Source organism: Vidua chalybeata, chromosome 2 (genome assembly GCF_026979565.1).
Source record: "Vidua chalybeata isolate OUT-0048 chromosome 2, bVidCha1 merged haplotype, whole genome shotgun sequence".
NCBI classification, from domain to species: Eukaryota; Metazoa; Chordata; class Aves; order Passeriformes; family Viduidae; genus Vidua; species Vidua chalybeata.
The window spans coordinates 75,541,970-75,745,352 of record NC_071531.1 but is presented as its reverse complement, the minus strand read 5'-3'; the positions used below and the strand labels follow the sequence as shown (position 1 = coordinate 75,745,352).

General features: G+C 43.0%; 9 protein-coding genes and 2 long non-coding RNA genes across 17 annotated transcripts; 6 read left to right on the top strand and 5 right to left on the bottom strand.

Annotated features, from left to right (window-relative positions):
• Nucleotides 1-1,190: 1,190 nt before the first annotated feature.
• On the top strand, nt 1,191-2,336 carry LOC128784000 (thyroid hormone-inducible hepatic protein-like). Its single transcript, XM_053935215.1, has 2 exons — nt 1,191-1,676; nt 1,946-2,336. Exon 1 carries the CDS (start codon nt 1,257-1,259, stop codon nt 1,656-1,658), a length of 402 nt encoding a protein of 133 aa, XP_053791190.1. The 5' UTR covers nt 1,191-1,256; the 3' UTR covers nt 1,659-1,676; nt 1,946-2,336.
• A 9,149-nt stretch (nt 2,337-11,485) lies between these two features.
• LOC128784061 (thyroid hormone-inducible hepatic protein-like) lies at nt 11,486-12,635 on the bottom strand. The gene is made up of 2 exons (XM_053935321.1): nt 12,146-12,635; nt 11,486-11,876 (listed from the first exon to the last, which is right to left on the bottom strand). Exon 1 carries the CDS (start codon nt 12,563-12,565, stop codon nt 12,164-12,166), a length of 402 nt encoding a protein of 133 aa, XP_053791296.1. The 5' UTR covers nt 12,566-12,635; the 3' UTR covers nt 11,486-11,876; nt 12,146-12,163.
• Nucleotides 12,636-17,166: 4,531 nt separating this feature from the next.
• LOC128784067 (thyroid hormone-inducible hepatic protein-like) lies at nt 17,167-18,310 on the top strand. The gene is made up of 2 exons (XM_053935334.1): nt 17,167-17,650; nt 17,920-18,310. Exon 1 carries the CDS (start codon nt 17,231-17,233, stop codon nt 17,630-17,632), a length of 402 nt encoding a protein of 133 aa, XP_053791309.1. The 5' UTR covers nt 17,167-17,230; the 3' UTR covers nt 17,633-17,650; nt 17,920-18,310.
• Nucleotides 18,311-28,543: 10,233 nt separating this feature from the next.
• KCTD14 (potassium channel tetramerization domain containing 14) lies at nt 28,544-33,235 on the top strand. 2 transcript variants are annotated; one of them, XM_053935232.1, is made up of 2 exons: nt 28,544-28,753; nt 31,483-33,235. In XM_053935232.1, the coding sequence occupies exons 1-2, from the start codon at nt 28,694-28,696 to the stop codon at nt 32,152-32,154; spliced, it is 732 nt and encodes a 243-aa protein (XP_053791207.1). In that variant the 5' UTR covers nt 28,544-28,693; the 3' UTR covers nt 32,155-33,235. The 2 variants fall into 2 exon arrangements, with proteins under 2 accessions (XP_053791207.1, XP_053791206.1); XM_053935231.1 differs by having other exon boundaries at nt 28,544-28,762.
• LOC128784015 (uncharacterized) lies at nt 29,848-31,631 on the bottom strand. Its single transcript, XR_008429332.1, has 3 exons — nt 31,542-31,631; nt 30,468-30,585; nt 29,848-30,181 (listed from the first exon to the last, which is right to left on the bottom strand). It is a non-coding gene; the product is annotated as an uncharacterized LOC128784015 (long non-coding RNA).
• A 1,569-nt stretch (nt 33,236-34,804) lies between the features above and the next one.
• Nucleotides 34,805-68,212, top strand: INTS4 (integrator complex subunit 4). Its single transcript, XM_053935280.1, has 23 exons — nt 34,805-35,131; nt 35,936-36,130; nt 38,000-38,117; nt 39,344-39,450; nt 39,656-39,841; nt 41,106-41,156; nt 41,777-41,865; nt 42,121-42,241; nt 42,759-42,830; nt 43,856-44,030; nt 46,107-46,312; nt 48,565-48,707; nt 49,653-49,768; nt 51,622-51,755; nt 52,543-52,700; nt 55,995-56,088; nt 58,385-58,465; nt 60,053-60,183; nt 61,082-61,141; nt 62,815-62,974; nt 63,289-63,432; nt 64,174-64,294; nt 66,598-68,212. Exons 1-23 carry the CDS (start codon nt 34,940-34,942, stop codon nt 66,789-66,791), a joined length of 3,048 nt encoding a protein of 1,015 aa, XP_053791255.1. The 5' UTR covers nt 34,805-34,939; the 3' UTR covers nt 66,792-68,212.
• A 5,513-nt stretch (nt 68,213-73,725) lies between these two features.
• AAMDC (adipogenesis associated Mth938 domain containing) lies at nt 73,726-82,454 on the bottom strand. 6 transcript variants are annotated; one of them, XM_053935285.1, is made up of 5 exons: nt 82,256-82,328; nt 82,010-82,133; nt 78,766-78,916; nt 74,888-74,983; nt 73,726-74,084 (listed from the first exon to the last, which is right to left on the bottom strand). In XM_053935285.1, exons 3-5 carry the CDS (start codon nt 78,895-78,897, stop codon nt 73,944-73,946), a joined length of 369 nt encoding a protein of 122 aa, XP_053791260.1. In that variant the 5' UTR covers nt 78,898-78,916; nt 82,010-82,133; nt 82,256-82,328; the 3' UTR covers nt 73,726-73,943. The 6 variants fall into 6 exon arrangements, with proteins under 6 accessions (XP_053791260.1, XP_053791261.1, XP_053791259.1 ...); XM_053935283.1 differs by adding an exon at nt 81,784-81,967 and having other exon boundaries at nt 73,957-74,077; nt 82,063-82,349; XM_053935286.1 differs by lacking the exons at nt 82,010-82,133; nt 82,256-82,328 and adding an exon at nt 82,369-82,454.
• A 185-nt stretch (nt 82,455-82,639) lies between these two features.
• Nucleotides 82,640-144,018, top strand: RSF1 (remodeling and spacing factor 1). The gene is made up of 16 exons (XM_053935279.1): nt 82,640-82,929; nt 108,983-109,074; nt 113,451-113,543; nt 114,177-114,382; nt 116,328-116,485; nt 120,214-121,943; nt 124,379-124,576; nt 125,736-125,840; nt 127,168-127,247; nt 131,148-131,202; nt 132,485-132,591; nt 135,555-135,622; nt 136,723-136,930; nt 138,622-138,845; nt 140,805-140,996; nt 142,729-144,018. The coding sequence occupies exons 1-16, from the start codon at nt 82,728-82,730 to the stop codon at nt 143,298-143,300; spliced, it is 4,290 nt and encodes a 1,429-aa protein (XP_053791254.1). The 5' UTR covers nt 82,640-82,727; the 3' UTR covers nt 143,301-144,018.
• A 9,125-nt stretch (nt 144,019-153,143) lies between these two features.
• Nucleotides 153,144-153,883, bottom strand: LOC128783588 (uncharacterized). Its single transcript, XR_008429212.1, has 2 exons — nt 153,803-153,883; nt 153,144-153,386 (listed from the first exon to the last, which is right to left on the bottom strand). It is a non-coding gene; the product is annotated as an uncharacterized LOC128783588 (long non-coding RNA).
• A 61-nt stretch (nt 153,884-153,944) lies between these two features.
• On the top strand, nt 153,945-166,471 carry CLNS1A (chloride nucleotide-sensitive channel 1A). The gene is made up of 7 exons (XM_053934452.1): nt 153,945-154,124; nt 156,751-156,887; nt 159,125-159,229; nt 159,975-160,085; nt 160,518-160,691; nt 163,061-163,145; nt 165,669-166,471. The coding sequence occupies exons 1-6, from the start codon at nt 153,976-153,978 to the stop codon at nt 163,126-163,128; spliced, it is 744 nt and encodes a 247-aa protein (XP_053790427.1). The 5' UTR covers nt 153,945-153,975; the 3' UTR covers nt 163,129-163,145; nt 165,669-166,471.
• Nucleotides 166,472-168,661: 2,190 nt separating this feature from the next.
• Nucleotides 168,662-181,045, bottom strand: AQP11 (aquaporin 11). The gene is made up of 4 exons (XM_053934451.1): nt 180,693-181,045; nt 179,947-180,591; nt 175,730-175,846; nt 168,662-170,041 (listed from the first exon to the last, which is right to left on the bottom strand). The coding sequence occupies exons 2-4, from the start codon at nt 180,539-180,541 to the stop codon at nt 169,989-169,991; spliced, it is 765 nt and encodes a 254-aa protein (XP_053790426.1). The 5' UTR covers nt 180,542-180,591; nt 180,693-181,045; the 3' UTR covers nt 168,662-169,988.
• Between the last annotated feature and the right edge of the window lie 22,338 nt (nt 181,046-203,383).

Genomic DNA, 203,383 nt, shown 5'->3' with positions numbered 1-203,383 from the left:
ATGCTCACTATGAGCAGCAGTGGAAGCAGTGAGGGGAGCAGGAGGGCAAAGCATCCCCTGTGTCCCTCTGTCCCCAGAGCCCTGAGATGTGCCTGCACCTGCAGGAAGCTCTGCAGGTGCCTTGATGTGGCCAAGCCTCTGTCTGGCACCTGCACGGGGCCAGCAGCACCCACACTCCTTGGTGCAGCAATGGGACCATGGCAGGACACAAAGAGAGGCCAGGACACAGGGAAAGGAAGAAGACGGGTGCCAAGGGGAGGTGGGGAAAGAAGGGGGAAAGGGTGCGTGGCAGAGCGGGCACCTGGCTGGGACACAGGGGGACAGAGGAGAGCTGCCAGCACCAAGGCTTGCAAAAGGAACCCGCTATCCCACAGCCTTTCCCCAAGTAGAACCCCTTTCCCTGATTGCCACCCGCCACAGGGACATGCAGGGTCAGGCAATGCTGGCTGCTGCCCTGGCTGTGGCTTTTGCTCTCCCAGAATTGCAACCGTGGCAGGGTACCCATGTCCATAATCCCCTGGGGGCAGCAATGGCCCTGTGCTGCTGCCACAGGAGTTACACATCCTGGAGTCAGGTCCCTGTCCCTGTCCACATCCCTGCTGAGCTCAGGGGGAGGCTGGGGACATTGGATGTTTCTGGGCACCCAAATCTCTGGACAGCGGCAGGCTCCATTGTCCCCAGACCCCCATTGGGACAATGTTCCAGTGAATTTCCAGTGTGTTCCAGATTCCCCTACGGGTGCTCAAGGGGTTGCTCAATGTCCCTGGCGTGTTGACGTCCTGAGCGCATGGCAGCCGGAATGAGGGGAGGTGACGGTTCCCTGCCGCCTTCCCAAACTGGGGGGCAGCAGCTGGACCCACACCCAGAGGGCCCCAGAACTGAACCTGTTGGGGGATTGAGATAATACAGGACAGGGTGGGAGAGGCCCTGGGCACCTCTCCTCTTTGCTACCCCTGCACCCAGTTCCTGGCATGGGGAGGCAGCAGGACCCCCGGCCAGCTCGGGTGAAGGCCACGGGGAGGCTGGGCCAGGAAAGATTGCACAGAGCCAGGGACACTGCATGGCCCAGCCCCGGCTGGGCTGGAGCCAAGCCCCACCCCAAGGTCATCCAGCCGAACCGGGGCTGGCACGGGAGGAGAGCAGGGGAGGGACGTGCGTGCCCCAGCACTGCATAAAAAGCCCCCGCAGGGACTGGGAGCAGGTGACACTGTCAGAAGAGCCCAGAGCAGCACTGCCAGAGCAGTAGGAGAAGGGCCATGGAGCAGTACTTCTCAGCCACGCAGAAGATGGAGCAGGAGGTGATGTTCCCCAGCCTGCTCCGAGGGGTCTTCCCGCAGCAGGAGGGGGCAGCCCCAGCTGCAGAGAGCCGCACGGACCTCTACGAGCGCTACCAGCTCCTCAAGGCCATCAAGCCCATGGTGGAGAAAGGCCTGGCCTCTGTCAGTGACCAGAGCCCGACCGGTGCCGACACCGACGTGGACACATCCGCGGACAGCAACGAGGCCGAGGATGCCCAGCTCGAGGAGCGCCTGTCCCACCACCTGAATGGCCTGCAGCAGGTCCTCACCCACCTCACCAGGGACACCAACGCCCTGACCCGGAGGTACAGCCAGATCCTGGAGCAGATCAGCCCCAGCGAGGGGCAGCCCAGCTGGTGACCCTGTCCTGGCCACCAGGTAAGAGCTGGGGACATGCAGAGTCCAGGGGCAGCAAGACAATGGGTGGCCTCCCTGCTGAGAGAGGGACCCAACAGTGCAGGGCTGGGGACCTGAGGGAAGGGCCTTGAAATAGGGACTGTCCCCTCAGCTGGGGCTGGATATCCCTCTCCATGCTGGAGGAGGGAACCCATCCCATTGCCCTGTGCAGAGACTGCAGGGCTTCAGGGTTGATGGTGCGTGTGTCCCCCTGGCATGACCCTTGGAGTTAAGGATTGCTGCTGTTGCAGGACAGGCGCTGGTGGCAGGAAGCACAAGAGGTCCCCGTCGCTGACCACTGCAAGCTCTTCCCAGTCACGCTGGCATTCCCCACTCCGTGGCAGCTGATGGGAACTCCCGGCCCTGGCACCGACACCGGAGATGGTTGTGACCACGGCAGAACCAGATGGTGCCTTATCCTCATAGGAAGAAGCATCTGGCTGTGCTGGGAAGGCTATTGGAAGAGCTGCAGGCTCAAAGCCTCCTCTTTATTCTCAAAGAGTGGCACGAATTTGGGAGTGTTATGATGTGGGCCCGACCTCCAACAGTCCCTTGAGATTGCCAAGCCCTTTTCCAGCTGGTACCTGCACTCCAAGGGCATTTCCCTCTGTTTCTGTTAATAAAAGAATCCCTGGGAAGCCAGTGTTGTCAGTGTGCTGCTTTCACTCATGGAGGGCCCCAGGGAGGGGCAGGGGGACACTGGCTATGCGGGGTGGGATCTTTCCAGGGCAATGCTGGGGAATGTGAAAGGGACAAAGAATGCCAAAGCCACGGGATTGTTTGGGTTGGAAGGGATCTTCAGAGACCACCTAGTGCAATGCCCTGCTGTGTGCTGGGCCATCTTGCACTAGACCAGGTGGTCCAGGACTGTGGCCAACCTCAGGGCCTGTGCAAACTCACTGGGCAACCTGTTCCTTTGTGTCCCCAGCCTCAGGCTGAAATGTTTCTTCCTTTTGTTGACAATAGCCCCACAGAAGCTGATGCCTGTTTTCTGTGCACAAAATGTGTGGGTCTGCCCAACACTCGACCCAGTCATGCAAGAGTGCGGGGCAGCAGAGCTGTAGGTCTCAGTGCCTCTGGAGAGTAGCTCCTTCTAGACCCCAGCTCTATGTCTCTCCCATCCTGTCCTGTGTTTTCTCAGTCCCCCAACACGTTCAGTTCCGGGGTCCTCTGGTTGTTGGTCCAGCTCCTGCCCTCCGGTTTGGGAAGGCTGCAGGGGACTGTCACCTCCCCTCATTCCTGCTGCTATGTGCTCAGGATGTGAATACTCCAGCAGTGTGGGAATCCTTAAAATCAGAAGGTTTTGGACAGGTTCCAAATGGTCGGCCTCAGAGACAGCAGGACTTTGTTTAGAGCTAAGCAGTACATGTATGACAAATACAAGATTTGTCAGCAGAAAAATTACACAAGAATTAGAAAGTATGGACAAATAGAACAATTTGTCCAACAGTTTTGTCACTGTATTAGTGCATAGCTAGAATAAATCCCTAAGTTGTAGAAAAGTATATCTAGCGATATATTAGGAAGTTCTAAGCTTAACAATGAAGCTCTCTGCATTGTATCACTATGCCTTTGCTTTGTGTGATTGGTCATAAAATGTTTAAAGTATATTGTAACATTAAGTTCTTTGTCTGCTGCCGGGGATGTGAGCTGCTGGCATCTTCCCATTGTCATAACCATGTAATGAGACTGCTGCAAGAAAATAAACATCTTGAGACGCATTCCTCAGCAGTCCCAACCCTTTTGTGATTTGCACATAGTTGCCCGGTGGGTGATACAGGGACATTGAGCATCTCCTTTGGCACACATACAGAAATCTGGAACACACTGGAAATGTACAGGAATGTCGTCCCACTGGGTGTCTGGGGACGATGGAGCCTGCCAATGTCCAGAGATTTGGGTGCCCAGAAACATCCAACCTCCCCCTGAGCTCAGCAGGGATGTGGACAGCGACAGGGACCTGACTCCAGGATGTGTAACTCCTGTGGCAGCAGCACAGGGCCATTGCTGCCCCCAGGGGATTATGGACATGGGTACCCTGCCACGGTTGCAATTCTGGGAGAGCAAAAGCCACAGCCAGGGCAGCAGCCAGCATTGCCTGTCCCTGCATGTCCCTGTGGCGGGTGGCAATCAGGGAAAGGGGTTCTACTTGGGGAAAGGCTGTGGGGTAACTGGTTCCTTTTGCAAGCCTTGGTGCTGGCAGCTCTCCCTCTGTCCCCCTGTGTCCCAGCCAGGTGCCCGCGCCGCCACGCACCCTTTCCCCACCTGCCGTCGGCACCCGTCTTGTTCCTTTCCCTGTGTCCTGGCCTCTCTTTGTGTCCTGCCATGGTCCCATTGCTGCACCAAGGAGTGTGGGTGCTGCTAGCCCCGTGCAGGTGCCAGACAGAGGCTTGGCCACATCAAGGCACCTGCAGAGCTTCCTGCAGGTGCAGGCACATCTCAGGGCTCTGGGGACAGAGGGACACAGGGGATGCTTTGCCTTCCTGCTCTCCTCACTGCTTCCACTGCTGCTCATAGTGAGCATGGCAGAATGTTTGGGGGTGACAGGGGCTCAGCAGACTCCAATTGCACCCCTGCTCCCCGTGCTTGGGACATGAATAATTGTCAAAGACACTTTGGGGTTTTGGGGACGCCATTAGGGAGAAGAGGAGCAGTGGGTTCAGGTCTGAGAGGGAGAGGGCAGGTGGCAGAAGGGGCACCTGGCTGGGCTATGAGGGGACAGCGGGAGACCTGCCAACCCTGAGGGTTGCAAAAGGGAGGAAGGGCCCTGTGGCCTTTCCCAAAATAGAACCAATTCCTCCAATTGCCACATACTGCAAGATAAGAAGGGACAGCAGTCCTGGCCATTGACCCGCCATGGCCTCAGCTCTGGGATGGGGGTGATGGGTGTGCAGGTGGCACCATCTGTGCTCCACTGTGGGCAATGAAAGTTCAGTCCCGTGGATGCAGTTCCCCTTGTGGAATTTGTTCCCATCTCTGTCCCTGTCGCATGTCCTCATGACCCGTGCAGGATTCCATGCGGCAGAGCACTCGCAGTGAGATGTTCCACACGGGTGTCTGCTGCCGAGTTCAGGCTGGCAGTCATGGGCAGAGCCTGCTGAATGTCCCTGGAGTACTCACATCCTGAGCACATGGCGGCGAGGAGTGGGGGAGGTGATATCCCCAGCAGCCCAGCTGCCTGCAGCCTGGCCACACCAGGAAGCAGGAGGTGGTCCCACTCCCACAGAACCCCAAAACTGAACACGTTCTGGTGTTGAAATAGCATAAGAAAGGATAGGAGAGAACCTGGGCACCTCTCCTCATTGTCACACCTGGCTCCTGGCCCCGACTCCCTGATGCCTTCTTCTGACCTGGCTTCACCCCCACTCCATTGCTGGTCAATGGCCAGCTGTCCCTTCTTGTTGCATGTCCTTTCTTACTGCATCCCGGGTTTGGGTTCAGATAAGGGTTTCTGATCTGTGTTAGCTAGCTGAGTTCTGTGTACCCCCGTGCACCCCCCCTGTGTTTCCCCCCCTGCGGTGGTCAGCTCCGAGTCTCTTACCATTGGAGCTCATTCTGCCAGTCCTGTAACCATTCCCCGTCCACTCCTGAGAATTCTGTTGGTCACCCTGTTCCTGTGACCCCATTCGCCCCGGAGCCCCGGGTCCGCCCCTGCCATGTTCCCGTTGGTCGCCGTGGTCCATGTCACCGCCACGGCACCTGTCCCCATTGGGCAGAAGGACTCCTGCCCTCCCTGTCCTGCCCCCTATATCATCCCACGCCTCCCGGATCTCATGGCCATTTTCCCCCATGCGGGCGCTGGGAGCGCGCGTTGCAGTTTCTCCGCTGCAGCTCACCCCGACCATTAAAGCCTTTCAGCCTCCCTCGTGGGTGAATTGGACATTCCTTCGCCTCTTTACCAATATCCCTCGCGCGTGGCGGTCAAAAGCGTGGCCAGCCCACCTCCCCGGAGCGCGCAGTGCCTGGGAAGAAGCAGCAAACTCCGTCTCCGGAGGGAAGCAGTGCTGCTCCAGGTGCCCGAGCTGCCCGGAGCCGGGAGAAACATCGCAGAGCCGTAAGCGACGCCCAACAATGGGGCCACGGCCAGTGCAGAGCCGCAGCGCAGGCAGAGAATCGCCACAAAGCACCTGGCAGTCATGTGACGTGCCGCTGCCGCCGGCACGGGGCCGCGCAGCTGAGCCGAGCGAGCCGCAGTCGGCGCCAGAACTGTGCTTCATGCCAGACTGAAAATAGGAGCAGAGCCTCCCCAAATTAAGTCAGTGAACTCTCCACCACCCACAGGGAAGCACACGATGCTTTCCCTGCGAGGGAGGGGAAGTGAAACTTTTCACGGTCACTGAGAGCCAAAGAAGAGAAACTTCCCAGGTCAGAGGACCCTGGTGGCAACTTTTATTTGCGAAGATTTCGGTTTGGTGAGTATTTAGCGGCGGGGGGGTACCCGGCTAATACTCCCCTTCACGTGGGTGGGCTTTGACCGCGTTTCTGAGGGTACGGAACGCGCAGCGCAAGTGTTGGCCGCCGGGGTCTCTCGCATTTTTTGGGTTTTTTTTGCTTTTTCTGCACCAGGGATGAGATGGTGTGGGTAGAAGTAGCATGGGGACCATGCTAACTATCCAACAGAAGGAATTTTATTCCCTAGTTAAGGATATCCTATCGGTGAAGGGCCCCCTCCCCAAAAGTTTGGTTAAAAAGTTTGTCTGATGGCTGTGCTTTTCCTTCCAACGCGTAACCGCAGAGGATACTCACAAAAAGGAGTTCTGGGAGCGGGTGGAGGCAAAATTGGCAGAGGGGATTGAACACAGGGATCGCTCCGTTAAAGGTTGCTTTACCGCCCTCCATTTGCTAATATCGGAGATTGTAAAAGCAGAATCTGCGCGGGAAGCGAGCTGGGAAGGAAGAGAGACATCAGGCAAAACTGTTGCTCCTCCTGAACCCGTTTTCCCACCTTCTCCTCCTACCCCTTCTTCCCCTAACCCGGGTGGGCTGATGGGAGTACTCCGCCGCTCTAAGGCGCAGGGCACCTCCACAATCGTGGACCGTGATCCTGGCTTCCCACAGCCCCCCCGGCACCCCCGCCTTAGTGAAATTAGCTACTTCGCTGAGGAACCGATCCCAAACCCTTTTTCCAATCCCTTTTTCCCAGTTGGGAATCCCAGTTCTGGCACTACCCTGCGCAGTTCTGTTTCTTTGAATCCTTTCCTTTGTTCCCCTGAGGAGGCCGCAGCCACGTGGTCGGGGTCTTTGTCTTCCCAAGATGGAGAACGGCCACGTGGAGGGGCTTCTTCTGCCCACAACCCCTTCCTCTCCTTTGTTCCCGGTGTCCCCGCCTTTGACCCAACCCCCTCCTGCCTCCCTGTGGGTGTGGGTGCCGCCCCCTCGGGAGATCAGGTTACTCCCCCACCCATTGTTCCCCCTCGTGTGGGCGTTCCCTCCAGTCCTTTACATGTTCTCCCAGTTGCATCATCGACCCCGCCCTCTTGGGGGAGAGCCCTGCTGTCTCTGCCTGGCTGCCTCTGGGAGGGGGCAGCCCCCGTCCTGTTCTCCGCACCCTGTCCTCATCTTCCCATGAGTCCCGGAGGTCCTGGGTGGGGGGCAGGAAGAGGAGGGGCGGGGGGACGGGAACCCCTACCTCCAAGTTCCCATGGTTCCCGGAGACCCGGGAGGGAGGGGAGAGGAGGGAGGGGGGAGCAAGAGCAGGTTTCTGAGCATTTTGCAGAGTCCACGGATCCGGTCAAGGGGACAGCTGAGAGTCATGTAGAGGGATCAGAGGTCCAGGACAAGTTTGTCCCAGAAACAACATCCATGAACGCTGAAACACAGCTCGAGATCCCTGAAAAGCCCAGAAGCCACGTGGGTGCCTTGGCTGCTGTGCCTCCAAAGAACGTTGTTCCGAGGCAGTCTGCATTGAAACACCAATGCTTCCACTGTGATTGGAAGGGACATTTTGTAATCCAATGTCCATTTTTGGGGAGGGCACCCCCAGGGACAGTGGGAGGGGGGAGGGGGGAGGGAGACCCCACTTTCCCAAAAAACTGAAAAAAGAACGCGAATCTGCCTCACATGAAGATAAAAATAAGGCAGGCCACAGCACCTCAAGGGGAGCTGTGATTTATCAAGTAGTGCAGGTGATGAGTCGCAACATCAGAGTGCCTGTGGGTGCAGCAGATGACCCCACCAATCAGGGGGGTGGCATCGAACCACAGGCGCTTCAAAGAGAAAAGATCCTACATCTCCTTAAAAAATGTTTTTCCCCAAAGCCACAGAAAAACCCTTCCAGCTACCCCAGTCCGTTTGTGTCCCCAGTCCACTTGTTTGTAATAAAGTTGTCCCAGTTCCCCTATCCCCAACCACCCAGGGAAAAACCAGCCCCAGCATCGTCGCAGCAGGCCCTCTCCATCTGCAAAGGGCAGCCGCTGCAGCAGCAAAACACCAGGAGCAGAAGCTGAGCGTAGCAGCGACCAGACAAGCAGCAAAGAAGATCAAACAGCTGTTCTTCTATTTTTGTATTTTGAAAAACAGGGAGATGTTGCATCCCAGGTATGGGTTCAGATAAGGGATTCTGATCTGTGTTAGCTAGCTGAGTTCTGTGTACCCCCATGCACCCCCCGTGTTTCCCCCTCCGCCCCCGCAGTGGTTGTCTCCGAGTCTCTTACCATTGGAGCTCACTCTGCCAGTCCTGTAACCACTCCCCTGTCCACTCCTGAGAATTCCGTGTCGGTCAACCTATTCCCACGACCCCGTTCGCCCCGGAGCCCCGGGTCCGCCGCTGCCCAGTTCGCGTTGGTCACCGTGGTTCACGTCACCGCCACGGCGCCTGTCCCCATCGGGCAGAAGGACTCCTGCCCTCCCTGTCCTGCCCCCTATATCATCCCATGCCTCCCGGATCTCGTGGCCATTTTCCCCCACGCGGGCGCTGGGAGCGCGCGTCGCCATTTCTCTGCCACTGTTCATCACGGCCATTAAAGCCTTTCAGCCTCCCTCGTGGGTGAATTAGACATTCCTTCGCCTCTTTACCAATATCCCTCACGCGTGGCGGTCAAAAGCGTGGCCAGCCCACCTCCCCAGAGCGCGCAGTGCCTGGGAAGAAGCGGCAAACTCCATCTCCGGAGGGAAGCAGTGCTGCTCCAGGCGCCGGAGCTGCCCGGAGCCGGGAGAAACATCGCAGAGCCGCACCTTCTTATCTTGCAGTATGTGGCAATTGGAGGAATTGGTTCTATTTTGGGAAAGGCCATGTGGTCCTTCCTCCATTTTGCAACCCTCAGTGTGGGCAGGTCTCCCGCTGTCCCCTCATAGCCCAGCCAGGTGCCCATTCTGCCACCTGCCCTTTCCCTCTCAGACCTGAACCCATTGCTCCTCTTCTCCCTTTCTGGGTGCTCCTGGCATTCCAGAATGCCCAGTGCTGCACAGAGCTTTGCACACAATGGCAGTCTCATGCCCTCAAGACTTCTGGGCCACCACGGAGCTTCCTGAAGATTCAGAGACATCATAGTGTGTGGTGGTGCGTGGCTACGCAAAAGGAGCAAACAAGTTTGTGATTCGGAAGTTGGAGTTTTTGTTTTGTAAATCTGAAGTTGGAGTTTCACTTCTGTATTTTTTCGTGTATTTACCCTTCCCCCTGAAGCTATTCCCATTGGATTTCACCTGTGATGTATTTAGACTGGACTCTGTTTCTATTGGATTTACCTTATCTCTTATATTCCCTATAAAACCCAACCCCCTCCCACCGTCACTTGTTCCTGCGGTGTTCGAGAAACACAACCTACTTCGGACGACACACAAGTGTCCAATCTCTTGAGTCTCTTTAGCTCGGTCTTAGTCGCGCTGGCAAAACCATTCTGTCCCTATCGGAGCAACGAACAACAAGGTGGTTGTTGCTCACACACACGGCCGCTCCCGGAAGCCGCGGGTCGGTGCCTGGGAAACAGAAGCCGTGTGGAAACAGGAACCAAAAAGAAGCAACAATAGTGTTCCCCAGGGTGGCCTCAGGGTGGGACGCATCTGCCCCGGGGCTGGAGCTTCACTGTGGATATCATGATTTGAGCCCCACTGGCAACTCAGCCCCACTCAGCAGCTCTGTCACTCCCCCCAGGTGGGCTGGAGGAGAGACTTGGGGAGGGAAAAAGAGAGAAAACTTGTGGCTAGAAATGAAGACCGCTCCATATGAAAAGGAAAAGCTGCACAAAACCCCAAAGCAAACAAAGGAATTCATTCACCCCTTCCCATTGGCACTCAGGAGTTCAGTCACCTGCAGGAGAGCAGGGCTCCATTGCGTGTCATGGTGACCTGGCAGGACAACTGCTGTCACTCTGGCCGTGCCACTCTTCCTTCTCCTTCCAGCTGCATCTGCTGAGCGTGGTGCCACACTCCCATCCCTTGGTGCCATATAGGGAAAAGCGAGGAGGATGTGCCAGGGATGATACAGAGACCCTTGGGGACACTTGTGGTGGCATGATGTGCACTCGGAGCTGAAGCTCGGGCTGGGGCTGGACCCCCAAGAGGGCCACAGGTCTGTGACCAACCTCAGGGCCTGTGCAAACTCACTGGGCAACCTGTTCCTTTGTGTCCCCAGCCCCAGGCTGAAATGTTTCTCCCTTTTGTAGACAGCAACACCACAAAAGCTGATGCCTGATTTCTGGGCACAAAAAAGGGTGAATCTGCCCAACACTCGGCCCAGTCATGCAAGAGTGCGGGGCAGCAGAGCTGCACCCCTCAGCACCTCTAGGCAGCACCCTTCCTCAAGAGCCCAGCTCCATGTGCAGACATCCAAGCTTTGGGACACACTGGAGATTCCCCTCACCTCTCTTCTGATCAGGCCATTTCTCTCAGCTGCTGAGACCCCTCTGGCTTTGGCTTGTCCTGCCCCAGCATGCGCAGCAGGGACAGGGTCTCCAGCCAGCTGTGGTCGTGTGAACGGCTGAGAGGACTGGGAGCTCTGGAGGGGGCAGCTGAGGGCAGACCCAGAAGTGCCCTCTGTGAAAGGGTCCTGGCCAGGTTCTAGGGAGGACAAGGACAGTTCTGAGGGGTGTGGGGCAACCAGAGTCATGGGAGATGTGTCAGCAGGAGGTACAGGGGAAGACATGGGCTGATTTGGAGATACATGAGGTGATATTTCCCTCCTCCTGAGCTATGGCCTGCTTTGGGCTTCCCAGGACGATGGTGGGTCATGGACAGCTTGCCTGAACACCAGCTCTGTGGCCACAGAGATCCAAGGAGCTCCCTGCACCAGCACACAGAAATCCTGGTTTTCTAGGAAAGCTGCTGCCAATCAGCAAGTTGATGACAATCTCCAGTACATCCCAAAGCTGAGAATTCTGGACATGGAGCTGGGGTCTTGAGGGAGGCTACTCCCCACAGGTGCTGAGATGTACAGTTCTGCTGCCTCTCACTCTCACATGACTGAGTCATGACTGACTTGGGCATATTCACCCTTTTTTGTGCACAGCAATCAGGCATCAGTTTTTGTGGGGCTGCTGTCAACAAAAGGAAGAAACATTTCAGCCTGAGGCTGGGGACACAAAGGAACAGGTTGCCCAGTGAGTTTGCACAGGCCCTGAGGTTGGCCACAGTCCTGGACCACCTGGTCTAGTGCAAGATGGCCCAGCACACAGCAGGGCATTGCACTAGGTGGTCTCTGAAGATCCCTTCCAACCCAAACAATCCCGTGGCTTTGGCATTCTTTGTCCCTTTCACATTCCCCAGCATTGCCCTGGAAAGATCCCACCCCGCATAGCCAGTGTCCCCCTGCCCCTCCCTGGGGCCCTCCATGAGTGAAAGCAGCACACTGACAACACTGGCTTCCCAGGGATTCTTTTATTAACAGAAACAGAGGGAAATGCCCTTGGAGTGCAGGTACCAGCTGGAAAAGGGCTTGGCAATCTCAAGGGACTGTTGGAGGTCGGGCCCACATCATAACACTCCCAAATTCGTGCCACTCTTTGAGAATAAAGAGGAGGCTTTGAGCCTGCAGCTCTTCCAATAGCCTTCCCAGCACAGCCAGATGCTTCTTCCTATGAGGATAAGGCACCATCTGGTTCTGCCGTGGTCACAACCATCTCCGGTGTCGGTGCCAGGGCCGGGAGATCCCATCAGCTGCCACGGAGTGGGGAATGCCAGCGTGACTGGGAAGAGCTTGCAGTGGTCAGCGACGGGGACCTCTTGTGCTTCCTGCCACCAGCGCCTGTCCTGCAACAGCAGCAATCCTTAACTCCAAGGGTCATGCCAGGGGGACACACGCACCATCAACCCTGAAGCCCTGCAGTCTCTGCACAGGGCAATGGGATGGGTTCCCTCCTCCAGCATGGAGAGGGATATCCAGCCCCAGCTGAGGGGACAGTCCCTATTTCAAGGCCCTTCCCTCAGGTCCCCAGCCCTGCACTGTTGGGTCCCTCTCTCAGCAGGGAGGCCACCCATTGTCTTGCTGCCCCTGGACTCTGCATGTCCCCAGCTCTTACCTGGTGGCCAGGACAGGGTCACCAGCTGGGCTGCCCCTCGCTGGGGCTGATCTGCTCCAGGATCTGGCTGTACCTCCGGGTCAGGGCGTTGGTGTCCCTGGTGAGGTGGGTGAGGACCTGCTGCAGGCCATTCAGGTGGTGGGACAGGCGCTCCTCGAGCTGGGCATCCTCGGCCTCGTTGCTGTCCGCGGATGTGTCCACGTCGGTGTCGGCACCGGTCGGGCTCTGGTCACTGACAGAGGCCAGGCCTTTCTCCACCATGGGCTTGATGGCCTTGAGGAGCTGGTAGCGCTCGTAGAGGTCCGTGCGGCTCTCTGCAGCTGGGGCTGCCCCCTCCTGCTGCGGGAAGACCCCTCGGAGCAGGCTGGGGAACATCACCTCCTGCTCCATCTTCTGCGTGGCTGAGAAGTACTGCTCCATGGCCCTTCTCCTACTGCTCTGGCAGTGCTGCTCTGGGCTCTTCTGACAGTGTCACCTGCTCCCAGTCCCTGCGGGGGCTTTTTATGCAGTGCTGGGGCACGCACGTCCCTCCCCTGCTGTCCTCCCGTGCCAGCCCCGGTTGGGCTGGATGACCTTGGGGTGGGGCTTGGCTCCAGCCCAGCCGGGGCTGGGCCATGCAGTGTCCCTGGCTCTGTGCAATCTTTCCTGGCCCAGCCTCCCCGTGGCCTTCACCCGAGCTGGCCGGGGGTCCTGCTGCCTCCCCATGCCAGGAACTGGGTGCGGGGGTAGCAAAGAGGAGAGGTGCCCAGGGCCTCTCCCACCCTGTCCTGTATTATCTCAATCCCCCAACAGGTTCAGTTCCGGGGCCCTCTGGGTGTGGGTCCAGCTGCTGCCCCCCAGTTTGGGAAGGCGGCAGGGAACCGTCACCTCCCCTCATTCCGGCTGCCATGCGCTCAGGACGTCAACACGCCAGGGACATTGAGCAACCCCTTGAGCACCCGTAGGGGAATCTGGAACACACTGGAAATTCACTGGAACATTGTCCCAGCGGGGGTCTGGGGACAATGGAGCCTGCCGCTGTTCGGAGATTTGGGTGCCCAGAAACATCCAATGTCCCCAGCCTCCCCCTGAGCTCAGCAGGGATGTGGACAGGGACAGGGACCTGACTCCAGGATGTTTAACTCCTGTGGCAGCAGCACAGGGCCATTGCTGCCCCCAGGGGATTATGGACATGGGTACCCTGCCACGGTTGCAATTCTGGGAGAGCAAAAGCCACAGCCAGGGCAGCAGCCAGCATTGCCTGACCCTGCATGTCCCTGTGGCGGGTGGCAATCAGGGAAAGGGGTTCTACTTGGGGAAAGGCTGTGGGGTAACTGGTTCCTTTTGCAAGCCTTGGTGCTGGCAGCTCTCTTCTGTCCCCCTGTGTCCCAGCCAGGTGCCCGCTCTGCCACGCACCCTTTCCCCCTTCTTTCCCCACCTCCCCTTGGCACCCGTCTTCTTCCTTTCCCTGTGTCCTGGCCTCTCTTTGTGTCCTGCCATGGTCCCATTGCTGCACCAAGGAGTGTGGGTGCTGCTAGCCCCGTGCAGGTGCCAGACAGAGGCTTGGCCACATCAAGGCACCTGCAGAGCTTCCTGCAGGTGCAGGCACATCTCAGGGCTCTGGGGACAGAGGGACACAGGGGATGCTTTGCCCTCCTGCTCCCCTCACTGCTTCCACTGCTGCTCATAGTGAGCATGGCAGAATGTTTGGGGGTGACAGGGCCTCAGCAGACTTCGATGGCTCCCCAGCTCTGCATCCTTGGGACTCGAATATTTCCCAGATACACTCTGGGCCTTTTGAAAACCCCAAAATTGCAACCCCACATCTCCCACATCCTGCTGGAGACACTGAAGTGAGCTGGGGATTACACTGCCAGCAGGGATGGCAGGAGCAGGAGGACAAGGACTGCTCCCTGAGCACAGCACTGCCACCACGGCGGTGCAGCATAGATGGGTCTGGGCTGAGCTGAACTGGGGCACCCAGCCCTGGTTTAGGGTCCTGGGGAGGCTGCTCAGGACCACCAGGTTTCCCAGGAGCCGCACTGATATCCTTAAGTTTCTGGTGCCCCCGACCGCCAGATTGGGGCAAGCTTAGCCCTGACCTGTGGCCCTCCTGGGGGGTCCAGCCCCAGCCCCAGCTTCAGCTCTGAGTGCAGATCGTGCCACCACAAATGTCCCCAAGGGTCTCTGTATCATCCTGGGCACATCCTCCTCTCTTATCCCTCAGTGGCACCAAGGGATGGGAGTGTGGCACGTGCTCAGCATATGGAGCTGGGAGGAGAAGGAAGAGTGGCACGGCCAGAGTGACAGCAGTTGTCCTGCCAGGTCACCATGACATGCAATGGAGCCCTGCTCTCCTGCAGGTGACTGAACTCCTGAGTGCCAATGGGAAGGGGTGAATGAATTCCTTTGTTTGCTTTGGGGTTTTGTGCAGCTTTTCCTTTTCATATGGAGCGGTCTTCATTTCTTCCCACTAGTTTTCTCTCTTTTACCCTCCCCAATTCTCTTCCCCCACCCAGCTGGGGGGAGTGACAGAGCAGCTGAGTGGGGCTGAGTTGCCAGCGGGGCTCAAATCATGATATCCACAATGAAGCTCCAGACCCAGGATAGATGTTTCCTACTCTGAGGCCACCCTGAGGGACACTATGATCTCCCTGAACCTTCGGGAAGCTCCGTGGTGGCCCAGAAGTTCCGCGGGCATGGGGCTGCCATTGTGTGCAAAGCTCTGTGCAGCACTGGGCATTCTGGAATGCCAGGAGCACCCAGAAAGGGAGAAGAGGAGCAGTGGGTTCAGGTCTGAGGGGGAGAGGGCAGGTGGCAGAATGGGCACCTGGCTGGGCTATGAGGGGACAGCGGGAGACCTGCCCACACTGAGGGTTGCAAAATGGAGGAAGGACCACATGGCCTTTCCCAAAATAGAACCAATTCCTCCAATTGCCACATACTGCAAGATAAGAAGGGACAGCAGTCCTGGCCATTGACCAGCCGTGGCAGGCGGTCGATGTCGTGGGACCCCCAAGCCAGGTCAGGTGAAAGCCTCAGGGAGTTGGGGCCAGGAGCCAGGGGTGACAATGAGGAGACATGCCCAGGTGCTTTCCTGTCCTTTCCTATGCTATCTCAATGCCACAATATGTTCAGTTTTGGGGTTCTGTGGGAGTGGGTCCACCTCCTGCTCCCTGGTGTGGCCAGGCTGCAGGCAGCTGGGCTGCTGGGGATATCACCTCCCCTACTCCTCGCCGCCATGTGCTCAGGATGTGAGCACTCCAGGGACATTCAGCAGGCTCTGCCCATGACTGCCAGCCTGAACTCGGCAGCAGACACCCGTGTGGAACATCTCACTGCGAGTGCTCTGCCGCATGGAATCCTGCATGGGTCATGAGGACATGCGACAGGGACAGAGATGGGAACAAATTCCACAAGGGGAACTGCATCCACGGGACTGAACTTTCATTGCCCACAGTGGAGCACAGATGGTGCCACCTGCACACCCATCACCCCCATCCCAGAGCTGAGGCCATGGCGGGTCAATGGCCAGGACTGCTGTCCCTTCTTATCTTGCAGTATGTGGCAATTGGAGGAATTGGGACTATTTTAGGAAAGGCCACGGGGTCCTTCCTCCCTTTTGCAACCCTCAGTGTGGGCAGGTCTCCCGCTGTCCCCTCATAGCCCAGCCAGGTGCCCCTTCTGCAACCTGCCCTCTCCCCCTCAGACCTGAACCCACTGTTCTTCTACTCCTTAATGGGGTCATCAAATCCAGAGAGGGTTTTTGGCAAGTATGCATGTCCCTAGCATGGGGAGCTGGGGTGCAACTGGAGTCTGCTGAGCCCCTGTCACCCCCAAACATTCTGCCATGCTCACTATGAGCCGCAGTGGAAGCAGTGAGGGGAGCAGGAAGGCAAAGCATCCCCTGTGTCCCTCTGTCCCCAGAGCCCTGAGATGTGCCTGCACCTGCAGGAAGCTCTGCAGGTGCCTTGATGTGGCCAAGCCTCTGTCTGGCACCTGCACGGGGCTAGCAGCACCCACACTCCTTGGTGCAGCAATGGGACCATGGCAGGACACAAAGAGAGGCCAGGACACAGGGAAAGGAAGAAGACGGGTGCCAAGGGGAGGTGGGGAAAGAAGGGGGAAAGGGTGCGTGGCAGAGCGGGCACCTGGCTGGGACACAGGGGGACAGAAGAGAGCTGCCAGCACCAAGGCTTGCAAAAGGAACCAGTTACCCCACAGCCTTTCCCCAAGTAGAACCCCTTTCCCTGATTGCCACCCGCCACAGGGACATGCAGGGTCAGGCAATGCTGGCTGCTGCCCTGGCTGTGGCTTTTGCTCTCCCAGAATTGCAACCGTGGCAGGGTACCCATGTCCATAATCCCCTGGGGGCAGCAATGGCCCTGTGCTGCTGCCACAGGAGTTAAACATCCTGGAGTCAGGTCCCTGTCCCTGTCCACATCCCTGCTGAGCTCAGGGGGAGGCTGGGGACATTGGATGTTTCTGGGCACCCAAATCTCCGAACAGCGGCAGGCTCCATTGTCCCCAGACCCCCGCTGGGACAATGTTCCAGTGAATTTCCAGTGTGTTCCAGATTCCCCTACGGGTGCTCAAGGGGTTGCTCAATGTCCCTGGCGTGTTGACGTCCTGAGCGCATGGCAGCCGGAATGAGGGGAGGTGACGGTTCCCTGCCGCCTTCCCAAACTGGGGGGCAGCAGCTGGACCCACACCCAGAGGGCCCCGGAACTGAACCTGTTGGGGGATTGAGATAATACAGGACAGGGTGGGAGAGGCCCTGGGCACCTCTCCTCTTTGCTACCCCCGCACCCAGTTCCTGGCATGGGGAGGCAGCAGGACCCCCGGCCAGCTCGGGTGAAGGCCACGGGGAGGCTGGGCCAGGAAAGATTGCACAGAGCCAGGGACACTGCATGGCCCAGCCCCGGCTGGGCTGGAGCCAAGCCCCACCCCAAGGTCATCCAGCCCAACCGGGGCTGGCACGGGAGGACAGCAGGGGAGGGACGTGCGTGCCCCAGCACTGCATAAAAAGCCCCCGCAGGGACTGGGAGCAGGTGACACTGTCAGAAGAGCCCAGAGCAGCACTGCCAGAGCAGTAGGAGAAGGGCCATGGAGCAGTACTTCTCAGCCACGCAGAAGATGGAGCAGGAGGTGATGTTCCCCAGCCTGCTCCGAGGGGTCTTCCCGCAGCAGGAGGGGGCAGCCCCAGCTGCAGAGAGCCGCACGGACCTCTACGAGCGCTACCAGCTCCTCAAGGCCATCAAGCCCATGGTGGAGAAAGGCCTGGCCTCTGTCAGTGACCAGAGCCCGACCGGTGCCGACACCGACGTGGACACATCCGCGGACAGCAACGAGGCCGAGGATGCCCAGCTCGAGGAGCGCCTGTCCCACCACCTGAATGGCCTGCAGCAGGTCCTCACCCACCTCACCAGGGACACCAACGCCCTGACCCGGAGGTACAGCCAGATCCTGGAGCAGATCAGCCCCAGCGAGGGGCAGCCCAGCTGGTGACCCTGTCCTGGCCACCAGGTAAGAGCTGGGGACATGCAGAGTCCAGGGGCAGCAAGACAATGGGTGGCCTCCCTGCTGAGAGAGGGACCCAACAGTGCAGGGCTGGGGACCTGAGGGAAGGGCCTTGAAATAGGGACTGTCCCCTCCGCTGGGGCTGGGTATCCCTCTCCATGCTGGAGGAGGGAACCCATCCCATTGCCCTGTGCAGAGACTGCAGGGCTTCAGGGTTGATGGTGCGTGTGTCCCCCTGGCATGACCCTTGGAGTTAAGGATTGCTGCTGTTGCAGGACAGGCGCTGGTGGCAGGAAGCGCAAGACGTCCCCGTCGCTGACCACTGCAAGCTCTTCCCAGTCACGCTGGCATTCCCCACTCCGTGGCAGCTGATGGGAACTCCCGGCCCTGGCACCGACACCAGAGATGGTTGTGACCACGGCAGAACCAGATGGTGCCTTATCCTCATAGGAAGAAGCATCTGGCTGTGCTGGGAAGGCTATTGGAAGAGCTGCAGGCTCAAAGCCTCCTCTTTATTCTCAAAGAGTGGCACGAATTTGGGAGTGTTATGATGTGGGCCCGACCTCCAACAGTCCCTTGAGATTGCCAAGCCCTTTTCCAGCTGGTACCTGCACTCCAAGGGCATTTCCCTCTGTTTCTGTTAATAAAAGAATCCCTGGGAAGCCAGTGTTGTCAGTGTGCTGCTTTCACTCATGGAGGGCCCCAGGGAGGGGCAGGGGGACACTGGCTATGCGGGGTGGGATCTTTCCAGGGCAATGCTGGGGAATGTGAAAGGGACAAAGAATGCCAAAGCCACGGGATTGTTTGGGTTGGAAGGGATCTTCAGAGACCACCTAGTGCAATGCCCTGCTGTGTGCTGGGCCATCTTGCACTAGACCAGGTGGTCCAGGACTGTGGCCAACCTCAGGGCCTGTGCAAACTCACTGGGCAACCTGTTCCTTTGTGTCCCCAGCCTCAGGCTGAAATACTTCTTCCTTTTGTTGACAATAGCCCCACAGAAGCTGATGCCTGATTGCTGTGCACAAAAAAGGGTGAATATGCCCAACACTCGGCCCAGTCATGCAGAAGTGAGGGACAGCAGAGCTGTAGGTCTAAGCTCCTCTGGAGAGTAGCCTCCCTGAAGACCCCAGCTCCATGTCCAGACATCCCCCAGCTTTGGGACACATTAGGGGCTCTGGAGGGGGCAGCTGAGGGCAGATCCAGAAGTGCCCTCTGGGAAAGGGTCCTGGCCAGGTTCTAGGGAGGACAAGGACAGTTCTGAGGGGTTTGGGGCAACCAGAGTCATGGGAGATGTGTCAGCAGGAGGCACATGGGCTCATTTGTAGATACATGAGGTGACATTTCCCCCCTCCTGAGCTATGGCCTGAGGTGGGCTCCCCAGACAGATGGTGAGTTGCCCAGGTTGCCTAACAGGTTGTCCAACATTTTGTCCCAACACCAGATCTGTGGCCACAGAGACCCAAGGTGCTCACTGCACCAGCACTATGAAGTCCTGGTTTTGTAGGAAAGCAACTGCCAATCAGCAAGTTCCCCAAATGAGGGCAAACACAAGTCCCTCCAGCCGGAGTCAGGATTTCAGAGCTGATCTGCTCTCCCTGTCTCTCCCCATCCTGGGCAAAGTTGCAGCCTTGTCTTATCCAGAGGAAATGGAGCATGCGGGCCATACTCGGAGAGACCTGGGCCATCCCCATTGCAATGGCACCTCTGGCTGGGGCATGATGGAGCTCTTCCTTTGGAGCTCTTCAGTCTCCATGCTGATTGCAGAGGCAGGTGTTAAACCATAAGGAATGGATGGAGACTGTTTCCTGGTGAGGAGAGGACCGTGGACGGGGATGATGTCCCTCTGGTGCTCTATCTGGCTCTTGCTCAAGGGTGGGATCTGTGTCCCCTGGAGAACATGGCTGGCTGTGCTGGTTTAGGCTGGGGTAGTGATGATTTTCTTCACCGTGGATGGTATGGCGTTGTGTGTTGGACTTTGCTGAACCTATGGTTGATAACACAGAGATTATTTGTTTGTGCTGAGCTGGTCTTGCATACACCCAAGGTCTTTGCTGCTTTCTGTACTGCCATGATTGTGAGGGTTCATGAGAACTTGGGAGGAATCACTGGTGGGATAGTTAATTCTAACTGACCCAAGAGATATTCGAGACCATATGACATCATGCTCAGTATATACTGGAGTGATGGCCTTTGTCTTCCCAGGCCAGCATTACCTGTGATGGGCCCTGCAGTCCTGCTGAACACCCACCTGCCCATGGGAAGCGGTGAATGAATTCCTTGCTTTGCTCTGTTTGCATGCATGGCTTTTGCTTTCCCTATTACATTGGTTCTGTTTCAGCCCACGTCTTTTCTCGTTCTTGCCCTTGATTCTCTCTCTGATCCTGCTGGTGGGGCACTGAGTGAGTGGCTGTGTGGGCCTTGGTGGCTGGCTGGGGTTGAACCCCGCTGGTGTCATAGGAAGGGACACCTGCAGTCACCTGCAGCGATGGCTTTGGGCTTGGGCAGCACTCAGGTGCTGGAGAGGCTCGTGGTGCCCCAGGGAAGTGTCACAGCAGGACATGGGGTGAAGCATTGACCACGGCTGTAGAACACGACCAGTGGGAGACAAAGGATGTCCCCAAAGGCCTGTGACCTGGAGCAGCTGGAAGGGCTTGCTGACGTGTTGTGGGCCGCTTTCATTCCCCCAGGACCCGTGGGTCTGTCTCTGAGAGCCGCTGTCCCTCCAGCTGGCTCTGAGCCCGGTGTGTCACAGGAACCTTCTGCCTGCTCTGATTGCAGGGATTGCATCAGGCTGCCCCAGGGATGCACCATGGCCTGACGGGACCCTGCTGCTGGCCACTGCTGCTGGCCACAGCTGGTAAGAGGTTTCTGCACTGGTCCCAGTGGAATGTTGGCAGACAGGGCAGATCAGGCATCTCTGGCGTGGCAGGGGGTGTTGGCTCTGTGCTGCCCTGGACAGGCTCCCAGGGCACCCACACTGTTGCTGGCCAGCACGGGCAAAGATCTTCTTCTTCCAGATTGTTCAAGAAAATCAGAGTGGCAGTGCTTCTTTTAAATCTGTTTAGGGACATCATATCCATGAGAGAGCAGTGACCTGGCACAGGGCTCAGTGTGAGGAAGACAAGAGATAAAGCTCAGTTTTGACCCAAAATATTGAGTGAGTAAGAAACCACAAATTCCCCTCTCTAACCAGTTTCAGACATCCTAATCACACATGCTGCCCAGCCCCAATAATGGGGGGCTGGCAGTTCCCCTCCCTTCCCCCAGGGCAGGTTCCTTGCCTGTACACCCTTGCCTTTCAATTTTTGGGGTGCTCTGGCCTTATCTGTACCCCTGGCTGCTGCCTACCATTTTCCTGGGCAGATGCTGGGGGAAAGCACCCCACAAATTCACACCCGCTCACCCTGGTCTGGCTCTGTGGTCTGGCAATTTGGCTGTGAGCCAGCAAGGTGCGCTCAGGGCAAAGGCAGTGGAGGGAAGGCATCTTTCCTGTCTGCTCAGCCCTGATGAGGCCTCACCTGGAGTGCTGTGTCCAGTTCTGGTCTTTCTGGTACAAGAGAGATAAGGACATACTAGAGAGAGTCCAGTAAAGGGTCATAAAGCTGATAGGAGAGAAGGAGTATCTTCCATATGAGGAAAGGCTGAGAGAGTCTGGTGTCCAGATTTGGAAAAAGAAGGCTGAGAAAGTTCTGATCAGTGTTTGTAAGGATGTGATGGAGGTCAAGAGGTCACTCCAGACTCTTCCTACTGGTGTTCAGTGACAGGACAGGAAAAGATTAACAGGCACAAATTGAAACACAAAATAAATCCCATCTAAACATAAGAAAACCTTAATTTTTTTTTCTAAAACTGAAGGTGCTCAAACACTGTCACAAGCTACCGAGAAAGGGGGTGAAATCTTCATTCTCAGAGTTATCCAATATCCATGGTCCCATTGTTGACCTTGCTTGAGCAGTTGTTGAAGCAGATTGTCTCCAGATGTGTCTTCCAGCCTCTCCAGCACTGACTCTGTCCCTGCCTCGTGCCCCCTTTGCTGTCAGCCCAGGAGCTGGCTGCAGGCTGCTCACAGCACCTGACCAGAAGATGCTCTGCCACGCCTGGGTGGAGGTTGGAATACTCCAAAACAGGGCTGCTTTGGGCTGGCTCCCACAGTCTCTGACTCCTGTCATTGCCCCTCCAAGGACCCTCCTTCAGACTTGGAACTTTTCATGTTTCTCCCCAGGCTGACAACTTCTGAATTTTAAAAGTACCTTTTCTAACTCTCTAGTCACTTTTAAATCCTGCTGCTGGTCACATTACTCCTTTAATAAGCAGTTTGGAACAAGCACCTTCAGACAAGTAGCACCTGTTCATTATCACCTTCTTTTAGCAGCGTTGCTCTCTAGGCCACCTGCCATAGTTGGGCTGGGTGAGACCCCCAGACCAGCACAGAAGAAAGTGAGTTTTCAGGCAAAGCACATGAGAAATTCACCTTCTCTGGATAAATCTATCACTTGTTCTCCTTCTCCACTCCTCAAAACTGCCCAGATCAAGGCAGCTTTCCCATGGTGCTGCCTGCAACCTGCCTGCCCTGGGAAAAGGGGCTGGACTTACCATCCTGGGCCTCCAGTAAGGACTGTGGTGACAGGGCAGGATTGGAAAGTTCCTGACAGACCCCAGACACCTCCTCACCACCACACTCAGAGCACAGGGATGCAGTGGGACCCCCAGCCAGCTCGGGTGAAGGCCACGGGGAGGCTCAGAAGAGATTGCACAGAGCCAGGGACATGGTGTAGCTCAGACCTATCTGGGCTGGAGCCAAGCCCCACCCCAAGGCCATCCTGCCGAACCGGGGCTGGCACGGGAGGACAGCAGGGGAGGGACGTGCCCCAGCATAAAAAGCCCCAGGCATAAAAAGCCCCCGCAGGGACTGGGAGCAGGTGACACTGTCAGAAGAGCCCAGAGCAGCACTGCCAGAGCAGTAGGAGAAGGGCCATGGAGCAGTACTTCTCAGCCACGCAGAAGATGGAGCAGGAGGTGATGTTCCCCAGCCTGCTCCGAGGGGTCTTCCCGCAGCAGGAGGGGGCAGCCCCGGCTGCAGAGAGCCACACGGACCTCTACGAGCGCTACCAGCTCCTCAAGGCCATCAAGCCCATGGTGGAGAAAGGCCTGGCCTCTGTCGGTGACCAGAGCCCAACTGGTGCGGACACCGACACAGACGCAGCCTTAGATGAGGGTGCAGACAGCAATCTGGAAGAGCGCCTGTCCCATCATGTCAATGGCTTGCAGCAAGTTCTGACAGACCTCACCAAAAACACCAAAGCCCTGACCCGGAGGTACAGCCAGATCCTGGAGCAGATCAACCTTAGTGAAGATCAGTCCAGCTCTTGAGCCTGCACTTCCCGTCTCTGAGGTAAGAGCTTGGGGACACACAGTGCCAAGGAAGAGCTGGCTGAGGGGTAACATACTTTGTCCTCATGTCCCATCAGCTGTGTGGTGTTATAATGTTTGCATCACACCCCCAAATCCCAGGAGTTCTGAGTCTGCACTTCATTGCTCAACAGAAACATCCTCCTGGATGTGTCTTTCTCAATTGCCATTGATGCAAGTTGTGTCAGCGAACAAAGGCAACTCTGTGAGCTCCACGTCCCCAAAACTCCCCAGTCTGCAGCACAGACAATGTCTTTCTGCTGCTGACACAAATGATCCCAGGAACAAAAGGGATGGGTGGTTGAAATACCATGACTGGACTCCAGGAGCTGCCAGACACTGGTGCTCCAGTTATTTCTCTTTTTTCTCTGATAGAAAATGCAACAGTCATTTTTAGGGAGAAGTTTCGCACTTTCAGGTTTCCAAATATGTAACTTTGGCACACCACCTGCAAACAGCTCAGACACTTCAGTCTTGCCCTAGCCTGAGAAGCAAACCCATTCTCCATACTGGGGGGACTTTCATCCCTGAGGCCCCCTGGGGAGACATCCCCATGATCCATCAGAAATGGGGCTCATGGCCAAGGTCACTGTAGTGAAATGGAGAGCATAGAAAAATGATAGCAACAACAGAGCACATTAACAGGGCTTTACCCTTATTTAGGAAGACATCCAGACAGGAATGAGGACATCCTGACCATGTGTGTTATTCCCACAGGGTCTGTTCTCCAAGCCCAGTGGCACTTCTTCTCCTGCGTCAAGTCCCACTGAGGAGCGTCCTTTGTGAGCAGCACAGAGCTTGGCTGTCTGCCTGCTGGGTGCTGCCTGTACCATCTGACTTCTCCCGTGGCCGATCCTGCCGGCAAGCTTCCTGCTGTGTTTCACTCCTGTCCTAGGGGGATTTCTGCAGGGCAGAAATGAAAGGTTTGTGTAGTTGCTTTGAGGAAAGCATCTGTAACTTTGAAGTGATGCTGTTTTCTGTGTGTGCCTAAACCCCTCCAAACTGTTTTCTTTGGAAATGTAAATAAAATGTAACGCCTTGTGCAGATGTGTCCTGTGTTTCCTACAAGCTGTCACTCCTGTCGAACTAGCGTCCCCCAGGACATGAGGGTGAAGGACCTTGGCCACAAAGTCCAGGCTTCAGTGCAGGGAAATGAGCTGGGTTTCTTTGGCAGGGCTTTGAGATGAATGTTCCCCCAGCTCTCTGTCTCTCCCATCTTGAAAAACCTTGGTGTAATCCTGCCATCATTCTGTGCTTGGTTCTGGATCCCAACCTTCTCCCCAGCATCCTCCCTTCCTTCCCACAACATCTCCTTCTCTCCTGGATTCCCAGCACCGTGTCCTCTCCTGTTGGAGCAACCTGTTGGAATCCTCACAAGCCCCAGCAAAACAGATGAGGCAGTTCTGCTCCTCCTTGCTTGGCCATGAGACACTCCAGAGCTGAAGACAGAGGAGGAGGTGGGGATGCTCAGCTGGAGTAGGAAGGCAGGACCTTGCTCACCTCTGATCCCTGTGAACTGTGGGGAAACCAGGGCCAAAGCCCTCACTGGGTGGGTGGACAGGAGCTGTAAGCTCTTCACAGGCAGGTTGGAGCCTTCAGCACAGGTTGGGTCCCACCTCCAAGTGACTCATTCCCTCCCAGATACACCACCCTTGGGAAGTCCTACTGAGCTGGGCACTAGAGGAAAGCATCCCCTTGCCCGTTCAGGACATTTTTAAAAAACTTCAGCTGTTGAAATAGTTCTCCTTTGGCTGAACAAACACTGGTTCTCCATCAACTTTCCACTTTAGATTACAAAACTGGAGATCTCTGAGCATCCGTGGTGAGAGGAGGACTGCCACCATGCCCTGTGCTGCAGGCTCTGGTTGTTCGTGTTGCTACAAGTGCTCTCTGAATCTCCTGTATCACAAAAGCGAGATAACATTCTTCAGGCTGAAATCAGAGACTCATCAGCTCCAAAAGCCTCCATCTAAAATGAACAGATGTTCTGCAGATGGTATGCCTGTTTCCTCCACTCACCTCCAGGCAACTCCATGCCCTGCTCATATATTCATGTTGACCCCATTAGCAGGGTCCTGATTGCTCGGCAGCAATTGAAGATCCACAGCACTGTAAAAGGAAGACAAGAGCAGGACCTTCCTGCCTTGCTTTTATTTTAGTGAAACTCTAATTGCACAGAAAATAAAAGAGAAAATTTGTTGTGCTGTTTAGCAGTGGAATGTACTGTGGCAGTTCAGATCTCAGATACAAGCCTTCAACCACGCATCCTGAGAAGGTGGGTGGAGCTGATAAATGGCTGGAAGGCACCAGTTAGGAATGCTGACAGTGTTTGCACAGCACATGGTGTTTGATTTAGGAGTGGTTCTTGAATGCTGAGTCTCCTAAACAGAGGCTGACAATTGAATATATTAAAGAAATAAATACTTTATAAATACTTTTATGGATAGTACTATTTTCCAAACTGAGGTGCAGTCACAGAATCACAGAGTGGTTTAGGTTGGAAAGGACCTTAAAGATCTCCCAGTTCCAAACTCCCCTGCCATGGGCAGGGATGTAATCTACTAGACCAGTTTCATCAAGGCCCCATCCAACCTAACCTTGAACACTTCCAGGGGTGGGGCAGCCATAACTTCTCTGGGCAACCTGTGCCAGTGCCTCATCAGTCTCTGAGTAAATGTATGTATCAGCACAGAGATATTCCAGCTCATGTTATATAAATATTTATACAATTTTTAAAAAGCACATATTTATTCCCCACAAAGTCACTGTCAAGTTATTCTTCTTTGGTATAACCAAATTTCTAAGCACTAATATGATTATTCTTATGATTCATATTGTGGTTGTTCATCCAAGGTACAGGCTAATTCTTTCATGAAAAAACAGGGAAAGGATGGTCCCTGCCTGAAAGAGCTTACAGGCTAGGAAATATCCCTTTTACATCAAATAAAAACTATGGGCAGAGGAACCAGACCAGTATATTCATCACTCTGAAGGACCAGCCGTGGTTGGTGTAGCAGTAGAAGAGAGTTGTGAGCTGGCAACTATTCTTTTTGCTAAAATGGTAAGGATTTCTGTTGTGGAATCGAATGCCATTAGCCACCCTTGATTCTGATTTGGGGAAATCTCTCAGATGAACAAGGTAAACTCATCTACTGCCTTTCACCCTGCCCGAGTGAAAAGCTTGGGTGAGCAGACAGGTGATGGTCCACCCGTCTTTCCAGCTCTGCAGCTGCAGAAGGAAAGGTTACCACCTCCAGCATTGAAGACATGGTGGATGTGAAGTCTGTCAGCTATATCCAGGATATTATCTGAAACATCTACATAAGCCAGGCCAAAGAATGGGATTTGCAACCCTTAGAGGTCCAGGACACACAGATCTTCCAGGTCTCCCTGTATTCCAGTAAGCATTAATCTTTTAAGATTTATTACAAGTCACAAAACCTGGGGTCCCAAGCAGACCTCACTGGTGCATCCAGCACTACCAGTTCTGCTGGTCTGGTAAAGGGGAAATTCAAGCATTTCTATTCAAAGCAGCAGAGATAACTCAGACAGAGGTTATCATTGAGGATCTCTGAGGATGCTTAAGAGAACCAAAAGCAAAATGTAAGATGGGTTTAATGATAGGTTTACCCAAATGCTCAAAGCTTTCAAGAGGCTGGGCCCAGCTTTGAGGGAGCCTTTCACGAGGACAGGCTTCAAGGGAAGTGAATCAATCTAAATTCTAACTGTTTTTCCCTCTGTGCCTCAAGCTCCTGCTCAGATCAATGCTGTCTTCAGAGAGGATACAGATCCAGCAAAACCGCTGGGGTATTCCGAAGCAACAAAGCTAGTGTCTATGAGCACAATGCAGAATTTGTGCAAATTATTTCCTTATATACCATGCTGTCAATTTTCATAATTAGCATCTCCCCCAGGAAATTTTTTAGGAAGCACTGTATTTGTCTGAGCTTTTTCTTTTGGTTGCTGGCAAAGGGAAGCATCTTGAAACAAAAGAGAGTAAGGCAAGGTTGGTAGAGGGGATAACACCCTTTATTAGACAAACAGAAACTGGAAAAAAAATGGAAAAAAAAAAAACAAGCAAGATGAAGCAGAATCTGACAGACATGGGAATGCCTCATGTGCCCTAAAACATGGATAGTTTTATCCATCTGTATCAGATGACCTAATAAAAGATATTGTCTCTCATAACAAACATTAAGTTACATCTCTGGACAATCATGCCCATGGCAATTTTGCCACCATAATGAAACAAAGACACAGAAGTGATGAGTGACCCGAAGACAAATTTGGAAGCAACAGTGCACTTAAAACCACCTAGAATGAAATAAAGGAGACCCTGCAGGGCTGTGGTCTGGTTCTGGAGAGGTTATTTAGGCTAGCTCTGATGTAATACTCTGTGTTTAATAAATTAACACAGACAGAGAATCATCATAAAATCACAGAATGGTTTGGATTGGGAAGAAACCTCAAAGATTATCTAGTTGCAACCCCCCCCTCCCCCCACCATGAGTAGGGACACCTTCCACTAGAACAGGTTGCTCAAAGCCCCATTTAACCAGGCCTTGAACTTTTCCAGGAATGGGACATCCACAGCTTTCTCAACCTGTGCCAGTGTCTCATCACTCTCACAGTAAAGGATGTCTTCCTTATATCTAATCTAAATCTCTCCTCTTTTATCTTCAAGCTGTTCCCCCTTGTCCTGTCACAATGTGCTCAGGCAAAAATTCACTCTCTTTTTTTTATAAGCCCCCCCTTTAAGTACTTTCAAGTTCACCTTCACTACATCCTTGTGAGTGTTTTGATTTTGTGATAGTCTTACAACCACTAAATCTGTGGTGCTGTCCACATTCTATATTTGGTGGATACAGGATATTAGAAAACAATGTCATGAAAAGATAATAATCAAATATTTATGGTCAGTTGAAGAGTTCTCAATCTCTGCTCAAGCAGAGATTCAGGTTTGGTTTTATTTACATTGCACAAATTACTCAGTGGCCAGGGATTGTATGGGTGAGGAAGAAAATGCCACCACCTTGGACAGATTGTAGACACCCTGTAGATCTGTCATCAGTGTGAGTGAAAAATGGGATCAGTGAAATTGTTTGGGATAAACTGTGCTATAAAGCAGCAGTGGAGGCATGGAGGCATTTTTGGCATGGAGGCCAAAAAGCTGTGAAAATGTTTACTGGTTTTGATACAACTAGTTGTCAAGGCAGAGGTAGACACACAGGCACACCTCATGGGGCTCATTGGAGGAACCCTGGGCCTCCCTTGGAAGGGATTATTCAGCCCTTAGTCACCACTCAAATAGCAGCACGCGAGGTGTGCTGGCAGCCAGCCCGAGTCCACCCTGCACCTTGCTGGTTGCCAGAAAACTAATGAGCAAGAGCAAATACTTCCGCTTTCAGGCTGTCCCCTCCCCTCTCCCTACACTTGCAGCTAGAACCAGGACTCTGCCTGGGACAAACTGGAACCTCCGTGGCAGCAGCTGGCTGGGAGCAGGGGAAAGGTGACCCAACAAAGAAAGACTAAGAGAAAGAGGGTTGGAGCACAGCTGGGAGCCATCCGGCGTGTGGGGTAGGACACCAGCACTGAGCAGCAGGTTTTCCCAAACAGCTGAGTCCTCAGCTCCTGAGGAAGATGAGTATTTCATCAGAGCACAAGCCCCTTGGGAAGCAGGTCACCGGCAGCCTGCATATGGTGAGTAAGGTATGTCCTCAAGGGCACAATTTCCTCATGCAGGATCGAAGCACCCCTACATGTAGCCCTAATGGGCTACATTTGAGTGGGTGTTTTTCTGCCATATGCTAATCTGAAGACACCAGGCCTTGCCAAATATATCCCTAAGAAGAAGATTCTAGTTAAAAACTAGACTGACTCTGGCCTGTTTGCACCTGTTGTGTTACAGGAGGGCCAGGTCTCTCACAGGCATGCAAGATCTGACAACAGCAAATAACCAGAGTGGTTCTTCTCCTTTGGCAAGAAATGGAATTAAATTAATATGAACTTTAATTGGTCAATTCCCTAAATAAAAGCCTGTTGTAGGTTTTGGGGTTTTGAACAAGTCTTATGAGTCTCTAATGATGCAAAACTGCCCTGTGTTGTTGACATGCAGGATAATCAGGTGGGAGCAGTAGTTTTTCTACCTATAAGGAAAATTAATGGCAGTCTCAGACAAGCAGCATGTTACTAGGCAGAAATCAGTGATGAGATTATTTTTTTTACTCTCCTCTGCCCTCAGTCTATTGCTAACCAGTTTGTCTTCTTGGCTAAAAATGAACAATCTCTTCTCCAGACCTCTCTGTATTAAGAAAACCCACTTGCACAGCATCCTATGTTGCACTTTTCAGATGTAAGTTGCAAAATGCTTCCCCATGGAAGTAACTGTTTTACAGATCAGTAAACTGGGACACAAATAGATAGAATTACTTTCCTGACTGTCACCTTGCTGACTAATTACAGAACTGGGAATCAGCTGCTGCCAGTACTTCCAGTCTGCTGGGAACCACTTTGATGCCAGGCTAAAACCATTAATCAAGATGCAAGAACATGAAGTTAGTTGGGCTACTGGATTAAGGAATAACATGGTATTCATTGTATTAGTGACAAACAGCATGAAACATCTGACCTGCCATCTGAAAAAGAAGCAAAGGCTCAAAAGCCTGAGACTCTCCTGTCAAATGGTCCCTGGTGGGGAGTGCTGTTGGTAGCTCTTGGACTAACAGCAAATCTGTTTGGACTAACAGCAAATCTCTTAGGGAGAGACTTGACACAGAAGAGAGACTTGACACAGAAACAGCTTTGGGCTGTATTTCAGTAGGTGGAAATCACAAGATAGTCTCAGACAGAATAGTGCTTGTCATCTTGACCCAAGCGTAAATGATTGCTCTTGAGTTGAAAATACCCACACTAGTGCAAAGCAGTATTCCAGCGGGGTCTTTGGCCTGAATCTCGTGTTGCTTCCCTGGCTTGCTTAGGGTGTGAGCAAGTTTCTGCTAAATCTGATTGTTTGCTCCTGTTTAAAGGGAAGGTCTCCCATTGCACCAGGCTGTCTGTTCCTAGTCCCATCCTTTTGTCAGCTCTGTGCTTGTTAAATCCTCTGTCAGCCAATCCAGCCAATCCAGCTCACTAAAATGAAAGAGAAGCAGAGTTGGCATGAGGTGAGCAAGAGAGCACATAGATAGGTACAAGAACAGGACAGGGAGAGGGCACAGGAGCCCTCCCTTCTCTTGGGGTGTGCTGTGAGATCAACTCGCGTCATCCCATGGGTCTGTACCCATGTGATCCAGCTAAGCACTTAAGTACACACTTCACTTGAGGCATGTGACCAGCAGCACTGAGGCAGCTCTTTTTGTGATCAGATCCAAGAAAATGCAGGTGAGCTCCTGGAAAATAGGATTGTTTATTGACTCACGCCTTCCCAATGGCAGGTGTGGCCCTGGCTTGGCTTGTGACTTGCATTACAGTACTGCTGGCAGGAGGAAAGGAACTGTCTTCTTTCTTTCATCCCTTTTCTTTTCATCTGCTGAGTACTACATAAAATGAACAAGTGCAAAGGGAAGCTAGTAAAATTTTTCAGAACTGAACATACAGGAAGGCCAATTTAAAAAGTCCAACTTTCCAGGTATTCAGGCCTCCTTCAATTCACACAATGGTGTTAATACAGAGGGTTAAAAAATGCAAACAAAACCACAATCTTTACATGTTTTCCCTCTTAAGTCCATGTCAGTTGCATGAAATATTTCCTTTACTTCCTAACTAAAGCTATCATACTTTTTTAGGTGCTTTGCTAAACAGCTTCTGTCCTTCACCTCCGACATTATGGATTTTTGTGTTTTCCTTCAGTGTGTGCAGCTGAACTCCCAGATGAGTGGAAGCCAATTCCACCTATTTATAAAGTTTAAAGAGCTTTAGTTTCTCCTTTGAAGAGGAACGAACATTTCAGATGATAAAAATGAAATGGCACAGCTTTGGGCTTTATCTTTGTCCCTCTGCACAAGGGGTGGGTGAGCGTTCAAGTACTGCTCTTGCTGTAGGTGGCCTACAGGGACAATGCTTGTAAGTGACTTAGAAGATCAGTGTTGGATCCTGTAGTCACTCCCAGATTTCCTAGGCAGGGTACTTCTTTTCCATCTTTCCCACCAGGAAAATGACACTTTCCTACATCCCAAAGATGAGGTGAAGACTTAGCCATTTAGAAATGTCCAAGTCTCTGCTGCTCTGGTTGCGAGAGTTGTATTAGCATTCTGCATCTGCTTTTTGCAATAAATCAGGTGGAGGTTCCCATCTGATACCCACAAAATGGGAGCTCATACTGCTCTTCACTCATTCTATCCTCCAACCACAGTCATCTGTCTTTTCCTTGACACTTCCATGTTGATAACATCAGACTGATAATGCACATGGCTTTTTGTCACTTTTTTCTTCAGTTGTCACCAATTGTGGAGTTAAATGTTGGCGGGGAGATGTACACGACAACACTGAGCACCTTGAAGAAACACCCTGGCTCCAAGCTGGCAGAGATGTTCACTGGCCAGCCCAAACTCAGGACTGACTCTGAAGGGAGGTTCTTCATCGACAGGCCAGGCACCTACTTCAAATACATCTTGGAGTACCTGCGCAGTAACCAAGTGCCCACCCAGTGCATCCAGGACGTCTACAAGGAGGCGTTGTTCTATGACATAGAACCTTTGATCAAGCAGCTTGAGGACTCCCCACAGATCTTTGGGGAGCTCGTGGCGAGGAGGCAGTTTCTGGCTCGTGTGCCCAACTACAGTGAGAACATCGAGCTGATGATCCGCATCGCGAGGGCGGAAGCGGTTGCATCCCGACAGTCCAGCGTTATTGTATGCGTGGTCAGAACCGAGGAGGACGCAGCCAGGTGTCAAGATGCCTTGAACAGTTTGGACATGGATAAAAAATCCGTGGTGAAGTTTGGCCCCTGGAAGGCTGTGCCAAGTATTTCTGATCTGCTGGACTGCATTCAAATGGATGTTGAAGCCAAAGGGTATAAAATATCCTTTCAGCCCCATGTTGCTGAAAAAGGTTTTCGTTTCAAATCTCATGACTTCTTCTACAAGTTCCTGTTCACCTGGTGGTAGCAAAGTGCCACCATTGATAGGGAACATTAGAAAGCAATCACTGGAACAAATTAACCTGGACTGTGGAGACTAAACCACGAGCTACCAGAGGGACAGGAAGAAACGCACAGGCCAATGAAAGGATCTCCTTTGGCTGTTTGCCATATCAAAGAGCACTTAAGAGCCACTTTACTTGGGCTTTAGGGGATAATTTTTTAGAGGATTTAAAAGGCTCCAGAAAAAGGACAAATTTTACTCTTCAGTGTTGGTTACTATTCATTCAGTTCAAAGTGATGGATCTGTGAATTAAGCCAACCTCACTCAGCCTAAGGGAAATGAATAATCCCAAATATGTCTCATGGACATGTAGAGTTGTTCTCTCAGTGCAAATGGGAACAGGACATATATGTGGAAATCCTGACTGAAACAGTGATATTACCACATACTTGAATTAAATTTGGTTTCTAAATGGGAAGGCAAAAGCTATTCTTCTCCCTCCTTTCTACACTAGAATCTGGGTTAAAAGGAAGGATTCAGTGTCCTATGATTGCTTCTTATTCCTCCAGCAGGCAGCCTACTCTCTACTCAATGTATTTATTACCATTATTTATTATTTGTTCTGAAGGAAAGACAGAGAACCTCAGCTATGGTCCAGGATCAACAAAAGGCAAAAACATTACTGATGTGAGGAGTTTATAATCTAAGGACACACACTCCTCTTTCAGACCACACAATCTTAATCTCTTTCTTATGACATTATTATTATTATTATTATTATTATTATTATTATTATTATGCTATTTCTAACTACATAAGCTCCTGGAAGAATTGGGAAAACCTGCCATGATTTGGTGGGAAGTAAGTGGTACTGAAGCAACAGCCTGCAAATTCGCTTTTACAGAACACAAGTTGCCTTCTACAATGTGTTTTTAAAAATCTTAGAATTTGAAAGTTTATTTTTGTACTGGAGATGGCTTGGGTTTAATCACTCTGAGAATCATAATGGCTGATTTGATAAGGATCACATTTCCTTTACTTCTTGGAAGATGGATTTCTTCCAGTCAAGGACAATAACCACAGAATCATAGAATGGTCCCTGGGATTTCAAAGAAATAAATTTTAAAATTTTTTGAATGAGGCAGAAGTGCTTTATTTATTGGCATTTTCCCTTCAAAATTCCCCGAATTCTAAAGACCTAAAGTTTTGTCCTTAGGGAACAGATTTGAACCATTCCTAATTAATCTGTGTTTCAGACGTGCTTATCCTAGCATGGACCTCCCCCCAGTGACAGCCATGAGTCACTCCAGCGACTGTGGGGCAGTTCTGCTGTAGGTGTGAAGGGACTCTGAATTCTCTCACATTCATAGCCTTGGTAAGAATGGATGCAGTCAGTGTCTGAGAGGACAAAATGTTTAGGAAATAGGCTCTTTTGATCATAACCAAGTGGTTGGTGGTGCTCAGCCTGGAAGAAGAGAGATTGAGGAGGCCTCCCAGCAGACAAACGGCTGTTTTAAAGAGATCTCTTACACTTTGTACATACTAAGGGTGAGGAAACTGGCTTAAGTCACAACAAAAGAGATGAAAATTAGATATTAGGAGAAAAAAAAATCTCAGTATAGAATAGTTAAAGCCTCACACCAACCGACCTCCTAAGTCCATAGGACTGCTGCCATGAGAAACTTGAATTGGTACACACTCAAATCCTGCGTTCAGTTTGGGGTCCCTCACTCCAAGAAGGACATTGAGGCCCTGCAGTGTCCTGGAGAAGGGCAATGGAGCCGGGGAAGGGTCTGGAGCACAAGTCTGGTGAGGAGCAGCTGAGGGAGCTGGGGGCGCTCAGCCTGGAGAAAAGGATGCTCAGGGAGGGACCTTCTCACTCCTACAACTGCCTGAAAGGAGGAAGCAGCCAGGTGAGGGACAGGACAAAAGAAATGACCTCAAGTTGTGCCAGGAAAATAATCAGGAAAAATGTATTCATTAAAGGTTGGTCAGACATTGGAACAGACTGCCCAAGAAATTGGCCGAGTCACCATCCCTGAAAGTGCTCAAAAAATGTGTGGATGTGGCACTTGGGGACAGAAATTAGTGGTGGGCTTGGCAGTGCTGGGTTAATGGTTGAACTCGATGATCATATAATTTTTTTCTGACTTTAGTGATTCTACAATTCTGATGGAAATAAATTTCCTATTTGTTTTTAATTAATTGTTTTAATTAATCATAATCAGTATATTATTTATTAGCATTGCCTTAGTCTTAAGTCACTTTTAGCCAGCACGTAGGTAAGTTTCTTTACACAAACTGCTATTGTTAGAGTTTGATTGGGAAAATCATTGAAACTTTAAGTTTTGCTAAACTAGCCCTGATATGCTTTGATGAACAAAACCTGCGAGAGAGATGTATTTCTGAAAGTGGACACAAAAATGCAGAATTTATAGACTACAAGGGTATTTTGCAGAAACCAGAAGATAACAAGAGAGTAACAAAGACTATTCAGTATGTGCTGCAAAACTCCCTACCCGGGAAAAAGATAACAAAAAGACTGAGAGATGGGGACTGATTAACGTGAGAAGCAAGAATAAATAACCAATAGAGGACAGAATACTAATTAATGAAGAGAATTATATAATAGAACTGACGAACGGTCATTTCTTCGTTTGCTAAAAAAGCACAACTAGGTGGGAAAGTCGGCTTAAAATCGAATACTAGTGAAACCCGGGCGTACTTTGTGGGGAAACCGCGGGGCAGACGGCCTGGGGCGGGGTGGGCGGGTGGCTCTGGCTGCGGGGCGGGCCGAGCCGCGGCCGCCATGTTGGGCCCGCGTCCCCATGGCAACGGGAGGCCGCCGGACCATCGAGTGCGGCCTCCGGGCGGAAAGAGAGGCCGCGCCTCGGGCCCCTCCCCGCGGCAGCTCTATGGCTCCTCTTCCGGGTTGCGCGGCAGCGTCATGGCGGCGCACCTGAAGAAGCGGGTGTATGAGGAGTTCACCAAGGTGGTCCAGGTAACACGTCCCCCCTGGGCCAGGATGGACGGCTCCGAGCTCTGCCTGGCGGCGAGAGGTGCCGGCGGGTGAAGCGGAGCTGTGGGGAAACCCGCCAGCCCAGCCCTGCGCCGAGCCTGGGAGCGCCGCCCGCTCGCCGGGCGACGGGGCTGGGGCGGCCCTTAATGGGTTGGAGAGGAGCGGGACGGGTCGGCCCCGAATTTAAGAAGGCTGGAGCTGCCGGAGGAGAGAGGTCTGAGGGAAGATGTTCCCCTCAGGGTGAAGAGGGAGAGAGGTTGTGGAGTCTCACTGGAAATACTCGAGAACAGTCCGGACGCAGTCCTGTGCAGTGTGCTCTGAGATGACCCTGCTTGAGAAGGAGGTTGGATGAGATGACCCACTGTGGTCCCTTCCAACCAGACTCGTTATGTTGATTCTTTGACCTGAGCAGAGCCGCGACTGCTGCAGGGAAGAGAAAGCATCCCCCAGGCCGCGACTGGGGAAGGAATTACAGCGAGTTTCTGGGCTGCTTCAGGCCGGTGGGAGTGGGAGAAGTTTGCCCTGGATTAGATGTTTGGTGTTGGAAGCAGCAGAATTTGACCCAGCCTAGGGTGGGGAGAGGCCGAGTTTCGCGGGGACTGGGACTACGTGGGCAGGACAGTAACAGCCACGGCGGCATGAGGATGTGTTTCTTCCTCAGATGGATGAAGGAGGGGCTAGTGACTGCCGTGGGACATGGGAGCTTCCTTAGGCCTCCCCATGTTCAGTCTGGGAAGGAGGGGTCTGGATACACTGTGTTTCTGAGCCGTGTCCCTCTGCCCACAGCAGCAGCATGAGGACCTGTCCACTAAGAAGCTGCGGCTGACCAAGCCCAGCAAGTCGGCAGCGCTCCACGTGGACCTGTGCAAAGCCACCTCGCCTGCAGATGCCTTGCAGTACCTGCTCCAGTTTGCCAGGAAGCCCGTGGAAGTGGAGAGCGTGGAAGGAGTTGTCAGGATCTTGCTGGAGCATTATTACAAGGTGGTGAAGCTGGGAGTCAAACATGCTTACTCCTTCTGCTCCTGTTTGCTTGGTGTGGGACATTGAACAGGGGCTCACAGGCTCCTGTGTTGCTGACTCAGTTGCCAACAGCCTGGGCTGAGAGTGAGCAGCTGTAGCCCTTGACCCAAGTGATTTCTGATTGTGTTACTTGATCCTTGTGCTGATGGTTTCAGCAGCCTGTGGCAAGTTATCCCTGCACATGGCCTGTGTGGTAGTTAACTTGGCAAGGGACAAAAGCCATGTCAAGTTTTTCAGGGAGCCCAGCTGTCTAGAGCTGTTTCAGCTTTATCCAACACTTTCCTGACTGATGTGTCCTTACCTTGTTCTTAATTTTCTCTAGCAGTGGAGAAACCTTTTCGTTATTGCTTATGTAGTAAAAAAGAAGCACTTTTAAAATCACTGAATCATGGAATGGTTTGGGTTGGAAGTGACATTAAAGATCATCCACTTCTGACCCCTCTGCTAGGGCAGGGACACCTTCTGTTAGACCAGGTTGCCCAAAGTTCCATCCAGCCTGGCCTTGAGCACTTCCAGGCATGAGGCAGCTTCCCTGGGCAGCCTTCTCTGGGCCAGTACCTCACCGCCCTCTCAGTGAGGAATTTCTTCCTAATATCAAAATCTATGGAGAAAACTGTCCAAACTTCTCCAATTAGCAAGCAGTGGAACAAGGAAATGGCCTCAGGCTGCTCCAAGGAGGTTTAGATGGGACATTTGCAAAACTTTCCACACTGAAAAGATTATCAAGCACTGGAACAGGCTGCCCAGGGCAGTGGTTGAGTCACCATCCCTAAAGGTACTTCAAAGATGTGTAGATGTGGCACTTGGGGACACAGTTTAGTGGTAGACTTGTTGGTGCTGGGTTAAGGGTTGGACTTGATGATCTTAGAGATGTTTTCCAACATAAATGATTCTCTGATTCTATGAAATAGAGTTCCTGGTCAAATAACAGATTATTTGTACTTGAAGTTTTTTTTGTAGCTTGTATTAGAAGAGACACTCAGGAACCTGCAGACAAGATCACACTGGCAAGTGCACAGCCTGTTACAGAATCCAGCTTTTAAAAATACTGCTTTCAAAACTACCATAGCTGACATTATTTTACTTACAGACAAAATTTTCAAAAGAACTTGTTTCTTAGTACTCCATAACACTTACACTTTCCCTGATCATCCAGAAACCTGACCCTGAAAGCTGTAACTGCAGTGATGATTTATTTGTTTGGAGTGTCATTGTTTTGTTTAAGATGGTCCTGTAGCCTCGTGCTCCTTCATCCCTATATATTTTGGTAGGGCAGTCCCCATACAGTCCTGATGACAGCATCCATTGTTCAAATACATAGCTTCAATCCTAAAATAAAAAACACATCTCAGTTCAGTTGAGAAAGGGACTGCTACCTTGGGTGTCACATTTGTCACTTGGAGGCTGTGTGTGGCACTGAAGTCTCTCTTAAACACTTGACAGATAGAACAGTTGTAACTGTAAAATTTCTTGTCGTAAGATGGGATATTTGTTACTGTAATTTTTCTGGAACTCTGAATGTTGCACAAATGCTTGGTAAGATCCATGTATGGCATCCAGATGACTTTTTACCTTTCTACTTTGCATTGGATATCCTTGGCAATCCAATGAAAGAGGGAGTGCATGAGTCTCTAGAAGCCTCAAAATAAATCTCTAAAATGCATGAACTTTAGAAATTATTTTTAAAGGAATATTAATTGATGAGGGTTACTTATGTAATTATCACCTCTGACAGCATTTGCTGTTTCTTAAATGAGTAGATTTATGTTTTCTTTTTTTTCTTTAGCCTTGCTGTATTGGGGTTTTTTTTTGGATGTTGTTTCCTTCCAGGAGAATGATGCCTCTGTAAGACTGAAGATTGCATCCTTGCTGGGGTTGTTGTCAAAGACTGCAGGATTTTCCCCAGACTGCATTATGGATGATGCCATTAACACCCTTCAGAATGAGAGTAAGTCTCACTTTTGATGTGGTGCTTGAGGTCAAGGTGGAATCATGCTGTCAAAGCATTTGGGACAGTGGCAAGGCCTCACATCTCAGATGTATGATTGGGAATTGCTGCTTAGAGTATTTATTTTCTGGTTTTGGGAATGATGACAGATAACACCACCACATTCTGAGGAGGAGAAGAATGTTCCCCTGACCCTGCTCTATATCTTTGTTCTAAAGGAGTGCAAAATTTGCTTTTGCATCTCCATCTGAGAGCTGTTACTTCTGAGGTTTTCTGTTCTACAGGACAGTTTTGCTTAAAATGGAAATGTGTTTGAAGAGGAGTTTTTTTTTATATCATGCTATGCGGGGATTGCTGGACTCCAGGACGGTTTGGGTGGGTGGTAACGAAGGATCTCTGAGGCCCGGTCTTTAGAGCATAGGGTTTATTGTAAAGGATGAAGGGCCTTGCTTAGAGTTGCCAGCCGCAACTCGTGGCAGGCCCAGGGAGAGCGGGGGGAGAGAGAGATGGTGCCAGGTGGGTGTCCCAGCAGGAAGATCCAAGAGAGAGAGCGTCCGGTCCCTCGGCCACACCTTATCAGGGGGCTTCAAGGTGGGCTGGGACAGGACTTGGGCCAATGGGGTTACAGACATCGGATACTTCAGGGGAGGGTTACAGGTGAGGGATGAACCATACATTGGGGGGTGAGACAGGACATTCCATTTGACCTTAGGATCTATCAGAAAGGGGGGATTGCATTATTGTTTTCGGGATGCTCAGTAATGAAGGTTTGGTATTTCAAACCTTGTTTTCATCTCGATATCTGTATTCTCTGATTCTTTTGCCAGGCCCTCATATTTATAGGGCCTTGCTATTTCATCTTCCCCAACAATGCTAGAGGCCAGCTCATCAAGCTGTATCAACAGGAATGTAGCCAGCAGGTCTAGGGATGGTATTATACCCTTTTACTCAGCACTGGTTAGGCCACATCTGGAATACCTCATCCAGTTTTGGGTTCCGCAGTGCCAGATTAGTGCTGGGAAGGTTGGGTGAGTTCAGCAGTACCACTGAGGTGGTAGAGGACTGGAGTATGTGATGTACAAGGCATAGCTGAGGGAGCTGGGCTAGTTCAGGCCCTGAAAGGAGAATGTTTCAGGGTGGCCTTCCAATGTGGATCAGTCTCTGATCCTGTAGCTGGTAAGAGTTCAGCAAAGTAGTGCATAGCATTTCACTCTTCTGTTTTGCAGAGTCTCACCAAGTCCTTGCTCAGCTGCTGGACACCCTGTTAGTGATTGGCACAAAACTCCCAGAGAATCCATCTGTCAGGATGAGGCTGGTGGAGGTAGCCTGCAAGGTAAGGAAGCCTCCCTGGACCAGGAAACTTTTGTCACTGCCACAAGAAAAAAACAAAGGTAGCCAGTATTAAAATGATTTTAATTTTTCTCAACAAACTGTTACAATACTAACATTAATAACTGCTAGGAAACATAGCACGATGTTTCAAAGGACTGAAAGAACCATAAGAATCCAGTTACATCTGCTCATCTCTTGTTCCACAGCATCTGACAGATTCTTCTCATGGTGTAAGGAATAAGTGTCTGCAGCTAATTGGCTGTCTTGGCCCAGTGGAAAAAGGTGTTGCAAAAGAGGCTGAAAGCCAGGCAGCCAAAGATGTCCAGAAGATAATAGGAGATCATTTTAATGATCAGGACCCTCGAGTTAGGACTGCAGCTATAAAAGCCATGGTAAGTGTAGCTGGTACCGTGGAAGAAATGGTTTGGGGTTGTATCAGGAAGCTGAGAGAGGGCTGCAAACTAATCCACAGAGGTTTGGTTTAGAGATTATTTTAATTAAATTCGTAAAAGCCTTTTCAGTGTATCAAAACAACCTGAAAAAATAAGATAGGTCTTGAAATCTTCGAGTGGCCTGAGATCTGAAAGGGCATTTGAGTGGTTCATAACTTCTGTTTCAGCTATAGCTGAAGCAGCTTTTCAACTTGTTCATTCTTTTGGGTGTGTGTAGGCTCTTTCTTTTAGTGACAAATTTATTTCTTGATTTAGTATTGGTTACCAGAACTGCAGTAAACTACTAGTGCTCCAAAATGCAGTAGGTATCTGCTTATGATAGGAAACCTGTGTGATAAGTCCAGAAAGAAGTTTGTTTTAAAGCAAACATGTAGCCTCATGATTACATTCATTAGCATTCTCTAACTGTTCATGAGATACTATATATATATATATATATATATATATATATAACTGTTCATGAGTACTATATACTGGGTTTTTTTGTGTGGGGACCCTTCAGAAGCTTTTAGCTTTGCAGAAATGCAAGCATAGACCATGCATTTCAAAATACTGCTTAATGTGAGTTGCCTGTAAGTGTATGGGATACAGAAGTTTCTCTATTACCCTGAAAGTTTATTATATAATGTTCCGTGTAATGTGATGGCCAACAAGGATCTTTGAATTAATGTTACTAAGCTCCAGAGAAGGAAGGAAGATGCGTTTGAGGAGATCCGATTGCACTTGAATCTCTCTGAAATCTCCCTCTCCTGGACGTGTCATCCTTCTAAAAAGAAACAATGTAGGACACTTTGCTGTCCCTGTGGTTCAGTAACAGAAAGATTGCCCATGAGTTTTCATGCCATGTAAATGCTACTTTTGGATCCATGTTTCAGGAGTGGTAGTAAAGTAATTAATTATCTGTTCTAATTGTGGTTGAATATGGCTAACACTAAAAAACTATTTGAAGGTTGGGACAATGAACAGGCAGTGTATTTGTATAAATTGTTTTTCCCTAATTTAAGTATGAATGACTATGAAGCAAAAAAATTATACTGAAGTCAAGAGTATTATTTAAAATACTTACAGTCAAGGTAATGCAGTATTTTAATTATGGCAGCAATCAAGAAATGCAAGCAGAAAATGAAACAGTGGTGTCCCAGGTTAAGGTGTCCCTTAAACCTGTACTTACACTTTCTTGCATTGTTTTTTTTTTTCCCTGTAGCTACAGCTTCATGAAAGAGGATTAAAGTTACAGCAAGCTATTTATACTCAGGTAAAATGTTATATTTGTTTTGTACTTGTTTGCACATCTTTCTCTTTGAGTTCTCTGGCTGTTTGTTTTGTGAGGAGGAGGGCACTGAGCAGAGGAGGAGTATTTTACACTTAGGTTGCACATATTCCTTGTTGTATGACAGTGGAAATAAAAGGTTATTTTGCATCCATTGTGCTTGAATGCACTAAAGCATATGCTTTGTTGTATATTGTTTGTTGGGAAGGTGATCCTGGAAAGGGCAAGGCATGATGAAGTCATTCCTATCATCTGGCAGTCATAGTCTGGAAGTCTTAAACCTTTGTTTATTGGAGAGTATCCATAAAGCTTGTATCGTCAGTAAAGCTGTGCATCTGCTGCCTGTATCAAGTCAATTCTATTGCAGACTCACATTTCATCCTTCTTGCATAGTACAGGCAATTCTGGAGTTTAAAACATGTGCCTGATTGACTTGATTAGATCTAGTCTGCCTGATCAAACGTGGAAATACTAGGAAGTAGCAGGGAAGACTGGGTTCATTTTGATTTTTAATCTGTCCTGTCTTGTGGTAAGGATGCTACTGACATTGTGGGAAATGAGTGACAGCTCAGATGGAGATGTTTCAGGTATAAATATTCTTTCAGGCCTGCAAGCTGTTGGCAGATGATTATGAACAAGTGCGCAGTGCTGCAGTTCAGCTGATTTGGGTCCTCAGTCAGCTTTACCCTGAAAGGTATGTCCTGTGTGCACTGTCCTCAAAGTACTGGCCGAGTAATCATCCTAATCCTGAGAGTTTCGTGCTAGTAGGTCTGAGGAGGAGCTGTTAGGAAACTGATGTGTACAAATGGCTGCCTGATGAGAATGCACTGATGCAGTGAAGTTTTGGTTCCTGTTATTTGTTGAACATTCATAGGAAATCAGCATGATTGTTTCTTATTGATGCCATCCAATATGGAATACAATCAACAAACTGATTTCTCTATGTCAGCATTGTCCCGATTCCTTCTTCTAATGAAGAAATTCGCTTGGTTGATGATGCCTTTGGAAAAATTTGCCATATGGTTAGTGATGGTTCCTGGGTTGTAAGAGTACAAGCTGCAAAGTTATTGGTAAGTTGCGTTCTTTTCTTCTCTGGCAGAGAATAGTTTCTCTTAAGTTACTTGACTTTTCATATATATTTGAGGGAAAAAAAAAAGAATGGGAGGATGTTTAAAACCATATAGGTAAATTTCTCCCAAAATTCTGAGGTGAAGTAAATGAGGAAGGTTGAGGAAACCCAACAGTTTTTCAGCTCAACTGTACAGTGACTCTTCCCTTGAGAGTAGATGTTTGAACATTAAAGAAAAAAACAAATTCTTGCCATAATTTCCTGACCCTACTTCTTACCACAGGACACATGAACCAACTGAACTCAAGAAAAGCCACATTAACTTCAGTGGGAAAATAAGATGTTCTGATTATTAAGTTCACTTTTTTAGACTCTAATGTACAATACTGTCAGGCATTGAATAAAGCTGTTCGAATGAGTGGGTAAGATTGGATGCCAGATTGGGATAAGTCAGGAAGTTATATGGTGCAGTTCAGAATAATCCTGTTTCGTCCTTTTGATATGATTTTTTTCTTTAGGGTTCTATGCAACAAGTTAGTTCCCATTTCTTGGAGCAGACCCTTGACAAGAAGCTCATGTCAGATCTGAGGGTATGTAAGTGTTTAGGTTTGATTTCCTGTGTATAGGTGCTAAAATCACACAAGAGGTATGTTAATATTGAGTGTGCTTGTCCACCTTGTCCTTGCCTGAGGGTTGCTGAGAGTTAATTGATGATGACAGGTTTTGTTTTAGATTAAAGTCAATGAAGCAAATGCTAATTTTAGATTTCATTAACCAAGCATTTAGATTTCATTAAGAAACAGCTCTAGGCTATTCAAGTTTTGCAACAACTGAGAGGTAAACGTTTGTGTTGTTCTCATAGTTTTTGGCTAAAAGCTTTACTTATAGTGTATGGAAAGATAGCATCCTAGTTTTAGGAGCAAGCTCTTGGAAACATCCTGCAACATCTGATCAAAAACCATCAACATTTCAAGAAACATGAGTAGCTAAAAGTCTACTCAGCCCTGTGAGCAAAAGTTTTCAGTAACATTCCTTCCTTAAGTAACATGCTCAAGGTTGTGTTAATTTTTTTCTGTCTACAAAAGAATGATGAAGAGCTGCTGGTTTTTGTGTGCTGCTTAGTAAAGGCTGTTAAAGAAAGTGCTGCACAGCTTTATTTAGAGCATGTGGGAAGAGGAGGCAGACTAGCAAGCACAGTGAATGAATATCTCATTTTACACATTGCTGTACTCTGGATAGTACTGGTAGCATTAAAGTATTTAATTGCAGTTTAACAAGTTGAACTGCAAAGTGGTAGCATTTTTGCAGATCACTTATTGGCTTCTTAATTAGATGGGTCTTTGTTCTGACCCAGTTTGGCTGTTTTTACAATGGATGTCTAAGAATATGTTAATTAAAATGTATTTGTTATTATCCTTTCCCTGCATCAGAACTACAAAGAGCTACTGGCAGTTAAAAATAGCCATAGAAGAGTAGGTAGTTTTCTTTTCTCAGCACTTGCCTGTGTGTCAATGCCTAAGCCTCCAGCTATGTCTATTTTCAGATCTAGTTTAATATTTTGTTCAATCATCTTTTGAAGTTTACATGGTTGTAACTGAAATACTTGTTTGGACAGAGGAAGCGCACTGCACATGAACGAGCCAAAGAGCTCTACAGCTCTGGGGAGTTTTCAAGTGGCAGAAAGTGGGGAGATGATGCTCCCAAAGAGGAAATTGATACTGGTGCTGTGAACTTGATTGAATCAGGAGCTTGTGGGGCCTTTGTTCATGGCCTGGAAGATGAGATGTATGGTAAGTGTTAACTGGCCACGGAATAGCTAAAGGGAGGAGATGTGTGTTGGCTGATGAGCATCATTGTGATCTCTGATATGGCAGTTGTTTCAAAGGTACTGTAGTGTTACACAGAATTTTGGATAGAAGTGTTCCATTGGGTAGCAAAAGCAAATAGCTTTGTATAAATGGTAAAGTTTTAGTAATATATATGGTAATAAGTGGCTTGCTTCTGGTCTGCAGAAACCCACTGGGATTATTTTTTGTTGTTGTTGACTTGAATTTAACAGCTGCATGTGGACATAAGTTGGCAGAGTTAGTTACTGCTGTTTGAAATTGGTGTTTTGTCAGCAGGAAGGAAATTCATAGAATCATTTGGGTTGGAAGCTACCTCTAAGACCATCAATTCCAAATGTTAACCCAACACTACTGAGTCCACTACTAAACCATGTCCCTAAGTGCCACATCCAGATGATTTCTGAACGCTTCCAAGGATGGCAATTCTTCCACTTCCCTGTGTAGTCTGTTCCAATGATTTACAACCTAATGTTTTCCATCTAAGCCTCTCCTGGTACAGTGTGAGGATGGTATTTGCATAAACCATGAAAATTCAAAACTCTGAATGTTTTTTTTGATTTTGCCTTTAATGTTACTGGAGGAATGAGGTTAAGTTAAAACATACGAAACCACCATAACAAAAATATTGTTGTAGATGGTGTGTAAAAGTGGGTTTATCTCTCCATGAGTCCTGCAAATAAATGCATGTTTTCCCAGTAGCTAAACTCTCCCTGAAGCTTGAAAGTGCACCTTTTTATCCTAACAGTAAAAAATGTTTCACTGGTTCAGCCCCTTGGCCTGAAGAAATACATTCTCCAGTTTCTTGTTCCACAGTCTTGTGTCAGTATGACGCTGTCAAGGAATGTGGATAAAATGAACAAATGTGAAATGTACACAGATCTCTCTCTCCACTGCAGCATTTTTATCCAGCTTCTGCTGAGCTCTCCCTGACTAGTAATGCTGCTTCATGTCTTGAATTCCATGTTGTAACTTAAATCTGAATTAGCGTGTCAGCTTATGAGAGCAGTATCGGCAAAATGTTTCTCTTCTCTTAATACCTGGGTCTTAATGACCATGGAGACTCAGAGCTGTGACAAAAGCATCATTACTGAGCAAGCAGGGATCTTACTGTCTGTGCATTTTTGTACTTGATTAGAATCCTGAGGAGTCAGATCTGTTATTTAAGAACAGTAGGCCTAAAAGCTCCACACCAGTTCAAGTAAATGTTTTCAAGATGAGCTAATTTGAGTGAAAACTAAAAGTATGTTTAAAACAACAATGTTTGCAAGACATCAGATTAATTACCATTTTTCTGTTCATAGCACATAAATGTTAGGGAAGCTAATGAGGATGATTATAGGAAAGAGAATCTCATCTCTGCCTAACCTTGTCATATTTGGGTATTCTTCAAATTCCTGCAATGTTTTACAGCATAAGTACATTCAGGATGCTTTCTGATGCTTTTTTTACTTTAATTCAAGTAATTTTAATATTAGGTGGTACCTTTTCCTTTGTTTTGAGGAATCTGAAGTCAGAAAGCAGAAGACTTTCATTTCAACTGCCAAAATGTTGATTCTCTGGGGCTTCTCAGCAATTAATAAAGTGCTGCATAGCAAGTTAAAAATGCAGTGAAAGCTCCAAGCAATTAAAATGTCAGGTAGAAAAAAACAACCACAGTTTAATTAACTAAATTAGTTTGCTTAAGATACCAGTGTTAATGCTATGCTTGCAAAACACACTATAAAATATGCAGTATTTATTGATGGATTGGAGACCTGTTCTTCACCTGTAGGTCCCTTTTGCAGATGCTTATGGCAGCAGCAGGGGCTGTATCAGAAGTGAGACTTGATTTGAAGATTTGCCTGTGAGGAGGTCTCCAGCAGGTCCCTGCTTAGGCTCTGTGCCCTCAGTGTTTCTTTAGCATCTCCTGTCCTTAGCCCAGCCCTTGAAGAGTACAAGACCTGACTGTTGGGTGAATGTCCTTTTAAACCAGACAGTTTTAATTAATTTACAGTAAATCCCCTGCTCCTCTTTTAACAGAGGTTCGAATCGCTGCAGTTGAAGCCCTGTGTATGTTGGCTCAGTCCTCACCTTCTTTTGCGGAGAAATGCCTGGATTTTTTGGTTGACATGTTTAATGATGAAATTGAGGAGGTCAGATTGCAGTCAATACACACAATGAGAAAAATTTCCAACAACATCACGCTGCGGGAAGACCAGCTGGATACTGTGTTAGCTGTCTTGGAGGTAAGAAATTCTTGAGGAGGGCAAGAATTGCTTTTCTGCTTGCTTTGGGATGTTTAATTATGTACTGCTAATCAGTCCCATCCTCTGAGAGCAAACCCACCCTTTTTTGGGGTTTTTTGACTCTTTGAACTCTGCCAAAGGTTCCTAAAATCTGGTAGCTTGTAAGTACTGGGACAGGAGAATACTTCTGAAATAGACAAATTTTAGATAAAAACTCTTCCTTTGATCACTGTGCTGTTGCCTCCATGTCTTCTTTCACTTCTCTCCATTTTCCTTCTGTCTTGTGTTGGGGTCCAGCACTCCATGCACTTCATGCTGCATGCAGCTTCATTTTCTTTCTGCTTCTTTGACTCAGCTACTTTGGCCACATCTTTGCTCACCAAGCAGAGCTGGCCATGGACCTGAGATCTTTTTTCTGTTGTGGATGTTTGTCAGTGTGCTCTGCCGTATAATTTTGAGTTTTCCCAACCAGCATCCTCCCAGTTGGTGTTCAGCCAGGATTCAGGGAATAGCATGAGTCAGCTGCTCTTCCTGGTTGATGAGGTTGATCCAGGAAGAGATTCTGGCTGTATGAATGGTTCTGTGTCAAACTGTCCTCTCAGACCTGATTTATTTGCGGAGCTATAGCCCTTGAGGCTTTTTTAAAATCTACTTCTTGTAGTAGGCAAGTTCTTGCTTCTTTTGGGAAGTGCCTTGGGAGGTGCTGCAAATCCACGGTTTCAGTCTCTTCGCCTCTTGTTTCCTTGACCCAGGGCAGCAATTGCTACTTTCAGTTGTGCCTCAGGAAGTAGCAAGCTAATTAAACCTATTTTATCAATCTGTAACAAATGCTGTGGAATATGATCTGATTTTGCAAATACACAATGAACTTTAGGTGCCTCACATTTTTGCCATTATTTACATTTCTTTAAGCTGAGGACCTGTGCATTGAGGTATGAAAATGTCCTGGTTAGGCTGGGCTCTTCTGTGCTGACTTACCATGTATGATAAATCAATTATCATCAGGCATTGGGATAGCTTAAGTGTAGAATTATTAACATTTTAATGGTTTTATCTGATTCTGAAAGATGCTTGGTGCTTTTCTGTGAAATCCACCTTCCAGTTCAAAAATAAAGGATGTGGAAAATACCATTTACCTTGGTGCCTAAATTGGTTCCAGCAGCGTAAATATGGAACATCAGGGTGTTGAGAGTAACTTCTGCTTTCACTTTATCAGAATAATTGTACCAGGTACGCCTTGCTTTTCTGACCAGATTTTGGAATTTGCTTTCCCTGTTGTCCTTTATCTCAGTTTCTATTGAGTTGTGCTCATCTCTGTCCTTTCGTGGTCTTCTGCCTTGCTTGTCTCTGTACCACATTTCTGGTGGGTTTTATTAGTGGTCTGGAGTATTTTATGTCCATGGTCATTCCAGTCCTTAGAGTTCCAGTCTTCTCTGTGGTCATAGTCTGTCTTTGACCAACAAGAGCCATTTGTTGATCATTCAAGTGTGTTGGCTGTCATTTAAGAGCCTTCACAAGAGGATTACTTTTTCTTCTTTTGTGTAAGACAGTGATGAATGAGCTGTTGATACTTAGCAAATTATAATTTAGAAAAGGTAAAATCCACCATTGAAAAGCGTCCCCTTCTTGTAGCCTATCAAATTTTCACGATGTGTCCAGCAGCGCCAGGCAAATGCTGATAGCAAGGAACATGGTGATACATGGATATGGAATGTCAAGGTGGTTTTTGGCAGAAGGAATGTTATTAATTCAGCTGAGTATTCTAGTCTGTCCAGCCATTGACATGTCCTCAGTGCTTCCTCAGACCCTCTGGAGGCTGGTGACTGGGCTGAAAGCCTGTGGAATTGAGCTCCCTGGGTTGAAAATGATAAAAGGCTGCTGTGAAAATGCTAAAACAATCTTTGGTGATTGTTTTACTGAGTTGCCCAACACCTTCCTTTTCTCCTACTGCAAAAATACAACATCACCCAAACCAAGTAATGATTTTTGCTCTGCTTGAGCGGGTCAGCAGTGAAGCAGTTCCCATTCATTCCAGTAAAGGAAGCACATAGGAGAATGAGACCAGGAGTCTCTGTAGCACTTGCCTGATTTGTCATTTCTTCTGTGCTTAGCTCTGGTGACTAGAAACAGTCACTGCTGTTCACAAACCTCTTTTATTAACTCAGCCAAGGAACAGAGACTGCCGCCTTTAAAGTAAATGTGTGTGCAGGCATGTTTCACTCAGCAGTGTCTGCGTTGGGTTTTGATTTTAGGATTCTTCAAGGGACATTCGGGAAGCACTTCATGAACTGTTGTGTTGCACCAATGTTTCAACTAAAGAAGGCATCCATCTTGCACTGGTGGAGCTGCTGAAAAACCTGACCAAGTATCCCACAGACAGAGAATCCATATGGAAGTGAGTGTGTTCAGTGTCCTTGTGTGTCTACTTACTTTCCTCTTTTTAGTAAGTGAGGTGCTAGGAAGTACTGAGCTTGCTAAGGAGGTAATCGGTATTGCAGGTGTACAATCCTGTTACTCTGTAAATATGTACTTATTCATGACTGGTGTGGAAACTGTATTGTTCTTGTTTGTCAATACTTGCACTGGGAATCCAGATCTGATGACCACTCCTGGAAATGTCTGCCTATTCCAGGCACTCAATGCATTCACAGGAAAGATGAATTCCATTTGAAACATCATCTCTTCTATGCAAGTGTTTTTGCTTACTTGACATTGTGTTAAATAGTAATATTTACCAGCAGTTGACTGCATCAGTAGTGATAAGTGGGTTGGCCATGTGGCATTGTGCTGTCAGAGGAATTTTTCTGTCTAAGTAAAAAGAAGGAACTTTTGTGTCAGATTTTTTTGGTTGTTTAATGGAAGCAATAAAGGGAATGGTGCTCCACACACATGGTTTGAGACGGAATTCTTAGATATATTACTGGAAACACTTACGTTAGCCTGCTTTGACTTCCAGTATACTTTTACATTGTTTTTGGAGGCTGAGGGTTTTGAGGTTTTACCTCCTATCTTCCTTATTTCTGAAGAAAAAAAAATGCACTCATTCACTAGTCTTTAGTATAAAAGCTTCCTGGATTGTATTAACTCCAAGTGTTAACTATTTTGTGGGCACTTTAAATAAAAAAAACGAAATTATTACTGCTTGTCCTTCCAATTTTCTCAGATCCTATAAAATATTAATGCAAATGGTCAATTGCAAAAAAACAGTGAGCTTGGACAGCAGGATTTTCTTGCTGACTGTCTAAAAGTGTTGCTGCAATATAAAGTAGTAATGCTTTAGAATGTTGTATTTTGAAAAGTGCCTGTTTACTAACATATATTTCAATCTGTGTATTTCCAGATGCTTGAAGTTCCTGGGAAGCAGGCATCCCACTTTGGTGCTTCCATTAGTCCCAGAGCTGCTGAGCACACATCCATTCTTTGACACTCCAGAACCAGACATGGATGACCCAGCCTGTATCTTTATTCATGAAGCCAGTTGATAATTTTGACTGCAGTAGATTTTATTCATGATTTCCTGACACTCACATTTCTTCAACCATTTCTCACTGTAGCAGACAAACAATCCTGTGCCTGTTTCTGAATCCCTTTGCACTTAGTTTGTTACTCAGCAAGTAATGGAAAAACTGTTAGCTGGAACCATCTTCATAAATATCAGTGGACTATAATTGGTCTTCTTCTTGTGCTGTGATGAATAATCAAGCAATTTGTCAAGGCTTTGCATATGAGCCCTTTTGTCTCAAAACATTTGTCTAGTTTGCATTAATTTTGAAGATGCTTTAGCTTTTAAATAAGAAGACTGTTTTTTCATATCTGTTTTCTTTTTAGGTAAAACTTTTGCTATGCTCATTGGTGTGCAGTTTATAAAACAGCACCATCTCTAAGTACAGCAGTGCCTGAATCCCCATAATGCTTTGAATTTTTCATCTTTCTGAAATAATTCAATATCAGAAATTCTTCTATTATTGTTAGCTCTTCCAGTGCTTTAGAATACAAATGATTATTGATACACCATTCTCCTCAACAACAGGAGATGTCTGGAAATGCATTTTTTCCATTGTTATTCCCCTTGCTTCCCTTCTGTGTGATGGCAGAACATAATGTTATTTCTGATGCTTGCTGAGACACATTGGACTGGAACCTTCCTCTAGAAGCTGTTCCTTATTTTTCTCACCAGTCACAGGCCGTCGACCAGAAATTCTATACAGATTAAATTAATGCCTTGTGAGAATTGAAACAGGCTAGAATCAGGTGGAGAGAAATGAATCTGTAATTACTTGGTTTAGTAATAATTTGAGTAAAGTTGTCCTGTGAATTGAGAATTAAAAGAACTTAAAGAATTAAAGAATTGCAGGGGGAACAATGCTGTTATTTAACTCAGTTCACCTTCCTGCCAGGAACCAGAGAATATTATGTTAGAGAATGTTTTGGAGGTAACTTGCCACCAAATTTTACAGAGGCATATTATGTGAAGATAGGCCTGTGAGCCAGAAGCTGGGGTAAACCTGAATAGCATATTTCCAGTGTAAACTGGTATTTAAAAATATGGTTTTGTTTGCTTCAAAGCACTTAGGAAATTTGAATCAGAGCTTATGCTTGGGATCAGCCCTGTTGCAGGTGTCAGCCTTTGGGCTAACTTCAAAAGCCTTTGGCTGCTCTTTATTTCTGCAGGTCTCAGACTGTAAAAATGTGTTTTCTGTTTCAGAACTATCTTTCCATGTTTGATTCTTTGGGTTGCTTAAAGTCTGTGCAGAGTGATGTTTTTCAGGACATCTTAGGTAATGCAGCAATTTTCAAAGACTTGGCAGTAAATGTATAATTTTGGATGCTGTTAGGGCACCAAAAAACTTGAGCAACCTGGTCTAGTGGGCAGTGAACCTACCCATGGCAGGGTGGGGTTGGAACTAGTGGTCTTTAAGGTCCCTTCCAACCAAACCACTCTCTGATTCTGTGGTGCAAACTGGTGAGCACAGTAAGCTGTGAGGAAGAGTGAAACTCCACCTAATGCACACATTCTGTATTTGGCATCCCTGGCTTCTTTCCGTTGTGTTGCCTCTGAGCCATCCCATGTTGGCAGTAGCATCTTTTTTCCAGTATGGCTCACCCTGTAATGTTTGCACTTTGTACTTGGTTTTCATCTGCTCAGACAGCCGTTTCTTTGGGTTTGGCTCGGTATTTTCCAACTATAGAGAACTTCCTAGACAAATCCTAGCCAAAGAAAGGGTTGTTGATAACTTGTTTCAACTTCTCATCCCCAAGGAACTCTTCTTTCTGTTTGTCATTTTTCTTTAACAATCCATTTGCAATAGACATTGCTGTTCTGGTTCTGATTTTTAATGCTGCTAAAAGTTGCCCAACAATGCCTGCCCTGTTCTCTGACCATACATTCAGACATTATGCGTATCTTCGGGACAGTCTCTCTCACCTGGTCCCTCCATTAAGAGTAAGTATAACTGCTTTGGTTTGGACTTGGACACCTGTTAGAAATGTGGCCAGTCTCTTCCATGTCTGTCTGTGTGTAACACTTAGATTATGAAAGGCTTTTCTCCTGTGCACCATGGGAATTAATATTGAAATGTGCATAAAGGCAGGAGAGTCAAATGTTAAATTACTACAGTATGGAATTTATAATATTTTGGGGAGAATAGTAACATCATTGCTCTCAAGTGAGAATACCACATGGTTTGCTGCTTAGGTAAGAATACTGGGAGGGCAGTATTCCTGGGAGTTTTCTATAGCTTCTGACTGTATGTGTGGGGAAAGGCCTTTATAGATCTTCCAACATTTCACTTGTGTCCTACCTGAGCAGTTTATTCATGGGTGAAATGTGTTCCATTCTGCTTTGCAACATGCTTTTCCTGTGTGGAAGTATAGGTAGGATTGAAGTTGGCTGTAAGTCTTATCACAGCTCATAAAACGAGTGGTGATTTTTGTGGTCTCGGACTTCCCTTGGCTTCACAGTGTCAAATGTAAGATGAGGAAGATGTTTCCCTCAAAGGGATGTTGAAGTTTAACTTGAGGATCTCTAGTGCAAGTCGATTGTAAAGTGGGGAGGATTGACTAACAAAGATGCAGATTTTAAAGTCTTGGTATAAATTTTGTATTTGAGAAATGAATTGGAGCTCTTATTGAATTGTAAAATAGATGTCAGCATTTTGCAGTGCTGTTCCTTGTGTTAGACTTGTTCTCTCTCTTTTTTTTTTTTTGTGTGTGTGTTCCTTCTCACTTAGTTGCCGGGTAGAAAGCTGGTGTCCTCTGCTGTCTCTCCCAGTATTACGCCACATGAAGATCCTTCCCAGCAGTTCCTGCATCAGAGCCTGGAGAGGGTTTATAGCTTTCAGCACCTTGACCCACGGGGCATACAGGAGCTGCTGGAATTTACCATCCGGTAAGGCCTCAAGCTGCCCTGTTTATGGAAAGATGTGTTAGGGTGCTCAATTACTCTAATGCAGGTGTTTTGCTTCTGAATGTGAGTGTTGTAATCTTCTGTCCAGTGTTTAACTTGAGCCTTCCTTTAGAGACTGTTGTGATAAAAGAGTGTTTGTGACCTGTTTTCAAATAAAATGGATGGTCTCAGGTCTGGCACAGCCCCCCAGAATAACCAGTGTGCATTTTGGGCGGGGGGCATCTTTTCAGCACATGGTAAGAGTTAGGTAAGGGTGTTCTTTTTGGACTGTTCACTCATGCTAAAATACACTCACAGTTTTTGTGGTTTATGGGTGACAGCCTTGTGTCTCATTCTCAGTTTTGTGTCCTTGTAATTTTGATCATATTATTTGTAATGTACTTGCAACAAGATCTTCTTGTTTTGTTTTGGATTTTTGGTTTTTTTTTTGGGAGGGGGGGAAGGTATTGTCCCCTTTGCTCTTGCATTTTCTGGGTCCTATGACCTTTCATTCAAAAGGAAAGGACCTGCTTCTGGTGTTTTAGGTTCTCATTGCCAGTCCCACTTACAAAGGACTTGGGCATTCCTCATCAGTTTTCAAATCAGAGAGCTTTTCCAGGAATAGAAAACATTCTTGCATGCTGCTGTCTGCTGCTGTATAGATAAGGGTGTGTGGTGTTGCTTCTCAGTGTGGGTTTTATGCTGCCTCTTCCATTTCATCTCTAGACTGATTTACACAAACAAAACACTTGAGAAAGATCCTTTCAATATGATTCCTCTGCTTGGAAAGAGCAAAAGAGCCTTATTTTAAGAGTTAGGAAAACAATCCAAAATGCTTTGTTTGGAATATGGAATTTTAAAAAAGCTTAATTATTTTTATTCCTTCAAAATAGCTGCCTTCTGTTGTGTGTATGTTGCTGTGAATCACTGTCACACCCATCTGCAGCAGAGAGTAAACAGTGTGCTCCTCACTGAAAACCCAGCTGTGGGAACTGTGAGGTTTATCCTCAGCTGTTTTGCAGCTGCTGTGTGCCAGCCTAAAATACAGTCTCAAAGCATTTAATGCACTAAACACTTGAAACAGGTAATCTCTAGGCCAAGCATCCAGAACCTCTCAGGCATGAGGGTCTGGGAAGCTTCCAGGCCATGACTGTTTTCAGTTTTTGAGTTGATGGAAGTTACTGGCTTGGCTTTTTTCCTGATGGGATTGCCCTCCCCAGAAATCATACTAAACTAACTGCTCTTTTCTATCCTTAAGATAAAGGGAGGATTTGGACAAAGCCAAAAAAAGTGTTAAAAGGTTATTTTGCAGAGGGCAAGATATCCCTGCACGAGCAATTTGGTTGCTGAGAGCAGAAGGATAGAAGCAGCTCACAGCAGTGGATGGAATATAACTCTCTCCTCCTTTATCATTGTCATCCACAGAAATAACAGACCTTGTGGAGTTTGTGTCTTCTTGGGACTCAGAGTTTTGGCTGCAGAGCCTAGGGGGGGTGTATCAGTCTGCAGTGTGGTTAGAAATGTAAGACAGGCTGTTTAGCAAATATGTCTGTGGTTTAGTTTCTCCATCTATTCAAGAATAATTTTCTTTTTCTTACAGGGATGTTGAAATCTGTTTAAGATTTGTAAGGAAATAGAATTAATGGAATTTGGAACCGTGTAAGACTGGGAAATTGAATATCTGCATAGTTGTTAGCTGAGAGATGGCATCCTGTTCCCCATTACTGTGTTTTGATGGATTGTGACATGGGAATTAAGCACCCAGGAGCCTCCTCTTCACTCTGCTCTCTGGAAAGAGATGAAATGGAATCTCTGTGTAAGGTTGAGGCTGGCTCAGCTGTTGGTGCACTGCTGTTGAAGGAAAGCACAACCCCTCACTATAAGAGACATTGAGGGGCTGAAGCGTGTCCAGGGAAGGGCAGTGGAGCTGGGAAGGGCTGGAGCACAGGTCTAGTGAGGAGCAGTTGAGGGAGCTGGGGGAGCTTATCCTGGAGAAAAGGAGGCTCAGGGGGACCTTAACACTCTCTACAACTGCCTGAAAGGAGGCTGTAGCCAGGTGGGGAGTGGTCTTTTCTGAATAACAAGAGGATAGGTGGAAGCAGCCTCAAGTTGTACCAGGGGAGGTTTAGATTGGATTGTAGAAAAATGTCTTCATGGAAAGAGCTGTCAAGCACTGTAAGGGCTGCCCAAGGCAGTGGTGTATTCACCATTCCAGGAGGGATTTGAAAGACATGTAGATGTGGTACTTGTGGTGGGCTTGGCAGTGCTAGCTTAATGGTGGGACTGGATGATCTTAAAGGTCTTTTCCAACATAAATGATTCTATGATTCTCTGCTTAGGAAAGATTTTCTTTGCATATTATACAGATAACCTCATGGATTTTTGTTAATGTCTCAGGGCTCAGCAAGTCTCTGGTTTGGCAGAGCCAAAGATTCAGAATTGCATCCTAAATGCAAAGATAAATCTAAAATAAACAAAAGAAAAAGATCAGCTGACAAATAAAATTAATAAATTCAGTAGGAAATGTGGAAGTAAAGTGATAATTTTAATAGACTTTGGATCAAAGCAAAGTGTAGAGAAGAAAAGACACATGTTGAAACCACATCATCCAACCTATTTTCAGTTCTGTAAGAAAAATGAATTTTGTTTTTTTAATGCACACTTTAAGAAAACTTGGCTAGCAGTAGAGAACTAAAGCCTTTTGGGTTCCATTAACTGACAATTTTTTTTCTATCATATGTAAATCATACAGCTGCTTATATTGCTGTATGATTTACAAGAAATACCAGGCAACACACACCATCTAGCTGGGCAAATATCAGTACATCAGATTCTAGCTTGGCTTAAAAGGGCAGCTCTGTTTCAGATACAGTTGGTTGCATGAGCCTAACACAGTCCCAGCAACCTTTCTTAGCCAACATGAATAGTTTGATTTCCCAGCAGTGTAACAAAAATGGGTCGTTAGCTGCTGTAGAAGGCTGGAGTGTTTCAAGTTAAATCTGGACTTGCCACTCTGTGTGGTTCCCATGGGGCTGCAGAGTGATGTGGGTTGACAGACTTAATGCTTGCACTGCTGTGCTGGTGTCAGCTTCCCAGAAGAAGGGACATGCTGAGTCCCAAGATGCAAACTGGTTTGTAGTGTGTGTTTTGCTGCTGTTTCTGGTGCTTGCTCTAATAAAAGCAGGCAGCAGGAATAGCTGGCTTTATTGTCACTGCCTTCTGAATGTGTTTGGATTAAACTGTTCTCTGTCTCAACATTATTTTCTCTTTTCTTTTTTTTTTTTTCACATGCTTCAGTGATCTTCAGAGGCTTGGAGAGCTGCAGTCAGAACTAGCAGGGATGGCAGATTTCACTGCAACTTACCTTCAATGTCAGCTGCTCCTCATCAAGGTTTGACTTCATCTGGGTTTTTTTGAGCTGTTCTTCAAAAATGCCCCCAGTCCATCACAGTGGCATTCTTTCATGTTTTGATGTTCATACTGGAAAGTGATGTGTGATGAAAGAGCAGGTTCTGTGGCCTTCTGATAAGCCTGCTTCCATCCTATGGCAAATAATTTATGCAGTAATTTTGCCAATGCAGACCTCTGCTGCTGTACCTAGGGCTTATGTTGGTTCACGGGCATTTTGTCAATGCAGAGTTTATTATCTGAAAGAAATCACACTGAGGGCAACTGTGTTAGGAGAGTAACTTTTCCCTGCTGGTGGCTACTGGAATGTTCTTTGTTAGACTGGTGCTATTTTTATAGACGGTGATTTGCAGAGATAGGTTTATTGGCACCAGTGCCAGAGGAGTTTTTAAGACTTGATATCAGTCATGCTTTCTTTTATAGTGCTGGAATGATCTATCTATTTAGTATTAGCAGGTCAAATGGCTACTTAGACACCATTGCAGCAGCCCTTTGCAAAAGTCCCTTTTCAAAGTCAGCTTCTTGCTGTAAACAAGAACTAATTTTTTACTTCATAGGAAATCTTGAGTTGGAAGGGAACTCTCTAGTTCCAACATCTCTGCTGGGGTCAGGAATTCCACTGGATCAGATTGCTCAGGGTTGTAAGCTGTCAGTAGTATTTAAGTTTGTCTCTTGGCATTCTTTGGTGTTTGAGCGTAACTTACACACATATAAAGCAAGCAGCAAACAGGTTTCCAGAAGGGACTCAATGAAAGCTTTGTTATGTAAAACCAAGGACAGATTTCAGTTGCTTTGCTAATGCATAGTTGCCAGTTGGCATATCTCATGGCAGGCCTCAAATCCTTGGAATATTATTTATCACCCAAAGGTATTTCAGATGAGCAGTGGTACAGTTCAGTACAATCCAGCTAAATCCAAAGTGAAATATGCTGTGCAGGCAGAGGACTAGCTTTTGGAGATAGCTTTGTTACCCTTCTCCAGGGTTTGACTGGAATGAACCAGATGGTTTTTGCGTCTGGCAGAGGTGTGCTCTGTTTGGAAGAAGGGTAAAAGCTGAATCAGCCATTTTTGGCTTGAGCTGTAGAACAGTTGATAGATCAGTGATGCAGAGAAGTCACTAATATGGATGGAATGAAAAGTAACTGGTAATATCAGGAATCACAGAATATCTTGGCTTGGAAGGGGTTTTGAGAATCATCTAATTCCAGGAATCATCTAATACAGGCAGGGACATCCTCCACTCATACAATACAATTAGAAATTCTGAGAACCTGAATGTGCATGTAGCCCTTTTCAGTAGATTTCTTTCCAGTTGCTTCTTTTCCCAATAGGAAAAAAGCTGCTGGGGGAAAAAAAAAATTCATTTCCCAGCCTCTCAAGGCTCAAAGGTTCCATACCTTTAAAAGGCTCTACATACCCTGTGATTTTAGGGGTAGTTAACTGGGACTCATGTGCCGGCCTTGGGTGAAGGATATAGTCTGTATGTTCTTGAGCTTTGGCTACAGCCAGCCTTGTACGTAGCTGTGTCTAAGGACAGGCAACTTCAAAAAGGAGGCAGTGATATTAATTATCAGTCAAGCTTTCTACATTTTTTTTAAACATAAAGGAAAAAGCAAATAGTGTGGTGGGCAGTTGGGGTTTTTTTTGGTTTTTTGTTGTTTTTTTGTTTGTTTGTTTTTGTTTGGGTTTTGTGGTTGGTTTTATTTTTGAGGTTTTTGTGGGGTTTTGGTTTGGTTTTTTCCTTTTTTTTTGTTGTTTTGTTTTTGTTTTTGTTTTTGTTTTTGTTTGTTTTTGGTTTTTTTGGGTTTTTTTTGTTTTGTTGTTTTTGTTTTTAATACCAATATCAGCAGCTGAATTAGACACAATATTTGTAGTAACTCCAGGATTTTGGTGGAATGGAGGAAAGTTCAGAAATGTGACTGTGGAAGTAAGTGTGTTTCTGGGGACAGTTGTTTTTATTCCCACTTTTTGCCTTCTCTCTGAGATTACCCTGATTTTGGTCTCAGGGGGTTGATAACAAGTGAGCTCTTGCTTTTCGTTATGAAGTACAAGGAATTTGGCTTAACAAGTCTCTCATTCACAGCTTTGTTAGTACTATTCTCAACTTCCTTTATATTTTCTAGTTGTATAGGTATTTCTGTTTCTTTATAGAACAATGTATATTTTGGACGCCTTGGTTCCCTGTGTTGTATTTAAAAGCTTTGGCATGCTTTTTCAACCAACTGTTTAGACTGAATTGGATATTTACCATCATTTCATGTTTTTTTTTTTTCTTGTAGGCCTTGCAGGAGAAGTTGTGGAATGTGGCAGCTCCCCTGTACCTAAAACAGAATGCATTGGCATCTACTGCAGCAAAACAGGTGAGATGGAAGCAGCTGAGCCTGCACAGAGGCCAGTCCTTGGGTAGGAGTCTTTTGTTGGCCATGGAACAATTAAACACTTCTGACCTTCCACTGCTGTAGTCTGTCCAAGTAAATCTCAGTCCTCCAAACTGGGGTCATTTCTCTTCTCTTCAGAAGATGAGTGGTGAGGGAGGGAAGTTCATGAATGCTGTAGAAGGGCAAATATCACATTCATCTTCCAGAACAGTAAGAAAGAAGATCCAGAAAACTATGGGCTGCTTGTCCTTGCCTCTTTCCTTGGGAAGGTTATGCACCAAATACTTATAAAAGCTGTTCCTAAACAAGATTAACAAAGCTACTTGGAACAGCCAGAATGCTTTCTCAAGAACAAATTATGGCTGACTACCACCACAGCTGTCTATGGTGAGGGAACTGGAGCTGGAAGGCAAGGCTGCTGGTCTGGACAGACTGGAGAACTGGGATGACAGGAACCTCATCATGTTCAGTACATTGAATATGAGGCACTGCAGGAGGCCAACTGCAACTGGGATCACTTGGTTAGGGAAATGATCCAGCTGTGGGGAGAGGCCATCTAGAGGGCTGTGTCATGTGTGGGCCTCCCCAGTAGAAGGAAAAGGCTGATAAACTGGGGCAAATTCAGCAGAGGGTCAGGGCTCCCAGCACATTACCTGCAAGGAAAGGCTGAGGGAGCTGGAATGGTCCAGCCTGGAAAGAGCAGGCCTCAGGATGGATTTACTTCTGTCTAGCACTGTCATTACAGGATATAAATGAGACAGAGCCAGACTACTCTGGACAGGAGGCAGTTGGCAAATGATGAAAAATTTTGATCAGCTATAAAGGGAAAATTTCCTGTAAGGATGGTTAAGTATTGTTGCCCAGAGAGGTGGGGGGAATCTCTGTCGTTGGAAGTATTTGCAATTTGATGTGGCCCTGAATTACTGGATCTAATGAGACCTGCTCTGGGCAGGGAACCAGGCTAGATGAACTCTGCAGGTCCCATCCAATCTGAGTTATTCTGATTCTGTGATGTATAAATGATCAGGTCCTGGAAAAACTGAAGCTGAGCCCTAAGAAAAGGTAAAGAAGCAAGCAAGGTATTCAATAGTCTGGTAACAAATCTAGGTTAAAAGCAATTTCATGGTTCTGTTGGGAAACTGCTGATATTTTGAGTCTTCAGATAATTAAGATGTAATAGACCGGTACTGCTGTGCATGAAAGCCTTCTCTGCTGTTGATGAGTAGAAACAAAAGCCATCCAGCTTTTGAAATCTTCTCTGATTGAAATGTTTGTCTTGGGTGCTCTCTTGAGTAGCGTGTGAACCTCCTGGAAAGTGTTTTCTATTGTGATGGTGGATGTAGGTCACTTGCTGTCAACGCAAGGTAAGGGACTATTCCCTGTTAAATAACTTGAAAGTTCTTTGGCATCTGCACAGTCATACTGAACTCAACTGTATTAATTTGAGCACACCCTCTTGCTTCATGTGCTCCTCGGCATGAGATAAAAATACCAGAATCTGCTGATCATGGTTGTACCAGGGCTTAACAGTCTGATGGTTATTTTGTCCCTGTGGTGTCTGTCTCGCAGATCTTGGAAGAAACTTACAAAATGGAGTTCATGTACAGCGGAGTGGAAAGTAGACAAGTGGTCATTATTCACCACATGAGACTGCAAGCAAAGGCCTTGCAGCTGATAGTGACTGCCCGCACCACCAGAGGGTAAGGATGACCTGACCTAAGGATCTTCTTAGGGTTAGCTCTAAGATTACTGTCCTTAAGCTTTGTTTCAAAAATCAGCAAGGATAAATTAGACACATAACAGGGTAGCGTGCCAATAACCATTTGCTAGAGTGATTCAGAACGAAAAACCTTCTATTGCCTTTGATTCAGCTGTATAGGGACACAATCCTGAATTAGATGACAAAACTATTGGGAAGATGGATTTTGTGGGCTGAGTTCTCTCCTTTATGAACATATAAATAGGTTAAAAACATTGCAGAGTTGATATTTGGGACCTGTTTAAATGAGAAAAATTCATATATCAAAAGAATGTACCAAACATGTTTGCTTCATTAAGTATTCATAGCTGAATTTTTAGCATCAGGGAAGTATTGTCCTCCTGACTGATCTGCAACTGCTGTGTGTGACTCAGAAACTGCTCCTGTGCAGGCTTAGGTACATGAGAGGTTCTGAGTGCTTTGTTTTGGCTGCTGAAGTTAAAGAAGTGACACATGGTTCTAGAATGAGAACTCCAGCTGGTGGAATTAGAACAAATTAGTTACTGTCCTAGTTTACTTCTGTTTCAGGTTTGTTGCCATCAATTTACTGTGTTACTGTGGAGGTTTATAATATATTTGCCTTTTAACCTCTTATTTTATGGGTGGAAAATTAGTATTTTCTAACAGTAGCTTTGGGAACTTAATTAGTACCTTATGCAGATGGGGTTTTTATGTAAGAGGGGGAGATAGATAAATTAGGAATATTTTTTTGGTTCAAAAACTAAAATCTTCCCATTTTTAAGAGGTTTAGTGGGATTCCAAACCATCTAAATGTGTATAGCCATAGAGCCATTTTTCTTTCTTTAAAAGTAAACCAAGGAATATTATTTTCATTACAGAGTGGAACCTCTTTTTGGGATGTGTGAAAAATTCCTCCAAGAAGTGGATTCCTTTCAGAGGTGACAAACTCTATTGCTTCTTCACTTTATATTAGAAAGTCCCACCACCATTGTCATCAGGGGATGTTCACTTTGTTTTTCATCTCTTCACATCTCACTTCCCTGCTGTCCTACATTGGGAACTGTCATGTGATAATAATAAAGCAAGAAGAACCTTTGTAGTTAAAGTCCTTAACATCAGGATATTATGCTGGTACTTCAGAAACATGTGTTCTGAATTAATTTTTTATAGAATAGCTGACTTTTTTCTTGTATTTATAAGGATTTATCTACTCTGAGTAGATGCTGTTTTGATAAATACTTTTTTTTTTTTTTTTTTTTTTTTTTTTTTTTTTTTTTTTTTTTTTGTTATTTTGTCTCCTGGAGTTCTGAGAGTGTTTTGACATTTCAAAGCTTAATAAAAAAGCTTTTACCCTTGATGTACTCAACATGTAGCAGTAAGTCAGACAAGAATTCTGCAGTATCTTTCCTGGCCCTGTCTACTGCTTTTGCCACCTCTTAGTAGTCACCTTTACTTCCAGGGAGAATAGATGTATAAGTGTCAATTTGATAATAGGATTGATTCTAGTGAAAGATGTCCCTGCCTGTGGCAAGGGCGTGGAACCAGGTAATCTTTGAGGTCCCTTCCAAACAATTCTATGGTTTTGATTCTGTGAAATAGTGATGAATTCTGCTGATCCTGAGACTCAGTGCAAGGAAAAATACACACAAAATGAAGAGTTCAATCCTCCAGCTCCAGCTGGGCATTAGGGTAGGACAGATTTGGTCCTGTTTTCTTATCAGTTAACCAGCCACAACTTCCAAGCTTATAATAAATGTGAATTTAGGCAGAACTAGAAATAAAATTCTGCTAAGCCAACTAAAGATACTTGTATATCTGGACTAGCTATACAATTCCCTGCTGAGTCATAAAATCATAGAATCACAGAATCATAGAATGGTTTAGGTTGGAAGGGACCTTAAAGACCATCTGTTCCAACTGCCCTGCCATGGGCAGAGAAACCTTCCACTAGACCAGAACTCCATCCAGCCTGGCCTTAAACACTTCAGGGACGGGGCTTCCACAGCTTCTCTGGGCAACCTGTGCCAGTGCCTCACCGCCCTCACAGTGAAGAATCTCCTTCTAAAATCAAATATAAATATTTCCTCTTGTAGTTTAAAACAATTCTCATTTGTCCTGTCATGATTTGCCTGTGTAAAGTCTTCTTTATAAGCCCCCTCTACGTACTGAAAATTTGCAGTGAGTTCTCCCTGGAGCCTTCCCTTCTCCAGGCTAAACACTCCCAACTCTCTCAGCCTGTCTTCCTAACAGTGGTGCTCCAGCCCTCTGAGCATCTTCATGGCCTCCTCTGTTCTTCTTACACTGTGAACTCCAGAACTGGGCACAGTATTCCAGGTGGGATCTCATGAGGGCAAGAAGAGGGGAAGAATCCCCTCCTTTGACCTGCTGCCCACACCACATAGCCCTTGATAGTGTCAGTTTGAGCACAAGGCACAGTCCCAACACAAGTAGCCAAAGTCATCTCTTATGGATGAGACACATCAGAAGAGGAAGGCAGGTATCTAATTCTGTCATTATAACTAAATATAAGGATTAAGTAGCTTGACTAAAAATAACAGTACTGTGGGAAAAGTTGAAAAAATATTTGATTTTTAATCTATTCTTGACACAGATGTTTCATCTCAGAGCTCCCACATATGCAAGGCAGTTTTGTAGATAAATTGCTGGACTTAATGCCCAGACTTGTGACGTCCAAGCCTTCAGAAGTGGTCAAGATTCTTCAGACAACGTTGCGGCAAAGTACCTTCCTCCACCTTCCTCTTCCAGAGCAGGTTGGTTTAACAGAAAATTAAAAAGCAATATCCTTGTGGACTGTCTTGGCATCTGACTGCTTTCTAATATACCATGAAGCTTTTAGAATTCAGGGTCTTGTCAGACACAACTCTTACTTCTTTCTTGTTTGTCTTCTTATCTAGCATCCTCCGGACTACTGTTAAAAACATTAAAACTTAGTAATTCCTGGCAATATAAAAGAAAAAAAAAAGTTTATGCAGGTCTCTGTTAAGAACAGTAGTAGCTATGATTTTTTTTTTCTTTCCTCTTTCCCCCACCTTCTGATTTTTGCCAATCACTTTGCCCCTAACAGCTCCATAGAGCCACTGCAAATATCATTGAGCCTACTGGTGAATCTGATAATCCCCTGAGATTTACATCAGGATTGGTTGTGGCTCTGGATGTTGATGCAACTCTGGAACACGTGCAGGATCCCCAAGGAGCTGTTAAAGTTCAGGTAAGAAGTCATTTGACATAAATGCAAACAAGATTATGTCTTGGGGTGAGTTTCTTTAAGGATGTCAATACTTTTAGATTGCAAATAATGATACCCTTTATTAGTAACAATGCTGGATTTCTGTGTTTTGACCAGTCATTCAGAAACTGGTTTGTCTGTAATGTGCTGAGAGTTGACTTGGGTGCAGTTCTGAGAGTTTGCTTTGAGCACTTGGATGTCATTCTGTGCTTCCATGTGTACTGTGCATGTTATGGACATGAACACCAATAAATGCTGGTGAGCTTCCAGCTGGTCTAGTAGGAGGAGAAGAAGCAAAAGAAGTTGTTCTGAGTGGCACAAAAATATGCAGGCTCTTGGCTCTCTGGATTTCCACGTCTTCTTCCTGCTGCTGAATCACTAGTTTTTGATGCAGATGAGGAGGTAGGAGTGGCATAATCCAAGTAAAATATGCAGCATCACTGCTTAACAAAGAAACAAAAACCTCAGTTACAATGCAGAGGAAGAAGCTGATGTCATTATGGCCTTTTTTCCACCTGTGCTGTGGGTTTGAACAGCAGCATGTGGCTGTTATATCCAGGGCAGCTGAATTCCTGGCTCCAAGCTAAAGCCCACTTGTCTTGCCTTCCTAACTCAGACAGTAAACTGCCAAGTAATGCACTGTTCCACTCTGCAGATCCCCTGTGCAGTTGTCATTCCTTTGTTGTTTTTTTTTTCCTTTTCCTTTTTCTTGTTCCCCTCCAGGTGTTGTATCCAGATGGACAAGCACAGCTAATCCATCCTAAACCAGCTGACTTCCGAAATCCTGGCCCTGGGAGGCACAGGCTGATAACTCAGGTTTACCTCTCTCACACAGCCTGGACAGGTAATGCTAATGATGCAAGTTAACATGGCTGTGTGGCTGCACTTCCATTAGACACAAGTTACATACCCACAGTCTGGGGGGCTCTGAGCATCCTGGACTCTGCAGCTGTGGTTGGTGCTGCCCTTGGTGTCGATCAGGCCTTTGAGCAGTTACAGCAGTTACTCCCTACAGCAGTTACAGCTCCCAGGCACTGCTGCTCTGTAAGGAAATAGTGGGGCTGCTGTTTTGGGAGAGCCCTGGGAGCCTTCACATGAGAGCTGTGTTCAAGGTGAGGTCACCCACTCATGTGCAGAGCAAAGGAGCCAGGTCTGCATCCTCAGGTAAAGGCAAGGGATCATGGTAAACTGACTCCTTGTAAGTTATTGGTTTGGGTCTCACAGGTATCTGAGCATGGCAGGGAACAGTACAGCAGTAGAATTTCATTGCTGATTCAACTTTCACCCTTTTAATGCCCTAAAAACCCCACCTTTAGTTATGATGATGTTATGACTCCAGCAGTAGTCTTCAGTCTCAGCTGCTGTTCACACTTCCCTATGGAAGCACTTCAGTAATTGGCTTGTGGACTTCAAACAACAAAAGCAAAATGTATTTCATTCACAGCTCCCTTTGTCCTGTTTTCTTTTAATCTCTTCACCTTTATTCAAATGTGGGGGTTTCCTCTGAGAGGTTTTTTTTCTGTGCAATTTTTCATTGGATTTGTTGATCTTTTTTTTTTAACCAACAGAATGTTGTTTATTGCATGTTCCTTTACATACCCTTTTTTTTAATATAGTACCCCCATGGTGTACTCACTCATCCTGCTGTCTTAGTTTTGTTTTGGAGAAGAAAACATGGTACTGTTTCTAGGACTGGAAGTATCTGGGTTTAAGGGTTGATCCTATTACTTCACCAGAGGGAGATGAAGTCCTTATTTCTACTTCTGCAGTGTTCACTGGAAGGACATTTTAAGCATGGCCCTGAGGGATTCTGTTCTGGTGTCTCCTCTAGGCATTATTTTAATCATTAATTTTGATATTGGCACTTAGGCATATAAAACAGGGGGAAGACACTGAGCTGGGAGGGGCTCAGGAAACAGGGTCAGAATTGCCTTGAAATTCAAGACAATAAAACTCGTTAAAGGCCGGTTGAAAGAGTGTGCTTAGGAAGGAGAATGCCCAAGTGCAAAGCACTGATTAACTGCCAGGTGCAGAGCAGAAGTGAAAGAAGTGACTGCAGGCTGTAAATAAGAGTTGGTGGAGTGACAAAAAGGTGAGCTCAGGGAGGTGTTGGCTGAAGGTAGAGTACCTGTGCAAAAGAGTTATTTCTTGTGTTCTGTCTGGCGCTGATGATGTCTCAGCTGGAGACCCTTGCATTTCTAGATGTGGAATCTTTAAATCCTGTGGGTTTCAGCAGGTTTCATTTAGGTTTCATTAATGTGGTCCTGTTATGTGTTATCCCTGGTATACAGTTAAGTCCTGCAGACCACCTGGTGCTCACTCCCCAGTGGGACAGGTAGAGGATCAGAAAGGCAATGTGAGAAAACTCATGGGTATTACACTGTGCAGCAATAGCTACAACATCCCTGTGTTATTGACACTATTTTGGTCAAAAATCCCAAACAAGGCATCATGCAAGCTACTATGAAGGAAAATTAATTTTATCCCAGCCCAAACCAGTACTGTCCATAAAGAAAACCTAAACAAATCTGGTTTTCAGTCTAGAAAGGAGAATTTTGTTGTGTATGTAGGTCCAGCAGTAAGTCCAGGGTAATACTGTGTATACTGAAATCCCTGTTATGACCACTGTGAGAAGAGTAAATTGAAATTATCCTATGGACAGTATTAGGAACCTTGCTCTGCCCAGCTGCATAGTTGGTGAAAGAGAGGAAGAGGCTGTCTGGCATGTGAAAGCTTCCAACAAAAGAGAATCTTCAAGTAATCTCCTGTGCCACAAGTATTGCCAGATGTCATCTGGACAGATCCTGACATAACTACAGTGAGCAGGGCCTGCTAGTTCTGTGGGGGTTTTAATGATTGTTATTCTTTCATTGCAGTAACTTTCCAACAGTTATTTTTGAAAGTTGCAAGTTAGTGGTAAGATTTAAGTGATGACAAAGAGAGGGGGATAAACCTAGAACAGTCCTTAGTTCTGCTGTGCTGAATGTAATGCCAAAAGCTTGTTTTCAGACCCTAAGACTGGATTCTGGTCAGTCCAAAACAGCTCCGTACATACTCACCATACATGAAATTAAAATTCATTTGATGTTGATTGTTCACTGTACAATGACAATCATGTTTGGATTGTTCTAATTTTTTTCTCTGCAGAGCCATGTCAGATTGAAGTGCGTTTGCTGCTGGCTTACAACTCCAACAGAAGCAAAGCATCTACCAGAATTCCTAAATCTACCTGGAGTGAGAGCTTGGAGGCTCTCCCACCCTCTGAAAATGGCATAGAGGGGACCATCCCCTTCAGCAAACCTGTCAAGGTGTATATAATGCCCAAACCTGCCAGGCGGTGAAGGCTGGCGCTGAAAAAATCTATTTATGGGGTTTGTTGTGTCCAAGATGCTGTGTCCAAGACAGCAAACCAAGCCAAAACAGCCTTTGCATGCATAAAGGGAGTCAAAATAAAGCTGCTGAAGAACAGTTGGTCTCTTAAGCAGCAGGCAAATACAGGAGTTGCTCAGCTAGTTAGGAGTGGTTTCAAGAAAATGCAGGTTTTTCTATATTGACTCAACAGAAACAGAACAGTTCTCAATCAGCATTCCAGCAGTAATTTCACTGGGCTATACCTTCAGTTTTTACCTATAAAAAAATATTTCTCCAAGACCTCTAGGTTTCCTGTTATGTATTTACTATGTAAATGCTTGGGCACATAATTCAATGCTATTTTTACAGTACTCTGAAGTGAAGCTGAGGAATTCAGCATTTTGTGTGGGATTGTTGGTTTGTTTCTGGGGTTTTCTGGATTTGGTTGTTTTGGTTTTGATGTTTTGGATTTTTTTTTTTTTTTAATGTCTAAATTTGTGCACTGGTACCTAATTTCTTAACAGAAAAAAATAATATTCTAAAAAGTACTGTTGTTCTTGTGTGGGAACAGCACGTAGGAAGAAAATTGCCAATTCCTGTTCTACATCCTCTACAGCTGTACTGAAGCTGGTCCAGCTCTGGGGAGGGCACAGGTTGTTCATGGTGCAGAGGCAGGAGGAACCTCTTTGTGCAGGTGGCAGAACTTCAGTCAGCAGGACGTGGAGTTTAACTGAACTACAGCAACAAAGTAGTTTATCTCCTGTTGCACCTTTGTACAGCTTGAGGAGCAATGTAAGTACCAGTTGGAAAAGTCCTAATCACAACCCACTAAGTTTTACAGGATCTGTTTCTGTGTGATGATCCTAGCCTGATCCAGTCTTAATGGGATGTGAAAATTATGATTTTCAATTCAGCAGCACTTTTGGCAATCAATGTCTTCCTTTCCATTTGAAGTAGCCAAACACCCTCTGTTCAGCAGCAGTTGGGCAGCTTGTCAGTGTTTCCCTCTGGAAGTGAGCTGGGAGTGCAGAGAGACAAGAATTTACTTAAAACATGATCCATCTGGCATTCCTGTCAGGAAGTGTGTCTGTGCATTGCTTCTGTGTGCCAGGCTTAGTGGACTGAGAAACCTCCTATGATTTGTAGCAATCCTTTGGTAGGATTTTTTAGGAGGACCTAATGTGTGAAACATTCTAGTGCATCAGCCAAATGTTGCCTGTGTTCATAAATCAGTTGCGGGTTTTTTCTTTTAAAAAAGAGGTGTATTTTTAGCAAGTAAACAAAACAGTGAAGAAATACTTTGCAGTTGTATTTAGTGTAAATAACCCCTTATATGCTTTCCTACAATAAAATTGCAAACCTCATGCTATTGTTTCTTTTTTTATAATAAAAGTGAACATGGATGCCTGCATGGTCCTTGGCTAATAAGATCACTGCATGTTCTTTGTGATTTAAGTTTTTTAGCACTGGTGAGTTGTAGCCCAAAGGCTCATAACCATAAAACTTTGCTGCTGCTTGAATCCTTGAATTAAATTTACTTTCTTAGTGCTTCTGCTCTTACAAACTGTTCTTTGGTGTTTCACCTTTAGGGCATTGCTTTGAAAATTGCCTGCCCATCTGACAGCTGAGTTGTTATTGTCTGAATTGTCTTTGGCATCCTCAGTTCAGTTCCCAGCAGACAGGGTTGATGTATCTCTCATTAGAAGGCTGTATCTGGGCAGATATTTGACAAGCTGAGTGAGCTCATTACAGACTTTTTCCTTTTTCTTCCCCTCATTTTTGCACTTCACCAGTATTTTGTGCAGTTTGTCATCTCAGTAGTGTTTCTAATTTATATGGTGTCCATAGGCTCCAGACCACAATGGATGCCGTGGTAGGCACAGCAGATACTTTAAATATCAAAATTTTGGCATCTTTCTCTCTTTTGCTAAGTACTGGATCAAATTTCTACTATGTTGTTCCCCTCATGCTGTCCTTGACCCCCTTCCATATAACATACCAGGCTAAGAGTGAGTGCCTTCTGTATTGCTGCTGAGAATCAGATACTGCAGGGCTGTGGAAAAGTTCTTCCATCTGCAATTTCAAGATGCCTAAAACAAGCTGAAAATGTAAGCCTGCTATGAACATTTCCAATCTGCTAATGAGAGCATTCTACAGTTGAGTTGGCTTCTCTTCTGTAGATTTTTCTCTGATTCCTGGTTTGGATCATGGAAGAAATCACAGCTTTCCTCCTTCAGTTTCACCTATGTAAGCAGATGACTAATTCATCATCCAATATAAACCTTCCCTCTTTCAGGTTAAAGCCTTCCCACCTTGTCCTATCACTTCATGCCCTTTTCAAAAGTCTCCCTCCAGCTCTCTTGTAGCCTCTTCAGGTACTGGAAGGAGCTCTCAGGTTTCCCCAGAGCTGTCTCTTCTCCAGGTTGAACAACCCCAACTCTCTCAGTCTCTTTCCACAGCAGAGGTGCTCCAGCCCTTTCAGCATTTTCATGTTCTCCTCTGGACTTACTCCACATGTTGACATCCTTATGTTGGGGGCCGCAGAGCTGGATGCAGCACTGCAGGTGGGGTCTCACCAGGGTGGAGCAGAGGGGGAGAATCCCCTCCCTTGGCCTGCTGCCCACGTGCAGCCCAGAAAGGCAGATGAGTCCTTTGAGCTGCCAGGGCATGTTGTTGAATCATGTTGAGCTGCTCACCCACTAACAGCCCCAAGGTGGTGTCCCTCAGAGCTGCTCTCAATCCATTCTCCACCCAGCCTGTATATGTGTGTCCATTTCACACCATGGTCCAACATATGGGGAACTGGAAAAGAAATTTGTATAAAAAGTGAGGGTTGTTATAATTGTTGAAATCCAGATGTTGACTTTTTGTTCCCATTCCCAGGTTTGAGACATTAAAGTGTTTCTGCTCTCAAAAAAACCTGAGTTCATGCTCTTTGTGTTGTCTGAGAGGCATTCATGCCATTCAGCTGTTGTCCTTTAATTCTGGATAATTGTTGGGCTTCTGCACTGCAATAGCCTATAAGATGATTGATCTCTGAAAAGAAAAACAAAGGGCTCTAGTCACGCGCAAAGATAATTTGCATCTTTCATCTCTGTTGAAGGGGGAACAGAGGACTTCAGATGACAGTCACCAAAGCATGAAGAGTTTCTGTTCTCTCAGATGCTTCCAAGTGTAGGAACAGTGTGCCAGTACAGCTGCAGCCACAGGGAGATTGAGCAATCTACAAAGGAATGACAAACAATTTGCTAAGAACCAACAATGTTCAAACATCCCTCACCTCTGCATTGTACCTGCGAGTTAGACAGAAGCAAGAGGGAAAAGAACCTGGCAGAGCAAGGAAAATGTTGACCTCACGTGAAAGAGGGGTAGCTTAGTGGTTTGAAAATGTGTTGTCCTATTTACCATTAACTTTCTGGATTTCATTTAAATACGGCATCTGTGTATGTGGGAAACCCAGCTTTGAATGCTTTCAGTGGGAAATTCATATCCAGATTGCTGAAGTCCAGTGAAATTCATTACGCAAATGTGGAAGTAAATAATTCAATTACTGAGTCGAGAGCTTATAAAACAATGCATAAGTGATAGTGAGCAAAGTTGAAGCTTATGAGGCATTAACTCAGACCTGGTGTAGCTTTCACCTATCTTATTAAAAAGGACAAAAAAAATTAAATAGGCAGGGACACTCCCTACAAAAAGTACAAAGCAAGTTCCTGGGAAGATGAATTAACAGGGTATGTATTTAAATCAGACTGCATGACATCACTGAATCATTTAGGTTGGAAAAAGCCTCTAAGACCATGGAGTCCAACCATAAACCCAGCACTACCACACCCACACTAAGCCATGGCCCCAGGTGCCACATCCACATGCCTTTTGAACACTGCCAGGGATGATGACTCCACCACTTCCCTGGGTAGCCTGTTCCAAAGGTTGGCAACACTTTTGGGAAAGAGATTTTTTCCTAACACCCAATTTAAACCTCCTCTGGTGCAACTTAAGGACGTTTCTTCTTGTCCTGTTACTTGTTACTGACATCCCACTGGCAACAATCTCCTTTCAGGCAGTTGCAGAGAGTGATAAGGTCCCTCCCTGAGCCTCCTTTTCTCCAGGCTGAACACTCCCAGCTCCCTCAGGCTGCTCCTCATCAGACTTGCGTCTCTGCCATGCTGTACTGGTCATCATCTTGGGTTCAAGCTCACAGAGATAGATTTCCTCTGGAATCCTGCCTTGCTTGTCTAAGTTATAGTCACTTTTTAAATCTTATTTCACTGGCATCTTCCATTTTATTCTTAGTAACAGGCACTGGGAATGCAGAAAAGGCTGTCTTTTTACTTTACAGTTTGCTAATGCAGTATCAGTAGACTTCAAAATATAAAGTTTTAAGGCTTGTGGATGCCAGGCTTTGCACAAATACTACCCAATGTCCCTTAAAAATGCTGGTCGTGTTGCATTTGGTGTCTGTGAGCCTTTTATGGCCTGTTTCTCTGGGCTGCCAGCTCACACATGCTGCTTCACAAAGATAAAGGCTGGGGACTGACCCACTCGGCGGCAGAGCAGCTGGGGTGGAATCTTCCTGGCTCCCAGCCCAGCCACAGCTCGGCTTCAATTTCAGCGTCAGGGTGGGAGTTCACTGCCTACTGGGAGATCGTTTTCCTGGTGGGAGGCAGAGCAGTGGTGTATGTGAGAAATCCTGCCCTATAAAAGTGCATTCCCATGATTTGGGCTATGAGCCCATAATTTTAATAAATTATTTATGGCTCTAGCTGAAAGCAGCAATTTAACAAAGATACCAGTTTGAGCTCTGCTGGAATTTTTTGATGAATCAATCCCAGCTGCTTCCACCATCTAGCAAAGCAATTTCAGGCACCAAGAAGGAAATTGGGCTTTCAGTGACTGGAGCAGCCCAAGTGGAACAGATGCTATTGCGGGAACTGACAGTGCTGACTCAGGAAGCTGTGATGAGAGCAGCAAGAGAAGACATGGATGGAAGAACTTGCAGCAGATAAACTCCTTGTTGACACCAAAATTTTGTAGTGGTGGTGGTGAAACTTCACAGTTTACCTTTAAAAAAAAATAAATCCATTTATTTGCACACTGCAGCTCCCTATTTTGGAAGTGGAATCTTCTGCATCCTACCAGTTGCCAAATGAAGGGAAGAATTAAGAGGCTGCAGCACAAAGCTGGGTAGGGTACAGCTCAGTCACCTGGCAATGCAAAACAGGCTCTGCTCCCCGCATGCCCTTTGGGAGGACAGATCGTGTGGCAGCAGCAGTGTGAGGAGCCCACAGTATTTGTCTCAAATACAGGACCTGAGCTAGGCAGCTTTGATGAATGTGGCATCACCATTAATGTGCCAGATTAACATGAAAATATGTTGCAAAAAAAAAAGTAAAAAACAGACCTGGAGGAGAAAGATAAGGTGTTTGCTCAGCTTCTCCTAACGTGTAATGCACGTGGTTCCATTTTTTTAAGTACTGCAGTGTCCTCTCAGCCAAAGCATTACAAAGCCTTTTCCCATTTGAGGCTGCCTGAAGGCCCAGAAGCTCATAAAATAACACAAATACATGACCACGATCAAGAGAGTCAAACCACCTTCACTATCAGATAACATTTAGGGCAAAAAGTCTCCACACTCTGTAGGCTGGTAGGAACTCCTGCTGGCATTCCCTTGGGGGTGACCACAGTATTCTGGGTCACTAGTTCACCTTCTCCTTCACACCAGACAAGTTGTGCAGAAAAATGTCACAGCAGCTACAATGAGCATTATACCAGCTGCTGTGTCAGACAACACAGATGCAGCTGGAAAGGCAGTTCCTGCTGGGTTATGTAAGATTTTGCCTTAAATGTAGCTACACTAACAGAAAACATTGCTGTCATTAGGAGACTTCAAGACAAAACTTTCAAGTACTCACTTTCCCTTTGCTTTTACATCACTTTGTATTTTATCAGATAAAAGATTTAAAATTATTCCTAGAGCAAATAGCAGAAAAAGAACATAGTATTTTGTGCATCTTGGGAAAGTTATTGTGCTCTCCCATCAATCTAAGCCTCTCTACTACTGCTTGGATAGCTCCAAGTGCCTCAGGGCTTTTACAGCTTCATCTTGGTATTTTCATTAATACACACAGAATTAATATGCACAGAACAAAAAATGGTGGGCCTGGTAGGAAAAAAATCTACAGTAGGTAACTTGTAACTGGCAATATTCATAAAAGCCCACCAAGAACAGCAACCAAGAGAACTGTTTAAATCTTTAGTGTAATAATGTTTGTTGGCATAACATTTAAATCATCAGATAATGATGACCAGTAACAAGTCTCACATGCATCCCCAGCTTGCCAGCAGTGCCTTGCTAGCAGCAATTCAGACTGATTTCCTAAAGATCAATGTTTTATGCTGCAAACTCTAGTTTTGTAACACACCTTTCTGATCATTTTAAGCGTGTAGGGACTTCTGAATAGATATGTATTAGACAACTCAATCCTCACAACTGAAAATTAATAAGAAAATTCTTTAAGGCCCAGGTTTTATGCTTATACATTTTTGCCCTTTTTCAGGCTCAATGAAAAATTTAAAAGTGCTCTATTATGTTCATAAATTGGCAAATACCCTGACTGAGGTCACCTGCAGGAGGTAAAGTTGTACGATCTGGGTTTGCTTTTTAATTTATTTTATTTTTAACTTATTTATCCAGTGGTGGTAAAGTGCTTCTTTACTACCACTTCATATGTGCCATTTGATTGTGCTCATTAGCTATTTTATGGCTGCGTTCCAGTAGCCAGTAATGCAATTTGGGCCACTAATGTAATAAAAGTATTCAAAACATAATTTCCTAATTTAGTCAACAGGTGAAAAGTTAAGTAACAAGACTATGGATGGCCTTCAGAGGAAAATTAGGTCAATCTCAACAATACATGGAAATGATTCTGTAATTAAACGATTTAATTACATTAACAGCCCCACCTTTTGTGAACCCTCCACTTGTTTAAATCCTGAACTAATAAACTGTCTTTGCATTTTAGATTGTGAGTGCACAAATGCCTTGGCACGTAAGTTCACACTCCGCTGAGTGCAATTTGATTCAGCAGAGGTGTGTCCGTGATTTGGCTGCGGGCCGGGAAGGCGGAGTGAGCTGTGCTTCAGCAGGTGGAATGGAAGACCCCGCCCACTTTGACACCCTGAGCAGCCAGGGCATTGTACTCCGCCACAGCCTTCTCCGTTTGCAGCACCAGCACGTCAATCCCGTTCTTCTTCAGATAGTCCACAGTGGATGCTGGAACCTCGAAAGAGAAAAGGAAATCACAGACTCAAGAATCAGATTCTTTTCCCCTTAAACTGTAAGACTTGTAGAAAACCAGACACTGATGCCATTTGTTAAACGTGACTTAAGTAACTGCCAGTAGCCAAAATGACAATGCTCAGATAGTTCTAAGATTGATTTAATTTTTTTTCTCTTCAATAAAGCTTCTTTTATACACACACCTCCCCTATCTCCTTAGCACACTTTAAAATGTAGTCCTCTCTTATATATATAATAAGATATATATATAAAATAAATAAGATATATATATATATATATAAAATAAATAGAATTGGAACTAAAGGAATTTAATCTAAAGAAGGTGTTATTCATCCCAACAAAAAGGAAAAGACTTGCTTCTCACCAGGTAAAGCCCAGCACTTCTGGTCTGAGCTTTCTGTAGCTAGTTTATCTGCTGAAATAACACCCTGGCAACAATTGTGTCAAGAATACCTAATTACCAAAGTATTTTCAGCAGGCTAAAGAGCCAGTTATAACCTATTGCAAGAGGAGGGGACTAATGACATTCTGAAGAATTCTTGTTTCATTTGCTCCTGTAGCAGAACATAAACCTGTTTACTGCTTGACATGGACACTAATACAGAGGAGTTCAAATGATGTTTCTTTCAGGACCTGAGGGACCCCTGACAGGAGCTCATTCACACTGATCCTCAATTTTTTCCCTCTCAGTGAAGCATCATCGATTTAATTTTTTTCCTCCTAATCAGAGGGAGAAGGAAAACAAACACTTCTCTTTATGCGTGTCACAGAACAAAAACCTACCTGCAAAGCCTCGCTCATGCCACGACCAATCACCACAGTTTTAACACCCTTCTTGACGACTTCTTCAAGGTCAGCTGGCTGCACTCCTGGAGAATGCTAAGTGTCAGGGAAGGAAAATAATAGTCTGTGTATTGACAGCATCAGCCAGGAAAGCTGTGTCTGTGTGTCCTCAACACAGAGCAGCAGGGTAAATTAGCAGGACTAGAATGTAACACAACCCTCTTCTGTACATACATACAGTAGATAACATTAGAAACTGAAAAAGGTATTTAATATGCAAATGAAGGATGATAATTAACTGATTGATGGCAAGATTATACTTCCTTATTAAACAGCCAAAACCAAAAAGAGGCATTACAAATTTCTAAAACATTTATGACTAACTTCTGGCATTTTATAAATATTAACAGCATGAAATCAATAAATTGCAACAATACTGCTGTTTGATTTGAATATAACAAAATCGACTTGAAAGAAAGATGGTTGCAAGCCAAAGTTTACTCACTTTAAATACAAAGAACTCCTCAGATAATTAAAATTATTAAATAATTTTCTTGTTTACTTTGCAAATCTCACCAAAGAGGACCAAAATTTATTGGGTAGCTTAATTTCAGTCAACAGCTTGGATTTCTGCACTATTCTTTATTTTGAGAAAAGAATATTTGAATTGAAATGCCTCAGAGAAAGAAGGAACTTACACAGCACATTAACAGATGTTTTAAAAAGTACACCCACTTACTGCTATTATGCTTTAAACATATAAATGCATAAACACACCTATAATGTTAATATAAAACAGTATTATGTTACCCTAATTCTCCTCCTGGATTCAGTTTCCATGTATCTCCATGTGGTCAAGAGTAAGATACTGGACATCTTGTGGCTATAATTTGGTCCCTCTTTGGTGTGTATTTTTATTTTTAAAACATAAATATTATTTGTCCCCCCTCCCCCCCTTTTTTTTTTTTAAGTAGAATTCTGAAGTTCTGAAGTTTCCAAGAGGTCTGAGTTTCTCACTTGAAGTAGATAATGCCATGGGGGACTCATGGAGAATGGAGCAAGTAAGACTTTCCAAGCTGAAATAAACACATGAATTCCTAAAGCTGCAGGTGAAAAAAGCCTTCCATGGTAGAGTGCCACTTCCAATGAGTGAATTACACTTATTCCACAAGAAAGTCTTTAGGATGGCTGATGTCTGAAATTTCAGTAACAGAGATGATTCACCTTTATGGTTCTCCAAGTTCACAGAATCATAGAACACCTCAAGTTGGAAGGGACCTATGAGAATCATTCACAGGACTATCTTAAGATAAACCACAATTTAAGATTATCATCCAGATGCTTCTGGAACTCTGACAAGCTTGCTCTGTGACCACTTCCCTGGAGAGCCTGTTCCAGAGCCTGAGCACCCTCTGGGTGGAAAGCCTTTTGCTAGCACCCCATCTGAATGTTCCCTTGCAGCTTGACTGCATTTCCATGGGTCCTACTGCTGGTCACCGGAGAGATCAGCATCTTCCCTGCACTGCCCCGCTTCTGGAAAGTGCAGACTGTGATGAGGTCACCCCTCAGCCTCGTCTTTTCCAAGATGAACAGCCAAATCACCTCAGCTGCTCCTCATAAGCCTTGCCCTCAAGGTCTTTCAGCATCTGCATCACCCTCCTTGGAACACAGTCTAACAGTCTGATGTCCTCCTTATGTTGAGGTCCCCAAAACTGCACACACAGCTTGAAGTGGGGCTGCTCCAGTGCAGAGCAGAGTGGGACAAGCACCTCCCTCGGCTGCGCTGTGCCTGACACACTCCAGGACATGTCTGGCCCTTTGGGCTGTCAAGACCAAAGGCTGTGTTCCCCTTAGTCCATTGACATTCCATATCCACACCTGGAATGCAGAACTCACTTGAATAGGCAGAGCTTTCTCAGACCTAATGACTCTAAGTACTTGTTTATGACAGAATAGGCAATGCTTTTCCTTTGGGTTTTTTTTAAGTAGACTCAGAACTTAGACAAGAAGAATTGGTATGTTTTACTGCAATTACAATAATTAGAATTCTGGGGAAGGTTTGCTGTCACGTGAGAAGCACTCCTGGGGCATTAAAGCCATGGAACAAAATGATTTTCTTTGGTTACACAGGACACTTTGATGCTAATTAAGAAACTAGTGTTACTAAAGGAAACATGTAACATGATGAAATAACTGTATCTTTGTTGATTTGACAGCAGATTTTCTTGCCTGTACTGTTCTCCTGCCTTATTTCAGAAATACCTACGTCTTTTCTTCTGCCATTAGCAGATGGCACTGAAATGCAACCAGCCAGGGAGAGGGTGCCATTCATCCCCAAGGGTTAAGGCCACAATAACTGTTAGTGCTCAGTTACAGAACCTTGCAGGGCCAGTTATACAATTTTCCTGATGAAAGAATGCTTTACTAGAAAGCATGTGACAGCAGAGGAGGAAAGGAAGCAATTTATTTCCAACTAGAGTGTAGGACATGACCAGCACTGCTTGTTTTCCACACTTCAGTTCCAGCTACCTCCAGGAAAAACATGCTTAAGGAAAGAAGGCAAACTGTAGTCCATCTTTAAAAAAATGGGCAGAAAATGCAGCTGTTGAATCCTACTGTTTCCAGTGCTGACAAAATTAAATATTTGACAGTTCTTCTCAACATTGGAGATGCAGTCTAGAAAAAGCTTAGTTCTGTTCTTAATATTTGTTGTTTGCTATTTTTTTAAAAAGAAAATCACCTCACTCCTCAGCTGCAAGGATAGAACTGACCGAAAGCAGGAGCTTTACAAGCGACTTACAAAAGGCCTTACTTTAGATACCTATTTTTACCTCCTGAAAAAATAAAAAGGATGCCAGAAAACCTACCTCTCCAGAGAACCCAACTATTGTTTTTCTCCTCAAATTTTAATTTAACATTGACTTGTTTTTCAAGTCCTCTAAAGACTTATGGATTTAAATGTTTTACTTGTGACAAGAAGATATTCCTTGTCAGAAACTTTCAAAAGAAAGCACAGCCTCCTAAATGTTACTAAGTGCCTATAATTGGAAAGCAAAGTTTTCCAGTGGTTGGAATAAATATAAAAACGTGATTGGGCTGGGAACTAATTGGGAACTTTTCAGCTATCATTACCTGTTCTGCTTCTCCAGCCATGTGCACATAAAGTACAAAAATGATATTGTCAAACAAGCAGACAGCACCTCTCACCACAAAACCCAGCCCTTTGAACAGCCAGTGAAAACTTATTTTTTAATAACCAGGCCATAAATGAAATACATTAGTATATGGCTACCAGGAAAAGTCACTGTGTGATTAGCCAGACCGTGAGCTTTTCACAGAGAAAATAGTGCATGAGACAGTGTATCTGCATATTTTTCCTCTGAAATATGTACAAGGGACCCCAAGGAAAAGGATAAAAACTAAACCACATGTAATGTTGTCTTCCAAACATGCAAGGTCAGTTACTGTCTATTTTTTTTTTCTTTTCATAATTTCCTATCTCACTCAAGATAACTTTTGTTTAGACAGTCTGAGGAGAGGTTGTTACTGGCATCTTATGACAATTGCACTCTTAAGCAGATGAGGAATGTTGTTTGAGAGCTCTAAGGTGTGTGAGAGTTGTCTGGTGAGGGTGGCTATCAGAACTCAAGGCAACAGTTGCTATGTCCTGTTGCATGTAGGATGTAGTGGGACTGTAGCCCTCTGACACCTCCACAAAGTCACCTCCAAAACATACACTCAGTTCTTCCCAGGAAAATCTAATGGCTAGATGAAAGAAAAAGGCAGCTCATTAAATTTCTGGCTGGAACTTTAACACTGTTCTCTGGACCATTCTCAGAATCCTGTTTTAAATGCAGGGGAGTAAACAGCAAACTTACATTAGTCCCGGTTTCTCGCCAATCCCACGTCCGGCTTCCTCCCGGCCATACTTTGCAGTCCTTATATGTTGTAGAGCAGCCTTTCACCTTCATCTGACCCCAAGAAAGGGAAGCAATTTCAGGGGAAGACATCACAAAGTTGAACTGAAGTCTGGAAAAAGGATATTTAATACTTAACATCAGGCCAACATATGCAGCCCGTTAATAAAAATGGAAAATTCTGTCCTCACCCCAAGGAGCTAGGAAGGAAATGCTGTTACAGACTTTATCCACGTGGTTTTGTGACAACAGACTTTAACTGAGGATCAGCAAATTTGCTGAATTACCAGTCCTCTTGGGGATTTTGTGCAGGATTTTGGGCAAATCATTTTACGTGCTAAATCTATTCAAGTATTGGATGTTCAACTTTTAAAACTATCAAGAGGGATCAGGTGCCAGAATATCCTCTCTCATCTGGGTTTTAATCTTCTCCCTAAAATGAACAATGAGGATGATAATAATTTCCTAAAATATCAGAAATCTACACTATTTCATTGGCCACTTTCTTCTTTTACCATTAAAGTGGTAAATTAAGTTAAAAGGAAATGCCAAACAAACCCAACAGTAAAGCCATGAACCAAACAGTGTCACTGTCACGTTGCTACAGAAAACAAGACTTTCAGGGAGGTAAAGGGGTTGAGCCTTTCCCCAGACACTGCTGACAGAGATCAAGTCTCCCAGGATTACACATCCAAATAAGAACTTGTCTAATTGTTTGACCTCCATCGTCATTGTTTCAACTTAAATCCATTATTTCTAATCCTTTCTGTTGGGGAAAAGTAGAACAGCTTAATCTTTGTCTTTTTCACCTTTTTTTCTGTTTTCTTGAGGATTTCACTCAGTATTTTTCTTTTCTTTTACTTGGATTAAATAAACATCCCTTCAGTCATGTTTTCTAAGTCTCTGCTTATTTTCTCCCTTTTTCCTTTAGCAGCCTACCACTGGTACCTATTTTCCTTTGATATCTATTGCCTAGAACTTGACAGAGCCTTATCAGTGCCTCTGTAGCCCCACTGCTTTTTGGTGAGTGCCACAGTGATGTTGGGATCTGCTTCCACAATCACTGCTGGGCAGCAGCAGGACAGGGACTCTGCCTCACAAGGCCTCGTGTCAGCTCCCTGCAGAAGCTTTCCCCTCCTCACAGTCCCTCAGGTACTGCAGTCTGATTGCTGCGGTGATTCTGGCAGTGAATGGAAAGAGAGGAATCACAGGGTGATGATACCCTGGAAATGCTTTGGACCAGCATGGCAGTCCACTGACACATCTCCAGGGCAGAGCCACCTTTCTGCCCTTCCAATTCACATGGTCTGAAATCCACTTTTTGAAGAAAACCTGATGTTTCTCCAGTAAAAAGAGGTCCACCTCTGCCTAATCCAGAACATCTCTGTGGCAGATCCTTCCAGATACAGAGATTCTCATCCTTTATTTTTTGTTTACATTCACCAGGAATTGAATAGTTTAAATTCATTATATGAACCCTGGCAGCACAGATTAAAGGCACTGCCCTTGCAAAAGATAAATCTTTGGATGACCATGCTTCCAGCCCTCCTGGAATCCTCCCTTCCTGTCTTGCACGTGCTACAAAAGATGCAGCACTGCCAGACAGGACGTGCTCTCCTTGGATTGATTGCCAGAAGCAGATCTCAGTATCCCACCTAAAACATTGCATGAAGGAAAAAATACATTACTTTGGATTCCACACAGGACTGAGTTTGCCAGAGTTGCTTCTCACACAGGACAGTGGGGCAATTCTGTTCCTTCTCACTCCTGTGTGATGTAAGTGGCACATGTGTCCTCTCAAGCAGCTAGAGGGGACTAAAACTTGCTTGGATTAATATAGTCTAGATTCTCTCATCGCACCTCCACAATGCAATGGATTCAAACGAAGATTTGTAAGATTATTTTTCCAAAGGTCTGCCTGAAGGAATATTCTAGCTGAAGAAATAACCAGCAGTAGTCCCAACAGAATGAAATTAAAGAGTAAAGGCTGAATAAAGCACCCAGAACCCGGCCTCTGAAGAATGAAAATAATTTTTGCCAGTGCTATTTTTCAGATGAAATGGTAGAATTAGACTGGAGGTTAGACAGAGGTGAATGAACAGTAAGAAGATCAGGAATATCACCTTCCCCAATCCAAACAGTATCACAAGGCTGGAACTGTGCAATCAAACAGGCACAAACTGCAAATGGGAGAGCAAGGATTCCATGCTATCTTTTCCAAACAGCATAAAAATAAGTAAATAGCAGAAATGAAGCAACAAAACTTACAAGGCACAAATAAAAATTTATCCTCTAAAACTATTTCCCATAATACTGCCAGGGATTATCAGTAAGGTCAGGCCACTTGAATAAATAAGAGTATCTTAGAGTAACAATGAACTCATTGATAGCAACTTTGGGCATCCTTTAATGTAGAGCGTGGTCCAAACACGGAGGAGCAGGAAAATAGTTCTCAAACAAATTATTTTTTTAATTATTGACTGTGAGAAATGTAAAGTATCAAAATATACATTAACACTTAAGATCAAAAGAGACCTTGAATTAAATTACTTGCAAGTACAACCTAAAATTGCAATTTCTGCAAACTGCAGCAGTCCAAACACAAAGAGATGAGGAGCAGAAATGGCTCAGGACTCTACAAGCAAAGTCATGACAGTTTAAAAACATCAGAAATATAGGAAGTAGAACTTAAAAGGAGGCAAAATGCACGTTTATGCCAGGAGACTATACTGAAAGAGAGAAATGAAGCGTTGGATAAGGATGGCAGAAGACGAAAGTAGCCGAGAAGGAAGCGGAAGAAAGCTGAGATTGAATTGCAGTTGGGCAAGCTGGTGGACTTTAAGATTGCCAGCGCACCTTTCTTCTGTGCAGGTAACCAGCAACAAATGGAATAAAAGAGGTGAACGAGAGCAGCGCACCAGATAGTTTTATTGAGACGCTGCAGAAGGAAAACATGGTTTTTAAAATCCAAGGGGCAACCTGAGACTGAAGAGGATACAAGGGGAAGAGTAAATCGGTGTACGTGAAGTTCTCGGCAGAACAAATTCCTGTAAGGTGTCAGAAGACCACGTGGTTCTCCAGCGCTGCCTGGGAGCAGGGTCAAGAGGCGGGCGACTTCCCATGCCAGGGGATGCAGCAGCCAGAGGAAGGTCAGCATTAAAACCTGACAGCAGCAAGGCAAATAGAAAGGACGGGAGAAGCTTACATCAACTGTGTAGGAGGGGGAAGGTGTCAAGTTCACGAAGGAGGAAAACACACTTTGGGAATTCGGCAATTCCTTTTCGCTGGGGAGCCTTGTCACGGCAGTTAACCGGGGAGGTCAGGGGAGTCTGCTAGTAAAAGAAGAGGGGGAACAGCACTCTGTGAATACAGCGGAGAGAAGCAAGGAGACAAGGACCGAGAACGCCGAGAAGCACGGCGGGAGGGGTGGAGGGAAGGAGCAGCTCAGGACCCCCGAAACACGGCCTGGCGTGACGGGGCACAAGGACCGGGACAGCCACCGGCGCCGGCCGCGCGCCCGCCCGCTCCCCTCACGCCGAGGGCCCGTCACGCGCCCGCACTCACCGCCCCGCGCGCGCGACCCCACTGCCCCGCCAGGCTCCGCCTCCGCCCGGCCCCGCGGGGACGGGGCGGGGCCTAACGCTGCCACGCTCTCATTGGGCAGCGCTCCCTGCCGGCTCCGCCCTCCGCCCGTTTCGATTGGTGGCTCGGTGGCTCTATCCCCGCCCCTGCCCCGCCTTGTTTTCATTCCCCCTCGCCGCGCGCGGCGGAGGGGAGCCGGCTCGCGCCGCTCTGGCCGCCGCCCCCTGCCCTCCCCTGCCTTCATCGTCCCCCCGGTGCATTGTGGGATAGTGGCGGCCCGGCCCGGCAGCGCCCCCTCCTCCCTCCCCCTCCCCAGCTCCTTCTCCATCCCCAGGTCCAAGATGGCGGCGGCGGCGGCGGCTCCTCCGGCCCCATCCCCGCCGCCCCCTGCCCCGGTGGGCCCGCGCTGCCCGGGCTCCTGGCCCAACTTCGCCGTTGTCTGCTCCTTCCTCGAGCGCTACGGGGCCTTGCTGGACCTGCCCGAGCTGCCCTTCCCCGAGCTGGAGCGCGTCCTGCAACCGCCGCAGGAGCCCGGAGACCAGGGTAAGCGACTCCGATACCTCTCCCGCCCGCCCGCTCCGGGGCAGCCGGCTGAGGGGGGCCCGGGGGGCGGAGGGGGGGCCGGGGCTGTCCCCCCCGCCTCCTCCCGGCCCCGGGGGTGGAGCGCGCCGAGGGAGAGGAGGGGCCTGGGATTCCCGGGGGGAGGGGAGCCCTCCCTGTTTTTTCAGGGGGGAGCAGCTATTTGTATGTGTATATTGGGGGGAGAGCTGCCTGCCCCCGAGGCGGGCATGGGAAGGAGGTAGGGGACTTCCCCCTCCCCTCTCTTCCTTCTCAGTGCCGCCTGTGACCTCCCCCCCTCCGTCCCTCCCTCCCCCCCATTTCCCTGGGTTCGTTCCCGAGCTCTGTGCGGGTGGGACTCCTTGCAGAAAACAGGCATAGGACGAAATAACTATTTTCGTTCAGCTTGGCGCTGGTAGCCGGTCTCTCTTCCACCTCCTCCCTTCCCCCCAGCTTGGGGAGCGCTTCGCAGCCTCTTCCCCCCTCCCCCCACTGTCTCTGCCCGTTTTTACCTCTCCCCCGAAAAGAAGGGCACACACGCACACACATACGCAAACACACGGGAATGTCCCGATCCCCAGTGACCCCCCTTCACCTCGGTGTATCTGGGATGACGAATGGGGGTCACGGAGAAGCCCTGAGCCCCCTCCACGGCTGCTGTTGTGGGCCGTCTCCTCCCCACAAACACAGACAGCCATTGTGTGCCACCTCCATCCCTCTTTTCTCCCTCTCCTCCTCCCCCATCCCCTCTTCCAGTGGCGGGGGGGACAAGCTGTGTGCTCGCTGCTGCTCCCCCCGCCGCCACCTGAGACGTGCGAGGTGGAGGGATAGGTTATGCATTCCGCTGTTTGCTTTCGAGCTGCTCTCCTCTCCTCCCTCTCCAGTAGCAGGTTCGGTTGCCAGACTCCCTAATCCCAGCTGCCCGCGATGGATGCGGGAGGGCCCGGGCCAAGGGAGCAGCCTGGGGAAAGAGGGCTGTGTGGAGGCGGCCGCAGGAATACAGAGGGGAGGGAGCTTGTTGCTCTTGATCTCTTGTCTCTGTTATTCGTTTGGTTGTTGCCTCTGCACTCTTGCCACATAGGGAGCCCGTGCCGCTCACGGCGCATGCTCGGCAAGGCCCCTTGGAAACTTCCTGCTGCTGGAGAAGCCCGGCTCAGGGCTGCTTGTGGTCCGACAGCCCCTGCTTTTCCCCCAAAACGCCCTCGCTCTCGCCTCCTTCCCCACCAAGCCCACCCTGTCTGGGGCGGGGAAGGGGGGGTTATGTGATTCAGTCGGCGTGTAGGTGTTTCCTCATTTAAAGGAAGTTGTATTTTGCTAAGTGCAGGTGTCCTGTCTGTGAATTCGCATCAGCCACTGCTGAAACAGAATGAAACATGATTAATATGTTTTCTCCTCATGTTGTTTGTCAGTATGAAAGAGACAGCTGAAATCTACAAAATTCTTAAAACAGGGTTAGTTTTGTGGAAAACTTGTATTTAGATTAAATTCTCCACCACTCCTGTACCTCTGCATTGTAGAAATGTCTCATTTTTGAAAAACCGTTTAGAAAAAATGTTGTTTTGTTAAACTGTTGCAGAACTTATTAACAAAAAACACCAACACATTTAAAGATTTGAATTTTTAGTGAAAATAGTAATTTTAAAGTGGTGTTTGCAAAGAAAACTTAATGTTCTTACTGTGTGGCACAGAGTGAGTGGATATGTAAGAGTAATTTAGTTGTGTGAACTGCAAAATAAATTAAACTGAAAGGGTGAGATAGTGACCTGTGTTTTAAAAATATGCATTTTATTAAAAAAAACCCAAACACCATAATTTCTGATGACTTTTAATTGCATGATGGGGGTTGTCAACTGGGTGGTGTTTACTGCATGACTCTTTCCTAAAAAGATTTCAAATTACTTGTGTTATGGAGTTTGCTTTATGGGTTGATTTGTTACTTGTCAAATTTTTAAACTATTTTTTGTATCATCTTTCCTGTTTGGCAAGGGACAGGTTATTTTCCGTGCTTTGGAACGCCCCCCCCCCCCAAATGGGAGCAGATGCAGCTTCTGAAAGTGTAATGTCTGAAGTACTGGGGTTCTTTGCTTATGCCTGGTGTAGCTGATGTAATTGTAGAGACAATTCTAATCTCTAAAAAAGAAAGTGTGGAGGTGTGAAAAACAAACTTGGATAATTCTTGATATTTTGTCTGATAGTTGGTGGGTGTCTTGGATATCTTTTCCTTTGATAAAACCAGTTTGTTGGGCACCTTCTGTGGTCTTGGGCTGTGGTGCACACTATTACCTGGTGTGTTTTACAGTTTTGGGAAAATGGATGCAGTGACTAGGTTTCACTGCATGGTTTTTACTTCAAGTAGCCCTCAAGGTAGTGGTTTTAAGGGTACAAGTCATTAAGTTGATAAACACTGATGGACAACTGAAGGTGTTCTTTTATTCTGAACACCTGTTATTTACAACTGTATGTAGTTTTCCTTGGAATGCAAAAGGATTTTGATTTAGTTTGTAATGTACTGTTAGTTTCACTTTTGATACCATCCTTGCTTGACAGTGGATTTGCAGTGACATAATAAAATCTCAGGAATTAGCTTTGGAGCCTCAAAGTGCTGGGGTTTTTCTATTGAATTTTTTAGGAATCAGTTTTAAATCTCAACTGCAACATAACACCTATTTGTAACTTCTCTTCATATTAATTTTGCAATCAAGTAAGGGAATCAGTAGTTGAGGGTTTCCTTAATTATCTTCAAAAATGTTTTGATGCTCAGTATTTTAAAAACATGGGGGTTTGAGTGCTTTTTTTTTTTTTTTTTTTTTTTCTTCTAGCATGGCATATATTGTCTTGTCTGAAGAGTTACTCTTGGGAGATGCCAGCAGAAGTTACTTCCCTTATATTAGGAGCCCCAAGGAGAACAAGGAGCTTAAGTTTGGATGTTGTTCAGTAGTTGTATAACAGTCATATTTTCTTTCCTGTTAACAATTAGAACAAAGTACTTGCTCATTATAAAGGAAGCAAGGTATAACCTTTCCATACAGGAAGGGATGCTGAGCAAATGCTGACAGCTAGGAAGCTGTCAGTTGTTTCTTAGAGGCTTTTTAGATTTTTGTTATCACATAGACAGCACTTGAACTTCACTGTATTACTTCTTAACTGAGAATATCAAGGCAAATACTGAAGACAGCATTGCTCAGGTATGAATAGTTTTCAGTCTGACTAATTGAGATATCAAATTAACCGGTATTAGTAGCATGTTAGATGCTTTAGCCAACTGTACACAGGTTGGGATTTAGTGAGTAATGTAAAACATACTTGATTGGGAAAGTAAGAATGTATAGTGTTGATTTCACTCATCATTATTGAATAGTGGGATAAACTGATAGATCTGGAAATAGTCTGCTACTTATAAAAGCTCTGTGATAAAGTAGCTTAATTTTTCTGGCTGGTGGCTCATTTAAAAGTTGCAACCATTCAAAATAAGTAATATGACCTATAGTTATCTGGTGAAGATTTTATTTTATGAAGAATAATTATCTTGCCTTTATGGATGTTCATTCTTGCTTTAAATACAATGTTGTGACTAAGGTTGCAGTTTTGACAATCTTGAATGTCTTAGGAAGGAGTAAAGTTGAGTGCCTGTCAAGATGGTGACAGTGTGAACTCACAAAATTTGCTAGTTGATATGCCTCCAGAAGCAAATTGGTTTTTGTAGGGTTTATTAAAAAGCAACTGCTGTGATTTAACCCCAGTTGAAAGCTCAGCCCTGTGCAGCCACTCACTCACTGTCCCCTGGTGGGATGGAGGAGAGAATGAGAAGGAAAAAAGTGACCAAACCAGTGGGCTGAGACAGGCAGTTTATTAGGGAAAGCAAAATGAGGAATTCATTCCCTGCTTGCCATGGGCAGGCAGATGTTCAGCTCCAGGACAGCAGGGCTCCATCATGTGTAAGGATGGCTTGGGATGACAAATGCCATGGTTACCAATGTTCTAGTCTCTCTTCTAGCCCCAGCTTTACATGCTGATCATGACACCATATGAGCTGGATATCCCTTGGGTCATTTGGGCTCAGCTATTCTGCTGCCTGTGTCCCCTTCCAACTTCTTGTACACCTCCAGCTCCCTCACTGGTGGGGTTGGTGAGGAGCAGCAAAAGCTTTGGTTCTGCATGAGCACTGCTCAGCAATAACAAAAACAACTTGGTGTTCACAGGCACAGGTTGCCCAGAGAAGCTGTGGCTGCTCCATTCCCTGGAAGTGTTTGAGGCGAGGTTGGATGGGGTTCTTCTGAGAAAGCTGGTCTAGTGGGAGGTGTCCCTGCCAATGACAGGAGGTTGGAATTAGATGATCCTTAAGGTGCCTTCCAATCCAAACCATTCTAGGATGATCAACACTATTTTGAGTACAAATCCAAAACAAAGCCCCATACCAGCTACTATGAAGAATATTAGCTCCAAGTCCACCACAGGAGCCCAATATATGATTTTAGGTGGAACTTCTGGTGGCTGAGAGCTGTCATTACAACTGTATTGCTGTACTTTTAGATGCAAGACTAAGGTAATGATACAGATGATTCTGTATTGTTCTGTGGTACTGCATCTCCTTTGCCTCTGCTTGCTTCCAAAGGCAAAACTGCAAACTGGAACAAATTGTCACAGGAAAGCAATACTTGTTTTCCTTGTTCTTACGAACATATGCTGTAGGGGCTTTTTTGTTTGCCTGGGATTTTTTTTTGTTTAGTTGGTTTTTTCTTTTTTTTTTTTTTTTTTTTTTTTTTTTGGGATTTATTTTGAGACAGTTATTACTTGCAGTAGAAGAGAAGTTGCAAATTTAAATAGTAAAAAATGTGGTAGAGGGGAGCAAAAACTATATTTGTATTTAGGGCTGTGTTTAAGGAACCATGCTATCAAGTCACCACCTCCTTTGTATCAGTAAATAGCTTGAGAATTGGTATAAATGTTAATTAAGCACTTGGTCTCTTGTGAATGAAAATATTAGTAGATTGTTAGCTTGCACAACAGAAATCTAATTTTACACATGACTACGCAAAACACTCGCTGGTTTGCCAGGTTCCCTGGTGAGTGAATGGGAGAACCTCTCCCGGAGGTGAATGGCATCTTCCAAAGTGTGCTAGGCTGCATTAGCTCATCGATTTTTGCAGGCTTTTCTTAGCAGTGTGGCATTTGATTTTTTTTCTCCATTGAAGTGGTCACAAGTACATGTTTTGTGTATTCTTTCAGTAAAATTACATCATAATCTTGTTGGTAAAGACCATGCTAAAGGTGATATTGAAAATAGCAAGTCAATTTTGTGTGGATTTCTAATCTGAAGCACTCTTCCATACTCTCACTGCAGCTCAAACTTTATCACCTTTGACTCTTGACAGTCACCCTGACAGACTGACCTAGCCTGGAAGATTGTTGCTTAATTACGGCATGAATGTGTTATGTTTGTTTGGAGCGTCATAATAAAACCACTCTGCACATGTTGACCGAGGTTTAAATGATTTAAAGAAAGACATGGTGAGGTGCAATGTCTGGTAGGAGGTTAATTTTCCTGGATCTTTTCTCCCCTTTTCTGTCTTTATAATGAGTGCTAGGTTAATGGCAGGCAGCTTATGGAAAATTTTTGCAAACCATTTATAAAGAGTACCTGTTACTACATTGTAGACCTGAAAAATCTTTGGGGCTAAGTTCTATTTTATAAGATGCTGTGTTTTCCTTGATTCTTCTAGACATCTAAAACATTTTTTTCAGTAGATTATGTCTGTGGTTTTTTTTTATTGTCATTCCAATACCTCTGGAAAACAATACAATGTTAAGCTTAAGGGTTCTTAACCATTCTCTGGAGAAGTTAACTATTAACGTTGACTTAAACTGCTGTTGAGTATATATATGGGAGAAAGATACCTGAAACTTTGTAGCTGTTTAATATAACACTCAAAGGCAACTCTATCTAATGACATGGAGCTTGACAGACTTTCAAGCTCAAGATTAGCTGTGTTGCCAATGATAAAGGTAGTGAAATGGTGTTCTGTTAATGTGATTGGTTTTTTTCTTGTATTTAATGTTTGATATGAAGTGTGTTTGTGTACTATTGATCAAAAGTTACAGGTTTGATGTGACTCTTAGGTAAAGTTTTGATATGTTGCAGTAACTCGTAATATCCACAGAAGATTGGTTAGTATTAAAAATAGGTGATAAATGTGATATGGAAGTACTGTCAAACATTGCTTCACTTTAAATTTAATAATTGATATTGTACATAAGATTTATTACCTGGTTTCAGTGAAGAAGGATTAATTCATGTGGTGTCCTCTTACGTAGATGGCCAGGTTCTGACATATAATGTTGGTAGTGTCTGTAGTGCTGGGTGGGTGGAGTTTATTCTCACATTATATATTGCTGCATCTTCTTCATTAACATATTAAGCGTGTGGATATATTGACATTAGAAGCTTTCTTCTGCCCTAAAACTGTATCAGGAGGTAACACTTTTCATCTGCTCTGCAGGTGTGAGTGTTCATGTCTTTTCACATCCTTTCCTTTGTGAATAAGAAATTTTAACTGCTGTTCTGAATCAGTCAAGTATTTATCACCTTAATGCAGACTGACCTGAATGTATTTGTGGAGTATAAGTATATAAGAGTGCCTTCCTGCTGCATCTAGGGACTTAACCAAAACATTTATGTCAAAGCCATGAATCCACTACCTGTTAGTAAAATGCTGCATTTTTAACTTAGGAATTAACTACTGGAGAATAAAAGCATAGCTAGTGAACTTCAGAACTTGGTGCGTTTCTTCTGTGTTTGTTTCATTTTTTACTATGATGGCGGTTCTACACTCATGTTTCTATACACCAAATTAAATAATTTGTTGAAGGTAGACTCCAATGGCTTGGAGATGATATCCTCAAACAGCATAACAGGGTTAAATCTGGAGAAAGTAAGTAGCAGATCATTCTTGCACTGACTTCATGGCAAATAAGTCTCTAATGCAGAATAAACTAGTCTGATCTACACTTCAGTCAGTATAGATTAATTTGATGTTAAGGTCAATGTGCCACATCTACACATGCTTTTTGATTTAAGGAATGAAGTTTACCTTGGAAATAATTATCTCATAACTATTCCTATTTTGTTAGTTTTTCCATGGGGAGACTTCACACCTTTATGTGTGTTGAGCTGGCATGTCAGCTCATCCCAGTGTGCTTTCATATTTATACTGTTAATGCAGTTTTAGGTAGACTCCACATCTCATGATCCAGTGTAGAAGCCAGGAAAACACTGTACTTCTGGTGAGAGAAGCAGTTCGGTCTCTTGCCAGTAGCACTGCCCATCTCAAAGAGATGGCAGAATGCCATATGGAATGGAAAGAAACTTGGGACACTGTGCTTCAGGCACAGATGAGCTACAGAGCATATGAGGCCCCCTCGCAAAGCTCAGCCTTCCTAGGGATTATGCAGATTCTGTTGGAGCATGTCTCTCCATCAAGGAAGAGTGGTATGCTTTCAGTAGGTGGCTTTATTGAATTCCAGCACAGTTTGGATGGTACAGAACTAGAGGAAAAGCTTCTGATATTTCTTCCAAGTCAGAGTCTTATTCAGGAGAAGTGTATAAGAACCAGGAATATCAGTGGAAATTCTTATGGCCGGTGTGAGATGGTGTTCAGTGAAAGAAGCTCCATGGCAGTGCTGTACTATAGTACATTCGTATTGGAGAACTTCATAAACATCAAAGTGAGTTGTGTGTGACCCCATTAACACATGTAAGGTGGAAGTTGTGTTTTAGCCAGCAGTCCATCAGCACTTTGCCTTGGCCAACTTCAGAGGTTTGCAGAAACTCTTAAGAGTTTCTCAGAATATTCTCCCTGCACCTATCTTTATAGCTCGGGGTCTTCCTGAGTTTTCAGCACTTACCATGAACTTCTTTTCTCTTAAACAAGTTATTAGGGGTTATTTCAAGTTGTATAGTCTAGTGTAAGAACAGTTAGCTGATAGACATGTATAATTACTAGTGCCCACTGCTTGGTACATACGCTTCTGAGCTCATCCCAAAGCTAACATTTAGATTACAGAATCACAGAACAGGTCAGATTGGAAGAAAAAACAGTGGGTCATCTGATCCAACTTCTGTGCTCCATCAGGGTCATCCTAGAGCACATTGCACAGGATTGCATCCAGACAGTTCTTGAATAACTCCAGCGGGAAACTCCACAACCTCTCCAGGCAAGCCTGTTCTAGTGCATGATCATCCATACAGTAAAAAAGTTCTTTCTCATAATCAAGTGGAACTTCCTGTGCATCTGTTTCTGCCTATTGCCTTGTATCCTAGTGCTTTTCACTGCTGAGGAGAATGTGGATCCATCTTCTTGGCACCCTCCCTTTAGATTCTTACATACATGGATGAGATCCCCTCTCAGCCCTCTCTTCATGGGGCTGAACAGGCCTCAAACTTTCCTTCTAAAAATGATGCTCCAGTACCTTAATAATTTTCACAGTCCTCCACTGGACCTGCTACAGGAGCTCCATGTCTCTCTTGTACTGAGGAGCCCAGAACTGGACACAGCACTCCAGACGTGGCCTTACTGGGTCTGAGTGGAGGGGCAGGATCACCTTCCTCGTCCTGCTGGCAATGCTTTCCCTAAGGCATCCCAGGGTACCACTGGCCTTTTTAGCAACAGGGGCACTCCTGGCTCATGGACAATTTGTTGTCCATGCACCCCTGTGTTCTTCTCTGGAAGGAGCAGAGCCGCTTTCCAGCAGGTCAGCCCCCAGCCTATGCTGCTCAGTGAGTTTATTCTTTCCCAGGTGCAGCACCCTGCATCTGCCCTTGTTGAATTTCAAAAGTTCCTCTCTGCCCATCTCTCCAAGGTGTCAAGGCCCCTCTGAAGGGCTGCACAGCTCTCTGTGGTGTTGGCCACACCTCTCAGCTTTGTGTGAACTTGCTGCAGAGTAATCTGTCCCTTCAACCAAGTCACTGATGGAGAAGTTAAACAATACTGGGCTCAGTATAGAACCTTTGGGGACATTGGTGTGACAGGCCTCCAACTAGACCCTGTGTTGCTGATTATGACCCTTTGGGATCTGCTGTTCCACCTTGCTGTCTACTTATCCAGTCCATACTTCCTGAATTTGTCTATAAAGACGTTGTGAGAGACAGTGTCAAAATCCTTGCTAAAGTCAAGTCACTGCTTTCCCCTCATCCATCCAGTTAGTTGTTTCATTGTAGAAGTCAATTGGGTTGGTCAAGCGTGATTTAATGAGTCTATGCTGACTACTCCTGATCACAATGACAGGAAGGATTCCATTGTGTGGGGTGAAGCAGAGGACAGGAGCTACTGAACTGTCAAGAAGGGTCAGATGATGGGAAGATGATGAATAGATAACCTGATGAAGAATGTTGTGGTTGTGTGCTCACTGCTGCCTCAAAGACAGTTGTCTTGCAATTATTTGGAAATTCCCATTTTAATATCAAGGTCTCTCTCTGGGCCATGCAATGCTTCTTGGTACGGCTGTGTTCCTCCATGTTCATGACAGCCAGGAAGTTGAGGGAGGTATTCAGGACTTCATGTTACCTGCCATTGTTGGACCAATTGTCCTCTGGTATTCTCCCAGGACAATCTCTGTTGTGCTCCTCTGGGAGGAAAAGCAGGAGTATGGCTGGCGAGAGAGCTGAACTTGCATTCCAGGAGTATCTCCCAATGCAGGCAGTGTGCACTTCAGGGATCACCCATCCCATGGTGGGGGAACTGCCAGGCTGCCTGTGTGGGCTGCAGTGCTGTGGAGCACCCTTCCAGTGTGCTGCAGGCTCTTCATTATTCCCTACTTGTGCACTGATGATGGGGCAGAGCAGTTTAGCAGTGTTTGATGGTTGGCTGTTGATGTTTCTTGAGTTCAGTAAAATGCTTAAACCACTGAGAAATAAAATTTGTAAATGGCGTGTATATTTTTTTATGTCCTCCAGCTTTGCAGTAAGAGCATAGTGTTCCAGCTGTGGAATAGCAAGGTCTGTGGCTGTTTGTTACACTAAGTTAATCTTTCTACCCTATTTCATTACCCTTTCTCCTCTTCCATTTTTTCTCCAAATCAATGAACTTTCCTTTGCTTGAACTCATCTATAACACTTGACTAACATTCTAGCATTAACAGGTATTGCTTAGTAACCTCTAGCATTTGTCAGTCTCTCGTCTATTCCCCAAGAGCTAAACAAAGCTCTTAAAGCTCAAGCAGCAGAGAATTTCTCAGAACTACTGTGGAAATTCCGGCCATGTTGATGTCTAGGGGAAAACAATTTTGCTAAGTGAGAGCAAAATTTTGCTAAGTGAGAGGAGGCCTATTTTTCAAGTTTCCCGTGTTTCAGCAGCTCTGTTTTGTATTCAGTTTCTTTCCATTATGATCATTTAGGTCTTTTAGTACTTTGGAGAAAAATGCTGCTTATGCCCTTGAACTCACAGGCGTGGTTCATATTTGAGGAATGGAGATATTTGATATCAAGATATTTGAAGCAAATTGTACCTTACCTACCTTGATCTCTAAAATCCTCTTTTCTAGGAAAATGGTGCTTATCAGCATGAAGCCCAGCCTGTTTTTTTGGTTGTCTAGGGCTATACCATTTTTCTATCCTAGCAGTTGTCCTGAACCAGTAGTATGCTGAATAAAACTGGTTGTTCAGGTTTGTGTGTAAGTAAACACTTTATTTCCTACTCTACTCAGTGTCTCTGTGGTACTACCCTGGCTGTTTTCCAACTCATCTACAGCTATCTAGGAGCACCAGTGCCAGGGCACATTTATTGCCTTTTAGTATTAATGACTACCAGGATTATAAAGGTTTCCTCCTGAGAACAAACGGCGATGGTTCACAAAAGCTGTATTAATTAGTGAATGATAAAGTGTGGAAATTTTAGTTTGATCCCAGAGCCTGCAGTGTGATGTTCTTGTAGTTATCAAGAATATATTTCAATAAAGCATCCAAGGTGGAGAGCTGTGTGATGGGTGCAACAACAACAAAAAGGAGCACTTAACCCCCCTCCCAGTTTTGCCTGGAGGTGGTAGTTATGAGGGAACCAGTTTAAGCTGGCATAAAGTGGCCATGTGAATGCCCTCCTTTGCAAAAGACACTTCCATTAAGTGGCAAAATTATCCCTTAAAATGTATATTTAAGCTTAGACAAAATCTGTAGCAAACAGCATTAGCTGACCTCCTAAATAACACCTTAACACTCTGTATGAAGGTTAAGAAAGTTTAGCAGCAGGTAAGAAAAATTGATATGAACAGGGAGCTTTTGGAAGACCTAACCTTAATAAAGGGAGATCCGAAGGAGTAGTCATAAGTCAAGGAATAAAAGCACTATGTCCTAGATGATGGAGCATGTTCACAAAGCTAGTAGATGTCTCTGAATGCAGGTTGGACAAATGGGTGTAGGATGGTAAGGATAAGCCTACGGGCTAAGGGTCGGTTTGTCTACCGAGTAGAGATTATTTGAAAGGTGGAAATCTAACCCTGCTGAAGTCCAGGAGAATGTATTCCTAGCTAGAAGTAGAAAGAAGGAAGCTAAGAAGTCCAAGGGGAAATTGCAGAACATGTAGACAGAAAAGTGTCTTACTTAAAAAGAAGAAAAATCTGGGAGACATGGATGGCTAAAATCATCAGCCACAATGCAATGATTAAAATAAGTATGTTACTGAGAACTTAAATAACCTCTTTGCATAAGGTGTCATTATTAGACTAATTTGTGATATCTTGATTCTCTTGTCTGTTGGGCAATAATGATGAAATACGGTAAAACTGACATATTAGGAAATCATGTAGAACATGGTTAATAATGTGGAAGCATGCTGAGTTGCCTGGATTAAGTATTAGCTTCGCTTTCTGAAAAGGTTTAGCAGTACAGCTGGTAAAACAAAAATACAGGTGAGTATTTGAGTAAAGAAATGGAAACCAGAGTGACTAGCATGTTTTAAACACTTCAGCAAAGATTTAGGAAATCAAAAGCAAAGAGCTTTTACATCTAGTTTTCATAAACTTCACGAAATCATAATTTCATAGTTCTAATAGTTGTAGTAGTTATTCTCCAGAGAGAAATACTGCTGTTTTCATTGAAAGCATGGATAATTTCTCTGAAGCAAAGATAGGTGGTTCATGTTTGACATATGCTTACATATAGATGCAGTCTTTTTAAAGAGGTCACTGTTTAAGGTGGTTGACTTAGTGTTCCAGAGCAACCTTACATGGCATGACACAGATAGTAACTCTCATGCCCAGCCCTTTCTTTGACATTATTCTTTGTGGCAGGAGGGATCAGGTGAGGCATGGAGAATGTTTTTAGCCTTTTCAGTCTACAGCCCAGCATGTTAATGCAAACTGATGTTACCAGTGGTCTGTGTTCTTGCTGTTGATTTTAAGTTAGGACTTGCTGAGGAGAGGCTTTGCTTTCTGTCCAGCCCTGACAACCCTACCTGGCAGAAGGCTGGCAGAACATGAGGGGGTGCATCACTGCAGCCAAGTCAACCACTGAATGAGAGTCAGTCTCCAGAGGGAAAGCGCCATAATAAACTTTAAACTGATTAAATAACAGGAAGTTAGTTAGAAAAAGAGATTATTTTTTATTGGTCACTGTAGTATAAATAAAGTAGAATTCCTAATTTCTTTTATTTTTTTTATAGCATGGGCAGTTAATCTCATTTGCCAAGAAACCAGAAGGACATGAGCTGTTTTTAAAAAGATCAAGGTGTAAGATGGCTAGTTCAGCCTAGGGGGAGGCACTGCTGTCGATAAAATAATATTGCCATTGGGCAACAAAACTGCAAATAAAGGAGAGTTGTTAAAATTAGCTGTTAGCTCAACAAAATACTCTAGGTAGTATTGTGATAAGTCAGGGAAGCATGCCTATTAAAACAGACATGGAGTTTTAAAAATACCAAAATAACAGCATGAGGAGTGGGTTGAGAATCATACTAAAACTTGGGGGATATATTATTTTGAGTATATGTATCTACCTCTTGTTTTGTAGTTTGCTTGTTTGTCGCTATCTTGATTTTAGTACTCAGCAGTGGCAGCTCCACCTTGAGAGATAACACTGAATGTAGAGGAAGGATGACTGCATGGCAGCTTATACTATTGACTTCAGAGGACATTTTTAAAAGTATTCAAAGCAAGGCTCCTAGAGTTTTGCATTCCTTTTATATAGTAAAACCAGAAAAATGGTACATTGAATGAAACTCAAAAGTAATTAAGATTTAGATGCCTTTCACATGTTCTGTAATTGCAGCTGATTGCTGCAAATTATTATTGAGGCCAGAGCCCAAAAATATTTAGAAGCTGATATAAATGTTGAGTTGTAGTGAAAATATTTTAAAAGAAAACTAAGAACATGAAGTTTCTTGCTTTTATGTTAAGCCAGGCTCTATGAAAAGATGATTTAAAGCTGACCTATAGGCAGGTAGTTCTGTTACATGTGCTGTGGGTTTTCCTTATGCACGTTCTGAAACAGCAGCTGGTAGTCACTGTCACATCGAGTGATATGCACCGTGGCTCATTGTTTTCTTTTCCGAGTGTCGTACTCAGCTGTTCCTACTGCTCAGTGTGTTCATCTTCCTTTCTGTCTGTTTTGTTTTATACGGGAAGGGAAGGATTTGATGGCAGAAGTTTTATGCTTTCAGACACTGTTTTGTGTTTGGGTTACTTTGTGGCACGTTCCATCTGTCGGCAGCCCAAGCTGCCAGGTTCTTCTCGGATCCTGACAGCATCTACCTGTGGTTGTGTAGGTTGGAGGGTTTGTATCTCAGACATGAGACTGAGTGATGGCAGGCATTATGGGAATGGTAGCGACAAATTCAGTGTCCCTTCAGGCTGTTACCCTTGTCTTACTTTCTAGCTCAGATTAAAAGTTGTGTAAGAGGTGGTTGATGGCAGCTGAGCCTGAGTTGCTTAGAGGCAACAGTGCTGCCAGTCTGGCAGAGGGGTCTGAGCCTTTGTTGCTGCCTGGACAGACAGGAGCTCATGTCGACCCCTAAGGTAACAGTCTTGGCTCCCCTGGGAAGCTGCAACAGCCCCACAGTTAAAACAGTTTCTTGCAATTAAAAGAATTATGTTAAGGGGGGGTAGATATTTTAATAGTGTTGACAGGTCAAAACATGAATTTGCTCATAGAAATTCATACCTAAGAGTTGGGCGTTTCAGGGAATGAAACTTCTGTGAGTCTTCACGTTTTGAGTCTTCACTTTGTGAATGGTTCGGTTATCAGCTCTTCAGAGGACAGAAGTGGTTTGCTTTAAGTCTAAAGCAGTCTTCATTTTAGATCTAGACTTAAGGAAGCTGGTGAAAAAACACACTGTATACTACTTTATGTAGTACTAGCACTTTGTGAGACAACTGTCTTGGACAATTCTGCTTCTTAAATTTCTATTATTACATGCTTCCTGGGTTTCATTAGACATAATGGACAAAAAGTTGCTACTCATTCTGAAATTATTTAAGAGAACCCTCAAATTCTGTGCTAATTGGGTTAAAGTTGTAGAATTCTTTGTTTGGGATCATGAATTCATCTGTAGAATGACTTTCATCCACACATGTGACTTGTACCTTTCATAGAAATTGTCGTGGTTTGACATGGAAGTGAATTTTTTTTTCCAGGAAGTTGGGTCAAACCAATCAGTGGTCAGGTTTGGATATTGGCACCTGTAGTGACCACTGAAAGTATGGACACACCTGTGAGAACACAGGGGGTTAAAAGCAAGAACTCCCAGGAGAACTCTCTCTTTTGGTTCCGGTCGTCAGAGAGTGCAGGCGCTCCCCTGCCCGGCCATGGGCTGGGTGGGGGAGGGGAAGCCATGCGGCCGTGTCCAGGTAGGCCGAGGGGGCTGAAGGTCTGGAACCCAGCCAGCTCCTGTGGACGGAAGGGTGGAGAGAAGCGGAGATGCCTTTGTGTCCCCCCCTCCCCCCACCCCCTAGAGGGAAAGTGACAGAGAGCCTGACGGCACGGCAGAGGAGAAGCAGAAAGGGGGGGATGATGCCCAGCGTGGGAGACGGGAATGCTGGACAGAGATTTCAGCTGTCCAGGGAGTCTGAACTTTTAACCCTTTCCGGGAAATGAGGGCTTTGTAAAATATTACTCCTCCTCGATTTGTAGTGGAAGAGAGACAGTCCGGGACCTGAGATGTTAGAAGAAGAAATATTTAGGTGGGAGATGATGAAGTAGCTTTTGGCTGGACTTTTCTTGTTAGCCATAGACTGAACCAAATTCTCCTGCAATAGAGACTGCATTTTAGGGGGATGCAGTGGTGACCCAAGGAGACCTGCTTCAGCAACCACCAGCGCAGGAATGGCAAGAACAGAGGAAAGCTGAGGAGGGAATGGTGATGCCCTCTGTCTTCAGAAAGAAGATGATCTCTGTTCCTGGACCCTTGGCCCCAGGGGAAAATGGGGGGGACTGTAGTCCCAAGATGAGAAGCTGAACTGTTGTATCTTTGGGTCCGTGGCAAAGCATCCTTAAAGGAGCCCTATGAGCAGTCTGTCCATGCACGGTGGTGAGAGCACTGTGACGTGGGAAAGGAGAGTGTCACATTGGCAGATTTTCTCCGGGTGGTTGCCATGTGTGACATGGAAATACAGGAGGTGGCAACTGTGTTTCCTGGGGGGTCTGTGGTGCAAGAGAGACTTTTCTCTCCCTTGATAGATTGAGTATTGATTATCTGAAGGGTGGTAATTTGATCAGGAATCTCAGGTGATGTTTCATGGTGGGTGTTTTGGAAATTGGGAGGAGGAGGGGTGTTTTAAAAGGTCTTCATCCTGGATTTAGTCCGTGTGTCTTGTGTAGTAGTAGTTTAATAAAGTTTTTTTCCTTTGTTATTAAGCTTGGGCCTGCTCTGCTCTGTTCCTGATAACATCTCACAGCATTTATTTGGGAAGGTGTATTTTCATGGGGGCGCTGGCATTGCGCCAGTGTCAAACCATGACAGAAATCTTTGTCAGCTGCTAAAAATGTTGCTCTGTTATGATTGTTTTGCCCATATCTCTGAGATATGGTGCATCTCATGCTGGATATCTGGTATTTTTATAAATTATTTTAAAATTTCACTTGCACTGCTGATAGATTAATGAACTGATACTACCTTAGAGCAGAACAAGCATGCAGTTACTTATTTCCAGCTGACAGGGAAGCATGTTCTGCATTGCAAAATGACTTGCGTTGGCTTCACCTTCAAAGTTTGCTTATCCTGATCCTTAAACAAACCTCATGCTCACATAATGCTGCTGCCTGTCAAATACCAAATGCTTACTGAGTAGTACTCAAATGTTTCTGCACCAGTTCTTCACTGCTGGATGTTTTGAAAAGCATAAAATGTGTGTCTTTGCACTGTAGTTTTATTCTTGTACTTCTTTAGGGGCCAGTAAATAAAAAATATTATGAAAAAAATTATGGTTTGTAAGACTAGGTTTTCAAGAAAAAAGGTGTCTGCAATATTTGACAGCTACTGAGAAACTACAAAGAAATATTTAGCTGTTGCTATGGCTCAGTAAAATTGTTGGAAAATGAAAGATAGAATGGTGAATCCCTGAGTATAAATGAGCTTTATTTGAAATACAGGTTGGATCACCAGTGCCTAGAGAAAAAAACTGCTATTTCTATAATTAAATCTGAAAAAGGATGGAAATGTCCTTGTAGTAGATGTCACATGGTGCATGGAAGAGGATAAATATTTGGGATTCTTTGGTGTTGTGGGGCTTAGTTCTGGTTTTATTTCTTTTTTTTTTCTTTTTTTTGTTGGTTGGGTTTTTCCACCTGAAGAGAAGATTGAGGAAGTGTAACCTTGGTAATGAAACTTGCTTTAGAAAAGTGGGTTTTATTCAAACAGATTTTTTTAATATTGCCTTTTTATTCAAGTGAGAGATGTGGGAGAAAGTGATTTTGTGGTATAATCAACATCCTCCCTCTGTTAATATTCACACTTGGACAGTACCTGAGAAATGTGGTAAAATTGACACCAGAGGGATGTTTCTAGTAACGAAACAAAGTAAGGGATTAAAATGCATTTACTTCTTTTCATATAGTGGAGTGAAAAAGGACTTTCATTCAACGTATCCTCTAACAGAAGGTGTTAAAAGCAGCTTGTTTTGTTCATTATATGAATAAAGCTAAATAAAGCTGACAGCTTCTTAACTACTGATGTATACAGCTCTATGCTCATGTGTACTAAACACTTCACTTATTTCAAGGCACTGAGGGTGCTTTTAGTTCAACATAGCAGGATATAAGCTTTCATCTGAAGTTAATGCTCCCATGCTTAGACATTTGATTTTGTCTGCTGGAAGTGTTTGTGCACAGATAAAGTGTAGGAGCTAGAGTGAAATCTGCAGTGGTAATTCTCTGTTTAATGGGGAGTGTAAGAGCTTAGGGAAGGGTTTAAGAACAGTATGTACCATTCCCAGTATCTGATAATACTCCTGTATCTTTAAGACCTTCCCCGACTGGAAGAGGTGGTTTTCACTGGGAAAAAGTTGCCAGACACTCTATAACAGAAATAATATCTTCAAGTGTATTTAACAGAGCTCAGATGTTTTACTTCAGGATGGGCTGACTCTTCCTGAAAGCATGTTTCTCTCTGTGGGTCGTAAATGGATTATATGGAATTAGCTCAGGTGTCAGTATCTACATTTGCAGATATCTGTCCAGGTGCTTAGATGAATCCTACTGCTATGCTGTTGCCCTTTCCTATTTTTTAAAGGTGAAATATTTACAAATTCCAGGAGTTTGGTATAGGAATGAAAACTCTGGCTCCTTTTCACAGGAGTTAGACTCATAGCATTTCTTTTCTAGTTGCTTGCCTTCCTCCTAGGAAGAGGAGCTGGGCCATCCTCCTAGGAGGGAGTTGTAATATTGATCCAAAAGTTAATGAAGACACTGAATTAAATGTTACCACTTCAATGGCTGTGCAACTTCTTAGTATTAGATCGAAAGGTGAGCATGGTGAACATTGCCATCTCAACTTCTTTTTTTTTTTCATCCTTTCTGCAAGTGTGAGCATCCATGATTGTAGTGGCTGGCAAGTGCCTCAGTCCAGACTGACACTGGCATGTAAATCCTCCTTTTGCTACCGATATTCCTGGAGAGGGGTTGCACTTCTTAATATGTGCCTCTTTAGCATTTCTTATGGCAGAGTTGGATCAAGCCCTCTGATCAACCTGCTTGTTCTTTTTGTAATGGCTCTTAACTCCACTTGTGCTTTCTGTAGGACACCTTTGTGCCTAGCACAAGTGAAATGGGCAAATGTATTCTGCAACATGCTCCAAAGGCTGGCTCCCTGTGCCTGAACTGGGCATGTTGATGCCACCCACCGCAGCTCATTTCTGCCTGCTTCTTCCAGTGGAAAAAACCCAAACTACTGAAATTTCTCTGAAGTGATCTTACCCCAGTGTATCCAGAAGCTATGGAGATGCATGCTTGCAGTGAGGAGCTGTGAAGAACACTAGAGATGACCACTAAAGTGTGATCTTTACCATTACTTCTCACCTTTGTCATACCTACACTTTATTTGAGAATTGTAATTACACAGTCCAGGGCTAAGGAAGGAAATGAGGAGCATTTGCTGCTCATGGTCTAAAAGTCTTAGTTGTATTGGAGACTGAGATGCATCGGCAGGCAAAAGAATCCTGGAGGAATTTTAGTTTTCTCTCTGTATCAGCTAGGATGAAGCTAGAATGAAAGATACCTGTGCTGTGGTGTCTTCACTTCCATGGGGTGTGGTCCCAGCAGTTTCAGTCAGGGTTTGCATCTGCCCAAATGAAAGATCAGCAAGTCAAGTTCACTTGATTTTAGACAGTAGAAAATGTATGGTGTTGTCACTGCATGTGAGTTAACTGCCAACAATGACTATCAGTGATAATTTCAAATGTTTCCAGTACCTGTTTTTAAGGGCAATCTGCTTGTTTGCATATTGCTGCCACAGCTTGATTTGTCTTACTTGCTCTTCATATGTCCTAAGTTTGTGGACTGCAGCCCATTTTTTATTCAATACATTTTTTGAGTCAGTAAACTGGGCTTTCATTTGCTGTCTTTCTTGGACTATTTTCAGTTTCTAAAATAGATTCTGTGCTATTTTTTCCTGCATTGTTTTCGAAGTAATTTTCTTTTTTTCTTCTACCTCCTATTCTTTTTCATTGCACAGTACAGCATGCTTTTCTTGCTAAATTTTATGCTTTATTGTAACATCAGTGCTGCTTTTGTTAATTTTTCTGCTGTTCCTTATATTAGCTCAAAAATTCCCCAACATTCCTAGGCACTTAATACCCAGAGAATGAAATAGGGGACTTGGGAAAGATTAAACCATCTTCTATCTGCTGAAGAACAGCTCTCCAGTGATTTTGTTTACTTTGGTATGGCCTTTAATTCTAGCTTCAGGAGTTACACCTATGACAATGAAAGTGATTTTTTAAAATCTCAGTTTCATATACAGTGAGAAGGTAACTGATGGTAGTGTGAGCATTAGAAAGAAAAGCATAATCAGATTGAACTGTAGACTAGGAAAGATTGTAGAATAAAAGATAATGGGAGGAAAGGATACTCAAGGTGGTGTTATGGGTTTAGGAAAGCAGGTTTGGGAATCTGCTGCTCAGGAAAGGACCTGGGGGTATTGGTTGACAGCCACTGAACGTGAGCCAGCTGTGTGCCCAGGTGGCCAAGAAGGCCAGTGTCATCCTGGCCTGTATCAGCAGTAGTGTGGCCGGTGGGACCCGGGCAATGACTGTCCCCCTGTACTGGGCGCTGATGAGGCCATACCTCAAATTCTGTGTTCCGTTTTGGGCCCCTCAGTACACAAAAGACATTGAGGTGCTGGAGTGTGTCCTGAAAAGGGCAACAGAGCTGGTGAAGGGTCTGGAGCACAAGTCTGGTGAGGAGCAGCTGAGAGAACTGGGATTTTTTATTCTGGAGAAAAAGAGGCTTGAGGGACCTTATCACTCTACAACTGCCTGAAAAGAGGTGGTAGCCGGTTGAAGGTTGGTCTCTTCTCCCAAGTAAAAAACAATAGGGCAAGAATAAATGGTCTCAAGTTGTGCTGATGAGGTTTAGTTTGGATATTAGGAAAATTTCTTCATGGAAAGGGTTGTCAAGCACTGGAACAGGCTGCCCAGGGAAGTGGTGGAGTCACCGTTCATGGACATATTTAAGATATGTAGATGAGGCACTTGGGGACATGGTTTACTGCTGGGACTTGGCAGTCCTGGCTTGGACTGATGCAATGAGGTCAGGATGCAACTCTGCTAGCAAGGTCTGTTATGCTGATGATGCAACTTACTAAAAGAACTGGGGGTAGGAAAGGCATTTTGGTCCCAGTTCAAAGCACTTTCCATGTTGGTCATGATTCATTTGCAAGTGGCAGTGAAAGAGGTGATGTGCTGGGCTCCTTGCATGGGAATGTGTAGGAGGGGGTTTACCAGCAGGATAAAAATCTTACCTTTGCTGGCTAATGTTAGAATGACCTGTGCTCTGAATAGTCCAGGTAAGAGGAGAGTATTCTAATATGTATTTGTACAGATAGGAGAGATAAATGTTCTCAGATATTTGTGAGAAAATGATCTAGCTGGTGAGCATCCAGATTTCAAAGTACTTTCCTAGGATAACAATGTCATTTAAATGTGAGTGTGGTTGGCTTGTTTGTAATGCCTGCCAACAATCTTTCTAGGAACAGGATATAAAACTGCTACTTGGTGACTTGTTCATTCTGTTTTGATCTGTGGTTTAATTACAGCATGTTTAATTGCTCTTTTCATTTCATTCATTTAGGAGGCAGAGCAGTTTTATTTTTCCCCTTTCCTTTGCGTGGTGTTTTTTGTTGGTTTTTTTTTGTTTGTTTGGTTTTTTTTTGGTTTTTTTTTTGTTTGTTTGTTTTGGCTTTTTTTTTTTTTTGGCTTTTTTTTTTTTTTAGGCACAGTTTGGTAGAATAATGCTCATCAAGTGAAGGAACAATTGCTCTTTTTCTCATGAGGTCACTTGATTCCAATTTATTATTTTTATCCCAAGCTTACTGAGTGAAGATGAGGCTCCTTAGTGCCACAATTTTTTATCAGAGGTTTACTGAATTCTGAGTTTTGTCTTTCTATTTATTTATCGTGCCAAGTTCATACCAAGGCTGCCATTCTTCTCTGATCTATAAACTTCTGTGAATAACTAAAAGGGTCTCACATTTTCCTTATACTGAGTTGAGATGAGAAACAAGTTAGATAGTTCTTCAAGAAGAATATTTATGTTATCATAAACCAGTGCTGGTGCCAAAGGGGAGATACTATTCCCTTTCTTTTACTCAGTGTTTGCTAGTTGTTTAATGAAACAGATGAGGGACTTCTCCTTGGTTGAAATTAATCTAGAAGACAAGATGTTTGTTGCCTCAGAGTTCTCCTGGGACTTCAGACTTCACACAGAAATGAAGGAGAATATTAAAGATGCTGGAAATGTGGTCACATGTCTATTGGGGACTCTTCTGCCTTTTTTAAGGGATGCAGCTGACTGGTTTTAAGCAAATTTATGCCTAAGGACCTGTTTGTAAAGGGAATTAACTACATGGTTAGTGTGATGGGCTAAGTGGTAAATTATTATAGAATGGTTTGGGTGGAAGGGACCCTAAAGATCGTTCCAACCACCCTGCTGTGGGCCAGGATGCCTTCCACTAGACTGTGCCCCTCCAAGCCCCATCCAGCCTGGCCTTGAACACTTGCAGGGGTGGGGCACCCACTGCTTCTCTGTGCAGCCTGTTCCACAGTGGCCACATACTGACTCTTTACTGATGTCTGAGGAGATGCTCTTGCCTTTGTGTGTGCCTCCAGGACAGCTTCCTCCGGCACTCACAGCAGAGCGATTTGAACAGGGTGGAAGCCGTCTCCTATTTGCCACTAAACTCATGCAGGGTGCCAGTAGCTAATCCACATCAGCTGTGTGCAGGTTGCTGTGAGCTACCTTCCCTTAGCAGAAAGGAGGTGGGAGATCATTAATGATCTCATCAATCTCAGCTGTCCTCTTGCTCAGTGTGGTGTTATTTGACAGTGCAGTCATAGTGTGCAGAGGTAATTTTGGTCAAGGCAGAGGGATGAAAAGGAACACATGGTTAATGGAAATATTTGCCATGTATGTCTTATGAGTAATTTTATTTCCCCTGCTTGCCAAAACAAGTTAGCATGGAAAATGGTTTACTAGTGTAACTGGGAAGACCTGTTTGTGTTCATGAAGCATGAAAACTGCCAGCGGCCTTTGCATCCCTGAGTTTTATTCTTTATTCCCTTCACCCCAGGTCCCCCCAGCACTAAGAGTTCAGTGTTGTCTTCCTGGGTCCCAGAAAGAGGACAGTAGGCACAGGCTTTGTAATCCACATCAGTACCAGGTGCTCTGTGTACGTCATGGTTCCAATCCTCCTCTCTTGTGTCCAGCACTCCAGGTCTGCTTTGATACCGAGGTTTTCTTGTTTATAATAATTTTCAAAATAACAGATTCCCCCATCCTCCCTCTGGACTCAGGACTTTGTCATGTTTTCTGTTTTCATCCACTGTTTCAAGTTTTTTTAGGTTAATTGTAAGCCTTTTCATTTTGGCAGGGAAAATAAATAGGGGTGAAATGGGGTTATGGTTACATGAGATGTTGTCCTTAATCTGTGGTTGTGTAGGTATTTGAAAGTTACAGCTTTTCTAGCCAGATCACGGGGGTTTCACGTTTGTATGTTTTCTCTTCCATTTCAATTATTCTGATGTTTCTGAATGTATTAGACATGTGACTGATGTATAGGATGCTCCCTGAAATGCTGGAGTAGACAGAATAGTGTTCAAAGGATACTGTGTGAGGCCCAGATGACAGCCTGCCCTCCAAGAAAGTGTAAGGCTTAACAAATGGGCTGAACTCCATCAGAAGCCTTATAGTTGTATATAGTGACTCATTCTTCCTGGCTTATGACTTCTTATGAAAAGTATGTATTTTTGAATATCTAGCAGAATGCACCATGCTTTAATTATAGCAAATTCTTTGAAATATTTGTACAGCGCTTTTGTAAAAGAAGAACTGCTATTAGCTCTGTGCACAGTCCTGGTGTTTTCTCCACTGCTTAAGCATATTCTGAGAAGGTTTTAGAGAACTCCTATATTACTTTCCAGAGAAATCAAAGTTTCATTAAAGTTTGAGAATTTAATTCATATTTAGAGAGGATTTTTTATAATGTTCCATCATGCTTTTTGTGACCAGAACCTCACACACAATGGCAATTATACAAGAAGGATACTGTGTATTGTTCCTTCCCTTATGTGAAATTTTTACAAATACAGAACATTCTTATACAAGTTCCTGAAATGAGTGATGCCGGTCCCACATGGATGGAGATGAAATTTTGCAAAGGAGATAGTAGTCTACTGTTGTTAGCTGAAACCAGCCAGCAACAACTGAAAATAATTATATTATGCTCATTCTCTTTGGTGTTCTTTCCCTTACATATGGGATAGAACAGTGTTGTAAAAATGATCCTTACTGATGTCTCAATTCAATGAACTCTTGTCAGGAATTCTCTCTATAGTCTGAACAAAAGTAAGTTAATTTATAGTTGCAGGTTCAGTGCATTTCTGAGAGGATTTAAGTTTTAGTTGTTGTATTTACTAGTGCAATTTTATTCCCTTAAAGCTAAGTTCTCTAGGAGAGATTTGCCACCACTCTTTAGCCTTCCTAGGCCATCTCCCTTAGCTGGTGTTTTTGGACAAGTCAGGTGTACATCCTGTATTATGTACAGTTACTTAGGAATTAATACAGACTTTGTTTCTCAGTCCTTGTAGGCGTCTGCTCCTGTGGTTATTGGGGCACATGGCTGGTCAGGCTGGACTTCACACACTCCCTAGAGAGCAAACTAGACATCAGTTTTCTTCTCCAAGCCTCCTGTCTCCTTCATTACACCAGGCGGGTACTGTGGAATTCCTCTCAGCAAAGGGAAGAGGCGAAAAGCCAGCCTAGAAATCCATTTGGTAATATTGTGTAATACATGAAAAGCATCTTGAAAGGGTAGTAAACAGAGAATGGATATGAAGTGTTTAGTGAAGTTTGTAAAAGTAATCACATCGATACATCATGAAGATTCTAGAAGTACAAGAGCTGAAATGCTAAAACTGAGAAAAGTGATGTTTCTGTAGATACTAACACAACTCACAGGAAGTGCTGATCCAAGAGTGTGCATATTATTCCAATTTAAAAAAAAATTCATGTTCTCCATTTTTTTTCTCACAGTAAATCTCTAGCAGAGAATTTTGTGGTGACTGGGAATTTGATTATTTGAAACAAATCACCTGTGCTTCTTTAATCTAGGATTCCTATCAGTATGTGCCCACAAAAAGGTCTGATTAAAAACAAAGAAAAAAGGATGCTGAGCAAAAGCTTTGATTCAGCAAGATTTTGAATACCCTGGCTGAGTTCCATGTCACACAAATACAACCAGAGGTTTAATTGTATGACTTAACATAGATAGAATTGCTCATGTGTATAAAGTGTTTTGTGCTTAATTTTGTTAGTGCCAGCTGCTTGGCACTTATTGGGGTTAAGACCTTTGATCTTGCTCCTTTAAAAATAGGTGTTAGTTCAAAATCATGACAAACATCAGTTTTCAGGAAAAGCAAGGTGTCTTCAATATGTAATGGAAATATTATATGCAAATGGAATTAAAGAGAACAAGCCAGGACTTGTTGCTTATGAATTAGCTATATTGAAAAGAGGTCTCTTTGAGGGTACCAGGCTGGTACTTTTTATATTTATTTATTCAAGGAGTTTGTATATGAAATTTCTTTATTTCTGAAACAACACAAGCATTTTCATCAAACTGATTTTTTTAGCAACTCGGTATGTTCATGTGAAAGTCGAGGCATTTGATTGAAAGACAAAGAAAGGTTGGGTGAATTCAAGTTAGATGTTGAAAAGATTCACACAGGAAATGTATAAATGAGTAAAAGAACGAACATCTCAGTGGTATCTAGTTTAAAACAAACACTTTTGATGTCCCAGCTGTTTATCCTGTGTCAAATAATGCTACTGGACCAGAAGAAAAATCATAATCATAAACGACGAGAATAAAAGTTACTGGTTTTAAAGCTTTCAACATGTGTGTGCATGAAGTACTGAAAATGCTTTTAGAACATGAAATTGTATGCAAAGAGGAGAGAAATAAAAATATTTGAAAAGCTTATTTTTGAAGTTTTTCTCAGCAAATTACAGATGAGAGAGCTGATGTCATTGGGCATGTAGAATTTCATTAATAATTATCAATTACATATTTCTTAGAGGCTATGTTACTAATTAACTTATAAAATCAATGTTCTGCAAATTTGCCACTTGGTGGTGCCAAATTGATTTATAAATCACAGATGTGAGCTGAGACAAGCTGTTGAAGTTTTTTCTGAGGCATGTACACTAAGAGATACATACATTTTCTTGGAAAACTTTGATTTTGTGACAGCACTGGTGCAGCTGTAATTGGCAGCACTTCTGGCAACCATTCCTGAAGCCCCATATCTGGAATACCTTTCTGTCCCTCCAGTACAAGAGAGAGTAAGTGTATAGCAAAGCTGCATCTATGAGAACAGAGTTTCAGGAACATTTCTTCCATACCATGCACCTGGCGAAAAATAATTTGGATCCAATGATATTCCAGGCATGGTGCAGAATATGGCTTTGGGGTTTCTGGAGGCAGCTGCAGGTGTGCTGCTTGCAGTATTATTTTTGTAGGTGTTTGACTGAAATAGTTCCTGTACAGTTGTGGTTTTAACACTGCCAGAATTTCCACAGGTTTATCACTGAGCTCTATATACTTGAATTGAAGGGTGATGATTATCCTAAATGTAAATATGAACAAAAAGACTTGTGATTAAATTAACCTTCTTCCATCTCTCAGCTGCAGGACAGCTCTTCAGCAGGCTTGAAGTTTCTGTTTTATTAAAAAAAGTCTTAATTTGTCACAGTGTTTCAGTGTTATCAGTGTTTAGCATTGAAGAATATTTACACCAGACTTAACAACTTCTTTTTTTATTTTTTTCCTCTCTCTCAATACTACAGTCCCAAAAGAATTGGTGGAGCTTCACTTGAAACTGATGAGAAAGATTGGGAAGTCTGTCACAGCAGACAGATGGGAAAAATACTTGATCAAGGTACAGTATACATGTTGTATTATTCTGCAATGCTGGAATATGGTTGTGATGAACTTGCTTGTGTGAGCAAGCCCTAGTATGAGCTACAGGAGCCTTGGGTTGTGCCAGCATCAACACGCATACATCGGATCCCAGCTTAACTTGCAGTCTGCCTAGGCTTGTGGGAAAAAGGTCTCTGAAAATAGGCACCATCTTCTGCATGTGAGAGTCTCCACCCTCATAACTGGCAGGAAAATATTTTCTTGAATATTAAGACCCTAAATAAAGAAGATTTAGTAGTCTGCAAATGGGTTAAATTAAACAGAGATTTATACAGTAGCAGTTCATTGTCTATCACTTGCCTGAATATGATTTAGTTACTGTGATTTGGCTGATATTCATGCAGGAACCATACAGAGGTCTTGTAGCATGTGTTAATAGTAAAAGATAGTCTTGCAGTGATTTATATCTGCATGTTCAGAATGGCATAGCTAAGATAAAAATGTAATTATGCATCAGTAAAAATAGAGCATCCCATTGTTTTACGTAATTCTGTCTTGATATTTTAATTGCAGCTGTGTCTTTGTTGATACTTTACATACAAATAGTTTCCAGTTTAAATAATTTACACTGCTTCAAAAAATAAAAATCTATGGATAGTCAAAATTTATAGGTTACCATTTCTCCTCTGGATATGTTCCATGTGCCTTTTAATCCACAAAATTGTAATCTTGTTACTGTCTGTAAAGCTGTGATCACATCTTGCTTAGAAATACAGCATCAGGGTAATAGCAACCATACAAATAATGGCACTTGGCAAATCCAGCTGCAGGTCTCCCCCTTAAATGCTGTCTATAAGCTCTTCAGAGGTATGAATTTATCTTGAGGTTTGTGTACCCTTTAAGGCGATGATATTTTTAGGGCTGGGAATGTATTGAGAAATAACCTGCTAAAGGGCCTTTGTTAATTCTGACCTGTTAACCAACTGTAAAGCATTGATGATAATATTTTAAAAAATAGTAATGTAATAATTTATGTAATTTGTGTTTACTTTGTGTATTACCAACTACTGTGGTTACTGAATTATGTTAAATTCCTTAATAAACCCAAAAACCATTGCAGCAAACTGAGAAAACCCAACTCTGACTCGTGAACTTAAGTACCCCACTGAAGCCACTTACCAGTTGTGCGATAAGCAGAAAGCAGGGTGATAAAATAAGTGTGAGGGAGTAGTTTGGAAAATCTTCTTTAAAGCGGTTTGGAAATTCTTCTTCAGGGAAGCAGTAAGGAAACCCTCCCTCACACCCCTGTTAAGACCAAGTAAGTGTTAATAAATTCTACTTCATTTAACAGTCTCTAGAGCTAACTTGAAGCTTATTTTGGACAGTGGTTCAAAGGAACCTTGAAGAACAAAGGAATTTGAATATAACTAATTAGAAAGGTATGCTAATACTGTCCCCAATTCAAAGAAGTATGATTAATTTAGAAAAGCAAGGAAAACTATTGGGAAATGCCTCAAAAGCCAGGAAAAACTGAAAAGGTGTGGAACCAATGAGAATATTTTTCCTTGATGCCTGCAGTATTGTTCCACATGTTATTGATGACACTCTAAGAGGCAAAGTTGACCTGTTTTTCCTTTGTTAGAAACTACTGATGTGTTGCTTTGATAAAATAGGGCTTGATATATTCTAGATGTTCTTATTTTAGGCAGAAACTTTAGTGGAGGGCATCCAGACTTACATGCTCTTAATATTTATGCATGTATGTATTATTACATTTTGTTTATATACCAACTAATTATAAAATGTGCTTCACTTGACTGTTGTGCATATAAAGAATATAATAAAAATATTATTTTTTTATATCTGAGCTGTGTTTTTATATCTGAGCTGTGGCTGATATTTTGACAGATGGATATATTTCGGGATAGGAAGCGATCATGGTAGTTGAGAGTTCTTTCCCTTCCCTCTTCTGGTGGTGAACCACCCAAGTTGGATCCACCAGCATGTGCACTAGTCTTTTATGGAATAAAATGGCTGCAGGTCTCTGCAAGTCTGACTTTTCTCCTCTGCACCAGGAATGTCTTGTGGTCATGTATGACTAAGGTAAAGAAATGCCTGGTCCTAAGCATTCCAATAACCAAGAGGAAGTGTCCAGCTTAGCTGATTTTGAGAAACCTGTAGTGAGGTCACATTGCACTGTCTCCTGACAAAGTGTTTTACTTAGCTATTGTCCAACATAACTTACATTTTTATACAGAGAAGATTTCTCTGCACTGGTCCCTCTGAAACCTTCAACCCAAAATCAGCACATTCTGAACATATTTCTGATTAGAATTCAGGTGTTTGTAGTCCCACTCAAGGAAACTCCTCTGTCAAGGAGACTCCTCTTTCATGTTCCTGTTTTCCTTGTTTAAAGTGAACATTTGGCATGGTAATAGTGTTGGATGCCATCATAGCTTCTTTGGAATTATTTGAGAGAGCTGTTTCAGCATTTCTTGCAGGGTGGGAAGGTGCTGACCATTCTTGGCATGCAGAAGCCAGGAGTTCCTGCAAGCAGCAGCTTTGTGATCAGTGTGAAGCATCCTCTCTGGGAAGGCAGAGATTAAGATTTCAGCAGAGCCTGGATCAATGAGATGTGTAGTTCAGGGTTGTGACAGCACTTGTCAGGAGAAAGCACAATTATCTAGTTTTTAATTGTCGAAATGTAGTAACTTCAGTTTGAACAGATGCTTCATCGGCTCTGATGCTTTAAAGCTTTTGCTTTGACAGTCACATACTTTGTAGCACATGAAGCTTCTCATTATTGCTCTCATACTTAATGACGAAGTAATGAACAGCAGCTGGCATATGCCCGGAGTAAGGGTTTTGATATTCAGTTTCCCAGTGTTCATATTACATAGTTGAAAAGGAGAGAGAAGGTAGAATAGCTTCATTTTGTGAGTGAGCAGTGATTGTCTCCTGCTGTGAGCTTTGGCTTGGCATCAGAGAAGTTCCTGTGTAATATTACTTAACCTCAAAGCAAGAAAAACTGCTCTTCAGCAGGATCCCTTGTGACCAGAGTGCTCTTCACTGTTTTCTGTAGGTCACAGCTTAAAGTCAAAGTATGCTTTATGGTGTGTCTGAGCTGACCTAACTGCAGGCTTACCATTGTGCCACCTGAGAAATGGTGTCAGTACCAAGGGTAGTGGAGGGTTGGTAGTGTGGCTGTGGGGACAAGGGAGGGGTAGCAGCCCCTCTGCTTGGTTGGAGTCCAGGTGGAATTTTACATTATGAATCGGCTAATCTGTATTTTTGATGGATGAAATTTAGGATTATTTTTGCTGCTGTTTCCAGAGAAAGCTGCATTCAGATGTGATTGGCAAGTTTCTAAGTAGCTTGGTAACTGTATCTTACATTTAATAATAATTTGTTGATTGGGAGACTGCACTGTTCTGATTGAGTCCAGCCCTCCAGTCTGAAGGGCAGCAGCACCTCATGCACTCATTTGACAGTTGTGATTCAGCAGTGGCACTTCAAAATAATTCCAACTGGCACTATAGCTGTGATCAGCTTTTGCCTCCTCATGGATATTTCCACTGGAATAGCCTCACTGACTGCAGGCTATTCCAGTGGAAATACTGGAGATCCCACCATGTGTCCTCAATTGATGAGCAGCTTGTCTCTTCATGAGAGTTGGCTTAAGCACGCCTGAGTTGTTTAGGAGGAGAGGGAATTTCTTCTTCACCTTTATTATTCGAGCTCATGCTGGTTCAATCTTATTTCTCCTCTACTGCTGCTTTTTCTGGTGATAGTATTTCTTTTCCCCATATTGGTGTGGTTGAATTTACTTGCTTTAAATAATTTGAAATTGGCTATATTTAAAATATTTAAAAATATTTGTCAAGCAGCTTGAAGCTCAAGATATTTTGTAAAGAGTAATAATTCCACAGTGTGGAGCGAGTAGCAGTTGCATTTGTTATTTGCAGTACAGTTGAAGGACTTGAGGGCCCCAGGAGACCCTGGCAACTTGTCTGCTAAATGCTGCAAGGAGATATAATTGGGAGTCATGTCTGCTTGAGAGAATTTATATTCTAAATAGACAGAAATAGAAAAATGTGAGATATGTGCACAGCAAAGACAATAATACCTTCCCATTTCAGAATAATGCTATCTAATTTAGGATGCTTAGAGAATGTGGTGGTGATCAGGGCCTCAATGATCTCCTCTTCCATAAAAATTCAACAGTGCTTGCTAACATGCTTCAGTTTTACATTTTGTTTTTCTGTAAGACTTTCTGACTGCAATCTCAAAGAGATCATGTATAATTAATTATTGTAGTAAGGTACTACTAATAAAAAAGTTTAAAGTTGCTTTTTTCTCCTAACCTTAGAAATCTGCTTATTTCGTTTGTAACAGATATGTCAAGAATTCAACAGCACTTGGGCTTGGGAGATGGAAAAAAAAGGATACCTAGAAATGAGTGTTGAATGCAAACTGGGGATTCTGAAGGTACACATTCATCAGCTAAGGTTCTAAATTACTGCTTCCTCACTCACTTTAAGGTCTTGCAAATTTAGCTTGACTGAACCATAAGTGCATATATTAAATATAAAATTGATCTTGGAACAGACATAATATTATTCATTGTAGTGGGATGGACCCAAACTGCATGTAACACGTTGTTTGCATATTTTTCACACATTTGTATGAAAATAGTCTCATGCTTACTGCTTTGTCAAAAGATCTTTGCCTGTGCAATGCACACTTTGAAATGTGTTTGTTACATTGCTGAATTCCAAAGGCAAAATGGGACTTAATCTTTTGTGGTCTTGACAAAATTGTCAGGGTTGGTTCCAAGTTATGTATGGGTTCTATTGTAGAATGAGATCATTTGTACTATGCAATAAAAATTGAGAATAAGCTTTCTAAGCTACTCGGGTTAAAAAAACCCAAAACCAACCCAAACCCTTGTCTCTGATTTAAAAACAACATGGTCTGGAAAAAACTTACAGCTACAGCTGATACACATCCAACAGAGAGAGGCCTAAAAACAAGTTCCAAATCACACTGAAATGAAATGAGCTGATTTTCTTCTTTCTGTTTATATTTTTTGATATCTTACCAGTCTTTTTACTTTTTCAGTATCTCTGTGAATGTCAGTTTGATGACAATCTAAAGTTTAAGAATATAATTAACGAGGAGGATGCTGACACCATGCGTCTGCAGCCCATTGGTCGGGACAAGGATGGCCTCATGTACTGGTATCAGCTGGATCAGGAGCATAATGTCAGGATGTACATAGAAGAACAGGATGACCAGGATGGATCCACATGGAAGTGCATTGTTAGGTATTTTTTTTTTTTTTTTTTTAAATTTTGTGGGGTTTTTAGCTGTTTGTGACTCAGGCTCAGAAATGTATTTGAATAAATCTTCAATTCTCACACAGTAGGATTCATGACAGTGGGATTTTCTGCATTGACATCTATGTTCTAGTGAAAAATTGTGTACAGAAATAACTCACAGATTTGTTGGTAGCAGCCATCACATAATTTGCTTCCTGCTAGTTCAAGCTGCAATGAATATATAGAAAAGGTAGCAAGAGAAGACTGTCTTGAGGATGATGGCTCCATATTCCTTAGTGTCCAGATAAATGCCTTAGAAAATAGAACACTCTTGCTTCTTTAACTTCAGCTTTGTTAGAAAAGCTGCAAGTGGACAGATTTGTTCTTGGGGAAGTTATATTGCAATTACTCCTGTTGGAAGGAAGCCAGAGGAGGCCAAGGGGATGCTTGGAGGGCTTGAGCACCTCTCCTGTGAAGACAGGCTGAGAGATTTGGGATTTTCCAGCCAGGAGAAGAAAAGGATCCAGGAAGAACTCAGAGCCTTTTCTAGTACCTAAGGAGTTCAGGAAAAGGGGAGAGGGATTTGTTAGAGAGGCGTGTAGTGACAGGACGAGGGGGAATGGCTTCAAACCGACAGAGGGCAGATCTAGATTTGTTAGTACAGCAAAGTTCTGTGAGAGTGGTGAGGCAGCAGCACAGGTTGCTCAGAGAAGCTGTGGCTGCCCCATTGCAGGAAGTCTTAATGGCCAGATTTGATAAGGCTTTGAGCAACTTGGTCTTGTAGATGTTGGAACAGGCTGGTCTTTGAAGGTCCCTTCCAGCCCAAACTATCTGCAGGTTATTTACACTGCCATGACTTCAGTAACTGAGGGAGTCATGCAGAAGTACTTAAACCACTATCAACAAGCCATAAAATGATAAGCATTACTATGAGTTACATGTATTCAGCTGTTGTGGGGGAATAAAGTAAATGTAACCAAACAAACAGATTAAGAGCTGTTCCATGCATCATCTATCTCTTCCATGCATTATAGACTCCAAAATTCATTGCCGAAAGAAGAAGAAACCAGAGTTCTGCCGGGAAGGTTCTAACACTCCACACTCACAGCAGAGAACCACAGTAATGCATTAAGAAATCTGAAATTGTTTTAAAACCCGTGAGACTCCACATATTGTGATTGTTGCAGCTTCCTTTCTTTCTGTAAACCTGGGAAAAACAAATTCCTGAACATTGACTTTGAAAAACAGATGTGAGAGCCTTATTGTTGTAGTCCATTAAGAAAGCAATGACTGTTCTATCATGGCTCAAATTCTTTATCAATTAAGGTGGAGTTTTCTTAATAGTTGGATGTGCAGTTTAAATAAAGAGTTACAGTGCACTGAGATTCACTCTCAGACAGATGTTCTCCAGTCCTTTTGCTGTTATAACTTGATGGCATTTTCTAGACAACTTGCTGTTTGTTGCATGTGCTTAGGATAAGCACTTGCAAAAAAGTACCTAAATTATTCTGCTGTTTGCTTTTGCAAATTTCAGTCAAATGATATGGTTGCTTCTTGGTGCATGAGCAGAGAGATGTAGTTTGTTCACTGCTGAGAGGAAAAAAAAGAAATAGCAAAGAATAATCAGTGATGGTTAAGGAGAGGGTAATAAATAACAGAATAATAGTAGCAGCTTGGATCCAGACCCAACAGGAATTGAGTTGAGATAGATAAGTAGATAAGGTCCTTCCAAAAACAATATTTTTATTTTGGTATGGATAAATTGAAAGGTTTCTGGTTGCAAAGGTGCAGTCACTGTTGGGACAAGCATTTCAGTTTGCTTGTGTTTTCACTATATAACTCTATAAGGTGTTCAGGGTAATTAATTTAAGCAGATAATGTTTGTTTACTCCTTATGAATCCCTTTGGGGTAAGTAAGTGACTTATCAGACAGTGTATTTTTCTCTTCTAGAAACCGCAATGAGCTTGCCGAGACCCTTGAGCTCTTGAAAGCGCAAATTGATCCTGCTCTGTTGAAAAACAACAATTCTCAGCAGGAGAATTCATCACGTGAAAGTCCAAGCATAGAAGATGAAGACACCAAAAAGGGTGAAGAAGCAGATACACAAGGTTTTCTGCCTTCTTTTATCAAAGTTTAAGTGTTTTGCTGTGGCAGTGTTAGAATTTTCAGCCTCACAAAAAGTTACTGTGTTAGATTAGGACTTTAAAAAAGTAAATCAAGTAAATACTGAATCCTTTGAAATTCTGAATATATTTGGAGGTTTTTTCAATACATAGTGAATCTCAAACACTTATTTATAGGAAGAGAGCTGTGTAAAAATGTTTTCTCAGTAACTTTTTTGCTGTACATTTTGTATAATATTGTAAATGCTCATTATTGTATGTTTTTGTGGAGCATTGAACCGCTGCCAAACTTTTCCTGTTTTAGCAACATTAAAATTTGAAAAAGAAAAGAAATCTGCTTGTGCAATGCCATGATTGAAATCAAGGCTGTATTGGGTGTGGTGTTTATTCTTGCTTTTGAGTTAGAATCAGAAAAATATAGGTTATTTCCTCAAATGTTTCACAATATTTCAAGAAGACATGAGCTTAAGTTAAAACAATTTAAAATGCTAAAACATTGTTGAAGTGAGGCTGTCCTTATCTGCCTCCACTATATTGTTGTTATTAAAATCACAAAATTATTTAGGTTGGAAAAGATCTCCAAAATCAAAGCCAAGAACCTTTTTCCTTCCTTATTATCATGTCATTCCACGTATTTAGTAACTTGTCTGACTTGTTGGTTTGTGCATTGGTTTTGCTAAGTATCTGTCAACCTGGAGTATTTGATTTTGTTAAGAATCTGGTCTTCTTTCAGGTCATGAAAAACTAGAAGCTTGTTATCCTGAGTAATTTTACCCCAGTTTTACTGCCTGGTCTTATTATTTTGTTAAAATGCAGGAAAATGTTTTTACAATCAGAAACAAAATTTAAGTATTCCAGTGTGTTAGTAGGTGTTTCTGCAAATGTGTTGAAGTTAATTGGATATGTGGAATTAGCCAAGGCTTGTCTTGGTTTTTGAGTATCAGAGAGAAGGAATTACTATTCTATTCTTCTTTGCAACAAGCAGTGTAGAACAAAAAAAAAAAAAAAAATTTAGGTAAAATTTGAGTTGTTGTGGAAGTACTAAGAGCTGATTGTAGAAATGACAGTAAATTGTGACAAAACCCAGCAGAATTATCTTTCAGTATAAGGCATTTCCAGTATCTAACTCCGCATGTAAGTGCCAACACAACCTGCATAGTTACCAACAGTGCAGAATTAATTCCATGTGCTGGTTGTGCTTTTGTCTCAGTCAAGCCAGTTTAAATATCTGATTGAGACCCCTTCTTCAGATATGATTTTGCTTTATGTTGAGTTCAGGAGCAGCCATTTGAAAACATTTTAAATGCCCCTATTGTAGATAATTCCCCAAATCTTGTGGCACACTCACCTGGCTCAGTACTTGCATTAGGCTGTGTATTGGTGTAAAATCACCTCTAGGCACTAGTTGCAAAATCACAGAACAGTTTGGGTTGGAAGGCATCTTTAAAGGCCATCTAGTCCAACCTCCCTGTGATGAGCAAAGACATCTTCTACTGGATCAGTTTGTGCAGAGGCCCATTCAGCCTGACCGTCAACGCGTCCAGGAGCAGCCCCAACTTTGCTGGACCTGTGCCTTACCACCCTCACAGTGAAGAATTTTTTTCCAAATATCTAATCTAAATCTCCCTTCTCTTAATTTAAAGCCCTTCTCCCTTGTTCTGTCACTCCATGCCCTTGTCAAAAGTCTTGTAAGACCCCTTTAAGAAATGGGAGATGCTATAAGGTCTTTCCAGGTGCTTCTCCAGGCTGTCTCTCAGCCTGTCTCCATAGCAGAGGTGCTCCAGCCCTCTAAGCATCTTCATGGTCTCATTCCTACAGGTCCATGTCCCATGTATGTAATGAATAATGAAATTATTTACATTTGTAGTGATTTGAGTGCTGTCAGTGTGTTCACAGAACATTCCTTAGAGCCTTTCAGTTGAGAAACTGTGGTATTTCCTCCTTGTAGTCCAGGGATTGCACTGAAAGCCCTACTAAGATGTAGGGAAAACATGCTGGAAGACCTGGCACTTGTTGGCTTTGGCCATTTTCCATGTACCATTAAATTAGTACATGCAAATACATGGTGACCTAACCCAATGCTTACATGTTTACTGGCCTGACTGATTGACTCTAATAGTGTTAGGAGAGCTTGTGCATTGACTGAGTAATTTCGTGTATATGTGAAAAGTTTTGTGATTAGTTCAGGGAGTTAAACTATAGAACATCTGCTGATTTTTGGTATGGGGAGGTTTTGGGATTCTGGTGATCCTTAATGAAGTTTGGGAGAAAGCTGTAGGTGATGGGAAGAAATGGCTGAGCAAAGTTTAGGTAGACAGAAATAAAGGCAAATCGGAAGAATTTGGACACAGAGAAAATACCTCGTTCTCACTGTTACAGACAGATATCTTTGCAGAGGCAGTTATAGGTACTCTGAGTGGGGATCACTTCTATGAAGGGGGAAAAACCAGCCTTGAGCCTTCAAAATGTTCATCACTAAAGCACCTTACCACTTCTAGAGCCTTAGACATGCATCTTTACTGTACTGATACTGAGATTTATGTGGATACATGCCTTATATTTGAAAACAGAAGATCTGTGAATTCCTCCTCACTGTTCTTTTCTAAAATGCTTAATTTCATTGATGTAATTATTAGCTGTCATGGCCTTTCCCCTGTATATTTTTAACCACTTTCAGAAGCTCTCATCAGGCAAAAAAACTACACTAGCTCAGTTGGAGAGGGGTGAGGTAGAAGGGGAAAAAAAATCATCTTCTTGTTTGCAGTTGTCGCATGCCTGCAAAAGCATCTTCCAGGTGGCAGGAGCTGCTGTTCTGGTATATGCAGTGCTATTGTATTTGCCTTTTCTAATTAGTTCTGTTTCTGGCTGACACAAAACTCTGGATAAAATACAAAAACCTGAAGTATAAAGAGGCAGTGGCAAAAATAAATAACAAGCCGAAGTGCATAGTGACAAAATAGTATGGTTTATTCTAAATGATGGAACTGTACTTCAAGCCCTAATGATCTAAATCTGAGTTAGCAAAGTGGAATAACCTGATTCTTTAAGCTCTGCAGGTTTCCTGGGATATGCTAACATTCATTGCTTGTTTTAAAAACAGCAGATGAAGTGAATGTAGAATATTATCTGCATGTAGGAGACGTAGTCATTGCCTGGAGAACCTGGATGAATTTTGCCATAAGCCATAATGCTGAATGTCTTTTCTCTGAACTGTTGAAGTACAATAGTTAAGTGTATCTGGAAATAAAGACATGTACAAACAGGGGACTCATTTCTCTGAGGAATTTCTCGTGAAGGCCATGGAATCTTACACCATGTTCTGCTTTCTGAAATAGTCCAGAGACTCAAGTGAGATTTCATGCCTCTGCCTAGGTTTCATGTATCCTCTGGAAATATTGTGGTAATAGTGAAGAAGGGACTAAGATGTGTGTTGAAAGAAGGATAAATCTAGAGTTCTGCTGCTGGCTTCTGAAATTTAGGTTTATCTTGATATATTACTCGATTGAGCAGTGGTTCTATAGCTAAAAATTGTCAGCCCACTTATTTTAATGAGAGTGTTGGACAAGCCAGATTTCTACTAATTCAGTGAGAATAGAGTCCTTTGTGCGAGAGTTGGGCTGTTGGGTTTTTTAGGTATGCCTCTGTTTTAATGAAGTTCTCTGTAATCCTATAGGTCCCTTGATTGTTTCTTAGCTGTTTTTCTCTGTCAACAGAAAATCAATTGAAAATCAAAGAAGAAAAAGAGGAGGTAGAGGAACAGTCAGTGGAATCAGAAAGCCTGCTTCCTCCTGTGGTCAAAGAAGATGAAAATGCACTTAAAATTAAGAAAGTGGAAGAAAAAGAAATTATAAAACTGCCAGTAATAATGAAATTAGGAAAACCTTCAGAAAACAATGAAGAAAAGCAAACTATCAAGGAAGAAAGTGACTCCTTTAAGGAAAATGTCAAGCCTGTTAAAGTAGAGGTGAAGGAAAACAAAACAGAACCCAAAGACCTAAAAGAAGTGAAAAGCTGTATGGACAAAATTGCAGTTCATGAGCCAGAAAGGTTAGAATTTTGTGTTAATGTCAAAACTCCACAAGAAATTGTGGAGAAATCTGTGGAAGAAAGTGAAAAACTTAAAAATGACCAACAGGCAAAAATACCACTTAAAAAGCGAGAGATCAAACTGACAGATGACTACGACAGTCCAATAAAAGGGCCCCTGTGTAAATGTGTTACTCCAACAAAGGATGTCTTGAAGGAAGAAGGGAAACCAGAAGAAGAAGCTTTTAAGAGAGTCCCTACCATTACTGCTCTATGTCCTGATGGGAAAGTGCTAGTAAATGGAGAGGTTAGCTGTGAAAAAATAACCCCGAGTGTCATACAAAATAGTAAGTCAGAGCACTCTGCTAGTGCTATGGAAGACAGCACCTCATTACAAGAGAAAAATGGAAAAAGCGGGGAAAAAGTATCAGACTCTCTAAATTCTGTTAGTAAAATTATAAAAACATGTGAGATTGAGAAAAATGCAGTAACTGTGCTGAAAGAGATCGGGCCTGTGGTCTCTGAGGTTTCTAATCAGAAAGTGCCTTCAAAGGAAGAATCTAGTCCTGTGGAAAAAGAATCCATTGACAGCACGACTACTGAGACGGTAGCAGAAGAGGCATCAAACTCTGAAGACTGTGCCAAAACAACTGAAGAGGAACAATCCACTGATCTCAAAAACGACAGCATGCCACCACCCAAAGAATGTTCAGAGAAGCTAGAGATGTCCCCAAATGAATCTGCTCCTGCAGAACTGCCTAAGCTTGCACTGGCTGATGAAGAGACTTTGAAAAGTAAAGATGAGCCTGAGGAGAAAAACGACTCTCCAAAAGCTGCTGAGATACCTCCTGCAACTACTTCACCTGTCACAGTAGAGAAACCTATTCTGGAAAAGGAGGACTCTGATAGTAAAATGGCTCTACCTGAGGAGAGCAAAGCAGAAGAAAAATCCAGCCCAGAAAAACAAGAGGAAGAGCCAGAAGCTGCCAAAACAGAGCCAGACAGATTAGATGATGCCCATGCATCTAATCTAGAGGACTCCTCAGAAAGTAAAAAGGAATCTCCAGTAGCTAAAAGCAAATTTAAATATAAGCTAGTTTCTGAAGAAGAAACCTGTGCAACAGAAAATAAAGAAATAACTTCTGAAAGACAAAAAGAAGGAATTAAATTAACAATCAGGATCTCTAGTCGAAAGAGAAAGACAGAAACACCGCCAGAAGAGGTCAGCATTGGCCGCACGTTAAGGCGGTCACCAAGAATATCCAAGCCTACTCCGAAAGTTGTGGAGACTCGGGATCAGAAGCCTGAGAAGAAGCGGCCTGAAGAGGAAGAGGAGAAACCTGCAGCAGCACAAAAACCAGAACGAAAAGAAGATGCAAAAAAACAAGAGAAGGAGACAAATTCTAAAGTTAACAAGGTAAATACAGTTTTATTACTTGGGAGTAAAGAAAACCCCCAGTCTTATCTATAAGGAGAATATACTCTTACATGGGAATACTGAGGATTATGTTCCTTTGGTCAGCTTTTGCAAGAAACTAGCTTTGCAATCCAGTTAGTGAACTCAACCAATTTAAAAACACCCCCTAAGAGAGTGCTAATATCTGTTGACTTTTTATAAACTTGGACAGTTTATAAAATGTCACTTAAACCAGCCTAAGTAGACCAAATCAACCTGAGTGAATTCTTCTAAAAAATGGCATGATCAGATGAGTCTATCTGGCTGTATGGCTGAATAGACACTTGTAACCCCTCTGGATTTACTAGATGTATACCTGTTGGTGTCTGGTTCGTCAGAATCATCATAAGCTAAAAAGGAACCAACACATGGGGAAGAATAAAAATATTATGACTTCTGCTTCTAAGTGAAGCTGAAGGTATTGTTGCGGTGAATTCATTATATAATTTAGCTTTTCTCACATATGTGATGCACATTTTAATGTGGGTACAGGATTTTGTTTCATATTAGCTTCTGTTTATGCAGAAGAGATCTTTAAAAGTACGTGATGTAAATATATCACAGAAAGTTAAACATATATTTGTCTGGTGTGCTTCTGAGACTGTGTATTTATAAATAACCCTTTATTAATTTATCTTCTGTTTTCTCTGGATATGCAGCACAAAACAAAAGAGGAATGATGAGTTTGTATTTTTTAAGTGCACTTTTTAAAATCAACTTGTAAAATCCTATTAATTTTCCACTGCAACGTATTTTTGACTGATGTAGTTTTCCCAAAGCATTCATTTAGAATGTGAAAGAAAGTTTCTTTCACATACTGATACATTGGATAACCTTAATAAATGAACAAACAGTTGATTTTTAAGTGAATGGTAAAAATCTATACTGAAAAATGCTGTCACATGCACGGAGAAATGAAAGACAAATTTTTCGTTTGCAGATTTTAATTAAAAAAGACAACATGTGAAAGTAAGAGTAAAGTAAGAGTAAAGAGTAAAGAAAGTAAGTCCTGAAAGTTATTAGAATTTTGAAGTACTGTTGCTACAGGTGTTTTAACTGTTTTAAATTGATTTCTGTTTGTGAAAGAGCAAGAGATCTAAAGATGTTTCCTTTCCTAAAATAATTATCATAGAGGAAGAAGTTTGAGGCTGTCATTTAAACAGGATGAAGAATACCAGGATCTTTAATAGCTTACTTTATATCTTGGGGTTCCTTTTCTTTTTAAAAATGGATCTTATTTTCAAATCAAACCCGAATTTGAAGTTGTGATGCTGTAGGATGAATCCGTAGCCTAAACTGAGACTCTGTAATGGATTTGAAACACCTTTGCTGCTAAAGCTTAAGGAACAGTAAAATCTCTAAACAGGTAGAAACTGATGTTAAGAACCTGAAACAAAATTTTACCAATATGACAAATGCTGCTTTGGTATGAGTCCGTCCTGCTGGAGAAATAGAATATTTTGTGCATTTTAGTTTATTCAGCTTATTCAGGTCTGTGAATAATTTAGTCTAAATCCAAACAATATTTTGAGTTTAAAAAGCTGGAAAAATTATTTTCCATTTTCAGTGTCTGTGGGAAGGGGGTAATAAGTTCTGAGAAAATGACGGGTGTGAGAAACAAGTCAGTTAATGGGAAAAAAAGTTTTTTCTGTTTGACATGTTGCTTTAAATCTTAAAATATCTTAGTTGCACAAAGTAGTTTAAGTAATTCAGAATAGTCTTCTGAATTTTAATTGAAACCTGTTTTTTATTAAAAATATGGTAATATACATATTCAAAATGTTTTCATTCATAATATGGTATATGATAGAAGGGGGTAGATGCCCCTTTGATTAGCAAAAAAGAAAGACCAACTGAATCATGTTTCACTTAAGGAAAATAATGAAAAAGAGTAAATATGAAAGAAGACCTAGATAGAAGTTATGCACTTAAAAGGTGCAGTGATCTTATTCAGAAACAAACACATTTTCCAAAGTAAAATAAAATGCATAAACTCTTTGGGAGGCAGGTGGGAGAAAAAAAGATTCACTTTGGGTTGAAGCAAGTTATCATTAAAAAGTCAAGAAGTTTTAAGTGTGGAATTTACCATGTTCAGTACAAAGTTGGCCTTGTCAAAATAGAAAAAAAGAGTCTGAGTGGAAAAATTTGTCTTCCTACTTTTAAATCTTATTTGAAATTTTATTTTTGCACGTTGATGCAATTTTTTCCCCTTTATCTGGTTGCATTTTAAGGATCTTGGAAAGACAACATATTCATTGAAATACTCTGCTGTAAATTTACTGCAGCTGTTCTGACTGAAATGAATCACTTTACTCTGGAGGCGAATATTTGTTTAAGATCTGTGAAGAAACTCTGTGGGCTTCCTTTGTGTTTTTCTTTGAAATGATGTCTCATAGAGAAGCAAAGTTCGGTGGACGGGTACGCGGACACGTGGCAGGTGGAAATACTCAAGTAATGAAGAGACTGAGGACTCTGAGAGTGAAAAAAACTCTGAGGAGGAGGAAGAAGAGGAGGAAGAGGAGGAAGAAGAAGCTCCACCTGCTGATGATGATGAGCCCTGCAAGAAGTGTGGCCTTCCCAATCATCCTGAGCTGGTAGGTTTTTGGGGAAAGCTTCTGCGGGTTGTTGTGTCAGATTTGGTGGATTTGCTTTGATGGTGTCTGAAGGCACGTCTTCCTTCAGGGTGGCCATACATAGCAGTGTGTCTTCTAGTTTTTAGGTGGTAAACTCAGGAGTAGATGAGTTACCTTGAATAAGGAGGGAAGGAAGTTATTTTTCCTGTCTGCCAAAACAAAAATAGCATCTTTTACAAGATGTAACACACCTTAGCCCATTGAGAATCAGTCTGGGTGAGGCTTTGAGGTTATGCCTGCAGTTGCAATGAATGCAGAGGAAGTAACATTAAAAAGAACTCCAGCAGTGTGATGTCTCCTTTACAAGGCATCAGTGACATAGCCACACAGCTGCATAGTCTTCTTCATTGGATGTAGCTGCATCTCACCCTGAGGACTGAGTACAGTGAAAGCCCAGACAGATGACAACAAGATTTTGCTATTTCTTGTGGTTCTCATTTATTTGTGGTAGATACCATCATGAATTCCTCTGTTTATCTGGGAAATCATCATGTGCAGTCCTGAATCCAGAAAATAAGCCCACTCTTGGGTGTTTGACAGATATCCTGACATAGCTGAGAGAAAGTTTGTCCTTTAGGATGTTAGAGATAAACATTTCAGTAGATATACACACAGCTTATGCCAGCTTTGTTCTCAAGTTTTATGGAAAGGGGTATCTCAAATTTTACCCAACTAAATATGAACTTTCAGTAGTTGCCTAGTTGTGGATGCCCTGCGAGTCTGCAAGACTTTGTCCCTGCTGCCAAGGTTATAAAGTTATCCTGACTGAGGAAAAAGGCCAGGTTTCCTGCATAAGAGAGCACAGGGCAGGTAATACCACGTCTTGTTCAGATGGAGTTTTCCACTTAGTCTAGGATCTGGAAAGGATTACCTGATTCTACACTAAGGGAACATAGTCTACATAGTCCAGTAGTACTAAGTAGTGAGAAGGTACAGTAAGAAGAAATGTGATGTTAGCACCACCCTTGGCCCTGGAAGTGTGGTACAGGATACGTGGTACAGGGTTTTTTTTTTTTGTTTTGGCACAGTACAAACACTTCTGCGTTGGCTGGGGAAATATTTGTGGAGCTTGTTAAATGTGAATGCCAAAAGATACTCAGGACGTGTTTTGTTTGCACAGATTTTGTTGTGTGACTCTTGTGACAGTGGCTACCACACAGCCTGCCTTCGCCCTCCGCTGATGATCATCCCTGATGGAGAGTGGTTCTGCCCGCCTTGCCAGCATGTACGGTTCCTGTGTGACTGCACTCTTCCTTGCAGCTTTCCTTGTGGTTGTGGAGATTGGCTGGGACTTTAGCAAGTCCTTTCTATAATCTTTTTTGTCTGTTAACAAGTAGACTGGAATGAATGGTAGGACTGCTGGTCTTCCTCCCATCAATTAGTAAAACTGAGTTTGTGACATGGTTTTCTCTTTCTTAGTTCTGCTAGTGATGAGTGACTGTGTGTTGCTGATTTTTAGATGGAAATCTCCAGTCACACTGATTATCTCCCATCTCTGATTAAATCACAAGACTAGTGCAGTATTAAAGATATAATGTCTTAAATTTTCCCAAAAGAAACATTTAAGCTGTTGTCCAGGAGGCAGGAGCAGAAGACAACAAGGGATGGATCAGTGGCCAGAGCAAGCAGCTGTTTCAGAGACATTTGCTTAGAAGCTGATTAGACAAAGGTGCTGTTACTGATTAATCTCAGGGTATAGTTTGTCTCTGATGGGAAAGCCAGGGGTGTTCTAGTCAAGTAATAGACCAGTATGAATCCTTATTCCAAGGTTAGAAGCAGGGTTGGTACTACTTGGGAGGATAAGCAGAAATTATGTGATGCTGCTCTTGTTAAATTAACAGGAAACTATTTGTACATATTTTCAGAATAATCTGCCTGATCCCAACCCCCTTTCTTGGTTTTAGAGAAATTCTGTGCCAAAAGGGCTGTTGCCTGACAGTAAGCTAGTGACATTGAGCATGATGTGAGATGACTCTATTTGGTGTTGGTTTTTAATTGTCTTCTGAGGAGTGTTTTTAAGTAGTGATGATTTTGAATATGTAAGAACGTTTTCTTTACACTTTTAGTTATAGCTTATCCTTGTTCTGTTGCTGTTAAAGTACTCTTCAGTATGAAAAATGACAGTTTGTAAAAGAGTGAAGAGCATCCTTGGAAATAGTATAATGAGGGCATTAACGTGGACTAAGTCACAATTTGTCCATTAAAAGTCGTTTTTGCATACAGCTCCTTGAGTATTAGGTAAGGAAATGATTCTAAAGTGTATTTCTGCTTTTTGTTGCAGTGCTCACTGAACTCATCTAGTTCCAACTTCCTTTGCCATGGGCAGGGACACCTTCCACTAGACCAGGTTGCTCAAAGTCTCATTGACTTGGTGGTGGAGCTCATGTTTTAAAAAGACAGGCCTTATAGTAAAGCCTTGTTCATTGAAGAGGAGCCTGCAGTAGCAAGGCTTCTTCCAGATACAGACTTGAGTGAATGAAGAGTCTGAATGTTACTTCAATGTGAAAATTGCTGGTTATGAAGTAAACTAATACTGTGTTTCCTTCCTTTAGAAATTACTCTGTGAGAAATTAGAGGAACAATTGCAAGATCTGGATGTTGTCTTAAAAAAGAAGGAGCGCGCAGAACGCAGGTACTGTTGTTTGGATGCACTCACAGCAGTGCTGTGCTGGGCATGGTAATAATTGAGCAAGCATTAAAATAACTGGGGACTGGGGAGAAAAGCAGTGATGAGACTGGGAATTGGTAACACCAATTTTGACTTCCCACTGATTATTGCTGGCTCAGTGCTGGGACAGCTTGCAAGAAGAGAGGAAAAGTACAATAACTGGAAAAGATAAGCAAATACGTTTGTACTAAAATTTGGTTAAAGTGCCTGAGCACAAATTTTACTTCCTTGTACTAATAGTTAAAGGGTTTCCAGCACTGGTTCAGCTGACTGTCAGTCATGTGTAGAATTCCTGCTCTAAGCAAGTTTAAGTATTGACTTCACTCCAAAAATCATCCAGATTATTGTGGGATTTGAGAGTTGTTGCTTTAGATCCTGTTAAACTCTGCCTAATGTACAAGATTATGCAGCAACTGCTGTAGACCAGTGGATCAGTGAAGTTTTACAGAGTCCCAGAATATTCTGAGTTGGAAGGGACCCAAAAGGATCATCTAGTTCAACTCTTCAGGGAATTGCCTGTGCAGGAATTGAACCCACAACCTTGGCATTATTATCACCCTACTCTGACCAGCTGTCCACCCCTGCCTTTACCAAAGGCTAAATGCAAACATATTTACTGCATATAGGAACAACAGCCTTAACAGTTGGAACATTCTATTGGCAGTTTTCAGACCTGGAAATGAGGGACATGAAACACATTCTGCGTAATTTATACCTTTTAGGACATATATTGAGTACTTTGCAGAATTTAATAACATCTGTATGCATTATTAAACAAAACTTTGCATGAATTTTATCTTAAAAGGCAAATTTCACCAGAAGGTGAGGCCCTTTTAAAGAAAGTAATTATGGCAGCTTATATTTGTGGCAGGGCCTGTAATATTTCATGAAATGTAGTGAGAAGATGGGAGCACAATCTGTGTCTGCTTTCAACTTTCTTCAAATCTGTTTGTTATTGCTCTTGCAACAGCAACAGTGATAGTGACAGATCAAGTACCAACTGTTCCTGATGTTACTACTTCTGCTCAGAGTGTATCTAGATCATACTGTGGTGAAATTATCCTTTGCCAATTTTGCTGAATTTGTAGCTGTGGGAATGAAACTCTCAGCCATTTTTATGAGTGAACTCAGCAAATACACAGCTTCCATCTGTGCAGGGGTATGGGACACACAGGAACTCTGCTGCTTTGCTTTATGGTGGGAGTGCTCTTTATTAGTGAGCAGTATTCTTGGACTTACTTTGGTAAATATTCTGCTGGCAAACATTACATGGAATCTAGCTTTTGCCAGTCTGTCTTGCTTTCTTGAAATCACCAGTGTTGCATAAAAACACAATGTTCTGAGAGCAACAGGAGAGCATACAGTTGATATCATAACAGTTTTCAGTGTCTGAAACAGCTGTTTAATAACTGTTTTGCAATTTGATCCTTATACCAAATGAATGTAATGCTTTATAATGTATGCCATAAAATTGAGGTTTTTTTCTTAGAAATTCTAAGTTTGAGTTATAATAGACTTCACAATGCAATAGTTGAAGTCTTCCAACTTAATGCTGTATTGTTGCAAATAATAAGGTAAAAAGGCTGAAGAATCATAATGCCAGAGGAAATGAGAGTCATTATTACAGCTCAGTGTATAAGTTAAAGCAGGTTGGTTGCCTGGGGCACAAACATACTTGAATGCAGTGTTTCTGAAAACTCAGTATGTGGTTGGCGTCTGTCTTTTTGGAAAAGAGAAGAAATCCAACTCTGTCATTATGGATCTGTCTACCTAATAGGTTCTTTGAATCAGTGTTGCTATCACGCTTTTTGAAGTAGTGATGTTGTTTTGCTCTTTCCAGCTCTCAGGAATCTGACTGAGGCTGATTCAGCTGCTCAGCTGTGTGCTTGCACATCCTCAAGCTGTTATGTCACTGATTTTTTTTAAATGAAACCTTCAGGTTTCCTGTTGATTTACAAATACATGAATAAAATGATACCTTTTTCTTTCCCGTTTTTCTGTTCATGAATTCTAGTTCCTTTCTCATTTCTATAATTGTATTCCTTGCCTTAAAATGTTATTTTAATTAATTTTCAAGGACATAGTGATTTTGCACAACATCCTTCATCCTCATCCAACCAATCTAATGGTGCCCAGCTGGATGAGGATTTCTTTTCATCTGTCATGTAGGAATATTTACATTAGGATATAAAACAAATTTCTTGTATAGACAGCCAGTCATTTCAGTAGACATAATGATACCAAGTTGTTGGAAGTCCATGGCCATTTTTACTCCTTGTAAGTATTATTTTAGGAACTGTGCTTGTTCATTTTATTTAAGAGTATTATGCTAGAAAGTGCAGAAGGCTACTCAGAGGCTACTTTCAAAATTTACTTAGATTCTTTAGAACTTAATGAAAGTATTGTAAACAAAGTTTTTACACATAAGTACTTCTATTTGCAAAACATAACACAATGAAATAAACATATCTGAAATGAATATATGTTGTGGGCTTTGTAGCAGTTATGTGCATGATGTGTCCTGTTGCAATTCAAGCATAGTGCAACAGGCTCATACAAGCACTCCCTGTAACTTCAGTAGTCTGATTTTGGTTGATTGAGACACTGCAGTTAAAAAATCCAGAGTCTTTCCAGACACCAGTAAATGCCACCAACTTTCATTGTGTTCTTAATTTCTTTAAATTACGCCTTGTTTTCCTAGAAAAAAGGCTAGTAGGGACCTATGGTGATGAGAATTTGGTTACTTTCCCTAGTCTGCACTAGTACCTGGCTATTCTTCCTCAGAGACTGTTCTTTGAAAACTCAGTTCAGCACCATGAAATTCACCATGTAGTGCTGCTTGTGAGGTGTTAGGAAATCCAGCTCTAGTTAGACAGATACAACAGGACTTAGAGAAGACTTGTGTCCTCCAGGAGCCAGAGTTGTCCCTGAGGCAATTCATATGATGCAGAATGTCTGTGTTGAGAAAAGCCAAGTCTAAACTGAATTTTGCTTCCATAGATTTAATCCTGTAACACACTGTTGACAAGGAGGACAGCCTGCTTGTCCTTACAAGAGTCCTGTGTTTGAGTACTTCTCTATCTCCCATCTTTGGTCAAGTGTTCTCTACACTGGTCCATCCTATTTTTTCAGCACTTCTCTATAGAGTGTGTCTGCTGCTGTCCAGTAACTCCCACTGTCTGGCTCTGAACTCCTCAGCTGGATCACATGTTTCTTGGAGAATGTGTGGTGCCCAGATGGCTCTAAGTGCTCCAGCCAGTTGTGAACAGGACTGCCATGGCAGGTGTCCTGTCAGCTGTTGTCCTATTTGCACGTCCATCTGTTATCATAGTTTTTGAGCAGCAGTTTGACTCTGCTCAAAGAGTCTTTGCTCAGGCTGTTCTTCTCTGGCAAAGAACTGCTATGTAGGCAGTTATTTGTCCCCTGGTGTTTCTAGAGTTGGTTCCTATCTTTACATATTTTTTCCAGTTCAATGTGATTCTGAATTCCCATTTTATCTTTCATTGCCTTCATGATTGGTGGTAGTTACGGATCTGACAACATAATCTTCATCACAACATTAGTATGTTTCAGTTGGTTTTTACTTGCTTTTTGTACAGAAATTTAATAATTTCTGTGGTGCCTGCCCACAGTCTTCAAGTACTGTTGATTGCCAGAACTCTTTGGAAATCTCTTACATTTTACATGCAGGAAAAGGTAATCACATGAGAATTAGCATAAAATCCCAACTTCAATATCTTTTCACTTGGAACATCCTCTTGGGATGCTTCTGCCTAGTAAGAGCTTCAAATGGTGTTAATTATAGCTTTATTTGAGATGTCTGCAGACTTTCTGTAAGCTTATTTTCATTTTCTTTCTCTCAAGGAAAGAGCGATTGGTGTACGTGGGTATCAGTATTGAGAACATCATTCCACCTCAGGTAAGCTAGTGTGTCTCTGTGGTATTGTTGCTTTATTTTCCAAACTTCTCAGGGAAGAAGTCTGTCAGTGCTGTGTCAGAGGTGCTAGTAGCATCTTAGAAAGAAAAATCAATCTATATGCAGATCAGAAATAATTCTAGACCCTTCATTTTAGACTGAATACAGCAGAGAAACCAAGGGAGCTTTATGGTGTTTATTAGAGCCACCTGATGCCACTAAGAGTCCTCTCCCAGTGAGGGATTGCAGGACTACCTCCCTGCCCATTACAGTTGGATTTTGAGTTGAGTGCTCAATATTCAGCAGTTTGTAAAGGTGCGAATCAGTTATTTAGCTTTGGTGTTTGCTGTGCAGTTATCTAGGTCTGAGCTAATTGTCATGGCTTTCTTTTGGAAACGATGGAAACAAATGTTTCTGGTTTATGATTCAGAGGGATTGTGTAGTATCTCTAGGCAGCATAGCATTTGCCTTCAACGAGTGGATAAGGTAATGTAATTAAAAACTGTAAACATTTAGCATTTTATTAACAGATGCTTTTGTATGGTTTCCCTTGAGAAAAGAGGAAAAATGCTTTGATTCACATGAAGAACAGCTTCTTCTCACTTAAATACACTTTAAAGCAAGTCTCTTGAAGTCTTAGCCAAATGCTTTCATCTGGAATTATATAATCTGTTTTTTGCAGTTTAAAATGGAACTTTTGTTCATTTTAAACATAGACTCTGCCTGGCTGTAACAAGGCCAGCTTTTTCTCCCTGTCATTGAATAACAGAAAAACAATTACAGATTTTACAGACTTGCAAAAGAATTTATGACTGAGAGCAAATATTTGAAAAACGCAACCTGGGGGCAGATTATTTTGCTTTTACATTAATAACTTGCAAACAATATAATAAAACTAACCTGCATGAAACTTTATTAAAACTGCACTGTGTAAAGATATCCCTGTGCTCAGTATGTAGAGGTGTTCAGTTGCCACATATACTAGTCCTAGGAGTATGACCCAGGCATGAGCTCAGAATTGCAGCATAAACACAATGACCCAATAGTCTGAACCTTTAAATTCTGTGTTTGGAAAGTTATGTAGCCTTTAAGGGCAAAATGTGCAAATTCACCTGAACTTCTGTAATAGATCACTATATTAAAAGTTAAAGAAAATGTGCTGTGTTGGGCATATGAGCTTTCTAGACAGAATGAATAATCTGTATTATAAGTTCAGTCATAATGAGTGTGAAGGGACGGAGGAGATAAAGAAAGCTTTTTTGACACTTCTGTCTTATCTGAACAGGAGCCAGAAATACCTGAAGGTCAGGAAGAAAAGAAGAAAGATTCCAAAAAGCCCAAATCAAAACTTGAAAGGAGATCTACCAGAACCCGAAAGTGCATAAGCTACAGGTCAGCAGCTTGTTAAAACAGCTTGTACAGCAAAAGTCATACTGTTGTTTCCTTTCTGAATCATCCCACCACTTCTTATATAAACTTTTACCTTTAACAGAGAAACCCAACTAAAGTGTCTTTGTTCTCTCCTCTGAATACTGGTTATGCTCGGTGGTTGTGAGAGCATGAGGTGGTATAGTGAAGGGGTGATGCATTAAAAAAATGAAAACTTATGTGGTGTTTTGTTCAGGAGTACTGGAGAAGGTTTTGGTACTACTGCAGTTGCTAGAGTTAAAGCAGGTGAATGAAACCTCTCCTTTCTCTTGCAAGGGATACTTCTGCTTGTGTCTAAAGGCCTTCAATTCCTTGCTCTCTTCCCTCTCCTCACCTTAGACCTTCCTTACAAGAAAGGGGCATGAAGCTTGCAATGTGATTATCACACAGTGCATCTAAAAATGCAACTCTTTAGAGAAATCTGTAACTCTTTAAAGAAATTTTGACAAAAATTCAATTAGTAAATGAAAGTGCCAAGATTCTGCATTCTGAAAGTAGAATAGTTCACTAAGGTTTTCAAAATTCAGCATGATTTTAATAACAGCTTTTGTTTTCAGTGTATTACCAAGTTGTTTTTATAAATGGCTTTCTAAATAATACCTTGTGACACTGTATCATCTTCAGTCCACCAGGCAAGTAAAATGCCCTTGGGATTAGAAGATAATGTGGTTTCCTGAGAGATTGTGGAGGTTTGTCCCGGTTGCATCAGGAATGTTAAAAAAAAAACTTCTATCTTTCCAGTAGTTGCTCTGTGTAAACCTTTATCATCAAAAATTATAACATTTCAATACTAGAATAGTAAACATTCCAATGATAACCATCATTGAATTTATAGTCAGCCTGGTTTGGCTGCTGAGGAGAGGCATGGCATTTGTATAGGCTGGGTTTTCCAGCCTGGTCAGAACACTCACTCTGACTTTGCTTAGCTGTTGGATTTCTGGTAACTTTTTGAATGAACGGCAGAAGTCACACTAATGAAAATGCCATTGCTGCTTTGGGAAATCAAGCATTCCTGTAGAGAAAGTTATGCTACAGGCAAAACTACACGGATCTGCCATTATGTTAATGCCAGGTCAGGCAGCATCTGACCAGGAGAAAAAAAACCCTTGCCTGTAGGGTGTGTGTGGCACAACTTCAGCAGGACCCATGCTGTGCACTGACAGTAATTTTTTACTGAATGTAATGTTTCAGAAAAATCAGTGTTCTGATAAAAAGTGATAATCTTTCTTACAGACTACATCACACACATAAGTTTGATCTGGTGAAAATATTACACATACCAATGTGTCACATTTGTATGTCTGCAGTGAAGTTCCACTGGTGTCACTGAGAGTTGTAACAGCAGGGGAAAATAAATGCTTGAAGTCTTATTCCACTAGGAAACAGATCTGTATTGTGGAACATCCTGTTTCTCTAAAGGATCTGTAATTCCTTTGTATCATCCTTCTGTTGAATCCTCTCCTGAGCAAGTTAGCAATAACCTGCATCATGAAAAAAGCAGCAGCAGAAGAAATTATGTTCTATTACACTTAATAGACAAGCAGCTGTCAGCTCACCTGTGGCTGAGCTCAGGTTATTTGTTAGCAGTGGTTTGAAAGCATTAAGTGATTTCACACATTTTAAAGAGGGTGATATTTTTAGCTGTGTGGAGGGAAAATTGTTTGAGTAATGTGGAACTAATCTTACTGATGGAATAATATCAGAGTTATTGCCTTGCTGGGTAAAGCAGCCTTGAGAGTGGCATGCAGTTGTTCCTAAGGAATATAAAGATACCGGAAGTCCATCACCTTATTTTTAAAGGAGAAAGTGTTTTATGCTTACTATTGGAATACAGAGTAAAGTATTAGATTCATTTTTTTCTTGTACTGCTGGAGGTTCCTATGGAGGAATGAGGTAAATATAACTGTAATCTTTCTTTCATGACTGAAAAGTGGAATCTTTAATGACCGTATTGTCCAGTTGTTAGTTGTCTGTATCTGAAAAAAATACAAAAAATTAACTTTTTAAAAAACAAGAAGAATTTGCATCTAAATAAAAAGTCTTTTCTATATAGTTAATAAAATTTGTACTTTTGCATGTTGGAGCTCAAGGCATCCATTTTTTTGAACAGGTAACAATCCGTTCTTATGGAATTTGTATTCATAACTGAAGAAACAAACTGAGGTCATCTGTGTTGCAAGGATTGGATCTTTTTACTTCAGTTTGCTGTTCTCTTTAAATGAGTTACTCAGGGTGCAGTTTTACTCAGTTATGCAGTTTTATAAAAGCTGTTGCAGGACAAGCACACGCAAAGACACTGCTTTTGCTTGTCCTATACAGTTATGTAACATTGCATTACAACTTATTTTTGTAGATTTATGAGGAACTTCGTACTTTGTGTTGTATTTTATCTGTTCAGCTTAGAATGTTGCAGATCCATAAAGTATCATGATCTTTAAGAGTAGAAAGCAGCTATGTGAAATCAATTCTGAAGGAAAATATGGAGAGAAAAAAGAATTGTATATTGAGTTTAATAGATGATTCTCAGGCTGCTTTGAAAGTTAGTAGAGCTAATGTCATCTAATAGGATTTGTGGAAAAATGATTAATACTTTGTGTGAAAATGCTATTGAAACTATTTTAAGGAACTTTCAGATTATATATGTTTAAATTCAGAGGCCTGTTGTGTAAAATGGGGGAGGGGATTTTCGTTCATGTAAGTCAATAGTAAGACAGGCAATGGTAAATAATCCACAAGCAAATAGAAGTAAGAAACACAACTTTGATAATAAAATAGCCATTTAAAAAAATTCTGGCCCATTATTTTAGTTAATTATGTATCCAGCCCACTCTCTGTGCAGTGTAATTTCTTCAGATTTTGAGGTATATTTTTGTAAAGATTTAATTAAGGTTCACTTCAAAGTGGTAAATGGAAGCTGTTATTTTTAGGTTTGATGAATTTGATGAGGCAATTGATGAGGCAATTGAAGATGATATCAAGGAGGCTGATGGAGGAGGTATGTTTCTGATGTTACTTGTTTTGCATTGCAGTAGTGATAAGAAGATGGAGAGCAAATTTATTTTGATATGAGAAGCAACAAATAAAACCCTCTCCCTTTAAACTCTGTAGTTTGCCAGGGATTTTTTTTGCTGCTGTATTTTTGGATGTGAAGTAAATAATTTCCCTTAGGAGTGGCCATCCCATGCTGCCAAAAGATGTCAGACAATTAGTAAAAGTTGATAGTTAAATCCAGCCTGTACAGGTTTTTATATATGTAATGAGTAAGTTTTGGATTTGAGATTGGAATGGCAGCAGTGCTATTGACATTTGTTCCCTGTAAAAAGAGGGCTCACAAATTGGTCTGCAGTTGGATCCCCTAAAAGACTGGGTATACCAAATTGTCTTAATATTCATCCAGTTCTATTAGCACTTCTCATCTGAACATGAAAAAAGTGAAATTCTGTTCTTTGTTGCCTGTTAAGGCGACATGGGACCAAACCAGAGATCTTCAGCACTATCTGAGGGATGGAGGTGGATTTGTGCTTCTGCATCACCTTAACTTGCCTGAAGAAAACTGTTATGAAACATTGTCCCTCAGTTGTTTGGCCTGTGGCATCTCCAGACACTTGCCAGATTCAGAAGCTTGTGGATGTACGCAGACAATCTGAAACTCTGTGGGTGTGTAACACAAGGTCCATTACAGTAAACATAACTAAGTCTCAACACTAAAGCACCTTTTCCAAAACTCCACTTCTTGGCCAAACCACAACTCAAATCCTTCATCTCCCAAGAAGGATATTCAGCATTATGAAAAAAATGTATTTTCTGGTAATTGCCCTCTCAAAAGGCACTGGCATGGTAATAATGTGGGTTGGGGTTGAGCATAAGAATGCAGACACTTAACCATGACTTTCTGCATGGACCTCAGTATTTCCAAGTGACCACAGTTGGGGTGTGTATGTCAGCAGCAAGACTCTGGACAGAGTCTTGCTTGACAAGAAAATATTATACTTGACAGAAAATAAACGGAAGGTAGGCACATGCAAGAAAGATCCGTAGAAAGTTAAACAAGAATATAAACTTGCTATTGTTTCCCCTTTCTGTCACTGAATTCAGGCATTGGCAGAGGCAAAGACATGTCAAATATCACAGGTCACCGTGGAAAAGACATTTCCACAATCCTAGAGGAAGAAAGGAAGGAAAACAAGCGACCACAAAGGGCTGCTGCAGCACGACGCAAGAAACGACGGCGACTAAATGACTTGGATAGTGACAGTAACATGGATGAAGAAGAGAGTGAGGATGAATTCAAGATCAGTGATGGGTAGGTCTGCAATTTAACTTCCACCACAAGTCACTGACCTCTGCAGGCTTCTGTGACTCTGCAGTGCCCCTGAAAAGATCATCAGGAGCGTGTTCCCCGTGCTGGAATGGCACTGCACATTGCCAGTAAAAGTTAGAGGATGATAGAATGGTTTGGGTTGAAAAGGATCTTAAAGATCACCTAGTTCCAAACCCCCTACCATGGAGTCCTCCTGGCTTAGGGGAACATTGTACTGGAAAAACTGCATTCTGGATCCATGTGCTGACATCATCCAACCTGTATTTTAAGCATAATACATTCTGGAAATGTTACTGTGATGTTTGAGGCCTCACTACAGGCTTCTGTTAGTGAAGAAGCCAGGTGGACTCAGTTCTCTGGCTGATATGACTGTCGAGCAGAAATCTGTAAGAAAAATGTAGATAAAATGAGACTGGTTGTGTTCCCTTTTAAAAATTAGAGTTGAAAATTCCTATTTTGTAGGATTATTTTGGCCTGATTGTCATTTAGAAATTGGAAGAGGAAAATTTTCATTATTTAGAGCATACAAAACCTGACAGACAGATTCTGAAATTAGTTCTTGATTGCTGCTCTGAAGGAGGTAGTTTGAAAACAGTCAAAGAAGTGGCTTATACTGTAGAAAACAAATACATGTCATTGCTCTAGCTGACTGAAACTCACTTTCCAGAGACTTCCTCATCATTCAGTCTGAACAATTACTGATGTTAGAAAAAGTGATAGTTTTAGATTAACTTTATGCCTCAATGACGCAACATAATAAAGCAGGCATGAGGCTGTAGGCTCTTTACCAGCAACTTTTAAAGCTTTACATCAATCATTGTGTCAATTTACTAAGTGTATGGAAAATCTGTACAAGATAAATGCAAAATTTGAGCTTTGTTTTTCACCTGTGACCATGCTGAGGACATTTCAGTGGCACCATGAATAATGTGCTGGAAATTTTCAATCAATGAGTGTAGCTTGTGGACATGTCACAGAATTAATAGTGCATTGATCTGTTAAAGTGTGCTCATGCATTTTCAATTCCATCCTCTGCTTAGGACCTTCTGAATCTTACAGTGGAATTTAGATTCAGCTGGAAGCCAAATGCAAGTGACTGTGTACCTTCAGTGTTCAATGGTTTTTAAAAAAGCCTTGACTCACTTGAAGTTATGGGAATGTTACAAGTTTATAAGGTTGTGAGGTGCATGTTTTGCATTAGAGCCATAGTTTTGTGTTAAGACACAATATTCTAATTCTCAGAAATTGTGTAGGACAGTTCTGGGCTTGTGAGGGAAAGGTCACCTTCGTTAGGACATGGTTGATGTGTTTTTCCCTCCACAGTTACTACTATGCAGACATTACATTGCAATGCACAATATGAACACTCTAGAATCTGTCCTATGTTAATACCACCTGCAGTGTTGGTTTGACAGAATGTTTATATCCACCTGCTGTTGTAGTCTGCTGTGTAATGTCATGCACTGTAGAGCCATGCCCCAAATACACAGCTGAAACCTCATGTTAGTGATGACAGCTTGTTCTCTCTGGGTCTTTGCTCCTCATTATAAGATTTGTGCTTTTTTTTGTTTTGTGTAAAATGATATTTATCACTTGCTTGTAAAATACAAGTACTAGCTCAATCCTTTGGTTGTGATACCTATCTCTGTTGTCTGGGGGTTTTCTTTGAACAGATCTCAGGATGAGTTTGTTATATCAGAGGAAAATCTGGATGAAAGTGAAGATGACCCACCATCAAATGAGGACAGTGACTCCGAGTTCTGTGCCCGCATATCCAGGCGACACCTCTCCAGGCCCATGAGGCAAAGCAGGCGGTTACGAAGGAAAACAGTCAAGAAAAAATACTCTGAAGATGACGAAGATGAAGAGTCTGAGGACAATTCAAGTAGAGATTCTGGTGAGTATAAGCAATCTTTGATATTTTAAGTACTCTGTTCTGGAGAGAGAGAGAGAATGGCAATCTGAGCTTCTGTCATGACTGACTAGCTTGTTTGCTTGCTTTGGTCAAGTCAGATGTTATCTGTGCTGTAAAGCCATTTGATACTTGTTCTGTTGTCAGTATTTTTCAGAAAACTGATATTGAGCACTAGGTTCTTGCATTTCTAGGTAATGATGTATTTAAATAAATGCTTGTGCTGTGATTCTGGAGGCCACCATTGTGGATAGTTGCAGCTACCTTTGTACCTCTCTTGTTTGGCATCCTATGTTTATAGGAAAGAGGATGGAGACAAAAGTGTGCTTTTTATAGCTAGTAGAAGACCTTCTGAACACACCTATGAAAAAAAATCTGAAAGAAACATTTTCTGTCACTTTTATATAGAAGAAAACTTCAGTTCTATGGCATTCTTTGTTTTCTGGGAGGCTTGAAAATAAAGAATGACACCTTGAATCTCTCTCACCTAAAATTATCCTTAAAATCTTCAGTAACTGAAGACTCTTGCATTGCAGGAGAACCTAATAGTTGCTTTATTCTACTTGTCTTTCAACGACTTCATTTTCTGTTGGCATGGTTTGAAGTGTGAGAATAGTACCTGTGCACTACATAAACCTCTTCATGATCAGCATCTTTCTCTGAAGGCTGTCCTCCTTGTTTCTGCTTCATTTGAGACACAGACTAGAAAGTGCCATATACATAAGCACTCATTTTTTCTCTTATTCTGAACTTAGGGTTCTAACTACACTGGAGTGTTAACTGACTGCAGTGTGTGTTATCTTTCCTGTGTTCTGTCTGTCTAGAATATAGATGATGAACATGTTGGAGTAAGTTGCTTTGGAGTACTGATTTCCAAAAGGAAGATTTGTACATGGACAGATGAAGACAATTATATGAGTGATTAGAGTGATTGTTGTTTCCCTGTCCTCAATGCATCATTGTACTGATCATAAGCTCTTATCAATGAAGATACTGGCAGAAGCCTAAAGAGATTGCTTATCTGTTCTGTAATGCACAAGAACAAATGTTTGTTTCCTGGTGGACACACATCTGTGATAAAATCAATTGATTCCAGTATCATTCCATATATATCTAAAAGTATAGTATTAACTGTGTGTTTCTATTTTTCTCTTACCCTCATTATTGTCCATTAAGACCCTGTTTTAAGCCTGTTTTGAGCTAAGGAAATTAGGTGCCCTGCAAGAGGTTTTATTTTCAGTCTCCAGAGATCCATCTCCAGAGATGGAATTTCTTTGTGAAGCTGGTTGTTCTTGCTGACTTGCTCTGTTTCTTTTATCTGATATTTTAGGAAGTAAAGAGGATGCCACTTAGAGATTGACATGAGCCACAGCTCAAACTTAGGAACAATATGTAACTTTTATAGAAATGTATCTTGGGATAATTGTTTTGGCATAGCTCAGTGAAAAGTAGATGAAGTTGATTTGAGGCTATTTTCAACTGATGTAAATAAATTTAATTTTTGAAGACACTAGCTGCAGTAGACTGGTGCAGGAAGAACTGTGATTGATGGTAAGTTTCTTCTGTATGGCTTCTGTTTTAAGGAAACCCACAATTGAGGGAAACTGGTTTTTGTTATTAACTTATATAACTCAGGTATTGGAGTTTCATCTTGTCAGTCGTTTTTCATCTACCCATTCTTAAGTCTTCTAGTAGAGTACACTTTATTTAAATTTTAAAAGCAGAACAGACTCTCCTGAGGCACTGTTAATGTGTGCCATCAATTCCAATTCAGTAAGGTTGTTTCCACTGTCAGGAATTGTAGAGACATCTTGACACCAGTAGAGATGAGGCAACAAAAACACCGTAAGGAAACTATCTGAATTAGGAAACTTACCTAAATTTTTTATGCGAGGCAGTTTTGCTTTGGTGAACTAATGCACATCACTGTTTTGTTCCATACAGAGAGTGGTGATTATACAGATTACAGTGATGATGATTACCTGGAAACGAGGAGGAGAAGATCAAGACGGAATCAGAAGAGACAAGTTAATTATAAGGAAGATTCAGAAAGTGATGGCTCACAGAAAAGTGTCCGATATGGGAAGGAGTTGAGAAGAGTCCATAAACGCAGGCTCTCCACTTCAGATAGTGAAGGTAAAATAAACAGTCCAGCATTTCCAGGAGCATGTGTGTGTCATCATCAGCATGAAGGGAAAGTTATATAATTCCAAGATTTCAGAGAACTGTCTTTCTAGAGTTACTTGATGTTTCTCAGAAACTCTTGCCTTCTGAAACAGTCCACTGGTAGTTTATGATGCACTGAGTCACTTCTCAAATTTATTAGTGCCCCTAATCCTGACTTCCAGGTCTGAATTTACTGTGCCTGACACAAAGTGTTGGGATTCCAAAATTGGCACCAATGCAACTGTTTCACCACTCTTCTATTAAGAGGTCACGAAGCTGCATCCCACCAGCCTCTAAAGATTCTCTTATGTAAGAGGAAGGGCATTGCCTCTGATGCCCTGACTGTGTTTGTGCTGGTGGTTCAGAATTGTTCCATCTCCTGTTTAAGGAGCTGTGCCAAGTGCAGAGGAAGCCTCTCTCAGTAATGTCAGGAACACCATGAGTGATTGGTGTGTTTTGTGATTTATTATTAATTAGCTTTTACAAAATCAGCCAGTAACTTTGACTGTTTTGGATTGTGAGGGCCTGGATTATCAGACCTTAGGTCTGGCTTTCTGAATGCTGAATGGTGCAGGTTGCAGTGAATACCAGGCTTCCTCAGAAAATGAGCCATCCTTGGCAGCCTGAGTGCCTCAGTTTTGGAAGGGCTGTTCTGAGATTACAGAGAGGTAGAGTATCCTCTAGGTGAGGGGAAACAAGTATGTAATGCAAGTCTGTAGTGTCTCAAAAACATGATCTTCAGTACAGCATGTTCTCAGGCTCTGTGGTGGCTTTTTTTTCCAGCACTGGTGGCTTTAAACATTCCCTGGTTGACATTGTCTTTTCTTCATGAAGTCCCATTTCCTCGGCTATTTTAAGTATTGGTTTTCCATGTCTTAAAGTCAGCACCATTTAGCACCTTTCCAGCACTCTCACACAGTTCCCACAGTATATCGTAAAGCATGTAACACTGTTACTGGAATTGTAATTACTTTAAAAATAGAGGAACACTGACAGTCTCAATCAACTTGAATCTACATTAAATAATACCCTTTAAAATGAAAATTCCCATGATTCCTAATGGGAATCACAAAGAGACAACAAATTGTTTGCCATTTGATTTTTCAGTTTCCATCTTTTCTCACCGCAGCCATCAAAGATGAGTGTAAACGCCGTCAGGGTGTAGGCAATATTCCAATCTGCCAAAACACCAAGCCTCCCATTAAACAGCAGCAACCTTCAGGTGACAGGCTGCTTTCCTTTACTTTAGAAGAAGTTGTATATAATTTGGGTATGGCAGGGATATAGTACAGCTTCATGTGTGTGTGTAAATACATGCATTTCATGATAGAGCAGCCAACTTACTTGGGTTCTGAGTTTCTGTCAGAGTGCAAATGAAGTACATACTATGAAATAAGGAATGCAGTTCTGCGTTATTCCCAGCATGGAGTTACCAGTTTTAGGGGAAAACACACCTATTTCCAAAGCCTCTGGTACTCCTCAGATTGGAAGCAGAATATCCATAAATTGTTAATACTTGCTACATTAGAAGTTAATTTAAAAAGTAAAAAGAATGCAAGCCTCTTGGCTTGGTTGGGGAAACCAGGGGAAGGAGACAGAAATGTGTGTGCTCAGAGAGCTGTCTTGTTAATGAGTGTGAAAGATGAACAATAAATGTTGCACTGAGATTTGCTAATGGCTCTAAGTCTGCTGCTTCTTCCAGAGAGCTACACATCTAAGAACTCTGAAGATGATGAATCCACAAAGGAGTCAAAGCGATTGATTCGAAAACGTCGGCGAAGTACAGACGACTATTTCGAGGAAGGAGAGGATGAGGAGCAAGAAGGGAAGCCTGTCCGCAAACGCCTGAATCGAATTGAAACCGACGAGGAAGATGCGTGCGAAAACGCGAACAACGATGCAGAAACCCCCGCTCCTGCAGATAAGCTGCCAGCAGCACAAGCCCCCCAAGACAACCCCAAGAAGCACTGCTACCGGATAGAGAGTGATGACGAAGATGACTTTGATAATGTAGGGAAAGTAGAGAGCCCTTTGGACTACAGCCTGGTGGACTTGCCTTCCACCAATGGACAGAGCCCAGGGAAAACCATTGAGAACTTGATTGGCAAGCCAAGCGAGAAGACCCAGGCCCCCAAGGACAGCACAGCCAGTGCCAGCCTGGCGCCCAATGGGACAGGGAGTGGGCAGGAAGCAGTAGGGCCGGAGGAAGATGAAGATGAACTTTTGAGAGTGACTGACCTTGTTGATTACGTCTGTAACAGTGAACAGTTATAAGACTTCCATTTTTGTGCTAATTTATTCCACGGTAGCTCATACCAGCGGGCCAGTTATTAAAAGTTGTTTTATTTTTCCTAGAAACTTCTCCACTACAGTATCACTTTCTAGAAGCAAGAATTTCACCAGTCCTGCAGTCTTTCTGTGAAGTGACCAGTTTTGAACTTTGAAGATGAATTGCTGTAAATTCCCTCTCTTACCCCCCCTTTTCCTTCCAAGTCCATGGTCCTGGGTAATTTCACTCACAAAAACCTTATAACAACAAGAGATTTGTATATTTTTGACTTTATATTTCCTGAGTGCATACAAATTTGTGGAAATGGGTGGCCTAAGAAAGCATTCCAAATCAGTCAGGGCCCAAACCGGAACTGGGGTGGGTTTGGCTCAAGGGGTGGGGGGATGGGAGGGGGGTGGTGCAGAAGCACTTGTGCTTTAGCTTTTTCATATGAGATATATATTATATTTAAATGTTCACAACTTAGATTACAACTTAACAGACAGTTAAAAGCAAAATTAATGTCTGTACTGTCGCATTTTGTGAGTTGTAGGTTAACATACCATAGCTCATTTTAGTAATCACCTTCATGGAAGCAGTTTGATTTTAATACTGGAGGCAAACAGAATTATTAGAGGCCAAGAAGGTACCATAAGCAAGAACTCTGCTATTCATTATGACTTGCAGACTTTCCTAATAAACATCCTTTAAAATGTTTGTACAGTGAAGTGTACTGTAATGAAGTTTTTGACAGTCAAAACACTCTAGCCATGAATTTCTAAAGTGATCTCATGCACAGTTCATCAGATGGCCTTCAATGCACAGTGTCTAGTGGGAGGACGTATTGATGTCAAGTAAGTCTGTAAGCACTGCAGACTTCTACAGACAAAAGAACCCTGCAGTCGCTGTCCAGCCACATGAGTTTCATACCCAGTTGGAGTATTCTGAACAAAATGTGTTTGTACAAATGACATTGACCACAGAATGACAGTGCATAAGAGGATGGAGGGATTTTCAAATAAACCATGACTGGTCCATTCATGCCCTTAATATCTACTTCAAATTGAAGTAAAAAAATGGAACAGTTTTCCTTTTGGAGGTTTCCTGTTTGGGGTTTGTGTGTGTTTTTGTTTTGGTTTTACTTATCTACCTGGATGTACTAGCAGGTTTTGAATGTAGTTGTTGGCCTTTGGCCATTAGAATTTTCTTAAAATACATTTTAATAACTGTCATGTGACCAACTGATTTCAAGAAGGCAGAGTTTCTGAGAGAAAACGCTTGACTCCAAGACATCTCATCAACTTTTCAGCAGGCATGAAGTGATATGTGCTTTTATTCAAGGGGGGAAAAAAAGACAATGGAAGAATAAAAACCCCACCAAATCAACATGGGGCACATCAAGAGCATTCAGTTTTCTCTTTACTCTGATTAAGATGCAGGCTGTAGCATTTGTACGTGTTATAGGACACAGACAGCTCAAACAGATCTGCCAAACATTGAAATCCAAAGAAGTCACATCTATTAATCCTTTTGCTCTGAGATTTGGATTTTGACTGGTGTTTCTGTCCATTGCTGGCAATGGATGCACCAAAGCTGCTGCTGCCACTGAGGAGTAAGTTCTCCTTTCCCGCCCCACCTGATTCCCTTCCATTATACTGTATTTAATAGTTAGTCATTAAGCACTTCTGTTTTCTTGTACTAAAACCAGCATTAGGCCTTTACTAAATACCTCTCTAGAAAACCTAGATCCAAATTTTACCTACCTTCTGGCCTTTAAAATCTTGGTTTTGTTTCCCCACATCTTTCTCCCCAAAGTCTGTCAGAACCACTCCATGACTCTTACTTGTTTGGGTTCTAGCAGTGCATATATCATGCTATAAAACTAGGATCAGAAAGATGCAAAAAAATGGAACTTGCTCATTATCTGCTGTGCTAAGCAGGCTTGTGATTAAAAACAAAGAGAAATCACTCTCTACATGACAATTTGATTTCATCAAAGATTAAATGTTTTCCTACCTTACTGATGTTAACAATTAACAGTTAAATGATAAAAATAGGGTAGTGAAGAGCCACAGAAGCATAGAATGAGTTCTTAAAAGCATATGTAGCGTTTTAAGCTACTCTAGTGCTTTTCTTTGCCTAGGTGATGCATAAATGTAGTGCTTCTGAATTCTAATATACTTGTATGTTAGAACAAGTAAGAACATGAGGCTTCCACTTGTCCATGATAGTAGTTGCTGACCATTTTTAATACTTGCAAACTGATTCACATCCATCAACTCTGTGGAATCCATAGTTCCTCATTTGTTTTGGCAGTGCTATATTTTCTTTTTCTGCCTGATGGAGCCTTTTAGTATCTTATCAAACATTCTTGCTTGTAGAGTCAACTTCAAATGCTAAATACTTAGTGGAGAGGTACTTGTGTGTGTAAGAAAATACAAAGAGTTATAATTCTGGATATACCAATCATGAGAAAAATTGAGTACTTGAGTACTGAGTTAAAGCAATGTAAAAGTAGGAAAGACCAGGAAGCAAAATAGGAGCATTGAAGCTTGCATCAGAAGTGTCCTGTTTTAAAAATGGCCAGTTGTTACCGAATTGTACTTTCTATAGGTCTCTTCTTAAAAGCAACTTTTCTGTCTTCTAAGTCACCCTTGGTACCTGAGATGGCTTCATCCCATAGGATCTAGAGTTCCTCCTCAGATCAGTGGGAATGATGTGCAAGGAAAAACTGCAAAAAATGCTCTGGAAAGTATTACAGTTTTAAAACTTGGTATTTTTGTCATTTTTAAGGCTTCCTGCTTGGTGGAAAATGTATCATCTCCTATTTGGGAAGATGGCATTTTCTGGCAAGAGGCCAGCTATCACACAGGGTTCATGCTGTTACAGTATGTATATGTGATTCCAGAGTGAAAATGTCTTCCTGTTGTCCTTACGGTCTTGTGCCCTTCTGTGCTCAGTGTGAGATCAGAAGTTGTCTTTGAATAGTGATCTTCAGGTGTAGGTTTGGGCTTAAAGCTCAAACTGTATAGGAAACGGGAAACAGGCCAGGGATTGTTTTTAACGAGATCAAGCAGCTAGTGGCTGAACATGCCGAGCATTTATTCAGCAAACTCTTGTTTATTCCACACAGATTGTCACTAACAAGTCTTTTTTTTTTACCAGCACGCTCTTTTGTATATAACTGAATGGGGGGGAAAGCTGATTTCTATGTGTAGTCTAAGTAGTACTGCTGGGAAGAACATATAGATCAAGTGGAGGAGTGGATTGTTTTGTGCCTCCAAGATAAATGCTGGCTGTTTGCTTCCCTTTGTGGGGTTTCTGTGACTCAGCAACAAAAAGCACACAAGCAGGGCCACTGCAGTAATGAATGGGGTGTGTTAATCCAAGCAGAAGGGGGATAGAATTAACAACTGGGTTGGTTTCACCACAGTTGCTGTCTTCTGGTTGTTGAGTCTGATAAACCCAAGCATATTCTTGATATAAGATGGAAAGTGACATCATATTTAACAACCCTTAGTTAGCAAGGTCAGTGCTGAACAATCAACTCTTTGATACTTTCATTTTGTACATGCTGAATTACATTTTAAAATCACTGCATCTTCATGACTGTTTTTTTGAATGAACAGATTGTTCTGGTCTAGCAGCACTTAAGAGAAATGAGAGACGCTTTTTTCTAAAAAGCTCATTTTTGAAGTGTCACCTTCAAGATTTCGTTGTCTTTAAGTGTCTCGGTTACTCTCCATATTATGGAAGCTAATGACTTAGTTGGACTTGTTTTCTGTTTGCTTCTGTTTTCTAATTGCTGTGTCTGAACTGTTGGTGAGAGACCTTGCATTGAGAAGCTCAAGGGGCAAAATATGTATGTTCACAAAAGAAAAATTGTATGGTAGTGGCACACTTGTTCTGATTTCTCTTCACATCTATTATTTAAACTACACTGGTATCCAGATGCTGCAACTGTGTAATAATTTTAGTCCTTCATTGTCATGGGGTCCATTTTATACCAATGTTTTCAGGTGCTTATAATAACATGGTTTTCAGTTTTTTGCAGTAGGAAGCTCTAGTCTAAACCTTCAAATAATGATTTCAAATCACATATTTTTACAATCTTATTTTATAAAAAGTAAGAAAGGAGTTTTTACAGCACCTGCTTTTTAAAATTCACTTTGTAAACAGTGATTTTAATAAATCATGGCAGTAATGCTCACCCCCAGAACTGGTCTGACAAAGAGATTTGTATCATCTAATTAAAAAAAGCTTTATATAGGCCTTGAAAATTGGGTTTGATACATGTGCAATGACTACTATTCACAGACTTGTAATGTGGTTCTGATGTGCAGTGTGTACACTAGGTATGTATTTGCATTTGATGTATGCTTCTGATTTGGTGGGTAGATAAAATCCTTAAATATATATAAATATATGTGGAAGATCAAGTATCTTCAAATGAAAGAGTAACTTTGGGAAAAAATTTGCATTGAATATGGTATGGGAATCTCTAGAAATAAGGCAGCAGAATTTTGCAAGTACTTAAGTGTTCAAAACTTCCATAGAAGCATTTAGGATAGTGTCTGAAGTAAGGATTTACAGGATCAAGATCACATTTGCTGATAGTGTCTTCTGCCTCCCCTTCCCTAACAGTTAGCATAGGGACTGTATCTCACTTAAAATGTTGGAAGGCAGAAAGTAAAAAAAGTCCAGCAGAAATTATCAGTTTCCGTGGTTTGGTGTTTTGGTGTTTTTTTTTTTTTTTTTTTTTTTTTTTTTTTTTTTTTTTTGTTTGTTTGTTTGTTTGTTTGGTGGTTGTTTTTTGGGGTTTTTTGTTTGTTTGTTTGTTTGTTTTTTGTTTTTGGTTTTTTTTTGGGTTTTTTTTTGTTGGTTTGGTTTGGTTGGAGTTTTTTTGCTGGTATATGCTGATATAAGAGAAATTGTATGACTAATTTTTATGTTTTACCCAGTCTGAGACCAGAAATATTTATCAGTTGGAAATTATTTCTGGAGACCCAGCAGTTGGGGTATTGAGGATTGCTAGTCACTTTGGAAAATCACATCACTTACCAAGCTCTTCTTTTAGATTAGGTGTAACTAACTGAGGTAGTTCCAAACAACAAAAACATGGGAATGATTGTCCCAACACTTCAGAGTAATTTAACTTACTTTGTATATTGCAGAAGATGTATATTGCTTAGTATAACACGTAAATAAAAGATTGCAGAGAGCTTCTGGGGGAAAGAATAAAACACTCTACAGTAGATAAGTATTTAGAGTTGAATCTGTGGTATAAAGTATCCAGATTCAACTGCCATTAAAGCCAAGTCATACAACTTGGGTTTTTGATTATCATCTTGTAAGTGCTGGGCCCCCACACCTGAGCTGAGGAGCAGGAGAGGGTACAGCATTGCAGTTAGAGCGGCACGCGTGCCTGCCAGTAGTTCTGCTGTTGCTCTATACAACCCCAAAGGTTGCTGAGGAGAGCTGAGCATTGGTTGGTGCAGCTCTGTTTGTTTGGCTGGTTTACTTTGTGCACTTTGCAGCACTTTGTGTATAGTCAGTCTCACTGGTTCCCCAGGTGCAGACAGTCACTCACTCCTGCTGTTCGGATGCTTGTTCCAATAACAGGGAGATGGGGAATGCATGGAGGGAAGTGGAATGGAATAGTGTGTATGCAAACTCATGCCATTTGCAAGAGAGGTCTTGGACAGGCCTAGAAGCTACTTGTGACTTGCTCTTTACAGGCTGGATTTCCAAAGGAAGGTCTCCATTTAGGAGAATCATCCTAATAACCTCCTTTTCTCATCCTGATTTTCAAAGTAACTGGAAAATGTACTTCGTGTCTCCTTCCTTGAAGGAATAAATAATATTCCTCCATCAGTGCAATGTGGATGTAGAAAAAATTAGGATCAGTCCATAGAATATTATGACAATGTTTGTCTCCAGGGATGATAGTCAGAGTCCACACAGTTTGCTTTCTTGTTTGTTCCTCTGTGTCCCACACGACCGAACTTGGATCAGTCTGGCAGAACTGAAGTGGTTCTACAGGGATAAAGTCCTTCTGCAAAAACATTATAGACCTAGTAACCAGTGCACTGTTTGTTAGTTAGAACAGTTAAAAGTCCTTAATAGATACTAATCTGCTACTCAAGGTAGTGGTAGGAAGGGAAGTCAAATCATAAAGCTGTAAGCCTGATTAGTTTTTCATTTTGTACTTGTTATATGGACTCTAAAATCTTGTACAGTACCTTATTCCTGTCCTATATTCACTCAAAGGATGCTCCTCCCCCTAACTGGCATTTAACTGCCATTAAACTGTTGCCAATGCAATTGTTGGTTCCTGCTCGTGTTTCACAGCGCTCCTGCTTCAGCCAGGGGACGGATGGGACTGATCCAAACGCATGATGTTACCATTCCTGGGAGCAGGGCAGTTCTCGCACAGGCACAGATCCTGTCCATGAGACAAACATTGGGGATTCTCAGTGTCCCATGTGGGTGCTTACCCTCCAGTATTCTTTTGACAACTGGATCAAATCTGCCAGACAGGTCTCTTAAAATTTTCGATATGCTTACATGAAATACAGTTTTGTCTTGCTCCCGTGTGCTGTTTGTGTGTTTGCAAAGACACCTTGAGTTCCTTAAAAATGGTCTCCACAGCTGGCCTCATCTTTTATTTTCTTTCTCTAAAGAATTAACACAGTAAAGTTCCACAAGCAGAGCTCTTTATGTAGCATTTAATCCTTGCATTTTTTTGAGTCCTGAACCTTGTTTTTTTTCAGTCTTTCTTCAATCATGACTTGCTACAATATCAAAGGGAAAGGGCCCAGGGGACACACACTGTGTGTGTGGGAAGGGGGGGAAATACCTTGAAAAAACTGGAAGTGTTATTCTTGTTGCACATAAATTGGGTGGTGCTTTCACTGTCTTTTCCCTCCCACTGGTAATATCACGTGCATGTAAAACATGCTGCGTTAAAACTTTTTAAGATGGAAATCATGGTGACATAGTGCTCAAAGGATTAACTGCAGTTTATTAACAGCTAATGTTTTTAGATTTGCAGTACACAACTGTTTAAATACTGTATTCCTTGTAAATGAAGTAAGAAGAAATGTTAAGGCTGGTGCCAATATTTTTGTTAATGAATTGTTCAGCGTTGTCTCTCACTACAGTCTGGTCAGAACTCTTTGTGTATAAGCTGGGCCTGAAGCCATTTTATAGCTTGTAGGCCTAATTGTGTAACTTTTCTTTCATAATGGTTTTGTTACAATATCTACTGTCATTTCTTTCATATAAATATGACATGTAAATTGTCATAATAAAAAAATTGAAATAACTTGATGTACAAAGTATAATGTGTATTGCAGATACAAGTGCTTTTTAATGAGCATTACACATGCACATACCTTTTTTAGTTTTAGAGCAAGCACTGAGTAGCGGCTGCTGTATATTGTTCCAGCCCGTGATGGTGCCACTGCCTGCCATGGGAATGGGCAACTCCTGGTTTATGTTGGTTTTGTTATAGCAGCTCAACTGACAGAACCTTCCTTTCTTTGAGCAGCTCTGGCTGATGGTGGGGAAGACCTGATGGATTTGTTTTTGCAGTCACTATAGTTTTCTCTGTTTCATCTTTTATATACTTTTTATAGCTCATCTCCCAGTGATTTTGCAGTCACTTGACGAAAACCAGTGTGCCTGCAGCCAGCACTGTACCCAGGAACGCTGTGCCAGAAGATAGCCATGAGGTGTCCACATGGTGCTCCTGAAGGAAGAGCCAGGTTCATTTATTTAGGCTGAGATGTGTAAACTGATTAAAGGAAAAATTGGGGAAAAAAATTAAGTCTGCAGAGACACACTGAAAAAGCAGATGTTCTGACACATGGCAATGGACATGGATGACATTTCAGGACTTTAGCAGGAGCAAGTCAGGGAGAAAGAAACAAATCGAAGAAGGGAGTAGCTTTTCTGTGTGAATTGCTGAAGCCTGTCAATCTTTATTTTGAACGTATCTGTGGCTGCAGTCAAGCTGCTGTGTGTTTTTGTAGTGATGAGAAATGGCTGTGAAATCCATCCTTTTGCTTCAAATCCACTGCCAAAACGTTACACTTCCATGTTTAACAGATTCTGGGCATCTAAGTCTGAACTGACCATCTTATGGCAGGCAGTGCTGTGGAGAGAAACAAGCTCCCCTGGATGGTGACTCCCGCCTTCTGTGCTAAGGTGACAACCCTGTGAAGGTACCTGCTGCTCTCCATTGCCTCTGAACACGGCCCTGGTTGACTAAATCACTGTTGGACATCCAGTGTTCAGACATCACTGGGGCTGGATCAGAATTCACTTCTTAAAGCTCTTAGAGCTGAAGGAAAGTTTTCAGGTAATGCCATTCTGTTCCATTCTAACTTAGAGGAAACATGTGCCTTCCCTCTCTAAGCTTCTCTTAGGTGCAGCACTCTACTCTGGTGTGAAGTGTCTGGATTGTGTAAATAAGGAAGATGTGGATTTCTCCTCCTCCTTTAATGCCTCATCCTCAAAACCAATTTCCTGCCTGGGCTTAAACTATCCCTTTTCCCATTTTCTTTTGGAAGAGTGGTGTGTCACAGAAGACTTGCATTTGCATGCAGGAAGAGAAATAAACTCCATATTACTCTACTGCAGTGACTTCAACCAGCAGTAATTCAACCCCAACCACTCAGAAATTTTAATTTATAATGACCTAAAGTTGTTCTGTGATTTGGAGTTAACTACAAAGGTGGTGAGAACTCTCTGTGGCTGATATGACAGCCACATTAGGTAAGAGGGGGTGGACATCAACAGGACCATTGCTTTATAACCACTAAGTGCAGTGAATGGTATTTCCATATATTTGGATCTCTTCCCAGCAGCTGCCATAGTCTGATCTGTGTTCTTGGATGATCTGCAAATTTTTGTTTCCAGTTGGCCACTTATCTTGGTGTGGCAAACTTGAAAATGGTTGATAAATTCCCCTTTCCTCATCCCCTGTTGCCTCTGTTGGTTTTTCCAAGCTATTCCAGCAGTGTTTACATATCACTTCACTGTGAAATTTGCTTTCATTTTGGTCTAGGTGATTATTTGTATGAGTAACAATTATTTGCATTATTATTTGTGTAATTAAAATCCAAAGTGGGTAGGTATTGTTGACTAGCTTTCCAGAACATGGTCAATACTTCAGACTAAGAGAACCATGTTATGTTCTGCTCTTTGCTATCCAAGACCCTAGCTAGGAAAGTCCAGGGAAAGGAAAGATGGGAGACCTCATTAATTGGCTCATGTTTGTGAGAACCTGCGTTTGCACACAGGTAGCTAAATGACTCCTAAAAAGTAAATTTAAACTGATTAAAGGGAAGGTTAACACCCATGACAAGCTAACAACTTGCTTTTGGTACGTTGCTATGGCAGGAGCATTTGCCATCCTGACAAGTCAGGGGGAAGGGATGTTTGCAGTGATGCTGTCTCCCTGATGGCATTCACAGAAGCATCCCCTGACAGAGATGTACTTCACTGATGCATCAGTAATCCCTGTTTCTTACTGCAGTAGCAAGAGAAATGGTGTCAATCTGGGGAAGCAGCAGGGCCAGTGCTCATGAGGGGGTGGCAGCCTTCCCATCCCTGAGATGTGCTGTCCTGTGACACCCCCTGCTCACCAGGTACTGCAGTAGTGTCAGGCTCCTGACCCCAATTCATCACTGCTGGGGGAAATCAACTGGATACCCTTTAAGCAATTCAGGTACTTGTGATTTTCTTTTTCTTCTCTGTGTGCATTTATGAGACATTATGTGTTGGTCATCCACCAGAAATTCCCCTTCCAGCATCCAATAATGGTAATTGTGAATCTGCTGTATTTATTTATTATTATTTATTATCTTTCCCTCTGTCACCTGTCCAACGAGATTTACAGGCTAAAATAGCTGTGGTAGAGATCAAGAAACATTTGGAGAACGCTCTCACGCACAAGGTGTGATTGTTGTGGTGTCCTGTGCAGGGCTGGGAGATGGACTGGATGATCAATGTGAATCCCTTCCAATTCAGGATATTCAAAGGTTCTGTGACTGCTCTTGGTACAGTCGATTCTAGAATCTGAACTTTTTGGGTTGGAAGGGACATTAAAGACGTGTTCCAACCATCTTGTTCCAAACCCCTGCCATGGCCAGGGACACCTTCCACTAGATCAGATTGCTCAAAGCCCCATCCAACCTGTCCTTGAACACTTCCAGGGATGGGGCAGCCACAGCTTCTCTGGGCAACCTGTGCCGGTGCCTCACCACCCTCACAGGGAAGAATTCCTTTACAGTATCTTATCTCACTCCGCCCTCTGTCAATTTGAATATTTTCCCCTTGTCTTATCCCTTCACGTCCTTGCCCAAAGTCCCTCTCCAGCTTTCTTGCATCCCCCCTTTAGGTACTGGAAAGAGCTGTACGGTCTCCCTGGAGCCTTCTCTTCGGAGAACAGCTCTCAGCCTGTCCCCACAGCAGAGGTGCTCCAGCCCTCAGCGGTCACCTCAGCGCTCCCCTTTGCTCCTCTTCTCCAGACAAAGACGACTTAACTCGGACCCCGCCACTCGCGGCACCCAGAGCCGCGGCCGCAGCGGGCCCCGCGGAACGGGAGCGGTGACATCGCGTCCCGGGCGGAATCGCATCACAGAGCGGCGCGTTCCGCTTCCGGCGGCCGCGATGGTGGAGCAGGGAGGCGGCGGCGGCGCCATGAGCTTCCTCAAGCGCTTCCCGCCGCCGGCCGACGGCGTCCGCCACCAGCAGCCGGACACGGAGGCGCTGCTGGCGGGGCGCAGCCTGGGCTCCGGCACCCTCTACATCGCCGAGAGGTGCGGGGACACGCGGGGCTGGGACCCCTCGGGGGCTGCCCGGGACGGCCCTGAGAGGCCCGGGATGGGAGGTTCGGGTGACGGGGCCGTGATGTGGGGGAAGCCCTCGGGGTTTGTGAGGCTCTGCGGGGCGTCCCGCTGCTCCCGCTCGTTTTAAACCAGGCAAGAGGCAGCGGCACTGCCAGGGACCCGGCTGGCTGGGCCATTCAGGGCCGGGCTGGATGGGACTTGGAGCAACCTGGTCTAGGGGGAGGTGCCCCTGCCCAAGGCAGGGGCTTGGAACGAGATGGCTGTAAGGTTCCTTCCCACCAAACCATTTTGTAAAACTCAGCATGGTGGAGAAATGTGCGTTTGCAGCCCAGAAAGCCAGTTGTATCCTGGGCCACAGCAAAAGCAGCGTGGCCATCTGGGCAAGAGAGGAAATTCTACCCCGCTGCTTTTGTGAGACCCCACCTGGAGTGCTGTATCCAGCACTGGAATCCCCAGCAGAAGAAGGACCTGGAAATCTTAGAGCAAGTCCAGCAGACACCACAAAGTTGATAAGGGGACTGGAACACTTCTGCTACAAAGGCAGGCTGAGAAAGTTGGGGTTGTTCAGCCTGGAGAAGAGAAAGTTGTGTGGAGACCTCATGGCAACCTCCCAGTATCAGAAGGGGCATGCAGGGAGGTCAGGATGGGGCTCTTTGACAGGAGCTGTAGTGATAGGACAGGGAGGAATGGCTTCAAACTGAAAAAGAGCGCTAGATTGGTTTTTAGGAGAAAATTCTTTACTATGAGCAGGGTGAGACCCTGGCACAGGTTGCCCAAAGAAACAGAAGATGGCCCATTCTTGGAAGTGTTCAAGGCCAGGTTGGTTGTGGCTCAGAGCATCCTGGTGTAGTGGAAGGTGTCCCTGCCTAAGGTAGTGGATTGGAACTAGATGATCTTTCAGTTCTTTTCCAACCCAAACCATTCTATAATTAAAACCATGGCAACTCTCCTCTTTTGACAGGGGAGTAGATGGGGCTGTTGGGTTTCTGCTGTTAATAACTCCTCTGGTTCTGTGAAGTCTTTCATGTTGCATTAAGCACATGGAGACTGTTCTTACTAGGCAGGAATCAGTCTGGTTATTCTGGAAGATGTTATCTGAGCTCTTTATGGTCTCCTTTCAATTCTCCCTGCATTGTATAGCTCAGGGAGACAGCTTGATGATTAAAACAATGTAATTTTCTTTAAGCATGGAAAAGTACTATAGTATATTCTGTAATTGAAGAACATGGTTGGAACAAAAACATAATTTAAAATGTGCACTTTTAAAAACCTCAGACTAGGAAACTTTTATGAAATGGCCAATATTGTTGGAGGAGCTTTTGCCCCATCTGAGCTTGTTAGTGCTGTGTTGGAGGGGAATCTCTCTGGATCTTTGTTCACTGTTTTATTTCGTTTGGTTACAGCTACCAGGACTTCTGTTTGCGGGGTATCTGCTCTGAGGATGTGTAATGTTGAGTTTCCTTGTAAGTTGCTTTCAGTAGACTTTTGTGTGAGGCACCTGCAGGTCTACCAGCTTCCTCTCCACGTGTTTCAAGTGCACCACAGAGGTTTCACCAGAGTCATTTGTTGGGATGAACAGAAAATACAAGTGTTTGCAGGAGTGCCATGGGAGAACAGGACATCCAGGAGCAGAATGTGGCTCTTGATCCATGTAGTGACTCTTCGCCAGCAGCTGTAAACATTGAAGACTGGATAGTTGAGGCTAGGAAATAAACTCCTTGCTCCCACTGTACTAGCTCTTGTTCTCAGCCAGATTTTCCAAGGCCAGGAGTCTTCTGTGAACTTTCCATTGGTTTTGTCCCACCACAAAAGCTTGTGAATGCTGAGTTTTGCACATGGTGGAGGTCTTGCTTTCTGGCACTGAGTATTTCTGTTTGCTGTGTGACATTGATTACAGGCACCCAAATCTAGTTTGAGTTTGATTTCTCAGTGTGTAGAAATATGTTGATTGTTCTGATACGAAGGAGGCAGCATCCTGGTGGTGACAACCTGTGCTGTCTCTTGCTGTGATTAGGGATGACAGTGAAAGTGGGGAAAGCAGAGGCTGTAGCACATAGGTTGTGACTGGAGGAATACCCATAACCTGGCTCTGCTGATCACAGAACTGGCTGTTTTTCTACCTATAGGCTATACCCACATCAGATCTATAATCCTCTAGGAATTATGGCACTGACTTGCCTTTTGGTGTCCTCTTTGCTTTCCTCTTTGGAAAACTACATTAATAGCTTGAGTTACAAATCACACTCTGAACCTCTGTAGTTGACTTTGGAATGATGGATATCTGCAGGGAGAAGAAAATGGAGAGGCAGGGAGGAAAATTCAGCATTTAGTGCAAATGTGATAAAGTTGTGATGGGTTTAGGGTTCTTAGCTTCACATTCTTTCAGCAAAGATGTCTTTTACCTCAGCCATCAGTTAATGCTGTTGCAAAGTCCCATTCAGGCAGGTCCAGGACTGTGTATGCCTGCAGAGTGGGTTAAGTGCCTTGTCCACAATTACTCACGTTTTGGGGTTGGTTTGCTTTTCTGCAGGCTTGAATCAGATACTGTCCTCTGTTAGTTTCTAACTTGTCTCTTCTTTTTTTCCTCCCTCATTAGTCGCCTGTCTTGGCTGGAAAACTCTGGAGTTGGCTTCTCCTTGGATTACCCCACCATAAGTTTACATGCCGTCTCCAGGGACCTGAGTGCCTACCCAAGGGAGCATTTATACGTCATGGTGAATGCCAAGTTCGAAGGTAGGGAGTGTTGCTTGCTGCTCCCACACAGTCCTGAGTGACAGGATTTCCTCCTCAGTAGGAGGAAATGTTGATTTGAAGTAATTGCTTGTATTTTATTTTCCTGAAGAGTAGTTATTGTAGAAGCACAGCTTAGCGTTTGTTCAGAGTCACTTCTTTGCAGTTCTGCTCTCAGCTTGTGGCAGTGTACGTTGAAGCTGCCGAGAATTAGTTCTCTGCCCTCTTACACTGTTTTAAACACTTTAGTTCCTCTGCCGGTCTCCCTATGATTCCATCTTGAGTATGTTTTTTTCTTTATTGAATTTATGTTAATGTTGCTGCCCTCTCCAGCCTTGATGAATTCCTGCTGTTTCACAGCCAGGGATTTTTTGTTCATTTTCTCCCACAGCTTGGTTAAATACAAACAAGAAAAGACAATAGGTCATGTTACCAGGCTTTAATGAATCTTTGTGGATGGCCCACAAAACCCACCTTTTTGACCATTCTTGCTTTGATGTAGAGAAAGCGAACTTTCTGTTTCATTGTTTGTATGAAGATTGTATTTTTATATATATATATATTATTTTTTTTTTCTTCTGGAAGACCTGTTAATATTTAAGTGTGTCAAAAATTGCCATCGCAATTGAAGATTAAATGTTAGATCTTGAGCAGGTCTCCTTTTCCCCTTCATGCCTACTGGTCCTCACAGCTAAAGGTTATAATCTGGCATTTTAATTTTTTTTTTTTAATGTATCCAAAAAGTAATGACAAGACTCTGAGGAGGTGGAGGTGCTTTTAAGCTGTTAGTGCATTATTTCGGTGGAGGTGCTTTTAAGCTGTTAGTGCATTATCTCCTTCTCTTATATTACTAATGTTCTCTGACAGTCTATCACTACAAATAATAAGAGGACATTTGCATATGCTTCTTGGTTCTTCTTCCTCATTTTCCTTTAGCTGTGGTTATTTTGAAGTAAAAAGAGCCTCATCTGAAGAAAGATGCTGTTTGTAGCTTTTAATTCATTCTGATTATGGCATTTGAAAATATGGATATCCTGTGAAAGCCTTTATGTAGAAATCCTTAATAGACTGATATTTTATGGGTAATATTTTGTGGGTGTATTTTTTAGTATATCAGCTCTGCCTACAGTAAATCTTCCACAGCAGATAAGTTTTGCTTTTCAAAGTCTAGCCCTGGCCTTCAATTTTAACTGCTGAATAGTGTTAAATATTTCCACTTAGCTGGCTTCAGGAGCCTTCATTCGCAGTTGTGCAGGGTACATTGTTTTCTTCCTCTCAAAGTTTTGCATGTGCTCTCTGTGTGTTTGTGCCTTGTCCTCACCCCTTTTTTAGAAAAAGGCACTCAGAGGTTGACGGCATTGAAAACAAAGAGCTGGACTCAGCAGTAACAAGCTGTGCCTGCGGGTGTCAGTTGGAAAAGAACTGGGTAACTTCCTTGCACACTTCATTTTTGGGGCAGCTGACTGGCAGCTTCTTGGCATCTTCATATTCTTGGTGGTGCCAGTTTTGTGTGTGATAAAAACTACTCTCAATGGCACAGCCTCTTCTCCTGTAGAAAATAATTGTGCACTTCTGAGGCTGTCAGTGCAGTGTCCCCAGCCCCGAAGTGAGGAACTGCAGCCATTTTGGTGGGGTTTTTATTCACAGAAAGTAAAACACCATACTGATGCTTATTTATTCACGTACATGGCTACAGAAGTCAGAAAGCACTACAGTTGTCACTGGTTCTGGGTGCACTTTGTATTTCTGACAGCTTGCTGGCTGACTGGGAATGTTGGAAATGGAGCAGAGATCCTCTGCATATGTCAGAGTCCCTGTGAGGGGCCACACTGGAAGCTAGCTGATTTAGTGAAAATAATGTTAAGGATCAATAAAAAAATGCATGTGATTTAAAAAATGATAACGGGGGTTTTGAGCGTTGTTGTTTTTAATAAGAATCAGGCACTTTTCCTGAAATACTTGAGTACATTGTGTGACCAGTACAGAAATCTTTACTCCTTAAGTTATAAACAGAGAAGTTTTCACATGTTTTGCAAGTGTTGTTGAGGTGCTATGAGAGGGCCTCATATATCCATGTGGGTCATGGTGTTCTTTGGGAGAACAGAGTGGAGGTTTTGTGCCTCTCCTAGGTTGTTTCTGATTTGATTATTTGTGTGCTCCTGAAAGAATAAGCATATGTGACTTCTTTTTTTTTTTTACAAAATAAACATGTTTATTCTAAATCTTTCTATTTCTTAAAGAGGAGACAAAAGAGGCTCCCATGACTGAAGGGGAGGAGGACGACAGTGATGATGACGTTGAACCGATTGCAGAGTTCAGATTTGTACCTAGCGACAAATCAGCCTGTAAGTGTGAATGGGAGCTGTGTTTTACTTTACTTTAAAGTCCTGGTTATATGTGGAAGACACTTGGGTGGAGAGATGTAAATACTATGATCCTTCAGTGTCTTTCTCTAGTGACTTGATTCCTGTGTGCTGGAAAGAATAAAGCAAATTGTTTTATCTGGCTTGAAAAATGGACTCTTTCAAGCAGCTGCTTCTCAAGGAGAATTCCAATGCATTAAAATATAAACTGTTGAGTAAAAATACACAATGTGGATAATCTCACTTATATACATTTGCAGAGAATACGTATGGGAAATGTCTTTTTAATTACAAATTCAGTGATACTTGAGTCAGTGACAATTTCATTAGAAACATGCTAATACCCTGACACTACCACTGGAAAGCTGTCATAGCCTGTCTGGTGTGGAGCTTACAGTTGGATTCAAGTTTTAGGAAACTGATAAATGAGATGCTGCAAGTTTTCCTGCAGTAGGTAGCCACAGACATAATTGTCCAGAGATAAACCTTTATCATCAATAAAATAATGCAAAAGTGCTGTTAAGAGGCTAAAGCACCAGGCTGGATCTCTGAAACCTGATTTGTTTCTTACATGGCTTCTGGCTTGTTGGATGATGTTTTCAAATACGAATTCAGTTGTGGTTCTGCTAAAGGAGTATCCTGACTCCCTCTGATCACTTGGAGAGGGGTTTCTTGCCTGTTGCTTTGGGGTGCTGGTGGAGGTTTGTGTTCACTTGTGTTCCTGCAGTGGAAGCCATGTTCTCAGCGATGTGTGAGTGCCAGGCCCTGCACCCAGACCCGGATGATGAGGACTCAGACAACGATTACGAAGGGGACGAGTACGATGTTGAGGCCCGCGGTTGGTAACAATTGCTTCTTTTGAAATACCTGCCAGCCCTTGGATACCTGGTATCTGTCATAATTGTTTATTACTCACCTTGCCTAAACATCCCTTTTATCACAGGCACAGTATAGAAATTCATAAATCTGCAGAAAGCCTATAGTTTAGCTATTGCAAATGACAGGAATTTAGCAAAAGCATTGTTCTGGCTCTCCAAAGCCCACAATAAGCAGCCTTTCCTCTTCCCAGCGGCTGTGCTAGCCCAGGTTCAATGCCTGTGCTGCTTTGTGGTCAGTTCACATTGCTGTGTGTATTCTTTACCTGATGTAAGCAGCTTTTTAATGTCAGTTCATCTGAGCATAACTTGCCCAGCTGCTCCCCTGTTCCTCCACCTCTGCATGTTTCTGGCTCCAAAACTTAAGTCTGCTAAATATAAACTTGTTTTTGCAGAGCTAGAACAAGGTGACATCCCAAGCTTTTACACATATGAAGAGGGGTTGTCACATTTAACTGCAGAAGGCCAGGCCACGCTGGAGAGGTTAGAAGGCATGTTAGCCCAGTCTGTCAGCACCCAGTACAACATGGCTGGAGTGAGAACAGAGGACTCCATAAGGGAGTTTGAAGGTAAGATGTGCTTTTGTTTTACTAAAGAATATGTCTTCATCAGTGACACAGCCAGCGGGATCGAGTGCACCCTCAGCATGTTTGCAAACACCAAGCTGAGGGGTGCGGTTGACACTCCAGAAGGATGGGATGCCATCCAGAGGATCCTGAACGAAACTGAGGAGTGGATCCATAGGAACCTCATGAGGTTCAACAAGGCCAAGTGCAAGGTGTTGCACCTAGGTTGGAGCAACTCCCAGTATCAACACAGGCTGGGAGATGAAGGGATTAAGAGCAGCCCTGCCAAAAAGGACGTGGGGGTGCTGGTGGATGAAAAGTTGGACATAACCTGGCAATGGTCACTCAGCCCAGAACACCAGTCATGTCCTGGGCTGTACCCAAAGCAGTGTGGCCAGCAGGGCGAGGGAGGGGAATCTGCCCCTCTGCTCCACTCTGTTGAGACCCCACCTCCAGTGCTGCATCCAGCTCTGGGGTCCTCAGCATAATAGGATATGGACCTACTGGAGTGAGTCCAGAGGTCATTAAGATGATAGGGAGTCTGGAGCACCTCTGTTATGGAAACAGGCTGAGACAGTTGGGATGTTCAGCTTGGAAAAGAGAAGGCTCTCAGATGACCTTACTGAGGCCTTTCAGTACTTAAAGATGGGACAGACTTTTCTGTAATACCAGTTGCTGTAGGACAAAGGGAGTGGCTTCAAACCAAAGGAGGCGAGACTCACACTGATAAAAGGAGAGATTTTTTACTATGGGGGTGGTGAGCCACTTGCCCAGAGAAGCTGTGGATGCCCCATCCCTGGAAGTGTTCAAGACCAGGCTGGATGGGGCTTTGAGCAACCTGGTCTAGTTGGAGGTGTTCCTGCCCATGGCTGCAAGGTCCCTTCCAACCCAAACCATTCTGAGGCTTTATGGTAGGAAAGTGGTGGCTCTCCAGTTTGGCTAATCCATAAAGCAGGACTGAGCGAGCGCAGTGCTGTGGGTGATATCTCACTGCAGAAGTTGAGGGATCACCCACATGCCTGTGGCCCTGTGGGCACCATGTTATTTGCTGTGGATTGAGGGCTGCTCTGTCAAGGAGTGAGCACTTCAGTGTTAAGAACATGTGATTCTTCCTGGTATGATTTCCTGGAACAGTGGTAAAGTGAAGTTGATTTAGGATTAAAAAAAAAAAAAAATTATCAGTATACACCAGGGTTAGGAAGCAGTTTCTACTCTAAATGAATTGTAGTTTTTATTTGAGTTTTGATTTTGGTTTTTTTTTTTTTAATACCCTAAATTAGAAGTTAAGTTATCTTAACAGAGTTCAGGGTGAATTCTGAATAATTCAAACACTGAAACAGAATTATTTAAACAGATCTATTTTTCTGAAGGATGCTTAATTCTATTGATTGTTCAAGTGTGTATTTGAGTAAAATTTCTTTTTGGCTGGGGGAAAACCACCTGATTTCTCAGACTCTGTCTTTTCTGTGTGCTGTTTTCACTAGAGCAATATATTACCTGGGAGAAGAACAGGGAAGTACTTTAGTAGTATTGCTTCTCTTTTATATATAAATTGCAGTGCTTTTTATATGCCTTCATGTTTTTTGAAAGATGGAAAGTTATCCAGCACTTGTGGATTTCTAGAAAATAATAACTAATTTGTTCTCATCCACAGGGAGAAGTTTTTAATCTTGTTTTGTCAGTTGTTTTCAGGTTATCTTTGTTCTGCAGTTTTGAATAAATTTATGTAAAGACAACCATAGGTGATAGGTTCCTGTTTCAGCAGTGCCCTTTTTTTGAAAATTTAGTCAGGTTTCTGAATTCCAAATTTCCAGAAATTAATATAAATAGAACAGCAAGTATATCATGTGTATCCGAGTCATCTTCATCAGTTTTCTTTACTTTTCTAATCTTACGTGCTACAATACAGCTGCTTGGTGTGCTGCAATTATAAATATCCCCAGGGCTGCTCAGTTTCAGAGTTACTTTATTTTTTGACATTGTAGCGTACGGCAATCTTTCTTTTCAATGATTGTTTCAAAACAGGATACAGCCTCTTCCTACTCAAATAAAGTTGTTCAAATGAATAATTACATTTGTTACACCAAAACTTGAAAACATGAAATAATTAAAATACAGTATTTAAGTCTTCTAGTAAGACAGGGTGAGATGAGGTTGTAGGAAGTGACTTCTGTAAATGTCTAATCAAAAGTGCTGGAGCAACCCCAGAAACTTGTGAGCCTATCAGCGTTTCCTTAGGCTACTTTCAGAAGTTCAGTGAAGGGGTTTTCTGGCCTGGCCACCTCTTGTCAGCAGAGGGCATCCACTCTCTTTCCCGTGAGAACATCATCCCTCATCCGCTTGTTTACGGAGCACTGGCTGGTTTTTTTCAGATGGGATGGAGGTGGACATAGCACCAGTAGTTGCTGGGCAGTTTGAAGATGCCGAAGTCGATCACTGAGGAGGACAGGTGTTGCTGTAAGTTCTTCTGACTTCTCACACCAGTGCTTTTCAGTCCTGCAGAGCCTTCCCTCTCTGTAATTTGTGTAGTGTATGTGATCATACAGGAGGTGTTCCATTATATCAGCATGGTGGTCATACAGAAGAAGGAAAAGGGAGTTGTAGTTATCATGAATGTAGAAAGATGTTTAATGATCTGTGCCAAAATACCTGTTGGCATAAACCATTACCCTGCAGAGGCAACCTGCATGAATGTGCTTGTCTGGAAGACAGGTCAGCCTTTTAGTTGATTTAAGAATTGTCTAATCTCAGAGGCTCTTCGATGCTGATATTTGAACACTGGAGGCATCCCTGGGAAGTTACTGTCTTTAGTGTCTGTTGTTTTGCCCTTAGTGTGTAGGATTTCCCCAGGGGGCAGGACACTTCACAGCACTCCAAGTCCATCTCTTCCTTCATTATAAGCAGACCAGGAACAGTTCCTGGTAAAGTTACTGAGCCATCTGGATGGGATTGCTCTCAGGAGTGAACAGCTTAGAGACGACACCCTGCTCAAGTGGTTGTGCCAGTGTGATCCCTTGTCTTCCGTCACCTGTGCTTACTTTTCTTCTCTTAGTAGCATTACAAGATGTGCCAGTGGTTCCTCGCTGGTGTTGGGAGGGAGAGGAAGAGCAGCTTTTTCTGGGACTGTCTGTAGAGATGCACAGGCACAGTGGGGTTGTGATGCCACCTTTGCTTCAGTAGTGCTCAGTCTCTATGTGCTGCTCAAGTGGTGCTGTGTTGTCCCAGTTCTTCTGCCTGTTTCAGAAAGGAGACTGACGGCTCTTACCTTAAAGTGAGTGTCCAACTATCCCACTTGAAATGCTGGAGAGAGCAGCTGTGGAGCAGACAACCAAAAGCTCAGGGAAGGAAGGAGGAAAGAGACACAAAAAGGAATGTGACATATTGAAAGAAAAGTGGGAAAGTAGTTTATATGGGATTACAGTGTCACAAAGAAAGAGGCTGCAGTCCTCCCAAGGAGAGCTGTACTGGAGGGGTGCTGCATACCTGTATTTCTCCTCTGTTGCTTATTTTTCTTTGTTGCTGCAGTTCTGAAAGTCTCAGTGTTCACTTACTGACCTCCATCACTGCCACTGTTCCTGAATTGATATTTATTTTCTGGTGTAAGAGCTCAAACTTCTGTAGTTGCATTTCTACCCTGAGAAGGACTTTGAAGAACAGAGAGGAGTTCTTAAAAAAAAAATTAGATGCTGGTTGTCCTGCCATTGGCTGGTTCGCCAGTTTGGTAAAGGACACACTTAAAAATCAGAGAAAAGCCTTTAGCTGTAGATCAGGTGCCTCTTAGTAAGTGAATGGAAATTTAGACTCAGATGACTCCATCTGCAAGATTATTTTGATCAATGGCTTATTAAAAAAAAAAAAACAAACATGCTGTTGAAAAATTCAAATTTGACTGCTTTACCTATTATCCTGGTTAAATTTAACTGGATTAAGGAGAATTAGTAGTTGATAGTAGATCTCTAAGAAGCCTGAAAGTGCTGATGGGAAGTGTTGTAGATTGTTCTTCTAGAAAAGGACAAAATACACCCAGTAAGAAGTAGTGCTGCCTCCCATGGTACAGCATGTGGCTGTGGGAGATGAATGCTGTGAGAGGTGACTGGAGAGGATTTCCTCCTGTGATTCTGCTTGTGCTGATCACAGCTGAGAGGCTGATCCCTGTCAGAGCAGATCAAGTGACCTGCATTTGCAGTGTCAGGTGCTGCAGTGACATCACTCCACGTAGCAGTTTGGGATGGCCCTTTTTAGAGTAACCACCAGCCTGAGTGTTGGATGTAATCTAAGGAAGTTTAGGAATCTAGGATCTAAGGCAGCAGCAAGGAACTTAAGGTAGAAAGTGACACAGACAGGTCTTGGAGGTCTGTGCTAATCACTCTGCTCAGAGGGTGGCTTGGCCCTACACTCGGTATGTAGGGGTGGAGAGGGAGCATACTGTGATCTTGTGGGTACTCCATGGAGCAGCTTGGCCCTTTTAACCTCCTGAACTGCAAAATGATCTACAGGGACATCTTGTTGGTGATCCCTTAGAGAGCAGCATGCTGTCCTGCCTCCCAAACAGTGCCCTTGTGTGATGCTCATGCTGCATGCCACCCAAATGAGATGTGACAGTCTCCTGCTGAAGCTCCTGGAAGACTTGCTGGCAGTTGGTGCAGGACATTTCCAGTGTTCCTGCAATACCAGTGGTGTTTTGTCTGTGGCATCACAAGGCTGCAGCAATTGTTCTGAAGCAACTGGTGTGTCTGAGTGTGGGTGCAGCGGGGTCTGCCAGGGCACCCTGGTGCCTGCTGTGAGCGCATGCTGTCCTTAGCTGACCTGAGTTAGAGCTGCTGCCAAAGGCAAAGATGCTCAGCTCTTCTGAAAATTCATGGGCTTGTAGTAATGTGCTGTCCTCTGACTGCTACCAACAGATAGCAACTATTCTGTGATGCTTAATAACCTTTTATTTTAATGCCAATTATGTAAACTTGGGTGTCTTGTGTCTTTCAGATTCCTCTTGTGGCACTTCCAGAATCAGCTGTAAAACCGAAGGCATTGCAGTGACTGTTGGGAGTTAACCTTTCTTTTAATGACCTAAGTTTAGACATCTAGGTCTATAAATGCTTGTAGAGATGTTTAAAACAGGGTTTGACATTTGTGACCACTATGGGGTTATTAAAAAAAAAAACAAAATAAACAAAAACAATAAAACCTCTTGCATCTAACACTTGAATGGGGCTAATCAGGGGTCATTTCATAGAATCACAGAATGATTTGGGTTGGAACAGACCTTAAAGATCATCTGGTTCCAATCTCACCTGCCATGGGCATGGATGCCATTGAGTAGGTCAGGTTGCTCAGGACCCCATCCTAACCTGGCTGTGAACACTTCCAGGGATGGGGCAGCCACAGTCTCTCTGACCAAACTCTCTGGCCTTTTAAAGAATCCTTTGGAGGAATTCTAGGACTTCAGAAATAATACTGTAAGTAGAACAGAATTTTAGATTGTCCTAGAATTTTCCGTATTTTTTTACCTGTCATTGACTCTGTGGAGTAGAAATGGGAATAGAAGTGTTATAACTAAAAGGAAATAGGGTTGGCCAAGGATTAAAAGAAAAGCTAAATTAAAACCCCTTCAAGTAACTGGCTTTACCATTTCAGTGCTATCCCTTTCATTTCTCGGAGAGCTGAGCTTGGGTGGTAGAAGAGATGGAATAAAGTCTGTAAGGTCCGGACAAAGAGAACTGTTTTGTGTCTTTGTATTAAATGTTAACATTGTTAAATAAACTTAAGATTTTTGTATCTCACAACCAGCTCACTGTTGCAGTTCTCCCTCCTTTACTTCAGCAAACAGCTTGAGCCTTTGAGTTTCAGAACACTCTTCTGTAACAAAAAAATCTTCAGAGAAGCCAAAGCCATTTTCATAATTTACCTGGATGTGAGGATAAAAGGGTAGAGCATTTGCACAGTATGCCTGTGACAGAGTTAGCCAGATGCATCCCAAACTTAGGAACCCAGCTTTAGATTGCCAAGATGTTGGTTCTGCTGGAGCTTTTCCTGTTTCATCTCTCTGCAGGGTGGTGATTTTGCCATTGGAAAATATCAGCAAACTCAGGTTGTTCCTCTCTTTCCCTAGTATTGAACGTCTGGACCAAACTTCCTCCATTTTCTTTCACTTTGAAGTTGACCTATGATAGTCTGGGGGGGGTTGGGTGTGAGGTGTTGCTGTGTTGGTATATGAACAGTTTACTGGCCCTACACTCTGCTTAACACGTCAGCATGTGATTTGGTTCCAAGGTACGTGCTAATTATAACCACTCTTTGTTGAATATTCGTTAGGAATGCCAGTCAAATTAGGGACGTCTTAACAGAGCTGTGAACCACTGATGTAGCTGAATGAATGAGGTATTCAGCATGTTGTGCAACAAGACATTCTACAGGAATGTCTTTACCAGCCCCTTTGTATACATACAAACGTACTCATGTGAGTGTGTCCATGTTATTGTTAGGGATTCAGAGTTACAAAGGATACAGAGTTGATTTATGCACTGGTGTTTGGAGAATCTTGGCATGGTGAGATTTTGGAACAGGTAAACCTCTTACTGGCACCATATTGAGGCAAAAGGCTCATTGAATTCTACGTCACCATCCACTGTTGAAGCAGACTGGTGGGGGTTTTTTAGTGTGTGAAAATCCGAGTTGGAATGTGGTGTGTCTGTTGTTTTCCAAGATAAATGGCAGCCTGTTACCTACCCTGGCAGATGAGTAAAGTTAGCTCCAGGGCAGCTGGACTGTTCACAGTTCCTCTCGGCACTCTCACTACATCAGAAGGAGAATTTGTATTGTACTAATGTAGAGCTCCAGGAGCAGACATCTTGTAATGCTTCCAGTTAAATCAATCGAGCAAGATTAACTGAGGTGAGGTGGAAACAAACCTGGATGAATGCTGAAGGTAGCATTGAGAAGTGTCTTGTGTGGATTGACAGATTTTATTTTCAATAAAACTTTTTGTGTGTAAGTGTTCTGGACTTCATAAGCATTAATTAGCTCAAATGTAAAATACTCCCTTTGTGCCTGCATTACCAAAACCAGTTAAATTCTTCAGTTCCTATCTTAGCAGAAATAATGAAAAATAAACCTACTTTTGTTGTTTTTCTTTTGTTTTGCATTAATTTATTCAATTTAAGGCTTGTCTAATTCCTAGTGATTTAAAAGAATATTATATTCTAGTGCCTGTAAAGACATCAACTACTTCTTAATAACCTAGATTTGTACCAATTTCTTTTAAACTGTATGTTGTGCCAAAATAAACAAGGCAGACATGGAGAAGTCAGATCTGATTTGACTTCTTCACTTTATGGACTTTGCTCTTGCAGGCCATCAAAAACAATGTGGAAGTAGGGCCTCTAATCTAACAAGTCTTGGCTGCCTGTAGGCTTGTATATCTTTTCTCTTACCTGTTTTTATGCTCTGAGGTTTATTTTTGAGACCTTTATCCTGTGGGCTCCATGGCTTCAGAGGAGACATCAAATCATGTAGATTTTGAAAGACTTGTTTCCATAAGAAATGATCTGATAAAGTGGGGGGAAAAATTTATTAGGTATGGATCACTTTAAAAGGAGGTAAAAGAGATAAAAAAGCAGTAAAGGAAGAAAGGGAAGGTAGAAACCCCCAAAAGGATCTGTTTTAGAAGCAGAACAAGGTATAAAAATATGTATTTTTTCAGAGGATCACATATTTTCAGGGTCAGTGTGCTGGTGTATGGTCCTTGCTATGGAGAGTTTTAACAAGGCCAGTTTTCCTTTGGTAGATGTATTAGCACTACAGTTGAAGAACTGCTGAATGATAACCTAGCTGTTCCAGTTCTCTTCAGCATATTAGCAGGCTAATTTTTTTATTATTAATAACTGAATACAGGGTCATGGATAGGACTCTTGTATGTAAAGCATGTTAATATAATTGATTTAATTTTGCAATATAATCATACAGATACCTTGGAAAAATAAAATGAGAAAAGATTTTATTGCAACAAGGAAGAAATTACATGGAAATATTTACTTCCCAAACTCTTCCAAAAAAGATAGCTAACAATAGTAGCTGTTAAAGACTTCATCAGTTTACTGTGAGAACCCCCCCATCTGATTCCTTTTCTCTTAAAATATGGTTTGTAGGGTGACTTGGATGATGAGGTGAGGGACATGATACTGAGATCTTTGTAGAATTTGTTAACCATCTCTCCTTTCAAACCAAGTAACCATAAAAAGAAAAACTGAATTTACTCTTAAATTTCAGAAATACATTTTGGCATGTTTAAAAATTAAGCTGCAGCCAGAAGAAGAAACCTCGGGCTAGAAACAGAACTTCAGAGGGTAGTACCCATCAGTGGTGTTTGCCTCAGCTGAGGTTATAAAGGGCATGCTTGTGTGTGTAGCTTTCCTGTAGGTTTTTATCTCTGTTATTTATTCTCCTGTATTGCAGATTCATTTGTTTTTTAAAGAAGTTGGTAATAGCTACATAAAATCAAGGACAAATTGATTACTGCATGATTCATCCCTATATACCGTGGTCTATGTGAAGAGGCAGCAGTAATTGCTGATAAAAAGTCGAGGGTTTTTGCCTAAAATACCATTTGATGTGTGTGTCTACAGAATGTTATGGTATTTTATTACTGCTTTTCCAACCAAGGTAAACATTCAACAGTCTCCAATGGGACAGGATGTGACAGAGCCTTCCTGGAAGGAAGTGAGGGATTACTTACCTGCACTCAGGTATTAAAATTATCATTATTAAAAGAATCTTGGTCATACAGGCTTTTAATTTTGGTGTAGGGTGCCTCTAGAACAGAGCTGTGGAGACTTTTCTAGGGAGTAGTGTAGCCTTTCTTCCTCTCAGAGGTAGGTATATGGCAAGTAGGAATATGGTAATGTCAGTATAAGAAATCTTCAGCTTCCTTTTTGCAAGTGCCTTCAATGGGAAGAAATCCAATAAAATCAAACCTTGAAAGGACGGGATATTTCTCTAAAATGAGTTTTGCATGCTAGTAAAGGTCAGCAAATGGCACTTATGGCTAAAGTGACAAATTTGTGTTTTAACAGTCCTTCACATTCATATGGCTTAACTAAAAATGGTGGGAGATATTCCCAAAATCCCAATCACATTTACAAAATAATTATTTGAATACAAAATGGTAAGTCAAATATTTCAAACATGAAATCTGAAAATACAGCATAAAGATGGCACAGAAGTCTGTCAACAGTTCTCTGAAAGCTTTATGTCTGCAGATGTTGAAAATATTTTTTAATGTGCTCCCAGATTTCTGGATTTGAGGTCTCAAGATTTCCGAGGAAAGATTTCATCCCACATAAAAGCCACGAGTATTGTACCTGAAATGAGAAGTTACAGAAAGGACCTTTATTTAAATGAGTTTGAGAAGGACACAGTACTGGTATGGAAAATAAACATTACATTCAAGTATTTGAGTCTCTAACACAATACAGCAGTACCTTTTGGAAAGGAAGCTTCAACAGGCCGTGCAAGTGCACCCTGTGAGATAATCTTGTTTTTCCTAGTGCAGTTAATTCTTTGATCTGTGTAAGCCAAGCCAAAGGCAGAGAGTTTGTCTGGGTGAATCCAACACCTTCCTGTTCCTGATCAGGGCTGCTTGCTTTGTGGCTGGATGCATAAATGACTGAACCAGCAGCTTAACTTCCATCCCTCACCCGAGTTTGTTAGCTGTGCCTGTTTTGCTAACCACATCATTTTTAGGTGCTGCCAAGTGGCTGTGGGATAGTGGGTGGTTTTTTTTTGAAGATCATTCTGATTAAGGGTTTATTCTGAAGCTAAAAAAATGGTAGTTAGATATAGTGTACAATTCTCATAAAGAAACTTCTATCTCAAGTTGGAAGGGACCCATAAGGATCACTGAGTCTGAAGGGCATCCAGATAGTTTATTTCCTGCAGTTAAAAAAAAATCAGTTCATTCTTTCAGAGATGAAGAGGATCCTGCTTGAGGGTGTTCCCCACACATAAGCTTGTATTTATGAAACTTCTCAGATCACAAAAAAAAAGCTTATTAAAAGGGATTCTGTTTAGTCCAGTCTGCCACTTAGTGCAGGACTTTGCTTATGCTGGATGGGTCAGTGAGACTTTCCCTGGCTGAGTCCCAAAAATCTCCATGCTGGAGACTGTAGCATTTCTCCAGGAAACTAATTTCAGTGCTGCTGCACCCTTCCTTCTGAATGTTTGCCTGGAGTGTAAGCTGAACTTCCCGTGCCCCAATCTGTGGCCTTGCTGTTACTTGTTGCCAAACAGAATGGGTAATCTCTGTTATCCTTGTAACTACTCTTGAAATAATGCTTGACTGTCCTTAAAACATGCTTTTATCTTATTTTTGCAGTCTAAACAAGTCCGGTTCCCTCAGCCTGCCCCCTTAGATCAGGTACTCTAAGCCCTTCATTGTCTCTGTGGTCCTCCACTGCCTGGATCCTGTTTTTTGACACATTGCTTTTGAACTGGGGGACTCCAAATCACCCATGTTCCAGATGTCACCTCACAGGCACTGACTAGAAGGAGGCAATAATACACCACCATACTCTGTATGATATTGGCCACCAGCCACATGTCAGCCCATTGATTGTGACAGTTTGAGGTCAGTGGTTTAGCCAACCTTTATTCCATCAAACAGTCTTTTTGTGTAACCCCACTTTGAACCAAGAACTCTGTGGGAGGTGGTCTCAAAAACCTTCCTGAAGTGAAGGTACACTTCATCCCTGCTCCTTTGTTATTCCCAATGCATTCATCACAGAAGGCCGCCAAGCTGGTCAAGCATGGATTGCCCTCACTAAGTCTGTGCTGACTGTTCCTGTGTTCGTGTTGTCTACATGGTTGGAAATGGATTCCAAGACTAAATAATCCACCATCTTCCCACTGGCTGAAGTGAGACCAACTAGCTTGTAGTTCCCTGGCTTCCCTCTCCTCCTTCTTAAAAGCAGATGTACTATTAGCACATTTCCCATTGGCAGGAACCTCCTCCAACTGCTGTAATTTCTCATAAATTAAGGACAATTCCAACACTGGCCACCTCTACCTTAATTTCTTGGTAAATCCCACTAGAGTCAATGGATTCACAATCACACATGTTGTTCCTATTTACTGTTCCCTATTTATTGCTTCCTTTCCAAAACCTTACTGATTTACATAGAGGTTTGGGAGCAAATTTTACTTGGGAAGACTGAGTGATACCTCAGCCTTTTCCATGCCACCCCTCACACTAGGTTGTCTCCCCATCCACCGATGGATCTGCATTTTCTCTGGACTTTTTTTGTGATTAGTATATTTGTAACTCTGCATGTTCCTTCTCTTAGTTCCAGTTGAGCTCTAACCTTCCTGTCTTTGTTTCCAAGTACCTGTGCAAAGCTCTTATACTACTCCTTTGCTGCCTTTTCCTGTTTCAGCTTCTTACATGTTCTCCTTTGTTGTAGGGAAGCTCTTTGTCTAGCCAGCAGGGAAAGGCTTTTTGTACAAATTCCCAGTCTAACACTATGTGACAGATTCCTTCTGCACATCTAAATCTATTACTGAGCTCTCATGAGCTTTTTCTAAAAATCACCTTTTCCCATTTATAGCAGTTTCCAAGGGAATTACTACTGACTTAGCAATTCCCTAAATAAGCAGAATTTTGAAGTCCAAAGTCTGGACAGCTCTGCTATTTACCTTCCCAGTCTTCCTCTGCACCCTGAACTGTTGAGAACTACAACCCAAGTGGCCACATTCAGGACCCATTCTTGTCTGTAGGCAGGTCAAGTTCAGCGTTAGCACTCACTGGCCCATTAGGATTTGAATTAGACATAATTACTGACAGTTTCTAGGAACTTAATGGATTGCATCCACTCATTGCGTAACAGTTTTTGCTATGTCAGATGATGTCTGTGGAGCTGAAAACCCCTATGAGAACCAGGATCTGGGAATAGGAGTAGTTTGTTTCCCAGTTGTTTGTTGAAAACCCTCCTCTGCTTCCAACTTCCTGAGATACTGAACACTTCACTAGACACAGACTTGGAATTCTTGTTTCTTTGCTTAAGTGTTCTGAACTTGCTGGCAGCCTCTCCTCTGAGCAGAAAGGTCAAAGTCTCACCTACTGCCTTCTCCCTTGCTTACCTCCTCCATTTACATCTACTGCTAAGTGAACTGGATGGTCTTTAATGCCCTCACTCAACAATACAATTCTATGATATGCTAAGCTGGCACCTGTCCAGGAAAGAGCATTTCATTTTATTGACCTCATAACCGTCTTGTCACCAGCTCTTCCATTCATAGCTGCCATCTCCTTGGTACTGAAAGAGCAGCATTAGCTCAGTCCCCATCATTACTGATGGTATAATCATGCCTGGACAACTAACATTAATTCCTTTGGCAGTAAAACAGAAACCATCTTTGTTCCACTGGTACTTAGTCTGTGTTCACAGTACAGAACTTAGGCCTGCCTGTGTTAAGTTATTAACATTTGCTGGCATCTATGTTTATTGCAGGAATCCAGAGTTTAATGCTGCTGGAGAATCGCCTTCATCAGAACATCAGTGAAGCCATTTTGAAAAACAAGTAATTAACTACAGTTTCAAGATTAACTGCCTGAAAGATCATAAGCCACCAGTAGATTTTTTTATCCTAAAAGAAAACTTCAATTTCATCCTTGTCTTGTGAAAGTGATAATCAATCTTCCTCTTCTTCCAAGTGTCCTTTGCTTACAGCCAGATCAGGATTCAGTTGTATTCTGAATGCTCTCCATATCCTTGCCCTCATGGATTTTTGCCACAGCCATAAATGAGAATATATTGCACTTTCCACTGGCAATTTTCAGTTTCATGATCTGTTAGTCCATGGTTCTACTGTGAGGTAGTTACTATAGCAAGACATAAAAAAACCCTTCTGAAAGAATTTCCAAAAGTAAGAACAAACTAATTTAACCATCTGAGAGGCTGATGCTGGAAGAAGTAAGACATCAGATCAGCATATCATTGTGACTCTGCCAGTTTCTAGGAAGTCTGAAACAGCATTTCTGCCGACAAATGGATTCTGAAAGTAATTTTTACAATTTAAAATATCCCTTCCCTCATCACCTACTTTCATGATTCTGTTTAGAGGGTCTTTCTACAAGAATTTATCATAATAACAGGTCATTTTCCTAGATGCCTCATCATTTTCTCCAATCATGAAAGAAAACATTATATTCTTATTATTTTCTTATTTTCAAAAAGTGTCAGAAAAAAATCACTTCATGTTAAAATTTGTAGATTTGCACTCTTGTATTCATCAATTCAGTATTCAAATACAGCAATCTCCTACTTGTACCTCAGACACTACATTTGTTTTGAACTCTTGATTTATAAGGTCTCTTAAATGTATCCATGAAACATCCTCACTCTGTAATGAGATATATTACCACCAATAGATTACACAGTCCTTCAGGTGATCCACAGACCTGAGATCTGTCACTAAATGTTGGCTACACTAGTGACCCTGTGCAAGAAGTGATGTGTCCTGAGTACTCACATCTTTACAGCTGCTCAGTCTGGAGGAGTTCCTTTCCCTCATAAATCAAGAGACAGCATTCAATGTATTTTGTGTGTATATTCTAGATGTTAACTAATGACAAACCACTGTTTATGAATTTTCCTAGAAAGGTAACATTGCTCCATAACCATATTCTAAGTTCCTCAAGTCGAGGGTACATTTTGGTTAACAACCGTTGATTTTCTTACATCAAAAATCACCTGAGGTTTGCTGCAAAGCTATTCTGCAGGACACATCATGGCATGTAAGTAGAACATGGGGTTTCAGAATGCCTCCTGTTTCTTTAAATCACTTGCCAAAAGATTAAATCTCATATACTTACAACCTGGGAAATCTTTAAATGGTTATGAGGTTGAAATCAGTTAATGAAAGCTAAAGCTGAATTGTGAGAAATATTATGTGGTCTGTCAGGACCCAAGCAATGATGATCAGCTTTGCCTATGACATTTCATTAATTACTCAATGAACAATTATCAAGCTTACTGTATTGTTCAGTCATCCTGTTTAGAGATCTAATTCAACAAGATTATATTAAAGTGAATTTTAGCTAGGTTTAAACTTTCATCTTTGGTTTTGGCTGACTGAGAGTCAAGGCAAGTAGAACATGCACAGACATGAACTCAAGAAAAGGAAGTTTTTGGTCATAACAGGATCCCTTTCCAGTGTTTCCTGTGTATATTTTACATCCTGTTCTGCCTTCATCACTGTTGTACCTTCTAATAGGATTAACAGTCATGAAAGAACTTGGGATTAGTAGACTGCTTCCTTATATACCCTAAGCAGAAAGCTCAAGATCTGTAGGGACCAACTGTAAACAAACAACAGCATGAAGTATCACATGGAGTATTTTCATCTGCACACAGCTAGAAGTCAAAATCAATAGCTTCCAAATTAAAACCGTAAGTTAGGAAAAACCTAGTTGCTAATGCTTCTTATTCTTAAACCAAGAGCAGACTGTCCAACAGTGACTAGGGGAAAAACACAGAATGAGAACGGCAAAGTTTAGACACTATGGGGATAAAAGATTTAAAAGTGGTAATTGAGAAAGCGTATTTAAGGCACTTGTCCCAACACCTGTGAGTAGGGTTTTTTTTTTAATTTATCATCCCCATGTCTTTGTAAACTGTCATAAAACAAGACAGACACTGTGTGGTAACCAGTATGTTTCTCTTTTTGAAGTTAATCAGGCTGATACTTAATTTCAAGTAAGGACCACGTGATCTTTAAAGGTCCTTCCCAATCCAAATAATTCTATAATTCACTAAACAGTGCTGCAGACATTCTACATGGATCATTAAAAAAGGCAAAAAATACACAGCCTGCATTTGCAAAACAAAACCACAATTCTGAATGCTTTCAACACATACATTATAATTTACTATTTTCTGGATTTATTTAATGGAAAAAGTCAAACACTCTCAAATAAAGTACACTTAATTCTTGATTTATAAACCATGTACTAAATAACACTTTCTCAAACACATAAAGTATTAAGAACTTACCTAAGCATGGTGCTAGCCAATATACTAGTGAGTAACTCAAAAATTTGTCATAGAAACAATCTGCATGTAATGAAAAAGCCAGTGCTGGGTTAAATATTGCTCCTGTGAGATTTCCACCTGCAATAAGAGGTAAACATCATGAAATCAAACCATCTTTTAAAATATTTACTTTAAATTCAAATGCACCATACTACAAGAAATCTACACCCTGCAATAAAATGAATTAACAGAAACAGTTTGAAGAGGTAAAACTCTTCTGAAATTGATGACTTCTGGATGACTCAGTAAACAGTTTAACTGTTTTGTCAAAGGCTTTAAAACATGTGAAGGGTAAGCTATAACTTCCTTTATCTCTTTCTAGCAAATAATCATTAAAGAGACAGGTCTGGCTAATGCTGAATGTTTCTATTGATAAAACTAGAAGCTAATTCCGTATAATGATTTTAGAGGAGACAGAAATTACATAAGCCATTACATTATAGCCTTGCGTCACATGAAACACATATGCCAGATAAAAGAAAAAACTGTCAAGTAGTGTTCTTGCTAAGCTGACCTCTGTACTTTCTTATAAGAATACCAGTATTATTATATCAATGTACAGAATTTTAGGATTTTCAGATGGTATATGAACTGTGGGAAAATTCTGTATGTTGTTCAAAGAAAACAGAAGCAAGTGCCACTCCACTCTCTTGCAGAAGGAAGCCAAGCATCTTTCCTTGCCTCTGATTTCAGATGTAAATGAAGTTGCCTAAACATTTTCTAAATAACAAGATCCAAACACATTACACTGGGGACTAAACTGTAATTACACTGCAGACGAACCTGGAGCTACGCGTGTTTAATTCTGACATACGTTGTTCCTCTCACTGCAATTCTGCAGAAAAAGCATTACTCATAGCTTAATTACCTGTATTCCTGTACTGTTAGCTACTAACCACCCCATACCTGTTTTATCTGTTAACCTACTACCATAAAATATTCTATAATTGCATCTGTATAATTCCTTACAGTTTATTCTTGACTTCTCCTCAAATAAGCTTGTATGAGCTTTGAATTTACCCTTTGTACAAATACGCTGCTGCTGTAATCCTCATTTGCTATGACTGTGCAATCATTTATCCAAAGTTTTAGTAAGGTCTTCGTCATTCTTTTCTTCTGTATTTCTCTTTCTATTATTATTATCTTCTCTTTCTATTATTATTACCTTCTCTTATTACTTTTTTACTATTAATACAGTTCAGGAAAATTTTAATCTTTACTCAGTTTACTGTGGTTTTACACTTGTTCTCAAGAACAAGTCAGATTTACAGTCTGTTTTTCTGCACACTGACATATTAGCAATGTCCATGGTTGCCAGGAAGCTCAGCTACAATAATTTACTTTGCTTTAATCTGTTTATGACTCCACTGCTTCTGCTGTTATGTCCACAAACATACAGTTGAAAGCAGAATTTCACTCTCAGGATGCAGCTGATGAACATTAAGCATTAGACAGTCTTAGCTGCTGTATTTCTTCAATATTCATTACTAATAACTACTGGAATATCAACCATAGACCTGGGGCACCACTATAATCTTACTTAAAATTATTCACTTAGTACCTCAGTCTGTGTACCAGAAAAGACAAATTATTTTATGGCAGAAGAAGTGTAATCTCTTTGATGGTGTGGTGCATAAAAACTTTAAAAGGGGAAGTAATGCCACACAGTGCATGAGAAAGTAATTTTACCTTTTTGCCTTTATTAAAGACCAAAATTAGGAAGAAACTCAGAATTAAAAATATGTATGTCATTTTGTACCATGATGCATTAGGTTCAGAAAAATAACCAATTTCATATGATTCTGACCTAACTGTAATGCTGCCTGTAAATGAAAAAGCCCTCAAAAGATGGGGTTTTTAACCTCTAAATACGTACTTTCCCAAAGAAATTACACAAAAATATTCTTTACTATCCTGTATATGGTCTGCATCCTTAGCTAATGAATCATTATTAAGGGTAATATGTAAAGACATAATTTTCTTTTTTTTGTCTGTATTTAGTAGAAAAAAGAGTGTAGCAGTATTGGAGCTTCTGTGTACGGTATGTACTACTATAAAAATTTGGTTTGTTTAGGACTAAATGTAAAAAAAAAAATCCTAATTTTTTAAATATTATAAAGTATAAGAAAAACTAAAGTAACAGCTTGTCATTTTGAAACAACAATATAACCCGATGTTATTTGTTGGAGTATGGTGCATGGCAGACCTGTCAACAGGTGCAGATTTCCTGAGAAAGATCCAGTACAGCTAAATTATGCATCTGTCTGTCTTCATAGCCTGCAGATGAGAACCCACCCTGCTGGAGGCCACTGTTTGTGACACCTGATTTGTAAGTGACTCTCCCTACTGCGTGTAAGCAGCAGAGGTGGGACAGACATGGCTAGGGCTCTGCCGTGACATCCACAGGATATACGGGGTGTGTGCAGCAGGCATCGTCCATGGCCACTTTACTAGGCTCCTCGTTACTGCCCCAGCCATGACAGGATCTGAAAAGCCGTATCTTTTTATAGTAGATAAGTAGACTGTAGTTAAAAAGAAATGCAAAGAAACATGACCAGGTAGCACAGGGTGTTGTGCACACGATGCAAAGGATGCCTGAGGTTTCCTCGAAATGCATGCAGATCGATTGCACTGAGGAGTCCCAATAAGTCCAAGTTTATGGCACAGAAGGGCACTTGATACATTCAGCCTTCATGTGGAATACTTAGCCTTCTCCTGGTAGGAAAGATAGGAAGCTGTCCAATGACACTGGGAGTGAATTCTTTGTATGAATTAGCTAAAAGAAAGGCTGTGTGACACGTGTTATTTTATATGACTGTTTGCTAAGCTGGAGAAGAATGTTAGGAATCAAGAATCCAGATTTCTACGCTTGTAGAAGAGGGAGGAGGATATTTGGCTACACTTCCACCAAGCAACTCAGAAATACATTTAATGTCCTCAAATGCACTGACACCTTGCTTCTGCTTTTAGAAAGTAGTTCAAATTGCTAAGTTAATTCTCAAAACTCCCCAGCGACTTTTATCTTTTAGGTATTAGCTAATTTCAGCTAAAGATAATGAGTAAAGATTTTTACATTACTACATCTGAAAATGTGACTGTACACTGTTCTGGATGCTATTATGTTAAATAGCAGTAATACAGCTAAGCCTTTAGGACAAGGCATCAATGAAATCCTGGATGTTTGCAGGTAAGAGAAGTGATCTCCCCCTCTTTCAAAGGGATTTGGTAATTCCCTAGATGACTTTTTCTGTGGTGGGGGCAGTAGCAAGAGTTCTGTAATTGTCTCTTTCACTTCTCCAAGCTACACAATCTCCTTGCTAGTAGGAGTAGGACTCCCAGCAGGGTAGTCCTCAAGTGACCTAACAACTCTTGTCACTTCGGTGGGGACAGGAGGGAACATCAACAGTCAGAAGAAAAGAGTTCAGACCAGCTCCCCTCACCTCTCCCTTCCCATTGGCCCAGAGGGGATGCACAGGTGACAGCATCTCAGCTCTGGGAAGCATGAGGTGACAATCAGGTAGTGAAAGGCAGGGATATGGACACACATGGCATTACAGACAAGGGAGGCTCTAATAAAACATGCACCTATTTTTTTCCTCTTCTTTTTGCATTTGGTCTCATGAGGTATTATTTCTGTATGCATTCCACAAATAACCATTCCTGCTTCTGATTTAAGGAAGTAGTTAAATAAACTGCATTGATACAAATTATGCAATATTTAAATGCAGAGCTTCCATATTACCTACCAGTCTGTACCCTGCTCTTGCACAATCAGCACTTTCTCCTGATGCAGCCAGCGGTGCTCTCCCAATGTCACTTAGTAATCAGAGCACATAGTATGAAATCTCTCTCATGCTGTATAAATAGTTGGATTATGAAACAATCCTTCACTGAGATATTTTAACACTTAACCACATGTACTTGCAGACCTGACATCACTTTAACTGCATAACTCATTTCATTCTTAACCCCATACCTGCCTGGAATGCAACCAGGCAAACTTTATATAAATGCCAAATGAACTTTGCATATGTAGGACGATACAAAAAGAAATCATCAAGGAAAGTGTAATTTAAGAAAAAGCATTTTGCGTCTTAACACTTCTAAGAAAACAGTAAGAACCCCTTCCGTTACAAGTTTATTGCAGGAACAGAAGAAGAAAAAGTAAAAAGACTAACCTGCATACACGAGCATGGTGATGAGAAGAGCAATTAAATGGACTCTGTATTTGGGATTAACACTTTCGGCTTGCAGGACGGCCAGCTGGAAAACGACAGAAAAGAGCAGTTCTATGCAGAACGCCTGCATCTCTGTAGTCTGCATGGGGCTGCTGCAGCCCTGTGAGAGTGCTCCAAGATGTGGCTCTGCCATCTCCAGACTCCAGATAAAGTGCATGAACACTCTGGCGAGCACTGCAGCCATGAACTGAGCGGCGATCTTGAGTCCCCCCATCCTGAGCGACGTCCCGCCGCCCCACATGGGCTGCAGGGTCCCGCAGGGATTGCATGTGCTGCCGGCGAGGGTCAGGCCGTGCAGGACGGTGAAGCCGTAGGTGAGGGTGAGGGCGGTGTGCGGCTTCGGCTCCACGTTGCCGAGCAGGCTGAGCTCGTTCGTGCAGGCGCAAATCTGGAAGGTGCTGAACATCTCCACAAGGAAAGCGAAGAGGAGCGGGCGGGAGCGCAGCCGGCGCCGAGCCAGCCTTCGGCACAGCCCCACGGTCACCACGACGCCGGACATCAGCAGCAGGGAGCTCCCGACCCCACCGACAGCCATGCCCGGAGCTTCACAGGCCCGAGGGCTCGCGGAAGGTCCAGCCCCACCACCTGCGGGGAGAAAGCAAGCAGTAGAGGGAGGGAAAATGCCCCCGCTTTCCCTTGGAAGTAGGAACCAGCTTCTGTTGGCACCTGCCAGGAGCCTGACTCACCCTCCGCTCGGCGGAGCAAAGGGCAGGGGTGAGGGCAGGGGGATCCCGCTTCCTGCCAGGGCACGGGTTAGGACAGGGAAGCTCTTTCCCAGCGGTGGAAAAGCACGGCAGGGGAACGGGGGCAAGGGGGCTCTGCTGCCTCCTCAGCCCCTCCGCCGCGGGACGGACCGGGCTCCCTTGCCCCCTCAGCCTGCCGGAGGGCAGGGAGCGGAGGGAGGGCCTCGGCTCCCGGCCGCGGGGGAACGGGAGGGGAGCCGCTTTCCCCGGCGGGATCGGCGTTGCGGTGTGTCCGTGGCCGCGGGAGCGGCTCCAGCCCCAGCGCGGAGCCGGGCACGGGCTCGGCCGCGCCGCCCCCTCCGGCGGGCGCTGCGCACCGCGCATGCGGGCGGGGCGCGCGGGGCGCTGAGGGAGCGGCCGGGCGGGCAGGGGCAGCTCGGCGGGGCCGGCGCCGGCGGACACGGCCCCGGCTGTCCGCGGGGATCATCCCTCGCCCCGCGGTTTGTAGCGAGCTCGAGAGAGAAACATTGGTTATTTATTTAGAGTTGCGCAAGCCTGCGTGCTCGACGGTGGTCAGCAAAAGGAGAACGCCAACTATCAGAACTTTTTTTTACTATTTACACATTGTAGCACACACGGGAATTACAGAATCACAGAAACAATTAGGCTAGAAAAGACCTCTAACATGACATGAATTCCAGCCTGTGACTGAACACCCCCATGTCAATAGACCATGGCACTGAGTGCCACATCCAGTCTTTCCTTAAACACCTCCAGGAACGGTGACTCCACCACCTCCCTGGGCATTCCAATGTCTAATTACCCCTTCTGTGAAGAAATTCTTCCTAATGTCCAGCCTAAACTTCCCTTGACACAGCTATGCCCTCTCATCCTCTCACTTGTTACCTGGAAGAAGAGACCGACCCCCACCTGGCTACAGTCTTCTTTCAGGGAGCTATAGAGAGATAAGCCCCCCCCCCCCCCCCCCCCGAACCTCCTCGTTTCCAGACTAAGCACCTCCAACGCCTTCAGCCACTCCTCATAAGATTTGTTCACCGACTACAAGCTGCATAGTTCTCTTATTTATTAGTACTCTATCTTCTATTGGTTAATGATTCACTTCTCATGCTAATTAGTCTGCATGCTGAGTGTGTATCTTTTTTTTGTGAGCTGGTGGTGAGGATCTCGCCCTGCCAGAATTACATTTTACCCAGCTGGAGCTGATTCAGCACAGTTACTGAGTTGTCTTTATAGTTTCTTCCTTATCTTGTGAGTTCTGCTAAATGTCCTTGTGGCCTGTAAATTCTGTGTTGTGTCCACTATCAGCAGTACATCCTTCTTCCCAAAGCTCCCCCTAGGTCTGAAGTCATGGAAACATGTTAAACTCTAAACCTTTACGAGGCAATTTTACTGACAATTAATTTGTGTTTCTAACACCTGGGCATCACTTAGCGCTTGTTGGCTACTCTTGTTTCATGGATAAAATCTCCCTTCTTGTTGATCAGGCTTGAAATATACAAAGATCAAACATTAAGGAACATCCTTTCTTAAGAAAAATTTTACATTTACCACATTTTGTAACAAGAGGGTGTTTCTCTGCTGTATTTTTGGGAACCTGGTGGTGGAAAAAGCAGGTGCACAGATTGATTCAGCCTCTTCCTCCCACTTGCTTGCTGGTAGAAGGGTGTTTGACAGAGTGCCCGGAGGAAGCAGGTGCTGATTCTCAGGCTTCTCCAGTGGAAGCAATGCTAAAAATAGGCATCAGCCTCATTCTGCTGAATGTGGTAACATTGGCATTCATAGCAGGGCCCAAATGGCATCAAGACTGTCCTGGGAGAATAGGCATGGGCTCCTTTAGGATAATTCTTTGGGCCTGGTAACTAAGATGGGTAAGCCCAGCATGAGGTAATTGAGAAATGCTTCCTGTCCCTGTTAGGCTGGGGCTGAGTTTTCCTGCAGTCTCTCCCTGCAATGCTATTTTACAGTATTTGGAATGGGTTGTACCTCTTGCCAGAGTGTTTTTCTGGTGGTAAAAGAGAAAAAAATGCCCGAGCTCTGAGCACGTGAATGGTTGTGCCAATTGCCATTGGGCATACTGATTTAGTTTTCACTCTAATAAAACAAAATTATATGTGTCTTGTGGTGCTTCTTCCTACTTTTCCTCCTCTCTTTTACTGACTGGCAATGTGTTTTTAGGAGCGTCCAAATACTGATTTTATGAACTGTAAAACTGAAGCGCTGCAAGCAGCAGTAAACACTGTGCTGCTATTCAATGCACCTGCAAGGAGGGGTAAATGCTGGACGTTTTTCCAGGATTCCAATATCCAGTAGTTTTGCCACAAGGTGGCATCAATGACAGTGTATCAGACCTCGCAGGAATGACTTTTGCCCGATCAAGGTCCGCAAGGAGGCAATACACAAATCTATTACTTTCAAGCAAAACAGCCAGCTTTTAGTTGAAGGTCAACCTACCAAAAAGATCAGAGTTGAAACATACAGAATTGTTTCTCTAGAAGAGAGTGACATGACAAGCTCTTCCTCATTTCCTGAAATGTAGAACCATTGAGACATCTATGCTTAAGAAGTCTGGTGATAAAAGAGTATTTGGAAGGTGCATTTGGCTTTGAGAAATAGGGTTGTTTTTAACCGGAGAGGGGAAACACAGCAGTTGAACAATGATGATATAAAGAGAGGAAAGGAGAGAATGACAGAGCAGATAGTATTTGGCTTTTACTGTTTGTTCAAGATTAGACGTCAAAAAAACCTGAGTGAGGCAAGGCAGGAGACACGACTGTGTTGTCATTACATAAGTCTCAAAACACCTCCATGAAAACTACGCATTGAAACAACTGCTTTTCCAGCAATGATGTTCTGTAGATGTGATGTGGAAGAAAAACACCCCGGTCTCTTGGACAGTTACTTGTGTGTATGACCAGTCATGAATTTGTCATTTTAAAACAGACTAATAAGATATTTGATTTACCAGCACGGTCTCGAGGTGGATTACTGGAGTGTGGATTGGAATTGATAGTGTCTTTTAGTTATCTGTACGGCCAGCTGTGAATATTTTACTTCCTGGTGTACATATAACTATTTTTTGACCACTAGAGGGTAGTGCCATCCCAAACAATTGCTTTTGGTGTGCTCCTGTAGGAGCTTTATTTTGTATTTTGCCACAAGGAGATGAGAATAGTAGATCTCCTGTGTATAAGTTCAAGCCCTTAATTTTTTAATTTGTAAAAATGAGTGTTCAAGCCTGAAATGTCTCTTAAAATTCACTTTACAACATACAGTTTTTTGGTACTGAATTAGTTAGGCTCATCAGTTTCTTCTTCTTGGTGGCATTGGTGGCTCTGTCTCATTCCAGGCTGTCCTTGTATATGCTCTCTCCTCCCTCAACAGGATTCCCTCATGCTCCTGCCTGCTCTGTACCAGGGCATATATAATTTCCCTCTTGTCTGATTTGTCCCATTTTCTTTTCTCCTCATTTCAGAATCCCTCCACATCCTTTTCTTCCATGTTCCCTTCCATGCAAATCAGTCTTTGTATTTTCCTTCCTATTTGTTTGTATTCCTCCTTTCCTTCTTTGCCCAAGCCCTTGTATTACCTTCTTTTTCTGTGTGCAGTTAACTGTTCTTAGCTGTGTGTATGGTTTCAGCCCCTTTCCTTCCTAAAATTCCCTCATCTACTTTCTTTTTCTATGGCAGGCTGAGTCATTCAGAGGGTATCAACATGCCAAGAATTCTTGGATGGGTTTTGCAGGGGTGAAATTGGGCATTATCATGCTGGAAAATGCTGGCAAATGCTTCCATCCACATTAATGTTAATGAATAATTGCAGAGGAGCTGAATCTGTAGGTCAAGTAACAATAAACCAGGGAATCTGTGTGCCCTGTTTTCTCTGTTGTGGTTCAGCTGGTTTCTCCCAAAATTAGTCTGACATTTAAAGGTGCATTGGAAATACAGAGAGTAAAAGTAGTCATAATGCCTCCAAACAGAAAATCCTTGTTGAGCAGGCCCTGGCAAGCTCAGGCACAGCTTCAGCACAGCATTTCTTAGCAAGCAGCTGTGGAGGTTTGGGACATTTCCCCTTTCTGGCTACATTTCACAGCAGTTGGATGCCAGAGGCAGGATTTGCACCAGAGGGCAGCTCTGGTGTGCAGAGAGAGATCCCAGTGCATGTAGGGAAGAGCCGGGGATCACAGCAGCAGGGGAATTGTTCTGTACACAGGAGTCTGAGCTCTTAGACAATACACCTGGGAGCCTTTGATTTCAGGGCAAGAAATGCCACTGCCTGTGAGGGCTCTTGCCACAACGACTTGGTGAGGGTATTGTGTGGAAATTATAGAGACTCTTTAAAGCTCTGCCGATACCAGCAAATTAAACAGCATCAGGGATGTTCCTGAGCACCAATCTCAGCTGTTTCTACTGATTCTCATAATCCTTACATGGTTTTAGCCTGGGCCAATGAGTATCCCAAAATATTCCAGGGTGTGGGTTAGGGGATACATTACAAATAGGCAGACTGTGCTTTCATGGACTTTCTGAAGCTTTCATAGCCTGGACATTGGATGCCCTGTGCCAGCTGGCCTCAGGGGCAGAGACTGGTCCCATACTTGTTTAATTTACTATTGTGAGTGTAATCACAGTGACTAGGCCTGGCCACTGGACTGAAAATCTGTTTTTGCAAACCCTATTTTGTTTAGACACCAGGAACTGAGGGGACCTTGCTTCCATCTGTTTCCCTACTCTGCCTCCAAAGGTTACTGCCTCATACAAAAGGGCCATAAGGTTTATTTGCTCTTCAGTCATGGCTGGCCACCTTGTACCTCTACCACTGACTTAGCAGACCACTGATTTTTGTTTTCTGATCATGCTGTTGGCTTTGATGGGAAGGACTTTAATTTTTTTTCCTGTAAGTGTAACAAGCAATGTTATTTTATGAGGTGAATCATGGACAAAGGAAATCTCTAAATCACCTGTTCATAATCTCTGAGGTAACAAGACATATACAAATTAATATAGATAAAATCATTACTTGGGAATGCCCTGACTCATATGCAGGACCTTGAACTTGGCTTTGTTGAACTTCATGAGGTTTGCAAGGGCCCACTAAATCCACTCTAATAAAAAAGGATAAAAGTTTAAAAAGCTAAAGGCAGAGGAGAACCTTCACATTTTTTAGGGGCTCTTGTTTATCAAGGATCTTTTTCTTTTTTTTGTTTGTTTTTCCAACCCCTCATCTGGATTAGTTAATATAAAATAATCCTTAGCTTTGCCTTTCTTAAGTGTTGCTGTTACCTGCCATAGCCCATTCATGATAGTGAAGTGACACTTCACTATCAAAAATTGTAGTGTGCAGTCCTTCATCTTTTGTTCCCATCATGTTGCTTTCCATCTGTTTGAAGCTTGTTCCAGAATCAAACTGCTTGCCGTAAAACAAGATCCTGTATTGAACAGGGAGTCCATCAAGTGAGTGCTTGTTGTCTCAATATGTCTGCTACACCCATCTTTTGAAAGAATTTTTAAGTTGCTTATGAACATACTTTATTTGATTGTATGAGGTAACATAGAACCATATTTTAAGAACTGTAAATGCTGAAAAAACAGTAGAAGGCTCTGAGCTGAAATGACTAATTTTCAAGTATGTTTAGGACTACAATCTCCAAAAGAACCAACTGAAATTTCTGCTTCTATTTAATATGCATAGTGCCATAGATCAACAAAAATGGTCATTATTTTGCTTTCTTTCTACCTGTGTTTGTTTCCAGGAAAAAAAATGTGTAAGTGCAAAACACAATGTTCTGCTGAACTTGTAAAGAACGATCCATTACTGAATTGTGTTTGCTCTCACTAATATTTAGCTTTCTCTCTATGAAGTACCATGAAAACCAACAAATAAATTACCACTGTGATTTAGAGTAGCTCCAATTAATATTTTTGTACCAATACAGTTTCTAGGGTCTGTATTGTCCCACGTAGCACTAAAATATATTTAGCATGTCTTTGTGTTTTGCAAGGCTGGGTTAGAGGCTTGAAATCCAGCAGTCTTTTTAGCACACTGTCTTTACACTCTTTGGAAACTTTTCAACCTGGTTCACACTCAATATTGTCTTTCTCCTTCATGTATCTGGGTTGTGGGTGGCATTCACTGTACTGTGTGTGCAGGAGGGCTTGTGCTACTAGTGCTCCCTTTTGCACTTGTTACCAAAGCACCTTGGATCCGAGTTTGATTGTAGGTAAATTGTGTATTCAAGAGTAAATCATCTCTCTGTATGATGTTGGTGCACACCTGCCAAGTGTCCTTCTGAACCAGTAATCAGACATCACATTCCCTCAGCATGTATGAAAGCATTTATCAAAAAAGGTGCTAGCAAGCGTGCCAGAAATGTCTTTGTGGGAAAGAAATGAGTTCTTTTGTTCTCCCTCTCTCAGTTGTTACTGATAATGACTCGTGTTGCTTACAGCCCTGAAAGTACAATAGCAGTAGTTCAGAAAGCAAAAGGGAGCTCTGCTATTCTTTATGAACAGGTGATGAGAGATTTTGAGAGGAGGCAGCCTATCTTAGAAGGATTTGAACCAGACAGCTGCAGCAGCAAGCTTGACCAAAGGTGAGTGGAGAACAAGATATAAAGGGAAAGATCACAACTTTTAGTTGGCTCTGATGTTGTCTGCCTCTGGTCTGCCAAAGGAAAGATTGTGGAACTGTGGAAAAAGAGCATGACTGATTTATGCCTGTTTTTATGCTTGCACCTTCACCTTGAGCTGTACCATGCCCATGTCCGTTGTGGTTTCCTTCAGAGAGAGCATTTTGTAAGTTTGTCTTTGTTGGAATTCCTGTGCATTTGTTCACTGTCTGTTCATGATTCCATGAAGCTGAAACAAAGGAGAACTTCAGTATCAGACAGGAAGATCATTCTGAGTAAGTGACTAGTGAAGTTGTTGCTTCTAGTACTAGGAGACATCTCATGCTTGTTTATCATTGCATTCACATATTTGCTTTGAATGTTTAATAAGAAAGTTTAATAAAGTTTAACACAACTGGGTTTCTTTCAATTCACTCAAGCAGATATAGTATTTTTTTCTATGGGGGATTATTTTGTTTTCTTATATTTTATATTTCAATCCATGTATTTTTTTGCAATGCAAGAAGAAGTGTTGAGTGGTATTCCTTCCATAAAGAAGTCATAATTCTTTTGTGAGAGATGAGGTAATCTGGTAGCAAAGCATGCATGCTAGTCAAGAGATGTGCAGTCTAATCCTTATTGCATAACCATGTGCTGTGGACTTGTTTTGAATCCAGCTGAGCCTGTCTGCAGCCTTCTACTTGTCAACTGTCACTGTCAACACTTGGGTGTATGGATCATCATTGCCAAGTGGCATGCAGTCACATCTCAGATGGGATCTCAATCCCTCATGTAATATAATTAATTAGAAATAACAGTGATCTTGGAATATTACATGAGCATTAAAAAGTGTGTTTCACAGCACTATTACAAGATGCAGTGAAACATTGCTCATTTTACTGGGCATTAAATCAACAGATTGTTAAATGCCTTGTCTAAGATGACAGGAAGGCTGTGGATTATGTGGAGCCTCTTGACTCCCAGGTTTTAAACTTGATCACAAAATCAAAGTATAGGCACCCTTGACAGATACTCCCTCCAGCCACTTCAAATTATTGGTAAACACAAGAACTGTGACACCTGAAGGGTGTAACAGAGTTCCTGTGTGTAGAGCACACAATCTTCCCCAGGGGACTGGCTATGATTTTGTTGGGTTTTCTTTATATTCAACTGCTCCTACTGCGGTGTTCTGGGCCTACAAAGAGAGCAATGGGTTTGCTATGCGCTGTGGACATGCTGGGCCCAATCTGAATCAACTGGAGCTTTGAAAGTTTTCATGAGGGTAAGAGGAGGGCACTGAGTATCAAGAGACCCTTTTTCCTCAGTAAGATGTTAGACATCATACTTCAAGACAGATAATAAGACATAACTTGAAGGATAACACTGAGACAGCAGATCTTAGAAACAAGTATTGTGTCGAGGCTGCTGCTTCTCAGTTATTCTACCTTTCTATGAGTTTTAACCTGTTGAAAGGTGCCACATTGAAGTCTCTCAAGCCTGAACGTCCATGTCAGCTAGGGTCAGATTCAGCCAGTGCATAACCACAGACAACTGCTAATTTTCTGTAATGCCACTAGTTTCCCAGAATTGAAAAAGCTTTTGTTATAAACACCCATTTTCTCCCACCTTCTTTGATTTTTAGCCTGCAGGATTTCAAAAAACAATTCAATATGTGACTGAAATGAGTTTCCAGAGTTCTTTGGGAAAAATAGTCCTGAGAACCATGAACAGATGCCTTTCTTCTTGGTGGATAGCGTTTCTGAAATTCACAGGTGAAATTGTTTCATTTTAGTTACCATATTATTGAGGAATTGGACTGAAGTGCCATAACAATTCCCAGTCCACCTAGGGGCCAAGTAAGCATGAAAAATTACACTTTTAAAGTTTATAGAAAAAGTAACAACTGTGCTAACTGCTTAGATAACCACTTAGATCTAATAAAGAGAAATGTCAAGAGAACAGTGATACAATACAAACAAAAACCTATAAAAGCAATAAATCAACAATATTTTCAGGGCTAATTTTCGGGCAAGACAAAATTTGCTAATTAAATTTAGCAATGACATAAAATTGAAAGACAAAATCACAACAAAGAAGAACTGGAACATCATGTAGGAGGGCTGCATAACCTTGAGGACTGGAGTAATAGAAGTCATATGATCATGTACTGGGGACTAAGGAAAAAAATCTGATAGAAGACAGGAGATTTGCAGAAAGAGTAGAGGTAAAACATCTGGATTCAGTTACCAGCTGCCAGTGTACTGTGGACAAGCTGTAAGATGTTCCTAGATGAAGGCAAATCTTGAAATGTCTCTTGTTGCTGTTTCGGAATACATGGAAGAAGCTAAAGCTCCACAGAGAGATGACCTGTTCAATGTAAGAAACAATATTGATACAGGAACAAATGGAAAGATGTGTGAAATGTGAAGTAGCTGATCGTTGCTAAGCCAGAAACCAAATACATTTATTTTCATCTTTGATTCCCATGCTTGTAGTCACAGAGAACACAAATTCAAGATTCAAAGATTCCTTTCCAGTCATGTTATCAGTTACATTCTGAGAATCACAGCTGAAAAATGTGCATGCTCATTTACTGTCAGTAGTACTTCTCCTTCCTAAAATACAACAACCTCCAAAAAACCTGGGAAGTAATCTTAAAGAAAAGCCAAAGTCAAGTTACCAATTGCATCAGGGTTCATTAGGCTGTGCCAGAGCACCACTGACCCTACATAGTTTGTCTAAAAAACAAGCATAAACAGGAAGATGGGTTTTAATTAAGCTGAGGATCAAACAGAGGATTTCAGTAATGCAATGTCTCTCCCAGTCTGCTCTCAGCAGAATCTTCAGCCCAATCTCTGAAAAGTGAAATTGGACCCAAATCGGACAGGGGAAAACTGACTTGCATGTAAGAACAAAACTGAAACTGAAGGTCAGGAAAGTGAGAAAGACATATGTTTACTTTCACAAGTAAATGTACCTTAAAAAGACAGAACCTGACCCTTTCTTAATGAGCTAGGGCTTAAAACAAATCTTGGTTCTGTAGGATTCTGCATCAGTGTTTGCAAACATGCTCACTCCAGACCAATTCCATAATCTCCAGCTGGTAAACCACCAATAACAAGGATAATAAATGCTTAATATTTCAAGACACAGACTTATAATGAACCAGGGAACTAGACTTGGTAATACTACATGGAAATTGAATCCTACTGGTTCTAATGAAAAGGGAGCATGGAGGAAAAAAAAAAAGATAGCCTTTTGTACACTAAAGGATGCAATGCATTTAAAACAAAACATATTCAAAACATAATAATTTACTGCATGGATCCCATTGGGTGAAGCATTTAATAAGAATGTGTGAAAACCTAATTCCCTCAGTGTTTACAATCTGAGATAAATCTAATGAACTGATGTTAAGAGTCAGTAGACCATAACATTGCAAATTTCTTCAGAAATGTGACTGATATCTTACCAGGGTAATCACAGCTCATATGGAGACCACAAAAAAGCATAACTTGCAAAAAAATAGTCAATTTCCTTTAATGACTTGTAATTGGGCCTCTGTTTGAGACTACCTATTTAGTTTTAATTAGCTCTGATGCTTTTCAGCCATGGGTCTGTTTTGGACTGACTCATTCCTACCTCCCCCTGAAATTTCAGCCAGAGATGTTTACAGCTTCCTAGTATGAAAAGGGAAGAATAAATTGTTTTTCAGTGTTAAAATATCTTGGAAGTCCAGATGCTTTTGTGGTGTAGTTTTTTTGTTACTTGTTTGATTTTGGCAATTTTTTTTTTTTTTTTTGTTTGGCAAGAGGGTGGGCTATGTGTCAGGTCTGCACTTCTTGTGACTGTGAAAATTGACCTAAATTTGGCCAAGTCAGGAGCCTTTAAAAAAGAATCTCGCTTCTAATGTTCTGAGGAGTTGTGCTAAACTTCAACAGTAAAATAAAACAGTGGGTGGGAGAATGACAGAGGCTGGACGAAAAGATGGGAGAGAGGGGACATAAACAGGAAACTAGGACTGGCCTTATGAAGGTGTTGGATTGGCTGTGGGGGAGTAGAGAAAGATTTACCTAAACAGTTTGATGTGCGTGGGGACAAATATATTGGACAAACAAAACAGAAATGACATGATGAATGACAGAAATGAAATGATGTATGGGAAGTGAGAAACTGAGACTGAGCAAGAGATATTCCCTATAGGACTGGAGAGATTAACTCCTCCATCTTTTAGGATATTATAAAAATAAAAAACTGCTGAGGTGATGAAAATCATAGAAAATTATAGAATAAAGTAATATTTTCCCTCTTCAGCTTTGGCCAGATTACAGTGAATGACTTTGGAACATGCAAGAAATTGGGGAAAAAAAGGAATTGAGCTGCTGTTGTTTTAAAAGGTGGATTACTGACATATCTATGAGATATCTAAATTATGGTTTTGTAAGTTCATTGTGGTAAGCTCTGTATTTCCAAAGGAGACTCAGCTTACTTAAGACTCAGATTGCATAAACTTGGTGCCTAAAGACAAATTACATCAATCTCCTCTTGAGTAAGTGTTCTTTTTTGAACTAAATGAGGAAGCTGGGACCTGTGGAAAAACAGCACCAACTCAGGTAATTAAAATCCACCATAAGGAATATATGCTAAGGGCAATAATTAAGGTGGTGCAGCTGACATTCACTTTGGCATTTTGCAGCCTTCAAATGCTTAGATTTGCAAATTTCATGAGTGTTCTTTCAGCCTCCTTTTTGTGTGTTTAATTAACATTGTATATTGTTTGTATAGAGGTAGAGCCTGGAAGCCCTAGGCAAGGATTCCAAGGCTTTGCAGTCACAACACAGAAGAGCTGTCAGAAGCCCAGATTTTTCAGTTACTACTGTCTTGGGCTACATTTGAAAAACTGAGATGTATGAGCTTTGGCTGGGAACAAATAGCAGTGTGTAGTCCACTAGCACACCTGATTTGTCCACTAGCACACCTGATTTGTCTTAGACCGTGTGCTTTTTTGAACTGGAGACATGTTCTTTTTGCACAATCTTTGCTGACCTTTGTTACTACCTTAGAACTCTAAATTCTGTGCTGATAAAGATGGTTAGTAATAATTTGTAACATAAAACATTTTAAAATCCTTAAGCCTTGCTGCTTAGAGCTCCCCAGCTGGATGTTTCAGGCTGAGTGCTGTTAACAAACAATAGAGATTGTAATTTTGTTTTGTTGTAAGTGCTTGTGGTTTTGAAGACATCCATTCTTCTCCTTCTCACAGAGCTCAAAGTGACTTGGGCATGCAGTGGTGACTGTGAAAGATTCTGGCTTCTATGCATTTCTTACTGTATTAGATAAGCTGCTTGGTTTTGTAGCATGTAAACCAAGTAGAATTGTCTTCCCTGAAAATGCTTCAGTGAGTGTCACTCCTTGCCTCAGGCAGGCAGGCAAGCCGTCAGGGACAGTCTGTCTGTCTTGTTCTTCATCCAGCAGTCCCCTCTGACTGGGCTGTGGGAATTGGGCCTTCTCAGGTCAGGGAACTTGTCTGAGGAGCTCAGTCCCTTTGGATGCCAGCTGTAGTTCTGCTCCAGCTTTCTTCTGGTCTCCTGGTGCAGATCTTGGAGGTCAGTGCATTCTATGGCAGCTCTGTCTCACCCTTCTTCTTTAAATTTATTTGGTATGTTTAATACAGGGAGGTTTTGTGATACACTTTGCTTCCTGCAGCATTCTAGAAGCCTGGATAAAAGATTTTGTGAAAAGAAAAAATAGAAAACAGTAGGCTAAATATGTTGTGATTTGATTGTATGGAAGTCTGTAGACTTACACCTGGAAGGACTCTGGTCTAATATGTGTGGCAAACGTGTGACTGACAGGAGAATTTGGCTCAGATTGAAGGCATGTGGATGAACTGCAGGATCAAAACTTTCCATTCCAATTGGAATAATAAGGAAAGTCATTTTATGTGCTCAGACAAACTTTGGTTTGATCAGCTGCCTTCTTTTGATCTTCAGTAAGTACCAGTGATCATCCTTTGTATGATTACTTTGTTAGACAAGGGAGAAGTGCTGGTGTAGATGTTCCTAATGACATCCCTCTCTGCCACAGAAGGTGACACCACAGCAAACAAAAATAATGGGCATAGCTAACAAAACAGTTCCCTTGCAATCAAAGTGTAAATAACACTTTGACATTATGACTTCATTGCTATATAACACTTTCTTTGGAATTACATTGCAAGCAAAAAGGCAAATTACTTTAAAGAAACCCCAAATTTCTGTGGAGCAGAGGTCTCAAGCATGCTGTTTCTCCATTGGCCATCCTGCAGAGCAACCAGCAAACTGCAGCTTAGCCCGTAAGCCTCTCAGGAGAACTAATCTGGCCTTGATGGAAGCAGAGGCTTTACAACAAATCTGGAGACTTTAGAAACAAATGGAGATCAGGTAAGAAGTAAAAGGAGTTAACCAAAATAGATAGTATCACAACAAGAGTATGTTTATTTTGTGAAATAACTGATTTTTGACAAGGAAAATGGGATCTCTTGGGACTTCAGTGAAGTAGTTGATGTATTGCCACAAACATAACTGAGCTAAACAGGTAAAAGTGTGGATTAGGGCAAGAAGGGTGACATAAACAGGTGAGGTCAAAGTTTCCTACTTATTTGGGATGTTGCATGATTGCATCCTGTGAACCCATTAAACTGGTTGGTTTGTGTCATATTGTCTATGTTAAACTAACAGCTTATGAAGGAAAGATTCATGGAAAATATGCAGGTAAACAGCAAAAGGGGCGAACCCCACTCTGGTTTTGCCAAGCTCTATGTTGACAACTAGCAGCTATCAGGGTGTTGTCACTGCATTCGTGTAGGCTGTGCACGGGGGTTTTTGGCTTATTTGGATACATAAAATTGTCTGTGACTTTGTGCTTGACATGGTCTGATGGTAAGTCCTGGGCAAGCGAAAATTCTGCCCTGTATACTGTTCGTAAACCTACAAAACATCTTTTTTCTACTGTTTTATAAAGTAGACCAAGACTTAATTAACTGGTTTTGGAAGCAGTTTTTCAGAGTGGAGTTAAAAAAGCAATCTCTCCTTCCTCACACCATGCAAAGCAATAATTTCAGCTGTGTTTCTGCTCATCCTGAATACCTTCAAACAATTGTGCTGTTAAAATAAAACCAAACCAAAACAGACCTAGAAGGCTGAAGAAGGGGAACACTTTGGAAGTAGAGAACTTCCTATATAGGCTTTAAGGACTTGGGTTGCTTGCTGAGCTGATTTATTTTTTTAAAAGCACTTAAGGTAATGCATTTCAGTTTATTTTCCCTTACTAAGTAAGCCTTGTAACCTGCTGTTTTTGTGATTTTCTCAGTCATTATATTACCTTCCAGGGTTTGGGAAAGAAAATCGGGAAAATATATAAGCACTGGCAATCTCTGATTAGAATTGGTTTAATAACAGCAACCTGCTTACTTCTTTTTCAACACAAATCTTCAGTTCTAGATTTACTTATTAAGCCTGAGGACCATCTGCTGAAGGAAGTTTAGCTCCTTTAGTAGGAAGGAACCACATGCAATTCCTAACTAGGCTAACAAAAGCTTAAGTGGACTTATTAGTGGTTTGAATATAGTAGCATACAAGCTGAAGATAATTTTTTTTTAATAGCTCTAGTTGGTATATGTACATGGTGCAGAACAAGACAGAAGTGATGAACTCTTGTTATCCTACTCCCTGGCATAACATAAATGACTGTCGAGGATACTGAGCAGAGGAGGATTTGGCCCACTCAGCTTATTAGGTTGTTCTCCTGGGTATATTTGCACTGCCTGTTTGTTACAGAGATTAGTCATGTATCTGCAATGTTGGATGGTTTTCCTCCATTTCTGCAAGAGGATGTGCTGCTCCCAGTGGAAATAAATAAATAAGCACAGTAACTCCTGCTTTTTGCAGTACCAGTGGGTGGTTTGGATATGTGTGTGTGTCTTGCTGGAGCTGTGAGTTCAGGCTTGACAAATTATTACCGGGTCATTTAGGTTGGAAATGATTACTCGTAATTAGTGTTATGGTGGTACCTACAAGCCATGGCCTTGCCATTGTGGGTGCTGATAAAAACATCAGATGGAGGCCTTGATCTTGGTCTGTATAAGATGTGGTCCAGATATGATTTTCATGTATGGACATTTAGTGGGATTTTAATGACTGTATGCCTAGGCTGGCTGCATGTTTTGTCTGCTTAGTTTTTAAAACTGAAATGCATCAGCCAAAGATTGTGGCATCCCTGGTGACTGTGAAGATTATACACAGGCTAAGAGCAGATAGCTGTTTCCTGTCTTTTTCTATTCGTGAAGAAAGACAACACAATGAAAAATTAGGATGATTAATAAAAGAAGCAGCATTTTTAGCATACCAATTGCTTCTTTGTGGCTGAGCATGATGGCACCATCCTTATCTTAAATTTTATTATGGAGTCTGCAGTGCTATTCTTGTGGATTTTGTGTAGTTCTTCTTGCCAAAGGAAAGCATGGGAGAAAGCATCCCTGTGCTTGAGGGAGTTCCAGCCTGATGAATAGCAGATGAAACCTGGTGATACCTGGTACCCCATTGCTCCAGATACACCACTATGCCCTGCCGAAGGGCATTCAGTGAAGCTGGAGATGCTGCAGCTCCTAGAGGGAAACTTATTTGTTCCATTTGAACAAGAAAATGTAAGCACCATCCCACAGATATGATCTTTCTGTGAATGTAACTTACTGAATTTGTTTATTCTGGTGGTGTCCTCTGGCAGGAATATCTAAGGATCAAAATATAAATTTTGAAGCATTATTTTATTGGAACTTAGGTGTATAGGTTCAAAAGCATTGTCCTTGAACATCGCCAGTCCAAGCGATTTCTTTCTGGTTGGCAAAGTTTCTTGCTTTCTGAATTTTACTTGGCGAGCAGTTCAGCTCCTGTGTTGCTCTTAATTCTTCATACCCATGATCCTCAGAGTAGGCATTCCTTTATTTGCATCCACTGAGGGTTGTGATCTGGAAGCTGTGCCCCAGACACACCTGCGTCACAGGGGACAGCACTAACCTGAACACACATCACAGCACTCACAGTCACATCAGGAAACAAGTAAATAAATAACCACCGCATTGTAGTTAAGTAGTCAAGATAGCTTAGACCCTGGGGTGTCTTCTAACCCTTATGCTCCTTTTTTTTTTGCATAGTAATTTCTAAATAGTTTATTGCACTGTGACAAAATTCCTGTAGCAATTTTTCTTGTGATTATTTCCTTGGGCACTTTCCTGCTTTTTCGCAATTCTACATTAATCTTCGCTTCAGGCACTGCTGGGTACACTCTGGTGATTATTGCTGTGTCAGTTTAAGATGTGGCTGCTCGTTCTGCCCCTCTGGTGTGGGGTACTGCTTCACCTCACAGCTGTCAGAGTGAATAGGTGTTGAGGTTTCTGCCTGATGATAAAACCAAACGAGTAGATAGTTGATAAAGATGTATCTGAATTAAGACACTTGGTTTTGGAGAGGAGCAGGCAAAATGCAGGCATGCATTTCCTTCTGCTGACTTTGGTGGAGGGATGAGTGCACCCTCATCAAGTCTGCAGATGACACAAAGATGTGTGGTGCAGCTGATGCACCTGGAGGATGGGATGGCATCCAGAGGGACCTGGACAAGCTCGAGAAGTGGGTCTGTGAGAGCTTCATGAGGTTAAAAAAGGCCAAGTGCAAGATTCTTCATGTGAATTGGGACAACAGCTGGTATCAATAAAGACTAGACAATTAATGGATTGATTGCAGCCCTGAGAAAAAGACTTAGGAGTGCTGGACATGACCCGACAACACTCACAGCCCAACCGTGTCCTGGGCTGTATCCAAAGCAGTGCAGGCAGCAGGGTGAGGGAAGGGATTCTGCCCCTCTGCTCTTGTGAAACCCCACCTGGAGTGTTGAATCCAGCTCTAGGGTCCTCAGCATGGAGAGGACATGGATCTGACTAATGGTGCAAAAATTATCAGGAGGTTGGAGCACCTTTGCTGTGGAGACAAGCTGAGACAGTTGGGATTGTTCAGCCAGGAGGAGAGAAGGCTCTGGGAAGACTTTCCAGTCTCCTGGAGGGGCACCTTCCAGTGCCTAAAGGGGCTACGAGAGAGCTGGAGAGGGACTTTTGACAAGGGCATGAAGTCAGAGGACAAGAGAAAATGGCTTTAAACTGAAAGAGGGTACATTTAGATTAGATACCAGGAAGAAATTATTCCCTGTGAGGGTGGTGAGGCACCATCACACATTGCCTGGGAAGCTGTGGCTGCCCCATCCCTGGAAGTGTTCAAAGCCAGGTTGGATGGGGCTTTGAGCAACTTGCTCTAGTAGAAGGTGTCCCTGCCCATGGTAGTGGGGGCTGGAACAAGATGAGCTTTAAGGTCACTTCCAAGTCAAATCATTCTATGATTCTATGGGAGCTCCAGCCTGAGGTACCAGCTAACAGCTGCAGAATGGAAACATCTTAAACTGATGCAGCTGTTGCTAAGTGACTGAGCCAAATATAGCACTTTAGTTTAGTATTTTAATTTAGCAAATTTCACACATTAATATAGCATACAGGTGTTAATTTATTACATTAGCTATGAATATGTTTACATTCTTTTTTTTCACTTTGCATTTGAGACTGGCAATAATGAGAGGAAATAAATTGAAAATTAATTTGTCTGATTTCACCGTTTTTTTTTTTTAGCTGATCCTGTGGTATGGTTTGCATCTTGCCTTCTGATTCCTTAATTGCAGTTTGCACTTGAGAAAACCATATAATACTTGAATTGCAAGCTAGCCTTAGTTAGAAGCAAATAACATAATTAATTGGGAAACCAATCAGGAAGCATTCAAATCTTCCTTGGTGCCGTGCCTCCTTTAGTTGTACAGCTTGCTTCCTTCTGGATGGCAAACGTCAGCGTTAAGATTAGCCTGGCACGGTGCAAGCGCTTACTTGGCATTTCATCACCAGAGTGAGCACTGCTGGATTTGTGATGCTGCTCCTCTGCCAACGTCAAACGGGTTTAGGCACAGCAGCCCTCACATGTTCATGCTGAAACCTGGTCGGCTCTGAAACAGCATGTTAAAACAAGAGCCAACATTTGATGCACAGCTGAGAACTCAGAGACTGATACAGATACCTTGCAACTGGATACCCATGAGAATTAAAGAGCTGAACTGAAAGAGATTAAGCAGCTCTTTGTACATTCTCCCCTGCGAAGCATAAGGAGCCGAGAGCTTAATTGTTTTGTAACCACTTGTAAACTAAAGGGGAAAAATAATTACTTCAGCACTGGCTTCTTGAATATGGTTTTATGGAAAGTGCTCTTCCCAGAAATCTAGCCACACAAGCAAAATAAGAAATCCTCAATACACAGATTTCACAACAGAGCATTGTCCATCCTGAAGCTTAAATGTTCCCAAACCCGGTTTCCCTTCAGCAAGTAGCTTTGCCCTCCTGTTTCAAACACAGTCCGCACACATCAGCAGTTGGCTCACTTTCTGTGCTGTTTTTTGAAAATCATTTACCTTGGACCTCGAGGCCCTTTTTCTCTAGACAGCCATTTGCACCTTCATCTCTGTGTGTGATAAAGGCCACTGTCACCAGAAAATCAGTTTCAGTGTCACAGTTTCCTGCAGGGCTGCTCTCTGCAACGCAAAGCCTGTGGACAGAGGCTGCCAATTGCAAATGGCAATATTAAATGTTTCTTCCCTATAGTTCACCTGCCTGCTGAAGATTAGTTCTCTGAATGACTGCAGGCCCAGGTCCCGTCCACAAGGTTTATATTTGCTGCAGTTGGAAGCTTTCAGAGGCAGCTTAAAGGATTGATTTAGTCTGAGAGCAGAAATGGGAAGTAGGAACTCCTGAATTCAAAAAGCGTTATTGCAGTAGTTTTGCTGCAGATCCTAAGGCTATGGATTGAGCTCTTCCCTCATTTTTCCCATCTGCAATACAGCACCTAGGATGGTTTGGTGATTAATTTATGCTGATTAAGTTAATTACTTGGTAAGTATGTAAAAATTCGATGAGAATCTCTTCATATCCCGGAAAATATGGCAAAAATAAAGGCAAAATAGCCATCCCTAAAACTGTTAATTAACAAACTGAGACAAGATGGTGAGATTCAGGATAGAAACCGCATCAGAGATCTTATGGCCAATTACAGCCAGTGCAACTTGACATTCCTCTGATTGCAGAGGCAACTTGACAGGAATGTAAAGTTAGATGTTGGTATGTTCCTGAAACCTTAGTTTTATCCTGGCAGTTTTGCAAGACCTATGTGGTATGCTGAGCAGTGAAAAAGCTCAGGGGGTTGTATGTTGTTATTTAGCAGTTCCTGCAGGTATATACAAGGAGTCAATAGGAAAGGATTATGCAATAAAATAATTTATTAAGATTCCTGTGTCCTGCAGAACAATCCATGACTCATCAGCAATTTGGACAGCACTGAGATGTACATCATATCAAAGGAATTCTGCAGGGCCAGCTCTCTTGGCGGGCTTGTGTTGTGATCTATATCTCTAGTGTAACTCTGGTTATAGTGTGACCAACCAGTATAATTAAATTATCAGTGTCACTGTCCTCAGCCAAATTGCCCCTGAGCTTGTATAGCTCCCTCTATTGGGTTAACTATCAAAGTCACTCTCTACCCTGCAAAATGGGTGTTCCATCTCTCCAGCTTTTTGATGAGTTAATAACTTCAATGATCTTGCCGTTTCTATGATATTTTGTCTGCTCCAGGTCAGTTCAGATTATGTTGCTGAAGACCTTTACTTTGCACTTTAATAAAATTTTACTGCACTGATGTTTGAAGCTGCCGTGAAGTCTCAAATTCAATGCAGTTTTTCCAAAACATTTTAAGTCAGCTGCTCTATAATCTTTCTGTTATGATCCACTTAGGTCCTCTTGGACACAATGCAAATAGGTAGAAGTAAAGGACAGAGGTTTCACATTTTCAAAGCTTGCTTGTGAAACATTTGAAATGCCCAGAGACACCATGTCTGTCAGTGCTCTGCAGTTTTTGGTTGCTATTCATGTAACCCAGTGAGGCAGAAGAGCAGAGATAAGGGAAAGAACAGGGGAAGATTCCTCTCTGCAGTTTATTCTTCAGGGTTTTATTCAGTCCAGTTTTAAATGGCTCAAGCTACTGAAGTGATTCAAGCTATGACATTTTGGCAGGGTGTGAAACAAAATCTGGCAGAGGTGCTATGACTGAAGGGCTGGTTTTGTACTCTGAAATATGTGTCAAATCTTTCACTGGCTTCAGTTAAAACAGGATCAGCTCTTCAGAGTCATTCAGTTTGAATAAGCTCAGCAAAAACAGCAAAAGAATCTACTTTTGTGGTGCCATTATGCTGTTACAATCTCTCTCAGCCTCACCCTCCTCTGTTTACAGTGTCTTTCCACGCAACTAAGACTTTCTGCATAGAAAAATGAGCTGCTTTTGTTAGGTTTTGAGTAATAAATAACCCTGGATTAGTAGTCTCCGTCTGATGTCTCATTCAGACTGTCTTTTGCATTACCTAGCTATGTTTTTAAGCCCTGACACCGGAAGTGAAAACCCTCCAGAGACATTCTTTGAAAAGTCAATAAAGAGAGGAAAAGCTAATTGATTTTAAAATTATCTTTATTATTATTTTCCTTGTATGGTAGCCCATTAAACTTGGGGAGTCCCTAATGAAAGGTAAATTTAGCTCTCTCTTCTTTTTCCACACTTGCAGAGTTGTGTCCCCTTGATGTTATGCCTTCTTTTTTATTTCTCCCCACTTATAGGTAAAATAATTTTTTTAAAAAATAGCATAGTTCAGAATAATTTGGATTGATTTAACTTTCAGTAGTGTTATTATTGTTTTCTTACTGGTTCAGCAGGAATTGTTGAGCCCAAGAAATGTGTAAATCTATTTCTACCATGTTCTTCCACGCTCTTACAGATGAGGATTTTTCTCATCATAAACCACAATAAAATGAATGGAAAAGTGATTCTGAGTGTCTGTTATAAAACCATTGCAATTCTGTTAGCTGAATCCTGGAAGGAAAATCTGTCACAGACTTTTCTGTTGCGAAACCTGTTCTAGGTAGTAAATTTACATTTTGGGCAGTATTATTTTTTTCTGATTTCTTTATATTAAGGAGAGAAAATTAGAGTCATGGTTCTGAGACAGTGCAGAGAACCAGTTCTCACCTGAGGCCAGGACAGTCACCCAAACAGTTCTAAGAGGGCTGTGCCACACAATATCACAGGCCAAGTCCTTGTACTGGTGGCTGAACAAGAGCCAGCAACCATAGATTGTTCTGTGCTTTCTGCAGGTATTTTGTCACCTGGGAGACAGGCTGTTGTGCTTGAGATGTTTGCCTGCCAGCCATTACTATGCTACTTTCCACACTTCCTTCACTGGCAGCAATTTCTTCATGCTCCAAAGGCCCAAGTGAATGAGCAGTATTTACAACCTCTCCCTTCCCTCCCCTCCCCTCCCTCTCAGCAGTGCCCCTCTTGCTCTCCCTGGGTGCCTCATTCTTTGTCTGCTGCTGCCTGTGTTTTGTAAAGCAGAGCTGCTGCCATGATGGGATGCCCAGAGAAGCAGTGGATGCCCCATCCCTTGGAAGTGTTTGAGGCCAGGTTGGCTGGGGCTCTGAGCAACCTGGTCTAGTGGAAGATATCCCTGCCCATGGCAGGGGAGTTGGGACAAAATGGTCTTTAAGGTCCCTTCCCACCCTAACCATTCTAGGATAACTTCCAGTCAAGATGGGACATGGATCCCTAAAAGTGTGTCTAGACTGTGTTCACATCCTTGCCTTAGGTTGGCTGGTGGGATCAGGGAGGAAAGGGACTTTCAAAGTGAGGTGAATGATTAAATAAGGCTGGGAGGTGGAAGGAAGGGGAAAGGAGAGGAAGTAGGAATGAGCAGATGTTTCTTGATACAGGTGGAGAAGAATAGGGGCAGGCAGGCATGGGTGTTTTTTAGACTGCAGGCAGAGGGAAGTTTGACGTAGGGAACCATAGCTATGACTGCAGTTGGGAGATTGAAAGACAAAATTCTGAACCAAATTCCTGGTTTTGGAGCACATCAGTACTGTTTGTAATATCTGAAAACAGGCTCTTCTGTTATGGCACTCATCTCCACAGATTCTTGCACAATGTAGGATTTAAATACAAACAGTCAGCCTGTGGTATGAATTCTTATAGCTCCAGTGACTGACACAGTGTGTTTGAAGTTTATACCTCCATCCACAAAGAAGAGCTTACAGCATTTAAATCTGTTTTTTACCTAAGATTACCAGTGCCTAGTAATATTTTTCCAAAACCCGAACTATTAAGATCATTGCGAGAACATATAAAACCTAAGCCAAAGCCAGGATTTCGTACAGCTTCAAAGAAACTCACAGCACAGGGTAAAAACTCCCCCCTTGCTTTTAAGCTTGAATTAGCAGCATGCCTCAAAACTCAGATATATGTACTTATATTCAGCTGTTAGCTAATGAATCAAAGACTGACCTCACTGTTAAGCCATTGCCCATCTGTATTTTATGACTTCCAGAGATACACAAGGCTTCCAGAATCAAACAGTCATTTGTGGCTTCCCTAATATTCCCCGACTTGCTGATTGCTCACCAAAGCACTGAGTGCTCTTAGCTGTCTCTGTGCAATTTCCTGGCTAAAGGAGATCTGGAATGTAAAAGTGTATTCATCACCAGAGGTTTTGCAAGATTCCAGGACTTCAATGAAGCGGTAAGAGATTATTTAAAATTGGAATGGCATGAAGGTTCCTCTGAGTTTTCAACCAACTATAGGGTAACTTAACCAACAACCCATAAGAAGAACCAGAATTATTTGGGATTTAAGCATCAAAAAAACCCAAAACAAAACAACAAAGCCCCCCCCCCGCAAAAAAAAAAAACACCCCAAAAAACACCCCACCAAGTTGTAATTATAAACTGCTATAACTGTACCAGACAGATCCTGACCCTTTACTGTGAGCTTCTCAGTACAGAAATGGAAGACTGAGTGGCAAGTGGGAATGTGTACATTATGATGCCTTAACCATTTATCTGGAGTGAAACAACTGCATA

Excerpts from the sequence above, each read along its gene's own strand:
- LOC128784000 (XM_053935215.1), top strand. The coding sequence starts at position 1,257 with ATGGAGCAGTACTTCTCAGCCACGCAGAAGATGGAGCAGGAGGTGATG.
- LOC128784061 (XM_053935321.1), bottom strand. The coding sequence starts at position 12,565 with ATGGAGCAGTACTTCTCAGCCACGCAGAAGATGGAGCAGGAGGTGATG.
- LOC128784067 (XM_053935334.1), top strand. The coding sequence starts at position 17,231 with ATGGAGCAGTACTTCTCAGCCACGCAGAAGATGGAGCAGGAGGTGATG.
- KCTD14 (XM_053935231.1), top strand. The coding sequence starts at position 28,694 with ATGAGTATTTCATCAGAGCACAAGCCCCTTGGGAAGCAGGTCACCGGC. Across the intron at positions 28,763-31,482 it reads GCCTGCATATGGTGAGTAAG|TTGTCACCAATTGTGGAGTT; the intron begins GTATGTCCTCAA and ends TTTTTTCTTCAG.
- INTS4 (XM_053935280.1), top strand. The coding sequence starts at position 34,940 with ATGTTGGGCCCGCGTCCCCATGGCAACGGGAGGCCGCCGGACCATCGA. Across the intron at positions 39,842-41,105 it reads CTGCAGCTATAAAAGCCATG|CTACAGCTTCATGAAAGAGG; the intron begins GTAAGTGTAGCT and ends TTTTCCCTGTAG. Across the intron at positions 48,708-49,652 it reads GACAGAGAATCCATATGGAA|ATGCTTGAAGTTCCTGGGAA; the intron begins GTGAGTGTGTTC and ends GTGTATTTCCAG.
- AAMDC (XM_053935281.1), bottom strand. The coding sequence starts at position 80,593 with ATGTGCCACTTACATCACACAGGAGTGAGAAGGAACAGAATTGCCCCA. Across the intron at positions 74,984-78,765 it reads GGCGAGAAACCGGGACTAAT|CATTCTCCAGGAGTGCAGCC; the intron begins GTAAGTTTGCTG and ends CCTGACACTTAG. Across the intron at positions 74,085-74,887 it reads GCATGAGCGAGGCTTTGCAG|GTTCCAGCATCCACTGTGGA; the intron begins GTAGGTTTTTGT and ends TTCTCTTTCGAG.
- RSF1 (XM_053935279.1), top strand. The coding sequence starts at position 82,728 with ATGGCGGCGGCGGCGGCGGCTCCTCCGGCCCCATCCCCGCCGCCCCCT. Across the intron at positions 116,486-120,213 it reads TGAAGAAGCAGATACACAAG|AAAATCAATTGAAAATCAAA; the intron begins GTTTTCTGCCTT and ends CTCTGTCAACAG. Across the intron at positions 127,248-131,147 it reads AAGGAGCGCGCAGAACGCAG|GAAAGAGCGATTGGTGTACG; the intron begins GTACTGTTGTTT and ends CTTTCTCTCAAG.
- CLNS1A (XM_053934452.1), top strand. The coding sequence starts at position 153,976 with ATGGTGGAGCAGGGAGGCGGCGGCGGCGCCATGAGCTTCCTCAAGCGC. Across the intron at positions 160,086-160,517 it reads GTACGATGTTGAGGCCCGCG|AGCTAGAACAAGGTGACATC; the intron begins GTTGGTAACAAT and ends TTGTTTTTGCAG. Across the intron at positions 160,692-163,060 it reads CTCCATAAGGGAGTTTGAAG|ATGGGATGGAGGTGGACATA; the intron begins GTAAGATGTGCT and ends GGTTTTTTTCAG.
- AQP11 (XM_053934451.1), bottom strand. The coding sequence starts at position 180,541 with ATGGCTGTCGGTGGGGTCGGGAGCTCCCTGCTGCTGATGTCCGGCGTC. Across the intron at positions 175,847-179,946 it reads CACCATGCTCGTGTATGCAG|GTGGAAATCTCACAGGAGCA; the intron begins GTTAGTCTTTTT and ends CTCTTATTGCAG. Across the intron at positions 170,042-175,729 it reads TTGGCTAGCACCATGCTTAG|GTACAATACTCGTGGCTTTT; the intron begins GTAAGTTCTTAA and ends TTCTCATTTCAG.